Genomic DNA, 288358 nt, shown 5'->3' with positions numbered 1-288358 from the left:
TGATATTTTGAAGGTGTACTTTCTTCCACTCTTATTCTTCAACTTTTTTGGGAGAATGAGTAAGTTGAACGAGCTTGGCATGAGTACAATGGCGTTTGAAGTTGTGCTGAAAGAAACATTTACCCACACTTACTTTCTCATAAGGTTCCAAAGAAAGATAGTATTACTAGTAGAAGGTAATATTACTACTATACTCTAGAAGGTAATATTACTACTTTTTGAATGGTTATCAATTGCAATGCTCAAAAAGAATCAGAGAGATTTCATTTATGTTAGAGCCTTCTCAGTGTTCATAGAAGAGTCTCCTAAAACTTGTAATTGTGTGAGCAGTTGAGAGCTATTTAGCATAGTCAATTTTTTACCTTTGCATTGCCTATCATTTTTATCCGTGGTTCACCTCCACTGACATTGCTGAAAACAAGCACAGCAGCTGTAGTAAATTTGAGAGAAAGGAATACCTGGTAAAGACAAGGTCATTTTCTCTAAGATCTATTTGGAAGAAATAGTCTTTGGGCTGATAAGAGGCAAAACTGCTTTATTAGAGTTGTTTAATCTTAAAAAAATCTAGTTTAAGTCTAATTAGGGGACTGTTGACATTTACTTTTCATGTGGTATCATTTCAATATTAGAATAAAACAAAGAGCTTTGCGATAGTTAAATTTTGTAAACTGCTGCATTCTGTGTACTGAAGTGTTCGTTGTTATTATCCCACACTTTAAGAGATCTTGTTTTATTCTTTCTAGGGATTTTAAAGAAAGTTTTCTAATAGATTTGTCCTTATAGAAAAAAATTATTTTTCTTTCTTCAAGCATTGTTTTTGATATCTATTTCACCCTAGCATTCTACCAAATCATTTGGAAGGTGATTACAGGTCTTCAAGCAAAGTGTCTGCCTATATACAAATTCAACAGCCATCAGCTTAAATTATTGTGTCTAAAATTTTAATTATTACAACATAAACTCATTATTTTCCTCTTCTCTCCCCTGTTTCTTATCTCCTGCCTTCTCTTTCATTAGCAAAGACTGAATCTTTGGTACTCAAAGGTACTTCTTCATTGCCCGTATTTTAATTCTAAATACATTCCATTTTCTTATGAAATTAATTTTAGAATAAAAAAGGAAAAAAATTCCCTTCCAATTATATTTATAGGAGGGTAGTAGTGGCTTCCTTTATCAATCACAGAAGCTTTACAAAGCTTTAATATTGTCATTCCTTGTGTATTTATGGGTGTAATAACATTAATTTCAAACTGCCTCTTTAATTTGCAAGTTTCTCACTGTTCCTTTTTAATCTGTAAACAGGTTTTAAAAAGCTTATCAAGTATCATGTATAGGTGAAGGTGACTCTCTTGCATTGGAGCTATATATCTTCTAAATAAGCAGACCTAACTGTAGCAGGATAAAAACGGTTTCAACACCAACAGGTCTAAAGATATACTGAAAGAGTAGGGGAGCTGATAGTTGGCTGTTGAAGCCAAAAGTTGAATATTTTGGGGTTTTAGGTTTTGATTTTATGTCTGGTGTATAGATTTCCCCAGTCACTAATATATAGTTTGCAGCTTGTGTCTCCTCTTTGTTTTCTGAGTCTGGAATGATTTGAATATTTGATGGGAAGCACAGTGAGGAAGGAAAAAAAGTCTCCAGACCACAGTTTTCTGCTGTTGACATTGGAGTGAAAGTTGAGGAAACCATTAGGCTTAGAGTATGACAATGGCCAGGTTATGCCCACCAGACTCCCTCTTTTGCTTAAATACTGGTATGCTTCTAAGAACATTGACTTCTGACTTTGTGAAGCTCTTCACTTTCTTAACAATCTGGCAATAATGCAGTTGTCATGCTAGGTATGAAGTGATTTGGTAATTTACTTAACTAGTTAAAGATGCTTCAGAATCCAAAATGTTATGCCTTAGAAGAAGGTAATTTACTAAGTGATTGTGAGGCTGTCTGTCTGTCTGTCTATCTATCTATCTGTCTATCTATCTATCTGTGTGTGTGTGTTTCTCTGAAATAATTTGTACTACCTCCACCTTCTAGTATTAGCTATAGAGATTATTGAAAATAGCTACTTGGTAAGAATTTAAATGAGAACCTTATGTAACTTCACAATTTGCATAACAAAAGATAATAGCAGCTGAGAATAGAAAAAATTGCTCTTACCATAAATACTCCATTATGAATATTAAGCATATCTCTTAAATCTAAATTAGAGTACATTTTATTGTTTGTTAAATTTCTTCCCCCTTGTCTCATTTTCACCTGGATGGCAAGCACATGTTGCCCTGGCTCAGCTTAAAACCAGTGCCAAAAGGTAGTAAAATGTTAATGTAGATCAACATCATCCCACTAGTCAGCACTCACATACATCATTGGATATTTGTATGTGTTCAAGGTCAGCATCAAATTCTTCCTATTAATATTGTTCACAGTACTCTATGTGGAACTGGCTTTGCTTCTTGTATTTGTAGCAAGATTTTTCTTTTGATACCACAGGCAGACCAAGATATTTCAGTTAAATGTTTTACCATTTGCAAGCTCAATAAAACCACTTTATAATACTTTTCCTCCTCAGAGCTTGTTTGGTTTTTGTTGGATTTTTTGGGGGTTTGTTTGTTTGTTTTAAAGCATCTCTATAATTATTATTTTGCCAGAGAGTGTTTGGGAAATAGGAGGCAGTGAAGTCTCACACAAAGGAGCAAAGAAGTCCAGGAATGCACGCATTCATTGAAATGTTCCTCACAAAATCTGTCTCACTACATGTGATTATTCCCTTAAAGTAAACAAAATATTTTTAACGCTATGTCTAATTCTACATTTTAAGGCACACCTTGAACAATTTTTGTTTTATAGTTAGTAAAACAAAAAAATGCAGATAAGTTAAATGAATCAAAAGGCTTGCATTCTTACCCTTGAACTTTGAATCCAGCTGCAGGCACTGAAAGTATCTGTACATCAGACACAAAGGACCACACTGGATTACTTCTGAAGAGTCAGTTTCCTGTGATTTCTTTGTGAAGAAAAAAAAAGAGCCATTTGATATTTTTAGATTCTTGTGACCGAACATTCTGATTGATCACAAATGTGCCACTAAATAGCATATGGCAAAGTAAACAAATCCCAGAATGCTAGGAGAAATGTTAAAAAGTGGTTAAAACATTGTCATCCTAATGTATTTATTAATGAAAAATGGAATTTAGAGCACATACACATGAAACCACTTGAAAAGACAGCTTGTCATCCTTCTGAATGTGTTTGAGAAAATAACACATTTCAGTGAAATGCCATGGAAGATTAAGAAATTAATTATGTATAAGCTGACCTCCTATATCCTTGGGCTCTCAGTGCTCTCTCATTCTCTCTCAATGCCACTCTGATGCAATTTTAATTGGAACCACAGTTCCTTATGCCTGTTTGAGTTTATTGTTTTACCCCTGTCTTTCATGGGGAGAACTACCTCTAAAAGCAGGAAACATGCATTCTCTTTAACAGTTTTTCCTCAGTTCCAAATGTAAAACCTAATTCTAAAGGAACAGGGAATGCAGAAACTGCTGAACTCTCATGTGGCATTAGGATTAAACAGATTTTTTTTTTGCAGATTTTTCAAACATAAAACAATAGCATACTGTAAACAGCATTATTTGAGTATATTACATGCTAGAGACATTTTAGATAATAGCAGGTGCAAGAAATAAAATATAATGTGTTCAACTAGTCCACTCCACTTCCAGTGTAAATATTTTCTGCATTTATTTTTTTCAGTGTTTTGAAGGCCATTTAAAAATGAATCAAGTGATGTACCAGCTACCTGCACCTAGAAGAGAAAAGCAACAGTAAGCAAAGCTTTACTTTTTCTTAATGAAATTCTCTCTTGCCTTCGCATTTTCATTAATTTATTTTATTAATTTATTCTCCCTCTTTCCAGGGACTCTTACTATTCATAATGTTGTCATTAAAATATCATTTGCACAGAAGGGTAAACAGTATCATGATCAAACATGGGCTACACAGGAAATGGCATAAGCAGTAGTGCACTTTTCAAAGCCTTATGTCCTTGAACTCTTTACTACTTTATATGTTCTTCCCTCACCATGCCGGTGGTAACCAGAGGCCATGCTTGTCAGGACACTGTGTCTGAGCTACAAACAGTCATACCATGTAGCCTGATACAGGAGTAGTAAGTCAGCTTGCCCTTTCTCTTTTTTGCTACCACTGTAGCAAAATAGAGTGCCTGCTGTGGAAGGGATTATGTAATATTTTTTTCCTCTTTCTAAATTCTTGGGACCTGTCTGTTAAAAAAATAATGTTCCCACAATATTGATATTTTCCTGAAACAAGTTGTACTGTTATACAAAATTTCCACTTTATTCCAAGCCATAAGGCAACACCTGTGGGGAATAACAGCACAGATGCTGGAATCTTGTGAATCCAGTGCTTTAGACTCTACATTTTGAGGGGATGGAGAAGTGTCTTGGCATGTCATAGAGAAATGCCTGAGGAAGGAGATAGGGCTGACGAGAAAGGGGTATGCTTTCCAGCAAAGCCCCTCTGGGCATAAACCCTAGTGGGATGCATGGTATTGTGGCTCTGGGCTGTGGCTGTTGTTCAGAGTCTCAAAGCAGAAGAGACACTGCTGCACTTCTGTTATAGATTCAGTTGATGTCAGTATCGCAGGTAGATCAGAACTGAGTAAAGGTCTCTAACTGACAGCTTCATTCTTGACGGAACTGCTGGTAAAAAAATATCAGTATTTTCCTTCTAAATTCTAGAAATTTAAACCTTTGCTCAATACTTGCCATGTATGGAATTGCACTGACATTTATTTGCCTGATCTAATTTCACTACATTGGTTCGATCTGCAAAAACATTATTTCTAAATTCTTGCATTATTTGGGCTTATTTTTCCTCAGTCTTGTCTTTATTGCAATGTGTATAATTTTGAATATGTTATAAATAATATGTAGGTTTAACCAGATTTAGAATATAGGTGAAACTTAACCTCTGGGAACAGGAAGAGAAAAGAGAATGGATGGTTGAGTGTATATATGTATCTAATATCAGTTTTACTTGCATATGCCCCTTGAATACAAACTGTTGTTTCAAAGAAATGCATTTGTCATAAAACTGGAATGATTTAGTGAATCTAAGAAGGCTTTTAAATCATTATCCTGGAGAAAAAAAGATACAAAATATATATATAAAGGCTATCAGTAAACTCATTCCAGATTTAATTCAGTTTATCTAAAAGTAGACTTTATGGATTATTTGGAGGTATAACGACTGAAGAGTTACCTCTATGGGGTTTATTAGGAAAACATAAATTTTTATACAAAAATGAAGATTTAAATTGTGGAAATAAATAGGAGGGGAAACCCTGAACATCAGGAGAAGTTTTAGTAAAAATTGTTATCTTTTGAAGTCTTTTAAGAATCAAAATCCATGCAGAATTAATTAGCAGGTCTCTAAAAAACACTAGACAACAATCTAATGGAAGACTTAGTGGTGACAGTAGGCTTGCAACCAAAGTTTTGTTTTAAAAGTTAAATTATTTTTTTAAAACTTAGTTCAGAATAATAGCCAATGTTAGGTCACACAAAAAACTTAATGCTCCAAAGTCTGAAGTGTCTTAGTTCTTTTTTATTCTTCCTACAAAATTGCAAAGCACTAATACACTATCTCTAAATCAGTCCTGGAGGAATTAATACAGTACTGTTTTCTGTAAAATTACATTTACCAGAAGTTCACCATAAAGACAAAGACATGAGGCAGCTAAGTGGAGGACATAGTTTATTTTTCTTGCTTGTCTGTATTGTCATGCTAACTCTAATGTTAAGACACAGGTCGTGTGATAATCCCAGAAATCTCTGAATAAAAATCCCTTCTGATATTGTCTGCAGAATGCTTTTGTAGTACTTCTGGGTCACTCCAGCCTTCTGTTGAAACCTCAGATAAGCTCAAATGGCTTTTTATTCAGTGGTGTCACACAGTCTGTGCTAAACATACTGGTTGAGTCACGTGAAAGTCTCTGCCCGCTTTTATACTTTGTAATTTCTTGAAGAAATACTGAAAAGATACTTTAACAAAACGTATTAATGTTAAAAGTGAGGAAATATGAACATTTCTTGTTTCATCTGTCTTATGTAATTGGTCATTTATGCAGCAGCTATCTTCCTCTTGTTATTTCTGATTGCAATGAAACATTGCTATAAAATTGGTAATTGGTTCTGTAGGTAACAGAATTCTCATTCTGAAACTGGCAGGGAAACCTGGTTATCCTTTCATCCCTAAGCATTTTCTATTAAGTCAAAGCTGAGATATGAAGGCAGGTAAAGAAAAATGTATTCCTTTTAGCCATGGCAGAAAGTGAGACTTGGAAGAAACAGGGAGAAGTAGATTTGAATTCTCTTGAACTTGGGATGGTAATAGAAAATGCTTTGGTGATCCCAGAGAACATGCGTAAATCTAAATTGATAGGAAAATAAGGAAAGGGTGCTTGAAGTTAGAATGAGCCCTACAATAGCAAAGGGCATCGGAGAGTCGAACACAATGAAAGTGGATTAAAGTAAAAACAAACATATAGCATGTTGTGAAGTTATAGCCTGGTATGTAAGTGGATCTTGATTTATAGCTAGGCTATATTTGGTTATTTTTGTTATTAACTGCCTGGAGCTGGTTGGGGATACAAATAGTAACACCCATCAGTCAGATCAACCCATGAAATCCAACTGTCACTTTTGGGTTGTAATTGAGTATCTATTCTAACAAAAAACTGGACCAGGATTCAGAAGCAACTTGAGGCTTTGAAAAAGATGCAGAGAAGAACAGCTCACATTTTTGCATTGTCTTTTCCCCTAAATATACATAATTTTTTCCATTACTGTATGGTAGTGAATTCATACTGTATGAATGACTGCTGCAAGTAGTGAATAATGTGTGAAATACAAAGCTCCTGCCCAGTGCACAAATAATGTTGGGCAATCAGGGCTGTTCTGAACTGTGTTCTCCTCCTCACACTGTGCTGCTCTAAAAGCTGAGCCTGCATCAGAGAAAGGCCATAATACATTAGAAAGTAAAATTATTTTGAAATGGAACTATTTATATTTCAGTTCCATTTTTCCTGTAATTTTGCAACTTAATAATTATGATATGTCCATAGGAATAGCTAAACACCGTTTTCATCTGGTGACACAGTGAAGTGTTTTAACAAAGATGAATATATGAAGCTAATAAAATCACTTTTTGGTGTAAATGAGAAAGAGATAAATAGTGTCCAAATCAGGAGTAAGTTCATGCATTTACCTGCAATTTTTCTTGGCTATAGGACTGCCTTTGTTTCTCTTGCTTTTCTGTCCCTCTGTTTGCTTATTCTGTCAGCTGGGGTTTTGCTAGTTTGTTTGTGGTGCTGGTAATGAGTACTGGGTTTTGTACGTCACTGAAGATTTTTGCTGAACACTTGGGGTGCAAGAGAACTTTTCTCAAGACAGATATTGTTATGAGTGACATTTTCGCATTTCTTAGAGCATGCTAGAGGTTCAGTAAGGGAGAATTTTGAACTGACATGCCTGTTACAGGAATATAGAAGAGTTCAGAGAAGATACTTTGAACGTATTTTTAACAACTGCACAAACTGCTGACAGCAATATTTCATATTATTGTCTCAAGCCACCAGATCTTAGCTTTTGTAGAGAGAGTGCAAAGGAATCATTAATTTTTCTCAATTTACCCTCTAGAGAAGAATAATTGTCCATCTTCAGTTTCTCAGATTTTGTTAACATACAAGAAATAAGAGGTTCTTTGATGTAAGTTATGCTCATCATATGATTTAGTTTTATTAAAGAACATATTTATTTATATGAACAGCTGGGAATGGACACAGACCTGAGCATATTAATCATGAGCTTGTCTTGTGTTATGTCTTCAGCAGTTGAACAGATATTCTTTCCAGACCTGCCGAATCACTTTATGTGTGCAAGAAGAGTGATGTCTTTGTAGCATTAGCTTTTTGGCTATCATCACACCCATCAGCAGCCATCTTTCATCACCACAGTTACAACTGAGAATTTTCCTAGGATAAATAGATCAGGGTTGCATAGAAAAGTAAATCGTAATGCTAAGTAGATTCTTTCAGTTTCCTCTTCCCAGAAATGCTCAGTCTTGTCAGATCTCCATAATAGATGGTTGCCATGATATTACACCTCCAAGATATGTTGTCTATTAAATATTAGTGTTTTCCTAACTGCTTGTGTTCAGGTGTGGCCTAAAGTGTGTGTACTTGGTGAAAAAGGTACCTTTGAAACTAGTGAGTCCTTCCATGTCTTGGTACATCTCTGTTTAAGAATGGCAGAAGGTTGGAACGGGAAATGGGAACAGCAGGAAGGGAAGGTGACCACACAATTTTCTCCCTTTTTTTTATGCTTACCTTTAAAAATTGTGATCTAGTCTAACATGGCACTGAAACTAACCAGGCATCTGGTGTTAAATCCTTGAAGTCCAAATTGGTCAAAGCCATTCAGATTTCAAAAATCTGTTTTTAAAAATCAGACAGAATTGTGTGGTTCTATTTTTGTTTTAAATGTTTAAGGGTAACCTGTCTTTTTTCCTAGGAATTAAACCCATGTGGAATCAGATTTAATGCTGGACTCTTTCATGAAAACTGTTGTTCACTGTGTTACTCAGGGCAATTAATGAAGGAGTTGCTGGTATTCTCTGATTATTAATTGCATATAACTTTATCATTGCTGACCATGAAATGGAGCTAACATACTAACTTAATTGATGGAGTCAATTATGAATGATTGCATTCCTTCTTTTCTGATATCAGACCACAGTGCAGTGTGGTAAGAAGTGAAGTCAGGAGCTGTCAGTTGTATTTCCCCTAGGAGTGTTATCTTGGTCAGTTTACTTCAGTGTAATTCTAAAGTAAGAAAATGGTTTTCACTAGTATACTAAGACTTCAATTTTTTTCAGTCATGGGAGCAGTAGCCAAGACAGTCTATGTGTAAGGGAAAAGTTGCATGCAGTGAAATACAAAAAGAAAAATGTGTGTTTGGCCCTAGTAAGAGTGTTGAAAAAACAGACAAACTTTGATTTTGTTCAGGTCACTGAAAATTGGGAGCTAAGTTGAAATTTTCACTGTGAGCAGGGTGAGACAGTGGAACGGGTTGCCTGGGGAAGCTGTGGATGCCCCAGCCCTGAAAGTGTTTAAGGACAGGCTGGATGGGGCTTTGAACAACATGGTCTAGTGCGAGGTGTCCCTGTCCAAGGCAGAGGGGTTGGAACTAAATGATCTTTAAAGTCTCTTCCAACCCAAACCGTTCTGTAGTTCCATGACTAGAAGTGAACAGGCTACAGTTCCACTGGGCATAAAGTAGTACTAAGTACTGGAAAAATGTGCTTTTAGATACCTCACTCTTGAATTACTTTTAATAAGGGAATGTCTTATCCATCAGAACTAAATGATGGTGGAGATGGTAGAATGCAGGATCCTGTGTGGGAGGAACATAATACCTAGCAGGACCAGAACCCTGGACTCCCACAGGTCCAGCTTTGGCCTCTTCAAACAATTATTAAGAGAAGTCCCATAGGACAGGGTGCTAGATGGTAAAAGGGGTCAGTGACAGAGCCCTGGAACAGGCTGCCCAGAGGGGTTGTGGAGTCTCCTTTGCTGGAGATACTCAAACCCCACCTGGACGTGTTTCTGTGTGATGTGCTCTAGGTGACCCTGCTCTGGCAGGGGGGTTGGACTAGATGATCTTTCGAGGTCCCTTCCAACCCCTAAGATTCTGTAATTCTTTGATTCTGTAAATGATCTTTGATCTGAGGGTCAAATGAGATCAATGATTGCTTTCATAGGCCAACTGATGACCACTGACCTTTCAGTTTTTCAGCTATGATTAGCAAGTAGATAGTTCCCTTTTTGCTCTCTGTAGTAGTATAGAGTAATTGCTCACATGGTTCAGTCATCAGATGGAGCTTTAAAATGACATTTTTTGTTGGTATTTGTGTAGCAGGGTTAGTATAGTCAATATTTGTATAGCAGGGTAAGTATGTTACGTCTGTGATACGTGTTCCACAACTAGCATCTTGTCACTGGTATCTGCTGTTTTAGCTAGATCAGTTACTACAGCACACAGACAAATACAGCCTGTACTGATGAATTATTCTGTTTTTCTTTGAGACAGCAGCTGTTGGTGCACGTAGCAAGTTTTGTATCCAGCTTTAGCACTTGGCTATGGTAGGAGATGAATAGGTGTACTATAGTCATAAACACAGGAAGGAAAGATTTGCCAACTAAGGATAATATCTTCAAAATATCTGTGCCCCTACTATTAGTATCACACATTTACACCTTTGGTGCCTATCAAGCACTAAAGCATCTACTGACCATTACCAGTTTCATACACAGGTATCTTTCCAGGGACTTGAAAGTGGCGAGCTCTCTGAATAAATTTTAAAAAAGAATCTGACATTTCTTTCTTTTCCCATTAAACGAGTGATCTGCTTTATAGTTTATACCAAAGCATATGCTTAGGTGCTTTTCACTCTGAGAGCCTGTGTGTATGAGAGCAGAATTTCAAATTTCAGGAATTGCTTATGCAAGAACATTAAGCATCCCACTTCTTGAGTTTATGCTAGTTTTCTACACAGTTTTCATATAGTTGGAAGAAATGAGGAACATTTGATTCTCCATCAACCCAGAATAATTGCAATGAAAGGGAAGTTATTTTTGTTTATAGCTCCCTGAGTTAGTATAAGAGTTACAATTGGCATGCAATAGTGTATAATTCACAAGGGCTCTGTTACGTTTCATGGATTAAGCAGAAATCCTTGTCAGTTTACAATTTTTTTTTTTTTAAGATTTATCTAAAGATTTAACAGTTTGACAAATTTGGAATTGAGGAGCACAAATTCCTTTTAGGTCATCATGTCCATCCTCACATAGGCTGAATGACAGAATTATAGAATGTGTGGGGTTAGAAGGGACCTTTAAAGGTCATCTAGTCCAGCCCCCACTGTAGTGCGCAGGGACCTTTTTAATGAGATCAGGCTGCTCAGAGCCTCATCAAACCTGACCTTGAATGACTCCAGGGATGGGTCCTCCACCGCCTCTCTGGGCAACCTGTTCCAGTGCTTCACCACACTCATTAAAAGAACTTCTTCCTAATATCCAATCTAAACCTATCCTGCTCTAATCTACCCTTGCACTGAAATATTGATACTGGAAGTAGCAAATATTTTAGCAAGCACATATGGACAAAGTTATGGCATGGGATGTATCATTTGCTTGCACAGCCTGTCCTCCAGCCCAAGGGCAGGAGAGCATGTGGAATAATACTTGTGGTCCTTAGTGGGATGGAAGTCAGCCTTTCTTCAGTTGGACTCCAGTGCTACCTCTAAATATCAGGTCTATTCAGTCACTCTTTCCAGGAGGAAATTGATGAGTAGCCTCTTGGCAGAGGTTGGAGCCTGTGTGTCTGGTCCCCACGCTGCCACGTGCTAAGTTTGAGGGTCCTTATAATTGTTGCCATGTTATGTTGAACTGAATCAGTGGAAGCTAGGGGAAGGAGAGTCTGGAAACATCTGTAATGAGGTTTATGTTACCTAGGAGATGTTAAATTAGATTTCTACACGATGTTACCTGCTATCCTAGGGTGACAGTGGAACAACAGTCACAAGGCAGCCAAATGCTCTTCATGCAGAATACAGCTCCTAGGTTACTAGGTACAACCATAATCCAAATTGTTAAGTAGCACAGACAAGTGAGAATCTTGCTCACATTTAGATAAAGTACTTTTGGTATGCTATTTACTCGTGCAGTCACTGAGTGGAATATCTTAAATTCCAGGTGATGTGAGCTATTTGGTTTCTGAATCATTTGGCTAATTAGGATGATAAACGTGTTGTCAAAGTAACCCTGGGTTTAGTAGCTCAATATCTTTAAAAAAAATAGAAATAAATGAAATGGGAATTCTACATATTGCCCTTTTGCTGGAATTATTCCCTAGGGATATAAAAATATGCTTTTCTGTCTAACCTAAATAGAATAATACTAATAAAATCTATGCTTGAAGCAGAGTGGAGATGTGGATGCAAAAAAAAAATTTAAAAGATAACCAAGCACTGCCTGGACATAGCCAGTATTTTTAGTACATTGACAATTTCATCTTGGAAGACCTGAGCTCTGAAAGTCTTGGTTTATTTGAAGAATCATGATATTATCACACAATCGTTTGGCATGATTGGTATGCTCTTCAAGATAGAAAGATCCAGACATGGAAAGCACCTCATGTGCAGACCAAGATAATGTCCATTTGAAGATTTCAGTAGAAGTTTGTACGCTTTCATGCTGTATGCTTTAAGCAAACACAATGCTTTCATTTCCTTAGCTTGCATTTCATCACTACTTTTGAAAAGGTTAACAGTGCACTGTATAATTTAGCAATTCTATATAATTGCAAATATTGCAGTAACATATCTGCTATATTTTTATGGTTCAAAAATCTAAGACACTAATTATCCATCAAGAAATTATCTAATGGACCTCATCAGTGTAGTTTTGTACAGATTTTATATTGACAGGCATTCAGTATTTTGAAAGGGAATCAGCATTGTAGCCCAATATTATTGAAACATTGAAAATACTGGACAATCTTTACCATATTGCCTTTATATGTGACATGATGTGGATTTAGCACAAAATAGATAAAATAGTATCAACTCAGGTTAATCACTTGCAGATGCACTTGTCAAGATTTTTTGTTCCAGTATTAAAATTTTATAAGGGATAAATGGAACAAGTTAGTCGAAAAATAGTAGATCTATAAATAATTTACATTCTTATTTATTTTAGTAAATCCATCTGGGACAGATTCATTCTAGAATATTTAGAAAAATATTTAGAAAGCAAGCTGGATGAAAAATACCAGTTTGGGAACACAAGCAGTACAACTGAAAATACTGTGCAGCATACAGAACAGTAGTAAGAGAACAAAATTATTGCAGAAACAGAAAATTGTGGTGTTGTGTGAGACATTACACATTAATCTCCCCACTTATTAGAATTTAAGTTTTAGTCTTATGCCAATTCATAGCTCATCTGGCTTTTCTACCAGTAGAGCTGAAGTGGATAGTGTTCTTGCTTTCAGATTGGTGAATATACACCAGTGATGGTGATAGCAGATTATGCTACCTAAAGTTTTGCTTTGACTGGGCACCATATGTGTGTTAACTTTTCCCATGTTTGTTTTTCACAGGCATGGAAAAAGTCAGATGTAGATGAAATATTTAGAATGGTAAATCCAAGCAAAGCATTTGTTATAGCAAATGCAAATACGCATGGCTGTGAAGGGGAAGCAGGTAAACTGGTTGTGCAGGCTGAGTCAGATGCCCAACAGAGAGTGCAGAATGTACAATTTGTACTCTGAACTGCACAATACCATATTTCTGCCTAACTGTGGAGACAGTAGCATATAGCCAAAGTAACCTAGCTCTTATGAGGTATATAATGGGGCATTGGGATTCAGCAGTAAATAATAGCAGCCAATCTATCTTGAGGTTTTTCGCTCTAATGATACCTATGCTTTGGCTAGATAGTCACTATATTTCTTACAAAAATCTTTCTAGATAATCACTAGATTTTTAGTAAAACTTCCGTTCCAAAGGTTTGTTTTAAAAAGTTAAGCATGGAACAATTAATTTTCTGACATAATGCCAAGTGCTTGCAAATGCATGGACTTCAATAGGACTAATCATCAGCTTAAATTAATGTATGTAATCCAAGGTGGTGCTGGAGCACAGCCAAATTTACGCATAGAGCATTTTCTGGTAGTTTGTTTTCATGGATACATGGGATTTCCTACAGAATATGAAGCTTTCTTCCTTTCTGTTATATGGTATCTTTCCCATTGACAAAATACTATGGGGACAGTCTTTATTTGGAGTGATGTCCCATTTTGCATCCTAATTATTACCTAGTCCTTTTTCCTATCCTATGTGCCACATAGATATAGTTATAAAGGTTATTAGTACCGCAGAGGTGTGATCAGACTAATGGTTTGAAATACCTCTGTGGCGACTGTCCAGAATATTATTGTGTCTAGATGTTTGGGTTCATAGTAGTGGAGTATGGTTTGTGGTCACTTCTTTGGCAGGAAATGTACATTAGTCTTTAGCCTGTATTCTGAAGCACATCTACCATTTTCAGCCAGGGGTATAAACAACTCCAGTCAATGTCATCCAAATTATCTTCAAGAAGTTTAGACACAGTCATCTGCAAGGAGGGGATGAGTAGGCTGTAAGAAGTCCCGAGTTTGGCACTAAACAGAAATATATTTGTTAACTCAGATCAGCATAGTGAGTCCTGATGTTAGTTCAAAATTCCCATTTCCCTTTTCTTAAACAGACAGTGATTACCTAATTTTTGTTAAGAAAGTTAATTAATGGCAAGCTATTTTACACGTACCAAGTATTCTTTATTTTACTGTAAGAACAATAAAGGGAAAACATATCTTACGACTTTGGACCAATTGGATAGGGTGGAGACAAAATGATCTTGGATACCAAAGCACTTCTAGTTGCACATACATTCACTAGAAAGTGACACATCTGCCCTGCCTTGGAGAAGAGAGAGCACAGCTGGGGAGAAAAGCCAGGCAGGTCAGTAGAACAGTTTTTAACATGACTCTCTGTCCTGCAACAAAGGAGGTAACAGGGTCCAGAAGGAAAGCCAGCTGGGTTGTTGTACAGTGCCAGCTATGCAGTGCACAGTCAGGGTGCAGGGCCCTGGGATGAGGCCCACCCTCCCCTCCCTGCTTGTAGCATCAGACACCCCAGCAGCCCCTGCTGCCCCCAGTGGCCCCAGGTGTGGGAGGGGACAGGGAATACTTTATTGCGTCCATTCCTGTGGTGCCCAAACGTCACCTGCTGCCTCTCTCCTTCCTGAAGATTCTCCACACCTTGACAATGATACAGCAATTAACAAGTTAGTTATAGGGGAGTTATTTGAAGGAAAACAAAGCTGAACCAGATCTAACTTTATACTGAGCAACTGCAATATGTAATAAAACCAGAAACAACTTATTTATCTGTTAGGTTCCCAGCCATTGCCCATTGGTGGCTGGCACAAGGTGTGCCAGTGGCTGACAGGAGAGGATCAATTCCTTGTCTGTCTCTGTGATTGACATTTGTCTCAGACTAGTTATCTGAAGTTTAATTGTTAGACCTGAGCTGCTCACTTAGGCTTCCTCTGCAGTCGATGGCAAAGGTTATGCATTTACATTTTCTACTCGCAGAATAAGTTCAATTGTAGCATGAAGGTGACTGGCAGACTCTCTATTATAGAAGCATCCCAGAAAAAGCTAGCTTAAATGGAATGTCTGACTTTCACACGCTAAAGTTATAGAAGATTAATTCCAACCATTGTTTCAAGTGAATATGCCTTTGACTGAAAGTAAAGCTGCTCTTTAAAAGCTTTCACCCTTTCCTGAAATGAACAAAGCAGTAGATGTGATTTTCTCCAGAACAGCCGATTTTAACAAATTATTCTAAGTATTCCAATGCTCAAAAGAGAGCATTGCAAAAGAGAGTCTAAAAAAAAAAAATTCCAGTGTACAGAGTTAATAATTCCTTTTCACTTGTTAGTGAAAATTAGAATTCCCAGAATAAAGCATGGTAGGTAGTTTGTTTGTGTTTAAAATAAATTAAAAAGCTATTATAATTTGATATTTTTCTACTCAAATAGCAACTCTAAAGCAAATGCTATACGTTTAATTCATGTAAATGTGCTTTTGAATAAAATTGTAGACACTATTAATATAAATTCATGTTATGCTAATTTGTATCTGCTAAGCGCTCACTATTTTCCATGCATATTTTAAATATGGGACACTTGGAATTTGAACATACTGAATTTCAGGGTTTAAATGATGACATTCTCCTATGGGAATTGAAGGACAGACCTAACAGTTGTGATCTTGATCCTGTAAGATATGTATGGAAGTAATCTGTGGTAGTGATACTGTATGCTAGTGATTTTCAGAACTCCCTTGTTCAGTTAAGCAATAAAGCATATCAGGGGTAGTTTTGATGATGGAATGTGACTCATTCTGAGTTCCAGAAGTTATTCTCAGCTTTCTGAAGTTCTTTAATTTGAGGAATTGATGTTCTGGGTTTTTTTCCCCCAGACTTCTCAGCTCCTGTGGGATATCTGTTATAACTTAATGAGAGTTCTAGCACTTCCTCACACTTGCTTCAACAACTCTGCTATGAAAAATTCTCACTTCAGGGTTTATCTGAAGTATTATCAAAGTGGATTAAGAGACACTGTATTATTCAGTTAGAAGTCTGAAAAATGTCTGTTCCTTAAGACTACATTTTAAGAGCAGAATTTTGTTCTAGTCAAACAGATGTTTTAAAACAAATAAACAATGATGAATGATTATTTTTGCTGGGAAACACCTGCTGTGAGGTGCATCCAGTAATGCAAAAAACCCCCTACAGTAAGATTGGAAGAAGCCCTTATGAGGTTAACAGAACTGATTAAGTTGAAAATGCTTGCCAGAACTCAGACTCTTTCAATTCAACAAATACCTTAACCTAAATAATTTCTTAGGTCCAGCTGTGTCATGATCATAAGGAAACTGATCAATTATACTTGAAGTTAGTTAGACTCCCATATAACTGCCCCAGAGTGGGTTGCGTTTGGTTGTCGACTGGAAGGTTTCAGTGACAAGGATACATGTGTACTTGAATTTTTTCGAAAGTACAGTGTAAAATCTTCCAGGGAGGGGTAATAAAAAAGGAAAAGGTGCTATTAACAGCATATTGTTTCTGCGTCTGTTATTTTCACTGTATTTCTTTACCAGTCTACTTCCATAAAACCATGTACAGTAGGAGGTTCTAGTGTTCCTGCAGTAGATGAAAGATTTTCTTTGCTTCTTCAGCTGTTTGCTGCTCAGAGTTATTAATGCTACAAACTGGATTTGTGATAAGTTATCACGTAAGTTTTACTCTGCATTATACCATTATAAATCAAATGTTACTGACTTCAACTTACCTTCTTGTTTTTTTTTTTTCTACATGTATGTCTGACTGTATCCAGATAACATTTTCTAAACAAAGTTTAGCCCCATCAGTTCCAAAGAGCAGTGCTTTGTGTTGCTTTGTTGTTTGGGGCTACAGAAATAAATTCCTGTGTTTGTGTTACCAGGTACAGTATGGATAAGGTTACTGCAGGTTAGGCCTTCTGAAGAGGTGATACTAATGTGGTGTGATTCTCAGGATTTTGATGGGGAAAAACAGGAGAAGGTGAAAAACACTGAACAGTATTTTATCAATTTATCTTTCATTTTAACTGCCACAGTCTGGAATTCAATAAAACAGCACTGAATAATTACATGGGCACCAGGCACAATAGTAATTTAATTTTTACTTTCTAAGATGCAGTGAAGCTAATGACTTCCATAGTAATGGAAAATTTTGCATGAGAATAATAATTATAATGTTCAGGAAGCAAGCAGAATACGTTATCTGAACTGTTCATACATTGTGTAAGTTCATGATCAGCTTCAGAGAAAAAAGTACCAGTTCACAAGAGGCAACTGTGAAACAGTTTTTCAGATGGATGAAAAAAGTACACTAAACCTTCCCATTGTGAAAGCTCAGTTGAAGATGTATGTACTATGACAGGAAAGGTATGAGACATGGGCAGGACACAGTGAGCATTCAGTCAGTGTGGTCTGGCACAAATACAAACCTACTGCCAGAAAGGCATCAGACCGAGCTAGGAGGACAGACATTTTATCATCTTTATGTCATTATTTACCCAACTTCTTTACTACTTCTGAGAGGCAGAGGAGATGATATACTGAGTCTTATGCATGAATTAGAGGTGGCAGATGTGCAGCATATTGTGAACCCACTGTCTAGACTGTCTAGGAAATCAAAGGAAGTAATTTCAGTTTTGTCCTACATAAACCCTTTCTTTGCCCTTTCCATATTAGCCAGTGGGTATTTCGAAAGGTAACAGAAATACCAGCTGAGTCAAGCTTCGTTACCCAAACTATATACTCAATTTTGGAAGCAAAGAATCGGCCTCTTTTCTGCTCCACTAGCTTCATTGGTAGCACAAGGACAAGGTGTAATTATTTACACAGCTCAGTGTGCAAGATTAGCTGTACTTAGTTTTGCACTGTCTCTGTTTCATATATGTAAGGAACAGGAATTTATCTCTAGGAAACACTTGCATTACAAATTTATTAGACAGGCATGAGACCCTCCAAAGACTAACAAGCTAGTATTTAGTAATGTATCCTGGAGTCAAATTTTTGTTTCCTCTCCAAATTGAGGTTGGCCCCTTGATAAGCACATGCTATTGTAAGTTACACTGCATTTCATTGCAATTAAATGGTCTGTAAACCTTTTCTTAATTCCTACTGTATTACTTAAGTTAGTGCTATAATGTACTGTCACGGTTTAACACTGGCAATTAAATGAATGACAGATGCTCTCTATTAACCCTTCTCTCTTCCCAGAACGGGAAACGAAGGAGAATAAGGGGGGGAGACTTATGGGTTGGAAACTGAACTACAAGGCTTTAGTGAAACAGTAATGATAAAAAAGAAAATAGTGAATCATATACAAACCCACTATCGTGCTTCCCCCAGTAATGCTCATGTCACCACTGGGGCTGCAGGGCAGGCCCTGGTAAGGTCCTGGACTGGACTAATGGAGTCAGGAGCAGATGGAAGCTGGATGCAGGAATGCACAGATTCAGGAATGCATGTAATGGGATCAAAGGCAAATGAAGGGATGGAGTCCTCTCAGTATAAAGAGAGCTTCACTGTCATGATCCCTTGGGTTTATACTGAGTATGATGTGTGTGGGATGGAATACTTTGATCTGTTTTGGTCACTTGTCTGGTCTACTCTTCCCCACAGAAGGGTCGCAGGTATGACCCCTTTCTCCTTTTTGTTTCTGTAGCATAAGTTGCATACCATTCTCCAGCATTAACTATAAATATTGAGTGTTACCAGTCCTAGAAGCAGACACTGACTGGAAAACATGCTATTAATTTCAGCTAGTGCAGTTACTTAGAAGAGACTTAACTGAAAACTAAAATTACTAGAAAGAAAATTGGTTCTATCCTGGCTCAAACCAGAACAAGTACCTTAAGTACTAATTGTTGTATCTAATCTTCAAGTTTAATCATGAAAGAGATGGTAAAGCTTGTTATCAACCCCCTTCCCCCTCCAGAATAGGATGTTTCTCTTCTAAGAAAACAGAAAAGGTGCTGGATGATACTAGGAAAAAGAAAATAAAAGCTGTAAGCTGCCGATTCTTATTCAGCTTTTCCTACTTTTGTTTTCTAACATTTTAAGGTTTGAGATTTCCTTCCACTATAAGCTATCAGCCAGCAAAGAATAGGCCTAAGCAGCAGCCTGGGTAGTGCCAGACAACCATCTCCCACCTGGTAAATAGCTCAACACAATATTATTTTAACTACTTTGAAGCTATCTATTATAAATATGTTACTTCTTTCATTGTGCTCTTTGCTACTGATTTTTGCCTTAGCAGTCTTGCTTGATTTAACTCCTGACAGTCAAATGAACTGATGTCAAACTGACAACCTGAACAGCGTATGTCATTTATAAAAGCAATGCATGACTACCTAATTCTTCACAGAAGACTTCTGTAAGAGAAATTTTAGAAAGATGAGAGATAGACCTGTTTTTTATATATTAATGATGTTCAGTAATATTTAAAAAATAATAATTCTGTAATTGTACTGTTTTTTGCATTAAATGAGTTCTTCTGACATGCTGTTATTAAACTTGACAGTATTTTAATACTGTAGCCTAATTAATACTTTTAGAAGCTGCTTTTTATAAGGTAGAAGTATTTAAATGCAAATGCAGTTCTTCAGACAAGTGTCTGTTCTTGTATTTGGACAATGAAACAAAGCAGTGTTTGTTACTGATTCACTGCAAGGGTATAATTTTGCACAGCTCAGTCTGCATGACATAAAACTAAAGAACAAAAGCAAAAAAGTGATTTAATAATTAGGGAAGGAAACCAAGCTTAGGAGGATAACCTGCAGTATCTGCAATGCATAGTGGGGTATAGCTGTGTCACATGCAGTATTAAACTCGCTGGGAAAACAAGCACTAGAAGACCACAGGATGATGACACACATCAATCTTTGATTCGAATACATACATCTATTTCCATTTCTGTTCCTGTTCACTAGACATCCCTTTTCCTTAACTGATCCTATTTTGTTACTGCATCTTAATATATATTTATACATAGCCTTCATTGCTGGGATATAGGGTTGATTAAAAATACAAATTTATGTGTATTTCAGTAAATTGTAGTTCAAATTTTGTGGATATGTTATTTTACAGTGCTTCACTCTGCTTTTAGAGAGTCACTCTGGTAGTTTAGACTTCATGCTTAGTCCTCCATTAAATATAATTATTTATAAAAATTATCTGGAGCTTAATCATGCCTTACTTCCTCAACGGGAAGCATTTGCTTGAGTAAGATCTGCAACCTGGACCATTTGTAGCACTTCCAGTCTTCACTGATTTTAGCAGTCCTTGTTCTTCGTTTGCTCTCATTGTTTAAAATTCTGTTCAGAGTAAAATGGAAATTTCAGTGCCATCCACCAAATATATCTTGCAGTTTTATTTTGCTGTCCCTGGGAGATGTCAGATGTCAGAACTAGAGCTCTTAAAAATACACATGTAGTACTGTCTGTACCTCAGAAGAGTAAAGAAAGGAAACACAGATGACAGATTTTGTATTTCTTCATGATTACCAGTATTTAGGTCAAATTCAAAGCCTGTTGAAAGCAGCAAGACTTGATAGGTTTCAGTGAATGCTGGTCAGATCTCTCCAATGCCAGGTTAACGGACCATTAAAACATGTTAAGTGGAATATAATTATGAAGAAAAATGAACATAACATTTATTTTTTTTTTCTGCTGAAATTGTTTATGATGAGACTTGGGGTTTTTGACAGCCAGAAACAACATGAACCAGCAGTATGCCCTAGTAACAAAGAAGGCCAGTAGCATCCTGGGCTGCATTACAGAACTGTAACCAGCACATCTAGGCAAATGATTATTATCCTCTGCTCAGCACTCATTATTAGATCAAATCTAGAATACTACATGCAGTTTTGGGTCTCCCAATACAGAAATACATCAGTCAATAGGAGTGAGTTCAGCAGAGGACTAGCAAAATGTTTGGAAGCTGCAGCATATACCTGTGAGGAGAAGCTGAGGAAGCAGGAGCTTGTTCAGCCTAGAGTAGGGAAAACTTCAGGGGAACATAATTGCTGCATTCCAACACATATGATGGTTGAGAAGGTGGAGTTAGGCTTTTCACAGGAGTGTATGGTGTATTACAGAAGTCAACAGGGATAAGTTGAAGCAGCAGAGGTTTAGAGTGGATTTAGGTAAATCTTTTTCACCGTGAGGACAGTAATGCAATGGAGCAGTTTGCCCAGAGAAGTTGTACAGTCTTCCCTTTAGATGTTTTCAAGAACAAACAGGATAAAGCCCTGATTTGGTCTAGTAGCTAGACATACTTTGATACTATATGTGGTTTCTAGCATTGATCTGTACAAATTAACAAATCATTAATTAATGTTCTCTAAATTACTGATTTATTACAGCACTAGAAAATCCCTAAGACCTTAACTTTAGAAAAAGCCTGGTTCATTAGCGTGGAGAACAGCTGATGCCATCAGTTTGCGACATTCAGCTATCCTTGCTGTGCTGTACTGATACCCATTGACTATAATAGCACATAATTTCTTGTGAATGCAGTTGGATAGCCTATGATTGCAAAGTTACTTAAGTAATTTCACTGTCCAGAGATGAGCAAAGAGTGAGAAATCAACACTTAAGTGGTTGTGAAATGCCATTGCTACTTCATCATGTAATAGATGTGATCCTACAGTAAAGTAACCTGTGCCCAATTATGGTGATTTGACTACAACCTGTGACAATGATTCACATGTCTAGACAGGAGGGCAACTGCTTCAGTTGGATGACAACCATAATAAATTACATATGTGGGTATCTGTGAGGTATGATTATGGATAACTTGCCTGAGAAGCACAACATATGCTTGTATCATGGTACTTATGATCAAGCCGTATAATATTGCATGCTATACCTGGTGTTCCACAGCCAGTGGGCCTCTTCTCTGCCAGTGTGTATTTCAACTGCTGTGACATCTTGCAGTCTAGATCTCTGTAATCATTTTCATTTGCCATAGGCCAGCGGGACCTTCCTTCTCAGCAATCTTTTGCATCTGTCAAGATAAATCATTAGTTGCTATACCAGAAATAAAAACAGGAAAATAAGCAGATGATGAATAAGGCCTACCATTTTAAAAAAGAGGAGAACATGACAGATTTATTCTTGAATTCCCAGAATTTTAATTTTGCTAGAAACTGGGCCTCTAAGTTGTTTGGAACACAGGTAACAAAGATTAAAGAATGTCAGCCATTGTCATGTCAGTACTTTTGACCCGGTTCTTTTTCTCTCCCAGAGAGTTCATGTCAGACTGCATTGGGAAGCAAAGCTCTTTCTGTCAGTAAACTGATGCCCCTTCTCTCATCAAGCACTGCCTTTGATACAAAAAATCCTTTTTTTGTACTTTTCCTTCTTCTGTGTTACAATCTTTTTCTGTTGAAAAAAAAAAAGTTTTGAAGCATTTTTATCGTGCATGTTGGAATTACCTTTTTTCTCTTGGTAGTGTATACCTGTGCAGAAAATTTCTCTTCTGAAAATGGTCTTAAGTAAAATTTAACTAGAATATTAAAATGTAGATTGTAATAATCATATTTCTATCTGATTTGTATCCAGTTTTATCAACTAGATTTCTCTGCATTGGAAAAGGAAACTTGCATCTAAGGTATTCTATTTATTGTTCCTTGTGCCATTACCTGTCTTCAACAATTCCATCTTGCTGAGGAAATGCAATATTGCAGTCTTTGTGTTCTGCATTTGCTTTCTCCTTTCTTAATTATGGGCTCTTTAGTTTCAATAGGACAAGTATGATAAGTCCAAGAGGGCAAAACTGTATTTGTTCAAATTTGATTGAATGACGAAAAAGAATATGAGTAGACATGTTTTCAGTTTTGTAAAGACTAACCAAGGTAATCTATCTCCCTAGGGTCAGATTTTCAGAAAATTCAGCAGTTTATAGAAACATATTTCTTATTTCTTAATTCTTTCTGTAGCTTGAGGTCAGAATTCGCACATTTCATTTAAATGTGATTACAGATCCATCTAACTGCATCTGTGCTGAAATAACTTGTCATGTACATAGTGTTGAAACACTTATTTTCAATCCGTTTTCTACCACAGTTGATTTTTCTTTTTATTTTTTTTTGCCAAAAAAGTGTGCAGGCTTGACTTTTAGTATTGAGTTTGTTTCCATATTTACTGAAGATAAACCCTTTGGGAAACTGAATCTTTGAAAAGATTTCTCCAAGTATACATGGGAGCTGTGACCCTAGCCTCTCCAGAGAAAAGGTCTTAGCTATCAGTACCACTATGCTACTTTTTAAAATAAGCATGTGCTGTTCAATGAAATATTGTAGTAAGTTTCAAGTCTATTTGTCAAGTTATGTAGGTTTTTAAGTATGTATTTTATGACTTGTGGTTTGTTTTTTTGTGTGTGTGTGTGTGTGGTTTTTTTTCTTCCTGTTATGAACAGACTGGTAGGTCCACTTGCATGAATTAAAAGCACTGAGTTGAAAAAACTTTCACCTCTAGATAGCTGACTTTGAGAATGACAAAAATGAAGCCTTTGAATTCTGTTACTAAGTAACAGGATCATAGAATAGTTGGGGTTGGAAGGTTGTTTAGACCCCTGTCCAGCATGACTGTGAATGTTTCCAGGGATGAAGCATTTATCACCTCTCTGGGCAACTTGTTCCAGTGTTTCACTACCCTGATAGTAAAAAATGTATTGCTTTTATCTCATCCAAATCAATTCTCTTTTAGTTTAAAACCATTATGTCTTATCCTATCACAACATGCCCTACTGAACTGTTTGTCCCCATCTTTCTTATTAAGCCCCTTTTAAGTATTGAAAGGCTGCAATAACGTCTCCCTGGAGCCTTCTCTTCTCCAGGCTGAACAACCCCAGTTCTCTCAGCCTGTCTTAATAGAAAAGGTGTCCCATCCTTTTGATAATTTTTGTGACTGTCCCCTCATCCATGTCTTTTCCGTGCTGAGGACTGCAGAACTTGATGCAGCACACCAGGTTCGGGTCACTTTATTCAGTTCCAGTACTTGTTTTACAAATGTTCTGAAAACCAGTTTTTGAGACTCTCAGAGGAAAGACAGGCAATTTATTTAATTTGTCAGTCCTGGCATAAATCATAACCCTGTTGCACTCGATGTTGTACAAACAGAGTTAATAAATGATCCTTGCCCCAGGTGCTTAGGAATTAATTCTAAGACAAAAGATAGGTATGACAAATATAAGAGGAAGGAAACCCAATAAATAATGCTGGTTAGAAAGGTAGATTACTTCCTGGTATATCAGCATCAAGGGTTTTGTAGACTTCCCAGAAAGGCAAGGTTTCATAAAGGGTCTAAAGCAGGAAAAAGGTATCTTTACAGTGTTTATATGGAAACCCATGGAAATATGAGAAGCAAAATAGAAGAAAAGCAGGAGTTGCTTATATGATGCATTGGGATTTTCCTAGTTTTGGTATCAAGATGAATGAATTACTTTAATGAGTAAACAGATATATATGTGTGTGTGTGTGTATAAGGACATATATATATATATATATATACACACACACACACACACAGAGGGAGAAAGAGAAGCTGACTATTCCCTAACGATGCAATAAATTACTACCTCATACTAATAGCAGCAAAGAAGCTAGTAGAGCGTAAACAAATAAAGAAGTAAAAATAGCTCTAGTTCATAATTTAGAGGAAATTATCCATTGAGAAGTCTGGTAAGCTGCCAGTGCCTTAGCCTTCACACCCAATTTCATAGGAAGAATAGAGACAGAACTAATAAAAGATTTTTTTCTTTTTTTTTTTTTTTTTGCAGATGCAAAGATTTTTAATGGGTCTATTACAACTGAAATTATTTTAGAACAGCATTAATTTCAAACAGAAATTTGAATATATGGGTATATATGCAAATATATAGGAATATATGCAAAACGCTTGCATTACTGTACTGTAGAACAAACATAAAAATATAATAAAACCACATTTATTTGCCAAATAACACAAAATACCAAAAGCTTTTAGCTCTGAGGAAGGAAGATTATGAAAACAATATAAGGCAACAAGATTAAAGAAACTAACTAAAACCACCCTGATTCAGCAAAGGTAACGAAAATAGTTATATGACCTATGTTAAATGATTATTCTACCATAATATGACCAGACTGAACAAGATAGACCCTACTCCTTCAGCAAATTGTAGTCACCATAAACTGCAAGGAAGGGAAGAACACAAATTCTGACAAGTCTCAGTTGAAAAGAATGGATATTTAATCAGTAGACAGAGGTGATTTGACAATTCAATAGTTGAATCTAGACTGGGATGTCTTGGGTAGGAGGAAAAGTTGAATATGAAATTTAAGATAAAGTGGTAAGCATAGTAAGATCAGGTGGGGCAGGGCAGTTTCTGTTCAAGTTGAATTGATCTTGTACAAACAAGTTGTGCAGAAATTAACTGGATAGACAAGTTACCTGTGTTTTCCTCTATCTGAATGTATTGATGATTCAGCAGCATCATACTCAAATTAATAAAATACAAATGTAGGAAAATTATTAAATATGTGACTTTACTATTGGTTAGACCAGGTTAGTTAGGTTAACAGGGCCAAAATTCTGACAGTGAGTTTTCAGAATACATTCTGGTGTCATCAGAGTAAGTGAAAAAACCCTCTGATTTCAGTTAATGCTGCCTGCTGGGTATTCCATAATTCACGGACAGGTTCTCTCCTGTATCATATACTGGGTGCTGAAAGACTAATATAATGCTTTCTTGACTTCCCCTTTCAATATTGTGCATGACAGTGAACATTTTCTTTTTTAATAGTATGCAAATTCTCATAGTAATAAGTATCATCTTGAGTAAACATCCTTCATTCATAAAGTCTGATTCTCTCTCATTCAAATTGAATTGATTAGAATGGAACATCTGAGTTCAGGTTGCTGCACATAAAATTTCTTTTTGGTAACTCAGCTAGCTCATTACTACCAGGACATGGCTGCACAATTCATCACTTCTTCCTCTAAGAGAAGCAGTTACTATTTCTATTCTCTGTTGTGGGGATGGGCAGGGGACTTAATTTCACAATAACATTCTTTTTTTTTTTTTACTTCTCTTTTTTGCTACCAAATAATCCTAAGAATAATCTATAGCTAAGTAACATCTAGTAACATAGCCTCCTTCCACCATCCTGTAGTTCCCTCTTATATACAAATCAAAAGCTGCACTGGCTTTTGAAACCTGAAGACAATATAGCTTTAATTAATTTATAAATTATCTGTAGTTACAGCTTGTTATAACAAGCAGGTTAAGGTAAAGATTTGCATTGGAATCATTGGAACAGAGTAGAAGACATGAACTGTTTAAACAAGAAAAAAAAAAACAACAAACAAAAAACAAAACAAAACAAAACCCTTAAAGGTTCTTTGGAAAAACAAGCAGTGAATAATGTGTAAATTTATTTATTTTCTTTCTCATAAAATAGATTTTCTTTAAAATTTTTTTTTTTTGCTCTCTTTGATGTGTATTTTCCTTTAGATATGTATGTTCTGTGGCCAGTCTTGGAAAACAACTTTCTAATGAATTATTAATGTATTATGAAAAGGCCATTGGTGATGTTTTGAAGAAGTATTATAGTAGTATTAATTACATCACTGTTACTCTGATGGTGTTTGTCATAAACTTGAACTCATTAGTTTCAGCAAATATTTCATTTGCATCAAAGCTCAAAAGCCTCTGGGACAGAAGATGAGGGAGAAGCAGGAATTTGGGAAAACTGAAATGGGGAAATGATGTAATAAGATGGGAATGATCTTGAGGAACGCGGAAAAGAGGAAAAAAAGAACTTAAAGACTGATAAGAAAGGAAGAGATGATAAAGTTAAGAGCAAATTTCACTCCTGAAGGTGAAGAGGGTGGAAGTTCACTATTGTCACCATCTCAGAGAGATATTATGTAAGGATTGGATTTTTATCCCTTCAGCAATAAGGAACATTTATGTAACCTGAAAACACAGATGTTTTCTTGTTCTACTGGTAATGTTAATCAGTTTGATGGAAATGAACTTCCAGAGACAATATACAAGACTAACCAGTTTAAGAAAAGAGATCCATTTTAACCAACATGATCCCAATTTTGAGTTTCAAATAAAAACGTGAATACCGTGTCTGAAGAGTTTTGAGAGAATGGAAGTTCAATTACTAAAAGGCTTATTCTTTCTTCAAGTTGTCTTTGTTGAAACAATACTTGACTCTGCAATTATTTTGAGTGTAGGTAAATGGTGCAATGCGGTTTTATACAAATACTGACCTGAGTCAGATTTTTTTGTGCTCCAGTGGTTTGCCTTTAAAACAGGGCTCAAACTGTCATTTAAAAAGACAGTTTTTGATACGCTACCAAGTTTTCATAAATTGGTTCTATCCCAAACTTGCACATTCTTTGCTTATTAGTGGGTATTAAATGGCCTTTTTAGAATCATAGTGACACCTAAGTAATGATAGCAAGTAACATGTAATGATTAATACTTAACTACGGATATATATCTGCATACACAACCCAAACCTAAAAATTATAACACTATATACATACATGATCTGTTTGATTTCTAGGCAGACTAGGATACTGCAAGTAAAATGGCATGAGAAGAAAAACATCACATTCAGTCAATTATTTGCAAATATCTATATAAATTAATAAAAAATTATTAAGCTCTTACGCTAACCACTTCTTTGTGGAGTGACTCTAAAAGACAAATGACAAGAAGTCATATTGATGCAAAAAATTTTCTTCAGGTTGTGCTAAAGCTGAGAAATGCTACTACTTAATATGTTTATTTATTTATTAATTAATTTCTGTAGTCATTAATTTAAAATTTATCAGAAGGTTATAGCACTTTTCTTCAATGAGAAAAGCTGTCCTGTATGCTCAACATTTCTGCTCCTCAATGTCTGTATCTCTGCTTCCCATTGTGAAAATTTTAGAAAATACTGGCAAAAATACTGTTGAAGTTAGGTCAGCTAAATCATTACTGTGCTTCACACACTGTCTGTCTATAACACGGAATCTTTCAGCCATGCATATCTTGATAAATGAACTTGATCTGGTGAATCTAGAGGCTGTGACCTCAGTCAACCAGAAGAGTAGGAGCAATATGTCTTGCATCAGGACTTCCCTGCTAAGTCAGCTGTCAGAGATTTTGAAAAATCTCTTTTCAGGGATCACATTATGAAATGTGTACTTTTTGAGCTGAAAAAATAAATAAATTGCCAGTTAATCGGTTCGCAAAGTTTGTATGAAGGGCCTTCAGTTGTGAGTCAAATAAGAATCAAATAATGGTATGTTCTTCCTAAAAACAGTTGTAAGGTTCTGCAAGATCATTTCACCTAGAACAATAGGACTTGGACAAAATCCCAGATGAAGATTGCAAGTTTTTGTTACAAAGCCTGAATATGTGATGTGGTGGATGATGCACCAGATGCATTTGCAACAATAATTTTGATAGGCAGCGCTAGCATGACCTGTTACTCTAGAAACTTTGGGTTTGGTTGTTTCATACTTCTTAGTTGGGTTTTTTTGGTTTTAGTCCAGTGGCAATGATGGTTATAGCTCTGTGACATTAGTTAAAGGAGAATCACAGTCAAAACAGTCATTAAGCTCTGCTTCAGAACTGTTTGGGAGCTCAGGTGCCCAAAGACTCTCAAACACAGCTCTACAGAGATATATGTGGTATTATTTCCCATTATATAAAGCTGTGCCTTGATTTCCAGTACAAAGCTAATTAATTAATTTGAGAGAAAGAAGCCCCCAATATTTTCCCCTCTTACTTAAGAAAGTGAGTTGCTGTCACTCTGAAATAAGCATATTTGTGGATCAGAGGTGTCATCTGCAGTCCTGATACTTCAGTTATCCAGACTGTCGAACTTGCTGAGCATTTATCATGTCTTCTAGCCTGTAAACTAAGATTTCCTTCCCATGGAAACCAAGACATGTGAGGGAAGAGGCTTTTGTAAGTATCCAGGTCTTAGCATTGAAATTCCCCTAATTCCTGCAATTTAGACATTGTCTAAATTATTATAATGAAGTTGTCTAGTTATATATAATTTAAAGAAGATTATTAATATTTCATATATAAAATCTGTATTTTTCTCTGCTATTCTTCATAGACACTGATGAATTAGAAAGCACAGTTTGTCCCATCCTGCAGAAGAGGAAAATGTTCCTCTGATAGTTGAGTAGGTCTTCCTTGAAAACACTGAGTGGGTGACTTTTTCTTGTATTGCTTTATATTAAAATGAATTAAATATACAGAAGTAATTATGATTTCAGTACTGTGGTTCTGGGATGGAACATACAGTGTAATGATCATACAAAGTTTTTTTGTGTAATTATAAGTGACGGATGTCTGAGGCTCACAGTCATTTTAGCCTGACATTTTCAGTTATTGCAGCACTGATTGAAGACGATTGAGGAACTCTCAGATTCCAAACCCCATTATTTCAACTTTACGTAGAGCTGTCAAGTCCTAATAATTTCACAGGGATTTAGCAATCACAGCATATAGAGTAATGCAAAAGGTTTTCATAGCAATCTTAAAATTATTGTGGGCTGTCAAAATGTAAATGGTCAGAATTTAATGACTAATTTTATAACTTTCACTTAGTAATTTTAAAACTATGCCCTATTCTTTAAGTGACATAATAATCTACAGTTACTAATATTGCTTAAATAAGACTTAAAAATGTCCAACTATTTATCCTAGCATCTTAGAATTATGACTCATGAGAGTTCATAACCTAGCCCAATGAAAATATATCCAACATGAAGTAAAATGGATTGGATATTTTTTTTCATCTGACGTCTTCATGTCAACAATTTGCAGGCCGGTCCTTCAAGTCTTTACAAGGAGAGATAATTCATAAAGAGCTATTGTTAAGAAACTTTAATGAAAAATGAAACATACTCAGTACATTGCTGAACTCTTTTATATTATTGTAGGGTATATTAAAGTTATTCTAGAAATAATTTATTTTAGTCTTTACCCTCTTTGTTTGGAGATTCTGATTTGCAGGAGATACCTGTAAATTTTTCTTTCTCTAATCTTAGTGTGTTCAGGAATCCAAGCTTTAAAGTCTCAGATGAAAGATATTCTTTGTACTTGGACCTAGCTGGGTTTTTTTTATGACATTTTTCTTTATTTTTATGTGGCCTCTATTATTTGACAACTTCTGAAAAAAACAGATACTGAGTTGTGTGTTGGGAATGACCCTTAATATCTGTTGGTAGACCTCTTAACCTGAAGATTTTCCTCACGGAAGATTCTGCTTCTTTTAGTAGCTTAAAGTTTCACAAGTCTACATTAAATTTAGTACTTTGATGAGCACAGTTATTTCATCTTTATGGGTGGAAGAAGCTGATGTTTTTAAAAATAATGAATGGGCACTGAAAATGTCTCCAGAGACAAAATAGGCTCTTACGGGGTACCGAAGTGATCTACTCATCTACTCAGTCGTATTTATTTGTTAAAAATTTGATTGTATTCTGTTTTTCTAATTGCATTTAGAGGTGTTGCTTTCATTAATCATAGAATTGTTTAGGTTGGAAAAGATCCTTAGGATCCTTTAAGAATCCAACCATTAACCTAAGACTGCCAAGTCCACTGCTAAACCATATACCCAAGCACCATATCTACACAACTTATAAACATGTCCAGGGTTGGTAACTCCACCACTTCCCTGGGCAGCCTGTTCCAGTGTTTGACAATCCTTTCTGTGAAAAAAAAAAATTCCTAATACCCAACCTTAACCTCCCCTGGTACAGTATAACAGAAGAGGTGAAAAATACAGCATGTGCAGAGTGAGAGACTGTTTTCGAAAAGTGGACTAAAGCTTTAAGTACTGTGATAATATGTTTGTTCAATGATAGCAACAATGCCAATAGGATTTCCAGTCTGCTTAGAACTCTGCTGAAGAGAAAATGCCCATAAAATATAAGGAAACTTTTATTCAGTTTTCAATGTGTTTTTGAGTTCCAGCCACAAATGGTAACAGTCTCACAGTCTGATAAACATGCTGAAATAAAGTTTCTGGTTTATCCATTGATTTGCTGAAACACATTCATGCTCATGACAGCCTCCTATGATGTCTTTGCCTGTGTCATGGTGGAAGATGTTCATTATTCATAAACTTGCCTTGTTTGGCTTTTCTCATTGCAATTAAGCATGGACTTAAGACTACAGTAAATGTCCTTTTGAACTCCATCTTTCTCCACTGATCCATTCTAAGGATTATCAAAACCTTCCTAGACAGATGCTGGGTTTTATCCAGTGACTTTTGATACTAGGTTGCTTTTTGAATCCCTTGATATCAGTGATAAGTTAGAGGCCTACTTTGTGATCAAGAGACCTGAACAGGAAACAACAGAAACACAGAATATCTCAAGCTGGAAGGGACCCGTAAGGATCATGGAGTTGAACTTCCTACTAAGTCAAACTAAACCATATGAATAAGAGCATCATCCATATGCTCCTTAACCTCTGACAGGTGCTGTCACCTTGCGAACCTGTTCCACTGACTGGCCACCCTCACAGTGAAGTTATTTTTCATTAAAATATATAAAAATTATGTTACATAAAGCAAATGGTTGTTTTTCAAGTATAGCAAAAAGCCTGAGATTGGTGAATTATGACACTTGTAACTTCTACCTATCACTTTTGGATTTTGAGAGAAATGTAGAGACAGAAATCCAACCTCATTCAAAATGTAGGTCTGTTTCTTCTTCAGAATGTCATAGGATTGTGAGAGTAGGGCATTATTATCAGTAATCCCAAAAGAATCCTTTGTGAGATTCAAGACTCAAAAAGAGAAATAAAAATAGTGTAAGAAAACAAACATGGACTTATATGTCAGGAAAAACTGATAGAAAGCTGTGCTTAACTCCTGAGCACAATTCATTCTGTTCTTCTACTGTATGTGTTTTGTGATTCCGTGGAACATCAATTGACAATTTAAATAGCAAAACACAAGATCTCTAGAGGTGCATAAAGCAAAATAGTAAGAGGACAGTTTTGTGCAAATGAAAAGATAGTGCAAATATCTCTTTCTGCTTACCAAAGATTGTGCTCAAGAAATTATGTGGTTCTAGGGAAACTGTAGAAAAATTCTATTTAATCCTCTTTGGCCAGGAGAGTCTCAGAGTCTCAGAAGTGCAGCAGGCATGCCAAAGGGGAGTAGGTGCATGTCATTACTGACACAGAATTGGTTTTATAGAATTATGTTTTCTAGCTATGTGAAGCTTTTCCTTGGCAAGAGTTTTAATCAAATCCCTGTCTTCAGTACTTGACTATTGCATGGTTTTTTTGGTCTAATTTTTAATAACAATAATGTTTCCATCAATTGGTCACTGAGACATGCTAACATCTTGGTATATTCCTTCTTGACAGTTCAAAGACCATGAAGAAATCAGGCTGGCTGTTTGACTTCTGGGTTTGCTGTGCGTGATTTCTATAGGTCTTATGCTCACTCTTCCTCTCCTCCCCACCTCAATTTGCAGTTAGCTAGTTTGCCTGGATCCCAGTAATTTGTTGCTGTGACTGTTGGATGTTATCCTTTGCTTTGTGTGTTCTAATGAGCTCAATAGTTCATTTTGAGCTTCTGCATCTGGTAAAGATAATAAGCATGACATCTCTCTTAGTCACAGCTGTGCCTGCAGTGAAGGGCACACTGGGTTTTGAGTTTAAAATAGGTTTTTCTTCTGTAGTCTGTGTGCTCAAGCCCACAATAATTACTGAACAAAATGTTCTTAGACATTTGCCTGAATAGCATCAATCAATGGCACTGCTTATGAAGGAGAAAGCTATTTTTGAGACATAGAGGCTATGAATATAAGCTGGCATTTACTTTCTGGCACTACCAAAATCTAGACCTGACATTTTTGTTTTCATTTTAATTTAATCAATAGGTATGCTTTGATTAGAGTGCTAAAAGCCTACATGTGTTCCCTCCCTACAAAACAGCAGAATGGAAGGACCACTCCCTTTTGTCCTGCAATGATGCACCCTTAGTTGAAGGAGAGGTGTACAGTATTACATCAATAGCCATATTGGAGTGGTTTTAAGGAAGAGTCACAAAGTACAGCTGTACAATAGGAAACCGATGAAAACAGGAATAAAATCCAGGCAGAACCTTCATGTACTGACTGTAGTGAAAAGGTATGATATATTTATCCATGAATAGAGATAGTCTTGACTTATTAAAGAGGGCTTTATTGATCACTTTTGTAGAAATTTTCTAAGACTAATGTAGCCTGTTGTTCTGCAAGTCATTCTTCTCAGGAATCTTCCTTTTAACAGGTAAAGCCTTGAACCAGGCAGCTTCTATAGAGATTCATACCTTAACCTCTTATTCAAAAAGATACATGTTGAGAATGTATCCTTCTATCTATCTGAGCCAGCAATGTGCCCTTGTTGAGCCAGCAATGTGCCCATGTGCCCTTGTGGCTAAGAAGGCCAATGGCATCCTGGGGTGCATTAGAAAGGGGGTGGTTAGTAGATCAAGAGAGGTTCTCCTCCCCCTCTATTCTGCCTTGGTGAGGCCGCATCTGGAGTATTGTGTCCAGTTCTGGGCCCCTCAGTTCAAGAAGGACAGGGAAGTGCTTGAAAGAGTCCAGCGCAGAGCCACAAAGATGATTAAGGGAGTGGAACATCTCCCTTATGAGGAAAGGCTGAGGGAGCTGGGTCTCTTTAGTTTGGAGAAAAGGAGACTGAGGGGTGACCTCATCAATGTTTACAAATACGTAAAGGGTGAGTGTCAAGAAGATGGAGTTAAGCTTTTTTCAATGATGACCAGTGATAGGACAAGGAGTAATGGATACAAATTGGAGCATAGGAGGTTTAAGGTGAATATCAGAAAATTTTTTTTTACTGTGAGAGTGACAGAGCACTGGAACAGGCTGCCCAGGGAGGTTGTGGAGTCTCCTTCTCTGGAGACATTCAAGACCCGCCTGGACGCCTTCCTGTGTGATGTACTCTAGGTGACCCTGCTCTGGCAGGGGGGTTGGACTAGATGATCTTTTGAGGTCCCTTCCAACCCCTATGATTCTATGATTCTTCCAGGGCCACCTGGTGCCTCTTTTGCACCTTTAGTAGCCACAAGAGGAACTAGCAGAATATTTATTTTTAAATACTGTAAATTTGTCTTAAATGCAGTAGAAGATGTAGTGTCTGGGATCTGGTTGTGGTCCTTAGATTAATGAATCATAAAGCCATGTGGTCATCTGAACAGAAAAGATAAGTAACTAGAGCACAGTCATAAAACCAATTTGCTTTGGAGTGACAGGTTAGGACTGTTTACTGATCTGAAAGAAATGCCATGAGGCACGCTCTTAGTCAGTTGCAAATGCAATTAGCATTAGCTGAGTACTGCTGTGAGTTTTCCAGGCATGTAAGCCTTTACTTAAAAAAGTATTGTTTCTAAAATGCAAGTTATTCAAGAAACAAAGGAGTAGCTGTATTTTGGCCATAGGGTACAAGTGGCTTTTTGGGAAGCAGCATTTTGGAGGAAGCAGCAGTACTATCCCTGAACCAAGTCATCCAGTGTAAATATTTATTTCACAATAAGTCCAGTTATCTGATAAAACACCATCAGGACAGCATAAAAAGTATTTGAAAGTTGAATAAGAATTTTAAAAGCAGCAAAGAAATGTAACATTTCCAGTCCTTTACTCCTGACACAGTAAGTATGTAGGTGCATGTGCATTGGGAGACAGAGTTTCATAATTTCTTCCACCAGGTGAAAAAAGTCATCAAGCATCATGGCTGTGTTGAGTGGTACTGCCTGTGGCTCCCAGGGGGGTCTAAATTAGTAAATGGCAGGGTCTTGAAACTTACACATTTGATTTTTTATTTCCACTTAAAACTCAAAACAAAATAAACATGCAAAAAGATCAGCAACGAAGTGAGTGTGAGTACTGTTTTATAATCTATAGAACCTGGATCTTCAAGTTGATTTACAGTGGCTAAGATTTCCTTTATAAATACTAGATGGAGAGGTGGTATGTTTTTTATACCAGCACTTTCTGAAGAGTCTTGAATAACAGACATAAATTATGAAAAAAAATGCAAATATGAATATAAAGAAATCCAGTAATAATATTTAAAATAAAATATGAAGCTTTGAAGTAGCATGAGTGGTAAATACAACAAGTCTTGCTTCTAACTGCAAATAGTAAATTTAAAGTTAAACAGGACCTTTGGATGCTAGATCCTGATTGGCCTGTTTCATAATTGCCAGCTTTGCTACTTCAGGTGTTAACCTGGAAATATGCAGAACTGGGACATTAAATACCATCAGTGTACCTTCAACTCAAGTGAGCTAGATTTCATGCCAGGTGTTTTGCTGCTTGATGGACATCTGAATAAGATCCTATTTTCAAATAATTTTAATGGACATTTCCCTTAACAATGAAGAGGTAACTCTCTAAGAATATAAGAGTGTTAGTGCTGTTTATGGATTAATACATTAAACAATATTGTTATTTCAAAGTAAAACTTGGTCACTTCTCTAGCATTCCCATAGAAACCACTGTGGTAGCATAGGAAGAAGCAATTGTAGTTTTTTATTGGTAATCAATTTCTTCATATATATACATATATTTTTTTTTTAAATGGTTGCATACTTCAATAAAAATTCTGTCACGGAATCCTACTACCTGCCATGGCTGAATTTACACAAGTTCTAAAGCCAACATGTCAGGATAGTTGGAGAAGACAATGCATGGATTTAATATAGTTTGCCAGTGGGAATTCCTGGAGCTCAAAGTAATAATATCTTCTACATTAATGTGCAGTGAAGTGAGAGTAGCATTAATCTTCATAGAAAGTTCAGTTCTCCTGAGAATGTGGAAAGATAATATAATCCACATTAATAGAAGGAAGGAGCCAGGTAACATGGAGTTACTTTTATCTAAGTTAAATCTGATAAAGAAAGTCTTAATATTTTCTCTCTCTGCAATTTCTCAGAGTCGAGCATTCAGGGTGACAGGTTACAAGTGTATAGATACTGTGAGCATGTGTGCATGAGACATATATATTTTAGTTTGAGATTTTAAGACCCAATTAATATAAATAATTATTTCTGAAATTACTATAGCATCATCATTTATGCTGTTGTATCTGAGAATCTGTCAATTATAAATGCCCTGATTTCTGTAGGGTACATTTTTATTATTAAAAATGTGCCTTAGGCTGAATCTTAATTCATAATATTGCCACCCGAGAATAAAGTATTTTAGGGTTTGAATGTGTATAGGGAAAGAGATGAAAAGTTGGATGACTTCAACCTCGGGCTTATTTGACAGTTACAAAAGTGTACAAATGGAAATGTACCACTGTGCTTTGTTTTTTTCTTTTGTAGACAGAAAAATCTTTGTATTTGCCGAAGTAGTTCACTGTTGTTCATTTAATTAATTGAAATTTGACATTGACTTTAACTTTCTCCTTTCTTGCTACCAGTGAGATTAGAATGTCATCCACTTGATTTTTAAGCATGACTTCAGGATCAGAGGGATATGGGGTAAGAAGGAAGAGGCACTCTGACAGTCATTGAACTTGATCTTGCAATGGAAGGTGTGTGTGTGTGAGAAATTATGCTCCACTACAAGTAGGGGATTTGATAAAGAGGTCAAAGGAAGCAGGAGGAATGGGCTGGTGATTTGGTAGGAGAGCTGTGCCCTGCATTCATTATGACATTTTGTGCAGGAACAGCAAAAGGTTTTTTTTTCAGATCTGTCAGAAAAGAATTTCTGTTTCTGTGGCTAATCCATGTGACAGCCTCAGCTCACATTTTTTGTTAAGGTCAGCTCTCCAAATACTTGGACAAAGCAATACTCCAGGGAGGCAGAAGGAGTGAGACGACAAAGGGATTCTGACTTCATCTGTATTTACTGGATTGTGCCTAACACAGGATGACCTTACCATGCCTTGTCTCTGCTCTGTGGCATAACTACTGTCTCTGTGCAGATCAGGCATAAGTTTATTTGCACTGCTGAATGCTAGGCACAATTTTCCACACCCAAGTTTTCTTACATGTCCTTTGTCATTTCACAGCAACTTGCTGGATCAATTGCATTCATTTTTGTAACTGAGGAAATAGAACTCATGTAGTCCTTTCTATAATAGAAATCTCAATGACATCAAGGGAATGGGGCTATTTAATATCTCAGTTTAAAAATATTAAAACATTGGAATTCTGACTATGGTGACCTAGTGAGGCTTAATTTATGGATGTTTATGCAGCACTTTGAAATTCCTGGACATATATATCACTCTGCAAGAAATACAGTGCAGTGTCCTTGCTCGGGTCTTTAATTGTACATGGGAGCAACCCAGACTCTTCCCCCTGTCTTAGAAGTCAGTAAAGTTAGTCAGATGAATGTAGTTTTCGTGGGTGAAAATCTTAATTATCCTGGATCACAATGCAAAACCACTTTGCCACTCAAATCCTACTGAATTTTCAGTAGGAGCAGATAAAATTTTGAGTTAAAACCTTTTTATCCTGAAAAAGGCACACATAACTATGATTTTTGCATAAATTTGACTGAAAAGCTTTGGCTAAAATAAAGCTTGAGTGACAAGGGAAAAAAACCTTCGTCTTTTTTTGGTTTTTAGTTTTTTTTTCTCCCAAAAGTTCCTCTTTGAACAAAGTCACATACTTTTAATAAAGTAAGTTATTTTGTACAGCCTGAAATACTTTGTTTTCTAATTTTTTTTTTCCTTCATAGTTTTCAAGAAAATGCATGGTTGGTTTTTTTTTTTTCCCATCAGTATCCTCATTCCCAGAAAAAGAAATGACTCACAGATGTGTAACTTTTGTATATGTGTATTTAGAAGGGTATCCATATGGGTTTACATGTACATAGATGCAAAAATATTCATGGACACTTTACTACCTTATTGATTTTTCCATGGCATTATTCTGCAGTAGTTGTTGGATATTAGTCTTATTTTATTCTTGTAACAATATTTTGAGAAGTACTATTGCTTTGTTTCAGTGATAACTAGATCCCTAGAAGTTGTGAATGGGGCAACAAAGCTGGTGAAGGTTCTAGAAAACAAGCCTTATGAGGAGTGGCTAAGAAAACTGTTCACTCAGAAAAGGAGGAGCCTGAAGCGAGACCTTATTCCCTACAACTACCTGAAAGGAGATTGTAGTGAGGGATGGGGGGCTTGGTCTCCTCTTGCTAATAATTAGCAATAGGATGAGAGGAAATGGCTTCAAGTTATGCCAGGGGAGGCTTAGGTTGGATGTTAGGAAAAGAATTCTTTACAGAAAGGTTTATTAAGCAATGGAACAGGCTGCCCAGGGAAGTGGTTGAATCACTATTCCTGAATGTGTTTAAAAATCATATCAATATGGTGCCCAGGGACATGGTTTAGCAGTGGGCTGGTGGAGCTGGGTTAGTACAGGTCTTTTCTAACCTGAAAGATTTTATGATTCTATGATATGGTGTCTAGATAGAGACATATCCTTTTATTATCACTAGACTGTTTCAAGTGTCCACCTTTGGAGTTTTTCTCAGGCATGTGAGATTTTAGAAGAGTACTTCCTTTTCCCATCTGCCTGATCAGTGGTATCTGCTCCAGAAAGTGCCTAGACTTCCTTAGTTTCCCAAGCATGAGACATGAGTGGCTTTTATACATAAAATATGCTTTAAATAGTGTGACTCTTAATGCCCAAGAACTATAAAGAAAAAGGATGCATAGGATGCATTTTGTTGTGCTTGAAGTTTGTAGTCCAGAGACACTGAGACCAAGGACATTTAAAATTCATAGTCATGGTGGGGAAAAAATTACACCAACGGGATTGTACAGTAGTTGATGTCTTCCAAGTGCACTCAGAAAGCAAGGGAAGCTTTACAAAGAGGTTTTTTTCACCTACCCAGTTATTGAAAATAACACAAATCTTAAGCCTACTGCAAGTTTAATATATCAGCACTGAAGTGAAATGGTCAGCACAAATTCACTTTTCCGTACTGCCCGTGGCTCATTCTCTCAGCTGAATCTTAGACAAATGTGACAGTATCCACTGCTCAGTTTCTCTCAGGGCTTTCCTAATGTTCTCATGTAGCTAGGGATCAAGATTACAGCTTTGATGTGCTTGGTAAGAACAGTATCAAAATTTCCCCTTTATGTGGGGATGCAAGTGATCTGAGAGTTAAAGACAAAACATCGTCTTTGTGACTCAGGACAATGTCAAGCAGGAATGTTTTGGGTGCAAAGAGTAACAGTGACAGTGCCAGCAATGGTAAACATACTCAGTGGAAAGCAAAACAGAAACCTCAGTACATTGGTAAGTTATTTCATGTAGACTGAAGCATGTATATGCAAGTTTCCTTCTGTTATTTGGGACTACTTTTTAATATTAAATTAAAGATTTGTGGGGCTGCTTCTGTAATCATGTCAAATGTCGTTATTAGTTTGTCTTTCTGCAAGAGACAGGAAGCTCAGTAAATCAACCATGGTAGTGTTTCTTTGATGCAGTGTAACCTGTATTCAAGTAGCGTTTTGGTAGCTATAATTAAGGGAAACCCATATTGCAGAGACTTCTTCATTATGAACTGCTGAGCGACAAATGCTCTTTCTCTTCTAACAAATTTTGTTTTAAGTACGACAAGCTGCCGGAGAAAGTGTGTTGTAACCATAAAACAGAAGAGTGGATTTGCAAATGATGAGGTTATCTTCAAACAGAAAAGTTGAAATGGAGGGAAATGATGCTGATTACTGTTTTCCTTCCGTGTAACTAGGTTTCAAAGCACCTTCATCCCATGTCTAATTAGTGTAATTCATCCATTAGCAACTCTCTGGTTTATTATTGGTTGGAAATTTTTCTACTTAATTGGGAGCATACTAATACAAATAAAACATTGCAGCATCTGCAGATGAAGACTCTTCACTTTTTACTGTAATAATAGGAAGAGTATCTCATGTTAAATACTGTTTTCAAGGCAACGACAACTCTTTGTTTCAAAGTTTTGCTGATCCCCCTATAAAATGCACATCCATGTAGATGCCCTCAGTGTTTCTGATCTCTTTCTAAGTGAGTTAGACACTACTTGTACTTAAGTAGTTTTTCAGAAAATATTATTAGTTTGCCATTAAAAGGGGAATGGTCCTATAATTTGAATTTTAATCTCACTTTGAAGCATATATAAGATTGTTTTAGGAAATGGTTAGTTGTGTTGTCTGTGCAATGAAGGTGACTCAGTATTCCTCTACAGCTCTAGTGGGTTTACCAGTAAGAATGAGGACTGTGTGATGAGAAAGTAATTGTATGCCTGTGCAGCCTGAAGCCAGATTACAGCTAGTTCTGCTTCTCAAAGTACATACTGATTTCTTAACGATTTAAATTTTCTTTAGTGACACCAGCGTATGACTTATGGAGACATTCAGATCCATTTCAGATTCCATCACTGAGCTTGCCCTGCAGACCCATTACAAGTTAAACATTCAAAACTTGAGTGCTGCTGAAACCTGATTAGATGATTCTTCATTTTGTAATTATTTCTATGCCCCAATGTGTGAGCAACAATAAAAAATCTTGATCCCTTTAATAGTTGCAAATTTTCGTTTATGGAAAGTTATTCACTACTTACTGTTTCTATTTTCAGTCTAATTGAGATGAAAGACTTTTAATCTGTAATTACCATTCCCCTGAGATTATGCAGTCTAACTGTTTATAGGTAATTTAAGCATTAGATTTGTAGCTAGATAGATGTGTGATCTTCATAGTGTGATAGTCTATTTTGGGAGCTTTACTACAAGATGTTTTTACAAACACATACGGATGATATCTACAACTGTTCTTCAAGGCTGCATGGTTCAATTAATTTGCTAGTATTTTGGCCTCTATTTCAGTGAGTTTGGGTTGCTGTAGAAAATGTTTATGCAAACCTGTTGCATAAACAAATGCTATAAACCTAGGGTTTAGTATTTTAATTCATTATTGATGAAATATAGTTGCAAACTGTAATATTCCAGTTACTGCGGTTACAAGCAGGCTGTTCTTATTTGGATGACTTCAGTGAGCTGTTTCAAATAGCCATTGCAGAAATGCCTTGCATTCTGCTTTCCTCAGGAAATGTTTTGTGTGGCTGTAATATTGTCAAAATGAATCATCTTTAATCTATAACGTTGCCATTACAAAATTACAACAGAGCTTTTTTTAGTAGCAAAGTTGCCTATTGGTTGTTGGAACAAGTGAGACAATGTACTGTGACAGCTTCTGATTAAAAATATTGATTAATCCCATGTCTCATTTCCAGTGCTGTGAGCAGTCATAGGAATTTACTGAAACTTCTCACATTTTTATTTTCATTTTTCTAGAGGAGAACTATGCCACAAAAATGTTGGTTGATGTTGAAATTGATTGGAATAGATGGATTAACCAAAGATAAAACTAAACCCTTTTTTATATCACTTTTTCACTTCTACACAACTGCTTTAAAAAATTATCTATTTGGTTGTATTGACATAAGACTTTACGTACTATCATTGCCAGCATGTATCATCCACAACAGGTTTGATGCTGTGGGAACATTATGTAGAAGTGTAATAGTAACATTTTTCTTTTCTGGTAACCAACATCAGTGGTTGTGCTTTATATCCGAAGCAATATTAAAAATATTCTCTCGGTTTTTCTGCTTCCTTTGATGCTTTTTTTGGGGGTGGAGGAAGAAAAAAAAAAAAAAAGGCTGGAAATTAAATGTTACGGCTGTTTTCATCTTCTGCTTGCTTGTTTTTATTGCTACAATTAAGACAGTAAGAACACCATTATTCAGGCAGAACACTTGCTATTTTGAGTTTTACTAATATGCTTTAAAACCAGTTATCTGTGTATTACACATTATTTGTAGAAATACTTTGAGAAATGAGAGCTAGAAAAATAAGAAATCTCCAGGAAATTTATATTCTGAATTCTTATACTGGTTTTAGGAGAGAGATATAGTATGGAAGAGTAATTTAAGGGAGTTTACAGTCTTGGTTGGAAAAAAGAATCCTTGCAAAAGCAGGCCATAGTTATTTCAGAACTTTGAGTGAGAGTACCAATGTTACTTTTGGTAAACAAATGTCAGTAAAAAGAGAATTCTTTACCATTAAGGCCTGCTGAATTTTCCATAATAATCTAGAATTTCTAATTTAGTCCCTGGAAAGGTCCTGGAGCAAATCCTCTTGGGGACTGTTGATTCCCCCCCATTGAACAGTTTTAAGTTTCAGCTTGACAGGGTGCTGAGCCATCTCATATAAACTATAGTATTAGCTAGAAAGGTTAGACCAGATGATCCTTGAGGTCCCTTCCAACCTGGCATTCTATGATTATGTGAATTCCTTCAGCTCAGATTGTGTTCTGCTTTCTGCAGTTCAGAAAGTGTTGCAGTTAGGTACCGTGCAAGTAGCAGCTACTTACTTTGGAGAAGAAGTATTAATTATATTAGACTCAGTGAAGTACTCGATAAAAGATTTGCTCAAGAGACTATCTACATGGCTACTGGTTTCTTTTATGCTGTAGAACTCATCCCACTGAGGAAAAAGAGCCTTTTATAAGAAGCTACAAAAGCTGATGATGTCTGTGTTACCAGCTGTTCTTGGTCAGTTTATATTTATTGTTAACAATAAATTGGTTCTTTATAAAGCCTGAATGACAAATGAATGACCACCAAGGGCAAGGCATGAAAATGTGGTTATATGAATTAAATAAAAAAATAAAATAAATCAATCAATTTGTTACTCTTAGTAATTTTAGAAAAAAACTCTTTTGACTAACATTTTATGACCTTAAAAAAAAATACTCCTATGGATAAAAACCTGATCCTTTTTCGGCTTGATTTTCATATAGTGAAGTAAGCATACCCACTTTCTGATTAAAAATCAGTGTTTTTCAGAGGAAGTGATGAAAAAAAAAAAAAAAAAGCTCTGCTTGTTTGCATTTAGGAGGAATAGGAAAAACTGCTATATGAGCATCTAACTGAAATACCATCATCTAAGATATCTGAAGTTTACTCCTATGTACCCCCCATAGTCATTTACTATTAGATTTGGGAAGAAATATACTATTCTGCTGAAGCTCTTGTTTCCATGGAACTTTTCTTGAGTGAAATTTGACACCTGTGTTTCGGGATTGCACTAGGGAAGATTTAAATTAATTTCTGTTTATTGTCTTAATACCATTTCTGAAAACAAAGCTTTATTGCACTGCTAGTAAACAATCACTTCTTTTCTCTGCTATTCTGTGTTACACTGCCCACCTTGTTTTCCCACCTTCCAGTGCAAACCAACAGCAGCTATGTTTCTCATTTGATTTTTTCGGTGCAAGTTGTTTTAGAAATAGATTAAATATTTCTGAAGAAACTTGCAATCTTTTCAGAGATTTTCAAGGGTATGTTTAGTCTTTTATTTTGAAAAAAACTCCACAAACCAAAATAAGCCCCCTAACACTTTGCCTTCAGGTTTAAGATAGAATTGGGCTTTAAGAGTAAAATGCTGTTTATACTCATATAAAATACCTCCTTGTTTATTTATTTGTTTTAATTTTCTTTACTTAATATAACTGCTTATTTTTGCCAAATTACAAAAAGAACAAGATTTAAATCAATTTCCACAGCCATTTTTGTTTGCTTTTGATGGAGAAATATTGTCTTGAACAAAATATGTATTTAACAAAGTAAAGTTTTAAAACTTATTTTGGAAGGAAAATTTATAAAGGAATTCTGTGTATTTACATCAGATGTTTTTACTATCTGGTAGCATTTGGGGAATTTTTGCAAAACAATGTAACAATTGTGAAAGGAAGTAAAACTGGAACTTCTTACTGTATCATCTGAGATGAAGCTTGAGTTCAGAGCTGCATTTATGAGTAACCCACATAGAAAGAGGGCCCTCTTCTCCTCTTAATAATCAATTGTGTGCCCCAAACATGTCTAGGTTGGGGTAATCAGATAGATAATTGGCTAGAATTTCTGTGCTATTGATCCATTTGTTGTGAAGCTAACAAATACCCCTTTTGCTCTTACGAAGATCAAAACAGGAGTAAGTTGGAGCTGTGTGGACTAGATCAGAAACAGATGGTTGTAGAGCTTGTCCAGTACAATGGGAGGTAGACAATCCTTGTTATCAGGAATACTGGTACTGATACATAATGAACTGTGTTACTACTAGGAGCTGGTAGCATTTGAAATGTATTTTCTTCTGCTTTTTCTCTCTATTTTGAAAGAGAAAATTGAATAGATTTCATGAAAGGTATGCTCAGTTTCCTCCTGCTTATTTACAGTCAAGAATAATAGACCTCAAGTTCATTCAGCCTTTCTGTAACGTTGGTTGAGCAAATGGAGGCTCTCTGTAAAACTTGTGCTACCTTGTTATTTAGTATTACTTCATTTAGCATCGTTGACTTTGTTGCTTTGTTGCTGTCATAATGAGGTTTAAAGAAGAAAATAAGGAAATCAGCTGACTAACAGAAAAGAGGATTTTGCATCTGTATGAATAATATTAAAAGTGATGCTGTCACCATAAAAAAAACAAACAAACACTCTTCTTCAAGAAGCTTTTCCTCTCTGTTGGTAAAATGACACTCAGAAATATTAACACTGAAAATTATTAGAAGATTAAAAAAATAACTACCTACTCTTAAGCAAAAACAAACATAGATGTGGTCTGCACTGCTTTTACTACTTAATGCCCCCCAGCCTGTGCACTGAAACAATGTCTGTTCCTCTCATTACTGAGGCAGCAATGGTTTTGTGTTTAGATTTGAGTAAATGCTCAGTATGGTGGAGACCTTAGTGTTCACCCATTTTCACTGATATATTTCTTGTGGGCGTCCAGCTTTTCACTTACATTCATTTTGTGATTGTGCTGGGACGTAAAAGGTTTGTTGTTGTTGTTTTTAGTTGTTTGTTGTTTTTTTCGTCTTTTTTCTTTGCATAGCTTTATTTTACTTTTTTTACATTAACGTAATTGCTAGTATTACAGGTAGGTTGGAAAAAGGATGGCATGTTTGTTTATGACATAGCCATTGGCCTTGTTTTCATCTGGTAGAACTCATAGCTCAAACCAGATCTGTCACTGATCTTAGCACTTAAAGCCTTCCTTGTTTCTTCACCAGTCTTTCTCCTCAGAATTGTAAATCAATAGCCTTTGATCTAAACATAAAAGTCTGGGAAGCTTAAGTTATGGATGTCTCCCTGTGTTCATAGAGTTCTATTGCTAAATCTAGTCCAAGGTAATAAAATGAAATACTGTATCAACAATTAATAGGTCTGCTCAAGACTACCAGAAAGTAATTTCTAAGTTTGAAATAAACTTTACCTTGTACTGTACATTGTATTTTTTTTCCTCATTTGTAGTACTACATTTAGCCCATTCAAGTAGCTTTTTTGAAAGAAGCAAAAAATACCTGAACTAGGAAGTTTAAATGCTTTTTCCTTGATGACAGTTTGAATTTTCTGAGGAAATAAAAGTAATTCTAAAGAATCTGGAGTAATATGTCTCAAAACATTGAAGATTTCTGAGGAACAGAAGTGTTTTGTCAACTGTACCAATTCTGACTGTCTGGACTAAGCTATAACTACAACAAAATACAGCTGTGTCTTGTTTTTGTAAAAATCTATGTTTAAGCTTTTCAGACTCTTGTCAGTTCTCTTCTACAGACTAGTACTGAGTGATGTGTGATTTGTTTTGGTTGGATAGCAAGCATTGGTGTATTTCTTTTGCTCAAAGTCTGGACACAGACAATAAGGGTGCAAAATTACTTTTAGCTATGATTTGTGAGCCTGTTGTGGTATATTAAAAAAGGATATTTAAGAAGAGAGGCCTAGTACTTTTCAGGAGTTTTAAACTGTAACTTTTCTGAACAAAATTAGAAAAGTCTTCTGTCAAATCAGCTACTGCAGGCAGCTAAAATACTTAAATGTGGCATGGAGGCAGTATCGGGTGGAGGGGTGGTGGTGGTGGTGGGGTGTGTGGATCCAATCCTTCCTAATCACTTAATCTGAAAAGTACTTAAATGATGGTGAAAGGAGACAGTTTTCCTTGTAGTTGGTTCTTTGCTTTCACCTGCTATTTGTTAACACCTCTGCTGTGTTAAATGTAAATGCCTCCAGTTTCCAGATTGAATGCAATGTTGATTTTAACATCTGAGAAGTAAAAAGTAAATTTTTAGGAGATAAGGGTGAAAAAGGCTCTTAACTGAATCAGCTAAGCTATCACTGAATATGTAAACTGTTTTACACAAATTATTTAGAGTGCTTGCTGAGCTCTTCCAACGGACCAATAGTTAAAAAAAAATTAAAAAATATATATTTTAAAATCCAAAATTATGCTAGTCAGAAATTTACAAAATTGAGATCTTACTTAAAGTCACAGTTTTGTATGCTTTACCAAGAATCATGAGATTTCAAATGGCTGATGGGTTTGTTCTTTTTTTTTTTTCCACTATGTGTTTACGTCTTTAGACTTCACATTCTACAGAATAAGGGCTTGAAAATTAATTTTATTTCAGAATGACTAAGATTTTAATCTGATTCTAAAAATTAGGGATTGAAGCTTTTAAAAATCACCTGAATGTTTGCTTGCTATGTTGTTATTGACACTACATTCTATATTGACTACAGCATAGTCAATTATTTTTATCGTGCCTTGAAAATGAAATGTGATTTTTGTGACTGTAGGCTCAAAAGTGAGCACCTGTGGGAAGCTCTTCATGTTGTGGCCAGCCTGGAAACATGGAAGCCAGACTACCATTCTCCAAGTTTCATGTTTCCTCTAGCTGTTATCCAGGCTGCAGTCTCTTTCTTGAAAAAAAACAAGAAACAACCAACAACAACAACAGAAGGTGTCAAATTGCTTTTATTCACCAATAACTTAATCTTCTATTGTGTTTTTCAAGAGGCCAGAAATCCTCAATGTCTATTAATCAGCTCTTTCAAGCCTGCACTTTCTTGTAATTGATTTTTTAAGGCATTTTGCAGCATATTGGAAAATTAAAATGTGTGGAAAGCAGAAAATTGTTGTTTAGTTGATTTAAAATAAGTAGCAATATCTCTGAGAGCTGGACTAAGCTAAGGAAATTTCTTGAAAGAGCAAAGCTTTTTCTTGTGTAGCTTATGTGGCAACTTCGTTATTAAATAACTCATGTCTTCAGCATTGAGCAATAAGTGCTGTTACATCTGGGAACTCAGCTCCTTTGACAGAAGGCTATCTTATTTCTGTTTTTTTGCTGTATAGGTATAGCTCATCCATCAAAAATGGCTTGTTTGTGACACTTCCCTGATATTTACAGCTGTGTAAGATTTTATATGACCTTATCCTGAGGATTGTGAATGTATGGAAAAAAATTTACTCTCAGAAATACACCAAAAAGAAGCCTGGCATTACTATTAAAGCCTATTGATTACAAAGGAGTTATCTCAGTATAAGTGAGAGCTGATTTTGACCTACTGTTTTATGGTTTTAGTCTTACATTTTTAAATAATAATTTTTTATACATAGCTTTCTGGTTTTTAGTTGAGGTAGAATTTCAGCATGACTACATTTATCGTATAAGGGGCAAAACTTTTCATTAAGAAAAGTCAATTAGGGAACTAAGGGAAGTAGGGTTAAATTTTAATGAACATCTGTTACAAACACATTTTCCTGAGCAAGTCCTCCAACATTTAATACCTGATCATCTGCTGCAAAATAGCAGGGAATGAAGCCTGGTAGAACTGCAGTTTTAAAGTAATGATCTACCTGGGGGTAGAGCTATTTCTGTTACTTGCATCTTTGCCATTAAGTTGTACTGAAAAGCATGGTGATATAATATACATATAGAAATATTTTATATTTCCTACCCTCAACAATGATGTATACATTATTTTCCACTTAAAGGTAAGAATAATCAAATATTTCTGAGATAACCTAACTTTGGGTATTCAGGCACTGCAGGAACTGAAATTATCAATCAAGTTTTGGGTTTGCCTTCCAACTTAGAACAACCAGAGGTTTTAAAGTTTCTAAGAAGGATTTTTCTGTTTGGTTTTTTTTATTATTTTATTAACATGTAAATCTATGTAAAATAAACACAAACTGAATTTAAAATATTTTCTGTTTTGTACCTGGTACACTGGTGACTGGGAACAAAAAGCACCCCTAGTGTGAAAATCTTGGCTTAAAATGGAATAGGTGTTCCTTGGCCTTGAAGGAAAGGTGTGCTTTCCTGTGAAGAAATGTGTAATCAACAATCACCATTTCTAGGAAAACTTTTTACTTCTCTAGGTTTTTAAATTTATTTTGGTTTTGTACAAAAACTGTTTTAAGAAACACAAGAAGGAAAAAAACATTATTAAATACTCTTTGTTTTCATATTGTGTCTTTGTTTCATGGTATTTTGTTACAATTTAAAAAACCTACCTTGATTCCATCCTTTTTAAAAAGAATGGTGATATTCTTCTATTTTAGTCTTAGCAGCAATGTGAACACTGAGTGTTTCTTGCAGTTGTGTTCTTTATGTGACAGGTCTGTGGATTAAACTACCCAATTAAGCAGGGAGGTGGTTTTAGTTGAGTTTTTCTTTGCATTAATGCAATTTTAAAAATACAGTATTTTCAAAATGTCATTTCCTGATTAGTGTCCTGTTATATTAATATCACTGTGGCATGTGTTTGCTATTTCTATTGGCTATGAATGTATCAGTACTCAATAAAATAGCAACTTAGTAAAGATACGTATTGTGTGAAATGCAGTTTGTTGCATGGTAGAAGTGAAAATTTAGACATAGGTAGTATGAAATATATTCTGTAATATATTGTGCTATATTAAACAGATTAAATACAGTAAGAATGATAACACGAAGAATAAAAGTATGTCATAGTTCTTATATCAGAACTAAGATGCTAAAGCTAAACATGAGAACCTGTGAGTATGGTTGCTTTTCAGTGTAGCAGATCAGTACGAACATCCTTATCTGACACACCCTCATGAGCTCAGATGTCAGTGATTGCCACAGCTTTCATATAAATTGGGTTAAGTTACAGTAACTTTTATGTTTTATTTTAAATTGCATATCAGTGTTAGTGACCCATTTAAGGTAAACTACAGGTAGTATTCCATTTGATAACGCATTTCTAGTAGTTACATTTTTAATTTTATATCAGAATGAAAATAATTTTAGTAATTTTCAGTTTATTTCTGCTCTTCTGGAATCTAACAATTAAAATGAAAGCTTTATCCTTTTCAACTAAAACCCGCTAGTTTACAGTTAAGGAAAAACAAATACCTTAAGGCATACCCTTGATTTCTGTAGGGTGTGTTCTTATATTGCAAACTATCTATAAAAGTGGAGTAAGGATTTTAATTAGGACTTCATATGCTTATGAAATTGCAGCACTCCTATAGCTTTGCCAGCCCTGTTTTGTGAGACTGTTTTGTGAAACTGATGACTCTCTGGTGTATAAAAAGAAACAAAACTTTAACTACTATTTTTATTAACTTTTTGGGAAGTGCTGCTTGTCAGAGGTATCTTAAGCTAACTGCTTCCTATAGGACTTCCAGTACGATGCAATGTACAAAGTAAAGAAGGTAGAGAACTGGAAGAACTTCCAGACCAAGCCAGAGTTCAGCAAAGGTCAATTGAGAATTCATGATGTAACAGGATATGAAAACTTTCCATTCTTGGCTGTCAGAGGGCCAGCTCGTGGTAAAACAGAGTTTGAAGCACAAAAATCTCAGATATTTTTGTTCTTCTTTTCAGTCTGAAATAACAAGTGATAGAAGAGGAGGGAATATAACTTAACTGCTTTGCAAATTCTCCTTTTAGTATCATTAACCCAGGGACATCACATTAATTTAATGTAAGATTTTTATCACCTAGCTTCCCCTTCTCACCAGATGGGCATCCAGTCATAACTAACTGCCTAGGAGAATGTCTGAAGTAATGAGTTGCTTCAGGTGGAACTCCACCAGCCTGAGGTGCCTGTCCAAGGAAGATTGTGTTGTTGCCTGGAGGTAGTTCTTACCACTCACTGTAATGGGAGCTTTTGAAGCAGGGGTGGACTAGCTGCCTGGTTGCTTGGTGGCTAATGTTAGATGAGATTCATTTTACTTGTAGAGCTAAAGTGAATTTTTTAGTCAACCTGTTGTTTGTAACTGCTCTTCATACCTGAAAATGCAAGCTACTTAAGTGGATACTTCATTTCAGGTATATAAATACATCTTATTTATTTCACTGGTGGACTTGTCAACTTCAGAAATTCCTCAGGAGTTTGTTTATTGAGACCAATTATATATCCTGAAATGGTAATCAGTATTCCCGTTGTAGTCATAGGACCGTGTAATGACCTTTTCATTTTTGCCTGAGTGAGGTGAGACTATTAAGATGATTTTTCCTATTGTCAGAGAAATTTTATTATTATTTGTATTATTTATGCTTTTTGCTGAAGCAGCTCTATGTTCTGCTTGGAGAAAGAGTTGTTTACCAGAGACAAAGGTTTAAAAGGTATTTTATATTTATGTTTCTGGATTAATTCCAGACAACAATGAGACTAAGCTACATAAGCTCAAAAAGGAGCTGTAATCCTGCTTGTGACAAAAAAGTCTGGTGCTGTCAGTGAAATTCTGACAATGGGTATGTGAGTGGGAATTAGCAGAGCTAGAATATTCAATGAAGTTAATGGGGCAATGCAAATCTCAAGGGCTTTTGAAATACAGATTATGCAAGCAAGATTTTGAAAATATACATTACTTTGCTTCTTCTTGTCACATCATCCACTATATTTTTCTTTCCTCCCTTCTACTTCTGAAAATCAGTTTGATGAGAGTGCCTCTAGTTTGAACTAAGCATGATTTCAAGAACAGAACTTTGTCTGTGATACAGGAAAAATCTGTCTCTTTGGAAGAGGCCCCAGTGGGAAATCTAATGATAGCATATTCCCTGAGGAAAGCTGCCACCTTGGACTGTGTCGTTACAGGAGAGAAAGTGAACAACTGCAATATTCCTTATATAAAATGTGTGTGTGCACGTGCATGGTAACATGACACAATGCTTTGTGGCAGCTCATTTTACTCTGAGTCCTTCACATAGCAGATGAAATGATTTCTGTAATAGTTCTGAGGTATAGGACTCAAAGTCAGTTCTGTTAATGCATGTACTTGGATTGTTTGGCAAAAAATACATTTAGATATCTCATTTAAACATCCCTCTGGAAAAAATTCTAGAGATCAGAAGTGATTGAGTGGACGAGCTGCAACAATGTTGCTTCTAGGCCCAGGAAAAAGGGAAGTATGATTTTCATTTAAAATCTTCCATTTGAAGTGAAATATCATCCCAAAGCTTACATAACCAGACTTGCTTTTCATGTAGCTAAATTAGCTCCTGTTTTTCCTATAAGTGAAATTAAGATAATTGCCATTTTTTGCTAAAGAGTAGGAGAAAATGTATATATATACTTGCTTTGAACAGAAATGTACATTAACCATACCAGTGAGAAAATACTTCTTGTCATTACAAGTCTTTATCACTGGTTGTGATTAGAAATAGATGAATTATATAATTAGGCATGCGGCTGAGGAAATTATTGTATATATAACTATGCCTTCTTAAAAAAAAATAAAAACTTATGTTTAGAGTTTGATGGAAATGTAGAATATTTTTTTAAATAGCTAATATAATTAGTAAATTAAGTAAAAAAAAAAATAATTAAAAAATTATATATATATGTGTAGTCTCCTAAAACTGGAAGAGGCTTGTGTGGGCATTTGTTGTGTAGCAACAATGCAGTTTTTATTATCTGTTAAGAGAAAATTCTACTCAACTTTGGTGAATATTTTTTTCTCTTTCTGAACATTCAGTGTAACTTTCAGCATGCATTTTTAAGTTTCCAGCTGGGCTGGTTTGCTTTCATCCCGGGACTGAAGTAAGCTCGTTTGTTTCCGGGGTTACTGAGTGGTTGAACCTACCTCAGTGATATATAGGGTCTACAGAAAAATGGTTTTGCTTAAGAGAGAGGGAATATGTCCAAAAAAATTCACTAAATCATCTCTCAAAGGTGCCAGTGCAGCCAGTGTCTGTATTTCTCAGGAAAGCAGAGAGAGATGGAAGTGTATGAGCTGAGAATTTTTTGATTGCTTTCTGGGGAAGTTATTCTATGAGGTACTTTTGCAAAGAATGTATTTTTTTCTGCAGTACAGCAGGAATAATATGAAAAGCACTGGGAGACATGCATTCCTGATTTAATTCAGTTTAAATTGATGCAATTCTATCAGAAAAACCAAAACTCCATCAGGAGATCCACAAGTATCACTAGAGATGGATGCAACTTCATGCGTTTGGTGTTAACACTGAGCTCTTGAAAGATTTACTGGAAAGAAATAGATAGGGTAGCAAAGAAAATACTGTGTTCCTTCCCTTGTGTAATCCTGTGGAGGCTCTCTGATTTCCAAAGACTTCAATTTGATATGGCTGTTGGACAGGTATGGACTCTTTATTAATAAATATGACAGCTACGATCAGTTATGATAACATATTTGAGATGAAAAAGCTTCTTCATAACTGAACTAAGAGTATTAATTCATTACTCACAGAACCTGACAGCCATGAATTAAGTAGTATGGTTGGTTTGTTTCTCATTGTGTGGGCCAAATTAGAAATGATGACTGAGGGAAATTGTGCTAGGTCTTAATTCTGCATAAGGTACATTTTCACTGTGTCAGGATGTAAATAATACTTATTTTGTAGCATTATTTCTTTGGTCTTGTTCTGTGTGGTTTCTCTGGCATTCAGTATTCATCAGTAGTTTGCTATCAGTTGTGACTATCAAGTGTCAAGGATGTGATATTTACAAAATATTGTAATTCTTTTGTCTCTTTTATTCTGTTTTCACTTACAGCTTCAAACAGTATTTCACACAAAGAACAATAGACCTATGATAGGCTTATAATAGGCTTTAAAACATTTTGAGCCTGATCAGACAGTGTAAATTGAGGAATGGAGCCAAGCAGATGTAATGCAGAAGAGAACTAGGCCTTTAATTTATTTAATCTTTTGTCTAAGTGTATTTACAAGTGTGTCCTGTAGGTAAATGCTGACTTCATAACTGTTAAGAGGCAAAAATGTGCATCATTAGTAGAAGATGCCAAGAGATCATATAGCTATTGATGCTTTTATTCCCTCCAGGCTAATTTAGACTAAACTTTTACACATGTAAATAATTAATTGTGGGAGGTAAAGCACGGGCTTACAAGTCTACTTTCTTTCCCATCTCTGTGCTGAAAACCTTGAAAATCTACTAGTGCACATCTTATGATACCTTTAACCTGTACCATAGTAGTTCCTAATCTAAGATTATATTCTTTCCTGTGTATCTGTCTAATAATTGTCATTGCTCATTATTATTAAACAATCTGATCAGTGAATTGGACTTTATCTTTGAAATGTATATACATGATTTGTGGAGGACTCATCTTTTACATGTAAGGAAGAAAAAACAATTCAGGGTACCTGCACGTGACAAGTGAAAGGTCTAAAATCTGCTGAAATTAGATGTCATTCTCATTTACTATCAATCCTCAGTGCTCCCTGTCACACTGCAGAAGAACATTGTTAAGTTTTCTGAGTTAGAGAGTCCTGCTGTACAGCCACACACTGTCATCATTTCATACTTGGCATTAATGTACAATATTTGTAAAAAAGTCCTGTTGCTGAAAAATACTGCTTCAGTAGTTAAAATGATGGAGTCATTCTGAATTTAATTTTGATACACTGGGTGCTTTCTTAAAGTAATTGAAGGCTGTATACATATTTTGTATTCAAAATTAATGAATGACTTTACAAAAGGTGAATCATTTTATCTTCCTGTACACGATAAAGAAAACCATATAATTTGAAGTTCACAAAGACAGCAAACAACAAGCTAGCTGAATTATAGATTAAGAAGTGTTCTGTGGTGAGTAAATTTAGACTTTCATACATAGAGCTTCTTATGTGAAGATTCTGTGTCACATTCCTTCAAATAGGTGGAAATTTCAAAGTTGCAGTAATTGAATGAAACCTCAAAGAATTATGAAAAATGTATTAAAAATGAAATATTTATTGTTGTTTCTCTACTTTTGCTAAAGTATGCCTTCCTAGTGCAGACCACTTTTTTATTATTTTTTTTCTGGTTTGATCAACATTCTTATATTTTACTGTCACTTTGTGACATTTAATACTGTCTATTGTAGTTGTATTATCAAACAGTCTCTGTAGCTGATACTGTGAAGTACTTTTGCTTGCTGAGAAATTTCTTATTCCTTGACCAACTTGGATCTGAGTATTCCATTGCTGCTGTGTTTGCAATTATATCCTATTGAGTGACACTTTAGGCATTGACTAGTAGGGACCTGACTGTCTTCATCTATTCCTGTTACATTCAGAAAAATTCTTGCTGAAATTAGATGAGTTCTCACTGGAGGCCATCCTGTGGCTGGCAGTGAGGATGCTCCTTGATGCAGCCCATAGCCAAAGAGCAGAGGGAAGTGCTGCATACAGGACAGAATTCTTCCCACAGGGCTCAGTTGCTCAATGACAGCTCTTAATGCAAGGTGCTTCCTCAGCTGAATGTAGGGCTTTTAGACACTGTTCCATTTCTCTTCTGGTATGCATATTGGCTAGGACTTTTCTAGAAAAGCAAAACTTAAGCATCTGTGAGTATGAAAATACCGAGCTTTGTTCCCATGAGTTTAGTCTTTTGTGGGCAGACTGTGCAGAGGAAGAAGTAAAAAGGAAACTAATACTTAGGAACTTTCTTGGAAAATTGTCTGTCATTGAATGCTTTATTGAGGCCTTATGCTTGTATCCATTCAGCACAATTAGGTAACCTGAAGCTCTAGGAAAGAAGCTGATTTTTAGGGGCATGATTCAGCCTATATTCAAGGAAAGAGGGAATTTTCACTTGACATAGAAAACATTCAGCTGACAATAAGTATTACCATTTCTGCACTGGTAAATAAGGTAATATACCCAGCAAATGGATCTTGAAAACTTCTGCCTTTTCTGCCTTCCAAAATTGTGACCCTATAATTATTTGAAAGCAAGCAAATTGTAGTGGGGTAGAAAAAAAAAAATAAGAAAAAAAAATTAGGGAACAGGTATTATGGAATACAAGGAAGACTTACTGGCTGAAAAAGATAGTGCTGTAAATCTGCAGTTTATTGAGGTGTATGTATAGAGGAATATACATTCGGTAAGCTTGGAGAGAAGCAAGAATTGTACAAATAGGCAACATCAATTATTATTTTTTCTTAATCCTACTAGTAGAGTTCAGAAAATTTGACAAAGTTCTAAGGAAGCTCTTTTGTGGCTCTATCCTGGCTTCAGGAGCACTGAAAATACTACTGGAAAACTGAATCACTGAGGCTCAGATTTTTTTTTTTCTGCTAGTCATTCTGTGAGTTTCATCAAGTGTGCTCCTATCAGGTGTAAAACTTCTCAAATAGTGAACTTTAGGACAGAGCTGAAATTCCAGTGAAATACATTTGGATCCTAACACTCTATAGAATCTTCCCATAGATTTAATCTTTTAGGTGTATAGTAAATAAAGGTATTACCTATAAGCCAATTACATTGTAGACAAATGTTATTAGAATTATTGTAAGAGAGCTCTGAAGTGTAGGTGCCTTATCTTGAAAACAGGTTAAGTGAAGCTAGTGGGAAAGCCTGTTAGATCTATCTATAGAGAGGAATAACCATCTCACAGAGTAGAGCACAAGGTGCATAAGGTCTTCCTTTTTTACAGAAATTTAAATATGTAAGTGAAATAAAAAGTGTAGGGAATGGCTGAGGAAAAACTTAGAATTGTATCACTAGGGGGGGTGATAAGTGTCAGTAAATTCACATGTTTAATGTGTATAGCACATGAGTAAATGTTGGATTCCCAGGGGCTTTTAATCTTTGATTATCTGACTGCACAGGATCGCAAAATTACTTGGTCACTTCTGTGTACAAGTCAGCTTTGATACAACTTGTAAAACTCTTAGTCCTGGAGAAACTATTGGGTCACATACTTCGTGTTTAAAGTTATTTTATTGTAACAGTTTTTAACAGTGTAGCAAACTTTGCCATAGTATGCCATTTGCAAGGAATAGAAAAATATTTTTAGAATCAGTGCTAGTGAATTTTTTTTCTCTTTTTACTTAAGTAAAGAAAACACTATGAACAGAACATTTTGCTAGCTCTATAGGTGCTCATAGATGGCTGACAGTTCATTAAAGAAATCTGATGGATAAATTACACTTTATCTTTCATATCTGTACTTTGATTTTTGCAGGAATAAATATAACTGCTTTGCTTACATGCTTTACAATTACAGCGCTAAAATTCAGAAGTGCGCCTTTAGTGTAGCAGGGTATCCTGAGGCAGGATGTAGTTTCGGATTATCTGCTGGGAGCGCTGCCAGTACAGCCGTGGGGGCAGGCCTGGGTGGAGCAGCAGTGAGCGAATTGCAGTCAGACAGGGCAGGGAGCTGCGCGGCTGCCGTCGGTCCTTCAGCGTTGTTTCCTTCCCACGGCGATGCCTGAGAGTGGGGCAAGCGTTACCTGCCAAAGCTGGGGATTGTCTCCTGTTGAGTGTCCTGTGGTCATTCACCTGGCCACTGTCTTCTTACCACTGCTTCCAACTTCACCTCCTACCACTCTTCCTTTCCTCCCAGGGGCTCCCTACTGATGTGTCCCCTGCAGAGATACATTCCACCTTTGTCCTTTTTTGTCCATACCACTCTCGAGAGCTATGCTTTTCTAGACCATGACTGTAGGACACTGAAGCAGAATCATTAAAAAAAGTGATGTTGGAGGGACTGCTGTACCCTTCAACAATTCCATAGTTAAACATATCGCTATAGACTAGTGAAAAGTCACCCTGGATCAGATTTCTGTGCAGGCTAAAATTCAGGACGTAACTAAGCTGAGTTTGTTTAGTGGAATAAACAGAAATTAATTAATCTGAAAATTATTTGGCATGCCTGATAACATATTTTATAACTGATGAAATATTTTAAGGGTCTCATGATATGTACACAGAATGAACACAAAATCCAGTGAGATTTCCCCACTTAAATAATTCTGAAATAAAATACTTGTGGATAGCATGAAAAATAAAGCAATATTGGGGTATTGCCTGCATCACACTTTCAGACTAGTCCTATACATATGCTGGGTAAGTCCCTAGAGATATTATTGAAATGTGGGTTGAGGAGAAGTAATGATTAAGACTAATTTCCTTATAGTATTTATAAGGAATGGGTTTGTCACATTAAATAAATGGAAAAATACAAGGAAAAAAACCCCAAAAAGAAGCAGCAGAACAACTGGAATTAGTTTTTTTACATTTTAATGCCAATGCACACTAATTGTTTGGCCATAGGATTCCCTGTTTTTCGCAGGATTCAAATTTGATAAAGTAGTCTGCTCTCCCTCTATGGCTTAATTTTGTGTCTTCAGTGAGATCCCTGTGCACCTTAGCAAAACATTACCTGGGTCCACATTGCCCCAAATTAATCTATCTGAAGCACAACTGAAGATGCTCTGTCAATAAAGAGCACAAAAGAGTAAAGATATCTAGGGCAAGCTATAAATACCAGACAGGATAATCCCCTTAAGAGGAAGGCGTATATCCATTTTCTGGTAAACATTTTCAAGCTGTGGGTAATGATGGCTGGAAAAATTGTTTCCCAGGTGAAGGCATCTTCCTAATTCTCCTTGAAGAAAGACACAGGGTTGAAGCTGCAATGGTTTGCTAGAATATTCAGAACTTGTATTAATGTGTCTGCTCTTAATAAAAGCCATACTGTTTTGTGTGGCTTTTCCCCCCTGTAACTGTGCAGGAAAATATGTTTTGTTATGCAAAAGAAAAAAATAAAAGTACTTTATAGCATTGTAAGTTTTGTTTCTCAGTAGCTGTTGTAGTGGACTACAGAGGGTTTGTCAGTAACAATTACGCATATTTGTGTTTTATACACATCTTGGTATTATTTATGTGTGTATACTATGTGTGTGTAACATATGCATATGCTATACATAGGTATTCATTTAGTACATACACGTGTTTATACTATATGTATGTACACTTATATATGCACATGTGTGAGAGTCAGAAGACGGTGTTTAAGCTCTGGAAGAAATACAAGATAGTGCTATTATTTCCAATATGTGTCCCTTGGGAAGTATCATTAAGCTTTATTGTTGCCTAGTAATGACTCTCTTCAATGTTTGCTCACTTCTTCAAGCAGAGGTATGACATTTGTTAGAGTTGTTAAATTCTTTCCTCTGTTCATTTTCTCCCTGATGTTGTGTTGTCCCATCTGGATAGCTTTTAACGGGTGCTTTCTGAATGCACCACACCGTGAGTTCCAGGTTTTTGTATTTCTTGGGCAATGATGCCTAAAATGAAAAAATCCAAGTGCCTTGTGACTGAGCAGGCTGCCAGCATAGCAGATGGCTGTGATTGTTGGCAACCAAGTAGTCTTGTGAAACATCAGTATCAAATGGTTAGAGGCAGCACTTTTAAATAAAAAATACATGTTAGATGCTCTGGGTTTATGTACATGATGGAATGTAATTTAATCGGGTTGATTGAGTTATTTTAAATTTTAAGTTATAATTCTGAGTGTATAGTTTGAGTGTTACTTGCGTAACCGTAAGCTGTTACATTTCTGTGTCTTCTAAACAAAATGCAACTTAGGGAATAAGGTCAAAGGACTAATAACTGTGCTGGCATCTTAGACCACATTATGGGACCTGGGGGTCATGGTAGACAGGAGGATGACCATGAGTCAGCAGTGTGCCCTTGTGGCTAAGAAGGCCAATGGCATCCTGGGGTGTATTAGAAAGGGTGTGGTTAGTAGGTCAAGAGAGGTTCTCCTCCCCCTCTATTCTGCATTGGTGAGGCCACATCTGGAATATTGTGTCCAGTTCTGGGCCCCTCAGTTCAAGAAGGACAGGGAAGTGCTTGAAAGAGTCCAGCGCAGAGCCACAAGGATGATTAAGGGAGTGGAACATCTCCCTTATGAGGAAAGGCTGAGGGAGCTGGGTCTCTTTAGTTTGGAGAAAAGGAGACTGAGGGGGGACCTCATCAATGTTTACAAATACGTAAAGGGTGAGTGTCAAGAAGATGGAGTTAAGCTTTTTTCAGTGAAGACCAGTGATAGGACAAGGAGTAATGGATACAAGTTGGAGCATAGGAGGTTTAAGATGAATATCAGGAAAAATTTTTTTACTGTAAGAGTGACAGAGCACTGGAACAGGCTGCCCAGAGAGGTTGTGGAGTCTCCTTCGCTGGAGACATTCAAAACCCGCCTGGACGCCTTCCTGTGTGATGTACTCTAGGTGACCCTGCTCTGGCAGGGGGGTTGGACTAGATGATCTTTCGAGGTCCCTTCCAACCCCTAGGATTCTATGATTCTATGATTATATGATACCAGTATCATGTCATATAAAATGATCCTTTCCACGCACCTTAGATTGTTTGGAGTTCTTTGCTGGGATTTATTTACTCTTATATTTTAATGCCATGTTTATTGCTGTGTTTCAAGTTGTATTCTTTTATTGTAGCTAATTTAATTTTGCTGAGATAGGGTGACATTTTTGAGATATAACTGACCTGCTGTTCTTTTCCTCTCTGTTTCTGTCCCACACAGAGAGAAAATATTTATATATAGAAAACAGTGATAGGTATTTAGAAGGTCCCACTGGATGCTTATCTCTATCAAAATTACCTTTGAAAACAAGGCATTACATAACTATCATGTTAATACATACTGATTTTATTTAGGGTTTTGTGATCCCAAATTTTATAAGTGCTTTAAAATATTTACCCTCAGAAATGAACAGTAGACTTCCTTTTTTGAAAATGTTTTTTTGGCTATCTTATTGAATACAAAATACATCACAGAGTAGCTGGGATCTTCTGATTCATTATACCTGCTCAGCATAATCCCATGAAAACAAGTTCCCACCCCTTTTATTAACGTGTTGTGCTCTTTCTGGTAATTTAATTTGAAGAGAGCTTGCTGTATCAGAAGGGAGAGGGTGCAATGATGTGTAGAAACTCATGGTATGTAATTTTTCTTTACATAGTGTTCACATCCAGATAAATGAAAGAGGGAATGTTTTCTTCAAGAAATAGAAGAAAGGTGTTCTGAAAAGAAAATTTACATCTTATAAAATCACTGTCTTGTATTAAATTAGCACATTACATGAAATCCCATTAGTAATTTTTAAGCTAAAACAAATAATTCTACATCACATTTAAAATACATGTTTTATTTTAATTCTGAGATAGTTTCATTTCAGACTGTGTTATCCTCCAAAAGAGACACACGCAAGCCAGCAGATAGCAAGTAGAAGCATCATTCAAAGCAGGCAGTTTCACATTCTTATCATAAATGTGCTGAAATTACAATAATGTGCATGAGAAATTTAATGGAATTTCCTAGTGAATTCTTAGTGACCTTGGTCTTAAGGTTCAAGAAGGCTCTGAGTTTGCATTTATTCTTGTTCTCAAGAATACTTAAGGATGTCTGGAGATAAAAAAATCACAGATGCTTAAGACTACATGAATATAAAGTAAAAAATGCAGTGTCAGTGTTTCTGATTTCAAAACACCGTCCAAAAAATCCTTTTTTCTCTCATCATATTAATAAGAAAAGACATACATTACTCCATGAAAGAGTTTTACTTTACTTCAGGTTTAATATTATATTGTGCTTTGTTTATTCTGAAGCTACCTAGATACCTTAACACCAAAAATGATAATTACATTCTATTCTGGATTAATACTTAACGTATGCTCAGCATTTTATAAGATCATAATATCTGCATTTTAGAGCCATCTGAAGTGTCAGATTCTAAGATGGCATAGCAGCAAAACTTCCCCAGTGTCCATGAAGCCATGCAGATGTGTAATATTCTTACCTGTTCTATAAAAGTATAAGGATATTTTTATTAGAATTGAACTATAATGAAGCCACATAATTATTAATCATATTTTGTTTACTATAGGTTGAGCCTGACCCTCTTCTGCCAATACACAGGAAATTAGAGTATGGTCTGGGGACAGAGATATCACCCTTAAACTGAAGAATCAATGACTAAACATATCAGTGTACACATTTGTACCCTAAAGACACTGGAAGAGAGGGAGAGGAATTACTAGGAAGAAAATTCAGCCTGTGCATTTCCAGGGCTGATTGCAATTCATAAGTATAAGCACTTGCACTCAGACCTGGGATTAGGGTAGTTCTAAAACAGGAAAGCCTGTGACTGCAGACTTGAGGAGCAGTACACCTGCTGTTTTAATTGTAGTAATCTTTCAGGAATTCAAGGAAAGGCTTTCAGATTTTTCCCTTGGTAAATGTCTTCTGAATGAGTTTTTGCAGCAAAAGACCTCTACTGCATTTCAGCTGTAACTCTTTTCAGTGCTGGCCAGTGTGCACACTGTTTTCAGATGTACTGGGACAGCATATACTCCCTCTCTTAGTGAAATCATCTTATTTGATTTCAGGAAAAGCAGCAGAACAGGGCAGTTTAAAACAGTGTTCCTGCTTGGAAGCAGCAGAGCAGTACATCAGTGATTTGTAGGATTCCGTATCTCAGATGAAAATAAAAATGAGTTTGTTTTCCCCCACCTCCTGTAATAGCACACAGGAAAGGAAACAAGAGGTTTGGGCTAATGGAGAGTGAGGTGTAGCTGCAAACATGTCGGTAAAGGCCCATTTTTGTTACTATAAAGAGTGTTTGGAGTGTGTTTAAGGTTTGAACATTGGACTGCAGACACAAATGAGCTAGAAGAAGGTGTGAATTAAAAAAAAAAAAAAAAGGGGCTATTGTATTAATCTAAGTCCTGAGCCCAGCATGTGCTTCTTGACAACAACTTTTTAGGTTAGAGGCGAGAAAATATCACTAAGCTAAGGATAAGGGATTAGAGCTGCGGTTGGTGTTAAGGTTCAGGTAGCAAGGTCATCAAGTTGGAGAAAAAATTATATTCAAATGACTTGCCTATGCTTGATATGGATGATGAAGGGTCATCTGCAGCTGGTGAGACTGAGGGCATGGATGGGGCAAAGGATGACGTGTTCAGAATGGGCTGCTTGCCTGGCTTGATCATTGAAACTGGTAGTAGGACCAGCTCGACACCTGATGAGGCACCTTTACAGGTGCAGAACACAGAGGGGGCCACAAAATCTATTGCTTCTTTTTGCAGTAATTTGTAAGGGCAATGAATAAGTGTCTTGCACACGGCTGTATATTTGTTAAATGAAGATATGTCTGCTAAGACATACACACCCTTATCCGTGCATACCAGTTGATTTCACAGTTACCGAAATTAAACACATTCAACTGATTTTCCCTACATGTGATTTTTTTAAGTTCAACCCTTATTTTAACTGGTAGATTTGCAATGCAAAATAACATATAAAGCTGTCTCCTTGGCATGCAGCGTGTCTGCCATGAGTGCTGTGACAAAAGGAGATTGTGAAAGTAAAGAAATGAGGGGAGGAGAGAGAAATCATGATGACTGAGTTTACTTCTTTCGATTTGAAAACTGTTTCCTTTTAAGACTCCAGTTTTTGAAATCACGTTGTCATCTGCTTAACCTTAATCACAGTAATAGTCCCTTTGATTTCAGTGTATTTACATGAGTAAAGTTAAGGATCTGCAAGAGGGTGCAAAAGTTAAATAAAGGTAGGCATGATGCTATTATATTTATGCTCTCTCACCCAGTTATATCTTAATGCTGCATGTCCAAATCCAAATGAAATTACACACAGGAACAGCATGTTAGTGATAACCCTTTTCTAATTCTTAGTTTCCCACTAGGATTTAAATTAAAGTCTATTTTGTAGATAGCCAGGCTACATTCTGAAGGCAAGTCAAGGCTTGCTGTAATTGCACTGGCTCTGATTTGTTTCCTAAACCACCCATCTCTCTAGTTGAGCTTATTTTAGGAAGCAAAGCTTGTGTTGGACGGGAACTATCTGAAATTTTATGAAATATCCTCAATATCTGTAAGCTTTTAGGAAAAAGACAAATTAACTATTTTGAAGAAACAAGTGCAACAGAATGGGAAGTGTAATATTTACATTGGACAAGACCTTGACATTGGAAAATCTGTCACGTATTTAGTAGAGTTTTTCTGTGACTTACTTTTATATGCTATTTTTTAATTCTTACTACATAATTTTTTTCAGCAAAGGCTGTATCTTCCCTTCTGGTCATACTTGCACTTCCAGCTACCATCAATGAAAGGTGTGCCCTGTATTACAGATTTCCTCTGCTTTAAGGTTTGCAGCAAGCTTGACAGCAGTAGCAGTTCAGCAGAGACCGCTGCTTAGCATGCTCTCTGATACTGTCTCACCACTTTCATGTGTTCCTACAGCTGTTTCTCTCAGCCTTTCTTGTTTCTGTTGAAACCTGTTCCTCAAAAAGAGAATCACTGGAATGTGGGGTGTTGCAACACCTCACTTTTAGGTATAGTTAGAGGCACATCAGCTCCTTGTGCTGGACCTTAGCATGTGAGTGGATGCAATATTGACTGAACATCATAATCACAAAAAACCTGAACATTTTTAATCTCAGAAACTCTTTAATCAAATCACTAGCTACTCATTTATCATTACTTCATCTATAAGAAAAATTACTAAGGATCTGGAGGTTAGGGAACTTTTCCAGAAGATTAAAAGTTGGTGGAAGAAACAGTATTTTATATGTATTGAAATATCTTTTAGTTCAGAGAGCAGCAATAATTATGGGAGGTATTTGGTTCTATACAGTTCAGGAAAGTTTGGCTTTTACATTTTGCTGGTAGAAAAAAAATTGTTTGATAATTTATTCTGCAGTTTATATGCTTAATGCTGCTATAAAAAAAATAAAATCTATTATTCCTCTTGGAAGCCTGGCACCATCTGTGACATTTTAAAGAGAAGTTATATCCATGTGATCGTGTGGGAAAGAATAGCAGGCATCAGGCAATGGTCTGCTGCATATGAGAGAGGTTGTATAAAGCTTTGCAAGTGCCTGCTTGCAGCAGCCAGGTGAACAGAGCACAATTATAATTATCACTTCCTTTGGGCTTTCTTATCTTTTAGAGTGCTTGTGCTTTAAACAAAGGCTCCTGCCAGTCTGTTTGCATCTTGCTCTGCTGATTCAGGGCACCTTCTGACAGTTGTTTACTACTCATTAAGACGAGTAATTATGGTAGTAACTGGCAGCCAGATAAAGGTTGGGAGCATGAAAGGTGAAGCTGACATTTTCTTAAGTTCACTTGATTTTTTTTACACAGCAAACTACATGCAGATAATGTAAGTCTTTAAAGGGATATTATCCCTATAGCCATTTTAATCTCTGTGACCTTATTAGATCCATAGTGTCTCTGAACCTAGCCAGTGACCTGTCAGAGCACGTCTGGAGGGTGCAGAATTAGTGTTCCTCACTATTAGCCCTTCAGTGCATCAGAAGCCTGTAGGGAATGAGGTTGAGAAAGTCACAGCTTCATTTCTCTCTACTTTAATGAGGTTAGTGATAGACTTTAAGAGATCACTTGATTGATTTCTTGGCAAGCAGCCATAGCAGAATTCCTCATTAGGATGTCTCTTTCAGTTTCTTCTAAATTACGGTGATCAAACAGCCAAAGCCTGTTGAGGACTGAAAATAAAAGAAATTAACTTTTAAATTTGTTTAAGACAAAATAAAATGAGCACTTTAGAAAAGGGCTGGAATACATACTTGATTTATATGTAGATACTGGTAGTTCTTGTTTAATCATATATTGTTTTGGTCCATGAGTTTGTTTCTGCATGTACAGTACAGCAAAGTTGAAGAGTTACACAGGAGAGGATAAAATAAGACTCGGGCAAAATCTTTGCTTATATTTGGTCTTTCTCTCTTTCTCCCCATTTTACAATTAAAATATATATTTATTATAATAAATAAAGCATACATGGACAATTACAGATATTTGCACTCTTCTGGATACTTCATATCTCCTTGTAGCACTGAAACCTAAGAGATGAAAATGCAGTCATCTCCTAGCCAGTTAGCTCTCAGCTATTTGGAAGTTTGCAGTGTGTGCAAAACTTACCCTAGCTCTCACTACTTGCTTGTGAGCAATTTGTTGAAGTTGCATGTGGTTGATTGTCTAGACAGTTGAAATAAATTTTTTCTCTATGGGGATGCAAAACTGCCAGCACCAGATTTATAATTTGAATGCTCACAAAATATTGCAAACTCCTTGCCATAGCCACTTTCTTTTCCACTGCATTTATCTGCCACTTAGGGGGGAGAAGGGAAATCCTGAGATAAGTAAGTCTAAAAAATTTTTTTCAAATAACTTATAATTTAAAATTATGGCTTTCAACAAAGGTTTTATGAGGAGAATTCAGTCATCAGTGTATCCCTGTCTTATACTCTTACCCAAGGTTACCTACCTTCCTCATCAGCCCATTGTTAAAAACAAAATGCTAGGCTGAATGTATTTGTATTTCTTACTGCTATTGCCTTCTAAAAGTAAATGGCATTTACATATTTGCTTTATTACAACTGCATTTCTACAAACTTAATGAATATTAATTTTCATGGAAAGTAAACATAGAAAAGACATCAACTTAATTAAAAAATCAAAACACACAGGTGTCATTTCAATGCCATCACCAACAAAAATACCATGGAAACTATCTTACTGTATCTTGAAAGTGTTTTTACTTTCTTTATTCAAGTATTTTCATCGTTTCCTTTTTCAGTTAAAATTATTCTGTTTTCTAAAGACAGATTCCTAAGAGATAGAAAGCATTTGGCTTCCCATTTGGGGATGAGAAAGAAGAATTGAAGATTGTGACCTTTTAGACTTCTTTTCCACCACAAACAATTCCCAGTGAAGATATTTAAGTAGGGTGATTTTTTTTTAAAAAAACTTGTCTTGATGGTTCTTTCTCAGAAGCTATCATTTAACTCATCTATTTGTTTTTGTATAAAGAGTAGCAAAAAATATAAAACAAAAAATGTCATCATGGGTATCTTGAAAAAGGACATAGTAGAGAAAAGAAAGAGGAATTTTGTGTTAAAAGAAACAGATTGCATGCTGTTTTTCTGGTCTACCTTTCTAACCCAGTTACATCTCTAGCTATGGATTCACCCAAAGGACAGTAGAATTTCTCAGTTGCTCTGTAACCCCTCACAACAAAGCAGGTATCTGGGTCAGAGATAACTGTTTTCTTACTTATGATTCATGGCTTACAGTAAATGGCTCTTGAAATAACATTGTTTAAAAACCCTGAAGAGAACAAAAGTCACTGTATTAGGTAAACATAATTTATGTGAAGATGCATTTTCTATATTTTTAAGCTTTTTGTTGTTCTCTTCCTTGAGTTCCTCACTATTCTTTTGTACCTAGCTAAAACCATTATAAAATATTAGTATTTTTATATTAGTTACTGTCAGTATAGTGGTCAGGTTAATAGTGTTTCTGCAAATACATAATATTCTGTATTTGAAATTAATCTTGTTAAAAATGTACACTAAAGCATTACTTGTTTTCAGACCTCTCCTGTGTTCAAGGAGGCCAGCCCTGCTAAACTACCGAGATGGCACTGTTGTCAGAAGTGATGCATCTTCTAAATTCTGCATGTGATTGTTACTGATTTCCAAAATGGCAGTGCCCATTGACTGAACTGTTTTAAACATTTTTATTCTGAGAAAAATACTGTACTTTTTTTTTTTTCATTTAAACTCAGGGGTAAAAAAAAACAAACCAAGAAATTTCACAATTCAGATGAGAATGTTAGTTATCATTTTGCATCTGAATTGTGTTTCATAACACAATGCTGAAACGTGTTGCCCTAATATAGGATGGTCAACCAGCAGCTGATCTCACCAGAGCTACTTCTGTTCCCATCAAAGCTGATTTTGGTTTACAAAAAAGATTCAGATTATTTTGATTGATGTTTCCAGTCTCTCATTGCACAGTAAGTTGGAGCATCATCTTTAAGAAACTTCTCTTTTAAAAAGATCAGCATCATCAACAAAACCAACTGTCTCTCTTGCTCTTCATTATTCAGTAGCTCAGTGGAAAAGTATCAGGTTAGGTGGGTGAGGGCTAAAGGGACTTTGAACTGAAAGAAACACCATGCTGAGCTGTAGCAATTAAAGCAGCCCCTTGAATTATTAGCAAGACTGAAATCTTGCAGTAAGATGACCTTGAACTGTCAATTTGCTTTACACTAATTCTATAGCAAGAACATGACTGGTATTAGCTATGCATTTGTACATCTTTGCTTCTATGCTCCGTTTGACATAGTGTATCAGGAGCTGTTGATTAGAGATTTCATTATTCTGGCAATTCTAGAAATAGTTTCCTGCAGGAGGCTTTTCACTAACAATTTTTAAACTAAGGTTTGCATTGATATAGCTGTAGTGTCAGGTGACAAAATAAACCTAGCAGTAATAAAAACCTTTACTCAATTATACTTTATTAATTCCTTAAGGACTTTGTAACTTAGCACATCAACTCAAACCTATCCAGGACAGACAAGAATTTGAACCTTGTATAGTAAAGAAAATCAGGCAAATTATTTTCCCCTGGGAAAGTCTCTTTTAGCTGGTCTCTTTTTATTAAGTTACTAGAAATATCGTAATTACTTATGCATCTGTTTCACAACCCAATTAACTGCACCTCATATAAATTGAAATCTTGATATATCCTGTTACCTATGTTTATTGTTGCTAGACTTTGGATCATGTATTTTTATCCTCGCACAACCCCTTTCTGAAATTTCAATACTTAGTGGAGTAACACGGAAATTAAAGTTAAGGGGCAGCACATTTTTCAAAATGATGTTCCTCTCCTATCAGTTTCTGAGTTCAGTAGTAGATTTCAGACAATTTATTTCATGACCAGACTGATTGTCTTCATGTCACTCAGTTTGTGAGTACAAATGAAACTATCAGGATACCCATTTAATTAGATACTTATTGTCAACCTGGTGGTCTTGAAAGCAACTCATCAATATACTCCACAGAAGCAAAGCTACTATATTGCTGTTCCTTTCAAGTGTGTAACAGTGGAGGATCCTTTCATATCAAAGAGATTTTTAATTGCATGATTCTCAATATCTCCCTTTGATTTTCATAATATCTCATGCAAAGATACACAAACCACAAAGGTTTAAAATTAAATAATTCAGCAGAATTTTATTTACTTTTCCTTGGAAATTATTTTTAAACTGAAAAATAAGATTCACCAGAAGAATGGTGACTGAGCCAAATGCTGGTGCAGTGCAAAGGCAAGCTGAACAGCTCTTATTGTGCAAATGAGAGTAGAGGTTTGCTACTTGAGGGAGACTCCTTGCTACTTTCCTTGTTATTCGATTGCCTCTTCAACATACCAGGTTCTGTGCATGAGCTACCTCTGAGCAAAGCAGTGATTTCTCATGAATATGGCAGGATCCACAGTGCAGTAATTTAATAAGTGTACTTCAGAAAAGAAAGGGCATATATATTGTGTTGGTATTTTTTGATAATGCCAGTAAGAATCTAGTGTTTGGCCACTGGAAGGAACTGCCTGCATAGACTGTCGGTTACCAGAAATTCCACATATTGCTAATGCTTCAAATTTAAACTAAAAGTCCAGTCCCCTCTCCAGGAGTGTAATTTGAGATTCCTCTTTTTTAGAGGAAGAGGAATAAAGAGCTATCTTCGCTCCTCAGCATATAATGTAAAGAGAAGTTCAAGGCCCCTTTTCTCAGAGAATTTAGGTAGCACAGAACAGTTTTTTTCTACTTATTCCTTCTCCCGTTGCTTCTGTTGTTGCTTTCATTGCCTGGAAGGTTTGCTTTAGCTAAACATTAGACAGAGATAAGGACACTAGAAGTATTTTAGTCAAAATCCTCACATTATTAATTCCGTTATGATAACTGAGATAATGGAATTATTTTTTTTTTTTGCTTAGAAGACATAGTATGCAGTTCTGAAGGGATCTGAGGAATCTATCTCAGACATCCTTTTCCCACTGAGGTATCTCTCGCTCCGCCTTTCCAAAAAGGTAAAGGGCCAAGCCTTTCAGCAGGTGATGTGCCTGCTACCTCAACAGCTCTCAAGGGTTTAAAAGTCACACTGAAATGCAATTAATGCTGCAGAGCTCTTCAGTATTTTTATCGTAACAGATTAAAGCCAGGGAAAAAAAAAAACTAGGAAAAAGAGAACTTCAAATGTTACTGAGCAAGAGAGTACAGCTCTTCTCTGGCATTGACACCATTTGATAACTACTGGCCTGGCAGACCTGAGGAAAGCTGAGAACATCCATCAGCTCTGTTTCATAGCACTGAGTGCTGAATGTACCTTGTAGCATGTAATGCCCTTTACTGCTAATAAGAGAAAATGCACTGAAGTAGAAGTTACGGGTACAATATTATCTGCAGGTTGGATATGTTCAGGACTAGAAAGTTGGTTGAGTAGGATTTTGTATTACTGGTTTAGGTTTTGAGAATGTAGGACATTTCAGTAACAACTGAATTCAATGTAAACTCAGCTCTTTCTTGCTTTGAGGACATAAGCCATCTTTTAAAATTCTTTTTTACTTACAAAAAAAGGTCCTGATCCATGGCTTATGTCCCTGATCTCTGTCCTAGTACACCTCAATAGAAAAGTGGTAAGTGGTTCCTTGATAAGGGAAGGGTTTTGGTTTTGTTTGGGTTTTTGTGGGGTTTGTTTGTTTATTTGTTTTAAATGACACTTAAGAAATATACAGGTTCAAAGCTATTTCTTAATAGTTTTCCCCATGATCCATTTGAAACTGAACAGGTTGAAGTGTTAGTGCAGTGGTACTTTATAACAAATCAGTGTGGGTGTGCTTTGAAGACCACATCCTTTTTTCTTATGTACCCTTTTTTTTAATGTACATTAATCTTTGTTCATCCACCACCTGCTAATATGTGATAGGCTTATGCTAAATGAATCTTCATAACTCCTAGTAGTATAAACTACACAATTCAATTTTGGTTTTGTCAGTCTCTTGCATAACCTCAACCATTTGTTCTACTATTTTGAAGTACCTATTTTTCTCTGTGACATTCAAGAACCGAAGGTAGGTCTTTCCATGCTTCACTACACAGCTTTTAGGTTTATCTTCATACTTTTGATGGGCAAATACTATATTTTATACTTCATGCCTGTAATTAAATATACAGCATACATCAAACTGAATGCTTTGTCATCTAAAATAGAAAATTTTATTTTAAAAATTATTTTTCTAGTCAATTTACAGATGTGGACTTTTAAAATATAACTATGCCCTATATTTTCAGTGAAAAAGAAACAAGTAGATGCTACACTATTGTTTTTATTCAGTAGAGAAACAAGCTGTTGCTAGAGTTGATAAATAGTGGTTTTCTGGCTGACTGTGATGCAAGAAAAATTGAGATAACCAGCCCATGTTGCAGTGGTTTTAATTTATATTTTGATTCTGATCAAAATGTCTAAATACTGGTATTATTAAAAGCTTTCATGGTCAAACTAGCTAGTCCTGTTACCCTCTGTAACTGTAACTAGGTATACACTGCATGTCCTGACTGAGAATAACTGTGCCAAAATCTGATTAGAAGAACACTGTGTGAACAGCAGAACTGCTGGAATTTCGGTTTCAGGTGGGAAGCTCAAATGAGTTTCATTTTAGAAAACAGAAACAGGCTTTTGAAGACATTCCTTTTCTTTAGTCATTTTGCTGCAAGCCATAGCATTTAAAAAGTTTTCTTCATTTGTTGTTATGTCACCACTGTTTTGTTCTATAAAACGACCTTGTGAGCATTCTGTTAAACAACTGAGTGTGAAACCCATCCCTTTTACTGTTCTGTATATTCATCTCTGCACATTCCTGGTTTTTCAGAGTATTTGCAAGATGACGTCATGTAAGCATTGCTGCTTCTTTTTCAAAAGCTGAACCTTAATTATTCTAATTTATTCACAATTGCAAGGCATAAAACAAAGACATTTCCATGGTTTAAGGAGAAGTCTGTGACAGTGGAGCTTGTTCCCTCTTCAGAAATCTTCTCTCTTTGTACTGATCTCCTGTAACAAGATAAAGCAAAGCAATACATTCTCCTTTGTGCCAATCACCAGTTTTCTATTCTTGAAATACATCACTCTTGTTTACCTTAGGTTCATTTCCTTCTCTTTCTGGCTTGTCTCTGAAACAGAGCAATTGCTGTAGAGCTATAGAGCTAGCACTTTTTAAAAATGGACATGTGTACAGGCACTCTTAATTTGGTGGGTAGGCTCACTCTTACATTGTAATAACAGCACTATGAGTCTGTTACATGTAAGAACCACTCCCTGATGCAGTTCTGGATAGCACAGATATTTCTATTCTGCATCATGACAATGGTATAAAGAAACACATTAGAATGGACACTTCTTCTCCATCTGAAAAAAACAAAGCCAATCAATTAATGCATAGACCAGCAAGCTGGCTGTCCCAAATGCTAAAGAGCATCCCAAAACAAACATCTTGATGGTTTTTTTCATAGATACATATAAATAATATCAAGGGTTAGTTAGAGGCTTACCTATATGCCTTTTCTACCATTTATAAAAATAAACTCACAATAAAACTCTTATGCTATAATTTTCCCTATTTGTCTGCTTTTGCTCATAATATCACTTCCATGATGAATTGTGTAAAAGTATGTACTTCAGTGGATGCTCTGGAAGAGCACAGACTGTTGGGTTGGATTTGGGGAAGCATGTGACGAGCTGCATCAGCTCTCTTACTTCAAGAGCAGGAAGACCCAGACTGGTAAAGAGTATTCCAAGTAGTGGGGAGGGGAGAGTTTCTTCCTCTAAACTAGAGTTTAGTAGTTATTTATCTGTCTCGGGGAAGGGCAGATAACGCTGAGCACAGACATCAGGGGACAGCAGTGGAAAAGTCTGCCTGTCTAAGCTGCTCAATGATGGCTTAATACTGTTAGTACTGAAGTTACTGGGGAAATATCCTCCCATTTTCTTTGGGGGTAGAACTTCTCTGTTTTTGAAAACTTGGGGTAAATGAATCAAAATGGTGAGTATCTTTGCAGGTGAAAAGTGTGATCCAGCTGTTAACAGAACTGTATTTCACATGGAAACTCATTGATGGGGGAACTAACTGCATATTTATGTAGGATATAGGGGGATCCTGCAAGTTGCAGGCTGTAACTGTAAATATGTGGAGAACAAAAGGTTGTTTAGTGCCATGGATAAGTCTGGTTTGGAGGCCTTGGATTATGCCTAGCCCCATATGTGTACAATATAAATAAGAAATAATTTGATAATGGTGCTACTCATCATGGCCTTCTCATTTATCTACCTGTATTTTCATTTTCTCTGGATCTCCTGCATTCATCCTGCCCCCACCAGACTTTATTGCTTATATTGTTCAATCAATATATTGAATATGAAAGGTACAGACTGAGATAAATAAAAATAATCCATGCTGTTTTTCTTGGCTTGGCATCAAGAGTCAGCTAAAGAATAGTATTTTGGAGGGTTTTTTGGCACAAGTTAGGAAATCATGACCTTTTCCAGCTCTGAAATTGAAATGCCAATAGAAAAGAGCTAGAAAGAAAATGTTTACAAGTATCTAGTCAGGGCAAAAACTTTCATACCCAGCTTTGAGAAAATTCAATCGCATCTTTGCTTTTTGAAAAAAACAGATTAAACTTCAGCCAGGATTGTTTGTGTGCTTGCATTTTATGTTCCAATAACAATGTCTTCAACCACTTTTGGATGGGTGTTGTTTCCTCAGGGCTTGTTTGAATCATCGTGTTTTAAGATTTTACTTTTTTTTAGGCAAGGCAACTGATTAGCCTGCCATGTTTTCAGCAGTTATTTTGTACTTTAACCTACAAATGTACACAGTACAAACTCAAGAAATTCTGAAGAGAATAAAAATGCAAAATGCAGAAATACACTGAAGTATTATTAAATGAGATGTGAGTGGTATTTGCACAGTGCTAACAGAGAGATCTTGAACAATGATTTATGGATTTTCGCATTATTATTATTATTATTGTTATTGTTATTTTTTTCTATTATTATTTTTTTCTCTCTATTTAATGCAGGCTTTTATTTATTTCATTCCACCCAAGATTCCTTCTCTGAACATAGTTTGGTGGGTCATTGTATATTGTGTTTCAATCAGAAAACAACATATGCTAAGAAGAAAGAAAAATAATTCAAAGAAAGAAGAGGGTTTGAAAACCAAATTATTTTTATATTTTTTTCTTTTCCACTTTTGCAAAAGAATAACAGTATATTGGAAAGAAATGCTCTGGTTATGTTTGTGTTTCAAGATCATAATAAATATTGATTTTGTTCCATATAGTGCATGATTAGAAATAATCAACAGGATAGAGAGACTTGCATTAGTTCCTTCTTTTCTATCAAGGTAGATACTTTTGTGCTAGTTTTATCTGGATATTCTGCGTTGAAATTTTAGATAATTTAATGTTAAGGACAGGCCAAAGAAAAGTCCATTCCCAGTTTTATTTAGTAGAAGAGATGAACCCTTTATCTCTTCCTATTCTCTGCTGGTATACCATATGAGACCTTGATTACCCTTCCTGGTTATTTAACCCCTCCCCTCCCCTCTCCTTTCCTCTCCCACACCAGCCACCATAGATTACAAATGTGGGTGCTCATATCCAAACAAACTTTACTACTATGTTATGAGGGATTCACATCTGTGTCTTTTTATTATATGTCATTGAGTAGCTTTGCTGCAGAGGTGAGCACTTCATCTAAGCAAAGTTTTTGGTATTTGCTGAGCTGTGTGCATCACCTTTCCACATCTGAAATTCTCAGCATGGAGCCACTAGCTATGGAAATTCCTTCAGTATTTGTTAATGTGACCCATCATTTTCTTCCCATTTTCTAACTCCTGAAGACACCAGAACTTTCAAGTTGCATAAATTATACTTATGGAAATTGTAGCAGAGCTGCACATTTTCCTGACGTTGCTTGAATGCTTGAATCCTCTCAGTATTGAAGCTCCCTCAGTTAAGCTTCCCTGCATAATTTAGGAAATGTTGGATTTGAATATCAATGTCTATTTTTCCTTTCTTGATTCTTTAGGATTGGTCAGGACTAAGTTGGTTATGCTAGACAGTGATTTCAGTCAATATTAATTATCCCCCCAGAGTACAACCTTACAGACATCTGAAGTGCAACTGTTAGTGTAGTGGACTAGTTTCCAATGAGAAGAGGTCGATAGAACCTCTTCTTATTGTCTGTCTTATTTTGCCTACACAGTCATGCACACCATTCTGTTACTTCAGGAATCTCTGGAGTATGATGTAAACTGAGATTTAATTACTTGGAACCTGCTGTTTCAACTGATATTTTGGCAAGCTGCCAGGCTGCTGTAGCTTATGCAAAGTTTGGTTTGGTTTGGTTTTTTTAAACCCTTCACAGGAGTGGTCATGCTAGTGGCAGATTGTACATGCTAGTATAACATATTTTCCAAAGTGAAGGTTCCAAGAGGAAAAGAGGGTGAGATGCACAGGACTGAGAAAGTTTTCAGTATCTGACAAGAAAGTAGTATCCAGTGTATTTATTGTATGATCATAGAAATGAAGTATTTCTTAATATGAACTAGGATGTTAAAAAGCATAAAGGTCAGCTGAAATATAAGTATGTTGTCTTTGCTAGATGTATAGACACAGCCTCCCAAAAACCACTGGATTAATAGGAATTAGGCATCTTCATATCACCAATAACATTAACTTTATTTGTATGTTTCTAACTATAGGTGGTCTAGAGAATACTGCAGGCTGTGTGATATCACTAAAATACTTTTAATCAATGGTGGCAAGCTTCAGGATAAGACTAATGGCTACAGCAACTTCTTGAAGTAAGGGACAAACTAGTTTAAGCTCTCCCATTAAAGTCCATCTCAGTGTTTTAGTTAATGCTGCTTTCAGCTCCTGCCAGGTTTCACAGGTTTCCTGTGAGGCGTTTCTCTTCCCATGACATTTATTAATGTTTTATGAGGACAAATGTGTGACATGCATCAGGAAGAACAATTGGCTTTGTAACTGAAGTCATAAAGCACATCCTTTGCTTTAATGAGTTACAAGGAGCAGAAAATGAGAATTTGCCATGAATGTCAGTACATCAGAGTCTGATCTTGTTTACATAAATCTAATCACAGATATGCCCATGTGAACTATATGGAATTACTCTTATATTATCCTGGATTTACTGAGATCTGGATGTCAGGGCTTTTTCTATCACTGCCTGGTGTCCTTGAGTAAGGGTATGCTTCTCTGTTAGTGTAGTTCAGCTAAATGCTGCCATAGCACAGGTTAAACAATTTTTATTTGATATAATTTTTTAAAAACCAGTTTCACTGCTCAGGAAAAACAGTGCATAGGGTAGATGTAATCAAGGAAAATGCAGGACAGCCTTGCCTCTTTGCATTGTAGTTCTCCTTTCTTTTCTCTTTTTGTCATGGGAAAATATATGTATTTGAAGTGTCTACTGTGGGTAGGATATACTGATTTTTTGACTGGAAGAGGAAACCTTATGCACTCTGACCAGGTCTCCGTAATGAAGGGAAGAGCAGAACCTTCCATTTTTATTATTGTGGAGCCCACAGTACAACCTTACAGACATCTGAAGTGCAACTGTTAGTATAGTGGACTAGTTTCCAATGAGAAGAAGTCAATAGAACATCTGTCTGTCTTATTCTGCCTACACAGTCATGCACACCATTCTGTTACTTCAAGAATCTCTGGAGTATAACATAAACTGAGATGTAATGACTTGGAGTGATGCCTGATGCCGTGTTAGCACAGAGCTGTTATGGGAATGACAGAAACGTGGGGGTTTCTCTGCCAGAGTAGTGTTGTAAACAGAATCACAGAATTGTTGCATTGGAAAAGACCTCGAAGATCACTGAGTCCAACTGTCCACCCAGGGAAAAAGCCAAACCAATGCAAAACAGAAGACCCCACACAAAGCCATAAACACACACCCCACAAAAGCAACAGCAACACACAAGCCACAAAAAACCCGCCATGCCCTGAAGTGCCACATTTGCACATTTCTTGAATACCTCCAAGGGAAGGTGAGTCCACCACCTCCTTCTCAAATATATAGAGATGTCTATGCCTGGTTGAGAAAAACATTGATGATCTTTAAATCCAAACTTCCATATGCAACCACTGTGGTTTTAAAGTCTGTTCAACTCACTGCCAAATAAAATGGGAAGGTTACATTAAATTTGATTCTGATGTAAAGTATTTTAAAGCTGACATCATCACAGTACTGACTAATTCAATAATAATAATATTTTACCATCTAGTTTCTGCTCTTGAACCCTCTCTTCAAGATGTGTAAGCAGATGAACTTTGCTGCAAACAGGAGGATCTGAGAGAGGCTAAACTGAGATTAAGTATATATTTGTTTCATTTATCAATGTGGTGAAAAAGCCCTTTTGGGTTTTGTCACTATTGCAACATTTTTTCAGTAATCAGGTATTTTTTTCAGAAGCAGCAGTATCAGCTGTATCTCCTTAGAAATATAAATAGACACATGGGGAACTGTCACAAGTTTCCCTCTGTGGTTAGAAAGCTGGCTTTTTCATCAGACATCCTGATTATAGAATCTCTTCCAGAATTAGTGCACAAAAGCTGGTTTGCATATTTTTATGTTCTACTTCAGTGCAGTCTCTGCAAAGTATATGACTTGGCATAATCAATACAGAATTTCATTAGAATGTTTCCATAGTCTCAAATTAAAAATGTGGTTTAACATCACTCCTAATTGAGCATAAAGTTGAGCAGACATTATCATGCTTCTGTCATGGATTACTTTCCTTTGCACTGAGTGTACTGATCAGATGCCTTTGAGGTTAATCTGTTCAATTTGTAGATTTGTTAGAAAACTATTAATTTTATCTGTGCATTTCTGTCAGATCTGTGCACTGTACCAATTCACCTTGTTGGCTCCATGATCATTAATGAGAACCAATGCAAGAAAAACAGTGGGAGAGCAGGACCAGGGATAAGTAAAATGAAATTCCTGTTTTTTGGAAGCAAACTTCAATTATGCTAGATAAGTGGTAATATGAAACTGTGCTCTTAAGATTTTTATTTTTTTTTTCCTAGGTAACTGCACAGTCCAGGATGGCTACTCATGTTGATTTGTCATGGCTCACATTTTAAAAATAAGAACATCAACTTGCAGGTAATCTTCCTGTTGAATATAAACAAAAAAACTTTGTTTCTTGGGGGAAATTTTGTGGTGACTCAGGCTCCAAAAGAACAAGCCAAGCATTCTGTAAACAGTATTGCTAGTGTCTGGATGCTAGTGTGGGATGCAGTTCTATAATCAATGTAAAAGATGTAATGGGATTGTAATATAATTATGTTTGTGTCTGATCATATTTCTCTATTGTATTTCTGGGAATCTGGCAAGAAGCTATTTGAGATTTTTAACTCCGTTTATTATGACAAATAGTTGAAAATTGACATGATAACTGAGTTCCATTGTCACTCGTAATCTGTTCAGGAACCTGTAACAACAGTTTTAGCACTTAGTGATGTTTCTGATCTAGCTGAGCTCACACACCATACTGATATGATTTGAATAATGACTGCAGTAGAGAACAAGTGCTTCTTCAACTATTAACTAGAGTATATTGGAACTTACTGCTCTACTGTTCCCAATTGAACTGTGACCACATTTTTCTTAAGATTTATGGAAGATCCAGTACTAATAATAACGTTATTCCAATATGCTTGTAATATTAAGAAAATTAAATATTTTTTCTTACGTTCTACAATACAACCTTCAAAACCCAAAAAACCCTCCAAAACAACTTACAAGAATTTTTCAAATTATTGGAAAATGCATTTTAATAGTAGGTGCTCTAACTGCTGTATTATTGCTGTGAAACAGCAATGCCCTAAAATAGTCCTCCCACAAGTCACTGTCAAATATCAGGTTCTATTCTCTACCTTAATTTGTAAGATCAGGATAAGTGGTATCTATTTTAGTCAATATGTCCCGTTTTATTGTACTTTACATTCCAGATAGGTTTCAGCAAGGATGATGCTGGGGAAATGCTTCTACCAGGTAAAAAGGCAGATAAAGCTTTTATTCTGGGTACCATAAACAAACAAATAAATAAAATTAAGATTTAGATGCCTTTCTGCTTAATGCAATCTCTGAATTACCTTAGATCCAGAGAATTTGTTGCTTTTTTCATTATTTGCACTGCAGGGAGTTCACCACTGTACAATACTGTTTTGCATCTACAATGAAATCATGGGAGGGAACAAAGATTTTTCTGACCATACTCCATACACTTGGAATTACTCTTGCAGTCTCATTTTCTGGAGCTGTTCTGTGAGAACTCGTTTTCCAAATATCAAGCTCTATGGAGGACATTATTCCATTTTACTCCTTCTGGCAGTCCAAATAATCCAGTTACCTTCCAAATTAGACACTTATAGAATCATCCTTGCAATCATCCTAGCAATCTCCTTGGCTTCCATATTAGTCCAAACATGCTGATGAATCTAAAATGTAGTCTGGTATTTTTCCAAAGTTTTTGATTTTTCACTGACCTGGAAATTCCATGTGTATGCTCAAATTTCTTCTTGTTTTTCTTTGACAGAAAACCAATTGGCATTTTCAGACTGTTTGTTACAGTGAAAATGCACTATGAATACTGTCCTTGACATCCTTTCTGGCTGATCTCAGCTTGTTTTTCTACAGATTATCTAATTTTATTGCAATTGTGAAACATGCACTAAACCTGCTCATTCAGAGAACATGCCAGAAGATCCAGATTTACACCCACCCTAAATCTTTTGTTTGTCCATACTACCATAACTGGACATTTCTGTAATTCATGCAAATTCTGATCCTTTTGAATACTGAAATGTTCCTGTGTTTAATGGCAATGCTTCTTCAATTCTGTTTCTGTGTTATACTATTGCTTGCTTCCAGTTATGAGTGTCATGATGTTCTTATCTTGTGAGATGAAGAGAACAGAAGTTTAATCTACCTTCAGTGTTTATATCTCTTAGTGTCTTCTTGGTGATTTATCTTTTTTGAAATAAACCATCCTGGCATTTTTAGTATCCCAGTCCTTGGTTACCCATTAAGTTGCTGCATCTTCTTTTTTTCTTTTTGAGATCAAGTGATTAGTAATAAATAGGTTTTATGACAATCGCAATGTAAATTTTTAGACATCTATCTGAATTTGAAATTCTTGTGCCCCAAAAAATCAGAGGATTATACTTACTCCACAAATTAGACACTCAGGATCCATTGTGCTAACAGAAGAGAGAATAATGATTTATTCAATGGCACATAAATATATTCCCAGATTATTCTTTACCTGATTCCTTTTGATTTTTGGATGCAGCAACATATTTTCTATGGGACTTTATTTAGGTATTTGTGATGAAGCCCAATTAAGTAGCAGGAATGTCATATAATACTGTAGGTTTTTGTAAGGAAGATAATAGATAATTTTATTTTCTAACATATATTTATTGGAAACAAGACTAAATTTTCTTATTAAAAAAGAGAATCTTCTTTTTGCTGACACGTATCTGTGTAAATTTTACTGCAGGCTGTTTCTACTACACACAGCATATGTACTAATCTTTTGAATGACAACATTTAAATTGAATACTCTTTATTACAGTATTTTAACTGAATGTTAAAATACAATTTACACAGTCACATACATCTTTGAATTCAGCAGTGAGGTGTCACATTTCCTATTTATGTCAGTGTCACAGTAAAAATATCCTAGATTTTTTAATTTGCTCAGTTAATATTCATCAGTTATCCCTGCTATGGTGCATAATTTCTTTCACACAAAAGATTAATTAAAAGTTAAAAATTAATTGCCCATGACCCAGAATGATGCTGTGTCTCAGCTGGCATGATAAACACTATCGTTTGCAAACCATGTTTTCTTTTTTTAACCTTTGTGGCATCAGCTGTTATTGATTAAAATAGGCTAGTGCTGCCAACTATCACATAGTGTAGTGCAGCAGCAGAGGATCATCAGGAACATTGTTAGTCCTCAGCAAACACAGAAGCATATAAATTTATGCTTCTGTCTCTTAAAACATGGTTTATTTGCTTATGTTTTCCTAGGAGCAATTAACAGCAGGCAAGACTTTTACTGAAACAAGGTGGTGATTCCCACAGGGATTATTTGTAATGAACGTTACTGAGTAGCAGCAGCTTCAAAGTGTTTACATTAAGACATGATTAATAACAAAGCTGTTAAGCTACACATTAGGTGAAATACAGTCACAAATTAAGGGATATTGCTAATTAAGCAATCATATTCTTTGGTATATTCTCTGCCCAATTACATTTTTTTGGGGGGAGGGTGATTTATTTAGGAGGCAGTGGGGTTTACCTCTCAATTCTTTTCCTGCAGGCTCAGCAGAATTCAGATTACTTCTTGCACGAATTTAATTTTCAACAACGTAATGGTCTAGTGAAGTGGGATTGTATTGAAACATTTGGACATTTCAGTTAGAGTGTCTATTTAAGACACTTGGAGCTGTGCAAATGTGGTCTTATGGGAATCAATTAACTTTCTGTTAGGGTTAAAGAGCACTGTTAAACATGCCAGTGAAAATTTAGTTTTGGGAGCTTGCTATAAAATCTGCCAAAAGTTTAATAATGAGATTCTTAATTTCTGCATGACTGAGTATTGACTCAAACATGCTCATTAAAAAAATAAAATTAAATTTAAAAAAAACACCTTATAGTTTTATCAAATGCAAAATGATTGATTTGTCTGATTTTAGTTTTGCTGTGTGTAACACTTTATTCCAGATTTTTTAGTAAAACCCTTGAGGTGACAGTTTAGGATTTTTCACTGTTCAGACATTTAGTATGTTTAGATTTCAAAGAGTAATATGTAATGTAAATAATGTTATTTTGTGGAAGGAAAAACAAGTGCACTGGCAGCTGTTATAAAAATGAGGTTAAATCTTCAGAAGCTCTTCAGGTGAAATAATTATTCAAAACATGAGAAGCATATTTAAGAAACTTATGCCAGAAAGTGAGATTTTTAGAGGCATCTAAGTGATTTAGAAGCAGAAACACCACTTGAAATCAATGAGATTCCTGCTTCTAAGTAATTAAAAAAAAAGTATGACTTGATGAAATAAATGTCTGGATTTTAAAAAATATGATGTCATTGTTCTACAAGACTCTTGGATATTCTAGAATTGAATTTTGATATAATTTCATAATTATTGGAATCACTGAACTCAAACTAGTATTTGCCTTGGCTTGCTTTAAAATATCGATGTAATTGAAAGTCTCTTATTTATGTTTCAGTAACCTCAGTCGTGACTATCAGCCTTTTGAGTGAGGGTGCCTTGATGTTTTAGCAGATTACTTGCAATGCTGTTCGCTGTGCAGTGTCTTTAATCCAATTCACGTACTCCCTGTGGCAAGTTCTGAAATCAGAAACAGTTGTGCTTATATCTCCCGACTGGGTAAACTAAATCTGCTGTTTTGATTGCACTGTCTTACTGTGGTTCTTTAAAAGTGTGACACTTTATGCAGAAAATGTACTGCTTTCATTATGACCTCCCCTCCCAAATCAACATAATCAAATAGTAATCAACATTTAAATAAGGTGACTTTCCAAATCAGAATTCATTTTCTTACTTTGGATTCACAATTTTTTCTTTATGGAATGCTTAAGCATCACATGTATGTGAGGAAAATCAGTTTAATGATACTTGGGAGTTCTTTCTATTAAATGCATTCTGCGTTCATTTGCTTTAGGACAGGTACTCTAACAGGGATCATTATTCAATACAGAGACCAAGAAAGGCAGAAGAAATGAAAAGTAAAAGTGAAGTAGCATTTGTGTTCTGCAATAGAGTTATGAAGACCAAGTAAAAACAATGGTCAGAATGCAATAATACATTATACTAATGCAGACATACTAATATATGTACAAAAAACGTAGTTAGTATAGTGTACTAATTGCCACCAATTTCTAGTGAAAATAGATGAACGCTATGTATATGTGTCCATTTTAACACACTGGTGCTTTTCCCACTTAATTTACCAATTTCTGTGTTTTCTACACTACTTCAGACAATTAAAAAAAAAAAAGGCAAAAAAGTGCTACATTTATAAAAAGTCATGAGATCATTTACCTTTATAAACTTTATTGATCATGATACTGGCCTTAAGATCTTTGTGATCTGATTTTTTTCACAGAAAGGACATAATCTTTGTGTTGGTAGACATGCCGTTTTAGGTCATCTTGGAGGAAGATGTATGGTTCCCTCTACTAGACCTTGAATGCATTAGAGTATTTAGTATTAATTAACCCTTCAGATTTAGGATTGTTTCAAATGTCTATTGCAATGACTCATATGAAGCTTTTCTGTGCTTCCTTAAAGATCCTTTTTCTTCTCATTATGGTACTTATACATACTAGTCAAGTCCTTTCTCAAACTTTTGATAAGATAAATATGCCAGTTACTCTGTAAGGCACTTTTAAGCACATGATACTTGCTGAGACTACCTTTTCATTCTTATGTCCTCTGCTGTCTAATAATTGTTTTGCTAAACCGGTTGCAAGGGAGTTTTTGCTCCTTTCAAATAAAACCAGCTAAATAATTGCTGTTCTCTAGCTCTGAGTTCAGCATTAATTCCGTGGCTGTTAAAACAGCTGCTGTAAATGTACTGTTAGAAAATTTTATCTATGATTCCAGTTTTATGATGTAAACATTTGTACCTAAAGGACAAGATTATAACTTGGGAAAATATATAGTCGTTTTGTGAATAGAATAAAATATCATAAATATGGAAGAAAACAGATTTAAAAAAATACAATTAATCTGAAAATTCATTCTATTTCATTTTATGCCCTGGTGAATATAGCATGATAGCCCTGTCTCCTGCTATGTGTATTCTGTAGGTTACATATGCATGTTAAGGAAATGGTTTCCTATATAAAGATGTACAGGAATTGTTCTAGTAGAAGACTAAGTATCATGAAACAAACATGTATCTGATGTGATAAACTCAAGGGTGCCTTTGAGTTAGGTCTTGGCCACAAACTCAAATAATAAACACACAACTCATTTGCAAAGTTGGTTTGAGTGCCACAGTCAACAAAAGGTTCATTCTAGCATCTTGCATGGATAGCACAATGCCACTTATTGTTTCATTAAGCACAAGCATCTGTAAGCACAGCAACTATCCCAGCTGCACAGATGCAATGACTTTAAATATTTCATTGCCATAAAATTAAAGCAAACAAAAATCTCCACAATGCTTCCTAGTAGTTTGTTATATAATACAAGTAAAGTACAGTTTTGGAGAGCCTGCATTAAGCTGTGGACATGAACATTTCTAAATCTAGTAAATAACAAAAGCCATTATAATGAACCAGTGCCAATGTAATTAAGTATGAAGACTCTAGAAGCCATATATTAATTCTTCTTTTTAATTTTCAGCATCACTTTATCAAAGAAAAAATCCCTCAGCACATCTGTTGATATATTTTAAACTTGTTTATAAAATTTTGGAAAACTACTTGCCTCTGATTGCCCCATTTCCATTATATACATATTCAGATGTGTAATTGCAGCAATTCAAAACCAGTCTGTATAGTGTAGTATTAAATGCAAAACAGGTTTTAATTAGTAACAGAAATATTGGTATTGCAGGTTTGTAAAATGTCTTTTTTGTGTTACTGCTTTTTGGAGTCGTGATAAAACCTGACTTTCCAAGCTATTTGCTTTATACAGAAGCCAGTGTTTCTGGAAGCAATATGGTAGTATTGGTCATAAGAACTGCAGCCTACTGTAGATGGACTTTTAATATCTGAAAATGAAAATGCAGTAATTCTTGTAAAAAATGTTTGGGTTTTGAAATATTTTCCGCTCATGGCACCTGGAAATTGCTTTGGCTTTTTTTTTTCTTTTACATTTTTCCAATTTTTCATCATAATTTATTTCAACAGTTTGAGTTGACAAAAAAAAGTTTAAAAATTAATTTCTATTTTCCAGGATTTAAAACAGAATTATTGTTAATTCTTCTAAATACTATAGATAAAAAAGCAACATATATCTTTCTTGAGTTTAAAAAAAAAAACAACATTGAAAATTTGAAGCACTACGACGTTTCTTTTTGGTGTTTTGGTTTTTTTTCTGTTTCTAACAGTAAACACTGATAACCAGTCCTTTTAATTTTCATTTTTCTGTGCACATAGCTTTTCTTTCTTTTCTGAATTTTTCAGAAGAACCACAAAAGAGGAGAAAAAAATTTATGAAGCTTTAACACTGAAAATTCAAAATCTGAAAGTTCTGGCCTTGGTGTTTTTTGTTGTTGCTGTTAAACCATGTGTGCAGCCATGAGTGTGTGCACTGGTGTGGCTTGGACTCTTACACTCTAGATCTTAGCCTTAGCTGAGGAAAATTTTGTATGTCTGCTCCAGGGAAATTAACTTCCTAATGCTGAATAGAAAGGGAGTTACTGTTTTCTATAGCCATTTAGAGGACCATCAGCAGGCAAACCCAGACTCAACATTTCAGCATGATTTACCATGTGGAAGTATTTGACTCAGTTTGGGAAGTAGTATAAAAATTTGCTGAATCAAAACAAAAATATTTGTAAGTTCCATTATAAAGGATTATCAGCCAGAACATAGATGTTAGTATTTTATTGTATGGAAACAACAGTAAAACTTTTACTTGTTTTGTGTTGTTAAATTGATGAGATAATATTCTTTACCAATTCGTATATTTTTCAGTCTCCCTGTACAAAACCCAGTATGTTTCTAATAAAGGAATATCTACTTTCTGGATATCAAGTAAATATACAGTGCTTTGAAGATTGTCCAAGAAACATGAAAAATAAACAGCAAACTCTTGACTTTCTGAATTCCAGATTTTATCAGGTTTGAAATATGTGTGTGCAGTCATGGGAATTTTTGGAATATAGTTCACTTCAACTTTTAGAAGAGGCATTTTTTGAGGTAAGATTTACTAAAACTAACCAACCAAATAAACAAATATGATTCAAAATACTTATACCTTGGCTGCCTAGTTAACCTCCTACATGAGGAAAGAAATCTGTGAATATGAACAGAACATTCTGTGCCATAGGGCTGGAGTTGACCTCTCATCTTTATTTGCATAAAAAGGAGGTATTTCATCTAAGCCAGCTATCCAGCACAGTGCTCCTGGGAAAGGAGACATTGTTCATCCAAGGCAAACACAGGATACAAGAATCACCATCTTGATGTGTGTATCTTACTCATTTGATTACACGGGTAGCTAAAATTACTAGCCTTTAACAGATATCTAACTTCTGAATGATTCTTGATTCCTACTCCAAATAGTGCCTATATTTTAAACAGGCATATTTATTTTGAACAGAATTGTGTATTTCTTTTGGACAGAATTGCGCTAGTGACATCCACCTTCCTAGACTGAGGCCATGTATATTCAGATAGCTAATTTTAAGAAATTTTAACTCTATTTCAGAGTCACAAAAAAGTTCATAAAATATGTGTAATGTGTAATTATGCAATACATAATGATTAAATTATAATGCATTATTGTAAAATACTAAGTAGTTTATTAATGATGCATAGATTGTAATGCAGCAAGAGAAACAATTCATTCCTGTTCCTTCACCTCCTTCTTTTAACTACTTTTGTTGTAATAACCCATGGCACTCCTTGACCTGTTTCCATATAATTATATTTAAATTATCTTCCAAATAATTTGGGCTTCCTTTCCTGAAACCTCAGCTGTTCACAGTCTTTTCTGAGGCCATGTTCTCTTCATTTCCTGGCCATCTAACCACTGTTAGCCAATACAGAGCTTTTTAGGGTGTTGAATTCTTGAGCTAATTACTGACCTTAACAGCAAGTCTGATTCTGGGAAGAACTACTGTCAGCATCATTCATGTTCTTTATCCAAAACATCAGACTCAAAACTCTTGTTAGAAAAAATAATTTTACATCTTTAAGCTATTATGTTTAGAATATTAAACTAATGAAGTGTAAATATTTCAATGTGAATAAAATTTATTAGGCTTTGACTAGAAACTACTGAAGGTGTTATTGGCACTTCTTTATATTAAAATTCCTGCTAATTGTAGGTGGATGAATATATTTATATTTATTGAGGATCTATGCCAATATAGTTAAAGTAGATTTTCTAAAGTGCAGTTCTGTTTTTTTTAATTTCTATTATTTATTCTCTAATTTTATGTATTTTTAGAGATCTTTTTACAGAAGTGGTGTTGTATATTCAGTACTGGTTTTGTCCCCATTTTGTACATATCCCAGTCTTTCTCCTGTGTCTGACCAGAAGGAATCCATGTTTCCTATTGCCTTCTTAGTTGTTTTTTTTTCTTGTGCGCATCTGTCTGTGATAAGTTTCATTTGTTTTGCCTGTTGATCTGTCTATCCATAAAGATTTCTATTTTTTTCCTGGAATCTTTTAGTCTTCTATAATATATATTAGCCTAAGGAGCAATCTTTGTTCTCTGTAAGTCGTTGTTAAGGCAGTTTTGATTTGGATATTGATACTGTGACCTGTGATGTTATGTAGCATATTAGGCAAAAATGATTAAGCTTGTTCCTAACAGTTTACAAATACCTTAGTCCTTAAATTTCAGTGAATTGTGGTTGAATAAACAGGTTAAATCATAAAATATTTCAACAGCATGTACTTTGGTTTTTGTTTGGTTTGGTTTTCTCTCTCTTCAGTGTCCTCAAAGTAATCACCTGGAAATTACAAACTGTAGTTGTACTGTGTATATTCAGAAGAACTATAGCAGAACAAAACTTTCATAATGGACTATATCTGCTTCTGAAATTTTGAGTCCCAGTGTGACAAAGGAGTGTTTATTCCCTGAACAAACATCATCCCATGCAGAGACCTTTTCCCTTTGAACTTGTGTGAGTTGACTAAAGCTTTGTTACAAGCCTCCCTGGAGAGGACTGACACTCAGGTTGCTGACAGAAGAACCCTGCAGATAGCTTGAGGGGATTTCTGCATCACTTCAGCTGCAGCTATGATCAAGTTTTTAAAGTTCCCCTTGAAGATGGGCTGTTTGAAAGGCAAACAATTCTGGAAGCTTCTGTGGAAGAGGAAGGGGAAACCCAAAGAAACCCCACCAAAAGAAACTCCCAACAGCTAACAACTTGTCTAGAGGACAAAAGGTGAAGTAGTACAATCAAGCTCTATATATACAATGAAAAAATTACTTGGAGCTTTAGTGCAAAATCCTGTAAGGTGAGATTTTACGTTGTTAATTATGTATGCGTACTGAGGTAGTACTGTCACTGCAGAAGAAAGAGCATAGCTTCAGCTGTGCTGTCTGTTGAGAATTTTGGACAGTAAAAACAGAAAAAAGAATGGGATTTTGAAGAGTATTTGTAAAGACTGGTCAGTGTTGTGTACAAAGGATAGGTCCTGTGTTGTTACGTATGATGCCTTCATGCACAAAAAGTACCTCAGCGGTTATCTCTTAAGGGATTTTAAATTCTTTTGAAATGCCTGCTGAAAATGCCAATTTAATTATCTCTTCTTTTTTTTTTAATAACATTTTATGTAACTCTGTCAAATAAATTTAAAATTATTTTATGGTCTTATCCCAAACTCATCAAATATATGTTTACAGCTTTTTTTTTTGGGAAATTACTTCCAAATTTTCTGTTCTCTCTCTCTCCCCCCCAGCTTTTTAATGAATAATACAATAATGCCCTGTATTGGATAATTTATGTTCTCTGAGAGGCTTCATTGTACCCTAATGACTCAGATTTTCCATAAGCCCCAGATTATTAATAACAGCATAAATGGCTGTGCTTGAGAAAAGTTATTACCAGCTAAACAAATTATTTTTATCACCTAAAGCTACTAAAGAGTACCCTTATGCATGACTAGCCGCAAGTTCTGATTGCTACCTTCAGTGTGGCTTAGATTTTGTTTGTAAGTATTTTGGATATATCTATCCTGGTGTCATCCCAGGCATTTTATAATCCCATAAAAATTTCAGTTGCCAACAATGTACTATTCTACTAATATGTCAGTTTCTCATCAAGTGCCCGAACTTCTTATTCTGTGTGGTGTGTTTTTGTTACAGTGTTACTGAGATTCTCTTTTGAGAAAAGAGAAGGAAAACAAAAAACTTCTGCAGGGAGATAGAAGCCATCTGCCCTGTTCCAAAGAATACCAAGGGGATTTCATCACTTTTCTGTTTTTTAACCAGTGACAGATTGTGCTAAGTCAGGCACCCAGTAATTTAAGAAATGCCAGTGTTTCTGATTCATAAAGCTTTCTGAAAATTGAATGAATATCTGCTGGCTCATATTATTTTTGAAAACAAGTTCTGTGTAGCTTTCCAAAGTAAACCATATGGATGTTTTAGTTGATCAGATATGAATAAAAAAACAAACATTTTGGCAGCATTTTAAAGGCAGTATGCACGCATTACTACGGAGAAATTTTTTGCTAATTACTAGAGTTGGTCAGGAATGGAATTCTATATTTTGGAAGAAAATCGGTGTTTTCTGCAGTTTTCCAAAACATGACATTTTCAAACATATTCCAGTACTTAAAGGCTGGCTACCAAAAAGATGGAGAATCCCTTTTTACAAGGAGTCACATGGAAAAGATGAGGGGTAATGGGTGCAAGATACCCCTGAGGAAATCCTGATTGGACACCAGGAGAAAATTTATATTATGTGAATGGTTGGGCCTTGGAAGAATCTTCCCAGAGAAGCAGCATGCTGGGCCATCTCACCTAAACCGTGTTTTTCCCTACAAAGGTTGGACCAGATGATGCTTGAGGTCCCTTCCAGCCTGGCCTTCTGTGATTGAAAATGTAAGGTCTGTTTTCAAACACTTATACAACCTTTAATCAAACAGGCCAACATATATACTTGCTTCTGAATGAACTACAAATAAACTATATTTCAGTATTTGAGCCATGTAAAATGGGGCAGCCAATGGTGTAGTTTAGGTAGTTTTTTTTCGTACAAGCCTTCTCTGTGGATTTTGTATTTCTGCAGTGTTTCCTTTGTCTAGTTTTCAGGGCACCTCCCTTACCAAACTACAGTCCTAAGTGCTCCTGATCAGAGCTATGCCAAACAGTCTGCAAGTGATTTCAGCTGTTGGCTTACAAACCATGACTTCTCTGCATGAGAATTAAGCAGAAAGGCATACATGAATGAAGAATGCAGGTCTTAAGCAACTGACTGTTCAAAAGAATCATCCTACCTGCTAGAAGAACATTGTCTAGAAAGCCATGAAAGGCAGAGCTGCCCTTTGGGTTCATGGATGGCATGGGAACATCTGAGTCATCCATCACTGGGAAGCTTGCCCACTAAAGTATTTGCAACTGTACTCTGGATGCTGTTGGGTGAAGTGTTCTGCTGCTGTCATAGTCTTCCTAATGTCAGTGGCTCTATAGTTGTTGGCCTACTATACACTTATCCTCAGTCAAGATGCATTTTTAGTGTTTACAACTGGGTTATTAAGCAATCATCAAAGTCCTTATAATGCAAAACTAAATTACTCTGCCTCTTGGACTTCAAACCTGTGCTATTTATTTTCCACTTATTTCACTTAAAAAATTCAGAAACTGTTAGAATTGTTAATGACTTAGAAGCATTAGCCTAATGGGGTTTTCTTTGTATCTAAGGCAATCTTCTACTTCCACAGACACGGCATCATATAATCCTGTTATAAATTTTAAACGGAGCAAAGCTTTTTCTCCTTAACTAATCCTATGGCAATAGTCTTCTAGAACTTCTGTGTTAAAGCATCTCAAGTTTTCCAGGCTAAATTTATTCTAGTTAATAAACATGTTATTATTCCCACATTTCTTTTTTAGCTCATATAACTGTCTTCCTCCTATGTGTTGAGCATTCTGACAGACACCCAGGATTCTTTTGCTCTTCCTTTGCTGGTCTCTCTTTGAGCAAGCTCTCTGTCCTGTCACCTAAATACACTCTGTTTCTGATAATACCAGCAGCCTTCCCCTTCACTTATATTCAGTGTAAGTTCAAACTGAGCATGGATGAACATAATAATAGTGATAGTACACTTAGTCACTCCACTTACTCAATATGTTGCAGGTCTGTTTGCCTTCCCTGACAAGTCCACTTGTTTTGTACAATTCCATCTAGGAAACATCAGTTTGGTTTTCACTAGTTTTAATACTAGTCCAGAAAATTATTGGAATGTTTGTCTACAGAAGTGTAAAGTAATTGGCATTAATAATACTGTTTTGAGATATGTGCTTTGCAACATCTTTGTTGGCGCCATGGACAGTGGCATTGAGTGCACCCTCAGCAAGTTTGCCAATGACACCAAAGTGCAAGGTTGACCCGCTGGATGGAAGGAATGTCATCCAGAGGGACCTTGAAAGGTTGGAGAGGTGGGCCTATGCCAACCTCATGACATTCAACCAGGCCAAGTGTAAGGTCCTGCCCCTGGGTCAGGGCAGTGGCAAGCACAAATACATGCTGGGGGAAGAATGGATTGAAAACAGTCTGGAGGAGAAGGACTTGGGAGTGACAGTGGATGAGAAGCTCAACATGAGCCAGCAATGTACGCTTGCAGCCCAGAAACCCAACTGTATCCTGGCCTGCATCAAAAGAATTGTGGTGAGCAGGGCCAGGGAGGTGATTCTCCCCCTTTAGTTGGCTCTCATGAGACCCCACCTGGAGTACAGTTCTAGAGTCCCCAGCACAAGAAGGACATGGAGCTGTTGAAGCAAGTCCAGAGGACAGCCAGAAAGATGATCTGAGGGCTGGAGCACCTCTCCTGCAAGGATAGGCTGAGAGAGTTGGGGCTGTTCAGCCTGGAGAATAGAAGGCTCCGGGAGACCTTATAGGTGCCTTCCAGTACCTGAAGGGGGCAGACAGGAAAGCTGGGGAGGGCTTTTTACAAGGGCTTGTATTGAGAGGACAAAAGGTAATGGATAAAAACTGGAAGAGAGGAGATTTAGGTTAGAAATTAGGAGGAAATTCTGTAGTGTGAGGATGAGGAGACACTGGAACAGGTTGCCCAGGGAAGTTGTGAAAGCCTCATCCTTTTAAGTGCAACCTGATCTAGTGGGAGGTGTCCATGCCCACGCAGGGGGTTTAGAACTAGATGATCTTTAAGGTCCCCTCTAACTCAAACCATTCTATGAAGTATATTTGAAAATAAGTGAAAGGCACAGCTGCATCTTAAATGTGCAAGATTAGGTTTTCAGTAGTGAAGGTCATTGTTTCATTGAAGGAGTCCTAAAAATTCTGCTACCAGAGTCCAAGTTAGAAAACAAGCATTCATATTTTAAGTGAAAGCTCAAATGGAAGTGAAAGCCAAGCAAACTCCTTTCCTTTTCATGCATCATCACCATCCGTAAATATTCCGTAAACTCAGTTAGACCTTAAGCTCTGCCTGTAGAAACTCATTCTGCAGTGAGGTGGCATAACTATAATTAAGGACAGAAATGACTCAGCAATTTATAATCCAGTTCAGTTCCTCAGTGATTATAAATCATCAGACATTACCAGCTTCAGTGGATCTGTTCTTATTTATTCTTAGTACCTGCCACACAGTTCATAAGCCTGGCAGTGCTTGCTGAGAGAAAACTTAGCTCACTTTCTCATGGACTCTTAAGGGTATTGCAATTTTTAAAAGTATGGTTTTGCCATTCAAGTACAGAGATGAGGCTTGGAATACAAAGCAGAGAGTGGAAGAGCTGAGTGCAAAGGTGACATTTGAACAAGATAATTTGTTCCAGTGGTTCTGTATTTGTAAATTATGGTGTATTATATTCTAAAGAGATGGCTAAAGTTATGATTGTAAGATTTATTTTGCAATGCTGTTGTCAGAGTAATTATTTATCTGCCAACAAGAGGCTGTAACAGGATATCAACCACAGCTACTGTCTGGAATAGCTGCCATATCTGATCTTCATTTTTGTGTATTTTGTGTAACCGCTAATTCTGTTGTCCTTCCGCTTAGGTGAATTTTTGTCTTACTGGTTTACCATAGCTGCATTTCACAGAGTAGAGGCAATCTTGCACTTCAGAAATGCTATATATTTGAAAGACTACATGCTGCAAAAAGATTGCCCCATGAAAACTGATTTATGACTCTATAGAACAAATTCAAAGGTTAGGGTTGTTCGATGGTAGCAGTTTGTACAACCTGTATTATAAAAGCACAGCCAGAGCCACTGGATGCTAATTTAATACCAGGGCACACTTTCTTTCCTGTGAGCATGGCTCCTTAGGTCTCTATTCAGTTGACAAGGGGTCCCTCATGCCCTTGTTTCCTCCTTTCTCCTGTGTCACTATCAGCCTGAATCCTTTGTTCCTGCTTTTGCTTTTTAGATACAGCAATGATAGATTTAGGATTATAGGTCTTGAAATTGGTAAATACAAACCAGTTTTTACTAAGTCAAACAGTGCATCCAAAAGAACACATTTGTAGCATAGAACCTTCCAAAAACTGCACTACATGACAATGATTCTTTAAAAGATACAGCAAACTCCATAAATTTCCATGAAATATGGTCCAGCAATGAACAATAAATTTTTTATCTAGGCATCTTAATTTAGCATATGAGGCTTAGAACTCTCATTGGAAGGAGAAAACAAGAAAGTCAGAGTTCAAGTCTCATAAAGCATTTGCTTTTCCCTCACTTAACTCTTGTATTTAGTCAGTTGATTATTAAGAAACTGGTATTATTGCTTATAGTTACAAAAAATTCCCTTGCTCTTCCAAAACATAACTGGAACAGGCTGCCCAGAGAGGTTGTGGAGTCTTCTTCACTGGAGACATTCAAAACCCGCCTGGACGCCTTCCTGTGTGATGTACTCTAGGTGACCCTGCTCTGGCGGGGGGGTTGGACTAGATGATCTTTCGAGGTCCCTTCCAACCCCTAGGATTCTATGATTCTATGATTCTATGAATCTGAATTTCTCCTGTTAAATATTTTCCCCTTACCATTCAAACCTCTTCAAATTGCCGAAGAGCAAAAACTCTGTGGGTTTTTTTTTTTTCATAGGAACAAGTACAATATGAACAGCTACAGTGTAAGATTTTGTGAGAACTATAAGACTAATTTTAGAGGAAGCAATATGTTCAATAATTTTCTTTGTTTGCTTTTTTGCTCTAGTGCAATCCTAAGAAAATGCACAAACAAAACCCTTCTGTGAAGCCAGCAGGAATACTTCCAGTGAATTAAGAGGAGGAAGGATTGGACCCCTCTCAAAGTAAGTGTCCAGAGAAAGCAAAAAAATAATTTAAAGATTTAAGTTTACTTAGCAGTCAGAGCTACTCTAAGAGGTGAAGAGTATTTCACTTGTGGTTTCATCCTTACAAATGAGTTGCAGAATAAAAGAATGATGACAATGAAAGTAGCTTTCCACCTCTGGATTCAAAGATATTCATCAAGGTGCAGGTGACAGAAAACTATCTTGTATGTGTAACAGGACAGGTACAATACAAGTAGCAAGAAGACTCTTGTAACTGTGCTATTCTGAGCTGTTACTACCGTTTAATAAAATGAGTTATAATATTCAAATTTTATTGATGGAAGCATGAATAGAAAAAGGGGAAGTTGTAGAATAGTAAGCTTTAGGGGTATAATTAGTCACAAAGATAGCTATTTTAAAGGTAAATATGATACAAGAATGGATAGACTTAAGGCTTTTTGTTAAAGTTCAACATTAAACATTATGAACTTGAGGATAACATTGGCACAAGCATAAATGGCTATTGCCTGGTCACAAATAACTTCAGCCTGCAAATGAAAAAATGCTATGTGTGATGGAGATTTTGGGTAGAAGAATATCCTTGAACGTAGTCGGAAAAGTGATCAAAAGCTTGTTGCTTCTGGGCTTTTTGACTTCTCTTATTTCCATGATAGGTGTTAAACCTAGAAAGCAGAAGCACTGGTTTCTCAGTGAAATTTTGTTTGCTCAAAGAACCTATCTGTGTAGTTGTTAGCTTTTAACAAACATTGAACAAACTGAATGGGTCACACGACTTGATCTCCAACAATATAATTAAATCACACCAAAATAAGGCAAAGTTTATGCTGATATAATAATACAAAAGTATCTATCTTATATTTTTCTTCAAAGTGGCTCTGTGCCCTGAAACTTACACACGATCAGAAAGGAAAGACCAGTGCTTAGTTCTGAGCCCAAGTCAGAAGGTTAGAGCATTAACCTTAATTTCTCACACAAATGCAAGAGCCAAACTGTGCAAAGACCTAGTACAAAGCCAGCTGGCACCAAACACTTGTTGACCTGCAGACCTAAACTGGGAACTAGAGGAGCCAGTTCCAGAAAAATTCAAAAGTACTCAATTTTAAAGGAACTTTATTGAAAATTAATCTTAAACCAAATGGTGCACTATAAATATTTAATGTAAGATATACATAAGTAGTATAATTTTATGTTCCATTAGGAAATAAAAGATACTGCTGAAATCCTAATAAAAATTACAATGTTAATAAATACTAAAATGTGGCACAGCCTATTAGAGCTAAATTATCCTTGTGCTTTACATGTTTGAGAGGGAATGCATGTCTTTGTGTATCCTCTCTGAAGGTAGGTCCAAAGGGTTATAGGAAGAAGGAAATCAAGAACTGATGAGCTTTTGCTTTACAGAAAGATTGTCCGTGTAAGTTTTCCCAAGGATTTATTTCAAGGGACTGAAAGCAATGTTAGAGATGAACTTCCACTGAGTCATGATGAGAGAATTATAGTTTTGCTCCTGAAAAATAGAGAGATGTGAACAACACCAGGACAGAGAAATGCACAAGGCATTTCTCTGCTCTCCGTAATACAAGCAATTGGACTTGGAGACCTAGCAAAGCCTATGAAAGACATAATTTGCTGATCATTTCTCTTTGCCCTGTTACACCTTTACACTATTTCACCTCTGATGTTGTGTTTGAATATAATATACATTTATAATATACATTTATTGTTTTGATAATTATTTGATTATGTCAGATCAAGAGAAATTACTCCTTATTACATTAGTAATACAATAATCCTCAGAATGTATGTTTAAAGGAAAACTTATATTGGACTGAAATACATATAATAGCGAAGTCTGAATAACCAGGGCAGTTACATTGCTTCCCATACTGGGATAATTCATAGATTGATATTTTCTTAGGGATTTTTCTTTTTTAAAATATTAATGAATTTTGAAATATTTTATTTTCTATGACACTGGTACCTGAATGGTTTAGATGTACAATCTGACAGGCAATTTTTTCCATAGTGCAGAAAGAATAAAAGCAGTACCAGCTATATTGTAACACACTAAGCCTTCAATAAAACAGAAATACCTATGTAAGTCCTGGTATATAAAAAGGAGCAAAGAACTAAGTTAGTAAATATTTGTGATTTGAAGTTATAATGTTAAAACTATTTTTAATATCAAAGTCTGGGTGACCAGTATTTGTCTGTGTGACTTAGTGAATATTCTCAGCAAGCTTATTTTAATAAATGTTTAAAACTCTGAAAACAGATACATGTAACTTGCTTCTCAGGAGCTAACTGCAGCTACTTTCTATACAACATCTCAAGGTCTTGCTGCCCAGCTTTCTACATGGTGGAAATGTTCAGTGGGTGTGGCAGGTTTCATTTTGCTGTGTAGCTACTCTCCTTTTTCTGCAGTCCAAGGTACATGTGGGAGAGAGTGGTTGGTCAGTAGCTGTGTCTCATCTTAGAAGGAAGCCAGTGTATGGCCAATATTCTGCCTCAGAGTTGCAGAGATTAGTTCTAACTACAGATAGCTAGAAAGAAAATGTTATCAAGAAACCAGATAATGTTCTCTTTGTAGCAATTAATCTGTATCTATGTCTTCGTTAGTATCAACAGTTGAGTAACAGAGTTGGAGAACCATGTAAATACTTTCATTGGACTGGTACAACACATGTACAGCACTACGGTGGTAAAGGATATTGAAAAGAGACAGTTCTACATTTCCTAGCAGAATGTTTTCAAGCCTGAAGCAGCCTTAGAAGAGAGGGACACAGGAAATCCTTAGAAATATGAAGTAGTCACAGAACTCTTCTGGTTTTTCAAGTACATTTGAAAAATAAAAAAGGAACACTGCAGTCAAGCACCAAAAATTCACACTTTGTGCCCTGTGGTAATTAATTTTATCCAAAGGAGAATGTAATTCTGTTACAACCCTTCTTTTTTTTTGTTGATGAGTACACAAGTTGAAGTCTGAAAGTATGTTATAAAAGACATATATGCATATAGCTTAAGTCAACATTTACAAACATGGTAGTCCAATTTTAGTGACTTAGATCCATAGTTTATCTTCTGGACTGATTGTGATTACAAGACTTACGTAAGGTTTAACTGTTCAATTTATCTATTTCTATACACTTCATTACGTTTTCCTATCATGTCTCCAGTCACTTCCTTCTGGCTGGTTCTTGTATCAATGTCATCAGTGGATATTTACAGCATTAAATCTCTTTTGAACAAAATCTTACATTTATGGTACATAATACAATACATTTTGTAATGAGCAAATATTTAATATGCTGTGAAATCAGTGTCTAAAACTAACTCTATCCTTCACTTCGCAATCAAACTCAACTACAATAGGACTGCCTTGAAAACTCCCTGACTTAGAGCATACCTGACCCAAAACAACAGGTATGTTCCACTCTCTGAACTGTAGGCTGAGTGTGGCCCAGTCATTGCTATCAAGATTTCTAATGCCAATGTAGGAATTTCAGAGGACATACACAAAGATGAACTATTGTAAGAGAAAAAAGTTTTCCAGGTGCCATTTTTAACTGGAGGCTCCTTCACTGACTTAGTAAGGACTGGTCTCCATCACAAGGCATGCCTTAGCACATTGACTTTATCCAAGTGTCCAGTCCAGAATTCTGGACACCATTAATTTTGGAGTGATAAACACCTTCCCAAAGGACCTCTGTTGTAGTTGGCGGATGGAAAGGTCATTTGTGGGTCTAGTTATTGCTCTATTTCTGATTCCTTTCTCATACATACAGTCACAAGTACTTTAGGTGTCTTACATTGAAAACCTAATTAATTTTCATTACTGAAAGGAGTAGAGATCAGTATCTGGCAGTTTGTCCTTCTATTATAGGATTACCCAACTGCTGTGCAAGTTCTTCAGAGGCAGCACTGGAAGGAGTTTGACCTAAATTAATTCACATAAGAACAGGCCTTAACTAAATTATGCCAGAACATTATGAAGAATAAGTAAGAGGGATAAGGTGACAGAGCTGAAAATAATCTTTACTGCAATGGGATGAGCAGCTTTAAAGAAGTAAAATATTCTATCTTGAAAAGCAATAATAAAGGCAGAATGTTTGGAATAAGTCCTTATGGAGTTTGCAGCCTGTGTATTAAGTTATGCTTTTCTCTCTCTTTTTCTTCTTAAAAAGACATGCTGTCTGGATAACAATGCCAGTCCTCCAGATCTGTAGCCAACTTTACTATTATTTTATGAATTAGTCTCCAAACATCTAAATTAGTTTGTTTATTTTTCTGTTGTGGAACAGAATACTAAATATGTTAAATCTTCACTTAAATACTTTTTTTTCAGTAACTCACCATAAACCTGGGTATGTATAATTGTTATGTGCAGTGTCTATTTGTATTCCAAGTTGAATTGAGAGTGCTCAGTGTAATTAAACTATAAGGTCCCATCAGCAACAATGTGATTATGTGATAGTAGCCATGAATCTGCATGGACATGACCCTGCCTGGTTTCAAATAGAGTTGCTATAGTGGGCAACTACAGCAGTAAAGAAAAAGGAGAGAAAAAGAGGAGGGAGGCAAAATTTTACAACTGTTTAAGGCTGCCAATTTGTCATCTGGACCTTCAGCACTTACAAAGAGGCTATTATGCTTTATCAGCAAATCCTTTTAATTATAAATTCTTGTTTAACACAGAAAGTATAATTGCCTGTGAATTTCGGGTGTGGATGGAGGTAGTTACAGATGTTTCTCAGAAGTGAGAGTAAAAAAAGAATTCTATTTGTAAATTTTGATACTCAAGACTTAAAAAAATTGTTGTAAAGGTAATGCTTCAATATTTAAAGATAACAGTGAACATCATCTCTGTCATTTCAGTGTTAAAAAAGAGCTGGAGAAATTATTAAAATATTTATCAAATTAGTTCTTGCAACCCTATTTCTGAAGACTGTAGCAGCAGAGTAATAATTTTACTTACACAATTTCTAAGTAAAACTACAATTTTGATGACTACAGAAGTATCTGTACACAGATACATTAAGTCCAGCATAGCCATGTGCACCACAGTAAGCAAAGATTCTGTGTTGTCCTAGAAATCAACAGGCCTAGATGGCTTTTTTGAAGACAATAGGAACATGTATGCTAAAGAACTTAGCAAAATCTGAGGAGGAAAATAATAAAATTTGTGTATTTTTCAAAGTCTTACGCTTCTTACAAACTGTTGTTGGATTTTGCTTTTTTAAAAGGAGCTTTTGTCAAACCTTTTTTTTTTTTTGTGAATTCAATGCAGTTTTTGACACACCTGAAACACAGTGAAGTTGGGGAAGAAACAAGTTGCATAATGGGATCATGCTACAAACATATTGAATAAGTACAGGAAAAAATGGCAAGTGTGTATGTATTAGGCAATCACTATAAGCTAACAATTATGGAGGAAGGAAGGAATAAGAACATTTGCCCAGTCAACCTAAATAATCCGTGTATACTTGTAGAAACACAGATTTCTTTGTTCACTCAAGCCAGTTGGTGTGTTTATCTTATACCAGCCCTGGACAAGAGGGCAGGATAATTTAGTGTGCTTATCTTTTACTTGACAATGAGTAGGGGTGGAAGGATGAGCAATTTGCTTGTCTGGCCAAGACACAGCACAGATGCTGAAAGTTTTATGATTTGACAGTTACAGCAACTGGACCTATTACTGTGACTGCAAGTTTCACAATCAGCAATTAGTGCAACTGCTGGAATGGAGCAAAAGCCCCATGGTGCAAAGTTAAGCAAGGCCTCTTTGCCAGAGGCTGTATCAACAAAACAAAGGAGGAGTTTGCATTGCTCCTCCTCCCTCCCGCTTTAATTATTAAGCATCATTAGCCATCTAAGAATCAGCCAGCACATGACTTATGACCTAGTCCAACCTCATCAATAGGTATAAAATTATCCTTTAGAATTCTCCCCTTTGGGGAGGAAGAGAATTTCAAGTATCTAGACAGGTTGACAGGCCTGAATCCCTCTTTTCCCCAAAAAAACAGGGACACCTCTATGGTAAGATTTGTGCCTCTGACACTTAAGGAAGTTTACCTGGGAATTGCTAACTTGAGATTAAATTCAATCAGTAAGTGCATTTATCAATAGCAATTCTGACCTTGTTATATCTGTTGCCTTAATAAATTACCTTTCTTTACAACTTTGCACATCTGTCTCAGTGCAATCTCTTGGTAGGGCTCTGAAATGGGCAATGTTGACTATCTTTTCAACTTTGTGCAACTGTCTTGGTGCAAGTCTTTCTGGGGCTCTGAGCAGACAAACATTGACTCTTAACAGGTGACTGCACACACATCATCCTTTAGACATAAACCGTTGACTAGTTTATGCCTGGGACTAGGATTGGACCCAGCTCACCTAGACTCCTCTCTGAGAAGGAGTTTAGAAAGCAAGGGAGTCTAGACTGAACCTTGTGACTCAACAGGAGGACCTTCCCCAGCCGCCTTGCAGACTCGTACCCTTTTATGTGAACATACTATCTACTTAGAAACATTTGTTTTCTGTTGCCTATAAAATTCTTCTTTCTTGAGGCAATGTGTATCAACATTGACACCCAGTGGCCAGAGAGACTTAACTCATGTTATTCACTACTCACTTGCTGTGTCTAGTTTTAACATATGGAGACCCTGAATTTAATTTAATCGAACTGATTAACTCCATGCTGCAGGACAACTTTCATAAAAAAACTAGAACACTGCTATTTGCATTAGGTTCAGCTGGAAAAGGACAACTGAAAAAAAGAGGAGTCAAAGACAAGTTTGCATTTGAAAAATGAAAAAAGCTCATTAGTGGCTAAAATAAGACAGAGATATTAATTCAAATTAAGTACGAACAGATGTGATCCTAAAGAGAGTGGTATATGACAGCACGATGACAATACTGCAGAAAGAAATTAGGTATATGTGTGTTCATGTCCATATGTATATAATGCCTCTAGTTGCTTGGCTACTTCTGCAAGTAGTTCGAATCAATTAAATGTATATTCTGACACATGGATGTGACTTAAGCATTTGGCAGATTTTGCTTATGTTGTACCTCAAACATTTGTTGAATGCATGAATGCCATCTGAGAACATTACAGCATCTAGTCAAGAGGATGTGTCATTAGTGATCATGTTCTAGCTGCATTAATTTTTAAAAATAAAAAATGTCTTCTGAACATTTTGTCCTGACTGCCTTGAAGAATGTTAGATAAGTCATGCAATCATTCTAATTAATTTTTCAGTCACTGTTGCAGATTAAATGAGGCTATTTAGAATAGGCTAACAAATAAATCTTCTAGACTTGATGATCTTTTTATTAACAGGTCAGCCATTGTCAAGGAAATGCATGTAGATTAGATCCCTGGAATCATAAATGAGGATAGTGGATACTTCAGGTAACATATTCATGGATTACCTGCTTAACATGAATACCATAACTGATATGTTTTCAGTGTTGGAAAAAATGTGTTATATTCAGCAATTAAGAATTATTCTTCAAAATCTAATGAGCCCTTAGAAAAAAGACATTGGAATACACAGCGTAAGCTGGCTAAAAAATGCTTAGTGTGTTAGTTATCATCTTTTATGCCAAATGAAGTATAACTACTCATTAACATGTTCCTGCAGTACGAGAGAAATAACCTTGCCTGTATCGAGAACTTAGCATTGTAAAAAAAGTGAAATGAAAAAATGAACTTAAAGAAATACAAAGAATTTAGGGGAGAACTGGAGTTTCAGAACCTCATTCTATCTTCTTCTGCCTTCCAAGACCACAGTATAGTTGTTGAAAAGCAATATATTTTCAATGTTAATCATGACAGAAATGAAAATAAACATTTAAATACAGATTGAGTTTTAAGTGTTCTCCATAACACTATTAGCAGGTATACCTAGGAGATATATTTATCATGGCTGATAGTTAAGCAAAGCTGGTAAAATTATCCAATGAGTGGTGATAAACAGGATCCACAGGAAGAATGATTTAAAAAAAAAGAGTGAAAATACATAAGACAAATAAATAATAGATGAAGGTTGGTTGCATCCTTTCCATTCATGGATCAAACTGTGTGAACTAACACCCGTACAATGCTTATGTTTTACAACATACTACTGCAATTGGAAATGTACCACAAAGGTGGCTTAGTTGATGTTTTTTAAAATCCCTGAGAACTGTGACTCAATATCAACTGAAGGGAAAGATAATTTAATTTCCTTAACTGTAAAACTATGCATTTCTTTAAAATAGTTCAAGTTTGAAGATGGTCCCAGAGTTTCAGCCTATCTGCTTTCTGAGCTAAAATAATAGGATAACAGCCAAAAGAAACAGGGTCATTTTCCTGAGTTTCCTATGGCTATAGAGTTTTATAGCTTATGAATTCTGTTCTCAGAGGGAAAAGCAGACACAATTTGAGTGAAAAGCACTAAAATTCAAGAGGATATTCCTATATCTACACTTTCATGTCAATTTCAATGTCTTTATTTCAGCCTTTATACAGAACTTCAGTTTTACCCTTGAGCCATCACACAGAGAACTGAGGAGTCACCTTTTGCTATTTTTCTCCCATACTTCAAAATCATTGAGTTCAAAATATACAGAGATATTCACAAATAGTGGTGATTTTTTTCCATAAAACATGAATGAGAAAGATGACTTGATAGTGATGAACATTTTTATCACTTTCAACAGTTCCCAATAATGCAAATAAAGCAGTAACAATTTCTAAGCTAAACACAGGCCACCCATTAAATTTCAATAAAAAAATAGTTAAAATACTAGTGCAAGGTAGTATGGCCTGCAGGAGTAGTAACATTGCACAGATGGTGCAGTTGCATTCAGCAGCTATGGGGACCCTGCCTCTTTCTGCCTACTTAAGCAGCTATGGAAGGAAACATGATCTCCTAAAAGCTTCTACTTCTATTTTCATTTATTTTTGCACTAAATGTCACTGTCAGTTTCTGAAAGTTTTTCTTCAATACAATTTTAACCTTTTCCTGACATTGTATCAAGGAATACAGTTACTATGATGCACAGTGCTTTTAGTCATAACACCTGTTAGTCTTTTATTTCTGGTATCTTGAAACAGTTTTTCTGGTGTCTTTTACATTTGGGTGAGATCTCACTTTTGGCAGAAACTAATTAATCTTACAGCTTGAAAACCACAATGACACAGTGTCATAATTTTGTTGTCTAAGTATTGAAATGAGACTGGAAATAAGAGCAACTACTCTAAAACAGATAGAAAAAAGTCACAGCATGCTGTTGCTGGGCTTAGTTATGAAGATTTGAGATTAAAATGCCTTCTTTCAGGGTGAAAATGCACACAATATTCTCCATAAGAGCAGACTATTTCCATGTGTCACCATGCTACCTCCCCTTGCAATTAGAAGGCAGTGTTATTTTCATGATTATTAAATTATTTGGCTTTTCATTCTACCTGCTTCATAACTAGGACCATAACAGCAGCAAGATGAGCATGCTAACCCTCTTGTGACAAGTATGCAGACTTGAGCACTGCGTGGGAAGTGTAATTGCTGAGGACTCTACAGAGCACTCAGTGCTTGACTCCAAACTGGGAGGGGCTACAAGCAAATTATAAGACAAGAGTAGAACTGAAAATTATCTGGACAAGTAGGAAAAAAACCTGAAAACAGTTCTGTGAAGACAAGTGCAAAAAATATCACACTTATCATGATAGGAATAATCAACTGCAAAGCAGACCTGGCTTGGCAATAGTTTCATTGAATCTGTCATTCTGTTGTAAAGAGGAAGAAGTAGTAAACTGAAAGGGGTATAGTATAGTCTATACTCTTTTTAATATAAGCTCAACAGGAAGTTTCAGTATTATCTTCAGATATGGATACCAGGCTGCAATATAGAGAGGAAAATTTTTAGTTTGAAGAAGGGAAACAGGAATAAGCAAGTTAGAAAACAAGATATTTGAAAATCAACTACAAACCCTAGGGTTTTTTTATTTCGATAAGTTAATTTATAGCTGCTCTACTATAGGAACTAATAGCAGAACTATTTCTCAGCCAGAACTATGACTCAGCCAGGAGATTGCTCTTAGTCTGCCCCACTGGCAATAGCCTTTGCTTTTGGCTTTAACTCGTTTCAAGTGCTTTCCTTCATGGCTGTGGCAGGCAAACAACAGGGGAGTTATCAAAGGTCAGTTGATGAGTGGGATAAGCATATGATGTGGGGTAAATTTACTGGGTTTTTTGTTTCTTTGTTTCTTTGGTTTTTTTTCAGTGGGTGCAACTTAAGAAGAGATATAGTAACAGTTTTCACATGTTAAAGATTGCTTAAAAAAAAAAAGATAATATATTAATCTTCATATTCATTGAGTATAAGAGAAAAATGAAAAGGCATCAAGTACAGCATGAAAAATGGATGTTAAGAAAATAGTTCCTTTTCCAACTGTAAGGATTGTTAAGTGCTGCAGGTGATTTCCTTTGAAGGCTGTATAATCTCCATCAGTGGGGATAGTTAAAAGTATCTGTCAAGAATTGTTTAGGTGTAGTTGATCTTGTAATGAAGATTTTTTTTCTGGAACTTGTCCATTACTGTTGTTTTGTTTGCAAGGAGCTGTGAGATCAGGTCTGTCAGAGATTGTTTACACTGGAAAGAGCTAAATGTTTTTTTTTATCTGACTGTTTGTTACACACAAAAACTCCCTACTTTAAATTGTGAAAATGAAAACATAAACAGCAAAATTTCTAACAAAATTTCATCTATGTTCTATAAACCAGCAATGGATGGTGGCATCTGATCACACATTAATTATTTTAAATTACATGCTCTGACAATAAGGGTAAGACAGTTACATACCTAGTGATGCAAACTTTTAAAGCTTAAAGCTGGCTTTATTAAAAGCATCAAGGATTTTGTGAAGTAACAGCATTATTGTGTTTTGCTTTTAAAACTAAGTTTACTCTTTGATCTATACAAAAGGGTGCAAAATAATATCCTGCAAAACTAGATATAGATTACTATTTTCCTATTGGTATATTTTTCTGCAATGCCTTTGAAAAAAATAACATTTCATTTCCTTCATATGTATCTTACCAGAGTAACTTTAAAAAAAATGTTTAATCAATCAATCACTGCTGTATTCTGGCAAACAGACAGCTAGATAAAATTATATCAGATAATAAGAAACTCACATTTATCATACTGACTGATTTTTCAAAACATTCAACTACCCTAACAGCATAGTCTCAAATGGAACCTGCCAATTTCTTTTTCCTACCACTTGAATGCTTTCATTGCCATGACAACTGAAAAATTCTAACTCTGATCAAGGTTGAATGAGAAGAAACAATGTTTTGTAACCTGCCAGTGTGCTTCCAAGATGACATGAAGAGGAGGTTTTTCCATCTTGTTTATGGTGCATATTCAGTACAAAATTTTTAGCAATGCTAGTTAATGAAAGAATGAATATGCACTGATTAAAGGTAGGTTAGAATGAGTAATTATTCATGTAAATCTGTTGATATATTATGAGAGAGATTTACTTTACACTGAAAAACCTGAATCTGGGTAGGGAGACTGAAGTGGAAAGAAATGGCTCAATCTCACTCAAGCTGGCACATGCAGCTCAAAAAAGGGGACATTTGAGCTAGTTATGAGTCAAAGTAGGCAACAGGCAACTGATTTAGTGCATCAAAACTGTTAGACCCAGAACCATCAAGATCTAGATCATACAGTTACTTAAGTACCTATGCATGCAGCAAAACTGGTATTTTGGTGCAAATGTGTGTAAAAACCAGCAATTAACCTGTTTCTAAACCCAGGAGTGAGAAATTAAATTCCTACTGGGCTAGACTGAAGACCTTGTTTTGAATTAAGTAATCCTACAATTGAACGTGAGAGCTCATCTGATAGCCAGGCTGTTAATCTGTTGATCACATTTTGGTGGCATTCTTTCTTAGATTTTCTACACCAGAAACCTGGATATAGGTACCTAGCTGTAAACAACAGTACTCCCTGCCCTTTTCCAAATATTTAATGTGTAGCTGCAAGATAAGGTGTGTCTTGAGTTTAGGAATGCTGATCCTTTTTCAGAAAAGAACCCTGAAAGCTATCTACTGTATTAGATGTGGATTCCACTAGAAAGCAGGATTTATAAGCATTCTTGAGTGTAAGGCCTCAAAACTTGATCTTCTGCCACTGACAGCAATGAGAGTTTAGTGATTCCTTTCAAGTACATAGGAATTCAAGTCCTTGTTTTCTTCTATATGGCAAGTTGTGAAGAAGGATGCTAATTAAATCTGCAGACTGGTCTTTCTTTGAAGACATAAGGATTCAGCAAAAAATATTTATTACTTAATAGATTATTTGGAAATCCTAACCCTTTTGTATAGGCAGGGCCATAGGAAATTTTTGTCCTGGTACTCTCATACAGGACAGCTAGTTACAGAGTAACATAATCAGAGACGTGCCTCTGTTTTAAGAATACTTTCGCCTTTCAGTTTACAGGTGTATCAATCATCATTGGAAGTTGGCAGAATAGGGGTTAACTACCTCAAGAAGCAATACCCACACCTCTCTGCTCCTGGGGCACAGAATTTCAGGCTAGCAGAGTTAGGCCAGCTGTAGAGAAACAACTCCCCTGGTTCAGCAAAAGTTCAGAGTATTAATCAATTAATTAATTTTTGTGTGAGCAGATTTTTGTAGAAGTGGCAAAGAGTAATTCTTACTGGATTATCTGCATTTTAAACTGCTCTTTTCTGTATAAACAGCCTCTTGTACTGCTAGTAGTTTGTATAGTGCAAAAGAGAACAGGATTTTCAAAGCCTTTTCTTGTGAGGGAATTGCTTTTATGTTTTGCAATCTGAATGCTACAGGGTGTACCCCATAAATAGGGCAACAAAATGCTAGACAAAATTGACAATTTAGGGGGATGTACCACAGTCTTATTTGTGGGGCTAGGCATTTCTTGTGCTTCTTCTCTTTGGAGTCTTCATAGATGTACTTTAAATGTATTATATTATTTCTTCTGGAAGTGCTATTTTTTTGTGCCATACTTTCAGTTAATTTTAAAGGCCTATTTTTAGCTTGTATAAACTGGAAAGAAAAATAGAAAAAGGACAAGGATATATAAAATATTTTTTTTTCTCAAAGATGAAATCTTTGAAATCCCACTAACCAAACATGATTAATATAGTCTAGGGATGGCTACAGAGAGTGGAAGAAATAAAAAAATAAGCATGACATAAATGCTCTTCAGGTGAGAGAGAAAAGTATATCTGAACAGCTGATTTAGGGCATACATTAAAAATCTCCCTTTCTGACAGAAGAAATATGGCATTTAATCCAGTAACAAGCTATTGTCACATATTTCTAACAATCAGGGAAAAGAAGTAATAGCAGATTTTGCAAGGATTAGAATGCAAAACACTGTCACATTTGCTTGCTGCATCTGAACAACAGGCTAGTATATTTAAACTAATGAAATAGTAAAGGGATAGTTGCTAAAGGAAGACATTACGTGCAGAAGTATAGCAAACATCAAGATCAATTGCAGATGTCTTTGAAGACTGAAAGAACAGAGAATGCTTTCTAATTATAAATTAGTAATGCAAAAGTTCATTTCTGTATAAACTAAAGATTACAATTTCTAGTTATTTGCATAAATAACACAACTCATCCAGCTATTCAACAGCTTCCTAGGGTGAACAGCCTATTCCAGAAACTGAGAATCAGACTCTAACATGAAAATTAGGTTCTGCATGTAGTCTACAAATTAGTAATTGTCACAAAAGATAGTTCTAAATCCAGAAGAAGGAAATTAGTCATTTTATAACATGAATAAACAGAAATCTTGTTCAAATGAGGATCTAGGATTTGAATGCACACTATGGCAGGAGATGGATTCAACAGGAAGCCACTGCTCTGGAAGTGGCAAAATACAGTACTCAAAGCAAAAGAGCGCTGTCTTAAAAAGAGATGTTTAGGGGTGATTCAGAAGCCTACTGTTGCCAAAAAAAGCCCATTGTGCTTTGAATCCTTTTGTGCTTTGAATACTGCCAATTCTATTATTGATTTGCGAGGAGAAAAGAGGAAACTGAATAACAAGCTCTGTCTGACAAAGTATTGAAGTACAGAGTGGCTTTGCCCTAGTGCTACCTCAGATTTTAGTTGTTATATACAGCATTTGGAGAAATGGAAGGAATCAAAGAGTTTTTCAGGGCAATGTGTGTTTGAATAGACCTTTCATACTGAACTCTGTTTTCACTATTTACAACTTAGAAAGTATGGATTTTTCCAGACATTAGTAAACATTTTGTTTCAAGAAATGAGTACTCTTTTTTTGTGCTGGAAAGAACCATTTACATTAATGGGAATATAAACTCATTTTTTGGGAAGCATGGGGGGAGGGACATGTATCAGACTATGGTCTTGATAGCAAAAATACATCTAACAACATTTCATAGCAGTCAGATAATATATAATATGAAAACAAGTCCACAAATTATTAACTTTGTATTAGTTGCTGTAGTCTTTCTATGGTATATTAATCTAGTAGCTGATTTGTACACTGAAGTAATTGCAATACTTCAGTAAGAGGTAAAGCAGAAGAAATTAATTCATAACAATAGCAGTAGTAGCAAATTGTCTACATAAACCTTAATAAAATCAATCCTGGTACCTGAACATGTTCTTAAACTTTATCCTACTTTTAAAACATGTGAAGAAAGGAGAAAAATGCTGACTTAAAGTGTAGCGAATTAGCATGTGAAATGAAGGTGAGGAAAGAGATTGAGAAATAATGCATCTGGTTTATAACATATTCCACAAACCAATATAATGGAATATTAAGAGTCTGGTGTACTCTGTGTAGCCTGTCTTCTATTGACTCCCATGAAGAATTAGCTAAGCTGCTAACTGTCTTTGAGCTGCTTGTCTTACTTTATGGCTTCTCACTCAAGAGGTCAAGCTAGACAAGGATGCAGCTCCTTTTTTCTTTCCTTTGGGGAAATCTTGGTTCCAAGTCCATAATTAGCAAGAAATTATGGAATTGGGACTACTGCTGTCCAGAATGTCTGGCAGTCTCTCTCCTTGGTTCTTGGACTACTGAATTTGTATCAAACTAAATTTTATTATATCCTTAATGAAAGTTGGTTGGTAGAAGAAACATTTGCTTGATTGTTTTAATTACTTGAAGATCACCTAGAGAAATTTTTAAACACCTCAAATACAATCTGAAGGAATATTTTGTCCCAGAACACAATGTTTTATGGAGAAATCTAATCTGATGGTAACTTGTTTGTTCCTTGGTTTCATTGTTTAATAAACTCAATGGCTATGGCTTGATGGAAAACATGTCTACAATATTTTTCTACATGAGAGTCAAACTGCATGTTTGATCAGTGTGCAAGAAAGGAGAAAAAGAAATATGAGGGAATGAAAATAAAACCTGGTGGAAGGGAGAAATTAAAAGCTAAACAAATGCAGAGGGAGGCTGGTACAACATGTTAGGGAAAGAAGACTTCTTCCTCATCCCCTTTTATTCTGCCTGCTGAGTCTACTCCTGAATATTTACTTGCTAGAATTGAGTGTCCTTTGTGCAAGATAAGTAATAAATCCACCAGTAGGATTTTTCTTTAAAATAGGTAAATTACCATGTGGTTGACACTAAAAGTATAATTAAGTGTAAGACATAAAAGGTTAGAAATCTAAATAAGAGCTTGATCTGAAGTATATTAGATATACCTACTGAATTCAGAAAATTAGGGACTAGCCCCAGTTACCAACCTGAATAAGCTTTGAATTTCACTGACTTGAACAACAGCTCTGATGTAAATGAAGTGACCTCGTCAACATGATATATATGAGGCTGCAGAGCTTATAGGTCAGGGAGAAATTAATTGCTATTCTTCAAAGAGCTGCAGCTTGTAACTCACACCCATGGAGTGGCCCATGCCATAGTTTTGAAAGCCCCAAGGAGCTATCTAAATTAGTGCAATCTGTCTCTGCCTACAGGCCAGCAGCATTGCCCGGTTCTCTGCAGCTCTACCTGGTACAGTCCTGTTTTTTAAAATCCTGTCCCATTTTTAGGCTTGTCTCAGGCATGTCCCATTATGCAGGGTTTGGGAGACACTCTTTAGAGGCCCACTTGTGACTTACTACTTTATGCCAAATCAATAATTTTACTTAGCTGAAAGTGATGAACAAAAACCTTATCGCAGGAGAGCAGTATTGATGGCTTCAGATCTTCAGGACATAACTGTCTGTGTCATTGAATGATACTGATCTATAATTACTACAAAGAAGAATTGTTTCTGAGTAATCCATCCCATAAACTATAAATACATAAAATCACAACTTTCTAGTATAATACTTAAAACTGTAGAGGCTAGCAGAATGGTTCGTGTTGCAATACTAAAAACCATGACAGTGGCTTTTTAAGCTGCTGAATAATCTGTACATGAATGATCTGGTGAAATCACACAAATTAGCACAAACTACAGCAGACTTAGGTTTCAGATATCCACAGTAATGTTGAGAAGTATATAAATCAGCATGGAACTTCTGCAAATTCTAAAATGTAAACACAAATGATAGGTTTGTGCATGTTTGAGTAATTTGGGATCAAGGTTTGAAGAACTGTCATGAAATTACAGCTATTAGAATGGCTGGAAGCCATTGGATTGCCCTTGAATCTTGTGTTCAGTTTTGGGCCCCTCACTACAAGAAGGACATAAAGGTGCTGGAGTGTGTCCAGAGAAGGGCAATGACGCTGGTGCAGGGTCTAGAGCACAAGTCTTACAAGGAGTGGCTGAGGGAACTGGGGCTGTTTGGTGTGGTGGAAGACTGAGGGGAGTCCTGATTGCCTCCTACAACTACCTGAAAGGAGGTTGTAGGGAGGTAGCTGTCAGTCTCTTCTTCCAAGTAACAAGCATATGGATGAGAGGAAACAGCCTTAAGTTGTGCCAGGGGAGGTTTAGATTGGATATTAGGAAACATTTCTTTACTGAAAGGGTTATTAAGCTACCCAAGGAAGGAGTGCAGTTGCCATCCCTGGACATATTTAAAATGCACATAGATGTGACAGTTAGGGACAAGACTTAGTGGTGGACTTGTCAGTGTTAGGTTTATGGTTGGACTCAAAAGTCTTTCCCAACCTAAATGATTCTATGATCTTCAATTTATAGACTTGCAAAGCATACTGGTTTCAATGAAGTCATGTCAGTTTACACCACCTTATAAATCTGGCTTTAATCATGTTGGATATAAGCTAAGCTGTGTAGAAACACCAGGAACAGGTTGCAAGTACAGTTTCATCAAGAGAGATGCTTAACCCTTGAGAGACAGTCTCATATCAAATACCTGAGAAAAGAAAAAAAAAATATTTTTTAAAGCATGTTGTAGAAAAAGGCATCTTCAAGAATAATGCCTGAAAGAAGCTTATGGAATATATTTCTAAGTGATTGTTGATACTGTCTGAGGCACCAGCAATGAATCTATACCAGAGAGCTTTATGTTTAGCATAGTGCTAAAAATGCACGATCCTGAAATCATAGAACAAATCTAGTAATTGATATTTTATTTTGGAAATTAGCTGCCTTCTGCTTTTTTAAAGGAGATATATCATATGAAGACATCCTGGCTTGAGGGTTAATTGAGAGTATCTACCTGTTTTAATAGCCAGCTCAGCCTTAAACTATGACAGATGACTGAATTCAAGCTAATGTTCACCTTCTGTAGCCAAAATAAGGGCTGTAAGTGAAATAATATTTTCAGACTGAAGAAAATGCTCCTTTTAAACCAGTGACAGTCTAAGAAAATAAGTCTTGACAACTGCAGAAACATAGATACATGAAGAGTATAGCCATATCTAATATCATTAAGATGATAAGCCCTAACAGTAGTCGCTAAGAAACGAACCAGAAGGCAGATGCGTTAACATCTTTGATTTCAGCTAAACTCTACTGCAGTTGTTTGTGGTTTTAGACAGTATTAATTTTCCCCAGGAATGTAGCATTGAACGCTGTTAAAAAAAAGTTGCATAAAAAAAATAATAACTAAATAAAACCCTAGGGTAGGTCCTTGTGTCATTGCCAGCTAAGTTCATAGTTGGCATAACATTCAGGCAGAAAACAAAGGTATGTTTTGTTTGCAGTGGGTCAAATATTAAAGTAAACAATGAAATCTTTATTAATTTCCTGGCCAAGTATTTAAAAAAACTTTATTGGAAGCTTCCACTGTGTGCTCTCCTGTACTAATGCCGTTCAAAACAATAACAGAAAGTAAGACAAAACCTAAGGAAATCAGCTCACAGATAACTGAGGTTAGAGAGAACTTGGCAAGGAAGTGAAGCCAGGCTTCCAAACTCTCAGGTTCAGTACCAGTTAGTAAATACAAACCTGCTTATTCATCTTCTTTTTAGCACTCAGTGGAATTGAACTGATTGGCACACTGTTTTTTCTGGATGGCTTTAGATGAAGCAGCAATGTCTCTAGAGACAGATGTTTTCTCTTCCATTGAAGATAAGCTCTTCTCTCTACTGCTTTCCCTCAGAATTTAAAACAGTTTTATGCTTACTTGGCAATGTAAAAATAGCACTGCTGAATCTGCTTTTAACTCCTTAAGTCTGCTTCAAACTGTATTTTTAAATCCATACCATTAACACTGCTGTGGAGTGCCATCCTCAAAATTCATTGCACCTCTTGGAAGATAAAGTGATCATTGTGAGAGACTTTGGTTTTAATGACCTGTGAGCTAGAGAATCCATTGGGGTCTTGTGAAGCATCCCTTTCCCAGGCTATCAAGATAAGATATCAGTACCTTCTGGAAAGAAGGCTTTCTGTAGTGTGATAAGGGCAGTAGGAGCTTAGCAACTCAGGCTATAAGCAGTGTGCTGGTTACAAATGTCCAACATTTTGAGAATATTTTTAGGGGAAAAAAAAAAAAAAAAAGTTTTAATTATTTGTATTACAAAAAAAATTTTTTTTGGACAGCAGGTACGGAGAGGTAGAGATGCTTAACAGCAAAAAAGGAAATTTAACATTTCATTTTCTGTCGAAAGGAGCCACCTAATTGCTGCTTTTTTCCTGGGAAGACAGCATTCTACTTTTGAAAGCAACTTGGACCTAAGGATACTTCAGTGCTCTTGAATATTTCCTTATAATCTGTATCTCAAATGCAAACAGGGTTCTAGGTAACTTCCTAAATGGGGAAAGTAGTGCATTGAGTGAAGAATAATGGGATGGTCCAGAATCATAATGAAGCAATGTTTTTTTAAATACAATGTCTGTAAATGAGGACAGTGATAATCTAAAGGTGGAGGTGCTAACCTCATTTTATCTATTAACTGGAAAGATGTGAATGATAGTAGAGTAAGCAAAATATTCATGTGTGCAAACTGGGTAACAACAAATAGAAAACTCCTATCATATCTAGAGGAATTAAGATAATTTAACTTTTCTACATCCTTCATGCCAATCAGTTATTCTGCTGTGTGTTGGAAGTATTCAAGTTGAAGTTTGGCTAGCTTTAAAAAAAATATTTCTCTGTATTTTAGCAAACTTTCAGATCTCTTTGACAGCTTCTTAGATCAAAGTCAGTTGGATTCCTGTGACTGTCTAAAATAAGATGCAAGCTGAAATTATTTTCAGACATAACCAATGCTGCCAAATGTCTTTCAGTGACTCTCCATCACTAGTTTGTTATACTTTTTAATACATTAAGATTTCTGTTTATAACATAGATCACCTTCTTTTAGTATTTTAAGTGCTTAGGTATGTCCTAAATATTTACAAGGCATCAGATACTATATGAATACATGCTATCATCACAAAAGTAAAAAATGTAAGTTATGAATGATAAATTGCTTCTGTAAAGAACAAGGTATATAGCCTACATATCAGTATAATTTTTCAATTTTTCAAAAATGAGAATCCTTTTTTTTTCCCCTTTCTTAAGATTATTAAACAGCAGTAGTGTATTACAGGGTAGGTGGAAAAAAATATCCTTCAAAAGTTTCACTGTCTTTGAAACACAGCTACATCACAGTAACTGAAAAAAGGTGGACTTCCTTAAAGATGCTTACACTTTCAAATCTTATCTTAGATTATACTGGCTGTGGTAGGCACCTTTTTCTCATCAAAAGCATTACAAGTGCTAATACAGATCAGATAAAGACTGAATTATATTTTACATTGTACTCTTTAAAAGAGTTCTGATTTGAGAGCAGTCCTGATTTGAGAGGGAGAAAACCCAAACCTTAGTGGGACAGTGTTGTCAAGGCCAGTCACAATTCCTGTTCAGAGAAGTGCTGTCATCTGTACAGTCTTTGTGCACTTCTACAAGAGAGACTTGTGCCCTATCATGTACCTGCCTGTATGAAACATTGCATCCAGGAATCTATTTCAGTATTTATAGCCCTTTTTTTATTCTGACTGACTGATTACAAGTAAGGGAAATTCTATGTTTCACACCTGCATGTTAATACAGCTGTCTCCACACAAGCAGCAAGCGAGGTCAGACAGGCCCATGGACTAACAGACTTCAAGTGGAATACCATTTGAAACAGATCTGTGGGAATGATAGGAGCTTTAAAGTACTACCAGTGGTCTGTGCTTTGTGTTCTTAGCATTTAGCAATTTCTGCCCTACTATGTTCCTCAAGTCAGGCATTGCTGGCTTATTACATGAAAGCTGGCAGCTTTTAATGAGCACTCCAATTAGAATGGCAGCTTCTACTCAGCAGTTGGGGCTATGTATAATCCAGCTGGGTATATTATGCTTTTTTTATGCTCTTCTATGTAATATATTTCCTTGAATGAATTCACCTTGCTAGCTTTTCCTGCAAGAAACCATGTGTCATGACAAAGACTCTAGTCCCTGGCATTATAGTTAATGAGGAAAGTTTTAAAGCTAAGGATGAACATCTGATCATAGGAATAGAAGGTAGATGTCCTGCATACTGAATCATGCAAAATAAAAAGGGAATAAGTGGTTAAAATGAAAGGGTAAATACTAATTTTCTGTACAATGTTATGTAACTCTCCAAAACCAGTGACACAGTGGGAAAAAATTGCTTAGTCACCTGCTGAATGGTAATGGCAATTCCAGATTTTTCAACACTTTTGGAAAAAAACTAAAATAATTTGGTAATAGCTAGTATAGTAAGTGTCTGAAGGACGTCAACATCAACGGAGAATTTTCTCTGTTTAGGTACATGATGAAAGTAAGATATGGCTCTAGCCCAAGAGAGGAGAGAGACAAAGAAAAGGAATCACAGAACAACAGAATTTTTTGAGTTGGAAGGGACCATGAAGATTGAGTTCCAACTCCTCTGCATGAGCAGAGATACCTTCCACTAGAACAGGCTACTCAGAGCCCCATCCAACCTGCCCTTGAACACCTCCAGGGATGGAGCCCCCACATCTCTGGGCAGCCTGTTCCAGTGTCTCACACTGGAATTTACACCTGATCTCTAACCTAAATCTCTCTTCTTTCAGCTTAAAACCATTACTCCTCATCCTCTCATTGCAAGCCCCTGTAAAAAGACCCTAACTTTCCTGTAGGCCCCCTTCAGGTACTGGAAGGCCACTGTGAGGTCCCCCTGGAGCCTCTTTTTTTTCAGACTGGACAACCCCAACTCCCTCAGCCTGTCCTCATAAGAGAGGTGCTCCAGCCCTTGGATCATTTTCATGGCCCTTCTCTGGACACGTTCCAACAGCTCCACATCTTTCTTGTGCTGGGGGCACCAGAGCTAGACACAGTATTCTACGTGAGGTCTCACCAGGGCAGAGTAGAGGGGCAGAATCACCTCTCTCGATCTGCTGGCCACACTTCTTTTGATACTGCCCAGGATGGAGTTGGCCTTCTGGGCTGCAACTGCACGTCCGGTTTTTGATCCACTAGTACGCCCAGGACCTTTTCCACAGGGCTTCTCTCAAGCGTGACCTTCCACAGCCTGTATTCATATCTTGGGTTACCTCGGCCCAGGTGCAGGACTTTGCACTTGGCCTTGTTGAACCTCTAGCTTGTCCAGGTCTGTCTGGGTGGCATCACGTCCCTCTGGCATATCAACCCTGGTAAAGATGTGCTGGCTGTCCTGGATCACCTCCTTGTCCTCCACGTGCCTTAGCATGTCTTCTAGGAGGATCTGTTCCATGGTCTTCCCAGGCACAGAGGTGAGGCTGATAGGTTGGTAATTCCCAGGGTCCTCCTTTCTACCCTTTTAAAATATGGGCCTAAAATGTCCTTTCTTCCAATCACCAGGGACTTCACCTGACTGCCATGACTTTTCAAATATCATGGACAGTGGTTTGGCAACTACATCTGCCAATTCCTTCAAGACTCTGGGATGTATCTCATCAGGTCACATGGACCTGTGTATCTTCAGGAATCACTTTCTCATTCAACACATGGAGAAATGAAGCAAAGAGAAATTCAAAGCTTTGTTAACAACAGAAGAAAAAATGTGTGGCAAAACTAGAAAATGGACTCATTATTTTGGATATAATATTTTAGACAGTGTCTCCTTTCCTTCTTAGGTAAGGAGTGCCTTTCGTCAAGCTCAGAGCTCTCTGTTGTGTCAAGATAAATTGTCAGAGTTCTCAAAGTCCTGCATACACTTCTACCATGATCACACTTGGATAGAATATCTTCACTGACCAAAGCCCTGCACATGTGAATCAAGACCTGTATCTCAGTGAAATCTATTTCTTAGCATTCTGTTAAGTAGAAATGCAGTTGATGTCACAAATCCAAATCCTTGTTGTCTGCAGTCATTGAAGAAGCCATTATATATTTACTGAAACTTATGCCACACATTCTAGCATATGAAATCTTCAGCTGGATTCCCTTCTTTTATTAATACATTTCTTGTAAGTATACAAGAGATAATATGAAGTGAATTTAGAGAAAAGATAATTTTTAACCTGTCACCTTTTATTGAAAGTCTCAAAGGCTATTCCCTAGGAAATGTTGAGGTAACTTGTTATCTTGTTTTATGAGTGTGGTGTTAAAACAGCTGAGATGTTTCCAATGAGAGCTGGCTGCTGTGGTGAAGCAAAATCAATTGCTTTGGTGAAATGATCCCCAGAGCTTGATAATTAATTGCATTTTATTTTAGGTTTGCATGACCATTTGATTTTCTATGGGACCAAAGGCAATAGATTTAGAAGATTGCTTCTATTTATTAATGAGGACTTTTTAGCACCGAAAGTATCTGAATGCAAAGCAGATGCAGAGGAATGCAGGCAAAGGAAGACTCTCTCCACCCCTCCCTTTAACTTTGTCCTCTTCCTTTGGCAATAATAATTAATTCCCTTGGTTCAGGACATTTAAAAAGGGGAAAGGGAGTGCAGGCTGAAGTAATTAACTAGATTATGACAAACCAAAACAATAATCTCTATTATTGCCTCCTTTTTTTGTGTGATATTTGTTTTAGGTACAGCCTGACCCTAAGGACAGCACAAGATGGAGAAAAAGAGCCAATATTAGTTAGTAAAACTGATTCTGTGGAGGATGAATAAAATACCTGTATCTACCTCCATACCACACCTCTGAGACAGGAATAGTTTAAACATTACACATTAGCACTGCTAGTTACTTGAAGACAACAAACAATATCAGATATCTCCTGAGAAAATACTGTATTGGAACCAGTTATTTCCATTTATGTTTTTACTTTATTAACTTCCCCCCCACCCCTGAAGGAGATCACATGAGTTTCTCTAACCAATTCTTACATACAGATGGTTTGGCATTCTTCAAAGTAGTAGAACATTACAAAGTATATCCACTGCTGATTTTCTTTCCTTTGTTTTGCTTACAGACATGAGACAGCAGCATTAAAAACTACTATGTCTTTAATAATTAATTTGGGTTGCCTAATTAGGAAATCTCTCCTAGAAGACTGCTACTAATACTTTGTACTGTAGTATTTTAGAGCCTAGAAATTACCAGCAAAATTATAAAGTTGTCCAAATTCTACAGTTTATCCAAAGGGCAGCTAAGGTAAATACTATCAGCAGAGCAAGAATGCATATGTGCACACACAAACCCCTTGCCTTTAATTTGCTGCCTGCCATCTCTGCTCAGTATATTTTAATGCAGAGAGTGAAATTTTCTGGGAAATAAAACTTGATTTTCAAAATATTTTCTAGTTGCTTGACATGTCAATATACTGTAATTATTTTAATTCTTAGTAAAACATTCCCATTTAGGGTGTCTGTTAATTAACATTGCATCTATATTCACTACAGCTTTATTTTTCTCCAGGGTTTGCTTAGCTTGGAGAGGCAATTGTAAAAAATGCCAACAAAGTATTATGACAAACCCAGCTGCAAGTATTCTTAAGCTATTGTTGTAAGAACAATTAGAAAAGCTCAAATGAGCAGCTCTGCATTGTTTCTTGGCTAATGTACATTCAGGACTTTACACATTTATACAAAAATCAGCATCATTATTGAGCAGCTGTGGGATGATCACTAGAGACTCATACTTTGGAAGTAAAGATCCTCCAAGCTCAGAAACATCCTTGACTTTGTTCTCAAGAGGAGAACACTCATTCTGTGCACCTTTCTTACTGGGCATCTGAAAGAATTAATATAGTATTGAAAATTAAGTAAGAGTAGAAATGTATCATTCATCTTCTTTTTTGGAGGGAAACATTTTAAGTATTTCCAGATCAGATAGAAGATTCAAGATCAGAACAGGAGGATTAGAATGCTAATGGCAGAGTTGGCATCAAGTTTTATTTTAACTTTTGAAATTATGACCCACTACAGAGGGAAAAAAAATTAAGATAAAATGCTTTAAGTAATCTGGATAAAACTTTTTCATTGATGAGGATATTCTGAGGCAGCGATATTTTGTCAGTGCCTTTAAGACATGTAAATAACTGTGCCAGCTACAAGATGGTACATAATCAGTCCCCAGATATGAAATCTGTGCCACCAGCCTGCAGAGCTACCGTATGTTGATGAGCAGCCAAGCAGTAATTTGAAAGACATAAATTAAAAATATGTGGATAGTGGTATATGAAGAAGAAGGATTTAAAGGTAAAGAGGAGGAAATAGGGAAGCACAGGAAGAATATATCAATATTGCTTATGGAAAAGTGGAGCAGATGGTCACTTGTTTCACAATAGGAATTGATATGGTCACTGAATTCTGAGTCTGGTTAATATAGCTCCCATTTTCGTGTTTCATAGTGAAATCACCATGATTCAAACATCATTGTCTTCGAGGCTCCAGTCCAAAAACATGGGAAAATCTCTGCGCAAGGATAAGATTACTGCTACATATATGATGCTGTTGATATTGGCCAGTACATAAGTTGAACCATAAATCTCCAGATTTAAAAAATATGAATAGTTGCAACCTGAGCCAATCTTTCCTCTTACACCAAACCTAGGTCTCTTGGAAATGCTGTAGCTGAAATGGTGATGGGCACATGATCTATTTGTTCATTAAAGAAGTACAACACGCTTCTAAGCTGGCTGCACATGTACTTATGAAGGAAGGAAGCTGGATTTCATGCTAGATTCTCTCTTCAGCTTTTCTACATTAATGCTGACCTCAGTTTCTTGGCCTGTACACTGACCCAAGTATTAGGGAATAATTTATTATATTTAAAATCTTAGCTGCAGAACAGTCAGCCTATCCAACCAGTTACACACCTTGTCCAGCCTAAAGACTTGACTTTGATGTGTTAATATAAATGGTGCTGGAACAGAGGAAATAAAATAACATTTCTTGTTGTAGCTTAAAGACTTGAGGGTGAAATTTTGGGGAGAAAAATCTCAAATGGAAAAAAGTATGTTAAAGTGATAATACTTAATCCGTAAAGGATTCCTGTTATATAAAATAAAATTATTATTTTCAAAATGCAGATTATAGTTGATGTGAGTACCTTTTATTAAATACTTAATCTGTGCACACACTTTTGCTGTGATACATGTATCTGATTTCTGTTGAGGTTACTTGTAAGGAAAAAAGAGTGTTGTTCCCTTCTTTACTTCCATGTAGTATGTACAATTCAAAGGAAATACTGAAATTATGATGTAGCTTTGAGCTACCTAATATGTAGAATATGTTTCCCTATTATTTATCTTTTTTTGCATTGGTATTTCAATATATGTGTGTATTTCTATATTTGGGAGTTTTACTATATTTAACTTTTTTACGAAGATGCTATAATCACTTTTCTTGGATGATTCTTGGGTAATTTCAATAATTGCAGTAGGAGGTCACCAATCACAGAACTATAACTTGGAAGGAATTTCTGGGAGTCATGTACAACAGGACACTGCTTGAGGTGGTACTATTAATAAAACTTGGTCCAGCCAAGTTTTCCTGAGTCTTGAAAGCCTCCAAGGTGTTCTTGATGAGCAACCTGTCCTGGTGTGGCACTACCTTCCTCAAGAAAAAGGTTTTTTGTAATATCTACATTACTTTCCTTCAACTTGTTTTTCTGTTATCAACTTCAGATTAATCTTGATCTTTTGGAGTGAAAAAAAGCCTCTCACTACTTAAAAGCACGTTCTGAGTTTCTTTGCTTGTTGGGTTTTTTCAGTGAATCTTGCAATATAATCAGGGAAGAAAAAATGAGTTACTTCTAAAACTTCTGGTTTTTTATACACACCACAGACTTATTTAGGGAGTAAACAAGCAGAAATAGGAAAATGAAGAGGTTTTGAGAGTTCTTTTTAAGTGGAAAACAAGCTTTTAATTCTTTACATGCAAGGGACATTCATAGTGACATTATATTTTGTGTTTTCAAGTAATAGATGCAATAAGTAAACAGCTGCCAAAAATAACTTACAAATTGGCCTGAATATCTGTTTATCTTTTTATATTTACAGTAAGATAGTTGGAAATAGTAATACAAAATCCCAGTGTAATGGATAATCTAGTACCAATTAGCTCTTTGAAATCTTTTTACTTCTTCAAAGTGCAGTACATTAAATAATCCTAACTGCATCTCGTGGGTACAGCCTTCTTGTGGGAGCTAATTACTGCTGGCCTAAGGACATCTCATCATGTCATATGTTATTTCATAAAACTTGATTATGTACTTCAACAAAGGAGTGTATCTGGCTGACTCATTTGATGACAATGAATGCAAGCCTATTAAGGCATATGAATGACTTCAGAAACTCACTCCTTACCTGTCTTCATAACAAGGTAATCTCAATGACATTTATGGCTTTGAAAGGTACTCTGGGTTTAAAATATTATATTCTGTTAGAAGCCTGACCATCTGAACATGTAGTTGAAGAGAATTGTTTACAATTTGTCAATCATTCTATATCCATAAAGGCAAATAAGGAGAAACTTCCAGTCAAGACTCTTGTTTGTGTTTTTTTTACCACAACATTAGAGACAAAATGGCCTTACTCATGAAGTCACAATTTGTGGTTGTTGTAGCCAGGACTAGTATCTCTTGCTTGCTGGGAGGTCATTCTGATTTGACCCAGATGATGGACTGAGGCATTCTGAGTTTGGGTAGCATCACTCTTCTTTCTCTCAGCTCTGTATCTGCAATAATCTCTATGTACAGATACATGACTGCTACACCAGTGAGAGATGAGTAATTTTTTCTAGCCTACCCACTGCATGTGCAGGTTCTCATGAAGTTCACTCTGGGCATTTTATTAACTCCCCTGTGGCTAATGTGGAAGAAGAGCAAGGCATACAGAAAGGAAAGGAGTGTATATAGGCAGCCATCCTTAGTCAAGATGTTTCTTATCCTGCAGACATTTTTACTCTTAAATATATTTCAGAGAAAATTAAAATCTCAAGTGGTTCTAAACCACACCTGCATCTGATTTGGTCTCAGCAGGTCCTTAGTTCCTCAAGCCCATCTGCTGCTGCAGTGACAAACCACTTTGCTTCCAAAAGGGTGTTAACCTTGTTATCTGTGCTCCAACTCCATGAATTCATTGTATATGAGAGCTGAGGAGCAAATCTGATGTTCTGACAAATCCTGATTGTTTAGTAAAGTGAGGAATAGTAAGTCAAATTAACATATTTCCTCAAGTGTGCATTTTTAAATTTATTAAGCCCAGTGCTGTAAAAGGCAAATAATAGTCAAGTCTCTTCTATTACCAAAGGTTAGAAGCCTAGAACTGGTAGTAAAAGAAGACTGTAATGTCAAAAGTAGCACTGGAAATGTTGGGAGTGATAAAGTACTGGGGATGAATTTAACATTATGGACTTTGTAATGCTGTATGGGATTAGACTATTTTGAATATCTGCTGGATGTTTAAGAGTGATTCAGATGTGGTTTCTAAAGAGGAAAAGTAGAAAAATTTTGTGTATTTGATCAGCTCCAACAGTAATAACTGAAATCAATACCAGCATTAACAAGAAAAAGAGATGATGTTAAAATGAGCTAGAAAGCTTCTAGGCCTGTTAGTCTCTCTGTCAAATGAACAGCTTTAAGCTTTTAGGATGCCCATGTAGTTAACCCAGTATGTTATACAATGCCTGTCTTTCCAGTGAAAAATAAGGATTTCATTATAGTAGAACCGCTTATAGTGAAAATATCTGCTATTTCCTGCAGACACTGCTTAACAATTCTGATTTCTGATTTTCAATCCCAGAACAAGGATTACAAGGATTCCTATTCAGCTGCTTCAGAAATTGTCTGTCTGCAATGGCACATTTGTTTTCCATCTCAGTGTTTGCTTAAATTGTATTTCATCCCTCATTTATATTTCTCATCTACATGATAATATTGCACACGCTGATGCAGTTTCTCTTGCTATCATCCATATGACTCTTTCTGATTTCATTTGACACTCTATTAAGGTAGACCACGTTCTTGTTAACAGGAATAAGCACCAAGGTGGTTCAGTACTGCTTTGAATGAAGACAAATGAATAGAGGAAATGTACTGACTGTACACACTGTGAAGCAAAAAGGCTGTCTTAATGGCCTGAAATCAGTTTATGAGGATAAAATGACTTCACTAGCATACAGCAAAGATGAACTTGACTGATTCAGCCAATGGCTTGCTTAAGGTACCATATTATTACTACATCACTAAGATCTACATGGTAAAGAGTTCCCTGAGTAGCTAGCTCTGGTAGCTCATGCCTGTAAAACCTAATTTTACTCCTGGATAGGTACTTAGTCTAATTTATTTCACTAACATATGCTTCTTGCAGGTAATATATTTGGGCATATCATTTGTTCCTTAAGTACTTTGAAATAATACTAAAAAGAGGCAAAAACAAAGCTACCAGAATGTCCTATAAGAATGTCAAAAAGAGAGTGGCCAGTTCAGATAATTGTTTGCAATGAAACTGGCTGCAAAATCACAGTAAGATTTTTCTCCTGTCTAATCTTTATGCATTGCATAACTTAAACTGTCAGCTGCTAGATGGCACAATATACTTCCAGTTGGAACAAGCATTCATAAAAACACCGTATTATGCACAAAGAAAAAATAATTATAATTATTTTCTTTATTAATGGAGAAGTAGAGTTCAACATGGTGGTACAGCATGTCTGCATAAATGTTTTTGGTTTCTTAAGCTTGCTAAGACAGTTAATTTGGAAGGAATACTAGTAGTAAAGTAGCTTTCATACCTTAGAGAGATGGTTGAAATAAAAATACTTTAAATCCAAGGCAGTATTAAAAAAAACCAAGCAGTTGGGAGTTCTCCAATCTTCATTTTGTACTTCTATAGCTAACATACAAAATCATCACTGACTTAATATTTCCAGATATATTTTTCTTACTATTTCATTACTTTGTTGTGTCTTCTAGCAAGTGACATCACTGGGACTAGAACTATGTATATATATGGACAATTTATTCCAATATTTTTACTCAAATGTCTTTATAAGGTGAAGCATAAATGTAGAAAGGTTATGTATTCTGTATCCCAAGAAAAAAAGTTGGGACACTAATTTTCCAAGAATTTGGGAAGAGACAGGTCTTTGTCACAACTTACCTTTTTGACAGTAAATTATGTATGCTGGACAAGCATTGATTGAACCAAGGAGCAGACTTTAAGAAAATCCTGGTCTTTTACAAAACGTAAGAGATACTGAAAACAACTTCTTTTTGTATCTCTGAGGACATGCAAAAAATTAAAGTCAAGTCTATAGGAAATAAATTGGACCACTTTCCGCGGCATATTGACTGTACTTGTAATTAATTTTAAACAGCTTCTTGTATTGTGTACAAAGTTCAAATATTAGAAGTGGTAAGACCCTTGTAACCATGACTGGAACTTTCTGTCAGTTTCACAGTGAGCAGGGAACATTATTCAGATCCTGAGAATGTCAGTCATTTTAAGGCATTTACATGAACTCCTTTCTATCCAGTCACAAATGTTACCTTTCAGGATTGCTATGGTAGTGAAGCCCAAGGCAGTTGGATATATACTGCTAGAATTCATGTTAGCTGTCACTAGCAGTCATATCCACTTTGACATCAGCAGACATTCAAAACTTGTCAAGAATAAGTCATGTAAAGCCCATGTTGCTTTGGATTTCTAGGCCACTGCAGAATGATTATTGAACAGTCCTTTGCTGGAGACAATCACTATTATTATGGCCTGATTCCACATCCTTTGAAGGCATTGAAGGATTAGTATTGATTTTTCAGTAGCATTTCTAAGGGGCCTGTGCACCTGACAGCAACTGGACCATATAAGTAGACTAAGGAGTTTTTTATCAAACATATTTCTAAAGATAACAGTAACAGAAGAACTCTTAACCTCTGAATCAGAAGATAGATGTGTTAGACAGGTTAGTATTTAAAAGGAAAGATCTTCAAGAAAACAGCTGCTAAAAGGCTATTTGAAGTTAAGAGTTCATAAGCTAATCCTGTAATTTATGAAGGCAGCACAGTAACAGTTTTCTGGTTAATTATCTGATTGTTTTCAAGGGTGTCGGCTTCCTAATATTCACAGGAGTCAATTAATAGCAAAAACCTACTTCTTGGCTCCAAAACAAAGTGGATCCTCAGAAAAAAAGTAAACAACAGCTGCTTGGCCACACTCATTGCACCTGTGGCAGCTGATAACACAGCGTGTCAAATCCAATGCTCACAGACTGACTCACCCAACCATCTCATCTGACATGGTCCTTCATCTGTTGTATGCACATTTTAAATATTCCCAGCAGAGCTCTGAAGCTCTGTGGCTCTGATGACACCAGGAACTCAAGGCCACACACAGGGAGAGATACATACCCCACAGGCAATGTTGCAGCTGGGGCATTAGTCTCTAGGCAAACAAATCTGAATGAGTTGCAGAACAATTCCTAGGATTTTGTAACAGCATCAGTGAGTTAGGCACTGATAGCACTTCAGCCAGACAGTCTGTCACTATTTTGCTAGCAAGGACAGATTTCAACCCCCGAGTTACAAATAAAATTTTAAAGGGTTAACTTGGAAATAATGGTATAGATATCTGCCAAAAAATACTAAAATTTATTGCTTTGTCTTTTTTCTTTTCTTAGTTTTAATCTCAGGTTCTCATGCAACCGAACTTATTGTTGCAACAAACAGAATCCAAACAGGAACGCTATTTTCTTTTAAAAGAAAATACATATTCCCAGGGTTCTACACTCAGAATCAAGTGAAAATATGAAGAAATCAGTCTTCAGTTTTAAGACTTACCTTTCTTACCACAAAGTGGTAACTATCTTGACCACCTTCTTACCTATTAGGTTTACCTAAATGCCAGTCAGACATTATTGTAAAAGTTACTGACAAAATGCTTAAGAATAGCTTAAAAAATTGTGAAATTAATAGCAAAAGAGAAATATGAACTTGAGAAAGCCAAGAATTTTTTACCTGAGTCAGGAAGTGCCCTTCTGAAGAGCGTATTTTTTTCCCAAAAGTTTGGCTTTAAGAATTCAAGATGTTTTTGAAAATATTTACTTAAACCACAAAACTTTACATGTGTTTTGCTTGTAAATAAAGGATAATGTAGTGCAGAAGAAGCATATTTAAACTATGCATAAAAATATGCATGAATGCCAATTGGATTAATTTTATCCTGACTTAATTTGAACTAACTTGATAGGTTTTTTGACACAAGCTGTACTAACTAATTGTTGCTTATTTGGGTGCACTCCATCAGTGAGCACAGCAATCAAAAGCTGCTCGTATTTTCTTTGATTGCCCACAGCCGTAGGTTTGAAGTCAATCAGCAAAATGATTCTTCTTAGCATCTGTCAAGGTACTGATAGCATCATAGTAACTGCAGTTAGAACAAGCAGAATGGCTCTGATTCTCCTTTCCCTTACCCTGTTATCAGTCTTCAGTAGATCTCTGCAGTCTTGGTTTGCTGCCATCACAAAACATGGAAATGATGTGGAATTAGACCAAAAATCCTTATAAGAAGCTGGTATCACACCAGGGAAGAGTTAATGTATTTTTGTCTTCATATGAACTTATGTGAGTAACTTATATAAAAGTATATTTTATATGTTTTATTGCTGGTATATTTTTATGAATTATTATTTTTTCCAAGTATCAACAAAAGCTTTTAATAAGCTGAAAAAATGAAATGGTATGTGTGGAAGACATCTAAGCCTACTGAAACCATTTATTTGGATTTACTTTAAAACTTCTGGAGACCTGTAAGATACATCAAGATTAATATTCACTGCACAAGCAGTGTTTTTCAGTTCAATATTATTTTCTTAAAAGTGTACACAGAATTTATTTTTTTTTCTTTTTGTGTATTTTTTTCATATGTTCTGAAAGCATCTAACAGATGAAGAAATTGAATTTATTGTTAGGAGGGATACAGCTCAAAAGTATCTTAATCTTTCTCTCCTTTCATCCCTAGGTATTTCAAATGTGTCCTTGCATTTCCTGCACAACTAGATCCTAGCTGATGAAGGGTAAGGCTTTTTTATTTTTTGCAGTCCAGATAGGAACAGTTGTAACAAGGAAAATGCATGGTTTGCAGCTGTGTTAATTTAAGAATTACCATGGTCTGGAGTTCTCCCCTGCTCAGGAATGTTTTAAACTTACAATCCCCACCTGTGTGTCTTGCAGCTAAATACTTCAAACAAGAATTATAATTCTTTTTCTTTGCTTGGGATACCTTCAGCCCAAGACAATTCATAGCTAAGGAGAGCTGAGAGGAAAAGAGCCCAGGCTAGAGCACAACTGTTCATGTGCCTCTTGTCTACGTGTAGGACTGGTGCAGGTACCTTACTTTGTTGTAGGTATTACACAGAAAAAACCTAAAACTGTGAACATAGAATAATCCTTGCCACAGTCCTTAACAGTGATGGACTGGGGACAAGAAGTTTCCTTATTTTATCTTAAAAATTATGATGAAATGTCATTTGATTTCAGCAAATGCAAAAGTAGACCTGTGGACAGTGCACTGCCTGCTTCTTCTGACTTTTGTGGAATGAAGCTTGTACTTATCTTGACAATGTTTAATGGGTGTCATGTTAAAAAAAAAAAATAACATGACAGATGAAGATAATAGGGGAAAGATTCTGGAAGCATTATGATGGGTGATGAGCTTTAGCAGCAATTAATTCAGGAATGAGTTTACTCAAGGAAGCTCCCAGACTCAGCCATGAAACCCTTAATGTGTTTGGTTTTACCATCAAAGCTTTTAGAGGAAGAGATTACATGAAAGAAGAGCTACCACATCCACCACAAAGCCGCTTAGTATGGCTCACTTCTCATTGGAAAAGATTTCACTGTAAAAACCCTTTAAACCGGGTTTCAAAACTACTGACACAGATCCCCAATTAGTTTATAGTGTTAAATAGAGTTTGCCTACCTGCTGTCAGAAGTCCTACAGCTACTCTGCTAGGTTTTGCAGAACTGTGCAGTCCCTTTTGTCACAGAAACACCTACGCAAAGAAAACAAATGATCCTTTTACTCCTCAAGGTTTCTCAGCAGGGGTTGTGTATGTTCAGAGAAGAATCCTCAGGTTGGTGCTAACTCATGAGAAGCATTTGTGTGGCATGAGGAGGGAAAACACAAGTGAATGGGAGGTGGCACTGAGCTCTGTGCACCTTGGATGGGGGTTCAGAGGATATGCAATCGGTTCGTGTGTCGAAGGAGAAGGCAAAGGTTGTGTTTTGTATTGGTTTGGGATTTTTTTACCTTACTATGCCTCTGCAGAGGTACTAACTGAACTTGAATCCCCTTCTTCCACATGCAGACATGCATAAATACGTGGCTCTGTCACTGGTTATGTTCTCCATTAGTTGTTTTTTGAAGAAATGCGATTTGAGGGGATTAAAAAAAAACAAAACCCTGACAAAACCAGCAGGAATTTCTGGCTGGGAGCAGTGGAGGCCCGTCTCTCTCGGAGCCGGGGGCCGCGGCAGTTCCCTCTCAGCGCGGGGAGCAGGCCGGGCTCACGCGCCCCCTCACGGGCCGGCGGCTGCTGCGGCTCCTAACGGGCCTAACGGTCACCGCCGCGCGCCGCCCCGGGGCCGCGTCCTGCGGGCGGGGAGGGCTGCGCGTGCCGGGGGGCTCCCTTCACTGCCGCCCGTTAGAGGAAGGCGATCGTGTGAATGCGGCCTCGGCTGTTCTGCGTTGTCTTTCTCTTCCTTTGCAGTCCCGTGTTGTCACCTGCGCTGGGCTCTACCCTTTCCTGCTCCCTGCCTGAGTAAACTCTGTCCTCCGTGCTTGGCAGTCAGCCCGCGGGTTTTTAGAGATTTCAAAGCATGCGTCGAGCTCTGCTTTCCTTCCTTGTCTTTAGACAGCAAAGGGCTGAGCGCTGTGTGGCTGTCACTGCTGAGGTGATGGAAATGCTCCAGTGTTGCAGGAGCAAGAGAGCCCAGAAGCACTGTGCTGGTTTTGCTTCCCCTGAGAGATGTGTCTCGTTAGAGTTAAACATATAATTTCGTACATCGTCACATCTGAATTCCACTCGGGTAATGTGCATCCAAATTTGCTGTATATCTATATGAAGTATTTATTGTTGTGCATATTAAGAGGGCATTAACTAAATGTGCTTGCATATGTTTTAGCCCTTAGTTGGTTTTCAAATTTCTGATTTCACTTTCATCTTAGTTTTATAGTAGATAATTCTAACCTACTTATTAAATTTAATGGGTAATCACTGGCTAGCTGCTGTTTCTGCATGGTGCATTTGTGTGTACAGTCATCAGAAAGATGATACAAAACATGAAAAATTAATGCACATATGCAAATTCACATAATGCCCTGAAATAGACAAGAATCACTTAATCAGGAAATTTTTCAGGTATCATTTCTTGAGTACTGTCCTTTTTTTTTTTTTTTTTTTTTTCCTTCAGAAAAATTGTCATGGAAAGATGTGATTGTAGTTCAGATTTGGTTCTGCAAGTTATTATGGCTTTGTTTTGAGGTTAATATGGTTAGAAAGTGAAATATACCAACTTTCATGTGCAGAGGGAGGTTTCACAATGTCATCAATGTGAACTGATCTCCCTGTTGTTTTCATCTGACTGTTGCTGCAGAGAGAGTTGTCAGGAGCACTGCCTGATCCATATGCTTCTCTGTGGTAGGAGAAGGATACAGAAATGGAGCAGCCCTTGCCATTGACACTTCCTAATCTGGATGTCTGGATTACCCAGATGGGCTTTGTGTTTTGTGACTATGGTAGCCTGTTAGCATGGCTGTGTATTGATTGAGCCTGCTCACCTGCCCCTGTTGTCCTTTCTCCTTTAAGTGCCTGTCCTTAAAAGTTAAGCCTCTCGTCCCTCTTTTCAGATGTACTATACTTTTCATTGCCACTATAAAACATGGCTGCTCCATGGGAATAGCACTCCTGCAGAGGAAGCAACTTCAGGAATGTTGGTTTAAGACAGAGGTGCGCTTGGGAAGGGAGGGGAGGGAGAGCAAAGGACAGGGACATGGCTGCAGCCAGTGCTGCAGGTAACATTGACACTGTTTTTCCCATGGAAACCTGCAGTCTCTGCTACTCTTTTTAGGTATGGTTTCTATAAACCAATTTTACTGCTGCCTCCTAACTAGGAGGCTGGTGCACCCCCCACTTTGCAGTGACTGTGAGAAACCTTGACAACTGTTGTATGCCAACAATCATAGGTGATTCTCCCAGACTGGGTCATAAAGTTTTCTCACCCTCCTGTGTTGAGGAGAGGAGGGAGCAAAGTCCTGCTCCCATCATCCTTTTCCCATATATGTTATTTCCTTTTTCTTTTTTCACTACTTTTTTTTTCTTTTTTTTTTTTTAGTTGTACACTGACAACTATTTCTGCTTGGTTTTATTGTGTATTTCTTATATACAGATACCTTTGTTCAGCTGTCAGTATAGTGCTTATATCCTGTCCCCCAGCATATGGGGAGACGGTCTCAGTGTGCATACCAGTGGACTTCCTCCTACCAGACAAATATTTTCAATCTGTCTGAAGAAAAACGCCTTATCATTTAAAATGGAAACATCACAATCAAGAAAGAGGGAGCACTGGACAGGTGAAACGTTGCTCTGTTCGGAAATAGGAGTACTGTAGACATTTTTTTACAAGTTAAAATTCCATTTTTGGTCCTTTCTGATAGTGAGCAGCTTTGATCTTAGTATCTGTGCATTGAGCAAGTCTGCAGGTCTACAGCAAAGCAGATATTTGTAAAATCCTTCTGAGAAGTAACAAAAGGATAAGTGATCCCTATACATCCAAATCAGAAAGTAACTGTATAGTCAGTGTTACGAAGATTATATATTTATGCATTCTCCAGAGCCTGAGCATTCACACTGTGCTGTTATCTAGTGACCCAATTGTGGCAACAGGACCACAAAGGAGATCTGTTTTCTAACCTGAGCTGCCACTGGGATGATATTCTAATACAAAATAGCATAAGCTTGAGAGACTGTGTGAATAGAATAGTTTTTGTTAATGTTTGACAAAAATAAGTTTTTATGTCAATAAAAATAACTTCATTCTAAATCTTGCCACTTCTTGTTCACTTAATATACTTCATGTGCTGTAACGAACAGCTCCTGCTCTGGAAGTTATTCAGGTCAGTGATAATACACTCAGTGTAACACACTGAGTAAACTAACAAATAACAAATTAGTGTCTTCATTCTAAAATGTTTCAGAAATATTCTCCTGTTAAAGAGATCTGACAGGTACTTACATCCAGTCTTCTTTAATGCACACAGAAGGAGAAATGATGATAAAAGATCTGTCAGCTATTCTGCTTACTGTATCATTTGGAAAGTGATTAATTTCCCATTTTCTTGTTATCTGTTGCAGGCTTATTGACACTGTTGCAGATTTTTTTTTAAATCATGAAGGAGGTTGAGTTGATTATTCTTGCTGAGCCTCATGTGGCTCTGAAAATACCAGCTGAGTATGAGAAAAAGCTATTAATGTTGGTTGCTTAGGTGAAGAATGGCTGGCAATCAGGAAACTGAAAACTACTGCTGCTATTAGATTGTAATAACTCTTGAAATGTATACTAGACATTGAAAGGCAAACAACTGGTCAGCATCATCCACCAAAATGCAAATTGCCAGATAACAAACTTTGAAGTATTTCCTGGAGTGTTAACTTGAGATTTGAACGGAAAAACTGGCACCATCAAGAAAGGGAAAACAGAGGCATTGACTTCTTATTTGTGGATTTTATCATAGCCCATCAAGGTGATGACTTTGATTGCTTGGTCATCTATTTATGGAAATTATCTTTTAGTAGTGTGTAATGTAATGGCACCATATTGGATGGACTGAATTTTAATTTTAATCTGCATTTTAGTCAATGCTAGCTAGAAGGTTTTTTTATACTTGAGCAGATTTAGTTAAAATGTCTTTTTGGTGCTAAAAAAAGTAGTTCATATCAAGGAGCAGAGAATACACAGTTGCACTGATGAATTCTAAACAACTCATCTGTCTTACTGAAGTTAGATGTGTTTTGATGAAGATCACATCTCCACCCTTGAGAAACTGGAAACAAAGTCAAGGTTTGGCAAAACTCCTGAGAGAACCTAGACGAAACATGTCCATTGTAGCATTGTAGGCTTTGGCTCCATCCCCCCTCCTTAGAACAGAGCCTTCATTCACACAGCTGAGAACAAAAACAAGTGCAATTTTGGCTAGAGCAGCAGGTCTGAATATCTCTATGCTTGCAGCCTTCTTCACTGCTACAATCTTCAGTGTCCTTTATGAAAACAAAATAATTAAAAAGCTTTAGAGCAGCCTACTCCTTTGCAATAATATTGGCATTGTTTTTTACTGAATTAGCAACAAGCCTCTTTCATATAATTTGTCTAGAAAACAAACATAAATAAGACACCAAGATCCCTTCCAGGTAGACATAATAGACATGATATTTAATATCCTGTCTGTCGTTTTCAAGTTAATTTTGGTGCTTGTGCAATGGATGATGTTCATTCACAGAAAATGAGTGTGCTTGTAATAGAAAATCAATTGCTATTAAGGCATCTCCTACCAGTCCTTGGCACATGAAACTTCATTTTAAAATTAACAAAGCTGTTCTTAGGCAGAAGAATCTTAAGCAAAGGATTATGTTTAGTTTTTGAAACAGATTGTAGCTTGTTATGTGACAGGGCAGCTGTTGATGTTAGCCATAATGACTGCCCATTTAGAAAAAATATTTTAATTAGATTTTATGAAGTTTTCCAAGAGATGTGCCAGTCATGGTGAATTCATATTGCTCTCTCGTGGATTAGAAAGTGGAGAGAGAGAGGAGAAGAAACTCTACATCTACACACAAGACAGTTCACACCTCAATGGTCATAGCTTGTCATTTAAATATCTATCAGATGTCCATGTTATTCGGAATAGAACATTACCTGCATCTGTGATATTTGTTGGCTTGTGTTTGCTGTGTGCCTACTTACTACATTTCCATGCAACATGACAGCAACATCTGTATTTGCAGTGAAGAAGCCACAGACCATCTCATCTGTTTTTTCTCTGTTTAGAGAGGCTTCAAGCAAACTTTCAAGAAAAACTGCCCAGTCTGCTCTAAGGTAGGCTGAAACCTCAAGATCACAGAACACCCAAGTGCTGTTCTTTCAGTTTCTAGAGGAAAAAATCCAGATGTCATATAGCCATTTCAACTTTCTTGTGATTACATAGGTTTTTAATTTGTGGTGTGAAAAATATAGATCCTTGTTTTCCTAAGGGCTTGGTTGAGTAAGGAATTTAGCTTGCATAGTTTTGGAGTGGTGGTGGGTTCTTTGTGTGGTTTTGGAAAAGCATCTTACGAATCTGAGGTTTTATGTTTTTATGGATAGCAGGATTTAATTATGGAGTCTGAAGTTTATTTCATAGAAGGACTAATACGTGAATTTTGATGTGAAATTTCTTTATGTTCTGAAGAGTGCTCTTTTTGTTTGGGGTTTAGTTGTTTTGTTGGTATTTTTTTTTAGCAGTGCTAATTATATTAGTCTTTTGTTGAGGGAAAATTAAATAGCATAATTTTTGCTTGAAGGCAAGAATATACAATGGCTGTTTTTCCCCTTTAATCATAAAAGTTGAGAGAGTAAGAACAGCACATTGAAACAGAGAACGGATGAGTGCTGTTAAAATAACTTGTGGTTGTAAGTTGCTTTCCTGACAAGGATAAAGCAACTTCTGAGTTGAAGGCTCAGAAGGCTGAGGCCTTAAGAAGAGCTGAAGAATAAATCTGATGAGTCCTTGCCTGAGAAGTATCAAAGACTAAAGTTTATTTCCTCCTTTGGGATCTTGTCAACATTAATCTTGGCAAGATATTTTGACTAATTCTGGGAAATACCTGGGTTCATTTGGCTTCTTGCATACACCATTGCACTCTTAGAAATATTGTTCTCCTGCAGCTTAATCCTGACTCTGCCAAATCAAAACTGTCCTTATTTTAGTTACTCAGATCACTCTAAAGCACCTGATCCAGAAGTGTTTTTTTAAACACTGTTGAGCAGCTCAGTACCTGACTTAACCTAGCCCAATTGAGCAGCAGGAAGTATCTGCTCTTCTGCCAAAATTATTGGAGCAGCTTTTAAAGCTATCGTGGACATAAGAGTTCATAAATAAGAGTTAGCAGATTGGAATGGACTGCCCAGGGAAGTGGTGGAGTCACTGTCCTTGGAGATGTTCAAGGGAAGACTGGATGTGGCACTTAGTGCCATGGCCTAGCCAATGTGGTGGTGTTAGGTTATAGGTTGGACTTGATGATTTCAGAGGTCTCTTCCAGCCACAATAATTCTGTGATTCTGTGAAAATATAAGCTGTTTTGGAGGAGGCCCCAGGCGACATACGTCATGTCTGTAGCTTGGACCCATCGCTAGTCCTGGTTCCACTATCTAAAATGAAGTACTAGAAATTTTGTGTTCCAGTAGTTTCGAAGTCTTGGTCTAGTTCTTGTCTTCCATTTCCTAGAAATAAATAGGGCAATTTGCCTGCTTTATGGGATCCTACAAGGATAAGTGTGAGATTGTGAAGCACTCAGACATTGTATGTTGTAAGAGAGTGGCTGGAGAAAGAATATAAGGTTCCTATCTTATGTTTGATAGTACTATGCGGAGTCCTGCGGCTACAAATCCATACAAACCAAACGTAACACTATCAGCCTTGCTGCAGACTGCCACTGGCCAGAGCAGCATCTTTTCTTGTAGCACTTCTTTTCCTAGTGCTGATGCCCAGCACTTTCCAGCACTTGGAGTAAGATTGCTTTGAGTCTGGATGGTCTGAAACCAGCATAAAGTTACAGTAATAGTGGGTGAGTTTTGGACATTGAAAAAATTGAATGACCAATCCAGGTAGACAGGACTTGATTTTATTAATAAAATTTGTATTTTCCTCTTTGAGGTGACAGTTACAAACTTTGGTTCAAAAATAAAATATGAACAGCAAGAAATTGACTTTTGAAATATCACTTTTACATGTATAAACGTGCATAAGAAAATACCAGTTGGAAATGAGCCAGCAGAAACTAGTACTATTTAATTTAACAGTTTATAAGACATAGAAACAAACATTTCTTTTCAAGTCTTACATATATTATGAAAAATAATTACAAAAGGATTTGTGTTGTAAAGCTAAAATGTAATTTCTACTTCCAACTACCTGAATAAAATGTTCAGAAGGAAGGGCAAACCAGCTTTTTTTTTTTTTTTTTTTTTGAGATTTGAATAGCAAATTGTAACAGTTTTGGTCAAAGACAGCTCTGTGGGAAGCCATCGCCTTGTATGTTGCTTAGCAACTATGTAGAATCACATGACCTAGACATATTGCATCCCTGGCCTTCAGCTGAAATAATAGGAAAAAATATTAATGGAATGGGCAAGTACCGTATAGGACCATTCTGTGGAACTTTTAGTATCCAGTTCAGGAAGCAAGCATCCATCTTTGCTTATATAAAAATCTAAGTAAACACTGCAAAAATCCATAAATAACTGTTTATAATCCAGTTTTAATATTTATGCAGACCAAATAAGCACAATGGAAACAAATTCAGATGAGATTAAAGAAAAAAAAGAAGTAAAGCTATACGACTAATTTATTTCATACAGATTTTGAACAGATCTCTTAGAAATTGTGGTTGTTTTTTTGTTTTGTTTTTTCATACATTTTCCCCACCTAAAAATATAAACTTGTTTATTTTAGGTATATACAGGTATCTTATGCAATTCTGGAATTAGAAAAGAAAATAATAAGTCTGAGGTATAGCACCATGGAACACAGCACCTTTGAAGGTACTTTCTTTATGGAAATTCATCATCACAGCATGATAGCAGTAGAAAAGAGTTATTTGAGTGTGCTGCTCAAGATCTTCCAGTTTTGCCACCTTAAGTTTTGTTGGTGACTTCAAATAACAAAGCTCTTCAACAACAATATATACAAAGGGATTTTATTATTAGTCAGAAATGGAATTGGCTTCACTGGCAAGTACAGCTTTATTTTTTTCAGAATACATACATGGTATTGACAATGTAGTTTTGTAATTATAAAATAAGAGCCAGATGCAATTCAGAGACACATGCAAGTTTTGGAAATGGACAGAGAAAGAACAGTATAGTACTGTACATAGAATAATTACAGTTTCTTAAACACTTTCTTAACACCTCTTTGTTGTAATGGAAGGAGCACCATGTTGTTCATTTTTTTACAGCACCAAAGGAATCCAAAGGGGGGTATTCCTAAGTAAGCCCTATGTTGTCTGTGCCACAGCATCTTTGCAAAATAAGTTTAAGTCATGTGATTCTGGCCCTACAAGGGCAACAATTACTTTCTAGATAAGACATACATACACAGCAAGACATATTTTCTATGCCATCCTTATTCAAAACTTGCATGTGGCATGAAGTGGGTTGGCAGCACCAAAGTGCAACATTTTTGTTGATCTGGTTTTGTGTTAAGCTTAACCAAGGAAGCAAACAGGACCAACCTCAAATCCAAATTTCTGGTTCTGATCACCGAAGTCATTGATCATGACATCAACTATAGGCACTTGGTCTATTTTGGGTGTGTTGATTTCAATCACTGTCTTTGCATAGCCCTTTCTTGACTGTTAAAAGAGAAGCAAAAAAAAGCAAACATGGTTATGTGTCAGAGCAGTAAGCATGTGCTGTAGATCTTCATAGGTTACCTATGAAGTGTAGAATTTATAAGTTATTGTCCCCTCAGGTATCAGATAGTACAGATTCTAAAGTTTGTTTTCTTATGATTTTGTTTTAAAAATGTAACTGGAATGTTTTTTATTTTAGAAAGATATCAGCCTATAGCTTTTTGACTTACTAAAATAGGCCTACAAATGAAAAATTATCTAAGACATTTAATGTTGCTTAGAGAATTCTGAGTTCACATCTATACTATTCAATAAATAATAACGATATTCTCATGGCAGTGTGCATGTCTTCCTTGTGAGGAAATCACTAATTAGTTCTGAAAGAGAGAAAAAAGATCCACTGCTAAGAATAAAGACTGTAGCTGTCTCACAAAATATTACAGCAGCTGTTTGGACATGAAAGAAAGTAGTATTCTTACAGGACTGCCAACTGATGCACTTAGAAACCAGGTTTGAAGGCACACCCTTACTTCCTCACAAAGGCTCTCTACCTCCTCTAGACAGTGTCCAGCTGAGTCATCATGATACCTATCAGGACTGTACTTCATTCAGATGGTCTCATGTCTTGCTGAGACCCCCTTTCAGCTATGCCACCCAAGTTGGTAGATCTGAGTGTTCTCAGTTTTGTGACACATCCTAAAACACATCCTGCTCTCTCTAGAGCTCTACACTCACCCGCTGTGCATAACAAAAGCAAAATAAATACCGAGCATGTACAGAAAGGCTGGCAGGAAGCAGTTATGTAGCAGGATCTCATTACTGACAGGAGGGGACTCTGCATCTACCTGAACTGCATCTCTGTCTCACAGCCAGGTATGTACCCTGGCACTTCCAGATCTCTGAGTCTCTATCACTGACTTCCCAGGAACTGCCTTCAAAATGGTCCCATATGAAAACCCAAAACAATTAATAATCCTTCAGCTGTCACTTGCTCCTTTGATGTCTTTGTTTCAGTGTTCAGTACAAACCATTCTATTTCTGAAAAGTTGCTATTCCTACAAAGACTCTGCTGAGAGGTGGTCAGGGAGCTGATGCATGTTTGGATGACTCCAGGGATTTTAGCTGAGCTAAGAGAGGATTCTGAAAGGTACAGTTCACAAACTTTGCCTTGCTTTCACTACTGAAACATGAGAAAAGAAAGTCACATCAAATTATGCAATTAATTAACTCTGTTTAGGTACATACATATGGCTTAGTTTATACATGCTTTTTACTGTATTCACTAAATATTATGTGTGCATATGCCTTGATTTTGATTAGAAACATATTCTGTGGATGGGCTGCCTCCCCTGTTTATGTTTTTTTGCTTCTTCTCTTACACTGTGCTTGTACTAAGAGATAGTCTAGTATCAGTGCTGACAGCCTGTATCCATGCCAGGTTTGTTCCATTTCTGTTATTTGGCTTCTAGCTTTGGTTTGTTGTGGTAGTGGTTTTTTTCTACATACATGAAAATAAAAGAAGGGACTAGTGTATTGTAGTTAAAATCTACTAAAAGGAAGTCTGTTGAAGTGTTTAGAAAGCTGTGAAAAAATGAATTTCTTTGATATCTACTTTAATTGACAGGTTGTTTTTATAAAGACTCTTCTAATCCTCTACTTACTGCACAGCCGTCGTGAAGAGCTTTGATGTAAGGATTGTTGTCATAGGACATTTCTTCGTCATTTGATCCCAAGAACCTTAGTGCTTTGTCATAGCTGTCAGAGGATGCATCATGCCAAGCTACAGACTGATGACAGTTGTAAGTGAAATTTTGTCTGGCAGAGGCACTCAGTAGTTTAAGGAATGTCATTTGGACCATGTTAATGGAATTGCCTTCAACATCCAAATAGGAAAGCTGGAAAATAAAAGAAGTTATATGAATATTAATCTATTTCCTTTGTTAAAATTCTAAACAAAGCTGTTCTTAACAAAATAACCACATAACTGTCCTTCATGAAAAATATCAACCAACATATAACATTTTATTGAGTTTTGAAGTTCAATTAAACCTATGACTCAATAAATAGATTTTCATGTTGTAGCAATATATTTAGGGTGAAGTGCTACATACTTTAGCTTCATTCTAAATTTCCTATTCATTCATTCATGATAAGGACAGAGAGCTACTCCTAGCCTATAATGTAGAACAGTAGAAACTCTTTGGGAATTTGTTTTAGTTAATTATAAAATTATGCCAGCCTGTAGGCTCAGTGTCTCAGAATCTTTGCATTCTCAGTGCATTTCCAGTTCCCTAGAATGGGGCAGGGGACCTGTGCTCCAGCTGCTTTACTAAGGTTCAGTGGTGATGTGTGGTCTGCCAGAAGCCAGTTCCTCACCATCAGCTGTGCAGGTGACCAGTGGGATAATTGTGAGACAATACAGAGCAGGCTTCTGCTCTACAGTGGCAAGAGGCCATATAGCTGCTCTAATATTTAGGGCAAAAAGGCTGAAAAGGCTTTTCAAGATATAAATATTTTTAAAATTCCTTGGGATCTGTTGATCACTGATAACATGTACTTGCTTTGTGAGTAACTGTTAACATTGCAGTGAAAACTTACAAGTTTGCCTCGCTTAAATTCACTAAACCAAGATCCTGGATTCTCCTTTGGCCATGATGAAATTCTAACCTGTGTGGTAAAACAACAGGAAAAGAAATACTTAAAACCTATGTTAACAGATATTATAGTGTTACATTATCTTGGACAAATTTCACATTAGATAGTAAAGAATGCTTCTTTTTTCTAATATCTCAGCCTCTTTAAAGCTGTAGAATAGGATGTTTTTCTTGTATAGAATGCCTTCAAAAGAGTTAAAATGCTGTTTGTTAGCTTTAGGTACCATTTAACCATTTCATTCAGATTTGTGCAAATTTCAATGTAATCAGAAAGACAGATAAATGAAAATGTGACAGTTTAATTATCCTGTTTAGTACAACATTGTAGCGACATAGTAGGATTTGCGTCAGCCATCCGAAAAAAACAAATTGATACTTACTCCTTCAGATTTCTTATCTGGGTAGATGCAAGTTTCCCCACCTGCTGTGAAATTGCAGTATACTTTGAAAGAGTCTCCAGAACAGCCCTGGTTAGGATCAATCCAATATTCCCCTAAAACAAATGAGAAAATATTTGCATTTTATAGTAGAACTGATACTTGGAAGATCCAGACTTTACTCCTAGCTAATGGCCCTCCAGAGTTTGTAGCAAAGGTATTTTATCAAAGTCTATTTTTATCTGCATCTTTTTGTATTTGTCTAATTTTACTTCAAACCATGACTCTATTACAAGATATTGCTGAGGTTTTAGAGGAAAGGCAGAGACCTCTGTCTAGAGGAGGAAAGACAATATGTGTGAAACATACATTGCAGGCCTCAATAATTTGGTCATTTTAGTATTTCAGCTACAAGGATAATTTGCACCTGTGGTGACAGCAGTCTCAAAACCAGAGCAGAGACAGCCTTAGGCAGAAATAAGCTATGGCTTAGGTCAGAGAGCAAAATCTAGAGTCATTTGCATACCTATCTACATAAAAAGGTGAGCACAGGGCTTGATGAGGTTGTAGCTGGCACAAGTATCTAGAGCTTTCATTGAGAGAGTTATACCTCAAGCAAAGATTATTTTTTACTCTGTGGTTATTAAAGCTGCAACACTAGTAAACTTCAGGCTGCTTTAGTGGATAAAATCACCTTAACTAATGCTTGGTTAAGGGACTTAGGGGGAAAGACAGTTAAACTTGCATGAGGCTTCGCATAGTTTCAGCAATCCTATCAGCCTGGCATGGTTGAGATTCTAGGCCCTACAGTCCTAGGGTGAATGTAGGCTGGGGATGAAAGAGAGCTGCAGTTAGTCCAAGGTTTATAAAAATCAGCAATTTAAAAAATCTGATTATAATGATAAATCCCGTGATGTGGGTCCTTATCTCCAGCCAATTTCACAGAATGACAACAAATGATTTTCTGACACTACTCTTCTAATCCAGTTTCAAGCAAATAGTGGAGTTTTCAAAGCATGAAATCTTTTCACCAGTTCTGTCTTCTGAATATGTGGCATAGACAAGGCATTTATGGGTATTCTATTGATTCAGGCTGTATTTATTGAAAACAGTTTTTCCTACCTATAAGTATTGTCCCTGGAAATTTCAGTATTTAATTTTATTCTGCATTTACTTTTGTTTCAATCAAAATAGGATTATCCTGATAAAAGCTCCAAATAATAAGCAAATACTGGTAAATGACAGAGGTGAATGTGTTCTATAAAAGCATTCATTATTATGGAGGTACTGAATTGTAAAATATGTACTTTTCATATAGCACATTCACTACTTAACTACTCCTGAAGGCAAGCATCTGTTTTGATCTATCGAGAGTGAAAGCAATAAAATATTATAAACTGTCAAAATCTTTTTTTCCTCCCATTTAAAACCAGAAAAATACTGCTTTGAACTGGGAAAAATATCCATTGCAATGAAAAAAATATGAAAGTATGAAAACTCTGTGAAGGTTGGCTTTCATTTAAACCTTTCCAGAGAGGTAAGATCAATTAGAAAAAAAGAAAACAACAAAGAATAATTAAATGAAGGTAGTTATTCAGAACACAGTGTCTCATTCATACTACACTGCATTTTATTAAGCTAGTTCTTAGTAGCATTGAACAGTATCAGAGAACCTTGCATAGCTGTTTGCTAAATGACAGAGAACAAATGGTGGTCATGCAGCAGAACCTTTTTTTTTTTTTTTCTTCTGAGGGGAAAAGAACAGTAATTCTTTGAGAGTTATAATCAATAATTAATCTCACATAATACCAATGCTATTTTTTATTATTATGCTAAGCTGAATTATACAGCTACTAAAATAATTCTCTTTTCCTTTAAAACAAGCTGTTAGCTATCCCAGCATGCTGATGTTTGTGACTTTACTTTCTGTTGATCTAAATATCATCCCCCTCCTGTTTGGGCAGCCTGGAAATGCAAGGTCTATCTTTCAAAACAGTTACTGTTTTTTATTTAGCACTTTAAAAATTTAGCCATCTAACAAAAATTAATTATTCTACCAAAGTATGTTAGCAGATCATAACTTCAGCCTTGTTTGCCTTTGTCATGCAATATTAACATACCATCTGGGAAGTCTGGGTGGCAGAGTTGCAGGTCTTTGCAAGTTCGGGCTGGGTTATTCTGAGTGCCCATTGGATACTTCATATGCTCAATGTCTTGCTTCAGTGAATTCAATGAACCAAAGATCTCTTCCATGCCATCAGAATAATCCAGGATATTATCACCAGCATCAGAGAACATGTAATCGGGAGATCTTCTTGTTTTTTTGGGTGACTGGATTGGCAGCGGCTGGATTACCTCACCTGGAGGACCCTGAGTGGAAAAGACATATCTGGTCACCTTTCCTGCTGTTTTTTCAGCTGCATAAATACACAGAGGGAGACCACAGAATGTGGTTTGGAGATGCTTTGAATACGCTTTCTTCAGTTTCTTTATATCTTTATTTAGCTTTTTTTCAGCTTTATGCTTATGTGCTTAAATTTACTTTCAGAAAAAAGATAATTACAGAAGACCAAACTGTCGTTGTGCTCTAAACTCTTCCCACTACATTGCTGTTTGGGGAAGAATGTGTTGCCTTCACATGAGTGTGCAGAAACTGACTTGCAATTGTCTCTTTATCCTTGGAAATTCCTTCAAGCACAGACACAGCCTATAACAAGTGGAAACTGTGGATGTTTCCTATGATAAAAATTTAAAATTCCCCTTGGAGTCTATAAAGCAATATTCCATTTCAAGAAACTGAAACACTTCATTCAGATTTGGACATTTTAATTTTATTTTAGATTGTTATGATGTGAAAAAGAAATAGTAGAAGCAGAAGGGTATTAACAGGGGAAAACCAGAATAATTCCATTTCCCGTGCTTCAATATAGCACATTAAATAGTTATTACAGGAGTTTTTGCATGTTTGTGAGGGTTTATTTTTTGTTTGGACATATTTATTTATCTATCTATTAATTTTTTTTATTTAAAAAAGGTTTCTCATGGCTTTTTTTTCCAATGCAGACAATAGATTTCTATGGATCTGTGTTTTCTAGAAAATGTATTTCTGAAAGTTCACAAATGTTTTTTTCCACCCTTTTCAAAACAGGATCATCATGTCGGTGTAACGTGCATGCATGTCGATAAGAGTTCTTACTTACTGGAGGACCAGGTGGACCAGGTAACCCACTGTCACCCTTTTGACCTGCAGGACCCTATAAAGTAATGAAAGAAATGCAGTGTTGACCATGCTACACAAGCTTAAAAAAGCTAAGCAAAAGAACATAAAATATGGAGGAGAATTACTCACGCTGGATCCTTTGGAACCTTTTGGACCTTGGGGACCCTATGGGCAAGAACATATAACTATAGTTGGAGTATATTCAATGCAATATGGGAGTGTTTTGAACAGAAAGGTTGGATGAAATTACTTACAGGTAAACCAGGAGGACCAGGGGGCCCAAGTGGACCAGCAGGACCTGAAATTCCCTAAGAAAGAACAAGAGAATAAGTACAGAACTGAAGTATTCTACATACTTGACTGTATTAAAAAATGTTTATATATGAAAAAGGTAGGCCTACTGTGTCCAACCCTGGTGAGTTTTGATTTAGGCCATGTGCTAGGGTCCAAAATATTTTGTGAGTTTAAAATACTCTTTGACAGTTTGAGTTGCTTGCAGCCGTTCCTCTTCTGCAGTACTTACAGTCATGACTGTGTCCCCCTTCATATTGGCTTGGAAACCTTGCTTTTTAAATAGTGCCTTAAAACATGGCATAATAACTAGGAGAAAGGAAGCTAGTTTGGGCGCTGCAGTTAATATTTGTGATGGAATTGGTGCTGCTAGTTTATCTTGTCCTTAATTTAGGTGTATGTGTTTCCTTCATCTTCTGAAACACTCTTATGATCTTGTTTTAAGCTGTTTAACTTCACTGTGTTTGTACAAAGCCTAGAAATGTTTCAACCTCTAGCAGGAGGCTCCGGGTGTTATATGTTTATAGCAACTTTGTCTCTTGAAAGAAAGACTGTAATATCTACTATTTTCTTGAATGGAATTTGAGTGAAAACACAAGTAAGTTTTACTCACTGCATCACCCTTGGCTCCAGCAGATCCCTGTGGGCCAGGAAGACCCCTATCACCCTTTTCACCCTGTTCACCTGGAGGTCCAATCAAGCCAATCAAACCAGGATGGCCCTAAACAAGATAGAAGAAAATATAGTTAAAACTCTCTCTATATAAAGTAAATGTGCTTTGCAAACATACAAATTAGAGCTTTCAAAAGTCATCACTGTTGCTAGACGTCAGTTAAACTGAAAACAATTTTTTCTGAAGGTATATTCATTGTTGTTATTTGATCTTTAGACTTGAAGATTATTTGCAAGTATGACCAGTTATTCAGTGAAAGAGATCTAAGTGCAACAGAGTCCTTACCGAAACTGATACAGAAATAGCAATACTGGCAGGTATGAATTTCATACCAACTTTCACATTAAAATGTTATAAGCATATTATAGAGTTGTACCTTTTTTCACACATGTAATATAGCTGTATGAACAGCTGACCCAAGCACATGAGATTCACAAGATTTATTCATATCCCTTCTCAGTTTTCTCTGATACAAATGCAATCAAATTCTTGTGACTCCATTAGAAAATACCATCCCAGATGTATCAATCTTTTATTTCAAAAGGAAGTATTATAACCGTTAAATATATTACCTTCGTTGGTTTAAGATAAAAATCTCAAATACTTTTTATTTCTACTATGTTTTTGTAAAACCAGCAGTGCTCTCTATGCCAATGTCTTTGGGATTTTCATTGCAAGGAAGAATCACATAGTGAATAGATTACCACACAGGCAGTAATCTTTTTTCTTTCTATGTATCTCCAGGATATCAGGTGTGGCTTAAAACTCCGTGATTGCTGTTAAGACTATGGGAAGCTGATCAACAGACACAGTAAAGTTGTCTTGCTTTCTGATACAAAAACCCTAGTGTTTCTTTTTGCTAATTCTATACAGACTTTTAGACTGGTTCAAAATGACAAAGGCACAAACAAGGAATAAAATATACCTTCTCTCCTTTGGAACCTGGGTCTCCTTTCAGACCAGGCAAGCCAGGTGGACCCTGAATGAATCAAGGGAAGTAATGTTAAAATAAGTTTTAACAAACTGCATAGATCATGTTTTCTTGAAATGTTATTAAATGTTATTAAGTCAAAGTAGAAGTCATTCAGTGGCTGATGGTTGTGATTGCTGATATGTGGTTTAGGGCCAAAAATAAAATTGAAAAATATGTTTAAAAAGGCATAGTGTTGCTACTGTAGCATTTAAATTACTTTATAATTAGAAATCTGTGAAGTATTGTATGACTGGAAATATACAAAGCAGTTCTTTATTAGCCTAATTTTACTTGTGGTTACATTACATGCTTCCAATTATTACTTCCACCTTAATTGCTGTATCTTATTTTTTTGCTTACTTTAGCCCTTTCTTTAATACGACAGTGGAAATTATCCTTTTGATTGGTTTACTTAGAGTTTACTACAGCTCAGTAAGATTTTTGTAGAATATAAATCAATTTGCTTACAATAAAGGCCTCTCCATATTGTTTTGTTGGAGAGCTACTTCATATTTAGACTGGATATTAGAAAGAATTTCTTGACCGAAAGAGTGGTTGGACACTGGAACAGGCTGCTCAGGGAGGTAGGAGTCACCATTCCTGGAAGTATTTTTAAAAAATCTAGATTTAGTGCTTAGTGGCATGATTTAAGCACTGAAAGGATAAATTAGGTTATGGTTGGGGGATTTAGGTTATGGTTGGACTTGATGATCTTCAAGGTCCCTTCCAACCAGGATGATTCTATGATACTTGGTTTCAGTATTTGGGGTGTTACCTAGGACTTATGGTTTCCTTGACTTGCCACCTGAAATTCCTGTATGACCATGAATAATCAATTTAAATCTATATTTTTTAAATACTCAAGTCTTTTCTACTCAACATTGAAGCTTACTTAATGTGATCTAGGTGTGCTAGCTCCACTGACATGTACAAGCTTATGGTCTTTAGTTATTTTTGTAGATGTTATTGGTTACACAAATTATTTAGGCTTTGCAGTAGTAATCTGGGCAATCCTAAATGCTTTTAGGAACTTAGTCTCTTTGGGCCTCCACTCTTCGTTTTTTGGATAGTGATAATACCCCTACCTTACAGAGGTGTTAAACTGATACTTTTTTAGGTACTCACATGGTTCACTTAATACAAGTGGCTTGCAATTTTTAATTTACAAGCCATCCTTTCTGCAGCACAGTAAAGACATGTTACTTTACGGGCTGAGCAAGAAACGCTCTTTATCTCAGGTTTTATTTGCAGATGTCCCTGAACATTACTCCATGCAGCTAATGGAAATATGATGGGACAGGAGACAGAACTGTCAACAAGCAACACAGGGACAACAGAACCATTCTACAAGCCCTTCCATATTTTTGGTGTGAGTGTGGGAAGGGGACAACCCAACCACTAATTTTTTTCAGGTGGTTCCAGTATAAGCTGATGTTTAGAGACTCTATTGGAAAATTCCATTGCATGCTTGCTATCTGGGAAACTACTGCTCAGTAGCTTCATTCACATGGATAGGTCTTTCTGCACATCCTTTGCAAAAACCACTGAATAATCTTGTTATAACTTGACACGAGCTTCTTTTTCCTTACAGTGCTTTTTCAATCTTTATTGGGGTCATAAGAGCAATCCATTAAAGATACTATTTTATCAATAGTAAAAAATATTGCTGGATAAATGACACAGAAAAAGATTATATATAAAGTTTGTGAAAATCTCCTTTCTTTGTTTTTTCTTCAGTTTATTTTTTAGTTTGTTTTGGTTATTTTTCCTTAATTATTTTATTCCTTACTTATTATTTTAGAAGAATAAGAGAAATCTTCTGAGGTTCATAAGAATGGCAGTGCTGGGTTTGTGTAATTTGAAAAGGATGAGGTGAAAAATTCAGGCCAGGCAATAGCACAGAAAAGGCATTAATTTCTCAGAGGCTGTTAATCTCACATTGAACATGTATGCATTAGGCATAGAGCTGCTAGACTTAAGTCAGTATCTCATCACTACTAGTCTCCTGCTGGCAGAGGACTTCTGGGACATGATGATATGGATAGGAGTAATAAGTGACCTTTTCAACCTGGCACAGCCTCAAAAGTGCCATAACACTTCATGTACAAAATATTATTCTTTGTGTATCCTTTCTATCTCTACTTCATGATATCATTAGATGCAAAAGCTGAGGAAAATACATAATTCATGAATGGAAAGTGAAATTTTCAAGCTTTTGGAATACAGAATCAGACATTTTTACCTGCAGTGTGTTGTGCGCTACTGCAAATCTGCTTTCGTATTCTTCTCCTGATAGCAATCTACTGCAGAGGGAGGAGGGGTAGGAGGGAGACCTAACCTCAGCAACTTTTACATATAAATTTTACTTTCATAAAATCCAAAATAAAGTTTAAGTTGCAGCAATGCATCTAAAAAAAGTTCTTGTTGAGCTGACAAGAAACCTGTGCATTTGGGCACAGCTGATGAATACACTCAGCTTCAGATTTGAATTGACTATTTAAGCTCTCAAATGCTGGAAGAGAGATCTTGTGATGATGTATTCAGAGGCTTCTGGTGACTGATACCTGGGAAAGGGATGCTTATTATTGTGGAATAATTGTTCATTGGCTTTTAGATTTCAGTGCAGAATTGTAACTAAGGAGATCAGTTTTCAGTTCCCTGATTTGTCCCTCATGTATTTTATTGGTAAACTGGGCAGATCATTTGAAAACTATGGTGGTGGTCCCATCATAAAGTGTTTGGAGAGAAGAGGTTTTGATTATGGACTTAGCACAGGGAAGTCCTTTTCCTTGCAGCTTCTCATTCATTGTTCCCAACCTCTGACTTACAAGCAATATGTTATCCATGACTTTAGAAAAAATTAGAATATTAAAATTAAGGGCAACAAAGAGCTATTGTGTAAGGTTTCCTCAGCATACTATTTGCTCATTATTGTCTTCAAAGGGACAGAGACAAAATTATATAGACTCTGTTGTAATACCATCTGTAATTATAAACAAAGAAGTGATCAATAGCTAGAACTATGCAACAGATCATTGTTAATTGGAAAAAAAAAATCTTTCTACTGTGTGAGGCATAAAAGTTTATGTTCTGAAACTATGTTTAGAGGTTGAGAAGTTGCATGTTTGAAACATTTCTGGAAACGTAAATAGTTACCCAAATACTTTCACCCATGAAAGTGCTTCAGTGAATGGAAGAAAAAGCAATTGCTAATGTTCACATATGCACACGAATGTTAAAGATTGGTTTATAATAAAAGTCTTACTTTATGTAGCATTTTTTGTTTAAATTCACCATTCTTTCCACTTTCCTTTTTATATACTGGAAATGTCTGATATGGACATTTTGTAGCTGATGTTCAGACCCTGAGTTCTCACTTAGGAACCAGAAATGCTCTTTGGAAAGCTTAATCGCAAAAACTTTCAGTACTGAAGGCTACCCAAGGACTCATTCTCTAAATTCACGTAAGAAAAGGAACAGGGCATTTCCTTCACAGCTCCTACTCACAGCCTTCCTCTTCCCCTTTAAGGACCACATATTTTCTGAAGTAGAAAGATTACTATAACAGTCCTTGTTTTGTTTCAAAGCTTTTTATTCCTGATGTGTGGCTCAACTGTCATAATAGAGGTGAACTCTACTTCAGTGAGTTTGGAGGGCAAGGGATATGTGATCTTTCCACTAAATTGGATCACCTTTGCCTGATGTGAATAATTAACCTGCTGGCCATATAGTTTACATTTCAATTTATGCACATAATGCTGAATAAGGACACCAGTATCATGCAGTGTGTGCTCACAGTGTTGTTTTTTAATTTTGTTAGAAAAAATGCACTAAAATAGCAAATGTAAATTGAAGCAAAATGATAATGTCATATATAAGCTTCTCTTGCTTTAATCATATTATTAACACAGGGCAAAACTGTGGTATGTCCTAGATGCCCTAGAAACTGGGATCATTTAGACCCTTTTAAACACTGGACGTGGGTGATATTTCCTGGGACAGTGAACAACAGATGTGATGTTCATTTTAATAAAACTAGCATGTATAAAACTATCATGTTTTCTTCTTTGGTAGAAGTCCCCTTTTGGCCCTACTTCCAATATACTTTTTTCTTTCTCTAAGTAATTGATACGATCTAAACTTTTACCCTATGACTAATATTTTCCTAAACTAGCAGTCATTAAAATCAATTGATGTTTAAAATGTTCCACTACTGCTATGGAAACAAAATGATTTAAGGTATTAAGCTTTGCTGATGTGGAGACAGGAGTAGATTTTTTTTTTTTATAGTAAGCTTCATTAATTTTGGTTTATTTTTAATTCTTTTCAGGGGATTTTAAGAATTTGGTTTACATTGCCTTATTCCACTTTTTGCCTGCTATAGTTCAACAGCATTCAGCACAGCTGCCTACTAAAGTAGAGCAATGAAGCGAAGGCAGTTGTGTATCAGACTTTAGCAGCACAGAAGAATAGTGACTTCATGCTAAGAACTGATTTGTACAGTAATTTTTCTGGAAATGTACAGCCATGTTAATGGTAGATTTTAAAGGGTGCTTTTTCTGTTTTGGCACCGAAAGGAAGGGTACTCACCAGAGGCCCAGGAGGGCCATCCTGACCTGGTGCTCCAGGCAGACCTTGTTCTCCCTGGAAAAAACATCAAGTTTTCTTTACCAGAAGATAGACAAGAAACATAACATTTAAAATATTATTATATGCTCTGCTTGCTTACCACTGGGCCAGGAATGCCCCGGAGACCCTCTGGGCCAGGTTTTCCAGCAGGTCCCTGTGGACCAACTGGACCTGTTTTTCCAGGAGCCCCCTCTGCACCAGGTTCACCCTAGAAAGAACGTAAGCAACATATGAGAACTGCTGATTGAGCTTGGCACTGTAGGGGTATACAGCTGCAAAGTGAGTGCAGAGTTTCCTCACTCTGTTTTTTAAAAGCTAGTCTAAAGCAGTTTGCTTCTTAGGATGGTTTTCTGAACAGAATTTTGGTATCTTCCTATAAATATGTGGTGCCAGCAAAGCTGTTCATCCTGCTTTTCTGCAGGGGTGAGCTAAGTTGCGCCTGCACTGATGAGAGTCCCCCACGTACTTCATTATGTATTGCTACAAATTCAGGGTTTAATTTGGACTTCCCCTGTTACTGCTCTGAGAAGTTTCACACTCAGTGCGTGATAAGCAATTTACTTATAATTTATATATGGTTTACATTTTCATGCTCCTGAAAAAATGTTTGAATGTGTTACCTTTGCACCTTTTTCACCTTGTCTGCCTTCAGCACCAGTTGCTCCAGGAGGTCCCTGTAGAAGATGGAGACTGAGCTCATAATCTAAGTTTTCCAAAGTATTACCAGTGACAAAATTCTGTGTGCAATTTCACTGTATTAATGAGTCATAAATGCTAACAAAAGAACATTAAATTTCTTTATTTTAATCACAAGATAAAAATTCCAGTATGTCACATCAGCTTTTTCACTTTCTGGCATTTTAGAATACCTGAAAGAATATATATCACCTAACACCTCTGATATGATGAGGTTAAAAACAAATAAATAGCTTGGAAATGCCTGTGTGCTTTGTGATCTCAGGCCTTTAAACTGCAGTTTGACCTAATAGCAAGTTTTTATACTAGAGCTGAATTTAGCCCAAACTTTTTATAGCTGGATATATTTCACCATCCACAAGTAGTGGCACATATCTAGAGCAACTCCACCAGTTTTAATTTAATTACTGGAAACTGACATTCATTTTACAACTATTTACATAGAATTATATTAAGATCATTCATTTATTTCTGACATTAAGCTTTCTCCAGGGTGGAACTGAACACTTGTTGTATGGTACAAGCCTTTTTCCAACAGAGATAGTTCTGTCTTTGCATCAAAGGTAATGCAAAATAAATTATCCACTGTGGACTTTGGTAATTTGTTGTGGGTATCAACAGGTTGTTCTCTTTGGTATTTTTAAGAGCCGCATGTGGAAAGTGCCTAGTTTCACCTGTTCTAAATAGAGAGAAGCTAAAAAGCCCTCGGCAGTGTGGTCCAATTGCTGACTCTTTAAAAGAGGAAGAAATTTGAAGAGTGTTGTTCCAATAATAATCTCTGATGTTTATACCCCTTTGTATAGATTATAATTTGTTGGGTGGATTGCAGTTTGCAACAATAACAAGAAAAAAATATGAGCAGATAGACAAACTCAGGAATAGTTTAGGAAAATATTTTTTTTTTTTCTTACAGGAATTAATTTACATTCCCATTGTCTTTACTGCTGGAAAATTCCTTTCACTCAGGTTCCCTTATGGATCATAATCTGCACTACCTAAGAACATGAAAAGGGTTGAGTGTTGTAATTTGTATTTGAGAAATATGGTCTCTGCATAATCTAGAAATGCAGCTGCAGCATGAATTAGCAGGGCTAAAAACACTGTGATGGCTAAATTACAAATACAATGAATGATGATTGCTAAACAAAAGCACACTGCCAGTGCTGTACCCAGCACACAGCAGCTGAAAGAGATGCTCTTTTTAACGGGCTGTGATTGCTGGCATGGCACAGATGGTGCTTCTACAGAGAAAGACTGCTAATTATTATTTATCTTACCTTCCTACACTTGAGCTGTTGGAGTGTCTGGTAATTTTTAACTGACAAAAAAGAGCTCAGTAACAATAATTTTAAATTAATGCATGGCTTCCCCCACTCACCAGCCCAGCTACCATGGTGATTTTTATGATCATTATAATTCAAGTTTGGACATACTGCCTGATACATTTCATGCAGAACTGAGAAGACGAAAAGAACTCATGCAGAGACAAACTTGTTCTCAGTTTTTGTTACACAAATGTATTGGACTTTTTTGTCTACTCTTCCATCATAATTTCATTAAAGTAACTTAAACTGTTGTTTATAGCTATCTGTCATCTGATTAAAACATTATTTCCAACACAGAATACCATTACCAAATTTAATCGGTTTGTTAAGATAGAAACCTAGTGTATTGTTAGATGTTCTGTGAATTTTCAAGCAAGAGAAAAATGGGCTTAATTTTAAAGTGGAGCATGCACCCTGCATGATGCTGTAGCCAAAATGAAAAAAAATTTTTTTAGAAGAGCAACAGTTAGGTCTGAAATAATTAGGGTATTTGTGGATGCTCTAATGGTCCTTTTTTGTTTCATCCATAGGGGTAGCCTTTTATTTTTAGATTTGAGCTAAGTGGTCATCAGCATGCTAGTCAATTTTACCTCTTCAGAGAAGTAATCTGGAACAGGTTTGTTGTTATGACGTGGTATTCTGAGCTACATGGTATTTCTTAAAATAAGTTCACCATACTGCTTGTCCATGAGACTCTTGCTCAGTCTGCAAGGCTCTGGTACTTACTCTCAAAGCCTTTAAAACACCTTAGTAAAACAGTTTTGGTATTTACTTATTTCACCAACAAATAGTAATTCTATTACTGTTACCATCAATAACAAGGAAAACTAGTTTCGTGGCCTTCACTTGGTAGTCAAATGACACTGTAAATATGTATCTGTGGATGAAATTTCTTAGATACAATGTGAAAGCTCTGTATATGTACATCTTTTGCACTAGAATTTGCTTCCCAGGCAAAGTTGGGGGGAAACTCTTTATAACCTGCAATACTGTATACAAATTGCTCAAAACCTGCTAATAAACATAATAAGGCTGGGTGGTGAAACAGAACAAAACAGAACAAAAAATGGGGTAGAATGTTTCTTTCTTGTAGCAGAGGCAGAGCTGCACCTCTCTAGACAGTGGTATTACTACTGAAATGGTTCGTCCTTCTTAGTCTGATGAAAGAACACTTGTTAGGCTTTTTTTTTTTTAAAGTTGATTCTACCATAACAATGCTCTTCATTAGTTTTCATCAGTTGTATGTTAATTCTGCCAGCAAAATATAAAATTTGTCACTGTTTTTTTCAGATATAATATCAATACAATACAGACTTTACAAGCTTGAAACATTGAGGTACTCAAGTAATAGAGAATGGGATTCTACAAAATGTTTTCTTTAGAATTCAGGAATGAGATTACTTGGAAATATTTAGCCATGCATTCTCCCAAAACTGGAAATCTGTCAAACCAGAGGTAATGTGATGTTTGTATTTCTGAAGTATTTTTGCCTAGGAAAAGTCAGATGCAATGTATCTGATCAATTAGGAACAAGCTACTGTCTTTCTCTATAATAAAGTAGGAAGTTCTAATTTGATACTGAACAATTGCTAATATTCAATTGAGCTAGATTTCAGTTCTAGTGATAAGGTTGCTAATGCTGCCATAATCATTTACAGTATTAGAAATGTTTTGCAAGTTGGTGGAGCAAATAGATTTCCGTGTAAAACAGACAAGACTAATTAGGCATGTCAGTTCACTCAAGTCTATTAAATAGATCAATTTAACACATGCTTTCAGCTTACATTTTATGATGCCCGTCTCTTGTTTTTTAACATGTAAAAAACTGCATCTAATTGTTCTCTGAAGCAGAGAATGCAGGTTGATACATCTACTACAGTTCTGTAAGTGTAACACTATTTACTGGGTTTGACTAGCTATATTTTTAAAGCCTGTGAAACTTCTAAGACTTTAGGAATAATGGAATGGCTTCATAAGTTACAGAAATGTCTGCTTGTTAATTTTGTGTGCAGAGGGGATGACATAGGTTTGCACAAAAGCTGCACTGAAATTATTTTATCTCAGAGGCTAAAATCACCAAAGCAGACAGATTCCTCCTGCATCCTGCCAGCTGTCATGTGCCTAAGGATGATGTCTTGTATTACTCTCATAAGCACTCACTCATATTAGCAGGCTAATTCAGCAGACATTGAATTCACTTGGGTGAAAAGACAAAGCACATTTATAGGTAAGGGATACATTCTTCACTATGTATTTTTGTTTCCATGTTCCATGTTTCACATGTTAAAAGGCTTTCTCTGCTGTTGCTATTTTTTCATTTCTCCCATTACACTACATAAAAGAAACTTCATACATCATATAAGAGAGCAGCTTAAGTTCTCTAGAACATAGTGTCTCAGAAAGAGAAGTGTGTAAGAGAAAACAAGAAATTACTTACTCTTTTTCCAGGTGGACCAGGTGGGCCAGCTTCACCTGAAGGACCTGGTGGACCCTGCAATGGAAAATTATAAGCTCAGTGATAACAATGGATAAATGCACTTATTAAAGTGCAACAGAAATCTGCAATATGGTGGCCCTTTTTAATGGATAGAAAGTAAGTACCATAAATACCTGCTTATTCAACAGTTCCTCACTTAGGGTGGTCTTTTGAAGTTTTTAACAGCTTTTTTTTACTGTACAAAATGACATTATTCTTTTTTTCTGTTCCTGTTTGTAACAAAACACTTCAGACCAGAAAGTGGCAGCATAGAAGTAACAAACGGTCTTATACTACTGTCTAACTCCAGTAAGAAGCTTCTTGCTTTCTCAGGTGCTGAAGTAATTACTTTTGCTAATTTTTCTCACTTACACCTGTGAGTTGGCTGCCCTATAAGTGCCTTCCTCTTGAGAAATCTTTTCTGCAGTGATAGCTGTTTGGCTACTCTGTCTTTGTAAGCTGTGATACTCTTAAATATTTCAGGGTTGTTGAACAGCTTGATAAGCTTTTCTTCAGGAACACAACTCTCTGAAACTACTTACTGGTAAGTAAGACATGCAGATACTAATTTCCTGAAGATTACAGGTAAACCCTAGTTTATTACTTACTTCCCACCTTATGTTCAATGTACTAGCATTTCTTATTTTCAAACTACTGTATAGAATAATTCCTTAACAATCAGAACTTCGAGGGCTAGAAAGAGATGTTCTAAAATGAAAACCCTATCTTTTTGCTATTAAAAAAATAATTATATTTTAATATATTCTTTAATAACTACAAAAATCTAAGTACTTTGATGCTTAATATGGGTATTGCTCAGGCAATTCTTAACCTTTTGAAAGCAGAAACATCAAGGTTTTGCTTCATTTCATCAGGTCAGCTACTGAAGACTGTTAGGCTGCAGCATTCCTTTCTTATGCCCAGAGTTGCTCCATTTTTAGTGCTCCTCAGCAGCTCCTGCACAAATCCTTAATACCTTGTTTGTTTCTACTTCTAAAAGAAATTGAGCTCTTCTGATTGTGTCTATAATATGGCCAGTTCTATTTATATAAGGAAAGAAATAGGTATTTTTCAGTATAATAGAAAAAGTATCAATTTAGAAAATAGCTTTAAGAGTATGAATGTATAGAAACCACTGATTCAGCAAAAGCTACATTCTCAGCATCAGACAAAACATGCAGCTGAAGTAAAATGACAGAAACAACTCACAGGTTGACCAGGATCACCATCTTCACCCTTCTCTCCACCGACACCATCTTGACCCTACAGAATTCATGGGAAAATAAAATATACAACAATTCAGCTAAATTAAGTAATTTAGTTTCATATATAAATATAAGAGCATTCCTTCTCTACAGAGCATTATCCTAAGGACAGTGGTTTTCAAAACATTTTAAAGATTTCTAAACTTTTTGTAAGCCTTAGGATTTATATTAACAGAAAAGGAACAGATCATAAAGGCAAGATCTCATCCACTGACAAGAAAAAGGCAGCGTTACCTAGAGTTTAGTACAAACCAAGATGAGGACCTAAAACTGTTTTTTAAGTATACTTACAGCTGGACCAGGTTCCCCAGGGGGGCCAGGATCTCCAGGAAAACCAACTGGGCCCTAGATAAATCAGGAAAAAAAAACAACCAAGGAATGTGTCATCCATTGACAAGCAGGTAGCAATCATCACAAGTATTTTATGAAGAATATAATTAATTCAAATATAGATTATTTATACAGTTGTATATGTAGCACAACTTCAGCTGTGCTTCACTGTGCTTTGTGTTAAAGTCATTAAACTCACTTACTGGGTTACCCTTAGGCCCATCATCACCTGGAGGTCCTTTAGCACCTGGTGGTCCAGCTGCTCCAGGTGGACCAGCCTCACCTTTCTCTCCCCTTTCACCTTTTGGACCCTGTAGAAGACATATGAACACAAAAGTGTAATCTGGATATTGAATTACTAAAAAAATATTACAATGGCAAAACTGTTTTTCAGACCTGGGCAGTGTTACTCATCAATAAATGCTGGCATGTGAGTGGGAAATTAGGACCACAGAATGGAAAACCTGTGAATTTCACATTGAATGCCAATGTTCACACCAAGTTTGCATCAATGAACTGTCCTCAGAGAGAAAAGCATGAATGTCAAAGTTAATATTTTAAGAAGAAAAAATAGGTACTCTCTTAAGAAGTCTTCAGCTTTGTCCTCTAGCTGCTAGTGTTAGGACGTAGCTATAACTATAAGGAAATAAATTGCATTTTAAAGGTGTAAGTTCTTCACTGAAAATTTAAAGAAAACATACAGAAGTACACAAGTAATCTGATTAAATTATTTCTAAAGTAAGTGCTACCAGATACCTTAGTTCACCATAATAAGACAAATAAATACCTTAGTTCACCATTAATAATAAGACCAAACCAAAATACTCACAGATGTTCCAGATTCTCCAGGAGGTCCAGGGTTACCAGCTTCTCCAGGTTCACCCTGTAAATGCGTGAGGATAATTTGATGAGTTGTTAGGGAGAATATTTCTACTCACTTACTTCTGCTAATGCATATTCTTCTTATGTTTATTCACATGAACAGCTTACAGGAACTCTTTTATTTGATCTACCTAGATGAGGTTGAGTTACATATGGGTTTGCATAACTGGAAATTTTAGAAGGAATATATCAAACTAAGCTTTTATTGAGCCAGGGAAACTAACCTTCCCTTTGGGCTTTCAAAGATCTTCCCCTTTACTGTCCCTCATATTGCAAATTTCCTGCTTGTCATCTTTTTTTCTAGTCACAGAAATTCCAAAAAAGTATAGTGACTGTGTAAGTTTTTTTCTCTGGAAGATACATTTTGCTTCAAAGCAAGTGTCTACAATTAAGAGAATACTAATTGGAAATTAATGTCAATGGAGTGAAGATATTATTGCTATAGCTATTGTTAGAATAAAAAATTATATTAAGGAAAGCATAAAGATAAAAAATAGCATAATTGTTAGTAAAACTGTCACTACAGGCAACAAAGGTGTATGCTGTGCATTTACTGGTGGTGGAAATTGTTTAGTAAAGAAGATGGCATGTGAAGAAAATTTGTGCTAGTCAAATATATACTATTGAGTGAATGTTTAAGTTAATTTGGTCTCATTTGGAGCTGAAACACAGTACTGTCTCAAAAAAACATCTTTGCAATTGTTAATTTTAAGGTTTATTATGACTGATTATTTTCTAGCTCAGTGGTCACTACTAAGTAAAATATTTAGCTGTTAGCATCAATATGTGAAGGGATACAGCCTGTTTTGTGATTGTCATGGAGTGCTGAGATAAGAACTATGTTTTTATTCCAAAGGATTTCTCAATGTTACTGCTAATGGTGGGATTTTTTCTCCCATATATATTCTAAACCAAATGAACTTTGCCAATAATAGTGCCTATAAACAGGAGTACTTCAGTGCTGAAAATGCATTTCACCCAATCCCTTCTACTGAACTCAAACACAAATAGGAATAAATTCATGTGTCCTTCATATCCTGTATGATCTGCACATCTTAGTACTTAATATTAATTTGCTTCTGTCATACAGTGTGGCATTCAGAATGTACAGTGTTTGTCTCGAACAATCCAAGAGATAAGTGATGGACTTTGGCACTCAGGATATCTGTTGTCTGTCTTGTGGCATCTGAGAGTTGAACAACATTTGTTGATGGACTAGAGAGATGTCTCAGCAACCCACTCAACTGTTTTGCTTCCCCTCCTGCAATGTGTACCTAAGAACTGGGGAGTTTAATGTGGGACATGCTGAGCTTGGAGAAAAAAAGGAGATCTACAGCTGGTGCTGGGACAGTGATAACCAGGCCTTGATATGATATCTCATGAAAACCACCAACTTAGCAGGACAAGACAAAGAGTGCTGGTCTCAAGCCACTTCCTAGGACTGAAACTCCACTGCAATAAACTAATCCTGTGGTGCCAGTTGTCTCAACCTCCTCTTTGAAATGGCTGGTCTTAACATTTAGCCAAACAAAGACTATCTGCAGGACATAGCCCTGGAGCCGTACCTACCCCCCTGCTATCTCGGAGGAGCACAGAGAAGATAGCAGGATTTTCTCCCTTATTCAGGGAGAAAAGTGGGGGTGCAGTGGGCAAGAACTGTATAAAAATCTGGGACACTATGGGTGCATTTGAAGCACTTCCCCACCAGGAACCACTTCCCCACCGACGACATCGCTGGACCGTGGTGGTAACTATGCTCTTGCTTGCTGTCCTCTGTATTTCTGCTTTCTCCTTTCTTTTCTGTCTCTGTTTTCCTCCCTGTCCTATCCGCTCTAGGGACTTTGCTGTGTTACTCTAATAAAAGTTTGTTGTGCGTGTGACATCTGACCTCGTTTGCGTCTTAATTTCACCATTTGGGATCACCTTTAATAAAAAAGTGCCACGTATCCGAATACCGGATCGTGACATACAGCATTCATTATTTTTTTTAAAAAAGTCAAGTGGATACTTCAGGTCAATACTCATTAAGTATGTCTGCTAGGAAAATTAATATTCATTCCTTATCCTCTGCACAGGGTTTACTGAATGTGCAGAATCATTAGTAATGCTCTTTTGTCCATGCCTACTATCAATCCAATTAGATTTCTGTAGTAACAGAGAATGAAGTCTGGAATTAGCAAAAAAAAAAATTATTTTCTTCTAGTTAGTTGATGTATTACAACTTACAGGGTCTGCAATATAGACCCCTTCAACAGGTGTCCCCATTGCAGGACTAACTACATGATTGACATAAGAATGCTAATTGTGCAAAGTCTTGCTTGACAAGCATCTGTGCTAGTATAAACCAAACCCCTTCTAAGCTTCTCAGAGATAAAGTTCTTTTTCTACCTTCCTATCAAATGATATTGCAATTTATGATGATTCACATTTGATTTGTAATCCACTCTTCACCCTTCATGTTAACAAAGGTATCTTCATTTTATAATATAATGCAACAACAGAAACTTATTGACCTGTGTTTGGGGACAACAGGGGTCCACTGTGCTCCTGAGATCTCAGGGGTCCCTGCTACTGCATGTGTTGAAACTGGGAGATGCAGGCAGCCTATATGAGCTCTGTGCATTGTAACTCTCCAATAAGCAGCAGTGTGGAAAGCAACAATATTGGAAGGGCTAGAAAATGTCAAGATGTTCCCCTTAAAGGGAAACAGTGAAATACCAGATCAGTTAAAGTGTCATCTCACATTAATACTTCCGAATCATTGCTCTGTTAAAAAATGTGACTCTTCCCTGTTGTGAAGGCCTTGTTTTTTCTGACGCTGATTTTTATATTGCAAATATTAGGTACTATGGAAGGTTGTACTTGTTTTAGACAGCTGTTAAGGTAGTAGAACAATGTTTTGACAGAGAAGATTGTAGCCGATACACATTTACAGAACGCATACTTGTACCTACTAAAACCTGTGCAATCCGTATATTGTTTCCCTTTCCCTTTCTTTGTATTTTTAGTAAGAATGGTATGAATTCAGAATTTGATGCACCTTCTCCATGGGAAATATCTCATGTTCTTTTCGGAAACAGATTTTATGATGCAGTAATAGATTTATTCCACCTCTGGATTTTTTTTTTCCCCTCTTTTGTTATCAGGTCAGATCTTCTTTTAAAAGTTAGTGTGGTCTTTCTTAGGCAAAGCCTTCCCTCTGATAGTATTTCAACAACCTAAGACAGAAAATCTAAACTCCAAACAATCATGTAGTTTCATGGATTTGTTTAACTCTGAAAACCTTTTTGGATTAAGCAAGCAGAATTATTTGTATCAGGCTAAAGACAGTAGTTTAAAAGGCCTTTGTTTTTCTTATTATGACCAGTTCTAGACAACTGTCCATCCAAAGCACAGAGACAGATGGCAGATGGAAGGCTGGCACCTTTTGGTTAAATTCTAAGATGTGGTGATTAATTTTGTAAGAATGAGAGGCAACTTTGCAGCTGACTGGGTTGTGAAAAGGAGTCTGTTACTCCTTTTTGTCATCCTTACAAAATAGGAAAAAAGAGGAAAATTGTTATTCTAGAAGACAGTCCCTTTTCACATAGATATGCATGTGTGACTGTGTTACATATATTATGGCTCTGTGAAGAGATAAATGTAATCAAGCGAGAAGTTCTAAAGTTGTGCTAAATTTTTGGGGATGCTTTATGTTTGCAAGCATGTTGGAGAGATGAAGAAGGATGAGGTCACAGTCAGTGAGTCATATAAAGTTATTAAAAGGAATTTCTTATGACAGATACACAGGTAGCATAAACTGTCATAGACATCTTGATTAAATACCTTAGCAATTGTCTGCACACAGGTGTGTGAAAAAATTATATGCACACATAAAGACATCTGTGCAAACTTATCAGACATATTTTCAACCTTAGGGCCAGAGTACTCAATTGATTTTGGCCTCTTGCTTTCATCTGCAGTATAAATAAATGACTGATTAAGCATGTAAACTATTGATTTCCCTTGTTTACTGTGTTGAACTCCTTATTAATGCAGTATTTAAAAAAATTACTCTAGAATTATATAATAGGAATTGTGGTTTTCTAGCAGCAGACTTTTTCATATGGTAAAAAATATTTAAATTCTGAGTGTCTATATAAGGAATGCTTGGGTTGTGTATGCATTCATTTTGCATTACTCTGACTCTGCCAGTTTAACACATGCTGTGGAAGTGAAAAAGGATAGAAGAATGACACAATTCTCAGTGCATTTATCTCAAATTAGCCTAAATTAGAAAGGCAAATTTATTTTATAAGGCTTTGTTGTTACTTTTCTGTTTCCTCTCTGTGTTCTAAATTCTTAAATTTTGTAAAATGTCTAAGGCTTGGTGTTGAGAAGTCATGAGCAACTTAGTGGGTATTTAGAGTATCTCATTGCTAGGCTTTGATATCAAATTAGAGAGAAGCATATGTCGATATATTTTGTTTTCCCACTTTTTCTTAATTATAAGCACAACAAAGAGAATAATCTCTGAGTGGAAGCTGGATTCAAGTGCTTCTGGTTGAGTATAAGTCTCAGGACTTCTAGGTGGCTCTGTGGAGGCTACAGGCATTAGTAACTAAGGGTACATGCACATTTGTACCACAGATTTCTTTGAACATTTAGACCTTTGTGTGTAAAGCAGAGGAAACAACAGACTCGTTAAAAATACATGGCAATGTGACCAAAAATTGTTTATAATTTGCCAGAAGATAAGGGGGCTTTGAAATCCAGTATTAATGACAAAATATCTTGTAGTCTAACTATTCAAATTTCAAAGTGAGCAAATCTATTTCACTGCCCAACAGTGACAGGGAGGATGCCAAAATGTTTTTCCACACTCCACACTCAGCAGTGTGTTGCATTATCTGTAGTGTGATAAGTCTTTCCTGAGAGCGATGCAGAGGCCAAAGCATGCTGATGTAATCTGAAAAGCACTGGGGAAAAATATGTGAGAAGAGAAGGAAAAGAGAAAAGCAATGTTTTAAATAAAAGTATGAACTGTCCTCTCATTGCAGTAACTCCTCCTGACAAAACAACTCTTTATGATTTCTAATCTTGCAAAACTAATTAAATTTAACTGAAATTAAGAAGGAAGGTGTCCTAAGTAGGAGAAAAACTGCCATGTACTAAAATTTCAGGAGAAGGAAAGTAATTAGAAGAAATAAAAACTTCCAAAATAATATATTTGTTGGCTTCTCTGTGTGAATGCAGAGAATATGGGAAATAAGCTAGAGGAAATAAAAATTTCAACCAGTGATAAACAGCCTGAATTTCATCTTCTTGAATTAAATTTGTTGGGTTGATTATTGCAACTAGGGATTCTAAACCATGAAGAAAAGTCACAGGGAGAAACAAAGGAGTAAGGAATTTAATATAAGTCAATGTTTTGACAGAAGGACTGGCATATAGTTTGATCATGAAACAGTACAAGTTAAAGAGGTTATTGAAACCAATGGCAAAATTCCTACTGACCTCAATGAACCACAGTATTATACAGGGTGGTGTATTTTTAAAGCAGTGAATATAACGGGTGCTACTCAGGAGGTAGTGTTCTCATAAACATTTTTCTCAATACCCTAGTAGTCACAGGAAGAGTTTTTCTTCCCACAGTGGCCATTTTTTTCTGTATTCTACTGACTCCTTCCATTAACTTTTTTTTGCCATCTCTACCAACTATTACGTTCAGACACATTTTTGTTACTCTTCCCAGAGAGAAAAAACAAATCCTGCAGCCCTTGCTGAGGCCCAGCACTCTTTTAAGATAGGCTAGAGGAACAATGTCACAAAATTGGGAGATTAGAAGGAATATCCTTGTTAATAATGCAGCCAAGCAGGAGAACATCACATTTTGTATGTCTTATGCAATTATCAGTATAAAAGATAGAAAACACAAGAATGCCACTGCTACTGAAAAGCGTGTTGATACAAAAAGACCAACCATGGTAAGTCAACCATTAGAAGAATAGCTAGATCATTATTAAGAATTACTGGATCAATGAAAGATATTTGGGAACTGTAATATATGTATAAAGATCCAAATTAAAATATATATTAATATCCCTTCCAACCTCTAAGATTCTGTGATTCCTATTCCAATGTTTTCCTTTCTAGGAATATATTATAAACACTTACCTTTTCACCAACACCTCCAACAGAGCCAATTGAGCCTGGAGGGCCTTGAGGACCCTACAATGATAAAATGTGTTAATTATCCCAAATACACTGCTTATTACTAATTACTGAAAGAAAAAAAAAAGTTCATTCTTACATCAGCTCCATTAGGACCCTGGGGACCTCTTGGACCTGGAGGACCAGGTGGACCCTGTATCAAAGAGACAGTTTGATACAGTTACAATCATAAAGAGTAAGTCCACTTGGGACTCTTTAGGCCAATGAAAAATAATATACTCAATTTTTAGAGGGCTTTTTATCAGTGCTACACAAACAGCAGGGCCAGATTGCTGCCCATTGCATGAGTTCACAAGGTGACAGGAGATCTAGACTATCTTATACAGTACTCTGGCTGGAAATTCTCTGATGCTTAGGACTCCTAAGGATTTGTTTTCTGCATTATTTCCTTGCAGGTTACCTGCATGTCCCTTCCACTGGCTTGGCATAAGGTGTTGGAGGCAAATGTATACTATAGATAGCTTGCATTTCAGTCAGGGCCAGCCCAGAAGGTATTCTGTCAACAGTATAAACAGTTGGAAAATGTAGCCTCAAGATTACCCAGAAAAACAAAGTAAACACAGACAAGTAGTGTTTACCATCCTCTAGTCTGCTGTTACCTGAAGCTAAGGTACAAATGCCCTGATTTTCAAAAAAGCAGCTCCAAACTCTCTAGTGCAGTGATCTCTCCTTTTTCTCTTTCTTTCCTGAACCTGTTTGCCACTGTCCTGTCTCAGACACATAGCATCTGCTTTGTTACCTACTCTTCAGAGTATTTTTTCAAGTTACATAAATCTTGCTGTTAAAGATGAGGATATAGATGTGAGAAAGCAAAGTAAAGCCCGGATAGAGTTCATGTTTCACACAAAATATTTCATACTCAGGCACCAAATTCAGAAGCAGCTTATCAAATTGTGAGCCACAGATAAAAGACAGTAATACACAGATAATATCTATGATCCCCAGCGTGACCAATGGGGAAGAAGTCTTACCATTGGGCCCACATCACCATTTTCACCCTTTTCACCTGGTGGGCCAGGCAGACCCTAAGACACATGGAAGAGTAAAGAAAACTATTAGTAGGGTACCTGGGATAAGAATTTTTTGTTTTGTTTTGTTACAGCAAATGTACAGGTAAACCGAGGATGTCTCAACCAGGGGAAGTAGAAGTGTTTTGAACAGAAAAGGGACATGGTAATTCTAGGGTGTCTGACTAGAAACACTGCCATCATTGTCCAGACCCCAGGTGGGCATTTGGGTAGTTTGTTTTATGCTATCATACATACATATGTGAAGAAAACATGATTAGTGCAGCAAAATGAAATAGTATGCAAAGATGTCTAAGCTACCTCAGTACTGGAAGCTGTAACTCTTCTAACAAGGTGTCCAGCAAATCCTGCTGAGAGGCATTGCATTGGGTTATGCAAACATATCCTTAGAAACAGTGTCCAAATTACACTAGTAACAAACACCAAGAGAAGCAAACTGTAGGTAGCTGATGCTATAGTGATACTTAGTATAATGTTATGCCAGGGATAAGCACTATCACCCCAGAGCTGGGCATTCCTAAAGGTAGGGTCAAAGCTTGGTTCTGTCAAAAGCAGATCCCCTAGATCTTTAGTCAATAGCATTACGTTGATTTACATTACATTAAGAACTGGTTCTAAGTTTCACCTGCTGGGTTCTGCTACTTGCAAAATGTCTCGAGCTATAGCCAACCAGATTGGAAAGCACAATTTGTGATCTTTGCTATAAAGCTGTATTAAAAAAGTATAAACGTGGTCTATATTATTTATATCCATTCCTCAGGTGCCTGCTACTTTGGCATACTCTGAACAGTAGAGAGACTTGTCAAAATTCAGAGATATACCTTTTCTAAAAATTATGTATGTACTTGGCTGACCTGTCAGTGCAGTGGGAGTGAGATTGTGGCTGAGGCCTGTTTACTATTAGATAATCAGCATGAAAAAAGCCATCTTTAATTATGTGGTGACAGTGGTTTTTCAGATAATCCTTGCTTATTTTTAAAAATACTAGACTGTAGTTTATTAAAATGGAAGCCCATAGCTGATAATACTATCGTCAGTAACACATATTGATTACAGTACATGCTGAGTAGCAATGCCACGGTTATGATAACAGGAAGTTTTATTACTTCTTTCTTAATGTTTACTTTTTGTAACCTTATAATATTTCAACAAATCTGAGTTGAATTGAACTTTTTCCTTCACTGTGAGGAGTTTTAAATAACGATTTTGTAGCTTACTGTTGTAAAGAATAATTAGACCAGAAGCTGAGACTTGGGCTAGATGACTAGTCTTTAAAGAGATTAATCCCACCTCAAACTCAATCTTACAGTTGCCAACAGTCCACTAGGTTCTATCCTACAAACATAAAAAGGCATTTACCTTAAAAAAGGTGAATGCCTTATCCAGTATGATTCAAAAACCTAGACAGCTCATTCAACTGCTTGGAGAGGAGCTATTAATGAAACTCCAAAGGCAATTACACCTTTACTTGATATTTCTGTTTTTGGAAAAGCTTTCCAAAGCCATTTGTTCAACTCCTATTTCAAAATCTAAAAATTCCAACTGGTTTAACTGCATCAGTATTCCATGCCTTTTTGGCTATGGTATTTTTGGGAGTCCTTCTGTTCCTTTTTGCAAGAAGTAGTTGAGGTATTTGTCATTTTATATTTGAAAATTTAAGTAAAATTGCCCCAAATCGACTGAAAAATAACCTAGATAGGCTCATGGAGTTTTTCAGATTTTCTTACTTTCACAATTAAAGTAATAAATATTCAAAATTTCCAGTGTTCACTTTTCTGAAAAAAAATATTTTTTACTTAATATCCAATTTAAATAATATCAGTAATATTTAACTGGAGTACGTGTAACTATAGTTACCCTGAAACATATTATTAGAGAAAGTTGCTACTCCACAACAGTTCATAATTAACAGGAAACTGCATTACTGAATAAGAGAAACTCTTGATTTCTCAATGGTATTTCAACATCATTAACATATCTGGGATCTTGGTCCCATGCACCAACATATTCAATTAAAATCTTAATCAGAGAAATGTTTATGCATCTTAGTGCTCATTAAATTTAAGATGTGAAGATGGACTTTACTGAAAAACATAAATTATAACAGTATCCCAGATCTGAGACAAATAATAGGGATAATTTTATTTGACCTTCTTTAAAACAGTAAAAAACCTTAACAACTCATAATAAAATTTAGGAATAATTTTTTAGGAATTTTTTTTCAGATTTATTATTTCTGAAAATTTCAATTTCAAAGGCAACATGAAACTACACAAGAAATATATATTGGTGCAGTAATGAACTGTTTCTCTCCATGGAGGCTTGCAGTGTTTTTGTGAGTTTTATGAACTGCATTATGTAGTAGAATTTTAAAAAATTATAGGTAGAGGTTAAGGTTTAGCTTAGCAAAAGAGCTGAGTCAGTTCACACGTGGTATATAGAAAGGAGACATAGTATTTAATATATTCAAACTATTGCTATATTTTCTCTTGTTTAAAAGAGTATATGTGATTCGTATTACAGCATAGTGCATTGATTAGAAAGAGTTTCAAAGTGCTCTATCCCCTAATGTTAATGATATGGAAATGAGTAATAGGTCCTAAACATCTTGTTCTTTGTTTTGCAATAGTTAAGCAAACTACATTTTTGAAAACCCAGAATCTTTCAATTGTAATTCTCTGGATGCAGCAGTGAGAAGCCCACGTGTTACTGTATGCTTGCTTCTTTGCTTTTTTTTCACTCATAAAATAATTATTTTAAGAGGAAGAAACATGAACTATAGAAACCTGCCAATGGTGGCAGCAGTGTATAAGCATCATGGAGCTCTGCTGATTTTTCAGAATACAAGTAGTGTCCGTGATGGTGTCACTGAGAAAAACGCTATTTTGCCAAAACCTGTTGTGAAAAAGCAGTAAATGACTGGGACATGTTAAATACTCCTCCAAGTTGAATCTTTTATTTAAAGTGTGTATGTCCAGTAAAAAGAAGTGCTCTTGTTAACACAGAAATTACCAAACTCTATAATGAATTAGTTACTGAATGAAATTCTAAAGCCTATGGTAGCCAGGAGTTTCAAAGCATCTTGCCCATCTCCTTCAGCATTGTATCTGGTATTTATGCATGCAAAAAACTCTACGAAATGGGATCTTTCAGTTCTTATTAACTGATGCTATAGTTCATTTAAATAGAAGACAGTACTCATTCAGTTTATGACAGAGAAATCAAGGCTTTTGTAGGTTGAGGTTAAAATTATAAAGGAACTTACCTGTAAGCCAATAGGGCCAGGAGGCCCAGGGAAGCCTCGAGGACCTTCATCACCTTTTTGCCCAAACATCCCTTGCTGACCTCTTGGGCCTGGTTCCCCATCACCTCCCTGTTTGGAAACAGCAGAAAGCAAAAATATCACAGCTCTGATGACAACAGAAAAAGCTCCACTGAAATCCCTGGAAAACAACAACAAGGGGGATCAGAATCACCCCTAATATCTTTACAAATGCATGTACACCACCTTGAATGACTGAAATCTTCTATACAGATAGAATACCAGTATATGCTCTGGTTTAATGTAGGTCAAACAATACTGAATATCTCACATTTTTTTCCCTGAATACCTCTTCTCTTTCACATCTGCTTAAACATTCTAGCTGTTGAATACCTACATATTAGTAAATATGAGCATCATGTAGTTCTATCTGTCTTCATGATAGCAGAATTCAAAGTTTTCTAAAGAAGAATAAAAGTCAATCCTGGTATCAGGTGGATTTTAAAAATATATACTCTCTTTTAAATGCACCTGGTGTGGAGCTGATTTTAGCACTGACTGTACACTATTTCATTTTAATAAGTCCTTCAAATTACTGTCCTGCTGTAAATCTGAAATAAAGTAATAGCTGTACAGGCTTTTTTACAATAAATAACCGCATGTAAAAGGACAATGATAGAACTGTTAATAGTGATTTGATATATAGTGCTGACTAAGGAGGATGCAGTTCAAAGAACTTCTAAGTATCAGATAAGTTATGGCAAGATTGAGGTTTGCTCCGAATGAGCTACTTACAGCTATACCAGGGGCACCAACAGGACCCTGGAGACCTGGTGGACCTGGAGGACCCTGCAACAAACATCCAGAAGGAAAAGTTAGTAATTATAGCATTCAGAATGAGATTAAAAGCAAATATAGGGGCAACCCTATTTGCACGATCAGAGTTTATGAAGCATGTCTACATCTCTCCATAGAGAATGTAGCATTATTCACAAGTCTTTTCCATTCAGTACAAACAATCATTTGTTTATGTCTCAAAGACTCAGATTTTCACATCTGTAATTGACTTAATAGTGGCATTTGTTGACAACACGTATAATATTTCAGAATATTTAAAATAGATTCACATGCAAACAAGAATCAACATGAATATTTTTTTCACAACTAAAATATCAGACCTTTCAATGAGATTTGTGCAGAAAAAGTCAATCTTTGAAGCATCATATAACAATCCACCTTTGACTGGAAGGCTTGCTATTTGGATTTATTTCTTTTTTAATTGCAAACAGTTTCTACAATAGCACAAAGCCGCTTTTGACCTCTCAGAGACATGAAAAACGCTAAGCTCTGGGAGTAACATTCTCTTTGACATTGTTTCAACAGAATAGCAAAAAATGTCTCTAAGAGGAACTTCTTAATATTTTCAGTCTCCTTCCAAAATAATAACTTTTTAAGTTACATTGTGCATAATTTAGAAGTCACTTATGCAGAAGTGATGCAATGAAGATATCTGAGAGTATGGGAATGCATGAGTACTAGTTTATGACTGGGTTAAAATTACGTGCTAGGTTGAACCTGGTTTTTGCACCAGCTAGAGACTAAACTGATGAGTGGTACTAAGAAAGCATAAAACCTTACACCTGGGAACAGCTGAATTCTAGTCTGCTATTTCAGATGACAAATAAGTTGTCTGCAGTTTCTAGGCTGGGAATTCTAATTTAATGCACACTAATGCTTAGATTTAAGGACCTTTCTATGGCTAAAATGAGATTATTCTGCCCTTTATAAGGAGATTAGGAAAAGGCAGTACTTAAATCTCATAGTCTACATCTTTGGGTCGTATGTGTATTTTAGAGTACCTTATTTTCTAGGGAGTTTGAAGTGTCAAACTATGTATTTCCTCTCTTTTGTAATTTTCTTTTCATCACATACTTGATACCAATAGGTGAAGCAAAGCTTCTTTGCCTCTATGGTGACATAAAAATGAAAGGACTCCCAGGAATGCTCCTATTGACTGGGAGAGTTACCATGAGAAGGGGATTTTTGCATGCATGAATTAAAAAAGAAAATCATATTGGAACTCTCTGCTTCTACACTCCGAAGGATGCTTCTACCTGCTGCTTCATTTATAGGGCCCAGAATGAGATCTACACATTTTTAACTTCATTTGCATACTCATTTTGGTATATTGTTGGAAGATACTTTGCAAGTGATTCATGAGAAGTTATTTGGACTCGTAGCCAGACTCTTTTTTTAACATTGCTCTGGAGGGCAAATGGAGAGACTGAACAGAATCATGAGGAGAGAATTTTCAGTTACTAAAGGCATCTGTGGTAGCAGTGGAGGTTTTGAAGATCAAGAGAGGATGTACATAAGCAATGAACTTGTGCTGTCCCTAACTATAATATGACAACAGTTGTTTTTTTTTTGTTAGGTACGATGTAGTTACACCCCCAAACATAAATCCTTGTTATTTTCAAACAGGAATTGAAGATGTTTCCAGCTCTTCTTAAACAGGAAAGAGGGATGAGTTCTTTTTGCTCAGGGTCCTTGCTGTGATGAGGCTCCACATGCCCACCAAGGCTTTTGTGGATGTCCAAATCTTGTGAAAACCTATTCTTTATGTCCTGTGATTTCAGAACTAAGTAGTTACTGCCTCCTTCAGAATCTTTCAGAGGTGTCCAACAAGGCCTTTCCTCCCTGCATCTGTCAGCATGTTGAAAGGAAAGTAAATTTAGAAATAAACACATTCTGAAAAGTCAGGGTTGAATGACTGCAACTGAGCACAAATAAGATTTAATACACATGACTTCAAATGGCATAACATTCTCTTCAACTAAGCGGGCCTGAACATTGCATCATGTATTTCAAGGAAAACATATTACATTCCCAAATGCTTTAAACCTTGAGACTGAGAGTACAGGATACATTGTCAAATGATTTTGCTGCAGACACTTTATTTGCAAAGCAGGTGTGCTGGAACATGCCCCAAATACATTAGTATTCACTAGGGGAACTGTGGTCACCATCTAATGCTCAGCATAACTAGCTATGCTAACATGATCTGAAATAGTGCAGCCTGTGTTTTTTTCTGCATTTCTCTTATGCAGAAACATCTTTAATGAAAAGGCATGTCAAAGGGGAAACCAGAAGGATACGCATGTGATCACACGCAAAGTGCTAAGTGCAACTGGACCATGACCTGCTTTATAGGCTTACTTGGCCCTTTCCTTTTAAAGCCCAGATTTTTTGTGTTCAAAGGGCCTGTAGTGAACCTCTCCAGCTGGACAAAGAGGAGCTGCGCATACCTCTATGTATTCCATAGCTGGCTTACAACTACAACAAATAGATTTAAGATTGATTTTCAGCTAACTAGGAACAAGTCCATAGTTTTAAAATTGACTTTAAAAAATGTTTAAATTTGATAAATTCATTTTATCAAGCTCACCAATGCATTCAGATTATGCAAGAGTAATCTTAGCCTAAAGCAGAATTAGTTTAGAACTTGGTTACATGTATGTTTCTTGGAAAACTGGGGTTTATCATAGAAGTGCTCTCTCACACATATGTATAATATTACATGCCTTGTCTTCACAGGGCACTACAAATAGTTTATTGTACAAGTTGTGACTTGCTCTATTAAAATAAGATTGTGAAAAGTATGTGTGCTCAGCACTGGAAACTGCGAAAATGTTTCTCACATAAATAACAGAAAATACAAGCTTATCCTTAAAAAACAAACAAACAAAAAAAACCCTAGTAGGTTTTTTTTGCAGATTTTGTTTCCTCCTTTTCTTCTATGAAATTATAAAACTGTGGTTTGTTTGAATTTGTATGTATCCTCCTATAAAATATCACCTGCCTGTAAGCCATAAATTTGGTGCATTTTTAGAAGCTATCTACTGTTACGATGCTCACTCTAAGTTGTTAATCATAATAAACAGTCAGTGTTTTCAAGATAGCAAACATGCTTAGTTATGAATACACTTATGTTGAGTTCTGGCCTTTTTAAACTGTGAATGAAATACAGTAATTACAATTTAAAAATGTTTCTACAATTACTTCTACATTTTTTCTAAGGAAACTTATTCAAATAAAATGCCAGTTTATCTTGAAATTGAACAGAAGTAAATAGTGGGAAAAGCTTACTTTTATATTTTTGGCCTCAATCAAAAGAGGAAGTGCTTCAGCTTTAGAAATAATTTTGAAAACAAAAACATTTCAAATTAAAGCAGTAGAAGCCTGATTAGTCCTAAGTTCTCTGACAGACCTAATGATAATATTTGAAGACTCGTATAAGCTGTTTCATCTGAGATCTTCACTGCTCTGAAGTGTTACAATCAGTTGTGTGCTCTCCAAGAACTGGATGTTCTTTAAAAATTTTAAAACTGTATTAATAGATTTCACTACTACTGAGTCTTCATATTTTTCATAATTATGGCTAAGAATCTAAAGCTGGTTATGTTCACATAATCCAGTAAGTTAAGTTAACTTAAATGAATGTATGTATATTTTTGGCTTCTCCCAGTTTAAATGTAGGATGGATGAATTAAAATTATATAGGGAGGGTGCTTAGGAATGTAGTTTACCTATCTATTTTTTTAATGATTCTGTAAGCTCAAGAAATACTAAATGAATGCATGACTCTGTAAGTACAAACCTCTAGTCTTGTGTTACAACTCAGCATTATTTTGAAGGAATATTTCTGAGGTGTGTCATTGCTGCAGCCAGCCTACCTGCATACCTTCATGCATGAATACTTTTTAGTTATGAAGAATGAAATGCACAAAGGATTTTGCTACTCACGTTTTCTCCCTTGTCACCTTTACTGCCTTTCTGACCGGGTTCACCAATTTCACCCTGTAATTGAAAGTCAAATGTTAAACTTCTTGTTTAAAATGGTCTCCTTCACATTTAGCTGAAGTCAGTATCACAGTATCTTTAAATGTTCCCTTTGATGTGGTTATTCTGTGTTTCATGCTGTCGCTTCAAGTGTGAAGGCCTAAAGGGGGCAATTCTGCATTGATCAATAATATGTCATATTAATCCAGATATTGATTGCTATACTGCAAAGGGCAAGGAGACTGGGCTTTGAAGTATGGTGCTACTGAGCTCTAAGTAAAGGAAATCATGTTCCTTATGTCACCTTCAATATAAATTTATAATGAAAGCACCCTGATTTACAGACTCGTCTAACTGTATGTGACTGAACAACTGCTTCTAACTGTAATGTACTATATTTCAAAACTTCAAAAGTATTCAAATCACCAGGAAACCATGTCAGAAAAAAATATTCCTTACACAATAATAAGACTATTAAATTAAACCACAGAAAATACTCTGCAATTAATAAGACTCATGCATCATAAAAACAAATGTCAAAGTCTTTACCCTGTGCTAACTAACAGAACAGTGGTAGATAAAGTCAAACACACAAGATGATCCTGAAAGGTGACATGTCCTGAATTCTGCCAGAAGTCAACAGAATCTCTCTGGTGTGAACATATTATTTTGACACCCTCTGCCTATCAACAGTGGGTCCAAATCACTACACTGACAACATTTTATCTTACTCATTCAGCAAACCAAGTTTCTAGAATAGACAAAAATAAATTTTTACATAATCTGCCTTGATTCACTTTGCCATGATTTCATCCTTGTTAGTCTACTAGTTCTTGAACACAAATTCCAATGTCCCATGGCATCTGTCCCTCATACATCTGAGTATAGAAGGATTTTTCAAGTTTTTTTTCAGTGGGCAAAAGGAGTCTGGGGGAGACAGAGCTAAGAGTTGCTTTGTCACCATATTTATTGTGGGGAAAGCTACCACCAGATAACTGTACTGACAGACCTTCACACAGATGCACTAATACCAATTATTATGATTCACCTTGTCACCATCTTCTCCAGGAGAACCACTGGGACCAGCAGGACCAGGAAGTCCTACAGGACCCTGTACTCCATCACGTCCAGCTGGACCTTGAGGACCTTTTTCACCCTGGGTTTGAAGAAAGGAAGTGATCCACATTATCAAGGAGACTAATGATGATTGCAGTGCACATTACCAATACAAAAAAAACAACAGAAAGGAACCTATAAAGGGAAGAGAATGTATCATAAAATTATACTAGGTAGTAATAGAAGCCAATTACAAATATGCTTGTACTCTAATGCACAGTGGTTGGGTACAAAGTTTTAATGAAAGACTGGTTTGAAAAACTTTTTTATTATACTCACTATCTGCTGTGATAATATCAGGTTTAACCCTTCTTGAGTGTTAAAGGAGTATGACAAGAAAAGTTATACGATTTACCTAATTTTAAATACAAAAGGGTTAAGTCAGGTATTCTGAGGATACATTTAATGGGCAAACACTAGTGTGGGAAGAAGTAACACTGGAATGAGAATGCTGCGCTAGGTTTATGTGACTGTGATTACTTACAGGAGCACCCTTCTCCCCTGCGGGGCCTGGAGGACCCTGAGGTCCAGGACGACCTGGTAGACCAATTGGGCCAGCAGTGCCTGCTGCTCCACGTTCCCCTGGTGAACCCTGGAAATAAATATAAAATAACTGATGCAGCCCTGATAACTCTTAGTCTTTTTCATGACCCAGGTCAACAGAGAAGATACCTGTTATTCAGAGAGAGTCCAGCTGGTGGAAGGGTAGCAATACAGTACGTGTATGAGTAAAGAAAAAGGCAGAAAGAACTAACCTGAAGTGCACACTTGATAGCTCATATTCAGTAGTAATTTGAACTATTTTTTTTTCATATATACCCTTTCCTTTATTTGTTCATCATAATAGGAGTGTGCTTCAGCCTGTTTTCAAGATACTTTTCTGTGTTTCCAAAATACACTAACATACCCCTTTGATGAAAGAATATTCAACATGTTAAAATATAGAACTAACCCACACCACAACCCAAATTTTCAGTGAAGTTGTGTGCTGTACATTGCTGTCTTGATCAGTATGTTTCTGCATTTCAATTCACCGGTGTAAAAACCTATTGAAGTATAATTACTAATGTGATGTGTCATACAGAGCAGGATTGGATGCACAGGTACCTTTAGATAAACATAGAAAAAATAAAAAATATAATATTGCAAATTAAAGGAGAAAAGGCAGGTGTGCTGTATGTGGAAAAAACACTGGAATTGTGTATTCTGGAGTACAATTTTACAATAGCAGAAAGGAAAAAAATTTACTCTTAAATCAATAAGCCTTACTTCTAAAAAAGGCTTTATTCCTCTCTCAAACTACCAAATAATCTATAAGTGAAAATTTAGCTCCTTCCTCCCTTATCAGATTTTTCTCTTGAAGCAGTGTAGGGCTTATGGCTGTTCCATAAAAAGTTAGTCTTTCTTTTAAACATGTCACAGAGCCAATCTCCATAACCTTTCATAATTTGAGCTGTGCCGTTTTGGTTCCTTCTGGATTAAGCTAACTAGATAAAATTGAGCGAATGACTAGCAATGCAAAAATCTGCAGTGCTCTTAAAGAGGTAGGGTGTACTAATTTTTTCTTGTCTTACTTATTGCATTTTCCAACAATAAGGATGACATAAATGTTTAAGTAGTGCTAAAGGGAAAAAAAGAAAAGAAACAAGGTGTTCTGATACTAAAAAACCTTCCTAAAAGGATACAAAGAACAGATAACAGTATAGATTAGAACTCCTACTCAAATAAACAGAATTTCAGAATCAAAATGTTAAATTCTGGTCTATTCATTTAGTCAAAAGCCACAGTGTAGAGTACTGATTTTAAATCTTTTTTGCAAGCTGGGTTAATTTCCAAATGGCGATCTATAACCAAAGTTCTCTTTAGCTCATAAGCAAAGAAATGGACACCTGTTTGGATGCACATCACAGCAAGAAATGGCAGGGAGCAAAAGACATTTAAAGTCAAATTTCTAGTATCTTCTTGATCACACAGGCAGATTCTGACCAAGTATTCTTCTGAATTTGTCAAATGGATTTATGATAGCAGAGGAAAAACTTCCTGTGTCTTGATACAGAGGTTAACTGCCATCCAACCTGCTTCTTCCTGTCTCTTTGTGCTTTTTTGCACTGTCACTGGATGAGAACTCTGAAATCTAGCTTTGCCAGTCCTGATATTCCTGAGGATTCAAGATGCTGTACATATGTTCATGGGAACAAAGACAACACGGTATTCTGTTCCATTATATTCTGTATATGAGCTAGTCTTGGGCTTGCAAGTCTAATGGGAAATACTATTTATCTAAGAGCAACACAGATAACCCTGAAATTTGTGGATTCACTGGAAACTGAGAAGCAAAGAGAGCTGTCCTATCCCTCTAGATTTCTATATTTTCACACCTTCACAGCATCTTTGCTTTCTGTCTTTTAAATGATCTACCATTTTTGCATCAAAAGAGCACTGTTAAAGGTTTGTTTGCTGAAGAGTAGTATTTCACCAGATTTTCAGGTCAACATCTACAAGATAGTTTGGAACATTTTAAAATGTTACAAAGTTATTGATAATTTCACTTTTCCAGCTGATATACTGGAAGTGGGATTATACATTATGGAATGGAAAAAAGCAGTAGGTGTTGTAGCCTGAGTCTCTGAATAGCCAGGTTTTTTCCCATGCTTAAGCAAGATCAAATTTGCTGTCTCCTGAAACACTGGAATTTTAAGATGCTTTCACCTATGACGGCACAATTGTTTGCTTTTATTCATGGAGTACTTTTCCTGAACTGACCTCGTCAGTACTGGCATTAATTCCATAATAAGGTGCTTTTCCCTCCAGATAACTGTGACTAAATAGTTGCTCCAAATATTTTTTCTTAATTATCTCGGTAAAATTCAATTTTACTTGAATGTTCAAATGAAGTATCTATGCAGGAATCATATATGACTTTGTCCTTCCAGGTGTTGTTTTTTGTTTTATTTAAGTCTCAGTGGATGCTAAGGTTTCAGTCCTATTTCTGTTATTTTACTTCCTAGAGTCTTCACAGTGAAGTCAAGAAAAATTCACTACCCTGCAGCCATACTGCCATGGCCTCTGATCCTGTCAGCTCTCATAAGCTATACAGTTTTAGGTCATCTCATCAGTAGGAGGCAAGAATAGAGGGGAAAAAAAATCCAAATAACTCCTAGGTCTTCTCTATATCAGACAGCAAACACTAACAGTGGCCATAATTTTAGCAGCATTTTTTACTCAGCCAGCTTTTCACATTTATCTTTACATAGTTTATGTTCGTTATACTTAAATTTCACAAGTGTTAGGAACAGGAAGTACACTTCCTGTTTTCCAGCATCCTCTCATTTGTCTGTGAGAATGGCCTCTGATCAAAGCAGAGCATATTGGTTTTCTTTTTTTTTTTATGCTCTAAATTTTCAGAGCATATTAGACTATAGCCAGAACTCAGAAAAGCATTTAAATCAGCTTCTTATGTCTGTTCTCTCTTTCTATGTTTATTACCTTTTTTTGTCACTCTGTCCCGCTATGAAACAGTCCCCTTATATTACTAAACTCCTTGTTAACACATGGTTTCACAGTGGTGCTCACATCCTGGAATATTTTTATTTATTGGGCAAGGAGCATGGGTAAAAAGAAATGGAAGTCTCATGCTTAGTCTTGTATTTCTTACACAGACTTACACAGACTATAGACAACAGCCACCTTGTTTTTGTCTCTTTTTCTGTGAAGAGATATGCAATTATAGCTGTTGTATACATTACATAGTAGTAGAAATACTTTTTGTTGACTGTTAACAAAATGCTCAACAAGTGAAGTTCCCCATGACTGACAAACGTTATGAGAAAGAGGAATATGGCTCTAGAAAGCTTAGTACTGATAATTGGGTAGCCTACAGCTGGCTTATTCTGAGTCCCATTTGAGCATCTTATTCCTAAATGAGCTAATGAAAAGCAACTGATTGGCATTCTAAAGAGCTTTTGCTCATCAGCATTAAGTATTCCACACAGTATTATGACAAGGGAAGAAACCAGGAGACTAAGATAGCAGATAAAAGAGAACTGTTAGAAGAAATAAACCAAACCAAAACCAAATAAGAAACCCACAACAAAACCAACAAAAAGCAAAAGAGAAAAAAAACAACAAGCCCTTGCTTTGGAATGCATTCATGCATCTCTTTCTTTTGTCCAGATCCTTCTAAGCACAGTAATTGGCATGCACAATATTTGGAGCAGTCATTTGTTTGGTATGCTTGTAGATGGAGGCACAAGCCAAATAAAGCTTATAATTTACTATATATGCTAGTTAGAAGCAATTGGTATTGGCAGAGAATAGGAGGAAAATAATCCAGTGGCATGAATTCTTCTCCTATTATAAATGGTAAACGAAGACTCCATTATAATTACATTTCTGCTTGTACCCTCTGTTAGCTAAAAATAGATGGGAAAATATTTTAGGACTGTTTGACGCTCATGGTCTGCTATGAGCTACTCTGAAAAAAATAAAAGCAAGCTATTGTGATTTAATTGTTGTCCTTGAGATGCACAGAAACCCAGTATTAAGGGCATCTTTTTTCACTGAAAAAACCTTTCAAGATAACAAGTTAGTAATTAAAGATGAGATGGAAAAAAAAAAAAATCCCACTGAGGACTTCTGGAAAACTTTCAGGTCAACTTGATGCTATTTGTGTCCCAGGTGGCTTGCTTGCACTACAGTGAATTTAAGTATAATTTAAAAAGAAAATATTTACCCTTCAAACTCTTTCCATTCTGTTCACAATTCCTGCTACCACTACATCTATTTCTCAAAGATCAGAAAAACAATATAAAAAAAATTCTTAGCTTCCTAAGTGATTCTTTCTATGACTGTGTTTACCTTAGCAGGAAACGTGGCCCCAGTGGGAATAGCTTTATAAAGTGAAGAAGCAGTTGGTACTGTGCTCCTGACACACATACTCTGTGTATTTCTGGACTCTGCAGAACACCAGCACTGTTTGGTCAATGACAGTAATTGGTGAGTGATCTCCCTGTTCTTATCTCAACCCCTGAGCCTGTTGTTATACTTCTCCCCCTGTCCAGCTGAGGAGGGGGAGTGATGAGCAGCTTGGTGGGCACCTGGTGTCCAGCCAAGGTCAATGCACCACCACGCTGTGAGTCCACTAATTGTAGCTTTTCCACTATGGAAAACCTCAATCTCAACAATAGCTTTTGTAAGTGACAATACTGAGCAGCAAGTAAATCTCATACCTACTCATAGCAGAAGGCTTCAGATATTCACAACTTTCACATTTCTTGAATGTTTATTAGAATAGTTGATCAGTAGATAATAATTATTGATCACTTTGATGTACATCTGTCTGCTGTTTTACAGACTGCATTGATGAAAACATCACACATTATACTGTGTGATACTGTTTATATTTCCTTAAAATTATGTTTACTTACAATTGGGCCAGGTGGGCCTTGTGGGCCTTCCCCTCCTTTCAGACCAGCTGGGCCCTAGAAAATAAATAAAGAAAAAAGCTTATGTCTTACACCGGAAACTTCAAGAGTTATTTTTGCAACACATAGAATCATAGAATCACTTAGGTTGGAAAAGACCTCTAAGATTATTGAGTCCAACCATTAACCCTACTCTGCCAAGTCCAGCACTAAGCCATATCCACAAGTACCACATCTAGATATCTTTTAAACACACATAAGGATGGTGACTGAACCACCTCCCTGGGCAGCATGTTCCAACGTCTGACAACCCTTTCAGTGAAAAAGTTCTTCCCACTGTCTAGTCTAAACCTCCCCTGGTGCAGCTTGAGGCCATTTGCTCCTGTTCTATCACCAGTTACTTGTGAGAAGAGACCAGCACTGACCTCTTTTCAATGTCCTTTCAGGTAGTTGTAGATAGGAAGAATGTAAAAATCCAAAGACAAAAAACTGAAAATGTTTCTTTTTGTTTATATAGCCAATGATATTTAAAAATGTTGGATGCTTGATGTCTGTTATCCTATTGCATTCACTTTTAAGCACAGTAGAAGGTTCCATGAAATAAAAGAATAAATTCATTGTTTGTTTTATTTAGAAACACCATGTCATTTGTTCTAGTGCTTATGTCATACCTGAGCACCTGGAAGGCCTCTCTCTCCAGGGAAACCACGAAGACCCGCTGGTCCATCTTTCCCAGGAATGCCTTGAGGGCCTGGGTCACCCTTGGAAACAGAATAACATTTTGAAAATGTTTAAAATGCTTAATTAGTCATTACATGACTGATGAAAATTAAATTCTATGTTATAGTAATGATAAAAAAGATTATGCCCCCACCTAGTCACCCCCTATTTTTTTTTTAAGTTTTCAGTAAGTTACTCTATTAATATGGTTAAATTTGTAACAAGCTTTGACAAAATACACTATTAATCATAGAATATAAATAGTGAAAAACACAGCAAGCTATTAAAATATTTTTAAAGATACATTCATTAAAAATTTAAAATGCCCATTTAAAACAAACCATTGAATAGCATCATACAGTAACCAGATTAGCAAGATCTTTCTTGTGCCCCATTGATGGCCAAAAAGTAAGTGAAGAGCTAAATTTGGTCAGTGAAGTTCTGCTCTGTAGCCAGTACAAAACATCCTACTTTAAATGCCAATGTACAATTTTCCATCTTGGTGTGAACATGCCATTACTACATCTTTCCATGCTGAATGTCTAATATATAAACTAGTTTTTAAATTTTTTATTACAAAAATGCTCATTAACGTCTCAAGAGAATTCTCATCATTTCAATGGAAACAGACACAGCTTTAAACTGCAATCTTCCAGTCTTCAAAATATTTCTGTGTGAAATGTGCTAATCATGATTTTATACTGTATGTTCTGATTTTATTCTGCATGATGATGATTTGAAATGTGAGACTGTCAGCAATTTCTCTATCCCTCCCAATTTGTTTCCTAAAGTCACATCATACCTTAGCACCTTCTTTTCCTGCAGCACCTGGGAGGCCTTGTTCACCTGGAGGGCCAGGAGGACCTGGATGACCTCTTTCACCAATTGGGCCAGTCTCACCAGTAGGACCCTAAGCACAAAAGTAAACTTCAGTCAACTCAAGGTATTTAATATCTTTGGATTGGGCTGGATGGGGAGAAGCAGATTCACACATATAGCAAGAGATTACAAAAAGGACATGGGAGGGAAATGCATGTATTATGCTTGTCTTGAAACACTGTCTTTCTTATCTGCCTTTCTTGACTTCTGTAAACGACCAACTTCATAATCACATGAAGAAAACACGCAAAAAAGGAAGCTTAAAGGTAACCCCAGAATTTGTATATTTTGTAGAATCCCTAATGATTACTAAGTACACATTTGTAAAATTGTTATGCATAATTTGTTACAGAAGTTAATATAACCAACGATATGGTCCTTTTAATATAACAAAAGCAACTGCTTTAGCCATAACATTACCTTTAAACAATGGCACTATGAGGTTAACGGTGAAATTAAATTATGTACCTGAGGGCCAACAACACCACCAGGACCAGGAGGACCAGTTTTTCCTTGAAAACCCTGTGAAATGATTACAAGATACCATGTTACCCACAACAAGATATAGAAGACCAAAATTAATATTTATGTTGAAGAGATGAAAGAGAAATTCCATGTCACACATTCCTTCTCCTCAGGAAATAAAAATGAGAATTTTTTTTCCTGTGTATACTTAGAAGTGGAATAATGATTAATCCTCCTTCTCACTAGCAGTTCCAAATTCACTGCTGTGGTACAGCAGTAAAAACTCCAGTCAATTTTAGAGATCTCTCTAGGTGAGCTCGATTAGATGAGTCTGAATGCGTAAGTGATGCAGCTAACAGTTGAAAATACATTTTTACATATATACCTTATGAATCATAAAGCCAGACATACAAATACTTTTTAGAGAAAGACACAGATGGTGGATGAAGTTGGAGGGCCATTAAAGATAAAAGGAAAGAAAATGAAAAGAAATAGAGATCCAGGGAAGATTAAGGTTATATAGAGATGGTAATAAGGCAGCATGAGTGCGACAAGAAGAATGAAGTTAATGAGAAATTCATATGATGAAAAAAACATGGAAAGCATAGAATAGAAAGGAAATGGCTTCAAGACAGTTTTTCAGAACACTGGCAAATTTTACAGAATTTTCATTGCCTAATCAGTGGCCCCAGCCAGACTCCCATCCAAAATTAGTTAATAAGCTGAATGACAACCTCACTTTATACTGATACTGTCTAATGTGTCTTTGAAACATGTTAAATTATTTCTTTCAAAGATGAGAATTATGTTGCTCCATAAACTTAGGAGAGTGCGTGCACTGCTGTATTCACATTTAGGGTTCCACACAGCATCCCCTGCCTAACAGCCTGCACCTGCCTCATGCTCTGCTCACCTGTGTAAAATCACAGGTGTCATCTGGCTGATAAATGTTGGGCCCTGCCCAGCACTCCTTTGGGCACAGTCTCACTGACAGTTGCCCCATTCCATCAGATCCAGCTTAAGCTTTTTTTACCTTCCTCAATCTGATTCTCTTCTTGCTGCCAGCCAGATGTTATCATGGTCCAGTTTGGCCCATAACTGTTTAGGCACTCTCTCTCAGCCCTCTGAAATGATTCAGATTAAAAACAATACAAAAGTACCCCTTTGCTCTAATGATTGAAAATCAGAACTGCTACAGATGGAATCATTCATGTGTTCCTTCCTTTACACACTCAAAGCTTCTTCTGAAGCCTGTTGTAAGGAAAGATAAAGGAATGTTAAATATTACCCTTTTCCTGAAAACACCTTTAGATGACCTACTATTCCCAAGTTTGCAGCATGCATTGATACTTTGCAGTATATTCAGTGGTTCTTGTTCCTAATTATGGTTTCACTATCCTGCTTTCTCTCTTATGTTCCCAGTTTACCTCTTCCTATAGATACAGATTTGTAAAAGAAGTAACAAGCAAAGGAGATTTCAGCAGCAGATATTCCGCATGACCTGAACATCCCATGGGTTCACTTAAAGTATTTCAAATTTTAAAAAAATTACACTAATGCTTAATTGTTTTTCAGTATCTAGTTTATTTCTATATTAATATTCCAGATTTTTTATCATTATATTACTGTTCCAACATCTAGAATTTCAGTAAACAATAGCAGTTCTTCAAAGTGCATATGTCTTTCTGGGGGAAGAGGCTGTAGTGTTTTCTCCACTAATACTTAACCTCAGTTGCTGTCAACATATGCTTATCCTGTAAGCAAGCTGCAGAGTGCAATCTGGGAATCTGGTGCTCTAATTTGCTAAGTTTGAGTATGCCTCTTATCCAAATTCCCTAATTGTTGCAATGCCCACTTGCAGCATTGAACTTTAATGAGATATATGCCTAAATAAGAAGCAGAATTCTTAAGACCCTGATTTACCAGTGAGTGCAGTGAAAGTTTTCTGATTTATACACTTTTTTAAAAATCTGATTTTTTTTCAGCAGGAAAAAAAAAAAAAAAGGTTAGCTAGTCTACTTTTTGCTTTTAAAAAAAATCTGTTGTTTTACAAAACTATGTACATGAGAACTCATGGGGAAAAAAACATTTTAAAAGTAATTCTGGCCTAAGTATGCATAGACACAGGGTGGAAAACAACGCTAATAAAAGCATTTGCTCCAAAGTTACTCAAGTTTTATGTCAGTCTAACCCTAATGAGCCCAAAGGAGATACAAAATTAGAGAAGCATAGCATTGACTGAACCAAGAAGGACCTGGTCTGAAAACCACAGTAGCAGAATCCGTAGTTTCATTGTATTTTTCATCTTTCGTTTCTAGTCATGAGTGAAATCAAGAAATCTGGAAGGGACCTTTGGAGGTCATTTGGTCCAACTGCCCTGCTCAAGCAGAACCACTGAGAGCTGGTTGCCTACGAATATGTCCATACAGCTTTTGTATATCCCCAGAAATGGAGACTCTGCAACCTCTCTGGGTAATCTGTTCCAGTGCTCACCCTTTCCTGATGTTCAGATGGAACTGTCTGTGTTTCATTTTATGTCCATTGCCTCTTGTACTGTTACTGGGCACCACTTAAAATAGCCTGGTTCCGTCTTCTTTATGCCTTCAGGTATATTCATATTTTTTTGTAATATTTGACCTGGACATTCTCTTCTTTAGGCCACATAGTCCCAACTCTATCAGGCTTTACAGATAGCACTGATGCTTCAGTCCCTTAATTATAGTGGCCCTTTCCTGGCCTCTCTCTGGTAACTCACTCTGTCTTGTACTGAGGAGCCCAGAACTGGACACAATAATCATGGACTCAGCAGGGCTGAAAAGAAGGAAAAAAATCACCCTGCTGCAGCCCAGGATACTGTTAGCATTCTTTGCTAGAATGGCACATTACTGGCTCATGTTCAAATAAGAATAAAGGGAAAAGAATAACTGTGCTTTTTCTTATCAGTCTAAAGAACAATTTTGAGCTTCCTGCATTCTAAACTATTCAAATGCATTCTCGTGGTACAAAGACTGGTCTTCACATAATTGCAAACAAAAAGAACAAAGTAGTAGTAGTCAATAATTTTTCTCTTACAAAAAGCCCACTATAATTGCAAAGCATAACAATGCTACAGTACCAGCGGAAGAAAATACAGGTTTTCAAATGTTGTGTTACTCCAAACTCTGTGCTTTCCCTCCTAGCAGTCACTAAGAGATTTCCAGTGAAGTTGGAACCCAAAACACATTCTATATGCCTAAAAAAAATATCTCTAAATTAATTTATGGCTTTCTCCAGCTCTGAAAAATGTAAATGAGAATATTTTTTTCAGTGGGATATGAGTAAGGTTTTGCCATCACAGAAATAGAAAGTTTCTTTTAATAATTCTATTAAAGCTGTTACACGTTATTTTTTAAATTTTGCTTCCAGAATTTGCTCATTGTGATTCTTAGAGGATTACATAGGATACAGTTTCAAAGTTTAAGATTTTTTTTCACAGGTTGGATCATTCCTGATCCTACTCTCCAAAGCTTGCTTTCAAGTTTCCTAGCTGCTTACCATTAAGATTTTTTATCAAGTTATTATTCATGTTACATGGCATGCAGTGATAAAAGACCCATATGGTAATTGTCTGACAAATCTTCATTAAAAGTGAGATCTGAGTATTCTTTTACTTTTATTGACTATTTAAGCTCATTGTGGTGTTACTAACCTGGCATAGCAAAGAATAACCTCATTCTTGTAGCACAGAAACTTTCCCATGCCTAACCTACCAACCATAAGAAAGCTACAGTTACATAAACACTTAGTCCCAGCCTGTTCCCCTTTCTCTGTTGTCTCTGTTTCTTTAGTTTTGATCACACAGTCATGGCCTTGGGAAGTTTACAACACTAACACAGTAAAATACATTTACTTACAGTCTCCCCCCGCTGTCCTGGGTGCCCAGGCAAGCCGTCTTTTCCAGGTGGCCCCTGAAATTGTAAAATACATAAATCAAATGCATTTCTTAGCCATCCTTCATTCTGAAAAAAGGCATGCAATTAGCTGTAAGAATCTCTGATCTCTTTTGTTTCTAGACTATTATTCAATGCAGCTTAGCTGCTCTTACATCAGCTAACTATGATTTTAACAATAAATTTTCTTGAATCCTCCCTGATGTGTGTTAGCGATTGCTTGGAGAGTGACTGTTAGGTTGTCAAATGCATGCATGTTCAAAATGGATTTCTGTAAATACAGAAATAATGGAAAGTCCTTATACTTTCCACTTTTCTTTGCTTAACGACTTAGGTAACTATACATTACAGCAGTATTTGCTGACATTTCTGGTTTTGGCATTGGAAATAAAAATTATAAATGCATGGGTTAAAAAAATCACAGGTGGTTTGATGATTTTGTACTTACTCCACATGAGCAGAAACACACTAGAATAGCAGTGTAACTAGTTCAGGCTGCAGCTCAAATCTGCTATTATTTCTATATATTTCTGCTACTAATGAGTGTCTCCTTTCTCTTTATTTTTTCCTCAGTTAGTCAATTGTTAAAAGAAGATATTTACCAGCAAAGCAGTATTTTGCCTAAACTCAGTCTGTCATCTGGACATTGGCATCAACATACTAGAAGACTTGCAGGCTAGTATATTATGCTGAATATCATATAAGCTACACCGATGATAATTTTGATTATGTGAATTCCTGTCTTAGCCTTAAAGCTCAATAAGCATATTTGTAATGTACACATAAACCACTCCTTAAATAAATCTTCAAATACTAACTTCAGAAACGTAGAATGCAATATAACATTCTTGGTGTTGCACATAGTTAATTAAAAAGATACTTACTGGAGGTCCCTTTGGTCCGGGGAATCCAACAGGTCCCTGAGGCCCTTGTGGTCCCTAGTATAGAGGCATCCAAACACATCAAGTTTTACTCTAGCTGCCATGACACTTGATTGAAAAGTTTGCTTCAATTATAAAATATATGAATTTCAATTATAAAATATATGAACTTCAGTTATAAAATATATGAACACTGCAGGTAATGTCTGGTTATAAGTATAAAGCCTCAGCTCTGCTGCCATAAATACTGGTAGCACTAAACATTGCTAACAATTCACATGGATGGATATTGGAGGGGATTTCCTGAAACCAATACTGTCTGTGTAGAAACAGTAAGAAAAAAAAAAAGAAAAACCAATTTCTATAAAGTATGGCTGCATCTGATCCCTGAAATTGTGCATAATAAAGTACGAATCAAGTGTAAGCAAGAAACATTGTTTTCTGTGTGCACAAAACATGGGAACTAATTAATAGTCTGGTGGTCTTTTTAACTTTGAATCCAACATTCATCTTTGGCAGTTCTGACAATACTTCTAGCCAGGACAGCAGCACAAACTTACAAACAGAACAAGCTCTCCAGAGTTATCCAGGACTAAACAGAACATTCTTGCTATATTGAGATAGCTGGAAAAAACCCATGATGCATGAACTTTTTATTTATATACTTTTGTATATACACATATGTGTGGAGAGAAAAAAATTTCATGCAACATGTTTTTACAAATTTAGTTAGAGGTGATCATGTGTTAGCATGTTGTGTATGTACAAGTATGTACATATACATGTGTACATACATGCATGTCCACATACATCTATACACACAGATGCACAGAGACATTTACATGAAGTACTAGCTTGTATGACTGTTCCTAAAGTTGTCACCAAACAAAACAGAGGCCAGCATGTAAAATTTTTGCTTATGTGCTGGAAGGGATTATGTCAGCTTACTAAAAGTATTTTTCCTGTTTAGTTTTTAGTGTGCTAAGTAGCACAGTAGCAACTTGAAAAACCTTCTTTATTCTACATGGTCCCACAGGAGAGCCATGTGCCCATGTCATATAGTGCAAGGTTAGATTCTATTCTATTTGGTATACGATATCTGGTTTTGCTAGGATGTCAGCTGTCAAAATATGTTAGAAATGTTGGTATAAAATTTGATGCAAAAGACTCAAGCAGGCCATATCTCCAAAATTATCCTAACCTTCTGCTCTGATAAAGCATCATTTCTGAGTTCTATAAGCCTCGCTGTTAAAGCTCAGGTTCAATTCCAGAGCCTGCAGTAGGTGAAGCGAACGTAGCAGTGGGAGAGAATCCATTGTTCTCAACCTAGGATAATCTGTCCCCAAGTGACTTATTCCAGGGTAGACCTTGATTATACTGTAATACTAATTCTGAGTCTACTAAGAAGTGCTAGGTAAAGGAAGAAATTTGCACAATCTTACTGCACTATCTGTTATTTTTATTTTCTGTTACAAAATAGGTGTAAGTTTGTTTCTGAAACCTCCTTAAAAATATTTTCCATATAAGGGTTTGTTGGGTTTTTTTTGTTTTGGTGTTTTGGGTTTTTTGGTTGGTTGTTTTTTTCTTCTGTCTCTGTGAACAAATGACCTTTCCTTATTTGCTTCTGGTTATAACATAAAGCATGAAGTTTCCAGAAAAATAGAGGAGTTTTATAGAGGAACACCATTAAAATTGACTCAGCTACTGTACAAAAGATATGAAAGAAACTGGTCCCTCTCAGGAACTGTGTTATAAAAGCACACCTCAGTGTTTTATTGCAAGTAATATTGCACCTTCTTTCTCAAAAATTCCCACTATACTTTGATCTTACCATCTTGAGGCTTTTTTAAGGAAATAAGATTGGTTTTTTTAAATTATTTTTAATTTGCAATATGGCTTGCAGGTTTCAAACCACTGGACTGATGGATTATGTGAGAAAAAGTGCTAGAATAGTAACAGCATGTTATCAAAATTACATTTTCTTTTTTTGTCATTACATTTCATTTTAACAGTAGCTACACAGGACAGATTATTTAATGTTTACACATTTGGTGTTTGAAATAGTCTCAGTGGAGTAGAAATCACAGTTTTATTTTTTTGGCTGAAATTCACCCCTACTGGGAAGCAGATATCTCACACTTATATTACACAAGTGATATGAGATGTGGGGCTCTGAGATTCTTCATCTGTTAGCTCTAATCTATTTCTCTCCAGGGACACTTTCATCTTGGATTGATCTGCTCATTGTTTTCAGTCCTCCCACAGCTTCTCTTCCTCATAACCCCTTGGAGCTGTCAGCAAACTCTCCTTCAAACAGCTCTGCTATTCACCTTCTAGTAGGCTGCCTGTGATGTTCCCCCTCAGTGTAAAGCAATGTACAGTTCCTTCTTGGACTATGCCTAGTTGTCCACATATATCCTACTTAACTCGTTCATCTCTTGAATCCCAGCTTCCTGCCCTCACGTCTCTCTCTTACTTGTCACAATATTGCTGTTTCACCCAGTCTTTCCACTTACTCCCGCTGTCCATGTTTCACTTGGTACATTGTCTTTTGCTTGATAAAGAGGTACTTCCAACTTCTTCCAGCAGCCTCCCTTGAAGTGTTGCCTTCCATATGTCCTGGCTACAGTCTAGTCCTTCAGACCTCAACTTTCCTTCTGTACTATCCTACTCCTCTTTCCTGCAAGGACCACTGTCCTGCTGCTGCAACCAGCCCCTTGGACAGTTAAGTAATATTCTGCTTCAGAAAGGAAAGAGCTAAAACAATTATTATGAAAGTTCTTTAGTAAACGAAAACTTTTGTTTCCAGTGTACTTTATGTTAATGTTATTGGCATATGCTTTAATGACTTTCAGCTAACAGGAATTATTTTCTTAAGCCAAAAAATGTGACATTAGGTATGCAGACATGCATTTCTTTGTGTGTATAGCAGACAAGTGTTTATGAATACTCAACTTGCAACTGCTAAGGTTAAACCAAGCAAAACTAACCTTAACTGCTTTCTGCAGACACACAAGCTGAAAAACTGAGATTTCTAGAACACATCATACTCTTGTTATAATTAGTTTTATGGATGTCCTAATCTTCAATAATAACTCAATCAAACCATGTGGTCTGATCCCATGGCCTTTTTCCTTTTTCAGTTTGATTAGTCATTCTAGCAAATAAAGTTTGCTGGTTTTTTGCTGGTATTGTTACACCAGGTATGCATATATTTAGCAAGGAATAGTGTAACAAGTGGAATGGGGGAAAATGCACAAGGAACTCTCTCCTGAAGAGTAAGACTTCTGGAGATCACTGGGACCTGCAGATGGGTACCGGAAAAGGATTTATAGATTCTCTACATGAAAAAGGGTAGCAGTTTAATGAAATATGACTACTAAAGAAAAGTTAGTTCTTAAGCTTTACAAAAATACTTTGGTAGAGAGCATGTCCACTTAAAGTATCTGTTGGTTTTCAAGTGCTGCTATTACAAATCTAATTTATTAATATTGTTTTTCTATATACTGCTGTGTAATGGGCTGACTGTATATTGGATGTGAGTATTGATTGGTAATGCAATAGCAAGCAGAAAAATTTTATTTTAACAAGCACTATAGGATTCCTCAAGCATGCAGGAAGTAGATTGAAGGGAAGTCTTAGCTGATCAGAAAAAAAAAAAAAAAAAAAAAAAAGCTGCTTCAACAAAGAAACTTCTGGAGATGGCCTGAGTGAATGGATATTATATGAAAAGTGTATGTATTCTCTGTATCCTATTTGTACAAAACTGAGCTTTGAGAAAACAGCCACCCTATTCATAACTTTTTGAAAAGCATCATTGGAATTGAGGTTTTGATAGTTCTGGTTACTCTGGTTGAAAAAGACATGAGAGGGAGAATAAAAAATAAACCAGCCCTGCCACCCTCAAACCATACTGCTAGAGAGTGGGACAACCAACATGCACATAAATAGCTTTCACATACCCTTTCACCTGGTGGGCCAGGAGGACCATCATTGCCTGAAGTACCCTAGAAAGGAAAGACAATATGTTCAAAGATTAGATGTCAATTTTATTTAAAAGAAGCAGCCTGTAGCCAATCTGTAAGTGTGCTTGACAATTACCTTTGGACCAGGTTTGCCAGTGGGACCTCTGGGACCTCTTGAACCTCTTGGACCCTGTCAATTTAATACAGATGCACTTATTAGATAGTATAATAAAATCAAAATCTTCACACTATAGTTGAGGCAATCAATACAGAGAAGCCTCAAATTGCAAAGCAAAAGTACATACTGTTGGTCCTCGCTGTCCTCTAGGGCCTGGTTTGCCATGTAATCCCTGCAGAGAAAAGTTCACAGAAATCATCTTAGCAGACACTAATTGTGAGATAAAGGGTTTTTTTTACTGAAGTGGGGACAGAGTGCAACTCCCTTAGGTTTAAATGTTGTCTTTAAGTATGTACTTCACATTTCAATTTACAGAATCATGGTCGTTGATAAAATTTATTATCTTACTGAGCTCACTGGGACTTGTAGCTCAATGCACTAAATTTGCCTCAGAGTCAGGTTCTGTCATAGGCATTAGAACATTTTAAACTACTTTAAAATAGTAGTGAAGATGGCACACAATGGAGTGCCTCAGCAGTAGTCTAAAGGACTTAGCATAATTCCCAATGTAGTAATAGCCTTGAAGACAAATTTCCCAGGTTCCCATGGAGAGCTCCACAGCTTAACAGAGCAAAGAAAGAGCAAGTCTATTTTATTTTTTTTATAACAGAAATAGGGACTGAAGTACCTACCAAGATTCTGCACACTTGCACAGAGATAAAGAACTTGCCAAAATATTAGCTCTTAATTTTTGCTTCAGTATATCTCCTAATCATACATATGAGATTTCTGTCTTTAGGCTCAGCTTTAGTATCACTTTGCACTGTAATGCAAAGAAGCTTAAAATTCAATACAGTATTATTCAGGTACAAAAAAGAACCTGATGAGCCATAGTTTCTAATCTCTGAGGTAAACACAACAGCAATAGAAAATCAGAAGAGATATTTTAGCATAAAGCTTGCTTTTATTGGAAGCCTATCAAATGCACACACTGGTTTTCTTGTGTCTTTTCTTAATGTTGATTTTATTTCACTTATCAAAATTAAAATTATGTTTGTTCTTAAGTTGCTACACAACTTGTTGGCTCGTCAGAGACAATGACTGTCTTTCCTAGTAGCAGTGTGTGGTAGCATAAAATACAATAATATCCTGTTAGGCAAGATTAATAATAATACCTGATTCACATTACAAAGCCAAGTTATTTTCTCACTGATGATCAACATAACATTTAAGCATGGATGCAGATTGATAGTATTAATTATGTGGTTAGCACTCTAGCTGAATTGAAAGCTCTGTGAAGGTCTGATAATGGATCAGTATAATTAGATTTTCGTAATTTTAAGTCTGCTCTTTGATGTTATAGTTTTGTTTAATTTTTTTACTCTGGTATCTTGATTATCAGTCATGTGTCACTTGTCCCAACAAGGATGAACTGAAGATTATTTTATTGCTAGTGTCTGTCCATAACAATAAATCATAGCTAAAATAATACAAGAACAATTTAAACCATATATAAGCAACACAAACACAATTGGATTTAATACATTTAATCTTCATGAATTTCTTAAAATACTGAATATCTGCTTGTTTTCATGCTGCAAATTAAAATGGATTATTAAGAACTACGATATGTATTCAGTTTGACTTCAAGCTGCTATCATCTATGAATTCTGACATATCCTCATAATTTCATCATCTTCCTAACAATATGTTCTGCTGTGAACAAGCTTCAGAGACAACAGCACAATGACCTTGTTTCTAATATATATTTCATTTTTACAGTTTGAAGAATATGCATAACAGATTGCCCCTCACCTGCTTCAAGTAAACAAAGCAGCAAAAGGTATCATTTTACATCTATTTTTAAAAATATGTAATAGTACACGTTCTTCATCTTGTCAAAGCTCAGCCTATAAAGAAGCTTGTGGAAAACCAGAATACTTATGAAATACAAGTTCAGTTTTCTTGAGGGTAAATTGCATGGTAGCAGAATAATTACTGGGACACGGGAAAATAGTCCTTGCCAGCTCGCTCAGCTGTGTTGTCAAAAAGATGCCCCAGCAAAGGTGATTTATTGTCTCTGTTTCAAACATATAATTGTGGTATCATACTTAGTGAGAAAGTGTCTAGAGTTCCTGTGTATAGAGATTGATACCTTAAAGAATGAAAACTAGTGCCTCAATATGTCCTGTTTTACAAAACTGTAGATGCTCACATTAAATCTGAAAAGCTTGTTTTTATAGTTCTTTAGTGATTAAATTGTTTTCTTAGGTTTCAGTGACTTCTCATAGTGTTAAGTTCCAAGAGTGAACTAAGTGTCACGCAAGCATGAATTATCATACCCTTGCACCTTTCTCTCCATTGGCACCTGGAAATCCTGGGAAACCAGTTGAGCCCTAAATAAGAAATCAATGCAAATTTCAGATATCAATAGCAAAACAGTAGTATAGCCAACATTTAATTTACATGTAAAGCACACCTCCAAAGTCATGTACACTGTATACATCAAACTTGCATGTGTGACAGCTCTGATGAATAGCTGTAAGTTAACTTACCATAATGCCTCAAGTCCAGAATGCATTAAAGAAATCAGTGTATACAAAAGATATTATTTGTCATCTTATTAGACAATAAAGTATTCATTAAATCTGCAATATTTTTAACAGGAGGAAAGAAAATCAGTACCAGTCCACTAGAACTAACTGTATCATAATGAAGATGAACAAACAAGGCCTTGTTGCTTCACAGTATAGCAATTCTTTTACAAAATAACTTCATTCTAAAGAACCATAAGGTGTTGCCACATCTGAACAGTGGTCCTCTATTCACTTTGCTGAGCTGTAAATTACTTCAGGTGCTTTATTCATTGTAGGCTGACCATTGGCCAGTTTCATTTAACTGATACATCTGATTTTTATGTGTGCTTTTTTCTCCCCTTTCCTCCTGACTGGCCAGCCTAATCTGAACAGTAATGTTTTCTTTATTGCTGGTATACAGGTCCAGAGGGACAGGAGACTAGTTACCTGCCAAGGTGGTAATTTGTCATAAGGGACTTGGGGTCAAAGAGGTGATAGACTTGATAAAATATACTTTTAAATGACTGGAGATGAAAATCAAAGCAGGGTTTGGTCAGCCACTAAAGCTGCTGGCCATACTCCCTGCCGTGATAATGTCCCTGTATCTGTGCAGCTTGCTATTAGTATTTTAGTGGCAAATAAAATGCATATAACAAAAACTTAAAAGATAATTTCTTGCTGCTCTTCTTGGAAATGGCACTAAATATTTTTCCTTTTTTTCCTCTCTCTCTTTCTTTATCCATTAATGACTTAAGGGCAGTACAACTTCACTGACACCAATTCCAATGAAAACATGACTGATAGCCACTGGTGGGAGAAAGGTAAGAGATTTTCTTTTCTTTCTTCCTTTTATTTCCTTTTTAATTTTTCACTCGTTATAATTAAAAACTGAACAAAACTGCGAAAATTCTATTCTGTGAAGCCGAAGCATGTTCTTTGTAATTAAAAGGCCAGAGGAAAAAACAAAGTCTAATGACAGGGCATTTATAAGCACGAGTTGGTTTGTAAGTATCTTATATATACAGTACTTTTTGCAATCGTGTTAATTTAGAGAGTGAAAATTAGTGAAAATTATCAGATAATAGCAACCTCTAAGAACAATGCTCAGAAGAAAAATAATGAAAAGCAAGCAAGTGACAACAAAAAGAACAGTGTGAATCTTCTTGACAATACTGGGACAATATTCCTTATTTGCTTTACACAGCTAATGTGTTTTTTCTGCTGTTTCTTTTTTTTTCTCTCTCCTTTATGTTAATTTGAACTGGACTGTGCGTAAGTTCCAAAACAAGTCTCTAGTGACTTGATGTATTGTAGCTGTTACTAGTTTTCCTTGGAAGTTGAAGTGACAAATTAGAAGAACAAATAGCGAATTCAGCTTGAGAACTGTTTTCAATTTTAATGTGATGCGAAATTAATATAATGAAATTCTGGATCAAGTCTTTGCTGAAAAAGAATAAATCAACTTTTACTTTAAGACTTACATAATTTTTCTTCTGAGAACTGAATAATGTAAAACCTCTTTGATCTTAGACTTTATAAAAGACAGTTCTAAAGCAGAACAAAAAGAGAGACTGAAATCTCAAACATTTGAGTTAGGAAACAGAAGCAAGAAAATGTCTGTCAAAGTGAATAGTTTTCATGAATACTTCCCATAGATGGTTTTGAACACTGAGTGTTCAATGAATAAGCATTCTTCAGAATATAAATTATACGTTTCAAAGAAATATGACTTATTCTATGGAAAAAACAGTAATGACACAATTGGAATCCTCGTACCACACGAAAAATTCCCATCACTAATCAGCATCTATTTAGTGATCAGTATAATGCTTATACTCTTTCAAGCATATCAGCAGTTCCTTCATTTGCAAGTTATTTAATGCATGCCAGTCTGATGCTCACATGAAACTACAACTCATGAGAGGATGGCAAAGGTTTGAAGGCAGCAGAGTTATGACCAGAAAAGGCAGTGCTCCTTAAAAAGCCTGACAGAGGGATCCAACATTTTAAAAGAGTTTACTTCAGAACATGATTGTCAAGAAAGAAATGCCCACACCCTGCTTCCTCCAATACACCAATAAAATAACAGCTAATGTGACAAATGTCAAAGCAGAAGATATACAACTCATTTACAGCTCACCTTTGGACCTTGTCTTCCTGGATATCCTGGCAATCCAGGTACACCAAGCTTACCCTGCAATAAGAAGGCAGTGTTACATTTTCTTTTATCCTCCTTAGTGGTTCAGAAAACTTCTATAAAAAATATTTTTTCCACAACTCTGAGTGATGATACTTCATGGTATATAATATTAAATGAAATAAATTTCTCATCTAAACTATTAATCACCAGTGGGGTTAGTTCCTTAAATTTAAATAAAAATACCTCTCCTATGAATTATTTCAGCAAAGCCAAAACCTCATTGTCTTCTATTTTTCCTCCCTGAAGTGCTGTAGTGATGTGGGGCTGAGCTCATTATACTATTAGCATTCTCAAGGAAATCAACATGTTAATAGGTTTAACTGGGAAGAAATCCTTTTTAATGTATATTGTGTGATGGCTGCTTCATTTTCCACAGATTTTTCATGAATAGGCATTTGAAGAATCAACTTTTTTCTTGAATAATTCAAAACTGTTTGAGATTAAGATAAATTATACCCCAGTATTTGCTGACAATAGATTTGTCAACAAGTATTACTACATTGCTATGTATAGAAAAGACATCAGGGTGATCAGTCTGATCAACACTGACATTAACCAATGGTGGGTGTCAAGAAGGAAGGGCTTTGAGCTAAAATAAATACCAAAGGACCAACATCATAGAATTCTCCTCTGACCCACTCCGTTCTAGTCAAGTATCCACAGAATATCCACGGAAGCTGTCTGACTTTCAACGGGCAAGAAGAGTTATAAATATTTGTAGAAAAGGGAAAATTTTGTGTTAATGATTCCAAGCCCAAATAAGAGTGTTATCAACACCAGTACTTTTTCAAATAACCTCTGATATTTAGGGCTTCAGATTCTGGATTTGTGAGACTGTGAAAGTCCCATATATGTTACAGTGGAGGACAAATGCTTGAAAACATTAACCTATATTCACATTGAGTAATTTGAGTAAGAAGACTTAAAAATAACTCAAATTCATAATTGAAAACTAAGAACTTACAAAATTTGGTTTGGTTTGGTTTACTTTGGTGTTTTTACTCAGTTATAAACACTTGAGAAAGACACGATATTTTGTAGATGTCCTCAGTCAATTCATTATACTGCAGATATCATGACAACAATATAAATTTCTGCATTTTTGTCAGCTCAGTGATACAAAAAGCAAGGATTGTCATGAAAAAATACAATTCTGTCTGAAGAATGTAGAAATATTGTAGGTAATGTGACCCTTCTTATACCAGATATTACCAGAAATATATAAAATTACCAAATTATACCAGAAAACAATCTTCATGAAACAATTTGTCATAATATGACTCTATTAATTCACTGTCTAGCAGAACATTTATCCTCCTTCATGCCCAACTGTTTTCTTTGCATCATATTTTCCTTAGCTGGCTTGCGCTGTATGTAATTTGGGATGATAATTTAGCTGCCTTACATGCCAGTGGAGTACTTAAACAATAATGATTCCCAATACTTGTTCAAATGTGAACTCCACTGGTATGCTGTAGTAGTGTCTCATAAAAGCCACTGTTAGATAACTAAAGATTTTGCATATCTGGAGGCTTGTTTTTTTTAGTGGTAAAGATCATGGGCTCCATCTATGTCATGAGGCAATTACATGTTTATGTTGCTGTCTGGCTACTGACCTTTTCCCCAGCTGGGCCAGCAGCACCTGGGTCCCCAGAAGGACCTGCTCGACCTTTAGGACCTTCTGGGCCATCTTCTCCTCGTGGACCTGGTTGACCAACTTCTCCCTAAATTAAGAACAACCTTATAAATAAGGAAAACTGCCTTTATGCATACATTAGAAAGACTACCTAAAATTACTTGAAAATGAGTTTTTAGTAAACATAAATAAAGATTAGAATCATAGGATCATAGAATGGTTTCAGTTGAAAGGCTGACAGTTAAAGGTCATCAATGTAAAACCCCCTGCAATGCACAGGAACATCTTCAACTACAGCAGGTGGCTCAAAGCCCTGTCCAATTTCCAAGTAGGAAAATACCACTATTTTTGTTCATTATATAAATGCAAATAAATGCATCAGGCACTGAATCTTACTTTCACAAGTGTAAGAGCCCAGTCACCTTGCCTGAAGAGAGCTGCTTTTGGAAAACTGTATTTGGTCTCCCTGAAATTCCTGAGAGGGAACTCTGACAGTCCATACAAAGAAAAATGCCTGTATCTAAGTAGTGATGTGGATACCATCTTCACAGTTCTTTATCTATACAGACAACAGATATAAGCCAGGATCCTCTTCTGAGAAGTTTTTTTAAAACCTCCACAACACTTGCTATGAAAGGAAGTAAGTGCCCATTGGGCTAAATAAACAACCTTTCAGCAGAGATTTGCAAGATTCTATGTTGGAATGAAAACATCTTTATCCTGGATAGTTTTAATTTTCCTCAGGCAAATACTGGAGGTCTTGGAAGCTGGAAAAGAAGATTCCCTAGGAAGAAGCTTAGTGAAAAGAGCATCCAAGACTGACATATGCTTCCTCTTTATAACTGTGCCCCTATTGATTCACAAGAACCAAATCTCTGGCTCAAATCTGTGCATGTACAGGGAATTGAAATATTTTAAGCTACTAGATTTTAAATTATTTTGTAATTTAAATTAATTTGTTCACTTCATTGATCCTTTCAAAATAGTAACACTTAAACTTTTGAACAACATATGAGCTATGAATAAGTGCTTACCCGGTCACCTTTAAGACCCATGTCACCTTTAAATCCTGGAAAACCATCTTCACCCTAAAAAAGGCAGAAATGTATGTAGTGACTTTCAGAAATAGAATGGATTTTTTTTTCTGCAGTCAAAATAAAAAAACACATTCAGAACAGACAAAATTTCTATAGGCAACGAGAAAACTTCAGACACAAGAAAAATCTAATATGACTATGGCTATTTTAGAGAAAGTGAATCAGTGCACTATACAGAATGACTTTTTAGTTTGACAGTTCACAAAAAAAAGGCCTGTATAATAGACCTTGATAGCAGCTCTTTAAAGCTGTTTATTATCTGTTTAAAGATAGAGACAAAATGATTCTTCTGTTTTATTACGAATTATCATGTAAAGTCCTTTCTTAACTCCTACACTTTTTTGATTATCACTCTTTTTAATAAGGTCATCTATTCAATTAACTAAAATTGGGTGGCAAATTATTCAGTGCTATTCTTTTTAATAGCAGAACCTCCCATGTAATTAATTTTTCTTTTGCATTAGTGTCTTAATAGTATAATGAAAGGAATAAAAAAACCTGGCTGGTTGTGACATCTTAATAAAAAGAAAAAAAGGCACATATTAATGTTCATCACCTAAAAGAATGAGTAATCATTTCTATACAGTAGTTTGATAACCAGCAATACTCAGCCATGCTCAACTCTCATTGGCTGACACAATTGAAGAAGTAGAAAAAATTATGGACATTAAGCTTAAACCCATATGCACTGGCAAAAGAGGTGCACATTCTTGTTAGTCCTAGAGAGAATTACTTATTTACTGCCTAGCAGATTTTGGCAGAGAATTTACTCCAAGAATTTTAATAGGTCTCCATGCTGAAGTACAAAGCAGACAGTACTCAGACACCTTCATTTACATCTGTATGAGTTAGTTTAGATTCAAACAAAAATCTCCAGAGTACTTCAGCTGAATTGTTCATGACTTGCTCTAGCATAACTGTTCAGCTTTTGGTTCTCACTTTCTTAATCTAACTCATCATACAACTACTGTTCCAATATCCAGACAACAAACATGATGGACTGCATTTTTAGCTGATACTTAGTTCTATCCTGAGAGCAAAGGTCTTTCTGATGAATGAGCACATAGTAAGATGTTGTACTACGATGTTAGGTTTTCTATATACTGAAGTGATAATGCTGACTTAGAATCTGAGTAATACTTGAACCATCAATAAAGCCAGGAAAAAGTGATACTGGGCTCCACATTACTGAAAAAACCCCCACAAAACACAACAGGAAAGGCTTTATATTTCATACTGAATTTCCAAAAATGAGTTTGCATTTTGCATTATTGAGCCCACAAAAGCTTTTTCTTCTCCCTTATCAACACTTGAGACAGATTGCAAGGCTAACGCCATTTTGACTCTATTCAAAAGTTGTTATGCTTCATGCAATAACTTACACTAGTAAAGGGTGATAGAAATAGAATTGCTAGTTGTAAAAGGCTCAAAAAAGGTGAGGAGACAATATAATTAAAACAAAAAAAATGAGATAAGCAAATATAATTTCTCAATAGTTTGTGTTGATGTAAAAAAAGATTAAGTATGTCATCACGATTCATTGAAAAAATACATATTAAAAACCATTCTGAAAGCAGGTTTCACATGCTTTCTAGCTGGGGCAACTAAGGTTTATATGGTCATCTTATATTGCATAACTTAAAATGTCATGGTGGTCTTTCTTAACATTTAGGAAGAGGTGAAAAAGGCAGAGTGCAGATAAGTTGTTAAAGTTGCTCAGTTGTGGCCATGGACAGTAATAATTATATGAGAACGCTTTCCAACATATCAGCAAAGACTGTCCACGTGCCAACTACTGATCAAGTTGGCTGCCAAATGAATGAAAACTCTTCTTCAGCTTTCACAGTGAGGTTCCAGCTATTTGAGATCTACAAGAGGCTGGTTTTATTCCATGTAGGAGGAGAGAGCTGAATGCTCTATTTCCTCTTCTGCTGTTAATAAAAATAAAATAGCTAAAGAGCTGTAGTGACATTTACTGCTCAGTGCAGAGATGGACCTCCTCTGGTATCCCTGGAGCCCTTCCAGATCTACAAAGGCATCCCTGAATTATCAGTTTATTTCCGTCCCTTACAGGGCTTTCCCCCCATGTAATGGCATCTGAATAATTTCACTAAAAAAAGGCCTGTATAATAGACCTTGAAAGCACTCTGAGGACAATATATGAAATATCTTTGTATGATCTTTTAAGGTATTCAGTAGAGTTTAGCATCTTACTGCAACTGGGAGATCAATTTTTAGGAACACAGAAATATTGTGGAGATTATGCAAATCGGTATTCATCAATACATACATATATATATACACACAGATACAGTAGGTTTATTTAAATGTGAGTCCAGTTTTTTTAACTGCCCAGTCTCCGCAGATATTAAAGACACTATTTTTTCAGCTTAGATTTAATGAGCAACTCTAAAATGAGTAGACAAGTTGGGATTTTGAAAAATCTGAAAATGTACAGCAGCTCTTGGCAGCTAAGCTTGAAAGACTGCTGAAATGAAGGCTTTTTGGCAAGAGTGAGTCTCCTGCTTTAGAGACAGTGATAAGTATATCCACAGTATCCACCAGAGCCAGAGGGCTGAACTTGCCTGTGTGGTCAGGAGGTATGACTGATGGTGTTTTTTACCTGTCTCTCATTCTGAGTGCTGAGGAAAGTGGGAGTTTAAATCACTACTGGCTACAATTTCAGCAACCGCAGACCATCAGAAGTCAGTAGAGATTGCAGTAGTTGGTGTTTGCTCTAGTAGGAGCTCTACGTACAGAATCAATGTTATCAGGGGTTGTAGAACTATGTGTGTGATGGGGGCTGTCCATCACTTTGGCAAAGCCAAAGATTTGGGAAAAAAACACCTAGAATCTAGAAAGCAACTGGAAGATGTACACAAAAAATACAAAACCCAGCCTAAAGCACTATCAAAACAGATAAAAAAATACTATTATCACCACAAATCTCACTGATGCACAAACTCCTCAATATCCACTATAGTATCTATTAATTCTCTACTTAACCTTAGAGAGAAGTTAGTTAAAACATTCTAATAACTGAAGGTTTTATATTCACTTTGTATCAGCATAAATAACCATGAGGGTCACTGATTTTTGAATTGGGCTTGGTATATGCTTAGGGTAGGGCGAAAATAAACCCACTGCTGCAAGAGAAAACCCACTGCAATGAAGGGCACAGATGTTGCAGTGGAATAAGGAACACAGAAAAAGGGAAGGGAAATAAGTGCAGTCAGATTTACCTTTTCACCTTTGGATCCCTTGAGACCACGGACACCATCAGCTCCCTAAAGAAAGATTATTAAGAATTACCCACATGCATTTACACCAAAAAGGGGTGGGGGTAGGAATCCAGTAATTCAATCTTACCTTTACACCACGGGGACCTGGATAGCCAATGGGACCCTGAGGACCTGGAGGCCCCTAAAATATATTGGAGCAAAGAACCTTTGTTTGTTTGTATAGTACTTAGTTAGGAAACAGTTCTCTTCTGAGTCTAGTCCTTGTTCTTTCACTATAATGCAGCAGTCTTGTGGCTGGGCTGCCTGCCACTAAGAAAAGTCATGGCATCACAAGGCACCCTTCGATGCCATTATAAAACTATTAATAAAATGATAAGCTTGGTTCTACTTGTGTCCTTGGGAAATATCTACAACATAAATTATGTGAAAAAATGGTAATTGGAAAATTTAACAAACAAACAAAAAGATGCCAACCAGAAACCAGTGGTGTCTTACCGTAGAAAAATGTTTATGTTAATTATGATGATGACAGAAGTCAAAAGTAGAGCTCAAAATAATGATAATATTAAAATCCATTATTAAAAAAAATATATTACAAAATAAAATTCCACATTTGAAAGCTGAAAGACTCATGGCGCTATCAATACTGACCATGCTGTCATTTATTGTTTGCTGAGCATTTCAAAGATGCTAAACTTTGATACTATGCAATTCACTGGCAGTGTCTAAAGAAACTGAATTCTGAAAATAGTGGAAACAAGGAAGCCTTGACACATACATATTTTTGTCTGAGGCTCAGCTGCTTTGCTGATTCTCTGATGTCTGAGATGGACAGATAATAAAGTATTTCCCTGATAAGACCATGGATAAGGTCTTTTCCCCTTTTCCAACTGTGTCTTTTCACAAAGCCTGTAGACTGAGATTATCTTTAAAAAGAAAAAAAAAATCTAGAAAATTTGGCTGAAATTGATCAGTAATTTCAAAAGGCATAAGGAAGAACAGACCTGTACTTTGAAAACATAAATGTTGTGTAAGCTGTATTTTCTTAAGAAATCAGGATAAAATATACAAGCCTCTAACAGAAAACAAAATGTTGGACAAACAGTAATATGCTGGTGTCAGTGGAATCACACTTTCTGAAATGTCCAATTCATTAATCATATTTATCCAGAATACAACCTTTTAGTATTGCCTCTGAAATCAGTACTGCATCTGAAACTGATTTCAGGAGCTATTAAGGCTGCTATTCTTGATAAATAAGGGTCAATATTGAAAAAGCAGAAAGCTTTGAAGAGCCTCAAGACCCTTCAGTGCTTCATAAAGAAATTACTTTTCACTGTCACTGATTGAATGTGACCCAAAAAATACAATGTGTAGGCATGCATTTTTAAATCTTAAAAAAACAAGGTTCTGAAGAACCCTAGTGGGTACTCTATACAATGGAATTGTAAACTCAAACTATTTGCAAATTATCTATATGAAAGGTATGCAACCTCTACTGATTGCCTTTTCTGTCAACTCCGCAACTAGTTTTAATTTAAAAGAGTAATCTCAATATCAATGAGTATATTTATAATATTTAGAATATAATAAAAATGTTTGCACATAGGTGCTTTGAATGTGCCATAGATTTTCTGTTATCTTCCTAAATAGTTCTTGGAGAAACAAATGTCTTACAAAGCTGAAAAACTGCCAAAGGTTTTCTTAAAAGTTATGTAAATAAATGTCAAATTTTTAAAACTCACCAATGCACCTTTATCTCCTGACTGACCTTCTTTGCCAGGATGACCCTGATTTAAGAGAAATTTATCTGATTTGAAAAATACTCATTTTGCAGTAGTGCCATTTTATTATAAAACTACAATTACTCAAACACTTGAACTTCAGATTTTGAAACAAGCAGAGTAATTAATATTACATCATTAAGACATTCCTAAAATTACTTAAAAGATTGTGAAATCTATTGCAGAAATAGAATGCTGACCCAGCCTTCTGATTGGGTGGGTGCTTATTTGCTGGCTTGGGTCAACCCACCACTGTAGGATGTGGATCAGGTACAGACCTGTGCTAACACCTGATTATCTCTTACAGCATTTCCCTCCTGCTTTTAAGGTTTAACAAGATGTACTTTCTAAAATAATTATTATGTTTGGAAATAAATATTGTTCCCAACGTGCAGAAAATGGTGAGGGAAAGTTCTAATGTTTAGACAATTATTCAAGGTACAGACTTCCAGCTGGACTATCATTGCTTATTTAACACTCTCCATGAAAATGGTACTTTGGCAGGTAAAAGAGGTATTGTGAGAGCCCGGGGTACAATTCTGCATTTGTAATACAAGCATCTATGCAGTGAAACCCCTGCAGTCAGTTCAGTTGTTCTTATCCTAGCAAAACCCTACTGAAAGTCAAGTTTAAGAAATGCAGATTTAAACTAAGAGAAAAACTGTACAGGAAAATGGCATGGTGAGGAGAGAGATGGTCTGAGAAGTCACACTGACTGTCTGATGGCTCTGGATAGTATAAAAAGATTGTGCCTTTGATGCAGTAAAACTAGTGCACATCAATGTCATTATGAACAATGGTTCTATTTTAATTTAATGTCTGAACTGTAAGCAATGTCACTCAGGTGGTTTCACTCTCTGCTCCTAAGAGTGCATCCTCAGAGCTAGGCCGAATTCCTTAGTGATCACAAGTTTACCTTGTCTCGCCGTAGACTATTAAAGAAGCAGCTCAAACATGTAATATGCACCTTAGGTCAGGAAGCAGGGAAAGATCTAGTCTATTCTACATTTCCTCAGAAAACAAGACAGCATTTTTACAGATTATTTGCTTTGCCATACTGATATAGTAGGGACTACAGTGAAACAGTATGCAGCCTTTTGTGTGTGAGTTAGGTTATTTACACATCTCTGCAGATGTTTCAGATGCGTTTCATCACCTGAAGGCACATTTTAAAAGCCCACAGCTATTTTTAGCAGCTGCTTCAAAAATGTAATTCTCTTAGTTTTAATAGTTGAAATCATACAGGCGTTTTAGATGGATTATATAATGCTGTTGCCAACTATGACTACCAGCACTTTTACTCTCCATTTTCTTTTTGCAACACAGATATCCAGAAGTATTTGTTACTCGGTAAAAGCATTTATACATTCAAGGGATGAAATATTTGGTTACTTACAGGAGGCCCATCAGAACCAGGAAGGCCAGGAAGGCCAGGCTTGCCTTGAGGTCCCTAAATGCAGTAACAGAGACACCTCTTAAGAACAATAATAAACATTCCATCATTTGCTAGGGTGATGGAGGATAATCCTTCCTGAGGACTGATATGTCCTAAACAACCAAACTACCTTAAATCTTTTTAGTATTTTAATCTCTGTTAGAAGAACTGCAAAACCTACTCCAGGTGCAGAGTTGCTATAAGAATAATAATAATGGAAAAAAACAACAAAAAAAAACAGCAGAGAAAAAAAGCCATCCATATCCAATACATTTAACTCAAAGAGCTAAGGGTATAAAATGCAGTTGTACATAAATCCGTTTATATGGATATCATAGATAAACCAAAAATATAACAAAACTAAACCCAGAAAGATACTGTCATGCAACATGTAAGCACAAGGCAAGTTCTTACAATCTTTATCTAAAAAAAATCATCCATCTTTTCCAATGAAGTGTTTACCAAAGAACAGGCTTCAGGAATTACCCTGTGAACATGTACACACACAACACAAGGTGGGGAAGAATTCTCTAGTGTACAAAAGTAACTATTATTTAGAGTTTCAGGAATAAGAGGACACCAACAAGATCAAGAGGCAAAGGTCAAAGGTTACAGAAGCCAGCACTCACAGCTGGAAGACATGGTAGGACTTTGTGAAAGCCTCTGGAATGTGTATATTGTAGACCTGGCCTATTTTACTAGCATAATACTTCTGCACACAGGCAGGTAAAAAGTAAATATATTGTTTTCTAAAATGTCCTTCAAATTCTCCTAACATATATATACTAAACAATGAAGGGGAGCGAAATCAAAGAGTAATCATTAGAGCATGAATTCAGCAAAAAGGGGAGAAAAGTAAAATTAGTGTAAAAGTCAAGTTTTGCAATTAACAAAAGATGTTTCAAACCACAAAAACATGTACAAACAGATCAGGAAAAAAAACACCAAGTCACACTACAGTATGAATTACACTGCAGTTATGTAAAAATCTTGAAAAAGAGAACAGAATTAGACTTGAGTAAGTAAAACTTCATTATAAAAGAGATTAGTAAAAATAATTTTCTCAGCTTGCTGTGAAATTAATTGACGCACAATTACATACTGTTTAACGTTGTAGATGGGATCCTGAAACTAATAACAGAAAATTAATCCAAAATTAAGGGAAGAAATTATGCTAGTGAAAAGGTGTGTATGAGAGGAAAGACAGGCCTCCATTGATTATTCATTTACTTTATGATTTCAGGAAGATCTACTAGTTTTTAGATCTTAGGCTACTATTCCAGAAAACATAGCAAAGCCTTTAAGGACATAAGCAGGGTTGTTGCACAGAACTGACTGTGAAATACCAGAATAATGCTGTAACTTACCTTTTCACCAGGAGGTCCAATAGGACCTTGCGGACCAGGAAGCCCCTATTAAAAAGAAACCAGTGTGAGAAACCATGAAGAACAATGTACATACATTCACCCTACTAAAGGTCCCTCATTAATCTGGTTAAACACACTGGCAAATATAAGTGGCTTTTTTTTCCCCCTTATGAGTTAGATCAGGAGTTTTGTGTGAGCCTTTTGCACAAGCCACTATTCTGGCAGCAGGTCTGTAACAAGATCCTATTCAGAACCCTCCTCCAGGTGTGGCCATTTCTGCTGCATTCCAGGAACACTGAATGAGTCATTTTTCTCCTGAATGAAAAATCCCTCTGAAAGCTTACTTGAAAACTCTGCTCCCACTGCCCTCAGCACATTTCCAGCATTATTTATAAAATCCTTGAAGCTTTATCGGTAGTGCACATGAAAAGCTAACCTTTTAGTAATTTACATTTATTAAACATTTGTTGCACATTATGTTGTATTTCTTGAGACTTATTTCACACTTACTTGTGGGCCTGGGATTCCTTGCTGACCAGGAGGTCCTGGTTCCCCTTGAGGACCCTACAATCCAAAAAAATACCAGGGCATTAGGTTTGCATTTCTGTGCTACAGATCTTCATTGTCAGGACTGAAAGGAATACAAACTCATCTTTGTTCCTCCCTTTTTACAGTCTACCACCAACTTTCTATCCAGTATGATATTTTTTCATGCTAATGAATATCATGTCCTTTCTTTTAATAGAGCTACAGCTCACACATAGGACCTAAGCACTGGAGTCCATGGTGCTAAAGGAGCTGGAGAGAAAGCATGGTTAGGCCTTTTGGCTGAAAAGTAAGTAATAAAAGGCTTATCTGTTCTATATATGATTATACTGAATCTGAATATTTCGACAAAAGAAGTTTAATTCAATGGAAGGGATGGCATAGCAGAGGGGAAAAGACAATGTGGAAAGGGTTCCTTTTTAATTCCCAGCTTATTTACTCACCATATTTCCTTTTGGGCCTGAAGGTCCATCGATACCTGCAATGCCCTACAACAAAAATATAAACATGAGCAACGTTCAGTGGAGTTCCATTTTTCTTCTGGAAATTGCACATACAAAGCAGATCATACGTACTGGTTGTCCAGGGGGACCAGGTGTCCCTCTGGGGCCCAGTAATCCCCGTGGACCCTGTAAGAGAAAAAACCCTTATTAATACCTGCCTTATTTTTTCTGAACTAAGGGAGGCCCAGAAGCCAGACTGAGCAAGGAATGTTATAGGGAGTAAGAAGGATAAGAGGAAGGCAGCACGGGGGGGTAGGGAAGGAAAGACAAAGTGAGAGAGATGGAGACAGACAGACAGAAAGACAGTTAAAAAGACAGAAAGAAAGAAAGAAAGAAAGGAAGAAAAGAAGAAAGGAGGAAAGGAGAGGGGCAGGAAGGGAAAAGAAAGGAAACAGAAGGGAAAGTGGAAGAGGAAAGAAGAAAAACAGAAAGAAAGGAAAAAAAAATTCCCCGATCACAGATTTTTCTAAAGGCTCTCATATGTCTGAACAGGATGTCAGTGGAAGGGCAAGCTTTGATTTAGCCACTGTATGGTCACTTTGGAGCAATGTAGGAGATAACTATTTATATTTCCTGGTGCAGAACACTGGCACAGCATCTTCCACTAAAGTTTCAGCTGTGTCTTGGCCTGAAGGTCTGACCTGTATAGTAGCATACATGTTTGTATTCCTGTCTTTAGAAAACATGATGGTCTTTCAAACACTATACTACTATCCTAAATGTAAACCAGTGATTTTTTTCTGTAGTAAAGATTCAATACATAATTAAAAATTACTAATAATTTTATTATAATAAATGCAAGGAACCCCAGAAACCAAAATCAGATTTATTCCTCTTACCCGTAAAAAATTCCACAAAAGACAAAGGGCTATTGTCCTAAATAAGGTGAGCAAGATTTGTCTATAACATAATCTTTTGGCTTTTCATAATTCGTGGCATGTCATGCTGTTAAGGTAGGCAGGACTAAGTCTCCAGTCTCCTCATGTATGATGTAATAATAAATTACTGGCAGACTGACTCTGTAGTGACTTCTTCCTACTTTGCAAGTAGGCAGCAGTATATCACACACTTAGGGTAAAATTCCCCTTTCTGAAGCTTGATTTCTTGACTGCAATGCAGAATTCTGCTCTGCAGTGACAGCACCTGCAGAATTCCAACTGACAGCAGTGGAAGTTCTGTATGTGACACAAGTGTGAAAATACACAATGAAGCACAGTAGTGTGAAAAAAAGAGGAGAAGCCAGGCCTTATTTTCTAATAAATAGATACTTAGAAAACATTTTCAAAGCAGGGGTTTGTTTATATTCTCATATGTCAAGGACTCCAGTGACTGATTTTACACAATAGCATAGAAAATACCCTTTGTGATACTGAAAGGTATGTTGACTGAACATATCCCTGACTTACTTCCAATCTTTTAAGTAGTGTTTCACCCCTGTTAATTTGTTTGCTCTTCAGCCAGAATTAGTACTATCTACACACACACACACACAGAGTAAATTTTATACCTGGAATTCAGAACAGTTCAATAGAAAGAAAAAAAAATCTGAGAGTGACTTTTGTTTGTAACAAAACCAGAAGAATGAGAAAACATTGCTTACAGCTTCACCTGGGAGACCTCTTGGTCCAACTTCTCCATCTTCTCCCTGGTTTTGTACAAAGGGAATAGAAGTTTTAGAAAAAAAGAACATGTATCAAGACCATATTCTCATTACATGAGGATTCACTCTAGATTTTACTATGTAAATAGCCACTTACTCTTGATCCATCTTCACCAGGTAAGCCAGGAGGTCCCTGTGGGCCACGGTCTCCCTGTGGAATAAGAAAAGTCGTTAAAATAATACATCTGTTACTGAAAACAATAATGGATGGCAAGGGAAATGAAAACAAATGTGTTAGCTGAAGTCTGATGTGTCAAAACATGTCTTGACACAATGATACAAATCTTAGGTTATATGAAAACAAATGAACATTATTGAAACAATGAACTATTTGTGCTTGTAAAATTTCACTCTGTAACTATGCTTGGCTCCAGAACATACACAAACTATTACTACAAAAGGCAATGTTACCCACATTTTTCTCTGTCTCATAGGCACCTTTCCCCTCCACAATGTATTACTGTCAGTAAAATAAGGCATGTGTACATGGATCAGAAGTTAAACCAACTGCTGGGTCCTGGACTATACATGGTGAAGTGCACTGACCACCTTTCAGAACCATGCACCCTGGCACCAGTCACTGAGAGCCTTGGGACTGATTTGTCTGAGGCTTTGGAAGGCAGCCAGACTTCCACACTTCCTCTCAGAGGCTGGGGATTTTCAAGTCCATATATGCAGAGCCTCAGTAGATTCTGGACCATACTTCTAGGATTTATTTTTCTTTCCCCATTTCTAAAGAGAACTAGTGTGCTGCATAGCTCAAACACCACTGACTGACCTCTTTCTGAGCAGTGGGTTTTTAGACTGTGACTTCCTTCTGGCATTGGACAACAACCAAGTATTCATGATGTTTTCCTTAATTTTATCAGTGTCTCCAAGGAGCCTGACCACTGCTGTGGATCCTAGCAGAGATATATGGAATCACTATTTAGTGGCTCCATTCTTTACTCTTTCAAGCTTTCCCAGCGAATTTTAGGTAACTTGCTTTCTTAACCTAGTGTTATCTAACATTAGGGGTGTCATTATTTGATTCTATTACCTTTCTGTCTTTCATAACTTGAGTTGGCATGGGAGAGAAAGAAATTCTATGAACTGCACTTTCATACCTGCAAAACGAATACAGCAATTTCTATACTTTGCTAAGTTTTAGAACTACTCAACATGATCTTCAATAAGGCCAAGTGCAACCTGGGCCAAGGCAATCCCAAGCACAGTTACAGGTTGGGTGACGAATGGATTGAGAACAGCCCTGAGGAAAAGGACTTGGGAGTGTTGATTAATGAGAAGCTCAGCATAAGCTGGCAGTGTGTGCTTGTGGCTCAGAAAGCCAGCCATGTGCTGGGCTGCATTAAAAGAAGCCTGGTGAGCAGCCCAAGGGAAGTGATTCTCCCCTCTATTCCACTCTTGTGAGACTCCACCCGGAGTACTGTGTATAGTTCTAGAGTCCCCAGCACAAGAAGGACATGGAGCTGTTGAAGCAAGTCCAGAGGAGGCCCAAAAAGATGATCAGAGGGATGGAGCACCTCTCCTGCAATGACAGGCTGAGACAGTTAGGTTTGTTCAGCCTGGAGAGGAGAAGGCTCTGGGGAGACCTTATTGTGGCCTTCCAGAATCTGAAGGGGGCCTACAAGAAAGCTGGGGAGGGGCTTGTTACGAGGGTGTGTAGCAACAGGTCATGGGGTAATGGCTTTAAACTGGCAGAGGGCAGACTTAGGTTAGACATGAAGAAATTATTTATTGTGAGGCTGGTGAAACACTGGAACAGGTTACCCTGAGAAGCTGTGGATGCCTCCTCGCTGGAAGTGCTCAAGGCCAGGTTGGATGGGACTCTGAGCAACCTGGTCTATTGGGAGGTGTCCATGCCCATGCAGGGGGTTTTGAACTAGATTATCTTTAAGATCATTTCCAACCCAAACCACTCTATGATTCTTTGATCTGCTGGCAGAGCATGTTCTTTTCTACATGCTAAATGACACTCCTGAAAGATGACATCAGGAGACACATGATCTTTTCTGTGTCTTCCAACTAATATCGAGATGAAGACTGACTTAAGCTTTCAGTTATTTGAAATAGTTCATTTCCTCTAGGGCTACTTTCTCTTGTAATGATATGCCACTTAGATTAGGAACTTGAATTCAGTGTCCTGCTATTGTCATGCAGTAAGAACAAAACTTCCTATTATTATTAGCATTCTCAGTTCTTCATTTCTCCAATTCTTTCTTTCAAATGTTCTGTTAAAGCCTGAGTATATATATATTTTTTTTAGATCTTTTCTTCTAGTATATAGTGTCTTGCTTTTATACTGGAGAAGTGTTATGCATCTAAGTAAGAGAAGTGCAAAGTCATGGATTTGGGGGATAAAAGGAATGTTACACCATCACCATGTGGTCTGATCTCCCCTACACTGGAAATCACAGAATGTCATCCGGTAACTCCTGTCTGACAGCTTGTGTTTGACAGAGGCCTAACCTCAGGCAGATATCTAATGTGCAACTCATAGTTAAAATTTGACTAATTGTAAAAGTAGTCCTATATTTTCTAGTTTAACATTATGGGTTTTCAACATCAGTTCTCTTACAGCTGAAATATAACTAAAATGGAAATAGTGTGTCTTTTGTCTTTCTGTACTGTTTTTTGCAAGCCAAAGAGATCTGAATGTTTGCATTATATGCTCTCAGTGCATTTGAATCCAAAGAGGTACAGCCATCTGACCTGTCTTTGAATTCAGCTGCTTTCAGAAAGATGAGAGTTTGTACTTTTACAGAAGATTTCCATAGAAACACAAAAATGCAATGATTTTAAGAGTGGGAATTAAAAAACGATGGGAAGTCATTATTTTAATTAGTATTTTGCAATTTCCACCCAAACTTGTTCTTCTATTTCAGTTTTTTTTTATTTGCTTAGGAAATACAAATCAAATAGAATATTTGGGAAAAAAAAAATAATAATTCTTTAGGACTTAGAAGCTTTCACAGACACGATTCTAGTGCCCCAGGTTGCAAAGCAGACACAGATTCCCTGCCTCTGAACCAATTTCTGCTCAGCCTTCAGCGAAGAAGTGGCACCAGCTTAATGTCTAGCCCCCTCTGCTGGGCACCTGCTGACCAAGCGGGAGTTCAATTCCGGGATGCGCTGAGCGTTTTACACTTTTTAAGTAAAAGGCAACGATGAAAGAGGATCAAGACATTTCTGTATGACACTAGAATTTCTCTTCCTACTTCAAACAGAACTGAAAACAGTATCCTTAGATTTTCTAGGAAGTGCAGCAACTGTGCTAACTCAATTAAGTGTGAGAGCTATAACCATGTCTTGGTTATCAAGCTTTAGCACATGTGGGAATGGTTCTGTTTCTGCTATGGTGCATTGCACTTACCAGAACAACAGTAAGGGAGGGACATTCAGTAGCATATGTTGTTATTAGCATCTGCATTCGGGGTATAATTTAAAGCAGAAATCCCCCACTTTGATTATTTCTACACTTCTGTAGGGAAAGATGCAGTCTCTCATCCTACAGATTGATATAACATTAGAAGCAAGTACGTTAGTTGTTTTAAATATTATTTCAAGTTTTCCCGGCTTAACTGACCTGACTCCTATCTTTCTTCAAGCTGCAGTTGTTGGAATAAGCCACACTAAACAATTCTATTTGCAATTAAAATACACAAATGCACTTTTTGAGAAACTTCTCAGCAGGTTAAAATGTCATTTTATACAGAAACTTCATGCTAATTTCCTTAGCGATTACTATTTCCTTTAGCAATCACTTTAAATTCCTTAGCTAAGAAAAATTAGTGTGAAGAGGTAACATTCTGCCTTAACCTTCCCCATAGTCCTTAGTGCATTATTTCTGTGATGGTATCAATTTGTTGTTGTATAAATATACATGTTTTTCTTACCCTGTTACCTTTGTCACCAGGGAGGCCAGGAAGACCATCAAATCCTCTGTCACCCTAGGAAAGAAGAAATCACAGCTTTAGTAAGTGACTATTACATTAAATAACACTCATTAAATTGTGCCTTCCCTCTGAAAGTTAATTTCTACCCTTGGTTACATGTGCACTTTTGTTATGGAACGAAAGTCATATTATTATTAGCTCAAACTCACAAAATTTGCTTTAGTGCACTAAAGCAAGATAAGATGCCACACCCACTTTTTCACTGTGCTGTAATTATGTTACTTATAAAAAGAAGTACATACTGAAATGAAAATCTTGATTCTAGCTGCACTTTGCAGTTGCAAAACTGACTTTACCACTATCAATACTCTGTAACTAGAAACTGACTCAGAGGGATAGGAATCATGCCCCAAGAATCAAGTTACTTCAAAGTCAGGCCCTTACCATTAATTACCAGATTTTAAATGGATGATTAATTCTCGACTCCTGCATCTGATCCAGCTATCTGATACCTCAGTATTTTCACTTAAAAGAAGGATTTTGGGTTGGTCTTGAAGAAATTGTGGTACCTACATGAAATCTGTCTAGCTCATTCCAAGACTGAAAAAAGCTTCAGGTCTCATTATTATTTACCTTTGCACCAGGTTCTCCTGGCATTCCTCTGGCACCATCAGCTCCAGGACGTCCCTGAAAAAACCCAAAAGAGTAAATATTTGAAGATGCAGTGGAATAATTTAATATTCAGATATATTTGAATAGAAACTATTTACCTAGAGCAGGATTGATCTATATGCTACCTACCCTTTTGCCAGCTTTTCCACTTGGACCAGGGGCACCTTGAACACCACGAGGACCCTGAATTTGAAGAGTATAATTCTTAGAATCACATCTGTATCAAGGAGTTAAACATCTCACCTCAAGAACAAGAAAATATATTTTTTATATACAAAGCTGCATTTTTCCCCAGGAGATGGATTCTGGTTTCCTGATTCATATTAGTTTTAATAGAAAATGAGCATCCAAACTGGCCTTAGCACTACCAGTTTTAACACTGTTTTCATGAGATGGCTCTACACATGGCATAACTGGCCTTTTTAACATAAAAGCTTCTTACATTCTTTTCATGACTTTGAAGCTCTCAGTCCTGTGGTTTGAAAATCCTTCTTCCTCTGATGCCAAAAATACTTGTCACATAATTAATTGCTGAAAACTAAGGAGCACTGGTTTCAGATCCCTAACTTCTACACAAAACTGAGTTGTGCTGGTAAACAGCTCACATGCTGTCTTAGATTTACACAGCACAGTTTTAACTAGAAGGAAACCAAATTACCCCAGACTGAAAAATCAAATTCCACTTTTCAAACACATGTAACTTCCATTGATGACTGTCTGGGCATATGTTTCTGTGTAAGCTTTCTCATTTCTCATCCAAATGCATCCTCCTCAGGTGAATATAGCAATAGTAAGGACCAGGCATCCAAAAATACTGAGTAGGAAGAGAAAAAATACCTAAATTTTAAGTAAGCAAACTGGAAGAATGCCCAGCTGTTCAGACTGGTTCTTTGTTTAACCGCTTTGTTTTTCTTATGCGAATGCCCATGTTTTAAGATAAGCACTTAATAATGTAGCAAATACCTGATACCACTTGAGATCTGGCCAAATTATTGTTTCAGAGACTCCAATCATGATTTCTTTAAGAACCCCCTATTACTTTTAGGTTTGAACTAAAAGATTTAAATGTTTCAGCACTCTTTAACATAACTGCACAGGAGCTGATAAAATAGCAAGCTGAGAAGAAAAGCATGCACTGACTCCTAAAGACTTACTCTTGCTATGTCACGTCTTTCTTGAAAATACACTGTTTAATTACCAACTAAATTCAACCTCTCTCACCTTACGAGATTTTTTAAGATCAGAGTCCAATGACATATGATTATTTAACAGTGAAAAGAGGCTGAAGTGACAATATTAAAACAGGTTTTTCAAGTGATGACACTCTACCTGTGATAACTGCTCTTTGTTACATAGATATGTTACTTTCATATTTCAAATTGAACAATCAAGCTATTGCATTTGATTAGGATAGTTTTGTAAAAGCTACTTTTCTTCAGTTACATGTAAAAAGCATAGAATGGATTGATTTCTTCTAAGTGATATGAGTGCATTTTCTTAAAGGTAAACAAGCTCAAACATAGCAGGCAATACTATTGTACCTGTGGACCTGGTTCACCACTTTCCCCCTTAGCACCTGCTGCTCCAGGTCCACCCTTGATGAAAAAAAGCAAAGCATATTGTTTAAATATATATAAAAAAACTTTACATGAATGTTACTTTCTATTTATATACATTCATTACAGGGAGAAAAACCAATCACCTATTCACTAGGAGGTGTGAACTCATCATTGGAATCTGCAGATATACCCTGATACATCATTGTCTAGACATTGGGCCTAAGTGAGCAAAAAAAATTGTTCTGTTACCAATGAAAACTCCCATGGATTTGAATGGGATGAAATGTAACCCTTTATCCTATATTAATATTTGAGAGCTAAATATGAGCATAGTAAGAGCATAAGTCGTGCAAACAGAAGTGCATTCACTGTAGCAAAGGCAACAGAAATGAAAGTCACCGCTTTTAACCTTTATCTATTTCTGTGTTGTACAGAAAATAACAAGAGTCTTGTTCAACCTAAAGATCACCATAGGCAAAGAAAAATGCCCTGTCTAATCTTGTCATGGATGTCAGTGATGTTTTAATTAGGGTCTTTGTGCATCTGTCCCTGAAGAAGTAGAAAATCTATATACCTGCATCTCTTGACTTTCATTAAAGGATGATACAGATTTTTAGAGTAATTTTAATCATAAACAGACCTAAACAGATCTTCATCAATGGTAAGATCCTGTATATGAAATCTGGGGCAGAACTAATCAAAGTTGGTGTTTTCTTAATAGTGGTCTCACAAAAATAAAGAAAACAATCTTGACATGCTCACATAGAATACAGGCTCAGCGAAGCAACATACTGGAGTTTACTCTTATGTGCAAACAGTTTTTGCATTTCTGACCTCTGAAACAGGTCATGACCAAAGGTAGGTTTTTAATATGAAACAAACTTGCAGAGTGTGGAAAATTGATAGTTCTCCTATATTCACCATCCTGACCATTCAAAGAAAGAAGTGGTCTCATGGCTTGGCTTAGTGCATCCTGAAGTGGAAAGATTCCCACTGACCTTGCAGGTACTGAACCAAGTCCTACACAAAATAAGAATCAGATACTGAGTTGACCCTGGCAGTGGAGAGAACAGTGGCTTTAATTGGTTGTGACTGTCTGTTTGGGTTTTCCTGATGTAAGCTCTGCTTTTAGTTAATATAATTTATTAAAATTAATATCTGTAGGCAGAAATTTATTTTGTATTCTATGTAATTAAGCATGTGAACTCCAGACTCAGTTGAAGATTCACTGGTACTTTGACAGCACTATGTTTAAGACTTAATAACTGGTATGTTTCTAAATGTATCTTATAGGCTATTAATGGTTTAACAAAATAGAATTCATAGTAAGAATGAGACCTGTGGACTTGTGTTACTGTGTTCTTAAACCTGTGTCTCTGTTTTGTTTACATACCACAGGGCCTGGTCTTCCAGTGAGTCCCATGGGACCAGGTGGACCTCTCATAGCAATCTGAGAAAACAAACAGAATAAAACAACATGTATCAAGGTAAATCTGCCAGCCAGCATACAAATTCTATGTTAAAACAATTTCATAATGCATTAGCAAATAGCCCCCATGATCGACTCAGTTGCTCGTGAGGATAACTACTATGATGAGATGATGCTTAGAGCTCTTCACATCTTGCATGATAGAAAATGGAAAGTTTTTTGGAGCTGTACCCATGTGGCAGTTTTGTTTGTAGGCTCCTTGTGCTCACCCTAGCTTGCTGAAGAATAGCTTGTGCTTGAGCTTCCTGAGCTGAGATTGTTGGGCCCTTCTCACCATCTCCACCAAAGCGGAACTGCAAGGATCAAAACAAGAAAAGCATTCAGAATTTATCAAATTAAAACCATACTTGTTATTCTCTGCAAGTGTTTAAACCACATCAAAGACACAGGGTCTCAGTCTTTAGCTTACTGCTCTAACTTTAGAAGACTGATCCAGGCCACTGGATCCAGCATGAATATTAAGTCATCGGTAATAGGTTAGAACTGAAGTACAGGTCTAATTCCTTAAGAGCAATCATTTTCTTGATTTCTTAGGATTTTGGTTGTCATTTTGTTTGCTTGTTTGTTTCAAAAAGAGATCAAAATAGACTCTAATTATCTGCTACCCACACTAATTATTAGCTACCCACAGAAAAACACAATTCAATTTAAGGCAGACTTCAATTTGAAAAATATTTTGTATCTAAAATGAAACAGTTTTGTGTAATTTCTGACAATTTTAAAACAAATTACAGAATACAATTGAAGCACTCATTGCTGCACTCCAACTGTTATGGCTCATGAAACTGTTAGCAGAAGCTTTGCAATGTTGCAGAGACACTAATCTGCAATAAGAATCTCAGCTTTCCAAAGCAATGGTGTAGGCACACTGTATCAGGGTCATGAATTCTCACTGCCCACACCAGTTTGCTCAGTCTGCCTCCACCTAGATTTGGCACAGTAACTAAGGTCCTTCTCCTGCAGTCATTTTATCACAATGGAAAGATGTTTTTTTGAAAGTAATGGAAAACTTACTGGTTTAAGCTCACACAAATGGGCTCCTGACTTTTTCTAAAAGAAGAGAACTATCAAACCTTTTATCATTTGAAATGAAGCCAGGTGGCTTGTAGGGATCTGCATGATGTGGAATCAACCACATTTTCCACATATTTTTCCAAGCAAAACTGCCTGAATTCATTGGCTTGCATGAATTGAAAAGGTGAACCCATTTTGATGAATTCAAGCCCCATACGTGATAATGAAGAGCCACAAACCCCACAAAAGGTGTCTCCTACATGTTACTTGGTGTTTTGAATGTACCTCTATGACAAGACAGTCTGCCACTGCTAGGTTTGATTCTACCTGTTTATTCCTTTATACTCAAATGGTTATTAAGCTAGTGAGAAGGTTACAAAAAGATATTTAGTGGCTTCAAGGTGGGATTTATATATGTGGAAAAGAATCCTGGATGGTGGTTAAAATACTAAGCTGGAATTCACAAGACCTGAAGCAAATTTATTCCTTTTTGAGAGACTTCTGTTTTGACTTGGTAAAGTACATGTGGTAAGACTCATTAACATCTAAAAAGAAAGCTAGTGAGATTTTCCAAAGTGAATGATAGGTTAAGTAATAGCCCACACTTGCTACCTTTAAGGGAACAAACTGATACAGCAAATACAGATGGAAGAATATTTTGGGAATAATTCCCCTGAGGAGCAGTGGCGTTTTTCCATCAACTTATTGGTAAACAAATTATTTCTGTTCTACAGCCAGCTGCAATAACTAAACTTTGTGCAAGCATGAGGTCAAAAACATTAGCTTATTTTAATAAACTTCCATTTGTTTTTTCAGAAATAAGAAATAAAACTTTACAAAATCTTCCTTTCCTCATTGATACTGATGGAGTCCTGCCTCCTGAATCAGAACTGCAGCAATGGCTGCTCCAAGACTTTTTACTTACTTTGCTTTACTTACCAAAAATACTGCCCCTTCCTTTACATTTGGTGTATCAGTTCTCTGGGGTGGTAGTACTCACCAGAGCTTTCTTGTACACACATACACTTAGGAATAATGAATTCCATTAATATAGTACTTCTCGTACCACAAAGCTCCAAGATACTTTAATAGTTTTGAGCTTGTTCTTCCACCTGCTAAAACAGATGGTGTTTTGCTTTGACTCCAGTGGGAGCAGAGCTGGCTATGTGTATACATTTCTATTCAAAGGATGCACTGACTCTTCAAAGAACACATTGAAGTCCAATTTTAAGCATGGAATGCCTAAAATTCTCCATGTCAAGGAGACTTGAAAGCACACACGCCTGCTGGGAATACATGGCCTTTGTGCAACAGCAAACTCCTTGTTTAGGACATATAGTAGTAAATAATAGTTACTGTTGAAAATATGAGGATTTCAGAGAGTGTAAATCATTCATGTAGGTTGCAATTTGGCAGGCATGCAGGAGCTAAAGCATATGTTTTGTTTAAGGAAAATATGGTACCATATGATCTCCAAATGCTTACACTACACAACAACTCTGCATCATCTTTCATTCTAAAGACAAAAGGCAGAAGAGAAGAAGAAAACACCGATGCGTTTCTTGAAACGCACATCTCTTCAGAGGCTGGCTACCCCGTCATCACAACTTACTGGCAACATTAACATGGTCCCGGGGGGACCTGCTAAACCATCAGCACCAGGGAGACCAGGACGACCAGGTGGACCCTAAGAGAACCAAGGAATGAGAACAAAAAGATAGTTATGTAAGATAAATCTTTTGACTCACTCACACACACACTTGTATTCATAATCATACACTTGGAGGTTTAATTTTATCGTTGCCAATGGTTTGGGAATTCTATTCATTATTAGTGAGGTAACTGAAAAACTGAGTTTGGGGAAGACATTTAGCAGTAGGCAAGAAAACTATTATTTTACTTACAAATTATATTAAAAAATGCAGTACAGAGTAGCAAATTACAGAGGCTCTGCTCATGACTTCATAGGTTGGGCTGACTTGAGATTCACATTGTGTTTCAGTATTTCTTTTATTTGATGTAGAGAACTAACAGTGATTAATCTCTTTAAACCTTTTGAGTAGGCTTAATTTTCAAAGGCTACATATATCCTGCAACTATGACTTGAAATCTATTTTTTAGGACATCTAATTCTCTCTTACAGTGTGAAAAGAGCTAAACTTCACATGTAAGGTGGGGTAGAAAAAATGTACCAATGTGTGTACCTAATGCTCACTTTTATTGATCCAACACACTGCATAGATAAATATTGCTGTTGTTACAACAGTTAGATTTATAATTGCACCCTTCCTCCCAGCAATCTGCATGCTGCATTTTTACTAGCTGAAGTTGTCAAGGGCAGGAAGGACCTGCATCAAGAGTGCTCATTTGCCTGCTGCATGTCTGCCAAAGAGAGTACTCATTCACCAGAATTACTCTCTGCAGGGTTGCAATGATAGACCAAGAAGCATCAAACTATATGAACTGGTTCTTTCTCCTGCTCACGAGTTGAAAACAAAACCAAACATAAGAAAGCTGATTAAAAAAATGTTTGGTGTTTTTTCCATACTTCAAGAATGAAGATCAGTAGTCTGTAACTGAGTCTGTTTGAGATCTTTTTTCAAAAAACTCTGAAGCATCAAAAAATAATCCCCTACTAATAATACATTACAGATAAATCCTAAACTGAGAATTATTACTAAATCAGGTCTAAAAGATTGAATAAGATGCTCTAGTTGCTTCAAAGAACCATTATATATCCAGGTAGTTTTGAGTTAAGTTTAAAATAATTGAGAAATCATTTAATATACTTGCAAAGCACCCAAAGAACCTTCACTCTGACCTGCAGTGACTTTATGCCATATGATTATGAGTCTTTGTCAAGATTAAATTGAAAGATTAGACCAGAAGATGAAGATCAGGTTACTGAAAATGAAACTGAAAATTACATTATTTTTCAATTTCTTCTTCCATTGCACCATTTTATATGAGAGAAATTAATCTATATAGTAAGTAAAAGTGGGACCACTTAGGGTCTTCTGCAGATGGGTATGTTCATTCATTCCTCAGTTGTCTTATATTTATTATAAGGATTAGAATGGTATAATAATTTAGTACAAAAGCTGAAGCACCAAAGACAACTACAAAAAGTGGTGGTTTTCTCTTCTGTAGAACTGTGCTTAAGCAACATTCTCAATTATTCTAGGAATTAATGTGGGCTTTCTAAAATGAAGCAATGTGTTATCCCTGGGTGGCAATTTTCTGACATTACTTTTCTAAATTTTTTACCTAAGATGAAAGGTAGTCAGAATAGTTATAGCAAGACCTAGAGCCTTTATTCAAAGACACTGATTGTTGTTTAAGTAAAAAAACAAACCTGTCCACATATGTTTAAAATTTAAAGTAAGATGTGTTATTTCATCAGGAAGAAATCTGTAAGCAGAATCTGGTTGCAGAAATTTGTATTGTTGTCATGAGTTTGGTAACTCACTTCTACTATTATTTATTTGTGTAATGTGTCCTTTTTTATATAAAATATGAAGTCATTCTATAACAGGTACATTATGTGTTTAGGCAAGAATTTCCTTATGATTAACTCAGTAAGTAATTAGTTTAAAAACTGAGTATTATCAGTGGTTATTCCATTACAATGTGTTAAAATTTCCATCTTACGAGTTTAAATTCCAAAACAAGTTGTTTAGTTAATCTACAGGAAATAAATATGAAAAAAGTATGGATGCTGACTTACTATCAAGGTGAAGCATTTTTGGGATCTTAACACTCTCCAGCTTCACTATTCAGTGAAGCAGTAGCATCTTCTTAGCACTTTCCATAAACAAATACAGCGTGAACATGCTAGAATCATGAGTAAATTATTACCCATAAAACTCAAGAAAGTTTTTTTAGCATATTTTCCTCAAATGAATGTATTTAGGCTGTTTCAAATTTGTGCTAGTTGAGGCAGTAAGAAAAGGCTTGTGTGAACATGTCAGACTAAAATAATAGCATAAACGTAAATTATTCATGACTAGATAGGGTTCTCATACACTCAGTTATTTGATATGGCCAATAAAATCTGTCTAGATCATCTAAATATTATCCATCACTTTCAGTATTTCCACCTATGTTTTGATTCCTCAGAGCTTGTTTTACTCCATATCTCCACATGTCACAGATGAGATATACTGATTTTTAAAAAATTCATTCAAATCCATATGAAATGTTTGTACATTAAAATAATTCACATCAAAACAGAGAAATATAGACAAATAGGAACTTTATTTTTTTCCTGTATTTACACTACCTCTACCACTAAGGAAATGTTTGTCCAGATTCTCAGTTGATTTGCTCAGTTCCACTGAGGTTTCTTAACCTATATGTATATAACTCAGACCTGGATCTAACCCACTTACACTTGGAGCAATTAGGGCAAGACATACCATGAATACGCAGAATAAACTGTATGTTGACTTACCCTTTCACCAGGGTCACCTGGAGGACCAACAGGACCTTGTAGACCTGGGGGACCTGTAAGACCCTATGTAAAATGAATGACATTATTATGCTGAATTACAGCTCGCAGCAATTTTTAACTATTTTTTTCTCTGGAAAGTTATGTTGAACATATATTTGGATAAATGATTTATAAGGCAGCATACTTTTTTTTTTTCTTACAAAGATTTACAGTCCACATTCAAAAGTTTGATTTTCATGTCCACTCAGCTGGTAGCATGCTGACATTGAAAATGCTGGAGATGACCCTTTTTTACTCCCTTCTGAAAACACTAAGCCAGTTATACCATTTGGGAGCTATGATAGAACCAATATTAATTGTGTTAACTCATATGAATACCAAAGCACAGTGGGTAAATCAAATGCAATAAAAGGAAATTGTGATTAATCTACTTACAGCAGGTCCTCTTGGTCCCGGTGGTCCTTCAATGAGCATACCCTAGAGGAGGATGAAAAAAGATACCAAGTTTGTTCTGTCTTGGAGAAAAATATAAAACATCTTTTTAGCTGAACAACTGGAGTTAATATTTCTTATTGTTTTGATAAACTTTTTAGGGAATCTTCTGTCCACAATTACTAGAATTGGAATCCCAATTGCTCTGTGGCTTTAAGAGTGATAAACACTTCTAGGCTGGAGAGACCTTACAGTATTGTATTCAAAATATATGGGGGTTTTTTATGGTGTAACAGCATTTGATGTGAATAGCTCTGTTTCTATGTTGTGGGTCTTACAGAACCTCCTAGTTCCTTTTTTTTTTTTTTTTGCGTACAGATCCAAGTCCAAATTCCAGGTCATGTTAAGACCTATGGATACATGATTCTGACTTGTACTTGGCTTTCCATAGGAAAGAGGACTGGACAAACAAGCTTGAGGCTAGCTGTGCTGAACTCAAACAGTGTTGGCCATTGGCAGTGGGTGTCTCTTCAGTATTATGGATGTAAACTAAATGTATCTTGCAATGGTTTAAAAAAGCCATGCATTTTCTGACTTAACACACTCTGAGCTTCTTCACAGGTCACGACCAAGAGGTCATAATCTTTACTTGTAACTTGTTCATTATTGTAGACCTTTAACTTTGATGATCAGTTGCTAAATGCTAATCCTTGGATAGAAATATGGAATTAGCAGGAAGCTTTTAGACTACAGAATCCAGACTTTTGATATTTAGGTAACAATGTCACGTGACAGTATTTCATCAAGCTTCAACTTAAAGTTGTTTTTTTCCCCTGGTATGTCTGTACCTATTTTTCTATGAAATAGAAATTTCTGTTTGGGTCCCTGAAACTGTATAATCAATGTCTTCTTTAAAGTTCAGTTATGTTTTAGTTTCTAAACATCAAGGATGTGCTACAGTAAACTTTGTCCTACTAAGTAAAAGCCACTTACAATGGTAAAAGTATAGCCGTACTACTATTTAAAAATCAGAAAAAATCTGTAAACTACTGTTGCATTACTGTGCTTATGACCAAAGAAAGTATTTAATTAAACTTTAACAGTTTGATTGCACCCACACAGATTAAACATTCAAACATTTATTTAACTTTTCAGAGGGACTTCCTTGCCCCTGTTGAAACCCATGGTTTCAGTGTTATCTGTGCTAAGCTGGCAGCTACCTCTGTAGGTCTGTCCAAGCTGTATTTAGTAAATGGCCTGAAAAGCAGATCTATGTTTTTGGTTTTATTTCTCTGCACAAGAAGATTCTCCTTGTTTTAATGAAGCGGTGTTTAGTCCTTTGTGTAACTGCAAGAGAAGGCTGAAGGTCTGTTATCACTTTTACACCATCCACACTGCGAGTGCTAGTTTAGAGATCACGGGTAAGGTTACATTAATCTATCATGAACAATGTGCTTTCATAATGATGCATCAACTTACATGTTACATAGTGCTAAAAACACCCTCACCAACATCTCTACTTACAGGTTCAATCACAGCTGGTTCTCCTTTTTGGCCTTTTTCTCCATAAGCCCCATGTCCAGTCACCTAGCCAGTAAAAACAGGCCCCCAAATGAAAATGAGCAGAAGGTCTAAAAACCTGGCACAATAAAGAACTGCAACAACCTGTAACTGAAAGCTAAAGCTGGAACTGATCTGTGCTGTGAGAAACACATTACTGGCTCAAATTATATCAATCAAAAATATTTAATACATGAGAAGTGGAAAATGCAAAAACTGCATGCATACTTTTCCAATTATTGGATATGGTCCATTTCTAGTTTTCCAATGAGATGCAATAGTTTGCATCCCATAGTCTCCATTAGGACTTTGAACTGAGAATCTAAAACTTCTGCATGCAAGTCAAAAAGTTGTTTCTTTTCTTCTTGGACTGACATATTCTAGGCAATTAACAGTGATTCTTCATGACTTTCTTAGTTAAGCAAACCTAAAATAAGCTGGAAAGAAAGATCCCTTGGTCACATATGGACAGTACCCTTCAAGATCCTAATTTCATTCTTTAGACATCAACAACATGTAAATTAGTCTCAGAAGAGTCTGTGACTTCATGGCATAAATGGGAAAGGAGTTACATGGCATTGTAAACATATTTCATGGTTAGCCAGTTATGCCTGCTAGCTGCATGAATTGGCATCAACTGCAACCTCCTTTTAGGATCAGCTCTAAATGAAGTTTTGGGCTCAGGATTACAACAAAAGTACCAAAAACAGTGACACATGCTAATGGCAGAACACAGATCTAAGTTTCACACAAAGGAAAATAAACTGTTTTTTTGTTTTTCCAAACCAGGGGATAAGTATTTTTCTTCAGAAGTACCTCTTGATTGCTAACACTGCATACTAGAAATTAAATTCAACTCTGATCAGATGAAAATGTGGGGTTTTTTTAAATTATTATTTTAGTAGGGTGATTCCACATTTACACTAAAATAGCTGGTGATTTGAAAATCTTAAGGATGATGTTACCATATTTCAATATGAAATATTTTGGAAAAGAGAAGCAGAGATAAAGATTCGTGGTTTGTGCATTTTGTATTGATTTATAAAGGCACAAAACTCACTAGTAACAATGCAATAGTTCATAAAAATCAAGTAGCAAAAGGAATAAATATTTTCTATTGTATTATTGAAAACTGGTTGTAAAAAATTATATCTGGTCTCCATCTTTGGAAGTATTGCCCCTTTTTTAAAGTTTCCAGGTACTGGGTTATTTTCATCTTGCCTTTTTTATCACGTGTTCCAAATACATCCACAGGAAAATTATAAATCTGATTCAGCAGATGAAAGTTGTAAAAGCTGGCACAGTTCAGAGCATGGGTTCTAATTCAAGTTGTCTGATTCCTTCAGCTTTGTAGCAAGGCATTTTAAGTTGAAATTTACACCAGAGGATAGAGTCTACACAGTCATTCGCTTAATGCAGGCACAAATGGTGCCTTATAGGCTCTCTGCTTTGCAGATAATCTGACCTTTTCTGTGTCATTCTGCTAGTGTCCCCATCTGTGCTAGAAGGGAAAAAGTAAGCTTGTATCCCATTGCATAGATAAGGATCATTAAAAAATACAATGACCCCAACAGGGTTTAGAGAGGAGTGATAAATGAAATACAGAAGTATGGGTTTCAAGGTTGGCAGAGAAAAGCAACCTCACAGCATTTGCTGTTATTTCTTGGATCCTTTGTAAACTGAAGTTTGGAGTTTGTGAGGAGAAAATAAAGATAAGACTGAGCAAATACCTCAAATTCTCCTTTCCTACTACACTCAGGGCTTTCTTAATTAAAAATCCAAGTGAGAATTAATTTTGCTTCTAGTCTCAGTCATATTAGTTTTCTTTGCTGCTTCTACAATCCAATAAACTGGTAAACAAGGCTCTTGGCACAACTAAAGGAAAATTAAAGCCTTGCTGTTAAGCCTGTGATTAAGTCAGAATGAAAGAGCTACAAAATACAAAAAAAAAGGAGCATGATTCACAGGATCCACCATGTCATACTATCTTTCTTTATATATACTGAGCTGTTAAATCATTCCTAGGTCATAAATCAGTCACCTAAGCTTTTTTTCATGAAAGGCTTTATATCTTCTCCTTCACAGTCATGAATTTTCTCCTTGGAGGGTAACAGAAGACAAGACACTTCAATGCATTTCATCTTCTTCAGGTAATAATATAAAAATATAAAAATACAGTACTTGCAGCTGCATTAGAACTTGCATTCTTTCCAGCTTTAGCTCTAGTTAAGAAATATTTTTTAAACTGCTAATTTTATAATTTATTTTTTAAATTCCACCTCTTCTTTACTTTCCCTCCCATCTTTAACCCTCCCTTACTCCCTTCACCAAAAGAGACCAAAAACCTGCATTTACTAAAAAAGAAAGTTCACAATTACTAAAACAAAAGGATGGACTTAATCAAAAAGTGATAATATACCTAGTATGTAGAAGGAGCTCTGGATCAGGCTCTGTACAGTTCTGAGACTGTACAATTATAAAGGAATGACTAAATTACATTAATCTGCATTATGCTTTCAATCAACTTACGCTTGTTTCTGTGATATCAGTCTCTGCAGGAACACCTGGACCAAACTCCTCATTAGTGGAATCAGTTGGTTTCTCTTCATATTCTTTATATTCATAAAAATCATATTCGCCTAAATCTCCATCTACCAGCAGATCAGATTCACTGAGGTCTATTCCTCTGCTTCCATATTCAGTTTCCTCAGTTTTTTTATCATAATCCTCTCCAGTTATGTATTCTTCAGCAAACACTTCTTCAACAGGATTTTGCTATTCATATCAGTAGCAGATTTGGGAATAGGAGGAATACGTGAGTTATTGTTAGTAAAGCAATGTGAGCATATGCTGATCCACCATGATGACTTGTCAAATAAAGAAAGAACAATAGAACTGCAGCATATTATCTTTTAATTAGAGTCTGAAGGAATGGCAGTTCAGCCTTTCAGAGTAATTAAAAGATCTTTGTATAGGTATTACAAAGGAGTAATGCTTTCATACATATTTTCTTGTTTAAGTTCTAAAAACATTTTATTCAGTATATCCAGCACGCTGTATATCCAGTACTGCTTCTTCATGTTACTTCAGTGCCAAATATAGCTAAATTTCCCTGCTTGGTTTCACACTTACAAGCATTCATGAATGAAAAAAATGCACCAGAATGAGTAGTGAATAAATTCAGACCTTTTTACAATAACAACACTTTAGTTAAGCCCAGCCTTCTTTTTTTTTTTTTTTACTTTTTTTTTCTTTTTGTGTGTGTGTGTGAAAATTCCATGCTGAGCTGAATGTTGCAACTTTTTTTCTCTTGTTAATAATTTGGCAGTTTATTTATCCCTCAGAAAGTCATGGTTCATGTCTCTCATTGCAATTGATATACTTTTTGGCTGAGTCAAATTCAACTTGCCAAATTCAGATGAACTTTAACATTTCTGAAATCTAAGCTTTCATTTTCAAGTATGTAAACTGTCAAACCAAGCAACAATCTTACAAGCACCAAAGCAGTTCAAAAGAATGCTATATTTGAGATGTACAAAACCATTTGTGAAAAAAGAGGATTGCTTTATTTTGTTACATAGGTCTCTTGAAAGGGTAATTTTGAAAAAAACAAAGTTCAGATATTCCTAATGAGAGATATATTCTAGATATTCAGACAAGATGAACTAGTATGATCTTAAAAAATATTAAGGTGCTTATCAACATCCAGAGTAATTAAAGATATCTTGATCTAACCATTATATTGATCTATTTTATATATATATCTTAATTCACTTTCCAAGATACACAGGAGGACAAGAGAAAAAGAAATGGGAACTCTTTTTCTCTTTTGAAATGTTTATGGGGAATTGGGAGTGCAGTTTTGTACATCTTTTAAGCAACATATCTTCATTTTGAAAGGAAAACGTAAAATAAAAATGAAAACAGTACTTCTTATAATCAGCCATCATTTTTCTAACAGTAGTGTTAATTAATATGTAGAAATATTAATCAACACTGGGTGTAGGTATGGTAACCTTAACAAAATAATGTTTAGGCTTGCCATTGTGGCGTTCTAAAAACGTGGTTTCTAATATAAATCAAAATTATAATTTTATATTTTTGACAGTTCAAAATGCAATGCTTCACAGAAGCTCAGTGAAAAGGAAATAATTTGGTATTAATTAAAAAATATTGGAAACAATAAAGTAATGATGGCTTTTGACTCAACTTCAATATGCTGCTGTGGTTGCAGCCATTCTTTGGCTTGTGTTAGGCTCATTTTATGCTGCATCTTAAAAGTTACAGAAAGAATTAAAGAGACTTCACTGCCTCTTAGTTTAGGAGGGCTATGTATAGTATTTAACCTAGTTTATACTAGACATAGCTCCAGTCACATCCACACTGAATGCAACAACCCTGCATTTCCACAGTATATATCACTAAATTATTTTCAGAAGAATGAATTCCACAGTCTAGAGATTCAGCAGATCTCTACAGAATTAATGGGAGTACTGCCCAAGAAAATAGTAGATTCTGATATTGGCTGAGAAAGAATTATATTGCATTAATTTCTGTTATGTATGTGTATGTATATTTACACAGATGGACATTTGTTCTTTTAAAATATGCTTGTCTGATATGTAAGTCTTTTTGCATTTTGTTTTCTCAGGAGTCCTTATTACCTCATTTGCTTCAGTAGTTCTGAAGGGAGCTTCTGTCTGGGGTCCATAGTCATTTTCAGCTATGCTATACTCTTGAAATCCATCAACAACGTTTGCCTAGTATTAAAAAAAGGTGCATTATTAAAAAAAAAAATCTTCTAGGAAAAATTTGAGTGATATCACATTTATTCAGGTTATGGTATTAGCCAGATGTATTCATCTAGTGTGGTTAGGTTTATTTTTTCTTATTATCAGAGATCTTCCAGTCTTGGCCTCGGAAAGATCTTGATTATTTCTTGGCTACCTTTACCCCTAGTTTGTCTTTTGTTGCTGCTTGATAACTTTTCTTCTTCTTGGATGCATATTTTTCAGATTTTTTTGTTGTGGCCTTTTGGGGTTTGTCCTTTGAGCTAGCGGCCACTGTCCTCTTCTTCTTTTTGACCATGGGTTTCTTTTTCTGCAAACGTTATGAAAGATGGAATGGGAAAACATAAATAAAATGAAAAGAAAATTGAGAAAGCATGAATGAAAGAAGGGTAACCAAATGTGAGATGAATGCTGCCAGCTGTGAGACCTTCCATCTTCAACTGGTAGAGTTACAGCTACAGAGTAAAGAAATGAGTGAAAGGAAAACATTAAGCTTATATTCAGAAGACACAAACTGACAAACCATGTAGTAGGGGACAGCTGGACACCACACAACAAACAGATCAGATTTTGTTACCTCTGTTTGTGCTACTGTCTCTTCAAACAGTGGTGGTCCCTCTGTTAGAGAATCAGTTTCTTTATAATCTGCATCCCCATACTCATAGTCATATTCGATAAAATCTTCTGGTGTGTACTACATTGCAAATGGAAAAATATCAGGCATTCCCATGTTAGTAATAGCAAACCAGATTAGGAATACTGGGAAGTATCTTAACCTTTATTAAGGAATAAAACTTAAGAAAATTAGGGTAGAATGAACAATTAAATACAGTTACTCATTTTGGGGAAAAAATACTATTTCATATTTCTTTCAAAGCACAATACAAAAGTAATAAAAATGCAAGTAGTAGTGCCAGGAAAAAACTCTCTTTTATTGGACTGCATAAAGAATCAACAATAATTTGGATTACCAGGAGCACCAACTGACCTTTTTAAATCATACATGTATTTAATCTTTAAGTTGCAAATAATGCCTCCTTTTACTTATACTCTTTTACCATTATTTTTTTCAGTTGACCAGAAAAGTGGAGAGATGCAAATATCTGACAGGAATAAGGTAAATAATTTCAGATACAGTAAAGAGGCCTCAACTCACAAATAACCATGGCTATCCTCCTCTTGTTAGCTGGAGAGTTCTCAAAACCAGGGCATCTGCATGGTAGACACTGCCCAAACCACTGCTTCTCTGGTATCATTTCATTTAAAGGTCAGACCCTCAGCTGCTGTAAATTGCTCCATAGCTCTGTATCAATAATAACTAGTATCAAATTAAGCTTTGGCCCACAAAACTTTTACAAGAGCAAGTCAGCATCATTGTCTGTAAAATGAAGACAATATCTGTTTGTTTCATTAGATTGCTGAGAGGGTTACGCTTCCAATTGACTTTGAGGATTCATGGAAGTCATACATATCATCAGCATCAGAAAGAGATCAATATTTTAAAAGAAATTGTAAATGAGATTAAAAGAGATCTCCATATTCCTGAATATATTCTACTGTGTGACCAAATTACTAGTTTTACTGTTCTCTCTGGCAAAAGCCTTTTGATACAATTCTTGTATTTATGATTTTAGTACACAGAAAATATGGAGAAGTTGATTTCCTCATGATGTCTGAGACTAACAATGAAAGGTCTTAATCACTTAAAATCCCTTTATTGGGTTTCTTTTACTTCACTCCCATTGACTCCTCAAAGACCTACCATGACCAACAGCTTTTCTTAAAAAGAAGATACAGAATTTTTTAAGAAGTTGGATGCTTTTTATTTTATTGTCCTTTTGATTATTTCTACACCCATGCACCCTGGTTAATAGTGAGATTTGATAAACATATAGAAAAAATGTAACATACTTTTGGTAATAATCTAGAACTATATTGCATGTTAGTAAGAGAATGTAAAACTGCACTTAAATAGCAAAACATGATCTTAGGTGGAGGCTATGCTCCCTGTAAAGCATATTAGTATTTTATATCTGCCTGTTACATAAAGTAAGCAGTGCTTTGATTTCATCAGTGGTATCATTGGCATTACAGAAATAAGTTGATACTATGAACACTTTTCAAAATAAGCATTTTAGACTGAAACCTGGTAAGTAATATGTGGTTATTCTCTCCCTGTTCAGTAAATTAAGATTCAGTCCTATTCCCAGTAAAGTCAATGAAACATCTTTGACTTGTAAATGTTACTGTCCAAGGGCCTCATGGGAAGTGATGATACATTTCTAGAGATGTGCAAAGGTGTAAAAGCATGTTTTCTGGCTTCTGCAGTTCTAAAAATGCAACTCAATAAAACTGGCTTCTAATGAAGCCTGTCACTGACATCCAGAAAAAAACGACAATGTGACAAGCTTCTAGGAGACTATAAACAGCCATACAAAGGAAGCAAAGACAAGAAATAACCACATGGATAACAACAATAATCTTGAAGTTGTTCCAGAATAACATTGAAATTGCTGCATTTTGCTGGAAATTATAAAAATGCATGTAAATACGTAAAATCTGATTTGCTTATCTTCTGTCAAGAAGTCTAAGCAAACTACGTTGATCTAAAAGGAAAAAAAAAAAAGGCTTTAGTGGAATATACCTCTTCAAATTCAGTCATTCCACCCTGGCAGTGACAACTCATTGCATACTTTTATATGCTTCCTCAGCCAAACAACATGGATCAAAGACTCTGCTATGTAATTTTTACTGGTACCAAAACAATAGACACTACCCATGTCAAATATTAACCAATATTGTAAGGTCATAAGTGAGGAAACATTTTGGAGATATTTACTGCTTCATTTGGTGGTTTTAAATTTATATATGCTGTTAAGAGTTTGTTTTAATAACTTCCAGACACACAGATTCCTTTTTAGTAAGCATTGTATATCTATTCTGAAACTGGAAGTATTCATTCCAGCATTCATTTTGAGCAATTAGCAGTTAAAATACAACTCTGTGTTGTTCAGAACTGCTTTTCAAATCTCAGTAGTATGGCTTCCCTCAAAGTAAACTGAATGGCTGTGCTGAACTGTGCCAACTATGCAACTAATAAAATTATAACAGTGGGTTACAAGAAGTTTTTCAGAGGCCACAAACTAAACAGAAAAGTTGACTGGAAAAAAAAAGAAAGGAAAAATATCTGTGCCAAGTATGTTAGTATTAAAAAAAGAAAGTGGTGAATAAATTGATATTTATGCTAAGATCTGCCAGAGGCATAGTTTGGAAAGCCAGACATTTATGAATGAGAGAACTAGAAAATACTCATACAAAAATGCATGAGTATGTGGAGAGATCTATTGCATCATGCACAACCACACAGAAACCACTTCACTTTTGGGTATTGCTCTTCACGCATTTCTATTAAAGAAAATGAGATTTCTTGACATATGCAAAATATTATCTCAAATACAGTGGTACATTTGGGTCACAATGATACGGAGGCACACAGACAAAAAGAACAGGAATGGATGAGAACCAGGGAATGCCAGTTTCCATGCTGGAATCTCTACACAGATCAGAGGAATATTACAGAAATTCTTAAACCTGCAAGCTAGGACATGTGACCTCCATACTGAAACCGTATTCAAGCAGTTTCTAATTCACAGTACTTTCTAGTGCCCTTGGTACACGAGGGACAAGTTAGCATATGTAGTAGCCCTAAACTTCTTCCACAGAAAGATCTTACTCTTAGTAGTCCTTCCTTTCCAGATGTTTCTGAAAGACCAACAGCCCTAGTCTTTCACACCAGCCAATAAACAGAGAGAGTATGTTTTGTACTGTGCTGCACAAGTCCTGTTGCAACTAGTGCAGCATAGATGCAAAATCTTCCAGGTGTATTTCCTGAGGCACAGTTTGTTCAGATGGAGGAATGCATCTCTATACCATAACTGGTGTAAAGATGTACTTTAGAAATATAACTTATTCCACAGCACGATTTTATCAACCCAACCTGATGAAGGCTATCACCTGTCTGTAAGATGAGACAATAGGACTGGTGAAGGATGGGCCAGTTAAATGAGGACTAAATTGACAAACACCAGGAACAGATCTATTTAATGGAGTGAATGATGAGGCTTTTATCATTTGCTGTGAAGCTGCGACTCACACTTACCATCAGGATTGTTATGTGGCACACAACCTTTCTGTTTCTGGAACTACACAACCACAAGGTTACATTATCAGATGACCATAGGCAGAGATCCACTCAGCTTGAGGCCTCAACAAACCTCAAGAAAAGTGCCTTCACACTCTGGATATCAACATTTTTGCATGCAAAACCTATGCTATCTCAAGCTTTTCTATTCACAGAAGTTGGGGAGTTCATAGAAATCTGTCGTGGTTGCACTGCTAATCAAAGGAAAGAGTAGACTTTTGAAAATATATGAGAAAGCATCTATAATTTCAAAATTAATTAATGCAACTGGAAAAGTATCTTCTGCCACTTTCTAAATTTAGTCAAGACTACTAACTCTAGGAAGAAATTAAAGGAGGGAACGAAAGCTAGTATGGAGAGTGAATAGGGCATAATATGAAGAGTTGAAGAGGGCATAATTTGTTTTGTTAGCTATATACCAAAGGAAGATACTACTGGCCAGGAATACAGCCAGAAAATCAAGAAGTTGGAATGAGATTTAAAGGGGCATTCAGCTTATGGATCATTCTGATGATCCTTCTATGGGTACAGACTTAGATAAGTGCAAAATATACCTACAACAGCTGTGCAGCATTGCTTCAATCCCATTCATGAGATCTCTTTATCAGAGTTTACCTAAACCCTAATACTACTAAATAATGGGATGGTTACAGATCTGAGACAACAGAGATGAGACTGATGAAGTGCTCAGAGTAATAGCAAAATACATGCAACTGCTTTAACTTTCCCAGTGATTTCACATGAATATAAAAAAGATTGACCCAAATTATACCTTCCACTTAGACAGTAAGCCGGAACGTGGTGAGGGATTTCAGCTAAGAGACATCAGGTAACACACAGCTCAAATGTGATGCAATACTCTTTTTTTCTTTCTTCTAAGACCACCAATAATTACAGAACAGCCATTCTTGTAATGAATATTGCATATGACTGTTTTCTTACAAATGAAAGGAAGCAAAAAACCTGCTGTTTCTTGATGGAACAAAATCTTTCCACTATGACCTCATGCTTTCTTTACCAGAGTGATTATATTACACTACCAGATCATCATGCAATTCCAATTAGAGAGATGAACTGTTTTCTTCATCAGATGAATTTTAGAAGCAGGAGATCAGCAGCCTGCAAGGCCTGTTTCAACTGTGGAATGACTTAAATATTCTAAAGACAGCCTTACTTTGAAAATGGATTCTTCTACTATCCATACTCCAAAAACCTAACCCTGCATTCTAAGATGTAGATTTTAGCAATTTTTGCCTTTCCAAATTATAAGGAACAAACAATCTAAACCCTAAACCAAAGACATATCATAAACTCAATTTTTCCATTGCCTAAAGATTATGCTAAATCATCTAGCTAGCTAAAGAGGCAAAGATGACTTCAAAACACTTTACAAAATGCAATAAATAAAGGATGTAAAGCAAAAAAAGAGTTTGAAAAAGCAGATGCAGTAATATAAATAAATAAATGGTAGTAGATGTCAATTTTTGGCAGAAAGTTGAAACACCGCCTCTTCTACATCATAGTCCCTTGGTTGTTCATAAAAGTGATAGAAGAATGAGATAAAAAGGACAAAAACTTCAACTTCCAAAGACAGTCTCTGTCAAAAGGAGAACAAGATGCATAAGGTTCTTTATTAAACTAATTGCTTAAAGAAAAATTTTATGTCTCTGTACAAAGAAAAAGAGAGCTATGAAGATCAGTATTTTATAACATTTGCAAAATTAACTAACTGCAGTTCTAAATATAACATTAAACATAACATTAAAATATGAAAATAATTATCTCTCCGTATTCTTCAGAAGGCTAGTTTTTCTGATCAAACGTCTGAAAGGACACTAAACTAACATCATCTGAAAGGATGCATGAGACCTCCAAGTCCACATATTTTGGGAGCAATTTAACCCCTCACTTTACCAAGTTCATTTCATTAAAACAAACATTTCATTTCTTCAAATAATCCATTAGTTTGGGACAGGTTGAAAATAAATTCAGCCGAGTTCCTTTGGGGAGCAATTTCTTCAGCAGAAATCAGACAGTGTGATTTAGTAGATTGGAAAAGAATCTTCCAAGAGAAGTTTCAAAAGCCTAAGAGCTGGGTTCATTGAAAACTAGACCTGACAACATTCCAGAAAATACACTGCCCAACATCAAGAAAGATGAAGACTGACTAGGTGTTTCCCGCTCTAATTTCTGTGAGCTGGCCAAGCATATGTGATTGAACTGGAACTGAAATTCATACATTTCCATTTATAGTAGAAAGGGTTCTGAAAACAAGAGAGACCAGACCATTCATAAGGTATTTATAAGAAAAGCACATGTGCATAACTTCCTTAGGAAAAGTAATCCTGATAATTTCAAAATATAATTTCATCCCCACATTTGATCCCCAAAACCTAATCATACATTTAGCATGACATAAATATAATTATTACTTAATTCATCTTAAAGTTCAGTATTAAAAAAAAAACTCTGAAAAAACCCAGCAGAATAGAGAAAGAAGGTTAAATAACATCAACATCAATAAAATACTTGTGCCTTCAAACCTAAATCATCCTAGACAAATCTACCTCTCCAGATATTTCTTTAGTGGTCCAAAAATCATCCAAGTTTTCAGACTAACTCCATTCCCAGGCTGTGAACTTGCCAGGAGACTAGAAAGGTGTGCGATATCAAGAGAAATCCTATTCAGCTTCCTGGGTGTAACACCACAAACATAAATTATTGTTTCATTGACAAAAATCAACCACTTCCTTTCAGTTTTGTAGTCAGTTCTGGAAACACACATTAATAGGCTCTACCATCACATAATTTGTCTCTTTCCTCTAAGCCAAGGATCAGTTTCGTATTCCAGTCTGCACTAATCCAAAGACTCCAAGATGTAAGGCCAGAAGAAACTATTAGATCACCCTAAATAAGTCCTATATGTTTTTAGACTTCAAAACTTCTTACAGCCACCCCATAACTGAGCAAACTAAAGCATAAATGACATTTCCCAATATTTTTAGAAAGGTACCTATCCTGGGCTTGATTATATCTAGAGATACACCATTTTGATAATTTGTTCTTTCATTCCTAAATAATTTAGTAGATCTTTTCCTATCTGAACTTATCTTTCTTCCTTTTCTCCCCTTCACAGATTCATCTGCAGCCAGTATTTTCTTTTTGTGACGGTTCCTTGCAAATGAAAAGTGAGTAACATGTCAGGCTTTTGTCATTATTATGGACAAGTCAAATACATTAAGCTTTCCAGTTCCCAAAGTTACAACAACTATGTAGCTTTTGTTTTAATCATTTCCATCTTTGCAATGTTTGTTTTAGAGACTAAACACCAAGATGGTATGTGATGTTCCAATGTATGTTTCAACCAACAGCATACAGAGAAGTTATATCACATTTGTATTCTCTGATTCCTTTGTTTACAAACAGACAAACTATATATTTTTAGGCCAGTTTTGCTTTGAGTCCCCATGTACAAACCATGTCCCTACTTGAATAACATGAATGTTTTGCGGCTACTGTTCAAAAAGTATTTTCAGCTTCTGCCCCAAACCTGACACTAAAAGACACAATCCTGCCTTTGTTCGGTGCTCACCAACTTTTTTCAATAGATGTGCAGCACATAACTCAGAATTCTACGTGATAAGCATATAACTATATTTGCGCACTTAGTTTTTATAATGAAGATGAGGCTTTTTTTTTTTTAATCTATAAATTAGTGCTCTCAACTGATGTTAGTGTTACACAGCTTTGATATAATATAAATGTAATGTAATATTTGACAGCAGGAGATTTAGCTAGTCATCCATTACAGAGGGAATGCAATCCCTGGGCTATTATTCATATTCTACATCCTTTAGAAACATTGAATTAGACTTTAATAATTCATCTAGTGATTGCTAATGATACATCACAAGTATGAATTCTCCATCTTGTATAGATTTTGAATTCACAGTCTGACCCCAACTGATTTCTGTGGACTCCAGACCTTGTCCGCATGCATTACACTATAGGAGAGGAGTCATCATTGCCATTAGCAATGGCCAGAGCAAACAACTATTCCAGCCTCTAAGCTGTGTTGACTCCTGCTTAGGAGTTGATGTGAGTTTGGAGGTGACAGTACTCCAAACTTAGTTAAGGTATTTTAAGTATTTACATGTATCCCTCTTCAAGAAAGAGACCAAGGGTGATTTTATCAACCTTTTCTCAAAAAAGATCAGTGTATTATATTGACTACTCTTCAATCTTATTTCAAAGTAGAAAAGCACTAGCCTATGCAAACCTTCCAGATCTTCACACAGGAAACAGAAAAAGAATCAAGAGTGCTGAGTCACATAGCAACAAAGGCCAGGAAAGTTCCCAAGCAAGATTTCAAACTTATTTGAAATTTTACAATGAGAAAAAAATTAATTTGATTTTCCCTTTTTTTTTTTTTTTTTTTTTTTTTAAATTTCCCCCTCCCTATAAAATGTCAACAATGTGCTTTCAGCTTGTTCTGTTTTGGAATATAGTGTATAGATATCCACATAGCCAAACACAGAGACAGAAGGTCCAACAGAGTCCTCAGGAAGAGACCAGACTCCATATTCTTTAATGTAGTGTTAAGGCCTCTGCCTCTGTGTAACTGACTTGACACATCTTGAACTATACCTCTGATGCAATGGATGTGTGAGTTCCTTTGAACTAGGTTCTGGGCCCTACTGATATTAGTCACTTGATGAAATAATTTTCAGTCAGCTGGAGTAAATACTAACAAGAAGTGAAATTATCATGTAGTTAGGAAAAGCTGTCTCAAAACTAGCTCAAAGCAGGCATCTGAGAACAATTCAGTAATATTTTTAAAGGTGATCTCCTAAGCAATCAGGAACAATAACCAGTAACATCACACACAGTTGAGACAGTTAGTATGCACTCCAGTTAGTAGTGCCAAGCTCAATTACAACTAGTTACATTTTGCAAAAGCTTTCCACTTTACAGTGTTTGATCAAAGAATTGAGAATTTGTACAATACATAAATCTGCTGACCCTCACAGGTCCAATCTGAGGAACTATTTTTCTCTCAGTGTATTAGTCCGTTTATGGCTGTGAGAATTGTCTACAGTGAGAAATGGTTTCTGTAAACATCTTTTGTATTTCTGTTTTGTTCCTGTCCTTATTTACCTGCTATGTGTGGAGCTGGCTGAAGTAATTTTGTGTGTACATGAATTCGTACTCTAGAGACAGCTCATTAGAATAAATGGCATTTCTAGCAGAAGAAGTTTACAGCTGCAGAATATTCATAGCTGTCATGTCTTTGAAATATGGCATTTGATGGTACTCAGCATCAGTGAAATAATAAATGTACACAGGAAGAACAAATTAGTACAACTAAACAAACTCATATTGCTATATTTTTTTAAGGAATTGCAGTTTGACTTCATTGAGCATGCTGGTTATTCAAACACCAGTGGGATATGTTCCTTCAAATGCTTGACATAAATGAGTGGATAACAAAAATGAATTCACTCCTGCAATCTTCCTCCCTCATACCTAAAATAATGCATGCATATAGCTCTAAATGCTCCTTGGGCAACTTGTATCCAGCACAACCACTAATGTGCAATAAATCTAGTAATACATGACTGATTACTCACCTCATCAACTTGAGGATCTTGAGCCTGAGCCGCATTGGGCACTGGGGAATCACAGTCTGGGCTATAATGCTCACAATAGTCATATGCAGCTCTGGGGTCTGCTATAATCAACAGCTGCTGAATCTCACCCTGCAGGAAAGCATATGGAGATTAGATAACAAAAACAAAGACTGTGTACAGTTCATCAGAAGTACAGAGTTTTCATTCAGAAAACAAAACCAGGCACATAATACTTACATTAGATATTATTTTAACATTTGTGGTTGTATCTAGCATACCTACTTAATGTCTGCCATTATTCTGGAAAACACCCTATTGTTCACATGGCAAAACAATACAAATTAATACCAACTGGACTACGTGCAAAATTCTGGCTTAAGATGCTGTCTGGTTTAGAAAGGAGAGGGTGGGAAGGTGTAACTCCTTCTCTGTCATTTTCATGCTGTTTATTTACTTCTTCACTGGGAACAAGTCTAAATTCCTAAGATTCAATTCAGGGCACTTCCTATTACCAGCATGCAGCTCAGCATGCAAGTGATCAACAGTATAATTGTGAGAGTTTGCATCACATCTGTACTCTCAAAGAAGGGAGAAAATAAAACAAGAAGGCCATACCAGAGACACAGTTATTGGAATAAAAAAATAATTACATTAAGTATGAACAATGTAAATACACACTACAGAATATGTTGAAATAAAAATTTTAACAGCTAACCAATGTTATTTACATCTCTATTCCCTTATATAATCGATAAAAACAACATTACAGTAAAGAGACTCACCATTCTAGATAATAAAAACTGTGCTGCTGAGAACCCCTACAGAGACCTTGTATGTTTATCATTTTCCACAGAAAGCTGTCTAGTATCCAGTACATTTTTTAATATAGTGATACCATTTAAACTGCATTTGGTAAATTTGTGCCAAGTTTTCCACTATAAATTTCCCCATTTAGGAGCTTCTTACACTCATAAAAACGAGGTTGTTGAAAATTGGCACATGTACATGGTCAAAACCCATTAGCTTCAATCTCTCACTATTTCCCCTGAAAGAGGCGAAAGTTTTATGTACTTCCAATGTAATTTTATTTTGTTTTTACCAAATATGGTGGCAAAGGAATAAATTTGGCAAAGGAATAAATTTGTCAGCATACTTGTGCATGTTTTGTCTTTAAAGAGAAAATATCATAACTGATGGAAATGTACAGCTGGAAAAATTCACAATCATCTCAGTATTTCCAGAATTGGTGTACATCTCTCAGAACAGTAGCCTTTAACTAATTAACAAAATTGTTGATTACATTAAAATAGTAAAGAGTAATTTGTAATGTTCATTCCTTTCATAAAGAAACATTACAGAAAGAGGAAAAAAAAAAACCCAAAAAATAATCAAACAACCTTCCACAATTTTCCTAGTTCTACAATATTTTTTACTATCTTATTTAACATAAAATATTAAATTCTTAGGAACTAGATGATCTTTAAGGTCCCTTCCAACCCAAACCAGTCTAGTTTCTTAGCACACAATGGCTATACATTACAAATCTGTTTTTTGCAATACTCTCAACTCATTTTACTTTATAGACTCATGTATTTCTCGGATTAACTTAGAGTTGGAATATTTTTTTTAAGCTTCCAGAAATACTGGAAGTTCCCTTGCCAGCGGTTCTAGACAGTCTCTTTTGTTTTCTTTAGCTCACTAATACTTCCTGATTTGGACATCCCCCTACAAAACCTGCTATACGTATTGAGAAATTCCCTCTTTCATTCCGTACATGACTCCCTCAGGAATTTAAGTGCTTTGAGAGGTTTTGTATAGTCATTGTCAGCCTGGGCTATGCAACCTCCATCTCCTGCAAAGTGTTTCCAACGTGCTCCGCCCTTCCTCTTTCACCAGCCAATTTAAAACTAAGTGAAGCAGAGGAGTAAATTAGAATTAGCAACTGAAAGACGAAAGAGGTAAATGTTTTGGAGTAATCGTTAGAGATGGAGGTGTGGAACCCTGTCCTCACCCTGCTGAGCTCGGGTTATCGTCTTGCTATATGCCACTGAACACACACACCTTTCTGAGATACCCGTGCAGATCATCATGTACACAGTGTGCCAGCTACTCTCAGCTACGCCAGAACCTCTCCTGAAAGTACTGCTGCTAAGCACAATATGCTAAGAGAACCCAGGTGGGGGAATACAGCCAGGATTCTGGAGCTTGCTTTTGTGCTGATCTCGAATACCATGGAATTTTGGCACTGGGTTTGGTCAGACTGTTTGCAAGAAGCACTCAGCATGCTGTTACCACTTGGCTTAGATGTCCCTAAATTGGTTAAAGCTGTTCCTGATCCATTGACTGCCCTTCCCAGTCACGCCTGTCTGCCTGTCATGGGTCCACAGACAGGGAGGCCCTCAAAGGTCTTGCACAGTATGCATAAATTGCTACTGGCTATTTGTGTGTGAGAAGTTTACTGAGGAAGTGATTGATTTTATATTTGGCGTCTCAAGTGTTAATTTTCCTCTTTTTCCTTGAACACTTACTATAAAAAATTTCCAGTAAATTATTCTTTTTCTATTTATTTTTTTTAATTTTACGTCTTTGCTAATGAAATGGCTTCTTTGAGTATTTATAATAATGAAATCCACAATAATGTACCATTCTAAGGTCTTTGTAGGACAAATCTAAATTCTTTCTCTGAGAATTTTTTACAGAACAATTTCAGTCTTCACAAAACCATTCCTTGATTTTAGCTGCTTGACTTTGTGAGACTGAAAAAAATTTTTATAAAGTTCTTCACAGATAAACTACACATATATAATCTGGCCATACCTCACAACCTGTAGTCATATATTAGGCACTTAATGATCTACTTGCACAAGTTCCAAGAACCTTAAATAAAATATGGATAAAGGGAGTAATGTTTATTAACAACTCTAGTAGTTGGTCTCTAAAACAACACTGAGGTATCTAAACATATATGCATATGTGCATAATATTGTGCTTATATGAAAATTGCAGAAAAAAAGCAAGTCTCACAGGATAAAATGATGAAAGCAAGAGAGGGAGAACAAAGATGGGGAAGGAGACAGGAGAATAGAGTAAAATTTACTATTACATCTGAGCATCCTTGAAGTACTCTGAAAAGTGCATACAGAAAAAAACAAAACACAACAGAACTACATAGAGAGGCTGTCTATATACATTAATTTTATTTATTATTTTTTTTCCTATGAAATTGTCATGACCACCTTTGTTGGGAAGGAATGCTCAGGTAATTTCACAAAGTTATAGAAGTCAAATGTTTTACATCTCTGCTGAGATAGTCTTACACCATGATCTGCTCTCAGGTGTACATGGGATGACAGTCGAGGGCAGAGGCATGGAACCTGTGGTGAGGTATCAGACAGATACACACAGATACTTTTTCACCTTAGTACTTGTAACAATGGTGTACTTAACTTGCTCCAAAATGTGTAAGTAAAACAGATCAATTTGGAGTCTTAATGTTTAGTTTGGATTATAAATACTTGGTTGAAATAGACCCTAAGTGGTTGTAAAAGTCATCACACCACTCACAAAGTCTGTGCATAGTGGAGTAATTAATCTTAACATGGAATTAAAATAAAGTCTATGAATGTTTTAATTTATCTCTGTTTGCACATAATGAAAATCAGAGGCTTTTGAATCAGCTCTACAGTTACATGAAAAAAGCCTGTAAATCATAAAACATCTTGCCCACCAGTTATGCCCAGCATGGAAACACTGCACAGAAGGATTACTTTGGTAGCATTGTCTTAAAAGGTACCAGATACTCTACTCTGCAGAATCATCTAAGACTATTAAAAGGAGTTAATTATATCTGGGGAAACGTTCATTTCTTTGTGGCATGCCACAGCAAACATGGAGAACCAGGCTACAGAGCTACTAAAGGAATACGCTCAGTTAGCTGAATGCCTACCTACTGAAACAGCTGCACAGACATGCAGTCAAGCTAATTGTTCTACAACCAGGAACAACCCAGCTAAGAACAAGTGTGTGGTGAATTCAGTCCTTGAAAATGCCTCTGTGAATCTCACAGACGTTCCACAATGATATTGTAGAATAAGAAAGTATCTGTTGAAACATATTTCTCTAAGTAGTAATGCACAAAGTGGGGTTTATCTGCACTGAAAGCATAGCCTCTTGATTTGAAAACAGATTCCAACACTGAAAATGTACAGCATTGACTAAATAACAAAAAAAGAAAAAAGAGAACCAATTTGCAAGAAAGCAGTAGAATACCAAGTTCTCTTTTGAAATTTACTGACTTAGTTTTGATGCAATTATTGCTTTAGTTAGCCTCACAGTAGTAATCATTATATTTGATTCCAGGTATTTAGAGGCTTTCTTAAATTCCACAGCAGAAATTGTGGTAAGGAAAACCGCTAGTTAGGTATAGTGTCAGGTTTTCTCAATTACATAAATCATTTCAGGTCCAATGTAAATGATGTAAATAATTGTTCAGGGAATAGCAGGTAAACATTACATGAGAAGCTCTGCAGGAGCTCTTCACAGAAATAAACTTCACTAATTAATAAAAACTTCTTAAAAAATTTAACATTTCAATTAATAGTTGCACAAATGGGAAGCTACATAACAATGTGACTGGACCAGAGTTGAGAACTCAAGTTGCAGTTTCTTATTGTAAAATAATCAGATTTTCTAGAGTTATTTCATTGGGAGAAAGCTTATTGCTCTTCCAGCTGGACAATAAATTGAAAAATAATACATCAATTACTTAAATACCTAATTTATATAGACATTCAGAAAGACTTTCCACAACTAGAGTGGGAGGGTTAGCATTAGCAAAATGGTATCCTTCTGATTCATATTCTGGATAAAATTAGTACCTCTTATGTGCTTATAATTAGATTTTAAAGATGACTACCTAAAAGGTGACTTTTGTCACCATCATCACAAAACCAGTGCTAGACACTCTATCAGCTCAGGAGGACAATGTGAATATATTTCATTTTCATATGAAGGCTAAAGCCTAAGAATTACAGAGCAGACTTCAGTAAATCAGCAGAAACGCCAACCTGTGTGTATCTGCCAACTTTATCTAATTAGGTATGTGACAGTACAACCATAGACTCCAAAGAACGAAAGTCTAGACAGTCTGTATATTATTACTATAGAATTCAGAAAAACCTGCTGCAGAAATCATTTAATCTCCCCGCAAAGATTTGAAGGATTGAAGAATTCCAGGGGCCTTTATTACAATATTCCATAACCCAGTCCATTGCGTAATATAGCTAGAGAAAGACATTTAGAGCTTGCCAGACTGCAGCACTGTAAAAACAATAAATTGTGAAAGCAGAATCTGTACAGGTCAAAGTTTCCATATAAGTCAATTTCTTCCTTATTCTTTGAGACTCCATGATTATAGTAGTATATATTCAGCTGGGTTAAGAAATAGGTTATCTACCAGTTACGATTTTTAGCCTTCAAAGCATAGCTGTTCACAGACCAAAGTCTACTGTAATTCTTGGCTGAGAGATTAGATTGCATTAGATACCTCTGTATGCACAACACACACAGGCAGACATGCACACACATGTGACCAGGCATCCTATTGTCTTGATAAAAGACCTGCAAGTCTGTCACATTGTCATTCGTCTTTGAAACCTCATTCACAGCTGTTCTTTAAAACTTAAATATATCACATTATTAAATTAGGTGATAATAAATCTTATCTGTAAAATTTGCCGGAGCTGATGTAACAGGCAGCTTTTGTTGAGCTCAGGATGATAATTTTAAATGTAATCACAGTTTAGCTAAAAAAACATTCCTTAGTTTCATGGGACTATTTCTTGAAAATGAAGTTGAACTCCCAATGTATTACCAGAGCTTTGCTTTCTTCTTTTCCCCTCTTCCTACTTTCAAATATAAGAAAGGGGAACACAGAAAACAGAATTATTTAATTTTGTTTGTTCATCATAAGTTCAGAAATACTGCAAAAAATCCCACTATACTTTTAGATAAATTTTAAATAAATAAATAAATAGAACTAAGCAAATAGAAAGTTTTTGTAAAAAAAAAGCTGGTTTTTTACCTCTGAAATGGAAAAATTGTTTGCTTTGCTTTGATTTTTGGTTTTGGTTGGGTTTTTTTTTGGTTGGTTGTTTTTTTCCCTCCCAGTGCTGGAAGTTGGCCACTTCTGTGGTGTTGACGGTTAGAAGGTTGTTTCTGAATATTTTTTCCTGGAACCTATTGCATTTTTTGTTTCTGTCCCATTTATTTTAAACATTACTTTTTAGTCTAACTGATGCTAAACATTCAGTGGGTCACTAGCAATTACTAAAGGTGAAATATCATGGGAACCGTTTTGGATATGTTTACATTAGCTAGTAGTGCAGCTCAACAGAACAGTATGAAACAGAAGACACTGATGACACATCATTCACACTGTGTGCCTTTGGGGGATTTTTACTTTAGGCTAGCTTCCCTAATTCTACTTTAGCCATAAAAGCAATTTTGGTCAGTCGGTAAAAAGCTCTGCCTATTCTGCCACTGCTACCATATTCATGGAGTCTGGACACAGATGAATGACTTTTCTGCACTTGTACACTTGGACTTCCCATGCTTACAAATATGTGAAGAATGGTTACTCATCTGAAGGAATCTGAAAGTTAAATCATATTGCTGTCAAGGTGCTACAACTCTTCAACTGCTCACCCAGGCTATTTAAAAGAATCCTATGTTGTATGTAAGTGTATTAATGCTTCTTTCATTAAAACAGGTTAATGCATAGTATCAAAATCTAAAGCCTTTATTAACAAGAATTACTGCAATGATTTAATTTCATAAACTGTGTACAGTTAAAGATTTCATTGGCTTTAATTTAGAGTCAGGGTTTGTCTTGTCATACTTATTTACAACACAGTGGCTAAAAAACATTGTATTGGTCTGACGTGGGGAGTTTTGAAGGAAAAAAGTCTTTATCGGGAAATATCTGCATAAAAGTTCTGTTAGTTAGTAACTTATTATAAAATAGTTATAAAAAACTGCTGTGTTGTTCACACCAACAGTACTAAATGAGGAGTGACAAATCCCTAAAACTGGCAAAGAATAAAAAGATCCCTTCTATTTATCAAACATTTAAGCTATAAACATATTACAATGGATACAATTCAAAATTCTTTTACTAGGTGCCATGTACCAGTATCTGAATAATTCATTCTTTTTTAGTTTTAATTTTGGTATGCTATTGTATGCAGCAAGCACTGGCAAACCAGCCCTTCTTGTACCATGTATTTGAAAACACAAAAGAGATTCATTTCAAATGACACATGTAGAAGTTTGAGGTACATTGTGTCAGTCTCTCATAAACAAGCATTCACAAATTAGTCTCAGTAAGCAAGTGCTTAGCAGTGTAAATGAAGGTGTCATCATTTGGCAGATAGTAACAATACAGTTTCGGGACACCATACTTTTACGAAATATACATTCACAGTTTATAATGTGTTTCTGAAGCATTTGTATGCCACTGATGCTTAATGCTTGCTTACATTCAGTATCTTTCTTTGTAATATCACATTGATTTCCCTTTTAATTGGGCACAATATCAAAATCTCAGATTAGCTCTTACATTCAGCAATGAGCAGCAGGCAACTCTGAATTAGAATTTCCTCATATAAAACAAACCTCCCACAACTGGAAAATAGTTGAGGTAAATGTTTTCTTGCTTGTAAAGCAAAACCAGAAGAACTTTCTAAGAGGACTTCTAAAAAATGCCTCTCAGCTTTAGCACCAGTAGGTAAACTTACCAAGGAATACTATGTTTGTTGAATATACAAAAGTAGCAAATTTTGTAGTAATTTATTATGCTCTTACAGTACTAATAAGCCCTTGCCTTGTTTCAGTGGTGATCTACCTGATCTCTGGACACCCAGTATGCTTACTTACTCAGAAATTATTGATCATCAGCATAGGAAAGTTATGTCAAAGCAGCCATGTCAAACTGACTAAAATGTCTGCGTTTAATATTCCCCAGGGTACTATAATATATTGCTGTGTTAGCAACAGCCAGACTGCCAGAATCAGAACAAAGGTGAGATAACTGCCTAGAAAAAAGAGTTAATATTAGGAATTGATAAAAGAAAAAGACCTAGCCAAGAATATGATTTAATTAAATTTTGTTGTATTACAAATTTACAATAACACAATTATAAATAAAGATATTTGATCCACTGTGATATCACACTGTTTTAAAATAAGTGTGAAATAGTCTTCACAGGAGCAACATCTGTTCTAAGGATTCTAAAGTAATGGTCCATGTAAATATGTTAGATTAGTATGACTGAAGAAGTAATTCTTTTCTCCAAAGACACAATCAGGTTGTTGGGATTTTAGGATAATATCATGTAATAATATGTCTTTCTGACTCATGTGTGTATGCAAGAAATCATATAGGTGTAGACGTACTCTTTAAGGGAACAGGAACATAAGATGTATCTGATCATTCAGCGTTCATTCTGACAGTGCTGAACTGAACTTTAAATGGGAGTGAATTACCTTAATGATGCAACAGTTTTTGTGCACTTGTGTTGTGCTATATGAATGAGTTCAGGACCAAAAGAAACCCTGGCATCTTCAGCTAGTAGGTCACTGAAGTATAAGATTTCATTCTATTTATCTACAGCTTCATTATTTACATTCAGTTTGAGGAGAGTGAAGAGTGCTTCACAGTTCCTGTGATCAAATAATTGGCTTACTCTGACTAAAACAATCATTATTACCCAAGATAAAAGAGCCTTTGTGATACATGGATACAATATGTTGCAAATTCCAACAGGTCACTATATGCTTCCGTATTTCTTTTCATGTGCTTCCTACATGTAAGCTAATAAAGGCATCTAAAGTCATATGGAAAGTCTGTCTCATACAGTTTTAAGTCCTAAACTCTTAAATTTAATGTCATGACTAAATAAGTTCATTTCTGGAATTTCCTGCACATAGAATAAGCCACAGTGTGTTATGTGTTTCTTCAGAGCCTATTGCAGTTGTGAACACAGCAGGGTTCACAACACAGAAATACTACCAAGGAGATAGGACAAGGAGTAATGGAAGCAAATTGGAGCATAGGAGGTTCAAGGTGGATATCAGAAATTTTTTTTTTACTGTGAGAGTTACAGAGCACTGGAACAGGCTGCCCAGAGAGGTTGTGGAGTCTCCTTCGCTGGAGACATAAAAAACCCGCCTGGACGCCTTCCTGTGTGATATACTCTAGGTGACCCTGCTCTGGCAGGGGGGTTGGACTAGATGATCTTTCGAGGTCCCTTCCAACCCCTAGGATTCTATGATTCTATGATTCTATGAGAGCCATGGAACCACCAAACATGACTGTCCTACCACAAATGAGACAAACAGAATATTTAAGACACAACCAGGAGACTCTCAAGTTAAGAGACAAATTTCAGGGAACAGTCCAAAACTTTAGGAATTGTAGCAGCAGTAGCTAAAGGATGTGTAAGGTCTTGTTAATTAAACAAAAAGAATTATGTTTAAAGAGTAGAAAAACAAGAGAAAAACTCAAAAGTAACAAGACTATGAGGGCCATTCTAATTGCCTATTTTCTATACACGCATCTCTAGCTAAAGATTCAAATAACTGAACATAGGTATGAATGTACCCATGTTGGCTATACATTAAAAGGGAAAGCAGAAACCTATCCCAAAAGAAAAGACTGCAAACTTCTAATTTAACTAAGACTCCAGGCAAAATCTAAACCCTGAACAATTACAAAAGCCTTACAACAATGTGACTGATTTCTCTGAAAAAAAGCAAGAAAAAGGGATGCAATCAGTTAAGTAAGGAAACCTAATCACTGAAGGAATACTGAAATGTGCAGTGATGTTACAAATAGTAGAAATGTTGCTGTTCATGTTGAATGTTAAGATTCAGCCTGATTTCTTTGCATTTTCAAAAAAGGGCAACAAAGCTGGTACAGGGACTTTAGCACAGGTCTGATAGGGAGTAGCTGAGGGAATTGGGGTTGTTTAGTCTGGAAAAAAGGAGGCTGAGGGAAGACCTTATAGCTCTCTACAACTACCTGAAATTGCACTGAGTATAACAAACCAAACATCAGTGTTTAGTTATTATGCACTTCCCTCTCTGGCAACTTTCAAAATGGTTACAAAACAAGCCAGGGCCTGCTGCTTTAGCTTTTATTACAATCTAAAATCACTTGTAAAATACTAACAAAATATCAGTTTTCCTACTTTTATTGTGCTTTTTTTTCTGAATTATATTTACTTAAGTATATTAACATTGCACATATTTTGACAATTTATTGCCAAATACACATCTTGTGGAACTTGGTTTCTGACCTAAGAAAGAAAGACAAATGAAAACTGAAAGTAATTCTCTCAAGTGGAGACCAAAAATCCTTGTCTCACACCAGATAAGGCATCTGTGGAATTCCTCTTCAAATGGAAAATAATGTCTTTCAGATGTGCAAACTGTATTAGAGACTACAGGTAAATGAGGCTGTGAATGCCAAACATACCATACTGGTTGACCCATTAAATCATCCCCAGAACTTTACCCATTCAAAAGTCTCATGTTTCGTCATGTCCATGGAAATTAAAGATAACAATGCCATAGTTTTACACTCAAAATTCATATTGATACCTCTGCAGCTTCTTAAGCATATACTCTGCTTAAAGCTAGGATTGCAACTCTGGACATTAATGGAATGCAAATATTCTGTATATGAACTTAACTGTATTTTCTTATTTTTCAGTTTTAATTTGAATTTGACATTTTTTACTCTTGTATAACAATATTATAAAAGACACTTAATCACATAGATTTAAAGAAGCTTCATTTTTAGCCTGAAAAAATAATTGTTGACATAAAGATTCTACCTAGAAAGGCCTCATGATTGGCAGACACATACTTCCTTAGACACATTTTACCCTTCCTATATGTACTTCTTGGCAAGTAAATGATGGAAACATATATGTCCTTATTGCCAAGGTATGTTCCAGTTACTGGAAAGAGTAGTAAGTGGGATAAACAATATAAGGGATTCAAGTTACACAGAAAACTTTCCAGATCCTTCTCCCCCTCTCTCAAATAGTTAGCAAGCACAAATTTCTGTAAATGTTTAAGAAAGACACAACTACAATTATTCAGTATCCTACTATTCAACTTTCCCAGTTTAATTCTCCTAAAGATCTCAGGTATCTCAATATTAGGCAGAAAGACAAAAAAAGCAAGCCCCTTCCAATACAACATAATCTAAAGAACAGAAAAATGTCATGCCTTCCAATAATAGAGACACTTGCCTGTTTGACTTCTTTTATTTCAGTCTATCTTAAGTTGTATAAATCTAATTTTCTACATTTTACCAGTTTTTGCTCTAAAAAAATTATTCTGTTTTGCATTAAGCACTTAACACAAAAATCACTGAATTCTATTTGTTCAGTATTGATTTTTACCTCAAAAACTTCTTCATCCAGAATCCTGGTTCCAAAGACAGTTATGCCATTGGTGTCCACAACTGTTTTGTCACTTCTTTCAAGTTTTTTTGTAGTTTTTTTGTTACAGTCAACAATCATTGTAACACTTTTTTTCTCCACACTAATAGCTACTCGATGCCACCTGTTAAAAAAAGCAACACGTAATTCTAATGTAATTTAAGTTTTTTAAACCAGGTCATTGTTTTCTTACTGAGACAGTTTATTGTAGATTGTGCACCAATCCGGTCACAAATAAAATTTGAAATCTCTCCTTTTATTTCCTTCTTTCATTTGCGCACAAATGTTTACTGTGTTTTGACTTGGGGTTGGACTTGATGGTCTCCAGAGGTCCCTTCCAAGCCCTAATATTTTATGATTCTGTTACTATTCATGATATAACTTCTGTCCCTGAGTTAAAAGGAATCAGATCCATAGCTCATTGTGAACATCCCATATAAGATGAAGCTCAAGCCAAAGTTCTCTGAAGCTTTTGCCCAGAGAACATTAGTAAACTCAAATTAGGAGTGCATTGTTTAGACTTTATTAGATTGAACAATGTGACAGCATATTTTATTTTTACACATGTGCTCAATTTTCCAAATTACTTAAGAAATTACTTGTGCAAATATGTTTAATCCAGCAGCTTATTCTTTGTTATTTGCATTTTACTATTTGTTCTCTGTGATCAATTACCAAAATTCTTACCATGTTCTTTTGTTTATTTGAGTGTATCCCATAGCTATAGAGGTTTTTAAAAGATGTACAACAGTTCCAACAAAGATGCCTTTCCAGATACATATACTTAAAAATATTTGCCGATATTCCTGAAATAATAGCTTTGCCTACAGAGATATTCACCAAAAAAGTGAAGTGATCCTGCATACTGACAAATTATTTTAAAGTCATTTGAGAATAAAGTTTTGTACAATTTGCCCAACTGTACAATGTTCTTTTTGAAACTTTATTATCATGACAGTCCACATAATTTAGTGAGCCTGTCTGCTATGGCAACTAAAATATCTAACAGCAAGAGCAAGCCACTCTGTAATCTAACATGGAACAAAACATCAAAGATTCTTTGATAGACGAGGGCAAAAAGTGTCAAAGTATGACATATTAGTGACTGGTAAGAGGAAGGCTGGAATAAAATTATTTTAGTTGGCATTTGTGGCATTAAGATTGTCTAAATCAGAGAGACAGCTTAGATCATTGTTACAAAGAGCTTCTGTATATCAAAAGGAACACCTCAGAGCTAATGGAATCTGACTGCTAAACAGTATCCCTGAGACAGAACTCTAATTCCATGTTTTCTCTGGAACGTGGTTGAACATTATCATTATAAAAGCAAACTGTCCATGCATCCTCAGGCACATTACACTGTTTACACTTTTTAAATATAACTCATTTTGAGATGAAGATTGTTGTCCTAAATCCTTTGTAAAATAGCTGAGTCTGAATAAAATTGTTGGTCTATCTTTTGAAAGCATGTAGAAGATGAAAGCATGAAAACAAAGCTTATTGTGGATAGGACTGACTCTGATTTAGAAGTCAGATAATCTCAGTGCAGAAAATTGTATCAAACCAATTTAATTTGGTTTCTTCATTTTTATCAGTTTCTCAACATTTAGGGTGCAATTCTGAAATCCATGTCAAAGCTTTGTTATTTAGGGGAAGTAAATGGTGGGGGGGGGAAGTTTACTTCTTTATTTTATTGCTTCTTTTGCTATGGAAATGCATCAGGTTTAGTTTTCATGGATATATTTCCATTCTCTGGTAATTCAAGGGCTAGAAAACAATTGATTTTTTTTTTCTTTTTATCCTTAATTGCTTTATAAACATATTTCATTGTAGCTGCATTTTTGCCCTTCCTTTTCTAGTCATTTGTTTTCTTTTTTAAAAATAAAATTTCATTCTCTGTATCTCTGAAGACTGTGGCTGCTTTCGGTGAACTAGAGCAAAATAAATAAAAAGCCTTTGAAAGAATGGATGTTCACTTATAAGCACTAGAATAACACTCCCAGAGAATGATTGTGTGCCTATAATGGGAACCTAGGTTCAAAAAATTAACAATTGCATTAATAACCAAGTAGGTGTTTCCGATTAATTGCCTTTATTGAGGGTGCTGTATAAATCCTTGCAGCACTTCAGATTAATTGTCCGGCTTATTATTCCCTGATTCCTTATATGTAAGCATCTCAAACCATCTTATTTATCTGCTGTTTGGGTTCAGGATAGGAAGGAAAACATTCTATGCTGTCTTGTCAACTCACCTTCACTCTGCCTATCACCTTCATATAGACAAGACAGCCCTTCTACTGAGACTATTCTCTGAGTCTTTTTGAAAACAGTTTCTTGCTGTATTGCAGAGAAAGCATCTTCATAGCTTTAGTTTTGGTGCATTTAACTTCTATGACTATTTCTTCTCTCTTGATTTATAGAAATGACAAATAAGAAAGGTGGTTTGGCTTCATCTGCAGCTCTATACACCATTAGAAGCTGGAACTGTATTCTGCTGCAAAGGTTCTCTGATTTTGTACCACAGCAATCCATCTAATTGGAAACTGTATTACTGATTTATTTAAATATTTAAATATGTAAAAACCATAATCACCAATATAGTTGTCTGTGATATTAATTTTTGCCTTAAAATTTTACACTTACTTGCCATCAGCAATGTTGACTGTTCTGAAAAGAGGATAATCTTCTGGGGCAGGTTTTCCATTTTGGTCTTCAAACAGGAAGACAGGTGATCTACCAACTTCAACACCTACTTGCTGAATTCCTTGCTCGTTGTAGATAGACAGAAGGAAGGACTGGATACCCTTTTTAGGTTTTACTGTCATTAATATTGAAAAATCTTCTGGAAAATCTCCACCTGTAAACAGAGTGATGTACACAGTTATAAATTCAGAAAAGATAAAACCATTTTTTAAAGGTTTACATTTTTCCATAAGCACAGAGGATCCTGCATACAAATTGTTGGGGTTTTTAATTCTCAAAAATGAATGCAAAATATATTCACTGATGCTTTTCCTTGAGGTAGAGACTATCAGTCATTGTTTCAGCTTTTACAATTAAAAAGAAACAAAATTAAAAGTGGATATAGCTTGTTTATAAAAGAAGGACTGAGGTTTGTACTCAGTACTGCTCCTGTTGAATCTGGTGGCAAATCTGCATTTTGCTTGATGTGAAAATCTGTTAGGCTTAATTACAAATCAAGTTTAAGATTGAGATTCTAAAATTCAGAATATACATTGGATTCATGTGGCTTCAGTTGCAATTTGACATGGAAGAAATAGAGGGATTAGAATCTAATAATAATGTTGGTAATAAATGGTAATAACTTTGTGTGCAGGAGAGCAGGTAAAATGTTCTTAAAGATTTTAATAATATAATACAATATGTTTTAATAAAATAGTATGTTACATTTTAAAATTAATAGAAGCATGTAAGACTTCAACATCAAAAGTTGGTTTGGGAATGGCTTCTTCCCATGGAGAAAATATAAGGTTGTTTCCAAGACAGGTCTTGAGGGAAATCTCTTTCAGGATTCTGCAGAGTCTTCCACGAAGACAAGCTATTCATGGCATTAACTCTTTAGTTACAATGTGAAAACAAAATCTTCATTGCTTTTTGAACAACATATTAGTCTTCCAAGCCAGATCTTATGCTCACTATATTGTCTACTGCAATGTTGTTTTATGTACTTTCTACCATCTTTTTAACTAGTTTTGTAGAAGCATGTTGAAACACTGTAGTAATATAGACCACTTTAGGGGCTTGTTTTGACATCTTATTTTGAAGGGATCAAAGCTCAATAAATAGGAAGCATTTAATTTACTCTGTTGAGCCTTTGGTCAAGCTTTTTAATGACAAAGCAAAGTTACTAGATCACAAATTAAATTAAACTGTACATTATACCTTTTAATGTCAGAGTAATAGATGACAAAAAAAAAGGAGAAGAGAGAAAAGAGGTAACTGTCAACAAAGGCCAGATAAATTATTTGTCCTGTCCACACTGTTAATCTTAAAGATATGTTAAAAATGCTTGAGGCAGGTGACACTAATTCAGCTAGTCTGGGCATGTCTGGGCATGTTCTCTTCAAACAGAAAGCATCCTACAAAAATAATCTGGGGGCTTTCTAAGAAAGGTGACTGAAAATTAGTCATGTGCCTCAGTTTGGTAGTTTCTATTATCATTGCTATGACATAATATTACCAGATGTTTTATCTTGCACCTACATTGTGTAATTAGAAATAGATTTCTGCCAAACACAGTTTTGATTGAAACAGAAAAAAAAAAAATACATTTTAACATATAAAACTTTATGTACTGCTTTGTATTTATAGTTCTTGGACACATATCTGGAATAGTTATCAATTACTTGTTATCAATTTCTTGTTCATTGACATGGTTCTATTTCAAAAATAACAAAAATAACAATAACAATTGGAGGGCAAAATCACTAGATAAATCTTTGTATACATCTGGGTTGCCATTCCTGTCATTCCTATATGCTTTTGTAAAAGGTAAGTAGGAGCATATAAAAAAAATGTACAAGAAAAATCTAAGCAGTTATCTTTACAATTATATAATGCCTTCCAGTCTGTGAAATCAGTGACAATTATATTCTGGGAAGCTGGTAAATAGTATTACATCCATTTTTAAAAGATGGAGATATTGATTCTCCTATCTTTTCCCATTCATAGCTCCCTTTGAGCAACAGCAGCTAAAAGATACCTATACTTCCTGATGAGTTATAGCACTTGGTCACAACTTGCTCTTGTTCTGGATACCTTTTGTAGTCTTTCCACTGCTATAAAGCACTAAGAAAAAGGGACATGATCACTTAAGCATCTTTAAGAATAATGTCTGAAAAAGAACAACTTCCTGTGGTGGGGTAAAGATGCCTACCTTGCAAGATTCAAAAGGAAGCAATTACCACAATCACCTTCAAAAAAATTGTTTCTAGGTTCTTTACAGAAGTAGAGGATAGCATGACATTTTCCTGTATTAAGCAAAGTTGGTTTCCTGTATTAAGCAAAGGTGGCTTTTTTATACTGTGAATGAACAATGCTTTTTATTTGTCTCCTGCAAACAGAAGTGTTGCAACAGATTGGTAATATCAAGCAAACTCATTCCAGTTGTAAAGCAGAGACTGAAAGCATTACTAAGAATAGTACCCAAATTAAGGCAGTCAAAGGCTATTGAAATTTAGATGTCAGCCAACAACATGGACTACATGCTGTGCTTAGGACACCATAAGGGCATAGGCAGTATGATAATTTACCCAAGTAACACCTTTCTGACTATCTTACCTGGGTACAGCTGCTTTGTTGGGGCACTCAGCTGTGCAGCTTTTGAAACTCTGTAGGCGACATCTGATCCTTTTGAATCCCTTCGGTTTGTGCAAAATCCTGCTATTCTTGATACTCCTTCTGGTGAATTGTGAAATTCTAATGCTTTTAGCACATCAACAGGTTCAGCTGACAAAGGAGAAAAAAAAAAAATCAAAAAGAATTGCATCCCAAACCATCCTGCATCTCTACAGTATGTACCCTCTTAAAAGCGTATTAATTTCATTGCAAAGGAGTATCTGTAACCATAGCAGTAGCAGCATCCTATTTTGATTTATCAATGATTACTCCTACACCTGAATATTATTTTTAAAGAATTATTGATTTTTCAATATATAAATTAATTCTCAGATGTAATTGTTATGATCAAATTTTCAAACTGCTGAACTACACACTGAAAATCACTATTTCCCAAACACAAAGAAACTTGGTGATTGAAACTTGCAGCATATTATTATAATGAGTGATTTCTAAGAAGCAGAACTGATGTTAAAAGTTTGCACAAAAGTTTCAGAAGTATTCAGTTGCTGATAATCTGCTATCAGAAACTCATCTGAGTGCTTTCTCAGACACAGTGATAAGGAAGAAGCTAATTTCATTTCTCCTCCTGTTAGAGAAAGAAATATGTACCTGCTTTGCTTGCATGGAGTGAATGGACTGAATCACAGTCTTTCATTATTTCCAAATTAAATTCAAAAAGAATAATTTTGTACTTTAGAATCCAAGTACAACCAGGTTCCATTCATGTTCAGTGTCTAACAATTTAAAGCTGAAATACAGACCTGCTACTGCACTGATATCAATAGAAAATTATTTTTGTCTATACATACACATACATAGGTTAAGCCTATCCTAGAATAACAACAGGTACAGTCTTTTAAAAATAATCTGACTTTTTTTCAGCCTAGAATGCACAAGCCTTCTTTTGTATTAAAATATATTCACAAGAAAATACTTGTGAGATTCTTTAATTTTTGTTCAGATTATGCAACATCTGATATTCTTTTTCCATCAGATTGTATTATCAAACATTAATCCAGCACCTAATGTTTGTTACAAACTATTTACATTTTTAATTACTCTTACAGTATATACCTGAATTTACTTGAAATCTACTTATTCTGCAGATTTTAAAAAAATATATTTTAAAATATTATAGAATGGTTTAGGTTGGAAGGGACCTTAAAAATTCTCTAGTTCCAAACCCCCTGTGTGGGCAGAGACACCTCCCACTAGACCATGTTGCTCCAAGCCCCATCCAACCTGGCCTTGAACACCTCACGGCAGGAGGAATCCACATCTTCCTTGGGCAACCTATTCCAGTGTTTCACTACCCTCACACTGAAGAATTTCTTCCAATTTATAACCTAAATTTACTCTCTTTCAGTTTAAAACCATTACACCTTGAGCTATGGTTATAAGCCCTTTTAAAAAGTCCTCAGCTTTCCTGTGGCCTCTTCAGGCACTGGAAGGCCACTATAAGGTCTCCCCAGAGTCCTCTCTTCTTCAGGCTGAACAACCACAACTGTCAGCCTGTGCTTCATAGGAGAGGTGCTCCAGCCCTCTGATCATCTCGGGATTCACTCCAAGAGCTCCATGTCCGTCTTGTGTTGGGAACTCTAGAACTGGACACAGTACTCTGGGTGAGGTCTCACAAGAGTGGAGTAGAGAGGGAGAATCACCTCCTTTGACCTGCTGGCCATGCTTCTTTCGATGCAGCCCAGGACATGGCTGGCTTTCCAGGCTGCAAGTGCACATTTCCAGCTCTTGTTAAGCTTTTCATCAACCAACACCCCCAGGTTCTTCTCCTCAAGGCTGTTCTCAAACCATTCTCTGCCCAAACTGTAACTGTGCTTGGGATTGTCCCGGCCCAGGTGGATTTGATCTTATTGAACTTCATGAGCCTGGCATGAGCCCACCTCTCAAGCCTGTCAAAGGCCCCTCTGGATGGCATCCCTTCACTCCAGCATGTCAACCACACCATAAAGCTTGGTGTTATCAGCAAACCTGCTAAGATTGCACTCAGTTCCACTGTCCATGTCACTGGCAAAGGTGTTAAACAGCACCAGTCCCAGTACTGACTCCTTAGAAATGCCACTTGTCACGAAACTCCATTTAAACATTGAGCTATTGACCACTACTCTTGGAGTGCAACCATCCAGCCAATTCCTTATTCGCCAAGTGGTCCATCCATCAAATCCATATATTTCCAATTTAGAGATTAGGATGTCATGTGGGGTAGTGTTGAATGCTTTGCACAAGTCCAGGTTTATGACATCAGTTGGTCTCTCCTTATCCACCAACCATCTCCATATTTTCCATGTGCCTTAGCTGAGCCTTAAAAGTTTCAATAGTGTGCAAATTCTGAAACAGTAATTTTACCTCTTTGTTAAGTACTGCCTAAATAATTATAATTGATATAATGTTTTTTTCTATAGCTATTCCACACAATTATAAAGTTAATACCACATTGAAGGAACTGTCACTTTTTTTTTTTTTTTTTCTGGTAACTGATGGCTATTTTTTCAGTACTTATAATTTGAACCAGTAACGTAGAACCAGTCACTGGAAATATTAGTAAAAATTCCAAGTTGCTGTTTAATCAACCACTGCTACATTACTTTAGTCTTTGCTTTTTTCTGTAATTTGTACCAGATGTTTTTTTTGTTGTTGTTGTTTTGTTGTTGTTGTTTTAGAATAATGGCTGGTCTTTGCCTCGCTGACTGGTATTCATCCATAAACAAGACTGTTCATTACTCCTTGCTTTAAAAACTTTCAGACAAGAAACAGACCGATAATAACAGAAGAGAAGATTCTTCACATTTTGTTAATAGCCCATAGATGACATTTATTTCCACAAACACTAGTCAGGTTACAAGGATTTCTAGACATACGATCTTTAATGGAAATGACAAGTCATATGAAGTACCTTATGCAAAAAGGTAATTAGTCTATCTCCAAGGGCAACACAGCTAACTTAGTAAATACTTACAGATCACAAGTAACAGAAACTGCTTCCCTAATTTATATAAAATATTTCAGATAGCCCCTTTGACCAATAGTTAAAAAGTAAAGAAGTTCTCTAGAAGTCTTTAGACAAACCAGGCATGACTGCTTAAGATTTAGAAACCTAAACATCATCCACTCTGTGAAATAAATGAACATTTGTACCTCTTCTGAAAAATGTTTTTGCAAATTCTTGTGTGTATGTCATTATTTAAGCTGGGCACGAATGCCATTGAATGCCCAGACTAGAATGCAACCAATCCTCTATTTCAGCTGAGAAGTAACAAGCCTGGAATGCTTCTCATGGCTGTTATTGCCATCTCCCAGCTGAAAACAGGGCTCACTGTATAAAGCACTTCCCCCCTACACTATTTTTGTCATGCATAGGGCTACCTCTTTTTACTAGTGGAAGTTTTGTCTCAGTGAATTTTAGGATTGTTTTATATTTTCTGGAACTATGACAACTTAGTTGGAGGAAGTTTGTCTCAAAATTCTTGAGGAGCTTATTGTGCATGTTCAGATGATCTGCTTAGTGACTACAGAAAGCCTAAACATAGTTGCTCTCAATATGTCACAGAGGACACACATGTAGGAAGCCAGTCAAAATCTGGTAGCTCTTGAAAAATAGAAGCAGTTAGCTCCTCACTGGTTAGAGGTGACCTGTTTAAAGTATAGAGGATGACAAGAAGTCCTCACACAGCCAACACTGGCATGCTTAGAAGACCTAGGTAAAAAGGTAGGAAGACTACTCAAAGAGTCAGGGAGGAGCATAGTCTGGAAGCTGACAGCTGAAACTGTGGCATCCGTGTGCTAGTTTCTGTAGGTTCTGCAGTGTTCAGTATCAGCTTCAGCTCTTCCTGAAAACTGCCTCTTCTCTAGCATTTTGCTCCCATGCAGTTTCTGGGAATGGTAAGAAATAGCCAGAAACAGCACCAGTGCTAAGGCCATGCAGTTTGCCTGTCTACATGGTTCACAAATTAAGATTACGATTACAGCTTGTATTTATATGAGGCAACATTTAAACAACCCATATATTGGTAGATCTATGGTGTCTCACAAGAACTTCCTTACAGTGCGTAAATCAGCTTGCCTAAATGATTTTTCCTTCTAACCTACTTTCCTTGGATAGTTTTCTCATGAGAGAAGTCAAGAAAACTGCAAATTAATGATATAAAATGTAATGCTGTCACATTCTTCCAAATTGGTGCTAAGATTTAGGATGGTAAGAGAATAACCCACAAATAAACATCAGGCTAACAGTTCTTGGGATGCAGTTAATTCTCTTTATGAAACTCAGACATCAGCTTTGAAAGCCCAACAATGTTTGCTATGGCAATTTTGACAAAATACAAGATCCAAACCCTGAAACAGTTATTTCATTTGATAGAATCCATTGTCACAGCCTTTAAAAGAAATGTATCATTGTATCTAAAGGAAGTCTAGGCTTGAAAATGCTAACAAGTCAATTTTTATATGCTTTTACCTCCCTTCCAAACAAGCAGAAGACATATGAAGTTTCCCTTACATAATTCACTGCTGAAACACAGTCCTGACCTGGCAGTGAAAAAGTGGGACCTAGCTTCCAGTTTACAGCTACTTAACTCCACTGAATCCTTCCAATTCCCAGTAGAGATATGCTGACAGGAGGGGATTTTTTTCTTTCTTCTTTTTAGTTAACATGGTTTTACACATATTTCAGTACCATCTAAATTAGTTTTGAATATTATATATTTCTGTCGATCTGTTTCCCTGCCCATCTCCCACCAAGATTCCTACTTATCTCCTGTGGAAGAAAGCTATAGGGAAAGCAAAGGAAGATTAAATATCGCTCTGGAGTTATATTTCATATGAAATGCTCTGGACCAAATGTTCTTAAGAGTTCTTTTGGAGTTAAGTAGAAGTTGGTGAAAACAGCAGATTCATTTATGATATATTATAATGTAATAAATATAACCAGCATGTATTATATACAAGATCAGAGGACTTGCTTCCTTCACTTTGACTTCCTGGAACTCATTACAACAAAGTATGTCTCTCCCTTTCTCTTGGTGGAAACTCTCCATGGAGAAGGTTCCCAGGTACCATAAGAATACAGGTTATTTTATGAGAGAAAAGAGGGACTGAGAAACTGTACAACAATGCAGAAAAGGAAGTCTTTTGGACACACAGTCTGTCATGATGACTTATTCAAAATGTATGTCTTAAAGATTACCTCCGTTTTCAGTATAAATGCTTAGCATTTCCACATCTCCCTATGGGACTGCTTCTTGCAGATGACAACATAACCTTAGGTAAAAGGGTATATATTACAAGACTGGGACAAGTTGTACCAGATGCAAGAAAAATTGCTTTGGAATGGTCAGGTCTGGTTCATAACATTTAGATTAATTTAACTGCTGATGGTAATTAAATGAATGGTGTTCAAATATCTCTTCTTAGGTTATAAAATACGCATCCTGCCTGTAACTGAAAACATGGCAAACTTGATATCTTAGTGACAGGCAATACAATTTTTCTTTTGTCCTTCAGTAGCCTCCATTAAAATTCTCCTTTGTGATAAAGCCCATTTGACCCTGCAAGGGCAGGGTCACAAAAACACAAATAAAGATGGACCAACAGTGCATCAAATGGCAGCAATATAATGTTTGGAATTATACCAGAAGCAACAATTTTGAATAAAAGGATTAAATCTATACACATTATCTTTATAACTACAATCACATTGTAATGTTCATTAGCTTTCTTTTCATGACTGCATTTATGAAAATGTTTTGATTTACAACAGATGCTTTTTTACAATTTCCTAGCTACTGATCCAAAACCAAAAGAAATTCTCCATGTAAATTTACTCAAATCACATAACTTTACTCAAATCAATCTAGTGAGTGATATGAATGAAAATGCTAGGTATGTGAATGTTAGGCCATTAACACACATTAAAATTATAGCTGTATTGTTCTGCGTAACTAGAATGTTGTGTCTCATATCACCCTAAGCAGTTAATGTGCATGTGTCAATAAATCTACAGTTAAGCATATGAAACACTTGAGCTCCTGTTTCTTAGCAAATGTATCATCTTCCACTCACAGTATCTTACTAGTCATTTGTATCTGTTGCTGTCACAAATCAATTTACAAATTCTGTGTCAGATTAATTTCATTGATGGAAAAATTACCTGGACACTATTACTAGAGACTTTTTCACTTGCAGAAGAAAAATTTTTCTGCATACTTGTGAGTGCTTCCTCAGAAACTCTTTTTGACCTATATAGGCTAACTGGTTATCAGACAAGTTTCTAACCATCCCTTCCCACATAAATCTGTACTGAGAAGCAGGGTCAATTCTATGAGTGGCTGTGATCCCCCACTGCTTTGGCTATCACTCAGTATTTCATGTCTTAGATCTTAAGAGGTCAGGTATCTAGTGTGATCCTATCACAGATGCATGCAGCTGTCCTCATTAGACTTAGAATATGCAAATAGAAAAAGGTATTATTTATTGAACTGAGAGTTCTTTTGAGTGAATTTGATTATTCCTAAAGATGTAACTAAGGAAGTTAGAATGGGAAACTGTCCTTTTCTAGAAAGTCCCACACCTTGAGGTTTTTTCTGTTCTTCACGGAACACGCTGCAAGCCCCTTAGAAGCTGCAGCAAGAAATTAACAGAGCCCTGAAACTTTTTATATTGGCTGCACCAAACTTGACATCTGTTCTCTTTCTGTGAACTGTAGAGCAAAGCATTTTTAGCTGCAGCTAAAGGTGCTGGTGACTAAGGACTAAATAGCTCAAGACAGACTTTTATTGAAGATAGGGTATATAGAGGAAACGGTCATCTGCATTTTCACAAGGAAGGAATTCACTGTCAGGCCTCAAAGTGAAACTCTTGAGGACAGACAGGAAAGTTGTCTGTGGTAGCAACTTCTGGCTACAAAATTCATTCCCATAAGAAGTTGTTCAGAGGACAACTCATTTAGACTAAAATATTTTTCTTTCTGTTCAAATGCCTACTAAAGCATAGAATTTGAAATACTATTATATTTTTAGTCTGGTAAATCCTGGGTCTTAGTCTCCTAATTTTATGAGAGAGTTCAAGCACAATAATCCCTGTTTAAAGGCTATGTTCACCTACATAATTTACAGGATGCTCCCAGATTGTACGCTGGGGGACGTACTTTAAATGCAAACAGTAATAAAACTCAAGGGGAAAAAAAGAGACAGTATTCTTTAATTTACAGATATACCTTAGCAAACTGAGTGTGCAACTGTTAGCTGTGCCGTTAATCATTTTGGTAACTGTGGCTTTTCCTTTTTCAGATATAATAAACAGTATAATATATTTTTCACATACAGTAAACAGATAACTTCTCGAGTTACTGTAATTCTTCAGCAATGTCCTTCTTTTGATTAATGGGAAAGTGAAAATTTATCAGTGATAACTCCACAAGTAGTCTGTAAGAGTTATAATCAATAATCCATAGTTGGTGAGATACAATCCAAGAGTAGAAAAGAGCTTAATTTTCCCCAGCAAAAAGAATGATCTGAGAGATTTAGGAAGACTAATGTTTCTGAACTACTATTATTTTACTTCATATTTTTCCATGGAAATATGTTTCATTCTGCCAGTAATCTGTGCCAATGGAACCACCACAAAAATAAAATTTAGGAGTGTTGAAACATTAATCTTCAATTCTAACTGAAGTGGTTTCTTTAAGTTTAGTCCAGTTTTATCTACTGTGACAGACCATGTAAAAAGTAGAAGCTATTAAAGCCTGGTAGGCTAAAATATGCATATTAGGTGGGTACTGATGAAGGACGCCTTATATTTGTGGATAAGACTTTGATAATAGGCTATCTATGGTTAGATTTCTAGGAATATATTTAGGAACTTAGATAGAAGGTATTGGCTTCTCCATAGTTTTTTGAAACTATGCTACCTATTAAAGCTATAATAGTTATTTTGTTTATTTACTTCTCTTAAAATTTTGTATCTTAACTATAAGTGCTCATTCTAAGGACTCTCTATGTTTTCTATAGGTGGGTAAAGGTAAAGACTATTATGATGAAGGTTTCTAACTGACACTCATTAGACAGTATAAAGTGTAATGAATGTAAGAGGTGAAAATTTTTTCATGAACAAAAACTCATATGAAGGAGTAACTAGTCTTCAGTTTCTGCTGTTGACCTCTCAGAACTCTGCTATCACACCAGAAAAAGGGAGAAGTGTGGGTTGTTGTGTTTTTTTTTTAAATACAGATTGTGTCAAAGTTCTTCTACATAGGTTTATTTTAGAGACCATTTGTCAAGGTGTTTCAGCATTTCTCCTGCTGTGAAACCTGATAACTTTTTCTCCACCTTGCATTCCTTCTCCCAGATTATTAGTCCAGTTTTTGATTCCATCAGCAATTAGCAAGTAGTTTAGTTTATCAGCTAGACCTAAGTTTGCTAGAGCAGACAGAGTAATAAAGGCTGCCACTCTGCCAAATTATCAATAAGAAAGTTTTATTAGCAGTATTAGAATCTGGATTTGTTAAACTTAGTTTGCTGACCTTTAGGATAGCGTACAAGACCCATCTATTACTAGAAATCTGTGCTATTTCTAATGTGGTAGAAATATTTTTGGTTTTATTTTCACTCTTGCACACTTATTGTGGGCAGGTATGATGGATATCTTCGGTTAAAAACAGAAATACGTAACATTATTATTAACTGTACTTCTTAATTTACTATGGTCTTCATCTGTTAGGCATTAATACAGGAATAAAAATCCAAGAGCAGGAGTTCAAAAGCATGTTATGCCCAAAATGCTTCACTGAGCTTTCCAGTTCTTAGAAAGGACTCTAATCACCTTTCCACTGCAGGCTCTAGTCTCTGTATCCCAAGCAACGATTCCCTGCAGTTCTGACACAGGTGTCTTAAGCACCAGAAAAGGATCCAACACTCTTCTGTCCTTAGCATTTCCTACTTTAGCTGTAGGACAGGATCTGCACTTCCCCAAAGGCTTTTGGGATTGGCAGTCTGAGAATCACTTGCCTTCCAACTCTCTACAGAGCCCAGACATGTTCCAGAATACTTGTTCTGAGAACAAGCTTCAAAATAATTGGTTCTGCAGTGAACTTTATGAAGGTTCCAATAATTTTCATAGATATAGACTAAAAGGACATTGCAGAATTGGACAATATGAACTCTCTGGTTTTTAGGCTGCAAAATTGAGATACAGGGCATCCTCCAGGTACAAGAATGAAACCAGTTAAGCTGCCTATAGTAATTACACAGCGCTCCTGAAAATCAAGCCATTTGTTTTTTTTCTAGGTACCAAAATAAAACTTTCTGAGATTAACTGAATATATATTGCCCAAGTATGTATTTCTAGAGACATACTTCAAGGTTGTTTTACCTATTAAATATTTTCCTACATGTTAGGTTTTAGATGAATTAGGTAATCAGGATCTTGGCTGTAACTTTTTTAGAAAAAGGTGTTATTGCAGTGCTTTCATATATAATGATTACAAGAACTAGAGATTATCCAGATGCATACAGGAATGCTTTAAATGGCCTATGAATGACTATTTCACCAACAGAGAGAGCTTGAGGGAAACTGCTCAGAACTACTTCTGTTTCCACACCAGTTACTTGGAAAATTTTCATTGACTTTTTATGCTGCAAAATCTACTAAATACATAATAGTATTTCTAAGACAATAAAGATAACCTATGTATATATGGGACACATTTTGATACTCACCAACTACTAACTATATATCTCTTCTAAAGACCAAACTCTAACGCTCATACAGTAAAAAAAAGAAAAACAAACACCAAAAAAACTTAAAACCCATATTGAAACCAGTGGAAAACTTGCTTATATGTAACTACACACTCAGATAATTAACAAGATTACCTTGCAGGCTTATTTATTTACCAGAAATATTCATCAAAAATAAGAAGAGTTATTTCTGGTTTTTGTTATGTTGCACAATTCTGGAGTGTAACCTAAATTTTGAGACTGATGTTTTGTATTTGCTTTATATACTTTATGACAAAACATGACTATTTAATTATTTAAAACCTTATTTGAGACTAGAGTTTATACTTTTATCACTTGTTCAGCAACACTGACTACGATCAAACACGAAAGATCTGATACCGATTCCATAAAACTGTTTCACTTGTTACCCACAAAAGATTGGGCTTGTTCATCATCTGGTGCAGACCAGTATTGATCCATCAGTTAACAATATTTGAACACCTGTCTCAATACTGCTGTGGAGTTATTCCTATTTTACACCACAGCAGATTGTATCAAAACTGCAGTCCAAGTGTTTAACTGCATTGAGGCCCCTGCTAAAGATCTTTTTGTAGAGACAGTACTTCCAGCTGTGAAAATCAGCAAAACAAGTATTAAATTCTTGGAGTATCCTGTTTCTATTACCATATCAAAAAAACCCACAGTCTACACTGCTACAGGAAGAGACAAGGTGTTCCTTCAGCAATTAAACATGAAAGAAATTGGGCCCACTTAAAAGCTTTGTCGCTCAAGGTATTAATTCAGAAATAATCCCAAGAGACTTAAAAAATATCTTCTAATGAATAGGAGTTTTCAAATGTGGAACATTTGTACACTTTTCAGCTACAAGGATAGAAAGCTAAGCACAAGATTTACTAATGGTGCCATTTAAAGTAACTCAATTTAATTCAATAGAGAAACAACCAAATTATTTTTTAAATAATACAAAAACTTTCACCATACTTTCACTGATGTTAAAGGTATTATCTCCCTTTTGAGAGCAATGCAAGGAAGTCAGACCCAAGTCTGCATTCTACTGATATCTGCAGAAATTCCACCTAGGCAGGCAGCAAGGTTGTAACACCTTAATTTTATTGTTTTATAAACTATGAATGTTTTATAGCCTCTCAGATTACTATTATAATTTGAATAAATACACAGGTAAGAGACAGACTAGGTAAAATGTAGACTACAGTAATGCTGTAACAGTGTGACCATAATTTAACTCATAACTAAGTTAATTCATAGCTGTCAGTGACATTATTCATAGCAGGATCAGGATCTTAATTTTTTTAAATACAATTTATAATACACCCTTCAATTTGCTTTGCAGCAAATGCTTGCTTCCATAATATCAGCTCTGCCAAATAACTTCTATTTCACATACTGTATGCATTAACACTTTGACATACAGTGAAGTCCCAGACCTGGAATTTACGAAGGATTTTACAATCCCTTATGTGTGATAATGTGTTAAAAAGAATTAAAGTTCTGCCAAATTCTACTGCTATTGTAATAACAGGGTCAACAATTAATCCTTACATGTACAGTCTGTAAACTTGGTATTTGAGAGAGTAGTACAGTTATAAGCCCTTGCAACAGGCGTGTGTGTTCACCTAATTTCTTTTAAGCTACTACTCTCAATTGTGTCCATCCAGAGGGCAAATCTTCATCACTGCATGAGACTTTGCATTCTTAGAACATGAGATTTCTCCCAAGCTCTGCTCAATTTATTCTCCCTTATTATCAACAAATACTCAGAAGAACGATAAATTAACCAATGCTGGGAGGATTTCTTCTGAAAAGAAGCAGAGCGCTCTACAAAGAAAAGCAACTTCTTAAGCTTGCTGGCAGATGGAAACCCTACTGTTCACCACTGTACAAAACAAATCCGGGAGAGATAATTGCTCCAGTGTGTTTTAGGTATAACTTCACTTTAGTAGTAATGCCATGGGGGTTTTTTTATTATGCTGCAATTTAGATACAATTATGGGCCTTATTTCTCTTCTTTCTTTCTTTCTTTCTTTCTTTCTTTCTTTCTTTCTTTCTTTCTTTCTTTCTTTCTTTCTTTCTTTCTTTCTTTCTTTCTTTCTTCTTTTCTTTTCTTTTCTTTTCTTTTCTTTTCTTTTCTTTTCTTTTCTTTTCTTTTCTTTTCTTTTCTTTTCTTTTCTTTTCTTTTCTTTTCTTTTTTCTTTTTTCTTTTTTCAGTAATCAGAAAACACCATAGCACCAGGAAAGGTTTTATATTAAAAAAATATTTTTTTCTAGTGACATTCCAATGACAGGTGCTAGGCATAGAGATTATTTCAAGCCAAAAAACACTGAATGTTTGTGGGTATTCTCTATGTAATTCCATAAAAATACATTTTTTGATATATATACAAAAATGACATTGAGAATTTCTTTTCTGCAGACAGTTTCCTGTAGCCTGAATGGTACTTTCCAGGATCCTTGTGAAGTCTCCTTCTAAATTAAATGCAAAGATTCACTACAATTCTCTCTAGAGAATCTACAACAAATCCCACTCATTTTTCTGTGTCATATGTCTGCTGCTGAAGTTGAAATAGTTCTTTTACCTTAGAAACAATTTTTAAAACCTAAACTATATAGTAAAACATACATAGACATGCAGGTGTCTCTTGCATTACACTAGGCAGACCAGACCATTTCACCTGCTGATCCCTGGCACTCAGAAAAACCTCAGCTAGGACCACCAGCTGAATCTAGTGGAATCACCCTTTGATGTAATAACTCTGGATAATTCTGTGAATATTTATCTAAGAAAGCCCTCTATGTCCTCTGTTTCTGAAGGTTAATGGCATTCCATTAAACTAAAATTAACACACAAGGCCATTTCACTGTAAAATAAAGGAACAATGAAAATATTTATATAATTTCTCAACATGAAAAGTTAATTGATCAGTTAAAATCAAAAGTGTTTTACATCACTAGCAGTTCTGAGAAGAGATTCATACTTTTTGAGTTTAAAACACCTTTTGTACAGGTTCAGACTGGCTGGATACATGAAACAGTTTTCATGGAAGATTTGTATCTTCCCACTGCAACTTACTAACCAATTACAAATAAGTGTTTAAATGTGCATCCACAAAGAAAACTCATTTTGCCATCACTAGTGGGCCCAGTTTGCATTCCTTCTGCACTTACAACTCCCACTAGTTTCCAAGCCTGTATTTCCTAAGATGACTGTAAAAATTATCTGTTCTATATTAGAAACAAATCTGCTCGTCATTCACACAGAAACTCCAAGTGTATTATATGTGTGTGTGTGTGTGTGCTTTATAGCCTAATTTTCAGTAAGAATCTTTGAATATTTTTGCTCACAGATTAAGAACTGGATTTCCATTTGCTTGGGGAAAAAATTATAAATAATAAAAGGACTGATTTTTCATTTTTTGCCTATGAAATTTAAATCAGCATCACAATAGTGCATTGATGCCAGGCCCTTACAAAATATTTATAGTGTTGAAGCCATGCCATTTTGACTAAATGAGTTTATTCATTCCAAACACATTACCAAGAGATTTAGCATTAAAGGTGAGGAAGGGGAAAGGAAATCAAAGGATGTCTTTTAAAAAACTGAATGTTGTTTACTTTAGCCAAGTCATAAAGCAAAAACATTTTCTAAAAAGAGCTCCTTAAGAGCTGGTAGGCACTGAGCTGACCCAATATGAGTCACTACTTTTCCCACTCAGTTTCTTCTCACTTTAACTTTTTCTGTCTAAAGAAATTACAGAGCCTAATCAGATCTTCATGCTCCCTTTCTTGGTACGATGAAATGCACCTCATACTTCTCTTTCTTTTTTGTGTTAAATAAAGAAACTTGAAAAACAGTCAAGAATTTTAGGAATCTTTTGAGGTTTCTGTACATGAAATGGATTCTGTTGTCTTAAAAAGAACTGCTACATCACTTTATATGAATACACCATGTAATTTTCTTTATATTGGAGTAGTTTATGAAAAGACAATTGAAGAATATAGAATTTAATTTAACACAGTTTGTAAGGATTAATATTTTACCCAGCATTTTCATTTAGTCATATTGTTTAACTGCTGTAGTATACTCTTTTATTTTTTATTCCTTGGGATTTTCCCTCTCCTACTTTCAAATATGAATCAGTATGTCCTATTTTATCTTTTAACTACTTTAAGTAGGATTAGAATTCATAAAAGACAATTCAGAAATATCTTCCTTCTACTCCATTAAGGAAATTAGGTCAAATTCTACTCGCTCTGTAGTCAATGGAAAAACTGTTACTGACTTCAATAACACATCAAGCCTTAAACACACATCTCCCTGTACTTTCTAAGCAAATGGCATACTGTGTTTCAAAAAAGTTCAAGAACTAAGTTCTGTTCAGAATTCTACAAACACGATAAACCATTAAATTTTAATTTGCACCCAACCCATTAGGTAAAGATAATCGACCTGAATCCAATTTAATTAGGTCAGATCTACTGTGAATGGTCACGTGAAAAGTGGGGTAAGAAATGTATCATTGCCTTTGCGGACGGTATTGCTTCTTAAAGAAATTTAGTTTAGGCATAGTAATGAGAAGCCGAATCCCTGAAGCTCAGCGAGGTTAATTCAACCTGGGTGTAACTCCACTGGAGTCCGTGGAATTGCAACTGGGATGAAATCTGACCCCTTCCAAACCCTCTCAGAAATGGGGCCAGCAGGGGGCAGAAGCACTGATTGATCTGACACTGTCAAGGTTGTGTTTAGGTATAACGGGCTTGAATGGAAACTGACCATCTCACTGTGCTCCCTCAGGGACGCCTGTTGATTCATAAAGCGGGAATTCAGGACGAGAAACACCTTTTTACAATACTAAATACATACAAATTAAACCTTTATTTTCGGAGAGTTAAGACCCTTCATGGATATCAGACCCACAGAAAATTATAAACTTCAATCCCTGCCAGATTGGCCCCCAGATGCCCCTGAGGGCCCCGGCGGTAGGGATGGACGGAGAAAGGGAGGAAGAGGCAGCATTTGCATCCCCGGTAGGAAAGGAAAGCGCTCCCGCCACGGGAGAACATACACTGCAGCTTGGCGAATGTTTGAGCACATCTCAAAAGCCCGGAGCGCCTCGCCGGCGCCCGGAGGGGACAGCGCGGCTGGCGGGGGCTGCGCCGCGGCGGGGAGCGGTGCGGAGGGGAAGAGTGCGGGGACGAGAGGGGTGGTGCAGAGGCGGGCAGCGATCCCTTTCTGCTGAAGCTGCGGCGCTGCTGCCGGGCTCCTGTTGCCACTGCAAGTCCCCAGCAGGCTGCACCCTGCCCACCAGGTCCGCGGTCGCCTAAGGGACCACTCGATCCCCTCGGGGAGGCTGCAAAAGGGGGAGGAAGCTGGGGACTGCGCCCAGGCGCTGACGCTGCCCGTGCGGAGCCCAGCGACCGTCAGGCCGAGCCTCCCGAGCCCCCCCTCCCCGCACCCCCCGAGCCCCGCCGGGGCATCCCAGGCCCGGCGCTGCGCACACCACCTGCGGGGCGCCGCGGGGCCGGGAGCTGTTCTCCTCAAAGGCTGGCCCTCCGAATGTATTTATTCCTCCCCTCGCGTCCTGGAAAACATTTCGCCCACCGAAACTCTTTGAAAAGGGAAATACAGAAGAGAGGAGAATGGCGAAAATGAGAGCGGAGCCTCCACCCCCCAACTTTCCCTTTCCTCGCCCCTCTGAGGAGAGGGCAGATAGTTGTCGCTCCATTTAATAAGTTCACTTGGTGAACTTTAGCAGAGTAACGACTATGTAAATTCAATAGAACTGAAAATCAGACGCACACTCCACAACACTGAGTTTAGTGGTGGAAGAGGATAAATCACTCGGTTCAACAAGTATTTCTTTAATCTTCTCACCCCGCTAGCGCATCCCCTGTACTGCATTAAAGCGGCATCCAAAGTTAAATGCTGAGGCTGAATGGGAACCATCCCTCCGTGGCACCTGGGAGGGACGTCCCTTGCCCGCGATGCCGGGGGCTCCAAGCGGGTCTCCGTGCCCCGAGCCGGCCCCAGGCGCCTTCGTGTCCTCTCGCCTTCCCAGCATGAGGAGCTGCCCTGCCAGGTTTCCTCTGAAACGCGGCCTCAGTCGTGTCCTGGGTCCTTCTCCCCAAAAGAGGCGACTGGACTCCCCAGCTCCCTTTTGCTTTCTTACCTCCTCTGACCTCTGCAGCCCGGAGGATAGCGAAGGTGATGAGCACAGTTACAGCCGAGTCCCAGGGCCACCTTCTTGTTTTCCACCTTGGAGACCATCTCTGCATCTCCATGCTAGGCACCCACAAGTGTGAATTGAACCCGGGCGCTCTCAGTTTATACCAGCTCCGTCCTTTCCACTATATTCCCAGAGATGATTTCTCCTATAGAGCCATACGTGGTATACCAAGAGGGGTTTTCTTTCTCTCAACCCTCCGCTCTCTGCCCGGCCTTGCGCAAGCCCCTCCGACCCGTCCGCCCCGGTGCCCTGCCTTCAGACTGAAGGGAGATGAGGGGCTTTAGTCAAAATGCAAAGAGCGCCGCATCCCCCTAAAGGCTTCATCCCGTCAGAGGGCTGGGCGAGAGGCTCCCAGGGCCACCCCTGGAGCCCAACTGACAAGCCAGGAGCCGGGCGGAGGCCAATCGCGCGGCTCCCCCGGCCGCCCACAGCACCGCCCTCCGCCTCGCCGGCGGGACACCGGTCGCTCGGCGGCCGCCAGCCCTTCCCGGCATCGCGGGCCCTCGGGACGGCGGAGATCGGGCCTCTGTGGCGCTTGGGGAACGGCAGGGAGGCGGGGGACGCGGCTGGGGTGTCCTGTCACCGGGCCCCGCGGCTCCCTCAGCCCCGCCGCCGCCCCCCGCGCCCCACCGCGCCGCGGCCCCGCATTCCGGGGCATGCGCAGTGCCGGCGCTGCCGGCCGCCGCTCCCCGCCTGTGGGGGTGCTGCGGGGGGCGGGAGGGGCGGGCAGGGGCGACACTAGGGACACGCGGAAAGCAGGGGGCGGGGGGGATGTGCGTGAGAGGGGCCGGAGCGCTAAGTTGAGGGCCTGCTGCGGGGTGGCCCTTGGGGCACCCCGAAATTCTGCCTGCTGGCGTTGGTGCGGTGACAGCCCCGGCCCTCACAGCCGCTCCCAGGCTCAACTTGTTCTCACACAACCTTGGGGGATCTCCGAGGACTTCGCTTTAAGGTCGCTGTAAGAAAGGAGGGAGCTGGGTGATGAAGGAGAAGCCCGCCACCAAAGAGTGTCGACATTTGCTGCCTTACCATGTCGTGGAAATGGGGGAACAAGGTTTCATAGCTCCTGCCCGAGAAACCTCCCGTTCTCATTTGTGTCCTGCTATCCCACTTGTGCAGCAGTGACGGAGACAGACTTGCAGCCAGTGGAATTCCCTGGCAGAGCTGAGTCGTGCAGCAGGTCTGCTGGATATCATCCAAAGGGACCAGCTTCTGCCTTGACTCCGCTGGGAATTAAGAGAAAATTATGATCACATTTTAGTGCAAATTTTTTAAATTTGCCTTAATTGAGCTCTATCTACTTGAACGTCTTAAAACAATTAATAACCATACAGTTTATATGTTACTGTCAAACTAAATTTTAGAAGTGTATTATCCTTTTCCACAGTATCTTACGTTTACTGCACTGTATTAGTAGTATACCTAGCTCTTTCTGTCCTGTATTTTCTGAAATAGTTGGTATCATTGTCATGACATTTGTAAATGAGGGGGCTGAGATGCATAGCACAGTTACCTCTGAGCTCCCTTAAATGCTGCGCATTGGGTGCCATTCTGTGAAGGAGGTACATGAGGTTATTCTGGCACTTCAAGTCATTGGTCACACTACAGCTGTGGAGCACCAAAATGTCATATCTATCCTATTGTTCTGTTTCAAAGCACATGCCTTCAGAACTGGTCTTACAATTGTCTGTCTTAAACCATAACCACATATGGTCCCCCAAAAGTCAGGAACTGATTATTAGTACTATTATTGTTGCCATACCAGGCTGTGGTGTTCTCAGTCATTCACTAAATGCTTTCTAGAACAGATCTAGTTAGTTCCTTGAAGTTTCATCCTCCTTGGTTACAATGTTACACCTCAATGGCAATTTATTCTTTTTACTTCATACTTTGTCATTGGAAAATCTCATATGCCATGAAGTTTCAAATTTCCTCTCCATGCTTTTAAATTATGTGTCTTTCTGTCACCAGCATTCTTGCTACTTCCAGTCTCCTATCACACAGTGCCTCTCTGGTGTTTGTTTTGGGGTTTTTTTGAGCCCTCCTGTTAGCCTAAATTAATACAGCTAAACTGTAGAAAGAAAAATTTCTGTCCCTGCCCAAGAGAAGAAATAGAAGTATTTCAGATAGGTGGTGACAAAGAAATATGTAGAGAATAGTAATTTAATACAGTGCCTTTGCAGTTATTTAAATTTGAGGAGATGTGGTTCAGCCCCCAAAGCATCAGTGGAAAGATATCCCTGATTATTGTGGTCGTACATCAATCTGAAGCAGAACAACAGGACAAAATGCTGCATATTTAGCAGAATTTTAGATCCCCGCAAGGCATTAGAAGGAAAATATATTAATCCAGATGAAGTAGCATGCTTATGTTTATATACAATTCTGTATAATTCTATATTAATTCTAGTACCAGAACCACATTTTTTTTAGAGCTAGCTCAGATTTTTTTGTGTGCTGGCATATCAAGCCACACAAACACATAATAAATTACCATCAGATTCTGCAGTCAAAAGAGAAAAGCTACATGCCATTTAGGTGAAGATCTATATGTTGCAGCCTGTCAAATTCAGTATTTAAGGACTATTGATTTTCATTTAACTGATTTTCTTAGTCATTGTTTGCAATCTTCTTAATTGCGTGATGTTTCAGAGTGAAGTAATTGCAGCCTAGGTGCAATGAAAATATGTCAAAGAATAGATAACGATTTAGAGCATAGATAAGCTTTACCAGTGCCATAAAATTATTCTTAAAAAACTTTTGGCAGAAAATTTCAGTACTTAGATGTAATTTCAAGAGAAACACGTTCTTTCTTGAATCTGAAAGAAGGTTAAAACATGAACGTGTTTTCAGAGAAAAACAGAAGAGAAGTGAATATTGTTATTTTTTAAAGCAACTGTGATCCACAGTGGCTTGTTCGTTCCATCGTCTTTCTTGTTCCTCATTACTCTTCAAGACTAAGCACTGTGACATTCATTATGTTCTGTCCCTGATATGTCAATGTTGGCAGATTAGTCCATGTTTAAATATTAGGAATCGCTCTCTTGTATGTGCACAGATGGGTCATTGTTGTATTTTGGGGCAGAGAGGGGGAGGGGTTAGGAACTATGGAGAAAAAAATATGTTTCTTTCCTTGGACCACTGTAGCTTACAAGAAACTCACAGTGGCAGTGCTTTCACATTGTTCAGACTAATTGCACTGTACTGAAATGTAACTGTAAGTGAGATGTTCTTTCGCTGTCTTGCAATCGTACTGCGTTTTTCCTCACATATTCCCTTATGCCACCAAAAGCAGGGGACTTCCCTTATTATATAAAGGGGTCATTTCACCAGCAATAACTGACGCACTGTGAGGAAAAGCATGCTCTTATTGTTGATTTCCTTGTATCTCAGGGCCATTGACTTTGTTTCTAGCTTCACAAAGATGTTGATGCCTTCTAAAACTTCTTCCTCCGGTTTGGTGCACAGCACAGAAGTGAATATTGCAAAATAAATGGCTTTCTTAAAAGTTCATCACCCACTGCCTTCTCTATGACTTTGATTTATTTTTTATGTAGGTAGATATTTAATCCTCATATCATTTTTGGTGCAGAACTATGTTTTCTAAGAGTTTTATGTTGTATGATTAATACTGGAAAGAAAAGAGTTATTCTGCTTTAGTGAAATGAACCCGTGTAAAAAAAGATGTCTTACAAAAGGAGATTAGTGGAATGCTCTCTGCTAGGTGAAATGTGAATGGGTTTCATTTTGTAACTTTTAAGGGAGAGAAAGATATGAACACATGCATATAGACAAAATAAATGTCAGTATTTCTTTCCACGATTCTATAGTGTGTTATATGCCATTTGCTACTACCAGTAATAGCTTACAGCTTCACTGAATATCCCCAGCTACATTATCTAAGGTTTTGAAGGATGAAGCCAAGGCTTTCTCTGTGCCTCACCAAACTCTGGGCTAGGGAATGGTTCAGTGTTCATTGATTCTTTCTGTCAGATGCCTAAGAATTAGGAAGGACAGACAATAGTAAAAGAAACTCAATACGAACCAGCATAGTTCAGTACTCATTAGCTCAGGTACCAAAAGACTACAGAAATATTAGCATTACTTTTTTTTTTTTTTCTGTTGAGAATGTAAAGAAACCTGTTCATCTGACATAGACAAAGCTGGAGTGGCTGGATGCAGCTGCACTGTGCAACCTTATACAGCTCCAAAAGCAAGACTGTGATGTGACTGCAAATTGGATGTGTATTTGTTGCTGTATGTGCATTGAAGGTTGAATTTGTACAGTTTCTGGTGAAAAATTCCTTACATTTTTAAACTGAATGTGCACTAATTGCAGTTGCCACTAGAAACACCAACGTGAGAGATTAAAACTTCTAGGCCCGTGTCAGGAATAAAGTTAGTGTTAAGATTTGAGTTAGGGATTTAAAGGATTAAATTACATGACTGCTCTTTGAAACAGATGGTCTGCTGACTTGGGAAGAGGGCTGTAGCTGGTAGGAGCTTATACCTCTCTTTTGCTGCAGGGCTTTATCCCCTTTTATGTTAATATGGTTAACTCTGAGAGTTTAAAATGTAAACCATCAAAATTGCATTCTATTATTCAGGATCATGAAGATAAGAACAAGTTTGGATAAAAGCAAGACAATAACCTGTGTTTTCTTTTACATTAAGGATGATCCATCATAAACAAATAACTCTTCTGCTGGAATTTGGCTGACAGAAACAAGGGATATTTTTGTATTTAAGAAAGTTTGATGTTAAAACAAAGGCTCAAGCCCGCATCTAGGAAATCAGGAAAAATAAATTTCTTTTGTGCTCTGAAAGTTAATTGCAGACAGTTACAAAGAAGTTAACCAGGATAATATGTGATATAAAATTCCCAATTATAATCTTTTCACAGCTTTCTTCACAGAAAGAGTGGTGAGGCATTGGAACAGGCTGCCCAGGGAGGTGGTACAGGCACTGTCCCTTGAGGCATTAAAAAAACAGGTAGATGTGTTTCAGGAGATGGTTTAGTGGTTAGGGGCTGTATGGTGGACAGTTGGATTTGATGATCTTGAAGGTCTTTTCCAACCTTGATGATTGCGTGATTTTGTGATTCTGTCTTCAGGGAGTTAAATTCTAGGACAGTTGACTACTTCCTCCTTATGTAGTAACATGTAGTTTACAATACAGGATTATCAAATCTTTCTGGATAGCAAGGCCAGATTCAAGCTGATACTGGTCCCATTTGGAGTTGCTTCTCTTCTAGTGGTTGCTTGTCTTCCTTTTCCATTCCTTCCTTTCCCATTGTCTGCTTCTGTCTCCTCCTCCCTTTTTTCATCTGGCATCACTTCCTGCTCCCCTCTAGAGTTCTCTGGGAGAAAACATGAAGCTGTACAGTGTTTTTCTTTGGTTTTAGGACTCAGCTGCCAGGTTTCATAAAATTAGGGTTTGGGTAGGGTTAAGTTAGGGTTTTGGAATATGAAGAGTAAACATACTAGTTTACTGTAGGACATTAAAACAGGTGAGATTTTGAAAATTAAATTATCAAGAACTCTAATGCGAATCTGACAGTCCCCTCAGAAGGCTGAGGAGGCTTGGGTTAGAAAATCCATTATTCCTTACAGTTTGATACTACAGTGATTAGCCCTTGTCTTCCCATAATTTATATATGACAAGTTATATATAGGGTTTGGTAGCAGTCTGGGAAATTCTCTTTTATTTTTGAATTTGGATTTTGTATATTCTGCAGAGATTGCTGTTGATAGAAACAGATAACTAATGAAGTCTCTCCTTGTGGGCATTCATGTCACTGTTAACAGTAAGAAAATCTAAAAGATTTGGCACAGGTTTAGGGCAGAGGATTATGAAGTCTTAAGAAGCCAGGTTGTTCCTGGACCCTGCTGGCCCCTGGAGATAGTAATTGTGTTGATAGAAACCTATGCCTTGAGCTGTATCAGTCCTATAGGAACTTCTAGAGTATCTGTTTAGGAGGTAGATATGACAATTATGTTTAGGCTGAAGGTTTTAGCCTAAAAAGAGCTCAGAGTATGATACCTTTCTACAAGTTAACCCAAAAGTTAAGTGTGTTGGTAGAAATCGATTAATGTTGTCTTTAACTATGCAGGTTACTTCCTTATGTGCTAGTCAATTCAAATTAAAGCCAGTGTTCAAGTAATAGATTTAGGGTTTGAGAATCAAAACTGTCCTAAACCCTGAGCAATGCTCAACTATGCAAGACTGCCAAAGATTATTAGCAGGGAGGCAATAATATAATCTGATGTACTGTGTTGCAATATCCTATAGAAATTGGTGCCCTTCCTAAAAAGAAAACCACTATTAGAAATGAGTTTAATTCTGATACTTGCATTCTGAATTGTCACAATTTCCACTTGCATTTTGAACCTATGGGAAATAAGGAGACGAGAAGGACATGCACATTTGCAGAAGCCAGGACCTTATGCCAGCTGACAGAAACCAAAGCCTTAGTGTCCTGTCGGCTGAAAACGAGTCTGGTGCTAGGCAGAGGGTTTAAGGCTTAGGAAAATAAAGTATTGACAGCTAAATTCATTCCTTATAAATAAAAATCTTGGCAGCATGCTTTGTGCTAATGTAGTTAACAGCCAAAGTCTTTTGTAATTTTCTTCCTCAAGATAAGGTAATATTTCTACACCAGATGGAAAAATAAGCTAAGGGTCTAGATTTTATTTTACAGTTAGAATTAATTCTGTAGATCTGAAATAGGCTTTTATTGCACTTGAGGTCAGATTTTTTTAATATAGTGTGTCTGCATCCCTGAGTAATATTCTATTCTGCAGGATCCCCTACAGGTAAGCACAGAAATGGTACAAATGAAAACCAGAGACTTACACTGTCTTATATTGCATCAGTAGGTTCCTATGTATAAATTACAAATTAGTGTTGGACTCTGCAAAGGCTATAAAGGTGACAATTGGGCAGATACTGCTAGAAGCCTTATATTGTCTTTTCTTCTGTCAGTCTCTGTAGGAATACTTGCCCTAAGAGAGTGTTGTTAGTGTTTAAAACAGGCTAAGGGTAGGGTATTGGAAGTACCACACCTTGTGGTAGAATCTACTGTGTTCCCAGAAATAAGAATTAATAAGAATTAATAAGACTCAGCTTATATGAATAGAAGCTGTTGAGGTTTTCCTTTCCTCCAGGTGAGCCCTGGTTCACTGTCAGTTTTTACAGACTTGAGGAGTTAGGAAGGTTGCTGTCAACAGGAGGTTTAGGTGAGGACTCAACAGCACAATTCATAGACAATCCAGACTGGATCTAGAGATACCAAGTGGTTGGGTATCATCAAGATCCAGTATCTTATCTTCAGTTTGCTGTCCTTTTCATCTGCCAAGCCTATACACAGTTGTCATTAAGGTTACACTACAAAACAGGAGTTCAGGAGAATGGCTTATTGCTGGTGATATGAAGCAGCTTATTGGTATCAGTGGCCAATGGCTTGTTTTCAGGACTGAGTCTAGTGAAGGCTAGGGATAAGATTGGCTTGAAGACGGCATAGAAAAAGAATGTTTTCAAGACCCACATTTATAGCCAGATTCTGCAAAGCTTGCAGGAATAGAACATTGTATGGCATAATTAACTTAAATTCTTTTTGATAACCATGTGTATGCATCTAAAATTAGGGGCTGGGGTGGAGTTAGGAGGTAGTATTTGGGAAATGAAATCTTGAGCATGCTGGATAATTGTTGGATTCTGCACAGCTCATTGAGATAAGAGCACCTCTGATGTTTTAGTGAGCCATTGTGTTAGTTCAGAGATGGTGTAAGTGTTGCCTTATAACTTAAAACAGTTTGTACAGATCTCCTTGCTGCAATAAAAGTAATTATTAGACTTGGGGTTATGTTTAATGCTTAAGGCAATAAAAGTTCAAGAGTCTTGCTTTTCGCAGACACTGCATGGCTTGCTAGTGTTATGAGAATGGAGTGTCTTTTGTTTTGTTACAAGTGCTGGTTACCTAGCTGTGTATTACAGTTGTGCTTGAGAAGAATTCACTTGGAGAGCCTGAATTGTCAGTTGATTTTGTGTGAGCAGCAGAGATAGTAATAGGGGTCAGTCTCTTAGTTTCATGTTCACTATGGTTATCGTTCTAACTATGGTTGTGACTTAGGAAAGGAAGGATGAAGAACCCTTCCTATGTGGATTCTCTGTGCATCAAAGGGAGAGCAAAGAAATTTGTGTTGTCAGAAGCTGATGCATTATTTTAGGCTTTTTTTGGTTTTGTTTACTTAGTCATAATGGAGACCAAGATCATTTTGAAAAAAACTAGTTTATTGCTTGATTCTGCCCTGTCTGTGCAGACAGTATGAGGCTATGCGTTCTGTTCTTGAGCCCCCTACATCCTTGCTACTTTTATGTACATACACCTCCATATCACACAGTTGTCTTCTATGCGTTCAGCTCCCCAACCCTCTGTTTTATCAGTGTGCATCTATGTTGTTTTAAGAGAGGAGAAATAACTGACTTGTATTTACGTAAAACCTTGCCACAATTAAGGAGCCAATTTTTTAATTAACTTTGTTCTTTACATTGATAGATGTAGTCTGACAAATTTGTAATTATCCGTGAAGTTTCTCCTTTCTTGCTTTACATAGCTTTAATATACACAGAAGTAAGGACAGTCCTGATGCTGATAGATTACCTATTTGAGGAGCTACAGCGTATGGTAAGACTGGGACGTTAAGTTTCTCTGTGGGTTGTGGATCTATAGGACTGCACATTTGTGACTGGAAGACTTTCTGACAGAAATTGTTCTGGGAAAGTGCTATGTGTTTGGCCTCAGGTTAAAAGAGAATGTTAACCCTGTCAACCTGTGAAGCTCATTGAAGTAAAGTAGCAATCACTATCTTACCTGGTCTCTTTGACTTTGTTGGATCTTACTCATGCTGTCTTGTAGATTAGTTTGATCTCCCTCTGCAGAAAGAAAAATATTGCTGAAATGGCATTTTTTTCAGCATATAAACTGCACATTTCCATCCTGTTCAGCAAGCAGCAGGAAGTATTGAATATCACGCGGCATTGCCAGCTCAGCTTGGTAATTCAGGTGAAGTTCTTGGGGCTTGTTTCAGCCAAACTCCCAAATCTTTCAAGATTCACCTACTGATACTTTTTAGGACGGCACAATGTCATTGATACAGCAACTCACCATTCCTTTCTCATTTGCATGACTTTATTCTCGGAATCATAAACTGTTATAATCATAATTATACATAGTTCACAAGAAAATAATTTTAAAAAGCAGTTAGTGTAATATGTAATAAGTCTCCTAAAATATGACAGGATACCAGAATTTTCCTCATTTAAGACAACTGAAAATGAGACATACGTATTTTGTGTAGTGATTAGTTTCTCAGTTTCTATCTAGTTTTCAGATTTTGCCATTACAAGTCAGAACTGTCAAAACTCTACATTTTTATTGCCATTTCTGAATATATTTAACAGCCAACTAAAATTTACCTTTAATTGTAAGTCCGTCATGGTTTTGCAACACGACACTTTCAAACATTGCCTTTTCTGATGTTTAATTTAATTTGTTTTTATGATTTATCTGAGGCTTTCTTTTGTTGCAGATCAGTTGAAACAGATACATGGGCTGGGGGAACAAACAGGGGACAGTTTGGACAGGCTCAGTTACTCTCACTGCCAACTGTTTATCTTATTATCAGACAGAGTCTCCCTGGTCAGTTCTGCTTTAATCAGTTCTGTTCTTGAAGCAGTGGGCCAATATCTACATAACACAGTCCGTTTTTAATTATGACTTGTGACAAACTAAGAATGCAGCTGTTTAAGTATAAAAGGCCTCTTACAGTCCCTGCTCTGCATTGTTTTGTGGCATTGTTTTGTACTGGGGGAGTACTGGTGGCCTGTCTAATACACAAGGAGGCAGTGCAGGCACAGACTAATGGTCTGCATGTGTCACACACTTGTAGCATGTTTATTAGTTTCTGGCAACACTAATGTTACCACCCTCACAGTTGCTTTCAACTGGGGGAAATTAAGACAGGGAGAGAACTAAGAAGGTGAATAGCTAACAGCAAATAATTTATGCCTAGTCATGACAGTCTTGTACTTCCTTTTCCTATGCATAGACACCTCACAACTGAGTCACTTGTTAAAGTACTTTGGAGTAGAAAATAATTTGATCTTGTTTTGTAGGAAAGAGCACTGAGAAAACAACAGTAACATTTCAGGGAGGCCTGCTGCAGGTAGCTCTGTCTCTCATGTCTGCCCTCTCACTTGCCCAAGTTTGAGAAGAGGATCAAAACATAATGTGCATAGAAAAAAGCAAAATAAAAGAAAAAAAAATACATTAGTAGTTTATCATTCAATAAATATTAAAGTCCCATTATATTTAACTCTTATTCCTCCAAAATACCCTGTTGAAGGACTCACAGGGGTTGTCAAATGACCACTGCCTTGGAATATGTGAGTACTGGCAGACTTCAAATATTTCTCATCATCCACCTCATTTCATAAAATAATGGCCATTTTAATAGTAGTAGTTAAAGGAAACTGATGGAAGCTGAATCACATGCATTATTGTGCCATGTAACCATTCTTTGTTAGACATAATTCATTATTTATAACAGAAAAAAAAATATAACACCTTTGAGGAAAGTGCTTATGTGTAGTAACTTCAAAAGTATGACATGGCAAAGCTTTTAATTTGATGTGGTGCCTTTTAATTGTTTAAGATTTGAAAACCCTGTTGAAATGTGAGGCAGCCTTCAAAAATAAGCCCTATCAAAGTCTTAGAGACCAGTCCCAGGAGGCCAGTGGCTGGTGTGTGTTAACGGCAGTTCCCAGAAGACACTGAATAGTTCATGTGGCAGGAAATAATGAAACAAGGATTGCACTAAACCTGCCAAATAGCCTTGAGCTTCCCATCCATGAGCATGGATTTCTGCAGAGCACGTAATTCCTCCCTCATTTCCATGTTCTTTGTGCATGTGTATGGATGTGGAAAAGGCAAGTCTCTTGAAAATATTATCTTAATAATTGCTTATTGTAATAAAATGTATATGCTTGCATCTGATATTAGGACAAACAGAGAGGACTGTAGCAGCTCTATGAAAGTCACAAAAGAATTAGTAAATGCAGGATCAGCAGAACATCTTTGCATACACTTTGTTTTTGGTGATAACTTGAAACTGTTATTCCATTTTCTTCCTTATGATGCGTGTTATACGAAATGATCAATATGTTGTTGATTGTTACATTATTCGCTCTTAGTGGCATTCATCTCCCCTTAACTCTTTGATAAAACATATCTAACAGGTGCTCACAGTGCTTCAATAACTCTACTGCAGTCTGTAATAATCTCAAGTATCCAAATTTTGTGCTTTTTTTGTTTGATTTGGTTTTGTTTGATTTGTTTTTTTTTCAGAATTATAATTTTTCAGTGAATACCATGAAAATTATTAACTTTATCAGAAAAAAATAATAAGTTTTTCTTTCAACATGTATCTTCAAAGCAGAAGTGGATGTCCAAGCCCTGCTGTCTGCCAGAACATTGCCCAAATTACAAAATAATTAGATTCATTTCTAGCCAGTCTGGACTGAAGCAAAAAGTAATGGTGTCTACTAGCATAGTGATAGTTGAGGAAGATTAAAACAGTAAACTGGAAAAAGGCATAAAAGACCTGTAGAAACAAAATGTAAAACTCTATAATATAAACTGTCTTAATTTATTAATACCAATTTCATGAGCTACTACAAAATAGGCAATAAAAAGATAGGAATGTGAAAGTTCACACTTGGATTCTTAGTTAAAAAATGCAAGTTCCATTACATTGCTTCTTCCACTACTACATTTTTTTATGAGTTATGTGATCCAGACTCTCAAGATTACAGTACTAGTCTACTGATGATTAAGTTATCATAGTAAGAAGTAAACTTTATACTAGATAATAATCTCCAGCAGGTGGTATTGAGTCCAGAATTCAATTACTTCTGTATTAAATTTGTTCTGGTAATTTTCACATAGATTATGAGAATGTAAATATTATGCTTGTTTATATACTGGAAGTTATGTAGGTATATTGAAAGATTTTGATTAATTTATACATAATGCCTTGAGATTGGACTGCTAAAGCAAAAAATTGATTAGAATGAAATCTGAACATTTAAAAATGTAGTGCTGTCAAATGACTATAAAACAAATTTCAAAATTTCTGAAATACAGTGGGCAAAATAATAAAGTTGAAATATGCGTATTTGTTTGTACTGCTGTCAGACATTGAAAGCAGAGATCGTTTATTTGTGCCAGGTGCAGTATTAGTGCAGATTCTCAGTGTCCAAAGAAATCAAGATTGAGATATTCTTATAGCATCTACAGTGTATGTTTGCAGATTTTGAAGTGCAGGAGGCAATGTTTATTTTATGAGAAGGATTAATTTATTGTATACCAGATTGATTCCAGATGATAACTGCAGTAATTTTACAAAATTTATTTTATGGTTTAGTCTTCTAATTCTCTGTGAAATTATAATCAGATATAAGAGCGAGACTGAGTAATGGAGAAAAAAATCTTATATTTGACTCCAAGTACTGATTATTAAGCTACCTTGCTGTCAAAATTGATCAGCATCCTTCAGTCCTTCTGAAGATATATCTTAATGATGAGCACATTTGCAGACAATAGCAAATTTTTAAAATTGGGCTTTATTATACCAGTAGGATTTTATACATCTGTTTTTATTTTTAGGTATGTAAAAAGCTCAAAATTAATTTCAGATGAGATAAAGCAGCTTTGTATTTTACTTTCCCCTAGGTAAGAGCATCCAACCTATCTTAACCATTTACCAGATACCTACCTACTTCTTGGCTATCTGTATGGTGTCTAAGATAAAGATAAACCATGATGTTACTATTATTTTGAGTTGGATGGGAGTTGAAGTGGATGAAAAAAAGAAAAAGATGGATTATTAGTTCACTGTGGTTACTCTTCTCTTGGACCCAAAAATGATTATAGTATTGAAAACCCTGGAAAGATTGATAGGAAGAGGGGAGTGAGAAAGGCTTTTCTTCAGTGCTCTGCTTTGGGACAGAAGAACCAATAAATGAAAACGGACATGCAGTCTCCACTATTCAGTGATGGCTGTGCTGACAATGCCCAGGGAAAGAGACGGATGAAATATTGATGATAAAACTCACTAGAACAATCTCAGGTAGTATCTAAAATAAGCTCCCATCTTGCAGTTTTGACTTTTGAAATAATCCCTTAAATTCCTACAAACCCACAGTAAATCGCACCTAATTTAATAGAATCAGAATTTCCTGCAGTTTAAGATATTGAAACAAATTTCTTTATGAATATAAGCAAGCATAACTATTTATTTTAGTGGACTCATGTCAGATTATTAGAGCTCTCATTTTGGCCTGTTTGTCTCTGGAGCCTAAAGTAAATGTTTTGTGAATGACAGTGTTGCAAGAAAGATGCATTTTGACATAAATGAGAATAATGAACAGGCAGCTGGAAATACCTGTGCATGTTATGCTTCTTGGCAGACTTCACAAGCAGTAGAGCTACTGACTTTGGAGTTGCCTGTGGGTCTGTCATTTTGTTCATCTCTGTCAGGGTTGATTTTTCAGAACTACTTTGTCTCCAGTGCGTCACCTCTCTGATAGCTCACCTTAGCCTGTATGGAATTTCCATGTTATTGTCTGCTTTGAATATATCTTAAGTTCCCAAGGAAACTCGAGATGTTTCTTTATTACAAAAAGTAATGGGAAAATATGGTAGCTTGCTATCTCATTATTTGTTTAGAAATATAATTTGTGATACTGTGTGTTTGTGATATGTTTCTGTAAGTCACTGGACTTAGTGTTTTTGATAAAAAGTAATTCAGCCCCATGAAATCACCCTTCAGACTGAAGCTGCTATTTTTTTTAATATTTGTTGCCCTTACACTAATAGTGACATTGTGGAATGTAATCTAATACTGCACTGACAAAGAGGAAAACAATGTTTTAAAAATCGTGGTGGTTGAGAGAGCAACAGTAAACTGTCTCTGCAGATTTTCATAAAATATCAAACACCTACATCCGTCAAAAAATAAAAAATGGAATGAAAAAATGCACAGTTTGATTTCAAGCACATCAAGCTAGTACAGTCTGCTAACTTTGAAACCTGACCACAAGTTTGCATTACCCACTTTTTCTGCTTAATTTCCAGCTGTGGGAGCCACAGGAATGGGCTGCAGGCATGGGAATGCTGCTGCTGTCCCTTCAACAGGGAGTTTCCCTGTTCCTTACTTCCCCTCCCCAAAGGCAAAATGGTCTGGTTTGTAAAACAGTGCCTTCTTTCTATGCAGAAGACAGGAAGAAATGCAGGAATTATTTTGTTTCTGAAAAATTGCCTTCAAAAATAGATGTTCAGTGCTTTGCTTCCTCTCTCACTTCTTAGGTCTCTCACTTTAAAAAAGTCTTGATCCTAATTTCTTAAATACTTGTTGCTTTTATTTAATCAGATTTAAAATGTGTATTCTGAGGGTCATAATTTGGTATATAACTCAGATCCAAGCCTTTCAGTAATTTGTTTGGAGAAAAGTTGTTAAGTGTCAAGAGTTAATAATAATTAAAGACCATGCCAGCCTTCTGTAGGTTTATGCCAAACCTGTGTTTGAGGAGCTTAAAAAAAATAATAAAAAAATAAAAAAACAGCCAACTGTCTTCATACCAGTAAAGGCCATTTCTTGGGAAAATATGACCTATCTCAAGAAACAACCTCTGCCCTACTATTCCTTCTCCATGAAATCATTTTTCCTGCAACAGAAGTATGCTCTTATATCCATCCAGCAAATATGTCAGCATGAAATTAAAAAGTCTCATTTTAACTGAAAAGAACAGAGATCAGTGAGCTCTGCTTGATTAAGCACATGTTGCAGAAAAACATTGTAGAGCTCCCCATATGATAACTTCAAAGGATTCTCCACTGTTGTGGCACTGCCAGGAAGCACAACCAGGGAGGGCTGAGTGTTACAAAACATCCTGCTGCATTGTGAAAGTAAGGAAGCTAAATTCAGCAGCCACATAACTTTTCAGTTAACAATTAAGAGTCGAGTACTGTCTTTTATCCATGGTGTGATGAAAGGTGTATTGTGTCACTTGCTTGATCACAGATTATTGTGTGCTACACTTTATAAAAAGGTGGAAGTAGGCCCGATGAGGGGTTTATTCAGTTCAGGTGAACTTTCCCAAAGGAAAGGGATGGTGGGGCTTCTCTGGAATTAGTTTCTGAATTATACCAGCCATACTCAGCTGCAAACCTTTCACAGGTCAGTGCAAACAGCTGGGAAGTTTGCAGAGGATCTGGCAAACTGTTATAAGAGGCAGAGAGCAGCCCCATAGTTTTACATGAAGGGACAAGGAAGGTCTCCTTAGGCTTTAAGAAGCAATACCAAATTTATAGCTGGTCTAATAACTAAAAGCTGTGAGCAGGATTTGGATGGACACCCACCAAGGGTAGGGAGTTGATTATTTACAAAATATTGTACTTGCATGTGTCTCTTTCAACAGATTTGTGTTTTGTCTCTTTGAAAAACTACTTTTTTCCAGTTTGGGTTCTACTAAAACCTCACTTAAGAATTGAAAACCTTTAACTGCTTTTGAAGTGCTAATTCTAAGGGAGGTGTAGACAGTTCTGTCTTAAAGTCTTTGCCTCCTTGTTAGCACGTGGCTGTTGGCATCCTTATGATAAGTTATGGAGTCATGTGATAAACTTCACTTAGCATGTGTCTTTGATGATTTCACTCGTGTTTGCCTCTCTAGCCAGCCTCATAAAATATGCCTATAACATTCCAGATCTTTGAGCAGTTTCAGTCAGCTGATGTTTTCTTTCTTTAAATAGATTGCCACAAAAAAGTACCTTTCCCATCTTCCTTGTTCCACCTATGGAGTTTAATTTCACAGTTTTTTTAATCTGAAGCCCAGAAGGGCAATATTCCATTTTTTTTTACCAGTGTTGAATTGCTTTGAGACAGCCTGTTAGAGCAAGAAACAAACAGTAAGAGCTAGAACTAGGAGGCTGATATCATTAAAAAGGGGAAATTACACTGAGTTAACGGGTCCTAAGATGCCAGAACCTAATCTAACAATCTTATGTAAAATAGAACAGTTTGGATTGCTTTTAAAAACAAATAATAAATACGATTTCTGTTATTCCATTTTTCATTTTCCAAAGTCTGCAAAATGAGACTCATCTGACGAAGGCAGTCTGCTTTCCAGTCACAGGAATCTTTAAATTTACAATTTAAATGTTTTCAGTTGAGGTAAATACCTAAAAATGCTAAATGCTTTCTTTAAAATAATATATATCTCTGTGGTTTACCATGAAGTTTTTATCACTCATCATTGGGCCATAACTCATGTAATTTGGCTGTAAGTCCTGGTATGGTAAATCACATAGACTTTACCTGCTTTCTACTCTGTGTATTTAGATATATATTGTATAACAAGTATTCAGCAATGAGTGGCAAAGAAGATAGCTAATGAAAGGTTTGAGGTCTCAAACACAAATATCTGTGTAAGAGAATTGTAATTAAGACTGTACAGGGTGTCATTTCATCCTCATGCCAGTTTTACGTGGATAATGAAATACTTACATCCAAATAAGTCATCAATAAGTGACATCAGAAGCACATGATTTGGTGCTCATTAACTGAGGTTATGCCATTAATTTTCTCACTATAAATCTAAGAAAATTCATATATCAGAACTATAGGTATTTTTTCGCATATATCCTTATCAGGATAGATTACTATAGCCTTTCTATGAAATGTGTATTACTAGGAGTCCTTCCATTATCATTTCTTGACAGGAAAAATTGATCCTTATTTACTGCTTTAGTGCTGTATTATTCAAGAACATTCCTAAGAGGTAAGTGAATTCTGTATGTTTATATTCCATGTTCTCAGTTGCAGTTTCTTAAAACTTACTGGTTTTATCTTTTCTAGAAACAATTTTAATTTTACATTGGTAAGGTAATGGAAAGGGGCAAGAAAACTCTTCATAGTTTTCTGGCATTTTAATTCTACTTATTTACAAGGAGAAAGTAAACAAAAACATCTATAATGTCTATCAAAATTTTAAAAATAATATGAAGCAAAAAAGATGTTGTGGGTAGATGTAAATTGTTCCTGAGTGCTTTCTTGCTTTTGCTTGCATTGTTTTTCCTGTTTCTGGATTGAAAATTGGTTTGTGGTGCATAAAGAGAAAAGGGAGCAAAAGATACTAAGAATATTTACCTAGGTAATATTTAGGTAAAGATGCTATTTCTATTCCAAAAGGTTTTCAATGTAGAACATCCATTTGTATTTAACAGTATCAGTTTCCTCCTTTTCTAGTGTTCTTCAGTTACTAGCACTGGATTGCATGTTAAATGAGCATTTTTTTTTTTAATGTTCACAGAGGAAAAATTAGTTCAGATTTATCAAAGATAAAAGTTGAAAATTGAAGCCCTTGTTCCTAGAAAACACTTTCATTCAGAATTAAACTGTTTGCATAACTCTAATGTGTTTTGGAAGGAAAGTGAGTTAAATTACACCTAATTATGGAGACTTAATTCTGAATAAATTTGTCTACTCAACCCTTTCATATGATGCTTGAATTGTGATTTTGAAATTTAATTTTTGTTTTCACAAGTGACCCTGTGAAGATTGACTTGGATGTAGTTCTTAATTATTAGTTTATCCCTATTACTTGAGCAAGATAGAAAATGTTTCAAGCATTATGCTAGTTCATCTCTGATGTAATGATTTCACAAATGTTATTTTTGTGGAGCACTGGCTGAAATGTGAATGTCAAAGGACTGTTTCTATAACCCTTCTTCACACTGACTTGTACTTCTACATTCAGCTAGTTATATGTATGCCCAGGGTGGGTACATATTTAAGTTGGAAAGCTAATTAAAAATAATAGTAATGACCTGAAATGGGAAGCTTCTATTGTGTAAGGTAGTTTAGTCCATGAAAGAAGATTAAAATGGTGATGGGAGAAGGAAAATGTTGGTAACTGAAATATGGCATTAAGAATTGGTCATAGAGTATGACCTGTTTACCAACAGGAAGGAAAACCCATAATGAATTGCTTTAGCATGGGGTATAGCAGCCATTTTGTGAAAGCTAGCATGTTAGTAGATCTGCCTTCTGCATGACTAGGCATGTTTTTATGGCACAATTGCTTTTTAGATATTTTAAAGGGAAGGCTTTGGTTTATTTTAAATTTTTACTGTAGGGTAATACACAGTCAGGCATACCATACTGTATAAGGTATGTGGCCAAAGCAGTACACAACTGGAGGCCTAAGTAAACATGCTATCAAACCTACTCAGAGTTGTTTCATTTAAGAATTTGTTGCTGGGCTAAACATAGGGTCTCCAGCTTCTGAAACAAAAGCTCTGCTATGAAGCAAAAAAGCAGTCTCCCTGAGTCCAAGCCAGCTGAGTTTGTTATATTCAGTCCAGACTGCTTTACAACCAATAATTCTTCCAGCTTGTATATAGTACCCTGCTATTTCCAGAGGGGTGGTTTCATTTGACTATCCATTCACCAAGGCTGCAAGTTTAAGTTAAACTTGATGGTGCCAAATATGGCAAGTTGATCTTACACCACTTTGATATCTCACTTTGCAAAGCCAAAATAAGCATAGCCAAGCTCTACAATTGTGGTTTACCAGACTTACTATTAAATGCAGCATTTTAAAACTTACTGTGGCATATCAAAGAATGTGATCATTGAGATACACAAGACCAAAACTAGAGTACCAGAATCATATACTTATGTAGTTTCCTGTGTTTTCATCACACTGTTATGAAATGTAAAATGGATGCTTCAAAGCATAGATTAATCAAGATAAACATTAGGAAAGTGTTCCTGCATTTAAGAGGTAAAGAAATTGGCAAAACATCAATTAATTAAGCAAGGTTAATCTTTATCAAATTAAATACATGTAATGCTTGGCATGAAAGTAAAGCAATTTGCACAACAGCTGCTAAGGTCTTTACTAATTCCCTGTATTTCTTATTCTATCTGAGGACACAGAAGCAGGTGA

General features: G+C 36.3%; 1 protein-coding gene across 3 annotated transcripts; it reads right to left on the bottom strand.

Moving 5' to 3' along the window:
- Positions 1-134298: 134298 nt before the first annotated feature.
- Positions 134299-269612, bottom strand: COL11A1 (collagen type XI alpha 1 chain). 3 transcript variants are annotated; one of them, XM_051625101.1, is made up of 68 exons: positions 269234-269612; positions 253240-253407; positions 250582-250795; positions 247900-248062; positions 236426-236554; positions 227172-227288; positions 226758-226904; positions 226469-226564; positions 224334-224579; positions 221769-221831; positions 220248-220289; positions 219813-219875; positions 216972-217046; positions 214555-214638; positions 214250-214306; positions 212839-212892; positions 211427-211480; positions 211259-211312; positions 210626-210679; positions 206827-206880; positions 206670-206714; positions 205142-205195; positions 205010-205054; positions 204531-204584; positions 204021-204065; positions 202615-202668; positions 201180-201224; positions 199562-199615; positions 199435-199479; positions 196130-196183; positions 195076-195183; positions 193400-193453; positions 191026-191079; positions 188871-188915; positions 188702-188755; positions 188563-188607; positions 184604-184657; positions 183684-183737; positions 179794-179847; positions 179249-179356; positions 178398-178487; positions 177730-177783; positions 172788-172895; positions 172236-172343; positions 171152-171205; positions 167141-167194; positions 166349-166456; positions 163027-163080; positions 162135-162188; positions 161999-162052; positions 155790-155843; positions 155164-155271; positions 154922-154975; positions 154575-154628; positions 153327-153380; positions 149489-149542; positions 148969-149076; positions 148830-148883; positions 144192-144245; positions 143207-143314; positions 142557-142610; positions 142432-142467; positions 142283-142336; positions 141203-141452; positions 139086-139198; positions 138650-138718; positions 137713-137946; positions 134299-136051 (listed from the first exon to the last, which is right to left on the bottom strand). In XM_051625101.1, exons 1-68 carry the CDS (start codon positions 269343-269345, stop codon positions 135905-135907), a joined length of 5568 nt encoding a protein of 1855 aa, XP_051481061.1. In that variant the 5' UTR covers positions 269346-269612; the 3' UTR covers positions 134299-135904. The 3 variants fall into 3 exon arrangements, with proteins under 3 accessions (XP_051481061.1, XP_051481060.1, XP_051481059.1); XM_051625100.1 differs by lacking the exon at positions 226758-226904; XM_051625099.1 differs by lacking the exon at positions 227172-227288.
- Between the last annotated feature and the right edge of the window lie 18746 nt (positions 269613-288358).

The sequence above is a fragment of the Apus apus genome, chromosome 7 (genome assembly GCF_020740795.1).
Source record: "Apus apus isolate bApuApu2 chromosome 7, bApuApu2.pri.cur, whole genome shotgun sequence".
Classification (NCBI taxonomy): Eukaryota; Metazoa; Chordata; class Aves; order Apodiformes; family Apodidae; genus Apus; species Apus apus.
The sequence above is the reverse complement of the archived record's forward strand: the minus strand, read 5'-3'. Positions and strand labels throughout refer to the sequence as shown.

Excerpts from the sequence above, each read along its gene's own strand:
- COL11A1 (XM_051625101.1), bottom strand. The coding sequence starts at position 269,345 with ATGGAGATGCAGAGATGGTCTCCAAGGTGGAAAACAAGAAGGTGGCCC. Across the intron at positions 227,289-236,425 it reads AAGATCCTCAAGTTGATGAG|TACACACCAGAAGATTTTAT; the intron begins GTGAGTAATCAG and ends TTTGCAATGTAG. Across the intron at positions 219,876-220,247 it reads CGGGACCAAGAGGACCTGCT|GGTCTTACAGGTCCCCCAGG; the intron begins GTAAGTAGATTA and ends CATTTTACATAG.